The 288,358-nt window shown below is 42.3% G+C and overlaps 2 protein-coding genes across 2 annotated transcripts in view; one reads left to right on the top strand and one right to left on the bottom strand.

The window, feature by feature from the left end:
- WDR37 (WD repeat domain 37) overlaps nucleotides 1-2,472 on the top strand; it is a 39,809-nt gene extending 37,337 nt beyond the window's left edge. Inside the window, exon 13 of the mRNA XM_059818417.1 lies at nucleotides 1-2,472. This exon is cut by the window's left edge and continues 616 nt beyond it. The gene's annotated coding sequence lies outside the window, so the exon portion shown is untranslated.
- Nucleotides 2,473-42,971: 40,499 nt separating this feature from the next.
- On the bottom strand, nucleotides 42,972-156,016 carry ADARB2 (adenosine deaminase RNA specific B2 (inactive)). The gene is made up of 10 exons (XM_059818793.1): nucleotides 155,935-156,016; nucleotides 154,626-154,712; nucleotides 145,399-146,306; nucleotides 104,060-104,174; nucleotides 86,071-86,239; nucleotides 79,460-79,611; nucleotides 62,929-63,097; nucleotides 51,048-51,229; nucleotides 44,835-45,013; nucleotides 42,972-43,148 (listed from the first exon to the last, which is right to left on the bottom strand). Exons 1-10 carry the CDS (start codon nucleotides 156,014-156,016, stop codon nucleotides 42,972-42,974), a joined length of 2,220 nt encoding a protein of 739 aa, XP_059674776.1.
- Between the last annotated feature and the right edge of the window lie 132,342 nt (nucleotides 156,017-288,358).

Consider the following 288,358-nt stretch of genomic DNA (forward strand, 5'->3'; position numbering starts at 1 on the left):
TGCATCTGATTTGGAATACTTTTTTTAGTGCTGCAGTATAGTGCAACTTCAACGCCATTTTTATTCCAGTTCCTGGAGAAACAGTAGATTTGAGAAGAAAAACGCAAGCAACTTGTAGTGGGTATAGACTGCCAGGTTTATTTGAAATGCATTTTGTGCTTTTTCTTTTGAAAAAGAAAAATATTCATTCTGCCCTGCTTATATAAAGTGATTCTAAAATCTCATGGCATTTCATACTAGCAAAGGTCCAGAATATTATGATTCTAATCACTGAAATCTAGCCAAGCAAATTTTGAAGCACTTTAGTTTATAGCTATTGTTATAAACCATTTATGAAAGTTTGACTTTACCAGTGAATGTGAGCTGACCTTTGTAAGAAGGATTGCTTCTTTTTGGTGGTCTTCCCAGAAAGGAAATAGGATTTTTGGGGGTTGTTGTTGGTTGTGGGTTTTTTTTTTTTAATATACCTACAGTGAGCATACTTTTAATTGTGTTCACTTCCCATATTTTTATTTTGAGCCAGCAATACAAAGTAAATGAGTACTACCTCAAAAATGAATGTTGGTCAAGATGCATTGAATCTCTCTGTAGCCTAGAAAAAAGCACTTTTGGTCTCTGGCTGAAGTACTATCTCTGACATGAGAAGAAAGACAATCATACTAAATGTGATCCTTAGGATAATTAACACTTAAAGCTAATGGAGCAATACGATAAGTAAGCATCATCTGTCACCTTTCTGTTCTCAGCCATGGCAAGGGCTGCTGCAGTCCCTGTTCTGTTCCAAAAGGGGGTAATTAACATAGGTCTCCCTTCTTTCTCCCAAGTGATGTTACTCTGGTTTTGCTCCTCACTGTGCTTAGCCTTTTTTGCCCTGGCAGTGGGGTGTTACACCACAGCTGCTGATTGTGTAAGTACATGCAGGTGGCAGCTGACATCTTCGAAAGAACAAAAAGGCTGCTTCAGGCAGACGCTTCTTTTTAGCTAAAGGGAGATACTGCCCCTAACTGTCTGACATATCACAGTATAAGACGAAGGGTGAGGGTAGGCTGAGGGTGCACTGTTACAATGGGAATCGTGGAGTTTATGGTGGGTTGGCATAAGAGGAGTATTGGGAACTTTTTTATTTCATAATTATGTGAAGTTATAGCTGTGCTCACATCCTCTACAGCACTGTTTATAATGGCATTAAGGCAGATGTGTTAACTGGTTCTCCTGTTAACTAACATATAATGGCATTGGAGTGCAGTGGGATGGGATGGGATGGTAAATGCATCATTGAGTAATTATAGGGAAACTGGGGTCCCAGAAATCATTTTGGAGCGTAACATTGAGGAAGCTCAAGGTATTTAATGGAGAATGTATGTGGTATCTTTATAGTACAGATCATTATAGCAGTTTGATATCTTTTTTTTCTGTTGTGTGGTTTTTTTTTTTGTTAGATACAAGATACATACAGAATTGTACTGAAGTAATCTTAAAATACCAAAACTAGTGAGGTTGGAGAAAGCAGCTGCAGAGTTTTAAATCTTCTAACAAGGGTTAAAGGATAGTGTCAAAGTTTATTTTAACTTTTTTTTTTTCCTGGATTTTTAACTCTTGGGTAAAGCCATTTGATGTTGGGTTGCAGGTTTTAATCTTCAAGAAAAAAAATACACACTTTTTCATTTAGTTGGCAATGGATAGAACTTGACACAAGTTGATGCTGCTTAAAAAAAGAGAAAAATGTCTTTCCAGTCAGTAGAAGCAGTTTCTCCAGCATGGCCTGCATGTAGTATCTTGAGCAATGTCTATCCTTTTATTACCTGAGGTGGGGGAGAGGGTCTCTGGTTTTGGTCCTGCTGAACTAAATGGTCTCTTTAAGCTTCTGTAATACATATGTGATACAGGACCACTAGTCTCTGTGCAGTTTAATCATCATTGCTGCAAACTTTTTATATCACCAGAGGGATCATCCTCTGGCACTAGGAATGGGATGATTACACACTTCCACTTGGAAAAAAAATGAACCAAACAAGGTGCTAGAGCCGTGTTCTTATGAGCAGGCTAATACTTAATCAGCTAAACACTTAACTATCACTTAGCTTAATTTTATATACTGTACTGAAGGTTAAGCTGAGGCTGCTGTTCCCCGTGAAGCAAATCACACACGAGCAGTGCTAGTGAATAATACTACAGTAACTAAATACATGGAAAACATTTCATAGCTTTTAGTGTTTTAAAGAGTGTTTTTCAGTACTGAACAATGTCCAGCATTTCATAAAATGGAGGAGAGTTGCAGTTACAGTTTCAGTATTGTGCAGAATTTCACAGAGAACTCATCACTGGGCAAAATCAAGCTTTTATGTCTTTCTCTCAAGCAATGCACATCAGTTTTCACAAAGTTTGTGTATACTTTACAGTCAGAAAGTTCTGGAATGAAACATCTTATTTGTTGCCTAAATCTGTGAAAACCACCTTTTTGGGAAAAGAATTTATAAGTTATGTGGAACCACTTTTTATTATTCTGCTAATTTGTTTTTTGATGTAAAATGTTTCTCTGCATTATGATGCAAAATGCATTAAAACATTCAACAATTTTTTTTTGCAAGTTGCTGTTCTTCTGCGTTGCATTAAGGTTGCTGTTAATCTTAGTATTTCACTTTGTTAGTAGTCACAGGATCTTCCTAGCTACTTTCCACTCTTTTCTACTCAAAAAAGGCAATGATGGGCACAGTTCCTCTGAAAGAAGACCAAGTCTGTCCCTGAAAGAAGGACTTCTGTAGTGCAATCAGGCATGCTGCCAGTAAAGTATGTAGACTGAAAAGGTGCTCAGACCTGCATTTATACTGTTTTCTCCAGTTTTGCATACAAAAATTTGTAATTACATTTTGTTATGCAGATTATGCAAAATTCTCCATGTGACTTTACACAGTGCTCTATAAATTTTAAATGAAGCCTAAAACAGATTTTATATGTCTAGAATACAGCGGAAGTATCGCAGAACTTCCCTGGTGGGGAGGAAGTTTTCTGTAGGTTAAAATAAAGGTTGTTGCTTGTTGCACCCATAATATTCAAAACATAAAGCTTTGCAATGTTGAAAGAAATCCCAAAAATCTCAGTGTCATGGTAAGGCATGCCATCAGGTTTCGGATGCCTAGGCCTACCTGAGTGCAGAACGTTGCTTTATGCGTACTGTATTTTCCTTCAATTGCTTTAGGATCCCTAATTGCCACATTTCAAATCCTCAGGACCTAGTGCTCTGGAAAACTATTATTAATCAGTGTTGCTGGTGATAAGGACCAGAAATAAAAGACCAAAGTTACAAGGTGGCACAACTTATGTGAGAGCTGGATTGGGATAGAATGCCAAACCCTGGTTTTCAGTTGATTTTGATTGAGAGATTTAAATCCAGCCAGGGCTTATTGCAGCTGATTTAAACTCGCGATGCTTGTAGCCTCCTTAAATCTTTTAATGACCTAAGTTCCATAACCTTTACAAAGGCCATTTCTGTTCATGTTTTGGGGGGAGGGGATTTGAAGATGAGTATGTGTTGAAGATTTTTTTTTTTTTTTAAACCTGTGAGTAAATAGTGTGTACAAATAAGTAGTTCCAGTAGGATGTCTCTGTTCTCTCCTGAAGAGGAGCTGCAGGAGAACCAGTCTGTCATGCATCATAGTGTGCTCTTTAGACTGGTGTAGAAATTTTATTTAATGCTCCATTGAGACCAAAGTATGTCACTGAAAAATTATTCAGCCTTGTGATATTTTATTTTAAGTAGTGTTGTTACCTTTTCTAATTCCCACAGGTCATAGTTTTCAGAACATAAGTAATTTGCAGGAGCTTACAGAGGAAATCCCATTTAATTCAGACTGTAAATCCTGGTCAAAACGTACCAGTGACTGGGAGAGGCATCACACTGGAGAGATGCATTTTTTTGCAGACGTGCTGTGGATGCTGCTCGTCAGTGTCCTCGGAGTGAGAATATTCATTAGTACCGAAAATTGTAATGAAGAAAACTCTCCAAACCAAATGATAGTTTAGAAAGCCGACATTGGTTTATTGCATCGCTGGGTGCATGGGGGATTTCTCCTAACATGCACACCCGGTTAAAATCATGACAGGTATTTAAAACAGTTAACAAGGTTAGTTACACCTACTGATCCTACCCCTAAATTAACTTTTCTTACTTCATCTTAAAGATACAGTTCTTTTTTAATTCACTACACATGCTCAGAGAGTAGGGGACTTATTTGGGTTGGGGGCTTTTCTAACTAGAAGGTGTGGTTTTTAACATTATAATGAGATTATAAAGAGGCAGGTTAACCCTAGGCCACTATTTTGGCACTCTTTTTCTAAAATTCATCCTTGCATTAATTGTTATTGCTAGTTAGTGGAGAGTTACTGGAGACAGTTTTCTCTTTAGTATGTCTAAATACCAGGTGCATTTGTTATGAAGTATCTTCTTTACATTCTTTCCATTCTTTTTCAGTTGTGTTTGACCTTGTGTTTTGAGATATTCTGTAACACCAGGACGTGCCATTTCTCAGTGGTGAAGAGGTGAGGCTGGTGAGCATTTGCAGCATCTAACCCAAGTGCCTGAATTAGTAGCTTAAGTGCCTTGTATAATTTTTGGGAGTTTCTGAAGGGTGGTTTAGTTCTCAACGTAGAATTTAATCAGTCAAACTTTCCGCTAAATGGAAACAGTGCAAAGTGTCCATGATGGCATGTACAATAGAAGGGAGCTAAAAAGAAGAAAAAAGGGTTCTAGCTTGAACTATGTTGAAAATAGAAACTTTGTTAGTCTGGCTGGTGCCTGCTGTACGCGGGAATGACAGCACTGCTGATTAATCATGTTGCCTGACACAACCTGAGGCCCTGTTTCCCACTGCTGCTAACTGCACAGTTCCACCTGCTTCCACCAAAACTTGCCATGCTTGTATTTGCTTTGGAATTTAATACTAATTTTGTACGGTTCTCCTATCCCACTTGTATTTGTCATCTTTCCCCTCTGTCCAGGTGTTTATTTCAGAGCACAACGCCAATGAAAAGAAACCCGTGTGTGCAGCTCCATGAAATGAGACCATCTAGCAGTCCTGTGCTGGGAGCAGGATGTTTGCAGCTGACATTGATGTGAATGTGCATTTTGTCATCTTCATGATTTTTTGGGGTTTTTTTGGTGTTTTTTTTTTTTTTTTTTTTTTTTTCCTTGGCCAGATGCAAATTTTTAATAATAATGAAGTTTCCTGAAGGCTTTGTGCATGGTCTGGGGTTACTGAAGGCTGAAACAGGTCTGTGCACCTTACCTGAAGAGAGAAACTAGATTTGCAGTGATGCTGTAAGTGACTTGAGACATCAGAAAGGAGTAGGCAACGATTGCAAATGCTAGAAGACTTACGGAAAAGGGGTCCAAACTAAGGGTAAGTAGTCTGTGGTGTAAGCAGGAATAGTGACCCAGCATTGGAGATCTGATTTGAGAGGGAAATAAGATTATATGAGAAACCTCGAGAGGCAAGTTTGTGATGAAAGTGTTTGGACTGCAGATGAGGAACACAAAGGAAGAAAAATGAAAGGGAATGAAAAACTGGAATAAAAATGGGACAGCTTAGGGAGCCAGGTAGAACGAGAGAGCAGAGTGGTTAGGAGAAGGTGTATGTCCAAAAGATGAAACTTACTGATCAGTTGGGGATAAACTGCTGGGAATGCGGAGCCTAGTGGATGCCCCTGATGTGATGAGGAGAAGGGAAAGGAGAGATGGGAATGGGACAGGGACAGCCCACAGAGGGAGGAGCAGCAGGGGCTGAGCTCGCTGGGAAATGCTAATATCGGGATGTGCTTACATCCAGAGCCTGGTATGGAAACAGCTGGAAGTTCAACATCTCCTTTGCATTTTTTAAAGAATAGGCTGTTGATTTCAACACCTTTGGTTTGGGGAAGAACTTGCTTGCTTATATAGACCCAATTTTAATTGTATATATTCCATTCTCTATTTCAAGTGTTGTAATGGTGCTGAGATCACTCAAGTAGCTGATGCATTCACTCCTAAGATTTGCAACCCTAGTAGAGGGTTACAAATGTTACATACAAACAAGCTCCATCCTACGAACTCTAGGTGTGACAGCAGGGCATGTGGCTTATTAGGGGTTGCTCCTGGACTGGAAATCTCTTGAGTGAACAATTGATTTGAAGAAGGAGATGCAGTTTTACACGGTCCCTTTGAGAATATGTGGCCAGTCTACAAAGAAAGGTTCAGCACTTTAAGCTTGAGCATGACTTCAGAGGAAAATGCTCTGAACACTTGCCTTAATTCTGTTTATTTCAACTTAGTCCGAATTGACTAGCGAATGTCTTTAGCTAAGCCAAAATAGAGGCATCCAAATCTATAGGTTACGTCAGGGAGATACTGCTGTATTTTCAGTAGGGTCTTAGTGCTGGGAAAGGTGAAACTGGCTTTTCCTTCAAATTTTCACTGTGTTGAGGTGTCAAAATTTGACACCCTCCCTCACAAACCCAAGTAAGTAAAAAGATTGTTTTTGGCTTCAGTGATCAAACTTCTGACTCCAGGTGGCCTCAATAACTTTTGGTCAGAATACATATCTAAGAATACAGACAGTATCAGTCTTACGCAAAGGTGGGATTTTGTGCCATCACCCAAACCATTACCTGATGGAAAGTAGAACAAATAACTGATCAACTTCATCAATTTACTGTTCTAAACATATGTTGGTTTAGCATTTAATACTTCTAATGAATATTTTTTCCTCTAAGTGCTTAATTCGGATAAAGGCAGAAATCTGATTTTAATTTTATTGTTAGTTTTTTAAACCTTATCTGAATCTTTGCTACATCACCGAGATCAGTCTTGTACAGATGCAAAACTGAACCTGAGTATTTTAGTGGAACAATGTGTGTCCTCTGAGGCTGTAAATGCTGAGCATATAGTAAGGTGAATAATCCTAACAATAAGAAAGAGGAAAATCTGACACAATACACAACAAAGACCACTGAAATCAGGTTGATAGTATGATAAGAACTTGAAGTACAGGATTAAAGTATTAGGGAAAAGGGGAGAATTGAAGGAAAAGCAAAACTTTTCAGCAGCAGTTTAACGGTCTAGGGAGTAGTGATGATATTATTAATTAAGATTGTTTTTTAGTGTGGATAATTGCAGGACATGTTGGTTTGGCCTTTCATGTTTTATGAAGCTTGAGAAAACTGTCTCCGCCAGAAGGCTGTCAAAAAGTTGGATGCTGTCTTTGAGTGGTGCAACCTTCAGAAGTGCTGAGCTCTCATCAGCTTTCTGCACAGTCTGGCGGGTGGTTAGTAGTTTGGAAAATCAGATTCATGGGCCTAAATATGGATCTAGAAACTTAATTTTAGGTGCCTGTTTTTGAAAACTATACCCTAATTTTGTATATATTTTATGCTGTTGCTGAATTAATGTACTGAAAAGTTCTTGTACACAGATGCATGGTTTACTAAAATATAGGAAAACCAGAGAGATGATTTTCCCTCCCAAATTATATAAGGCTTCTTGGAAAACTGAAGCTACACTGCATCAGTTCCAGATAGAACTACTTGCTGATGAGTGAACAAACACCACCTTTTAGACAGTCATTGCTCCTCTTGCTCTGAAACCACGGTGTTGCAGTTAAATCTCTCCTGTGCTTAACCTGAGGACACTACTGGATGGCCATCTGCAGATGAACTACCATGGGGGATCTTCTACGTCTAAAAATGTGTAAAAGCAGGCAGTGATAGAGAGGAGGTACAGACTTCTGTCTCCAAATGGTTTTGACCAGAAAATACAACTTCCTTGAGGTGAGCAAGTGCATAGCATTTATTTACCTTGGTGCAGGCACAGGGTCTTGACCTTGAGTATCAATGATTGTATCTATCTGAAATGGCATAAAATGAAACCTGGTCATAACTTTTTGTGCCAGTAAGAGATGGAACCACACAGAGATAAAGTGAAGGGCTTTGTTTTCGACAGCAACTTGCGCCAAATAGGAGCCAGGTGGCAGAAATCAGGAGGATTTCAGGAGGATCAGCCTACTTTTACACCAGATTGGTGGAAGAAACAGGGCTCTGGGAAGCTGTCTGCAGAGCTGGTGGTGCACCATCCCTCCCCAGGACTTCCGTTGGTCAGGAGTCCCTCTTTTTTTGGCAGAGGCATTTTTAAGAATGTCTTCAAGGATTTACACAGTCTCTTTCCTATTCAATCATAGAATATCTTGAGTTGGAAGGGACCCATAAGGATTATTGGGTCCAGCTCTCAATACTTGGACATTATTTGCCCACGTTAAAACCTTGGTGCTGTGTGCCTAGTGCTTAGGGCTTCACGGCAGGCCTTGTAGCAATGTCTGATTTTGCAGATAGAGAACAACTAGGCTGGAAGGGGCTCCTGTCTCTACCTTTTAAACCCTGAACTTTTTTCTTCCTCTTTTCCTGCTCACTGCAGCATCTCGCTTATGTTCATGCAGGTGTGTATTTGCAGTAGTGTTTTTAATGATTTGATTTATTTTGTCAAACTAGTATTTTCTTTTGAAAAACATACTGGTAAGGTCTTAAAAGAAGCAGCTAGAAACAGATCAACTGCAAACAGTGAATTAAAGGAAAGTTTTAAGACCAAGAGCTAGTTAGAGCCATAACCCTACAGAGACTAGCTGCAGTCCACATAAAGCCAGCATTCATGAGAAAAATATGAATATCAGCAGGTAAGATCAACCAAAATCCTTAAGTTTTGCTCTGCTGGAAATAGAGACAAATAGGTAGAGGTACTTCTGGAGAACAATGTACAGAAAATTAGGGTTATTAAGCCCAATATCATCATCATCATTGTTATAAAACGTAGAAGCCTTAAACGTGTATGAAGGACAGGCTGGATCGATGGGCCAAGGCCAATTGTATGAGGTTCAACAAGGCCAAGTGCCGGGTCCTGCACTTGGGTCACAACAACCCCGTGCGACGCTACAGGCTTGGGGACGAGTGGCTGGAAAGCTCCCCCGCAGAAAAGGACCTGGGGGTGTTGATTGACAGCCGGCTGAAGATGAGCCAGCAGTGTGCCCAGGTGGCCAAGAAGGCCAACACCATCCTGGCCTGTATCAGAAACAGTGTGGCAGCAGGAGCAGGGAGGTGATCGTGCCCCTGTACTTGGTGCTGGTGAGGCCGCACCTCGAATGCTGTGTTCAGTTTTGGGCCCCTCACTACAAGAAGGACATTGAGGTGCTGGAGCGTGTCCAGAGAAGGGCGACGAAGCTGGTGAGGGGTCTGGAACACAAGTCTGATGAGGAGCGGCTGAGGGAACTGGGGTTGTTCAGTCTGGAGAAGAGGAGGCTGAGGGGGAGACCTTATCGCTCTCTACAACTACCTGAAAGGGGGTTGCAGAGAGGTGGGTGCTGGTCTCTTCTCCCAAGTGACTAGTGACAGGACAAGAGGAAATGGCCTCAAGCTGCGCCAGGGGAGGTTCAGGCTGGATATTAGGAAAAATTTCTTTACTGAGAGAGTGGTGAAACACTGGAACAGGCTGCCCAGGGAGGTGGTGGAGTCACCCTCCCTGGAGGAACGTGTGGACGAGGCACTGTGGGACATGGTTTAATGGGCATGGTGGTGGTAGTTGATGGTTGGACTTGATGATCTTACAGGTCTTTTCCAACCTTAGTGATTCTGTGATTCTGTGGAGCCAGTAAGGGAGTACTGGGTGAAGCGTCCTGCAAGCATAGCATGACAAGGCTTGCTCCCGCTCCACAGCTGAAGCCATTAGACCGTAAGTGGGTGCTCACAGACACACACAGCTAAAGGAGGATTCTCCTTCATGTTTTTCAGGCTCTTCAGGACTTGGCAAGTTCCCTCTTTCCCCTTCCGCCTCTTCATTTCAGCTCTGTGCACTGCTCCAGGCTGTACGGGAGCAGCAGGGACAGAAGAAGGTGGAGGAGAAAAACAAGGGATTTGCAGACAGTATTGGCAGCATGAGGCACTGAACAAAAGTGCTTGTTTGGAAACGTAGCGAGTGTCTGTAATTGCCAGGGACTGGTCAGGGTGGGCATCCAAACGGCTGAGAGAGAGGTGGGAGGAAGCAACTGCAAAGGGCCTTTGCAGTGCAAACAGGTGCCTTGTGAGGTTGTGCAGCCTTTAAAAAAAAAAAAAAAAATCAAACTTTCGATGTTGCAGCACTTTTAAAGAGACATTTGATATGGTCAGAGGAGAATGACATTTGCAGCTGTATCATGTGAGATCAAAGGAAATGAGTACGCAATAAATTGGGTGTGACCAGAACCATCATTTTAGTTTGGTTGAACAGGGAAAGGTTGTGCTTCACTGGTGGTGTAAAAAAATAAATAAAAAAATCCAGAACTAAACTCTGAACTCTGCACTAAAGGTAATGACTAAGAGCAAGACAGAACATAGAAAGAAACAGCTCTGCTCTACTTCAGCATCAGCTGAGCATTGGGAGAGATTAGGACAACAAGAATTTGGGTAGAAGTAAAAGGTCTGGAGAGAGATGGGCTTGTGAGCCATCAGTATACAAGCTTGGCTGGTGTTTGCGAGGAGACCAGTGACAGGGCCCTGCGGTGCTGCAGGAGGACCATGTCCGACATCCCCCAGGAGCTCTGCAGGAGCGGCAGGGCTGGGGCTGGTGGCAGCGGGTGGCTGCCGAGGTGACTGGGACAAAGACCCCAAGGAAGGGCAGGTCAGCTCCGGCATGAATAGCACAGGAGAGGGTGAGAGGGTGCAACGGTGATGGGCTTGAGTCACTAAGGTGAGTGAAGGAGGTAGAAGATGAAAAAACTGCATAAAGTCAGCATCTGTGGGAGAAAGAGGAGGAACAGACTGTGAAACAGGGAGGGTGACATCATGTTTTTGCCAGTTTTCTTTTGGAGGAGCTGGTGTGATTCAGAGCAGGGATACCCGGGGGCAGGAGCACGCAAGTGTTTGAGGAGGACTCAGCTGAGGCTGTGGGCGTGAGTCTCAGTTCAGGCAGACCCTGACTGGTGTTTTCACAGGTTGAGAAATCAGGTTAATTTGAGTCTTAAAAAAAGGACCCACTTCCCAAAACTCCTAGAAGTTTTGCCTTATAACTGAAGTTTAAGAAAGATTGGAATAATATTTTCCTTACTAAAGAGACCATGATTTCTATTATTGATTACAATAGGCTTTGCCAAAAGGATGAGCATCCATTCTAGTAATTTCACTGCGGATAAAGTCTCCCCCAACAAGGTATTAACTGTGTTTGCAGCACTGGTGCGCATTGCCCCGAGTGCTCTAGGAACACTATGTTTAGTGTTATATATCTATAAGTATCTTATTTGTTGGGCTCTTAAGTATCCAAGCGTGCTCTAGTTCTTCCAAGCCCCATCCCTCCATGCAGTGCTGTTGGCCTCAAAGAGCCTTCAGCAATCAAGTGTTTACAAGAGTCTCATCTACTCGTTTCAGTTTTTACCTCGAACAACCTACAACTGTCTTTGAAATAAAACATATTTCTGCTCTCCCACTAGAAAGCCACAGCTACTGAGATGTCCCCTTCCACTGTCCTCACACCCTCATCGAAAAAGAGTATTTTTTTCCCTTTTCAGTGTCTTCCTGTCTCAAAGTGACTTGACAGGGGAGAGAAAGGTAAAGCCAAACACATGAACAAGTCCACGTCAGGCTTTTTCCTAAGCAGCTTCTGTGATACCACAACCAAACTTCACTGTCAATAGCATTTATATTTATTTTCCCATACTGAAGGCCAAAGATTAATTTATCTGGACGGCCACTCCACCTTGCAACACAGCCTTGTGTTATACTTGATAACATGTAGAGCTATTTTAATCCGGCTTAATTTGATCTTGATCTTTAGTTAATATCCTTTTGATTTTTCCTCTAACCTGTTTTCCTGAAGTTTACAAGTATAAAATCATAGGAGAAATGGTATCTAACTTCTGATCCACTTTGTTAATAAGCTGATTACAAGTATTTAAAGTTATCTCCTCTTCTCCAGATTCAATGGAACAAATGACCTCTAAATACCGTTAGTCTTGCCAACAAGTTACAGAGCTCTTGCTGGAAATAAACAATGTCGAAATGCAGATGGAGACCTTGATCCTGCAAGTGAACCATTGTGCAAGTCCAGCTGAGCTCAGTGGAGCCGTATCAAGGCATAGATTTTCAGTCCTGTAGTTCCATCAAATCTTCAATTTTTGACTTGAAGAAACTGCCAATAAGCTGGGTAATTTATGCAAAATATTTGGTGAGTATCATGGAGTGATTTCTCTGCAAGTACAGTGGGTAAGTTGTTCCCCCAGCTGGGGTTAGAGGCTGCATAGCCTAGCGCTCAGCCCAAGCATAGTAAACGTGCTGCTGTTGACCATGCTTGCCTCCTGCCTCTATTCCCTCGTGCCTTAGTCTTGTTTTTTTACATCATAAGTTCTTGGACAGGGTCAACCCCCTTAATGTGTGTTTGGATGGTGAGCTGGAACCACCAATACAGGCACTTTGTCTCTGGGGGAGCAGGGCTGTGGGTATATGTGCTTCCTATGGTGCAGTGAAGAGAGGGATCACTCTTGGGGGTGACCTCCAGCAGTTGGTGCAAATGTGAGTCAACCCCAATTTGAGGACATGGGTCTGGTGGCAATGGGGCATGAAGACCTGGTTGGGAACTTCCTCTGGGGACCTGAGGAGGGGCAGTTAGAAGATGAATGAGAGCATGGGTTTTTTCGCACCCAAGTGCTGTGGAAGGAAGCTCCTTGCCCCTGGGGATCTGACTACCTAGACCAGGGGGATTTGAAGTGATGGGGCTTGTCCTTTGTTTCTTGGTCCATGAGATACCAGTGAATTGCCAGACTTGCAGGTAAGCCCTGGCCATCAGAAAGCTGCAGGCGCTGGGATAGTGTCATGTGCTCGCTGAGTGATTGGCCCTTCGCAGATTTGTTGAGAATAACTATTGTCCAAGGGCTTTACGCAGCAAATGTGCTGTGTGCCAAGAGTGCTGCTATAGGACCACACCATTTTTCCCCATAAGAGGGCCCATCTCTTCTCTATGACACTGATTTTTTTTTTTTTAAATTTTTTTTTATTTTTTATTTTTTACTGATGTAACTCCATTAGCAACATCAGCTTTACATCAGGTATCTGAGAGCAGAGACAGAGCCTTTTTCTTATTTGGGAAGGAAACAAGTCTTTTCTTCTTTATTAGGAATGGCTCTGCAGGGAAAAGTTTGCAGGTTCCTGCCCATATCCTCCCTGGTCCTTTCAATGGAAAGATCTAATTGTTTTAAAAATGAGCAATTATTCAGGGGTCTAGATACACTTAGAAGATGTTAAATGAGGAAATCTCTGTCACTGCCCCTAGAGCTGCATAATTTAATAAATAATATGCAAGGCTGAATCCTTAATGTTTTGGTGTCTTTCAATTTTTTTCAATTTAACTATTTTTCAAAGGGTAAATCATCACCAAGCTATGTGAAAACCGGGCAAGAATGAAAGAAAGGTTCTGGCTGTGCAAGGACAACAGGTATGTGCTTGATTTGTGCCAGAAGATGGTGTTTGTCAGTGCCTGGCGGCCACCAAACCATCTCTCCTACCCGTGTCAAAGACTTGCTGACGAGCCATTGGGTGGGCACTCTTGGGACCACCACCTCCAGCTACCCCTGTCAAGCCTTCCTGGAGCCTCTGCCTTAGGCATGGGTAGAGCAATTTCAGCATCCACATAAGACGTGCCCTCATCTCACAGCTCTACCAACATCCTGCTCTGTTGCTAACGCACCTGCCTTATTTTTCTTCTTTTTCCAGAAATTTTGTATTACGTGCATTTACCAAAAACTCTCCCTGGGTGAGCAGAGCTGCTGGGCCCAGGTATTTCCCAGCGAGGAAGGTTTGAGCACACGGTGATGTGTCGTTAGGAATAAATGCCAGCAGAGGGCACGCCAAGATATACAGACAGGAAGAAATAAAATTACGTATGTTCAGTTTGTCTGAGGAGTTAGGCAAAACTCTGTTGGTTCATAATTCATGTGCCTGTAGGACATAGTAAGGGAATATAATTGGTCTGTCAGGGTAGTGGTGGTATTTTGCTTTGAAAAATGCTATCAACAAAATATCTTAAAACATCTATGAATGTAACATGATTTTAGATGTGCTGATGGAAAGAAAAGAGCCTCCCTTCCCCTGGCTCACCTGGTCCTCTTCCATTAACCTTTCCTCCACAACAGTTGGAAAAAGGTAATAGTGTAAGCAGAGTTTTGCTCTTTTAAAGGCACAGAGCTTTTTTTTTTTTTTGTTTTCAATAAGTACATCTCTCATTTTTTATATCATTTTAATTAAATATAGACTAGCTTCTGTTGCTCTTCAGGGGTAGATTTACACTATGTAGGTTTGTGGCATGAGATGATTTTCAGCTTAATGTGTTAGTCCGGGTGGAATTGTGCATATTGAATGCCCAAATGTGAATCTTCCTGGAGAATAAAACATCCCCTAGATGTCTGTCCAACAGTAGATGCAAGCAGCTAGCTAGCACCAATATACAACCACCTACAAAAGAAATATTAACGACATCTGTTGATTCATTGTCTGTGATTTTAAACCATGCAATGGAAAGCTCTGCTCAGAGGACCCCATGGAAAACCATCATGTCCAGGGTGTCCCCTTCCCTCTGTGTCCGTGGGTTGGGGGCTCTAGGCTGGTGCTTGCCTTGTGCTGCACCTCCACTGCTGTTGGTGGGATAAGGTGGTGGTGGGACGAAGTGGTGATGGGACCATGGGCTGGTGGGATGGAGTGGTGATGGGACCAGGGGCTGGTGGGATGAGGTGCTAAGGTGACTCCATGGCCCAGATCAACCCAGGTGCAAGGGAGCTGATGCTCACTGTGGGCAGAGCAGGGAATGGAAAACCTCTGTAGCACTTAAAAAAGAAAAATCTAAGCTTATTTTTTAAGTATTTAAAGATAGTAAAGTGTTTTAGCTAATCAGGCAAAGTGTTTAATCAAACTCTCCTACACTTTAGTTTCAGTGCTGCCCAGTGACAGGACAAGAGGTAACGGGCACAAACTTGGTCACAGGAAGTTCTATCTAAACATGAGGAGGAACTTCTTTACTTTGAGGGCGGCAGAGCACTGGAACAGGCTGCCCAGAGAGGTTGTGGAGTCTCCTTCTCTGGAGATATTCAAAACTCGCCTGGATGCATTCCTGTGCAATCTGCTCTAGGTGACCCTGCTCTGGTAAGGGGGTTGGACTAGATGATCTCCTGAGGTCCCTTCCAGCCCCTGTCATTCTGTGATTCTCATAGATCAGGAACACAACTGTCACCTCAGAGTGGCTAAAATGTGCTTTTATTTTGGCAGGTGGATACAGGGGGCTTGGTCCTTACTTGCATCAAGCTAACATCAGTCTGGAGAAGGCACTGCATTGCTCAGGGCCATGCTGCAAACCTGAGGAAGGGTCAGACTTGGAGCTCCCTACTCAGTTGCTGCTCACCGATGATGGGTCATGGCGACAGTGCCAGTCCTGCCTGGCAAAATGGCCTGTAATACCTGCCAGAGAGCACAGGTAGTGCCTGCAGCTAGGCTGAGATGCCAAAACGCAGGGAGCCTTAACCCACCAGCGGATGGCCAGGGGCTGCGCTGGCCCCATGCTGGGTCCCCGTGTGGTGGGACTGGGCTCACTAAGTGGAGTCCTGTTTAGCATAGGGCTTTCCTAAGGGCAATCCTCTGTCCAGGGAGAATGGATCAGGTAAAAAATTCAAATTTCCTCAAGAGACATGTTTACTACAAGCTCTCAGCATAGTTAAGAAATGTAGAAATGTATAACGGCTCTCCCCCCGCCCTGTACCCCTGACTTTGGGCTCTAGGCAAAAAGCAGTTGGCTAAAACCATCTTGATTTACATGGGAAGAGCCTTATTCAAAGAAATTTTATCTGTATGTGTTCATAATGGAGTGAGGTGAGATCCCTCCTCCAGGAAAGCCTTGTGTGCTCATATGGACACCTGGGGTCAGCTGGAGACAGCTGGGACAACCCCAAAGCTTCTTCAGGAGGTGGTAACTCCAACACCTCCGATGACTCTCTCTTTGGTTGGCACAGGCTTGAATTGAGCATTTTACTGCAGGAACCATTACAGTTATAAATGTGCAGACAGGTAAACCAGCCTGCATGTAGCCTCTACCTAGGCATGATGGCTATACAAAGTACACAGCAGTACCTGACTTAAGTTTTTTCAGGGTTTTTTTAAGTTGTCGGGTGGGAGGTTACTGGCACAAGCCCATGGATGAAAGCATCTCCAAGGTGTTTGTCATTACTCGTTTAGGATTTACTTCAAGGATGGCATGAAGTCTTTGTCTTTGCTGTCTTTTTAGGTAATATTTCTTTGAGAAATTCTTTGCCATTCAAAACTACATGTTGTGGTTGTGGTTGAGCAACATAGTTTGCAAATCCATCAAGTAATTTCTACCCCAGAAAAGTTGCATTGCTTTGAAGTAACATGTGTTTTTTCAAAGTAACTAAGCAGTCTTTGATTCTTTTAGCTAAACAGCAAAAAGATCCTCAAATGAAATGAGGAGTTTGAAGTCAACCAAGAAATCTTTTTCAATCCAGCTTGAAATTTGTTATTTTTCCCTTCAGAAAGGAAATAACCTGACACTTAGATATATTCGCAGAGTCCAAACTGTGCTTGTAAAAGCAATGTGTAGGTGGAAAGCATCATGCATTTTATAAGAAGATTTCTTTAATACAGATTACAGTAATATTTCCAATACTGCCTTTGGTACCCAATCTCCTAATAAAATCCTTCTGAATTACAACAAGAACAAAAAATCCTCAAAAAACTTGTTTTGGTTGGCCAAAACATGCATAAACTCTAACTAACAGAGAACTGGTGGAGCAATAAGCAAACTTGTTTAGCACCTAAGGCACTGGTACCCTCTGTGGACTCTAAGAGTTCATTAAACCTTGCCCTGTAAACTTATGGACCAATTTTGTCTCATGCTGTCTACTCTGCCAAGTTCTTGCTCTGTTATTCCCTAAACAGGATAAACTCCTAAACATTCAGCCAGCAGCAAGAGGAGCAGCAGCTGAGTGCAGCCAGCAGTCCCACAGCCTCGCTTGCTGCCATGCCTGCAGCTCACTTCGATCCCTGCTTGAAATGATCGTTATAATCAATGGAGTAATCAGGGAAATAGCCTGCGTTGCTGCGTGCCTTTCTGCTGGGTGTTTGCTGCATGCCCCAGACCATGCCCAGCATCAGGATGCCTCTGGTCTGGCACTGGGTACCTGGGACCCTGCCTGGGCTGACAGCATGTGCCAGCGAGGGGTTGTGTTGGTGCTGTGTTAACAGAGAGTTCATCTCACCTCCCCCCCTCCCTCCAAAAAGGAGGCATCACGACGGCGATAGGTACCTATGCCCAGCTTACACCCAGCGTGCGGCTTGTGGAAGGCAAATGTCATGGGAGATAAATTCCCACATGCACTCCGTAGGTATATATATGCAAAGTTTTAAGTTGGCATGTTGTTCCCAGAGAGTGAGGAGTAACTGGGAGGGCTTTATGAAACATTTGCAAAATCACAAAGTTAAATTCAAAAGTCTCTTGCATTTTTACATCTCTTTCCATTACAGCAAAATATATATATTCAGCAAAATGGCAGTTCTGAGGTATAGGAGGCTACCATGGTTTTCCTAGCATAAGGGAGGTGGTTAAAAAAGCAGTCTACCTACAATTATTTCCTTTTTTCCACCCTTTATATACTTATTTTCTTCTCTGTGAGCTGGGTCTGTGTTTGTCACAACTTAGTCCCAGGCTAAGTGGCAGTCACTCTACGCTATTAACCTAAGCTATTGTATATTCTTTATAGATTACAGATCTCAGAAATGCCTTGGAAAACTTGGAATATAGTCATTAGGCTTGTTTTGTGCTCCTCTAACTGGCAAATCATACAAAGCTCCTAGAAAGAGAAAAATGTAGGCTAGCAGATCATAAGCAGTCACTTGTAAATAGCTTTGCAGCCCTCAGAAAGTCGCACTTTTAAAGTCCAATAGATGGAGCCATGGCTGGTTCCCAGAGGGGACCTATGAGCCTCTGTTGCCCTCCAGAATGAAGCCTCCATTCCTGCCTGGCCTGGACACCGAGTGGAAGAGGGTTTAAATGGTGACACAGCTTGTGCTAGAAATGCCTGTGCTGGGCAGGACCTAGCTGTTCCCCTTCCTGGCTTCAGGCAGAGAAGAGAGGATGAGTAATACTTTGTGCTGAGGGTGAGCAATATTTTGATCTTTTGTTTTATGTGGATGATGCTGTGTGGAACCACCCAACTTTGCAGCTGGGTGTAGGGAGATGGGAATCAGAGTGCGCTGGCAGGGTCTGGGGAGGGTGGCCAGGGGCACATGGTACATGTCCTCCACTGGATGCCCATCTCTAAATGCTCATTTCTGAACATTAGTCTATTATAATAAAGAGTGGGTGTAGCTCTTCCACCTCCCAGATCTGTTTATAGACACAGTGATCACCACCACTGGGGCTCAGTCCGGTGGCGGTGTAGTAGGCAGGCAGCCTCTTCCTGCACCCCCAGGGTCTGGCTGCTCAGGGACGGCTTGGGTATGGTGCCGAGGTAACCTTAGATGGCCTGTCTCTGAAAATGGCTAAGTTGTGAGAAAGAGCTGTGTGAGAAAGAGCTAGAAGAAGATGATCCATAAGCAATGCACCTCTTGGGTCAGGAGTTGCATTAAGCTCAGTCCCTCACCCTTGATCCTTACTTGATCCGACCCAAAGACTTGTCTTCCTGGTTTGACCATGGACCTGCCTCATCACCACGGACTTGTCCAGCAGTTGCTGTGCTGTGGCTGTCCCTGGTTTCCATCACCAGAGCTTGACTCTCCTTGCTCAGGGATGGTGGGACTATGCCCTTATCAGTGGGATTGCTGCCTGCCATCCTCACCTTCAGCCCTGGCTGAGGGGTCACCTTCCCTTGTGGTGTAGCTGGCCTTCATTGCTCCACAAGAGTTTTATTTCTTAGTTTTATCTAAATCCCATGGTTTTGGCACCAGGAGTCCATAAACTGTTCAGTTTCATTGACCAGCATTCAAGCATCAATTTATCTACATGTTAAGCGGGGTTGACTTTCTGAATTGGGGCCAAAACTACTGTTGTAGGAGGGCAGTGCTGAGCTTAGGTGATTTGAGATTTCAACATTTCCTATTGAAATCAACACCAGGCTCTGGCTAATGTCAATAGCAAAAGCTATAACAAAATGTAGAATTACGCATATTTAAGTCACTAGGTGGGAATGAAACACTTGACTGTGCTCTGGATATTGTATATTGTTCAGAATTTTGCTGTAGTTACCTTTGTGCTGGCACACATTTTCAGTATATTTCAAATAACTGGAAAAACTATACATACAGTTCTAGTAAGTGGTTAATACAGATGATATGTTCCTACAGAGAAAAAATGATAACAAGTTCAGTAATTATGAGGAATGGGAATTATACTTCATGAACTGCATGGGCACAGTCGAATTCCAGTCATGAATTTTGCTTTTGATTGATACCAAGAACACATAGTTGCTGGAGATGAATAATAACACTGAAATATGCATCATCCCAAGCAGTAGTTTAACTTTGTGTACGTGTGTCAAACCTAAGTTAAATGTTTGTCTTGAAGCGTGTGATTATTAAAGAAATGTAAACTTTGGCCTGCAGAGATCAAGTATGAATATCTAGTATATTTTGAAAAATGTGCAGCAATCTTTTTATTTCAGACTGGACACCTGATATAGCTAAATAAATGGGGCTTTTCAAAATATTTCTCTGAAATATTCTTTTCCCAGTTTTTGAGTTCCAAAACTTCTTGTGCAGCATCTCATACAGTGATAAAAACGACGGCATGAGACCCTCTTAGAGCACAGAACTAGACCACGATGAAGTTTATAGTGTGGTATTTCATGTGCATTGTCCAGGAGCTGGTGCGGGACCACCATGGCTCTGCCCAGCCCATGGCCATCGCCCCAAGGTGACAGGCTTTGCTTGAGCCTCCTTTTGAGGATCTTAAGCAAGTGGTCACACAGGAGAAAGATGCAGACCACTGCTCCTGAAAGCTGGCTCTGGGCAGACAGCTTGTCATCTGTTCTTAAATATTTCAGTTTTTGTGCATGCTCCACTCCTGCCTGGTAGTAAGCTGGGCTGTACCCTTCTTTCTCAGCCCCTTGAAGCCCATGTGGTCTGCGCCCAGTAATGTCGACTGGCAGGTGGTGTGACTTGTTGGCCCAGTGCATTTTGGGTGGGATTTCTTACCGAGTATTTCTTTACAAGCTCTTTTGGAGAAGTTGCTGCTGCTATTTAATCTCGTAGAGGGCCACGCTCACTCTTGGCCCTTAATAGCATTTGATCAATTCTGTACTGATTAGCGTTGGTCATTCCTGGCTTAAAAAGGGTAACTTCTATCTGACTCACTAATGTTTTGGGGCTGTAAATTCTCTTTTAGCACACTAGCAGTATTCTGTAGTGTGATATTTGATGGATGAACATGTATGTTATCTATAACCTATTTTCTCGAAGCTCAGCCCAGAAAAGCAGCGTGCTCTACTCTCTCCGGGGATATTGCAGAGTACCTTCATTTTCGGTCATAACCGCATTTAGACATAGTGCTGCTGTTTTAAATTGGGGTAATGAAATCTTGACAAGTGGTTTGGACAAACACAACACAAGCAATAACAGAGGCTTTAATAAAATGAAAGGATTTCCAGGGAATACCTTCATTTCTTCCCTCCTCCAATTTAATTCTTTCTGAGAATAATCAGACCATAACATAAGACTAAATTCAAGAGATGAAGTTCAGCTGGAGAGGAAATAATGTCCATAAAATGTTTTCAAAGGTTGTTCATTTGTTTGAAATGAGTTCTGTGAGTCAGATTGATGTGCCTTAAATACTTTATAAGCAAAAATACTTTGCACTTGAAGTACCTCTTCATCTAGGGATCTCAAAGTGTTTTAAAGGAAGGGGGAAGGATAACTGTTGTTACTGCCTGTTGCCAACTAACAGCAGACGGCTGAGTCTTTCAAGGCAGTGCCTCCAGACCTGATTCCAGTGCAGTGTGGGTTGAGGGGATGGGGTTGGTACATTCATCCCATGACCTGGTGGATGCACAGGATGGCCACATCTGCCTTCCACATCCTCCTCCCCACTGTGAGCTCTCACTGCAGCTTGAATCCACGATGTGGAAAAAGTACAAAGGTTTTGTTGTGTGTTTTGGGGCATTTGGCTGGAGAACCAGAGGTGCCCTGTCAAAATAACAATTGGTTATTAAGGTTTATTAAGGAAATCTCAGTCAGAGTGAGCTTCAGTTCAGATGGTCAAAGTAACTTCCATGCAGGTCCAGAGAAACTCCAGATGCCCTGCCTTTCCCCTCCCCTGCATGGTGAATAAATAGCAAATGCTCAGCATTGCCAGAACTCCCCTGTTGCCCAGCCTGTGCTCTGAAGGCATGTGCTCCTCACCCACCTTAGTCTTTGGTTGTGGTAACCCCGGTGAGCTTCACATGGGGGGTGTGCGTGTGTGTGTGTGTGTGTGTCTGCATTACCCATCCTACTGAGTAAATTAGCTGTATCTCCTAAATCCCATAGTCTGACAGCCAGCAAAAAGTTGCCCAGAGTGATAACAACTTGTCCCATTGAAACAGAAAAAAATCCCCCCTTTATCCCTCCTGCTGCTGTGAAATCTTGAATGTTGGTGGCATATAAGGTGGTAAGGGAGTGATGGCTGGGGAGGGGTTGGGGGCATTGTGCACCACCTTTTAATGTGGGGAAGAATTGAGGATTATTTCATACTTCTGGCCGTTGGCCGACAGTGTGCCAACAGTTCAGTTTAGCTGATACGGCCCATTTTGAGTCAGGTCCCAGTGAAGGACTCACTTCCAGGTGAGAGATGAGTCCCTTTATTGGAGTTCCCTGTATCCCACAGTTTCTCCTGGATACATAACTTTTAGACAGAGGCCTAACGAAAGTCAGCCTGGGGATGATGAGACTGCGTGCTTCATTAGTACCTTTTGTGTTTCAATGGACAGCGGGGCAATTAACACAGGGCTCATTACACAAGAATTTTGATCATTTGCTCTGCTTATTCATCACAGTATTTCCTCTGAGAATACCAGAGACTGTGATTAAGCACAGGAATAATTCATGTAGTTTCTTCTTTGAGATTTCTATCACCTTTTTGGGGTCTAATTGATTTACAGCCTTCATTCTTGATGTGCTTAGGGCGGAGATGTATAGAGTCTTGCACATAAACTGCTCTTCAGCTTCTGGTTGAGGTTATTTTCTGCTTGCACCACAGACCGGTAGCTCCACCTGGAAGAAACCTAAAAGCAACAGCCTCAAGGTTTAGCAAGGTCTAATAAAATATTATGAAACCACAAAACAAGCCAGAATGAGCACATACCTGCTTTGGTCCTGATCCATAAGGTTAATGTAAAAACATTACAGAATCGCTTTATTGGGCCAACACCCCTCCAATTACCCCACTGTTTGTTTTTGACAACCGACAATGGATGCCCTTAGCGAAGAGTGTACGAACAGGACAAGCAGGCAGTGATATTTCTCAAGAATACTGTCCCAGCATCCTGCAGCAGGACCTTCCCGAGCCAGATATGATGTCTTCATATTTCATAGCTTTAGATGGATTTTTATTATATTAATTTGTTCATTATATGCATAATGAGAAGAGTAATCCATGGACCTTTGTGAGGACAGGAGAGGGATCTAGGAGGTTCAGTTGTACAAGGAGCAATATGATCTTCTGCCTACAGTCCCAGCCTGCACACTGGGAGATGTGGGGCCCATTTCCACCACTGTCACTGGGTGGGATTGGTGTGGATCACTGCCCTGTCTGCCCTGGTGCTGCTGTTTTCCTTCCTCCCTGTCATCCTCTCCCACCAGTTTCCATTAGCTTGACCTCAAAACCTCTCTGCAGAAGCCAGATCTGCTCTGCTGGAAATTTCAGACATGGAGACAGAGATTGCATTTGTCCAAAATGTGCCTAAGGAGGACTCTGAGTGCAACAAAGGGGGAGACACCTGGAAAAGAAAAGGACATAAAATAACTTTAATTTTAGGCAAATAGCTTCTTCGGAGCTCTCTTTCCCGCATCTATAAAATCCTTCTCACTATTATGTCAATGGATGCTGTTGGAAAACCTGTGTCAAAGGTCCTACATCAGACAGGACTATGACTCTGTAAAGGGTCTTTTTGAAAATCCTAAGAGAGGAATTGCATAGAAATGTCATAATAAATAATGTTCTGTTGGAAAGTTGGCTTTTAAGATATGGATGCTGTGTAGGATTTTAAAATCTGAGGCAATACAAAGACTTTTATTTCCAAGTGGCAGGATAATGTCAGAGACAAAATATCTTGTTTATTAAAAGACGGGGAATGAAACTTTGAGAGCAGTTTTCAAAAGCTTTGACCAAATATCAGTCTTAGGTTCCTAAGTCACTTAATCTTTACCTCTGTTTCAAAGTTCTGGAAACAATTATTGTGTAGCTGAAGGTCTGCACTGAAAAGGTATGGGTCATTTCTGCTAAAATCCATGCAATTATTGAAGTTTTCAAACATTTGGAATAAATTAAATGGGTATCAACTGAATATTCACAAATGGAATATTTTATTTTTTGGAAAGCTGGAAATGTATTTTGACCGCTTGTTAATAAGTATGTTACCAAATAAGGTTTCCCATTATTTGATTAGCACGGGCACTAATATATTCTGCCTATGAAGCTGATGCAAAGAGGAATGCTGAACCCAGTCAGTTCAGAGCTGGAAGAAGGTTTTCTTATTCTGCAAAGATTTAATTTGCTTTTCCTGCTCAGCATCAAGCTGATACAAAGGCCTCTCAGCAAGAAAAATAATTGTGCTTAGGGCTTGGCATATGGAGACGCGGGGTGTAGAGTCTGCAAACATCCCAGCTGGTGGGAGAAGCTAATGCCTGGAGAGGATTCAGCTCCCCAGCCTCATCCCTGCTGGAAGCAGCCACCTTCCTGCCCCCAAACCTCCCTGCAGAGCTTCGCCTCAGCATCCTGCTGCACCTGGCACAGACAGAGCGAGCAGGGTCACTGAAAAGCCACTGACCCCCCTCACTGCAACGGCTGGTCATGGCTCAGCAGGGAGGGACCAGCAGTGCCCGTGGGGTGGGCACCATCTCCACAGACCCATAGATCAGGAGGAGGCTCCCGAGGGAGATTCAGGACCTGACTGTGTATGTCCAACAGCCCAGGCAAGGTCCTAAAATAATGCCCTCCGCTCTAGGGGAGACCTCTTCTAGTGTCTGCCCGTGAGCTCTGCCCAGGACCTATGTCTGTGGTATGGGGACTCCTGGGAGTATTCAGATTCTGATGAGCCAACAGTTTCTAATTTAAAAAACAGTTGTTTCAGTAAGTGTTTACTGGCTGGTGCTGTTGAAGTATTTTAGTCTGTGCTAACAGTATCATGTTGCTAGCAGGGGAAGCTCATTCCACCTGATTGTACTAAGCGTGTGGTGATGGAGATGGGAACCTAATTATCTTCATCAAATTGATTTCATTTTGGTTACCACACGGCTATTAGAGGAATGACAATAAATTTTGGTCTCTTTGATCAGGACTGGAGTTTAACCAACATTTCTAAAGTCATTAATGTGTTATGCCTCCCCCAGGCTAGTGATTTGATTACCATATAAATGTACTGGAGCCAAACACTTCAGCTACATGTTATGGGTGATGGATAGAAAGTTTTGAAAAAATACGTGTTGTACCTAAATACACCAGCAATGAAACATGGAGGATGCCAGATAGCTACTGGCAGGCAGGGAGAGACATACACCTGGAAGCTTAATTTTAAATCATTTCTGAGCACAGGAGTGCTGAGGCACCCGTGAGAGTCAGGTCCTCCTGCCTTGGATGGACCGTCACCTTGGATGCTTCCCCACAGCTCACCTGTGTAAAGGTGACAGAAGAGCTGAAATGCCACTGGGAAGAAACTGGGACTTTTCTTAGTTAACTTTTGTTCTTATATATCTATAAATAAATGTATTTATACAGTTACGTAGTGCTGAGAAACTCCATGGAATTTTATCTTTGTGGGTTTTTAGTCTTATTTTCTGATGTGCCAAAAATATGGGTTACATCAGGTGGAGCATCATGGTATATTATTATTTGTGCCTATTATAAAATACGTGTGTGCGTGTGTGTATATACATTTTGATAATATACATTACTAATGTGCTATGGTTATCACTTACACACCATAATATGACATAACATATTAATAGATTTTACATTTGAATATTCCATAAGGTATTTTAACGTGTTTTATTTTAAATCCTTTCTGGCTAGCTGCCATCCTTTTTTCCTTTCACAGATAGGTTTGTATTGAAAAGAAACATTTTGGTGCTTTAGCTCAGGCGACTTAGGGTACCAGTTCAAATGATCCAGGGTGGTCTTGCCGAGTCAGACACATGTCTTGTGCTCCTCACAGGTTTTTGTCTAGGTTACACAGAAAGTCCTGCGAGAACAAGATTCCCCAGCCTTCCCAGGCAATTGATTCCTGAGGGCAATTAAAGAAACTAAGGTACTCCCACTGCACAGGAGCATTGCACCCCATCTCTGGATCACTGGGGCAGAGCCTTTCCCCCTTCCAGGCTCCATGCTGGGGGGGGGCAGGAAGGCTCACAGAGGAGCAAGGTGTTTGCCCAAAGGGTGCATGGCCTGGCAGAGGCACTTCTCACCTGCAGGACTTTGCCATGGCCACCATGGCACTATGTGCCTCAGTTTCCATCAGTAAGGGGTCAGCATAAACATTATGTGCCATTTACTACGTTGGTAAGGACAGGGGATGGATTAGATGTACTACAGCTACTATGGGTCTATTAGGAACAGTAAACGCCTTGCCTGTATTTTTAGGGATAAAATCTTCAGCCTTGCCTAAGAAATGCCCTAGAAAGGCTGTGGCACACTTATTGGAGGTGAGGGGAGAGGAGCTGGAAGGGGCAGGAAGGGCTGCAAGGTTGGTCCTCCTGTCACTTGTGTTTCACACACCATCTTGTATGCAGAGATCAGCATTTCCAAAAGCCTGTCCTTGTCTCACCAACACCCCTGCAAATGCAGCTGTTAGTCATTTAGTATCTGGGCTGGGAATTCCTGGTATTTCACCTGACTTCCCCCCTTTTCCTGGAGCCTGATGCTGCTGCCAGGGCAGAGGCATTGCTGTGCTGACCGAGCGCTTGTGGGAAGTTGCAGTTCCCCCATGGGGCTGGAGATGCCCCAGGGTTGCTCCAGGGCACTTGGAGATGATGAGGAAAGACAGAAATGTGCAGTATTGCAAAATGGGTGGAAAAAAGGCAGAAACCACAGGTGCTTAAGGATGAGGCTGCAGACCTAACCGCTCTTTGTCATGGAGGACAATCCCCCCTCCGTGCCCCCATCCCTATCCCTCTCCGCTGCTGCTGCCCCGCTCCTGGCTTCCCCCGGCTCCGCAGCCTCCTGACTCCGCGGAAAACAACTTCAACTCCCCGGCCTAAGAGACATTTATCTTATTTTTTCCTGTGTCAGTTTTCTGCCTGTTTAGTGATTCGAAGTGGTTTGGGAGGATGGCAGGGAGAGGGCAGGAGGTGCGGGCAGGAGCAGGAAAAGGAAGGTGGGGGGAGGCAGAAAACGGGATCTCCCCTTTATTGGGGCAGCAAGCCCCAAAAGTGAGGCTGGCTGAACCTATACTGTGTGGCTGTGCCCTTCGGAAACGTACACAGAGATAGAGAAGACTGGCTTGATTTTTGATTTGATTTGACTGATTAACAGCAGGTATTGACTCCATTTCAAATGTGGGGAAAGAAAGGTTTTCTGTTTGCTAGTCTAACCCTTACAATTCTGGTACATTCGTAAAGAGACTTCAACAGCAGTTCAGTGATTATTGTCCACATGGAGGAAAAGGGAGATTCATGTGACTTTTCTGAAGCCTGGAAAGAAGCATGTGGGAACAGGCCTTGCCTCGCCTGCTGCCTTTTCCTGGGTTATAAACCACCCGTCCTTCCTCGCAGTGTATGCCTGCTCCAGCTTTGCGACGGCAGCAGGCAGCGAGTGATGCTGAGAGGTTGGAAATCTCAAAAAGAACCAAAATATGTTAAATGGCCACATGCATGAGTAAACACAATTCTCCAGGTAACAGAAATGTATGAAATGCAGGTGCTCATGTCACAGTGCCCGTCTGAAGAATCACTCCGTTGTATTTCAGTGAGGACAGCAAGAAGCCCCCATCCACATATCAGCAGGAATAACCCCCTGCACCATGCTCTAAGTGAATGCTTTACAGGCTGCCGATGCGCTGCGATGTGCAGATTTTCCAGCTTCTCCCAATATGTTAGCATCTCTTATTCTGCAAATGGTTCTCTCATTGCACAAAGTATTTAGATGTATAAAGAGTTTTTTTCCAAGGAAGGGAAACAACAACACAAGGAAAAGAGCAGTTTCTCCAGTGAGGAGCTCTGAGAAATAGAGAGACCTCACATGTGAACATGTGCATTTCTCCAGTGTTATTTGTAAGCTCTTTTCAATTATGTTTGTTCACTGGGAGGTGAGGGCTGATGGTCTGAGTGTAGATATAAGCGTGTAAGGGGACCTGCATTTGCAGCATCACCGTCACCGTGCAGAGCGGTCCCTTCGCCTGCCTTCCTTTTTGCCCTCTGCACCGTGTCAGCACAGGTGCATGTGTGGTGCTGCAGTGAACCAGACCGAGCACTTGGACCTACTCTGAAATAATATCCCAGACCAAAAAAGAGAAAGAAAATGTGACCAGGTTTTCAGCAGGATCAGCATTCCTGTTCTGCATCACTGGGCACCTGCCTGGGCTCCCGTGCCAGTGTAGTGCAGGGAGAGGGAAACGGGGTGGGGAGCAATGCTTCTCTCAGACGCAGTCCTGGCTTAAATGCAAATAAAACTACTGCCTCAACAGCAGGACATATAGCCTTTTCTGGCAGGGGAGGCACTGGCCAGCTGACGGGCCGTTGAGCACCAGTGTTCTGGTTCAGCATGTAGGATGGAGTCCTTAAGCAAATATATATAAATATGTATATATACACATACACACACATATATGTGCCAAAGCTAGCAGCCCGTGGGCTACAGAAGCTCCTTGGATACACTGAAGGTTTTTTGCCTTTGGAAAGCATACCAAAGGCCAGCCCTGGCAAGCCGGAGGCGGCTGGTTTGTTCGTTCGCTTTTCCTGGGTAGCTCCTGCCATTTCCCCAGAGCAGGCTGCTGCTGCCAGTGCTCAGGGAGAAGGATGCGAAGGACTGAAGGGCTCTAGTCTGTTAATTTATTTTAATGAATATAAATTAATGCAGTTTTCTTTTCTCTGGCTTGCAGATATTAAAGGCCAGTATGACTCATAAGCATGATCTATCTTATTATCGGTGGCACTAATACATTAATCACCTCGATGGAGGCTCCTATGCCCTGTTGCAGGTGGGGAGAGCAGACACACAGGGCTGGGTGAAGGCGAAGGACCACGCGCAGCTCTCCAGCTGCTGCAGGCACAAGACAACAAGCATGGGGCAACCCAAGTAATTTCCACACCCAGCATCTCTGCAGCAACTTGTCCCCCTGCAGCTGAGGACCCATCTAACAGTAAAAAAGACAGCTTAGAGGGTGGAAATACTGCCAAACTATTCAGCCAGTAATAATAATAACAACAATAACAGTGAAGTCAGGAGCTATTGCAAACCTCCCAGTAAAAGACGGAGAAAGCTGCTTCATTTAAGATCTATATTAGCAGCAGTGCTAGCAGGGGAACCAAAAAGCACCTGACCTCAGTCGCACTATGACACTGAAAACAGTTGGTCTGGGATATGATCATGTAGCTTTCTGCCAGGGAAATTTATAGTAAGAGTTGGCAAGGAGAAAGACGCAGCAGCAGAAACTGAGCATGTATATGGAAAAAAAAGCTACAACTTAAAATGACATTATGGACCTGGTGCTGGGACAGAGGCACTGAACTGCTGTGATATGTGGGGGACCACGCTCAAGTGTCCTTCCCATCTTCCCATGAAGGTCTGTCTAATCTTACCTGCAATGGCTGAATAGAGCTTTTCCCCCATGAAAACTGGAAGAAGGATGACAATAGAGGAGAGATATTAGCAGCAGGAGTAAAGTATGGCACTCCCTGGCCAATCCCAATAAGCACTAAAATGCTTCACCAGTTTAATGTCATTTCACAGGGTAATCTTCAGCCAGCCTTGTCTAGAGACACTAACAGCCTGCTTTGGTGCTCAGTGGTGCAAATCATTGAGTAGCACCGTGGAAGTACAAGGAGAGGGAATGATGAAGTGTTTTCATGTACTTTTTTCATGTGACCTTAACCCCCCAGTTGCCTTCATAAGCTGAATTCTGCTGGGTTACACTAGTCTGAGTGCTTTGAAATCAACAGATTTGCATTAAGATGGCAAAGTTTTACCTCAGTTGGACAATCCCATAGCGTAGTGAGCCAATTTCTTTTTGGTACATTTCACTGACATTTTTGGGATAGAGTGATCTCTGCATCACCCCTCGAATGAAAAAGGGGCTATTTTCAAAATTACTGAGTCTTCACTTTTGCCACAGTTCTTCAATAGAGACCAGTAGGCAACGAGACAAATAGGTGGACAGATTAGCTCCTTCTGTTCTCTGCCTCACCCCTTAAGTAACCAAAAAAGAAGACAAAAGGATATTTTAGGAAAGCCACACACACAGAAAACAGAGCTGAACTTGTACAGCAAATGTTTTAAATAATGAGAAAGGTTCTTTAAATGTATTTCCACTTGTTAGAGGGTCAAAGAGTTACTGGATCAGATATGAAAAAAATAGATCTGGAAAGTGCTAAGCCACCACAAGGAAATTCTAATGCGAAGGCTCAGACGGCAATGGTGGATGGTTTTGGTTTTCCAGTGAGTACGGTTGTGTCAGGGCTAGGAACCAAGTTTTGGCACAAAAAAAGGTTCATATGGAATCAGTTCTTTAAGCTCTTAATTTGAAACATGAATTTCGTATTGACCTAATCCTGTTGCTTGCCGCCAGTAGTGACCCTTTCAATGATTTCAATGGCAGCAAAGTTATGTTAAGAATAAACTCCCTCACCAAACCTCTAGATATGTACAGTATATGTTAATTTAGTCAGCCATCAAAACTTATGGCTGGAACGCTTTCTTTCCAGAATTTGAAGATGTTCACACTTGTCTTTAAAAACAGATTGATCTGTTTCACATATATATGTACTGTATTCTTTTCTTACAGCCTCATAGTATTAATACTCAAAAGCCATCTCCCTGTAACAAGGAATAGTCACTGTTTTTTAAAATGGAGAAAATGGAGGTCCTGTGCCTTGCAGGCTCTTTGGCTGGGCGTCACGTCCCCATGCACAGTCCTCTGAATTCAGGAGTCCAGACTCGCTCTCCCATCAGTGGATAGAGGCTGGACCCATGAGAGGGCAAGTTCTCCGCATCTTTTAGACACTGTGCTGAGTGGGGTGAATCATCTTATGGAGCCACTTTTCTCTATCCAGGAAGCTTAGAAAATGGATTCAAACCAGACACCTAACCTCTGGGTGGATGAAGTGGTAAAGGTGAAGATGGGCCTTGAACAAAGGTTTTTTGTGTGTTTTGAACTAGTTGACTGGAGGGCAGGAGCTCCACTATTCTGAGTTTGGTCTGGGCGTCTTCACTTCACAGAACCACAGAATCACTAAGCTTGGAAAAGACCTGTAAGATCATCAAGTCCAACCATCAACCCAACACCACCATGCCCACTAAACCATGTCCTACAATGCCGCGTCCACACGTTCCTTGAACTTGCTTGTCTCTTCCTCACTTGAGAGGATAAACCTAGACAAAACCTCAGGTCTGCTCCTTTCCTAGATAAGTATCCCCAAACCGGCTATGTTATCATGTCTTTTTTGTTCTCTCTCATGTCAAAAGGTTATTAAATTACAATAACAAATAATTCAGCTTCTTCCATATAGTGTGAAATGATATAAATGTGAGACACAGCTTCTCAATAACCTTATTCCTGAATGCCTGACTTTGTGGTGATTATAATACTTGCTTGTCTCTTTAGACAGCAGCATGAGGAGTTTATCAGTTGAGTTACTCAATGAGAAAGGGCCCTCCTGTTTCACTTGGATGTGGTTGTGTAGAGGCTTTGAGAAGACCAAAAGTAGGATGTGTAGGTGCAGTTCATGAATCTGGACAGGTCAAAGCGTGGTGGGGATCAGCATCAGGCCGCACACCAGGCAGCCAAAACAAGGCATGCCCAGAAGAAGATGTGTAGGCTCTAGAGGATGTTTAATGCCCGAGGCTGAGCAGGGGTTTGGTACCCAACAATGTTCAGATGTTGACAATGACAAGTCCTTTTGAGTATCACCTCATCTCCCACTGAAACCTGAGATTTAGAAGCCCAAGTCCCACTGTTCTGTGTGACAGTCAGGATTTTAGGAGCCTGTGGTGTCAAGGGGATGCTGGCCCCTGTTTTTACTTCTGAGACCAGGATGTGAACAAGAAATTTGCTTTAGAAGAAACAATTTACTTTAGAATCCACAGTAAAAATATATCTTATTATAGATTTAAGAGTTAACACTCTTAAGTGAGTAAACACCTTAATTTACTTGTTAAAATCGAATTAAGTAATAAAAGCAATCTGTAGCAAAGAGTATGCTGTGGAAGGCAGGGCTGGATGTAATTAGGCTGGTGATGCTGGGAGGGGAGGGTACTGCGGCTAAACCACCTCCTTGGTCCATATGTGAAGTACAGCCTGTGCTAGTGCCTGAGCGTGTCTTTGAGGTCCCAGAAGAAGGAGAGGTAGGCACCAGTTAGTCTATCAGAGGAACTGGTCAGACCCAAGAGTATGTACCATGCTTCATATCTTTATTTTCCTTTGGGGGAGGTTGTTTTGGTAACATTGGGTGTAAAGGAAGGAGCTCTCTCCTCTTGGCTTGGATCATTTCATGGCTGTGAAGGCATCAGTTCAGGGCCAGAGGAGAATGAATGGGACCTTTTCCTCTCCATGGCAGAACAAGACTTTACTAGTCTAGTGGAAATAATTCTGTATTGCAAAGGAAGTTGATAAAATAGAACATAAACTTCTCTAATAGAGGATTTAATTACCGGGAAAGCCAGATTGAATGAAGCATTTGAGCAGAACTATTTCATTGCTGAAAAAGCAATGATTATTAATCCCCTTTCTCCAAGGCCACATTATTTATTCAGAAGGCCTTGGAATACTAAGAAACACGTGTCTATATGTGTGCATGTGCTTGTATATCTTTGTGTTTTGTTTTGTTTTTTTTTTTTTAAATCCAAACAGACTGTCACTACCCTTTAAAAAGTCTCAGATTTTCTCTGACTTCACCCAGATTTCCAGCTAAAATGTATCCAGCTTCATGTATCCACATGATCAAGCTGAAACCAGCCAAAATAATCAGGTCTCAGGGCTGGAAAGTAAGAACAATGGTAATGAATCAAAAGGCTTAAAAAGCTCTTAAATTGCTATTTCATTCTTCAACACACAAGCATGGCTATCAAGGTTTAACTGCAGCAGAAGGACTTATTTATTTTATTTGAGAAACAGGCACTTCTCTGAAGCCGTCTATTAGTCAATACATCAGCTTGTTCATGTTTTATGTTGTTGTTTTTCCAATATACAGTTGGAAAAGGAATAACTGTGCCTGATGATCCTGGGCTGTACGCCTGTAAAGTTTTGAATGCAGTTCTGGTATTTAGCCTTTAAACTTAATGAGATTAAACACAGAATCCATCCATACAATTTAGCCTAATGACTGCTTTGTAGTTGTTTTCGGCAGCCAAATCGTGTCACGGTGTCTGCCATGGTTGGGCTGTAGCAGCTACTTCTAGAGGAGAAAACAGGCTGGAAAACGCCTGCTGTGAACTCAGCCGTGGCCAAACTGCCCAGGAGCGGGCTGAGGGGCAGCTAGGCTGCGGGGAAGCCCCCACAGGGACTTCCTTACCTCCAGCCTTTGCCCTTCATGGCCAAAGCTGTGCTTGTTCCCTGCATCTGCACTGGGGCTGGTCTTAACACGTCCCCTCCAGAGCCCCTCTGCGAGGAAAGCCGATGCTATGCATGGCTTTCACCAAGTTAAGAATTTGGGCGTTTACATTTTTTGACACCAAAATAATGATAAGCTCATCACCTTGAGGGTGGATAGTGGCACAAACTGTCTTTCTGCGGGTGTAACTTCTCTCCTTTCTGTTTAGGACAGTGTTACGCTACCGCAACCATTTTTACTGGTAGGGAAAGTGCTGTGTCCGAGGCTGTGGTGAGGGTGAGACTATGGGTTTAGCTTTACCTGTATCCAGTTAAAGAAGTAAAATTTATGTGTGCAAATGCACTTTGAGATTTACAAATACTGAGAATCTGTTGCTTTTATTACTCAAGGCAAAAATCCACCGTGGGTGGCGGAATAGGGTCAGCTCACGGTGACTTTTTTCCACACAGACAACTTCACACTGCAAATGCTTTCTTCTCCCCTGTCCTCCTTATCCCACCCAAATACCTAATGACATAGATCCAGCTAAGGAAATAACTGCAGCAAAGTCTTAGCTTGAAAATAAAGCTGTGCATAGCCCCTGCCCTGCTATGCTGGGGAATGAAACCCATGAAACGGTCCGTGTGGGTCTGGCGCCAACTTCTTCAACAAGAGCAAGCAAAGAGCTGCGGGGCCAGGAAACTGGTGGGGTTCCCTGTGAGCTGTTGGGCTCAATTTCGTCTTGGAACCAAATCTTCACAAGGAGGGGGACAGGGAAATCTCTTTCTAGGCAATTTTCACTATTAGTGTATTTATACTTTGACAGTGGGTGCTTCTGAAAGGCTTTGGTGGCTTTGGTAACACCAGTGATCTCTATGAGGACTGGCTGAGGGAAATCATCTCAGGGCACCTGGTGATGCTCATACAATAATGCATGTTAAACCTTTGTGTGGATGGTGTCATTTGGGCTCAGTGTGACTTTAATCTGCTGTAGCTGAATACTGATAGTTTAAAGCAAGAATAAACCAAGGTCACTCCACCAATGAAGAAGAAATCTGCCGAGATGTACTGACCTTTTGTTCATCGCTTCAGTTTTCTTAAGCAGCTTTATACAGCAAGTCCCATGCAGTATGAGTTTGCAAAAACACATTTAATTTTTATTAAGAAAGACCTTTGAGAGTAACCTGGAAGGCTCAAATTAGAGATGGACCCAGTTCACTCTTCTTCCAGGATAAGACTGTGTCCCTGTATGGCTTCTTCTACATGAGTGAGCACATCCATCTCTCAATACACATGTGTGATTCCTATAATGCATCAATCCAAACTGAATAAGAACATGTTGTCTGTAGATCTACATTAGGTGTGTGTAAAAATACATACTAGCATTTTGGAGCACATTCATATTGATTGCTAAGCCACAGTGAAAAATGGTCAACAAACAGTGAAAGAACAATTTTACTTGGCATTTTATTCACTTAACAGAAACATTCACTTATCAGGTATCACTGAAGTGCAATTTACAGAACTTAGCAGCAAATTCACATATGTAAATTCAGATTTATTTTCTTTTGTTGTCTTTTGTGTTTCTTTTTTTTTACAAATATTACAAATGTACATCCATTAGTACAGTATTGCCATTCACTCATGCGTGTTATGTACAGAATCTTCACTAAAGAATTACTACTGAGCAAGTTTTCCTTTGCCTTAGGAAATGCTGCATGTAGGTCATGTGCTTCTGGGATATGGCCCCATCACACTCTATCGCTGCACGTAATGAGAAGAAGTGGACATTTAAGGTCATATTCAACCCTAGTGCAAGCAGGTGCAATTTCATTGCCTTCAATGAGATCAGCTGATGCCCACTTGCAGTGGGGTCTCGGTTTGGTCCCCACTACGAAATTCGTTCTGGCAGCTGAATCCAGGATTGCATTTCTGTATTTCTTGCAATGAAGGATAATTTAATCCCACCACACTTTTCTTTTTGTCCTTAAAAAAAAACAGGCATGGTGTTTTGTCACAGTAGCTGCAACACCAGCCTGTGGAACTATATGCATTAGTTGAGCTGATGTCATGCCAGGGCTGGAGAAGGGTGGGTGGGGACAGGGAAATGTAAGGAGGAGCCTTGAGGTCCCTTGTGTGCTAGGTAAAGACTAACTAGGAGAGGAAAAATAGAAGACACCGCCTCCCCCTGCCCTGTGAATCTCTGCATGAGAAAACTTCTCCTCCTCTCTGGTTGCCCTGTGGTTTCTCTCCCTTGGTGGAAGCAGCCAGAGCCCCTGGGACCACCACTGCCAGTGTCAGCCACAGCTTCTCCCGTACCTCCAGTCGTGGTCCTGACCGCCGCCCCCCCTTTTGCTGCCCAGATCACACTGGATGTCCACACCACTGACAGTTGTGTTAGAGGACAGGACCGTGTGGACAGTACCAGAAAGCTCCAGAAGGCGTCAAAAATATTCTGAATGTTAATCAGAAGAGCTGACAAAACAGTCGAAGTATTGACAAAGTAGTTACCACAAAATGCTTCCATTATTGAAACATCTCAGTATGTTTTTTTTTATTTTTTTTTACCTATTTCTACTCTAAGGATTTTTTTTTTTTAAATATTTTTGGTAGTTAATATGGAATGTTTTGTTTTGCTGAAAAGGTTTCTGGAAGGGGAGAGCTTTGTTTTATCTAATTTAAAAATTCTAGTTTATCACAATTGTTTTTATACAAGACACTATAGATACATCTTGTAGTTTATAATCTAAAAATAAAATCTCATCAAAATACTGTAGCTATTCTATTGTGGGCATCAATAAACAATGTATTTACTGTATATGGCTCTCCAAACATGATAAACCCTATACAAAGAGCATCTATCTTTATTGATAGGAACAGTTTCCCGTGTAAAGGAAATTACATGGAAAAATATGAGCCTTGTGTTGTTTGAAAAGTAACTCAGCTTGACAATTCTGAGAAAATACCAAGACAATTATCACAAATCAGTAGCAGCATGTTATATACAGATTTAAAGAGAATCACAGGAATAAAAAGAAAACAGTAGTTATATACCCGCAAATCCTGTCATTTAAAAAAACCAAAAACTGAAAGAAATGTACAGGGCATTAGAAGGTTCGCTCTGCAGTGGGACTATCAAAGCTCAGTTCTCCTGTGACTGTATCTTGTGCATTCTGATGAAGTTTGGGATGGTTCAAAGATGAGATTATATTAGACCCAGCCACAGTTATGACGAAAATACTTAACTGTTGGGTGCTACTCACCTCCTAACTGGAAAACCCCACCTGCTTTTCAAACTGCAGATGAACGTGAATAATAATAATAATAATAACAGTACTTGGCATTTACACAGAGCTAGAATCTGAAAGCTCTTACATTGAGTAAGACCTTACCCAAGCCTGTGGTTGCATCTGCCGCACTTATGTCAACTGGACTTTGTGGGGAGGTAAAACTCACTGCAAGAGTGACAGAATCTGGCTTACACCATTGCATATGACCAGAGCACTTCGTCCCTGCCAAGTTCCTTAGGTGTGAAGCAGGTAAGTATTATTATCCCCATTTGACAGATGAAGAAACTGAGGCGCTCTAGTTTGGGATGTCGTAGTCGTGGCTACCCAACCCAGTGATTTTTCAGATGTATGGAGCATCCTGAGCTCACACCCACTTAATTTAGAGTTGTGGATCATCACCAGCTTTGAAATCTGAGGCTCTGGGTCCTGGCTCCAGCCTGCCTGATTTTAGGCAGCTACCTGAAGCTCCAGAGCTGCCTCCACTGGTCTTCACCAGCAGCCCCTGCAGAGCTGTGCACCTCCTCAGGCAGCACAGGGTTGAATCACCCTCCTGAAGAGCATCTGCATCCTGGCTGGTGTCTAAAGGGCATTGTGCTGGTTTTGGCTGGGATGGGGTTAACTTTCTTCATAGCAGCTAGTATGGGGCTGTGTTTTGGATTGTATGGGGCTGTGTTTTGGATTTGGGCTGGAAACAATGTTGATAAAGCAGGAATGTTTTAGTTACTGCTGAGCAGGGCTCACACAGCACCAAGGCCTTTTCTGCTCCTCACCCCACCCCACCAGCGAGTGGGCTGGGGGTGCACGGGAAGTTGGGAGGGGACACAGCCGGGACAGCTGACCCCAACTGACCAAAGGGATATTCCATACCATATGACATCATGCTCAGTATATAAAGCCGGGGGAGGAAGAAGAAAGGTGGGGACATTCGGAGTAATGGCGTTTGTCTTCCCGAGCAACCGCTACGCGTGATAGAGCCCTGCTTCCCTGCAGATAGCTGAACACCTGCCTGCCGACGGGAAGTGGTGAATTAATTCCTTCTTTCGCTTTGCTTCTCCGCGCAGTGTTCTTTTGCTCTACCTATTAAACTGTTTTTATCTCAGCCCACGAGTTTTCTCACTTTTACTCTTCTGGTTCTCTCCCCCACCCCACCTGGGGGGAGTGAGTGAGCGGCTGTGTGGTGCTTAGTTGCCAGCTGGGCTTAAACCACGACAGTCCTTTTTGGCGCCCAACGTGGGGCACGAAGGGTTTGAGATAATAACAGATTCAACAGAACTTCTATCTTTTAAAAGTTATAGGTCAACATTAGTCTGTTTAATTTGCACCATGATCTTCTTTTTGCTATATCTGTTAAAGATTGGCCAGGCAACTCCGAGAATACGAAGATAACCTTGCTCCCTCCATGTGTGCTTGTGTCTCGGCTGTGGACAGACACAGACTGACTCAAAACATGTTTGAGCAAGCTGAGAAAGGTAGGTTTTCCTCATCCACTCCAACCAGAGCCTCGGCTATTAAGAGTCAACTTTTCCCTGTTCAGGCGAAAGGGTACCGGTGGCGCACACCACGTGCAACCCTGTGGTTCTTCCTGCGTGACCAGGGGGAGGACATGAGGAAGTGGGATGGTCAACCTACCTGGAGACTAGAAGCTCGGGTGCAGGAATTGCAAGGAAAAACAACAGCTAAAAAGCATCCGTCCAGAAAAATGACTGCTCCAGTGTCTGTTGGACAAAGTAGAAGGGCTGACGGTACTTTTGATCCTGATGAAGGGACTTCTGTTATGCACGTACAAAAAACAAGTAATGAAGACTCAGACCAGGAGTAGAGGGGCCCTGCCTTCGGCCAGGCGGAGGAAAGGGACAACCGAGTTTACTGGACTGTGTGGATTCGATGGCCTGGCACATCAGCCCCACAGGAGTATAAAGCTCTAGTGGACACCGGTGCACAGTGTACTCTAATTCCATCAGATTACAAGGGGGCGGAATCCATCTGTATTTCTGGAGTGACAGGGGGATCCCAAGAACTGTCTGTGTTGGAGGCTGAAGTAAGCCTAACTGGGAATGAGTGGCAAAAGCACCCTATTGTGACTGGTCCAGAGGCTCCGTGCATCCTTGGCATAGACTATCTCAGGAGAGGGTACTTCAGAGACCCAAAAGGGTATCGATGGGCTTTTGGTATAGCTGCTTTGAATACGGAGGAAATTAAACAGCTGTCTAGCTTGCCTGGTCTCTCAGAGGATCCTTCTGTGGTGGGGTTGCTGCAAGTTAAAGAACAGCAGGTGCCAATTGCTACCATGACAGTGCATCGGCGACAATATCGCACCAATCGAGACTCCCTGGTTCCCATCCACAACTTGATCCGTCAACTGGAAAGTCAAGGAGTGATCAGTAAGACTCATTCACCCTTTAATAGTCCCATATGGCCCGTGCAAAAATCTAACGGAGAGTGGCGGTTAACAGTGGACTATCGAGGCCTGAACGAAGTCACACCGCCGCTGAGTGCTGCCGTACCAGACATGCTAGAACTTCAGTATGAACTGGAGTCAAAGGCTGCCAAATGGTATGCAACAATAGATATCGCCAATGCGTTTTTCTCGATCCCTCTGGCAGCAGAGTGCAGGCCACAGTTTGCTTTCACATGGAGGGGTATCCAGTACACCTGGAATCGACTGCCCCAGGGGTGGAAACATAGTCCTACCATTTGTCATGGGTTGATACAGAGTGCACTGGAACAAGGCGAAGCTCCTGAACACCTGCAGTATATTGATGACATCATTGTGTGGGGCAACACAGCGGAGGAAGTGTTTGAGAAGGGGAGAAGAATAATCCAGATTCTCCTGAAAGCTGGTTTTGCTATAAAACAAAGTAAGGTCAAAGGGCCTGCACAGGAAATTCAGTTTTTAGGAATAAAATGGCAGGATGGGCGTCGTCATATCCCAATGGATGTGATCAATAAAATAACAGCCATGTCTCCACCAACTAACAAAAAGGAAACACAAGCTTTCTTAGGTGTTGTGGGTTTCTGGAGAATGCATATTCCAAGTTATAGTCTGATCGTAAGCCCTCTCTATCGAGTGACCCGGAAGAAGAACGACTTTGAATGGGGCCCTGAACAGCAGCAAGCCTTTGAACAAATTAAACAGGAGATAGTTCGTGCAGTAGCGCTTGGGCCAGTCCGGACAGGACAAGATGTGAAAAATGTACTTTACACCTCAGCCGGGGATAACGGCCCCACCTGGAGCCTCTGGCAGAAAGCACCTGGGGAGACTCGAGGTCGACCTCTAGGGTTTTGGAGCCGGGGATATAGGGGATCTGAAGCCCGTTACACTCCAACTGAAAAAGAAATATTAGCAGCATATGAAGGAATTCGAGCTGCTTCGGAAGTCGTTGGTACTGAAGCACAGCTCCTTTTGGCCCCTCGATTGCCTGTGCTGGGCTGGATGTTCAAAGGGAAGATCCCCTCTACGCATCACGCAACTGATGCTACATGGAGTAAGTGGGTTGCACTGATAACGCAACGAGCTCGGATGGGAAACCCCGACCGCCCGGGAATACTGGAAGTGATCATGGACTGGCCAGAGGGCCGAAACTTCGGACTGTCACCAGAGGAGGTGACTCGTGCTGAAGAGGCCCCTCTGTATAATGAATTATCAGAGACTGAGAAGCAATATGCCCTGTTTACAGATGGATCCTGTCGTATTGTGGGAAAACATCGAAGGTGGAAAGCTGCTGTGTGGAGTCCTACGCGACAAGTTGCAGAAACTGCTGAAGGACAAGGTGAATCAAGTCAGTTTGCAGAGGTGAAAGCCATTCAGCTGGCTTTAGATATTGCTGAACGAGGGAAATGGCCAGTACTTTATCTCTATACGGACTCATGGATGGTGGCAAATGCCCTATGGGGGTGGCTACAGCAATGGAAGCAGAGCAACTGGCAGCGCAGAGGTAAGCCCATCTGGGCTGCTGAATTATGGCAAGATATTGCTGCTCGGGTAGAGAACCTGGTTGTAAAAGTACGTCATGTAGATGCTCACATACCCAAGAGTCGTGCCACTGAAGAACATCGAAACAATGAGCGGGTGGACCAAGCTGCTAGAATTGAAGTGGCTCAGGTGGATCTGGATTGGGAACATAAGGGTGAGCTATTTATAGCTCGATGGGCCCATGACACATCAGGACATTTAGGAAGGGATGCAACATACAAATGGGCTCGTGATCGAGGGGTGGACTTGACTATTGATGCCATTGCACAGGTTATCCATGAATGTGAAACATGTGCCATAATCAAACAAGCTAAGCGGCTGAAGCCTTTTTGGTATAGAGGACGATGGCTGAAATATCAATACGGGGAAGCCTGGCAGGTTGATTATATCACACTACCACGAACCCGCCACGGGAAGCAGCATGTGCTTACAATGGTGGAAGCAACTACCGGATGGATGGAAACATACCCCGTGACCCATGCCACTGCCCGGAACACTATCTTGGGCCTTGAAAAGCAAATTTTATGGCGACACGGCACCCCTGAAAGAATTGAATCAGACAACGGGACTCATTTCCGAAACAACCTCATTAACACCTGGGCCAAGGAGCATGGCATTGACTGGGTGTATCACATCCCCTACCATGCACCAGCCTCCGGGAAAATTGAACGATACAACGCAATATTAAAAACTACACTGAAAGCAATGGGTGCTGGGACATTTAAGCATTGGGATACACATTTAGCAGAAGCCACTTGGCTAGTTAACACTAGAGGCTCTGCCAGTCGACCTGGCCCTGCCCAATCAAAACCCCTGCACACTGTGGAAGGAGATAAGATTCCCGTAGTACATATAAGGAACTTGCTGGGAAAAACAGTCTGGGTTATTCCTTCCTCAGGAAAAGGTAAACCTATTCGCGGGGTTGTTTTTGCTCAAGGACCTGGGTGCACTTGGTGGGTAATGCAGAAGAATGGGGAAGTCCAGTGTGTACCTCAAGGTAATTTAATTCTGGGTGAAACTAATCCATGATTTGAGTTATATGTTACAGGAACTACTATAGCAGGAACCACCTGAACCAATTGAGGACAAGCCTTACAAGAAGCAGTGCAAGTGCAGCAGTGACCCGACCTGAGCTAGCTGTGGTGCCCAATAACTCCATGCAATACAACACCTCTTCTCTCCTGAGTGACCACCATAACAGATGGAGCCCAAAGTTATGGACTACATGAACTCAATGGACATTTATGGACATTTTACAAATATTTCACCGGGGTGGTCCATAGACTAAGGGAAGGATATCTGTGTACTATATCAAAGGATGGGAAGGGCGATGATAGGGAATGAGAACGTTTTGGATGGTGTGAGACCTGAGCATGATGTAAATGGTATGGAATAAGGGGTGGAGAATGTGCTGGTTTTGGCTGGGATGGGGTTAACTTTCTTCATAGCAGCTAGTATGGGGCTGTGTTTTGGATTGTATGGGGCTGTGTTTTGGATTTGGGCTGGAAACAATGTTGATAAAGCAGGAATGTTTTAGTTACTGCTGAGCAGGGCTCACACAGCACCAAGGCCTTTTCTGCTCCTCACCCCACCCCACCAGCGAGTGGGCTGGGGGTGCACGGGAAGTTGGGAGGGGACACAGCCGGGACAGCTGACCCCAACTGACCAAAGGGATATTCCATACCATATGACATCATGCTCAGTATATAAAGCCGGGGGAGGAAGAAGAAAGGTGGGGACATTCGGAGTAATGGCGTTTGTCTTCCCGAGCAACCGCTACGCGTGATAGAGCCCTGCTTCCCTGCAGATAGCTGAACACCTGCCTGCCGACGGGAAGTGGTGAATTAATTCCTTCTTTCGCTTTGCTTCTCCGCGCAGTGTTCTTTTGCTCTACCTATTAAACTGTTTTTATCTCAGCCCACGAGTTTTCTCACTTTTACTCTTCTGGTTCTCTCCCCCACCCCACCTGGGGGGAGTGAGTGAGCGGCTGTGTGGTGCTTAGTTGCCAGCTGGGCTTAAACCACGACAGGCATGTATGATGAACTGGGCCTGGATAATTAAAATTTGCAGCGTACAAAACTTGTGGCCAGATTTGAAGATTTGGTGGGAAGTGGTTTGCCCAAGGTGCCAGAAGGAGTAAGTGTAAAAACCAGGGGAATCCTGATGCCCAGCTTCGTGCTCAGAGCCAGCAGGGGAAAACAGAGTTTAAAAATGCTGCATATCTTTGAGCTCCAAATTCTTTCTCACAGATTTAGGCAGCTAACTGGATGTTTTTTGCATAGAGGTTAGACATGAATGATTATGGATGCTCTGAGACCTGCTGTCATGCCGTGTGCCTGGGGTACTTCCACCTTTGCTCACTATTTTCCATTATTCAGTGGTGACTCTTGCACTGATTGTGTGAGGGAAAACAAACTCTATTTTGGATCAGACAGGTGGCCTGCTAACACCTCAAATCAGTAATAACAAGCAGCAATAAACAATGAAAAGCAGAATCTTTGTGGAGGTGGCATTATAATTTGGGCAGGTACATTCTGGGAAGGGATCATGAAAAAGCAGTTTTCTAAAGTTTAGTTCAGTGCATCAGACACATTTCTATTTATGTATTTCCAATGCAGAATTAAAAGCAAATATTCCCATGGAGGTTGCTATTAAATCTCAGACTGCTTCGATTCTCTCAGCTCACGCATCCTGCCTAGCCTTCTCTCCAGTTGATTTGATCCGGTCATGTAGCAAAGGTGTCAAGTGATTTATACAGTTAGTAGGAACTGATCTTGCTCTGGGGGTTTCTTCACCCAGGTGCCCAGACCAGCTTTCTGAAATGCTTTAAACAGCTGCTGCTTGACAGACTGGTATGTCTGAGCCACCAGCTTTGCCTCGCTGTACACTGATGGCATGTCTCCATGGCTTGGTATTCGTGTGCTCAGCTGCAGAACAAAAATCAGAGAAGGGGAAAAAAATAAAATAAAAAAAATCAACCAACAAGCCAAAGGAAACAGGAGGTTTCAGTAGCTGTATAATCTTCCTGTCTACATTTCATAAGCAACAAACAAACTATCACTGTGCTTTGTGTGTTTGCTTTTGGTTTAACAACACAAAACCAGGGAAGCAATAAATGCCTGTGACATGGTTTCAAGCCATTGCGAAGAGGAACGGGGTAAAGAGCTTTGCCTTGGAGTGGGCATAGGCAGTAGCAAATCTTGGCGTCTTTTACAAAGGCAAAAACCTGCTTCTCAGTTAAGATGATTTTTAGGAAAAAAAGGGAAAAAATCCTTTCTGGGGATCTTTAAACAATGTGCTCATTTTAGGCTGGGAAGTGGAGCAGCTCAGTGCTTCCAAATAATGCCAAGAGACAGAAGAAGGAGTGTCCCCTCCCACACTCTCCCCTTTTCCCTCTTTAATGTGTTATTGTAAGAGATGCTGTGAAACCTGCCCAGGACAAGGCAGAAATCAGGTGTCAAGATTTGTGCTGGTGTGGAAAAACCAAGTGCTCTGCCAGGATGCTGGAGTCGCCCGCCGGGAGCTGCCTCAGGAGACAGCAACATGTGTCCACTGCCCCTCACCACCTGGAGCACACACGAGGGAGCAAGCACCCTTCACTTTGCAAAAGGACTAAATAAACGGCCTCCTCTGACCTGCCCAAGTCTTAACAGTGGCGAACCAGCAGTCAGGCTTTGACATTATATGAAAGAAACCGAAGTCTGGAAAATGGCTTAGAGCAAGCAGACAGGTGAAAGTCCAATGCTTACAAGCCAGGGAAATAGCACCCTGTAGGAAAAAGCACCCTCAAAACAGGGCCTTGGAGAACAAACAACACTGTTTTCCTTCTCTCTGAAAAGGAGAGGTGCTGAAAGACAGATTAGAGGAAAAGGCGAATGCGCAGCCTGAAATGAGCTGCTCTGGTCACCATGGGGTGTATTGGCCCAGCCAGCAAGGGAGGGCGATGCTGCCAGCCTGGGCGTCAATGGGCTACAAGCTGGCCTGGCCGGCGGTGGCTCACCCCCAGCTGCTCCTTTGTTACCCAGAGGTGGACACCGATGATGTTATCAAATGCTTCGTTTTGTCAAAAGCCAGGTGCCCTGCTCAGCCACGAATTACTCCCTCCTGCTCACCCCAACACCATCCCTGGTCTTGGGGTGTTGTGAGAGTCCAGCTTGTGAGAATCCAGAGAGTCCAGCTCTCCCGGCCATAGTCCTGGCCATAGCCTGCCCTGGGACCCAACTTGTCCAGGTTTTATTCCTCTGAGGATCTCTCTTTTTTGGGGGCAGCAGGAGTGCTCTTGCCCCCCTTCCCATGCCATGTGCTGTGGAAGAAATAGGTTGGGACCTGTGCCACCAAACTGTGACTGAGCCCTGGGCATGAAGCCCAGGCTGGTCCCTTCTGCTCCCCCCAGGCCCAGGGTTCCTTCTAGGACAGGTCATGCCACTGCTTGGGCTGGGATGCGTCCCACCAGCCTCCTTCCCTGGGGTCTCCTGCAGACCAGAACAACTCCTCTGGGCTTGTTTTCACTCCTCCCCACCCTGCCTGTCCCTTTGCCTTCCCGAATGACCTCATTGGTGGACGTGGCTCCAGACTGCGCCAGCAGCAGTGTTCTGTCAACGCATCAGACCTACCTTGCCATGAAGCTTTGCCCACCGAGTGAAGAACATGTGCTTGCAGAGCCGTGAGGGACTCCCACATGTCCTCTTCCCTGTCGTGGCATTGATAACCTCCAGTTCGGTGCTCCCTACAATCCAGTTCACACTGAAGCCGGGAGATTTTCCGGGCTGCCGAGCGTCAGCGTGGCTAACCCCTGGCAGGAGAGAAGGACACCAGTAACACCCAGCGCTCAGAACCTGCAGAGGCTGCTAACGTGTGATGGGTTGTGGCACATGAGACCTCCTTCAGCAAACACGGTGACATTGTGCACTGCACATGCTGTTGTCGCCATCAGTTAAATGTTACCAGTCTAAATACCTTAGAGAGACAAAATTTAGCGATTCCTATAGATCTTTTTCCACCTTGCAGAAAAACTTTTTGTTAGCCTAAGGAAAGCTGTTAGATTGTAGCACATGGTCTTGGCAGCAGTGTTACTGTTGCTCAGTGAAATCTTTCAGAAGGGCTCTAATGGGATAACTGGTCTTTAAAAGGAACTAAGCAGTAAAGTGCTTTTGCCATGAGTTCCTCCAGGTGAGCTTTCCATGGTCCAATGTATTTATCTGCTATTAACTGCTGGGGCATTTTCTGTGATGGGAACTCTGGATTGTAGGGGGTAAAAATAGGGGATAAGAAAATGCATGCATTTCATCATCACAGAGAATTTATTAGATCCAAGTTAATAATGATCTTGTAGACATCACAGAGCTATGCAGAAAACTCTTGCTCCCCACCTTGTGTCTGCCTGCAAGATTCCTTGTATGGGTGTACCAATCTCTTCAAGAGCTAGTCAGTGTCCTAATGGCAATATTTTGGATATATTTAAGTGGAATGCATCTTATTTAATTTTAGACAGCTACAATGAAGATGTTTTCAGTCACCTGGGGTGACTGCATGACCTTTGTGTCATTCACATGGCCAGTTTTGGACATCTGGATCACATACTGGAGTCCACTGCTTACACGGAAAGACATGAACCTGTTAGAGTGGGTCCAGAGGAGGGCCACAAAAATGATCAAAGGGATGGAACACCTCTCCTGTGAAGACAGGCTGGGAGAGTTGGGGTTATTCAGCCTGGGGAAGAGAAGGCTCTGGGGACACCTTATTGCAGCCTTTCAGTACTTAAATGGGGCTTATAAGAAAGACAGGAAGAAACATTTTAGCAGGGCCTGTTGTGATAGGACAAGGGCTAATAGTTTTAAACTAAAAGAGGGTAGATTTATACAACATCTAAGGAAGACATAGTTTACAATGAGGGTGGTGAATCACTGGAACATGTTGCCCAGGGAGGTGGTAGATGCCCCATCCCTGGAAACATTCAGGGTCAGGTTGGATGGGGCTCTGAGCAACCTGATCTAGTTGAAGACGTCCCTGCTCTTTGCAGGGGGGTTGGACTAGATGACATTTAAAGGTCCCTTCCAACTTAAACTATTCTATGACTCTATGGGTGAGATCTCCCTTGGCTCTAAATGCAGATCAGGGCTGCAAGGTCAGGTGTGGGTGTGTACATGACAGAGAGTTATTTTTCATTAGGTAAAATCCTGTCTTTTCTTAACCATTTAGTATAGTTCAGCCTTTCCATGACTCCTGTTGCTTTCTCATTTCTTGTATCTGAAACCAGGGAAGGATTAATCTTTGCAAGGAAATAAGAGGAATAAAGAAAGTGGTTGGTTTATTTTGCAGCACAGCATAAATGCAACCAAGTGAGCTCTGCCTTGCCCTGCTCATTACTGCTTTTGGGAGCAAAGAATCAACTCTGGGAGCTTCCAAGGCTGGAAAAGACAGAGTGACCTGAAGCAGTTTGAATATTTTGGAAAACGTGGGCATTGCATGATGTGTCTGGATGCAGCTGTTGAGTTCCTCTCTACTAATTTGCTGTGTGGGCCACTAGCCTGCCAACCTGGGCAACAAAAGGCACTGTGGTGAGCAGGCAGGTGGGGACTGTGCTGGTGGGCAGGGGCTGCCTGGCGCGGCTGCCCCGGCACAGGCCAGTGCCAGGGCTGGATCTCTGTTTCCAAACGGCAGCTCCTGCCAGAGCCCCTGCCTGCAGCATTTCCAGCAACAGCTCATGGTTTGCACAGCTTGATGGGGACCAGCTTTCTTTGCTCCTGGGTGGACAGCAACAGAGAAAGATCCTTTGCATTTTCCACTGAAGGGTTTCAAAGAACTTTTGCAGAGAGGGAGAAGTACTGGTAAGGGCTGTTCAGAGGGGGTGAGATTAAAGAAGAGAGATCAAAGCCTGTCCTTTCCAGAGTGCCCCTTCTTGCACACCATAAGCATCTGCTGATCTCAGCAGAACAGGAGGAGATGGGAGCTGGTGGGAATGTGGCATCTATCACTGCATTTAAACATGCTGAGCTTGTAAGCCCCTGAATGAGACCAGGGAGAGGTGGAGGGCTGTGCAGGGTCAGCTGTGGCAGAGACGTTGCCTCTGCAAACAGCTCCTGCCTCCTGCCTGGGTCCTCTCAGCATCATGGGAAACAATGTTGGTGAGGGACATGTTCCGTCTCTGCTTCTTCCAGTCTGGTCCCCTCTGCCCTGGGAGGGAGCTGCAAGAGCCAGATGGGACTGAGCACACAGAGAGAGAGAAAGGTGGCCACTGAAGGGAAAATATTATATGGCACAACCACTTTGTATTGGTGGCAAAGCTGGAATTGCAGAACTCATCTCATTCACTGGGACTGAACTCGCTATTGTGTGTCGAAGAGAATTACAGCTAAGTCATAACCTCACCCAGCATTTGTAAACACATTCATGTCATATTAATACCTCTTTCAATTTCCCCACCCCCCTGAGATAGCAGATCAGTCTGCATCTAAAACTCTAGTTCACCTAGGCAACAGGATATAAACTGAGAGCTTGAAAATCAATAGCTGTCTGGCACTATTCAAATGCCTCTATACAGAACAAGATACAAACAGATCAAAATTGGCTGTTTGACACTACACACCACTCTCTGTCAAGATAGCACCCAAAAGCTCAGAGGACTGAGTGCCAAAAAATGTGACAGCAAACACCCTGCCACGCAAAGTTGCCACAGGCCACTAAATAAATATAAATGCTGTGATAACGCTGACCAGAGGAAGAGAAGGAAAGGCTGTATGGAGGACAGAGCAGGCTGTGGGTGCCCAGCAGATGGGGGCTGTACAGCCTTGCCCAGCCTGGGACCTCCCTCTGCTCTTGGTGGACTTCTGTGGGAGCCGGGAGCTAGCCCCAGCAGCTGGAAAACCCTCCGTGCTGGTTTGGCTTTCATGCTTTCTCTTCCCACCTATCATATATAAGTACATGTATTTAGGTAAGTAGAAGATATTTTCACATCATTTTCCAAATGCAAGAGAAGAGGCTTCAAAGAAAACACCATAAGACTCATGACAGACGCAAACATAGAGCCTAGATATATTCTCTGATTGTTGTTTTTGATCCTTTTTTAACACTTTTTTCATGTTTTTCTTTTGACAAATAATTGTTCTGATTTTATTTGAAAGGTAACATCCAAATAAGCTAGATAATTTTCTCTCCTTTATGTAAAACATCCTCCTTAAAACCAACACAACAAAGAGTACAGGAAACTGTAGAAACCTGGAGGAAAAGAAAAGTCTTTGTACAAATAATATGAACTTGAGTATTGCTGGATATGAATTGAAATCTGTCCTCATTCTCCTTCCTCTCCTAGCAAACCCTCATGCCTCTTCAGGATACCCTTTAGAATGGCCTCAATTTTAAGAGAAAAGGAAATAAGAATGACACAGGGCTTTTCTTTCTTCTAAAAAATACATCCAAGAGTAAGCCGAGTCAATGAGTGGATTTCCATCTGGCTGAGACTGGTGTGAGTGGAAAACCTCACTGATTATTTTTCTGTGGGGCCAAGGAGTTATCTCAGGATATCTCATCACACACCATGACTCTTCTCTCCATTGAAATATTTGTAGCGCTATGATCAAGTGACAAAATAATTGACATCCTGATAATTGAAGGACTCCTGAAATTTGAAATCCCTGGCTGACCTGATCCCTGAGAGAAGTGTGACAGGTGGAGTTGCCTGGCTGAGATTTCCGAGGTTTGATCTCTAATGCATTCGGTATGGCTTTTGCAAGGTGCCCATCTCCTTCGTCACTGGATATGCTGTCAGCACAGTTGTCCAGGTAAGAGAAAGGCAGCAGAAGCCTCAGCAATATAAGTTTTAAGCAGTACTGGTTCCCTGGGATTTGTGGGGGAGGGAAGATTACAAATAATGGTTTTAGAGACAAAAACAATGTAGTCAGAGAGAGGCAGATTCCTCCCACTGCTTCTTCTGAGCTGAAGAAAACCCACAAACACAACTGAAAGCAAAGCGAAAGCTTTCCAAACAGAAGTCTCAGGGAAGGAGGAAGCCACAACCATGAAACACGCAGATATTTAAAGTGACACAAGGGCACCTCTGCTGATACATTTCTAACTCCCCTGAAATCTCTGGCAATGACTATTGGACATAAACACACACTTGGGCCAGCTATGAGCCATTACTTCTACTCTGCAAGGCCAACCCAGCAAAGCAATAGCTGTTCTGTGGTTAAATCTCTTATTAAATCTCTTCGTGTGTTTTCAGTCCTTCAACAGTTCAAGTGGGTTTTCCTGTACATTCTGCGGACACAGTGAAAGTGGGTGCGATTTTGATCTTATGGCTTATAATGGGCTTATAATGAGTTGGGGCTGGCACAGGATGAGATCAGCTTCTTTGGTGGAAGATGCAGAGGCTTCTGGCAAACAGGGGTGTGTTGCCAAAATAACAGCCAGGTGCAAGAAATGGGGAGATTTTCCCCAACCATCTGCGAGTCCTTTCCTCTCTCCCATGATGTGGCGTGGGAAGGGAGATGGGGCTGGGTCATGCCCATGCTGGACCAGGGCAGGAGGGACAGGAGGGGACATGGGTTGGAGAAGTGTGGAGCACAGTTTCCTGCATACTTGCATTGCACAATCTTTGGCTAGCTGCACTGAAGAGTTAAAAAATGGAGATAAGCTTTCAAATAAGGATAAGCCTTTTGACCTACTCACCTTATAACACGTACATGCACATTACACTTACCCGATGTACTAAACCACACAGAAGCTGAGAATTTTCCCAGTGGCTAAACTATCACTTCTGCCTCAGCCAAACTAATTTTGTCACAAGGATGCATTAAAAAAAAAAAAAAGATCATGAAATAGATAAGGGATAAACCAGCAGTCTCCTGACTGAGGAACCTAGAGGTCTTTGAAAGGCAATGGTGTATTCCACTAAAGTTGACCTTCCAACCTTGTAACCCTGACATTGTATTGGTGTCTCAGGGAATCTTCCTGAAGAACAATTATCAGAGTCTAAGAGTAAAATAAGGATCTAATCCTGTGCAGAACTGGTGGCCCTTAGCATTCACATGCCTCATGAGGATCTGAAGGTATTCAAGACTTTCTGGGATTTTGCTGGGATGAGGCCAGACAGCTGCTGCCTGGCTGGGAGTTAAGGAAGCGGGAGTCAGGGGGATGGAGAAGAAGGGACCCGAGATCTGGGGTAGGGTCAGGGGCTGGGAAGGAGAAGTGGTGGCAGTGAAACTAGCCCAAAAGATAGCTGGAAACTACGGAGGTGCTCACATGACAGGCAGCAGCCTCGGCAGGCAGCAGCAATGCCTCTGTGAGGTCTGCTGAGCAGGCAGAGTCTCCTGAAGGAATGAACATCCCCTTTCTCATGGCCATCTGCTCCGAACACAATGGCTAGCAAGTGGTGAAGGAGCAGGGGCTCCGAATAAGGGACATGGATGGTGGGGCTGCATGCACAAGGCCAGAGCTGAGAGGGCTGGTTCTCTTGACTGTGCACATTTGTGTGCTCACTGGGTGAGGGAGAGTGGGACGGGAGAGAGTTAAACCTAAAATTTACTGAAAACTTCCTCCCTGGTTTATAGACATCTTCTACTTAGTCATACGCTTTTTTCCACTTTGAGCAGTCTTTGTACAGTGTTAGTTTACATCCACTACTGATCCTTTCTGTGGTCACTGCATATGAAAAAGGAATTGGATTTAAATGCATCAGTTTCTTCATTCTACAAATTTGTACTCCGCAGGAAAAAAAGAAGGCATGGGCTAACGGTTTACTTACAAACAAGTAAACTTTCCTGTTGGTGACTGGCACAATTAGTGGTGAGAGAGGGGATCATTTGTCTTGCAGGCAGGTGCTTGCTTACCACTGAGAAGCAGCTGATTGCGCCGGTATGAAGCTGGCAGCTGACCAATGTCTTCTATTCTATGGCTCATTACCCGGGAAAGGTGACCAGTGTGATAGAGGCTTCCCACAATGATGCTGTGCAAGTACATGGGTTCGATGAAGGAGCTGAGGAGAGCACCTTGGAGCCCAAGGATGTTCCATCTGGAAAAGAAATTCAGGAGCAATAAAAGACATGGGTGGAGGAATGGCCACAAGAGAGCTGCTCTGGGAAAATCAGCAAAGGCCAGCACGTGGCTTGGAGGGATGAGGGATGAAACCATTCTTCAGGGGACAGGTAATCGGTTAAAAGGTGGGAAAATGAAGAAGGGGAAAGAAGTCATGAGGCAGTTATCTTCTTGGCAAACCTATTTAGCTCAGCCCATCTAACAAGAAGTTGTTCCCCACCACACAAACACTAACATGCTTTTTTACACTTGGATCATATTTTTATATAAGTCGAACACTGTCAATCTGTTTGAATAGTTCTGAGTTCAGGAGTTCAAACTGAAAACGCTTCAGAAAACGTAGTTTTGGAGAGCGTATTTTGGCTCATTAAAAACTAAAACACCGGCAACATTTGGAAGTCTGTAGCTGACTGAAGGAAAAGGTAGAAGCTGCCTGCTATTTAAGGCAACATCCATGGCTGCCATGCTGAATAATGTGTTTAAAGCACAATCTCCATCAGCAGCAAGCATTATGTAGCTAATTTCTTACATCATTGTTCTTTTCATTAATTAACATTTCTCAACCGTTAGTGCAATTATTGCAGTGCCTCCATGCTGTATGTCTCTTTTCATGATTAATAAGGAGTCATTATATTTCCCTTTCCTGAAGCAGTCAATTAACACGGAATACTTTCCATTAATTACTGAATGTTTAAAACCAGCATGCTGTACCTGGAGAGCAATCTGCTCTAGGAACCTGTGACACCAATTGCTTTAAAAAGTTCTCTTTAAATTTTATTCCAAAAACACAAGCAATTTAGCTGGCTATATTAATTTGCCTCCGAAGCAGGGCTGTGAATGAGAAACATCTTTTAATCTCATGCAAGAAAAGGCAGCCATCTGGCTGCTGAGGATTTCAGAGTCAGAGTCTCCCTGTCTCCCTCTGTAAATGCAGGTCATTAAAGTAATGTGTTCATCTGCATAAAACTCAAATGGAATATAAAAGGTAATATTTATATACAAACAATTTAGTCCCACAATTTAAACAGTCATTGGTTTTATGAAACGTTTACTTTAGTTCATCAGATTTGCATAACTTCATTTGGGGGAAAAAAAGTGTGGTCATTCCTGCAAATAACATCACTTAAAGGAAAGAACTAGCTGCCTCTTTGAGTAAATATCTTATCATGATGCAAAATTAATAATGCAAGCTTAAGCAATAGAGTTGAGTTCAGCTAACTATGCCTCTGTCCAGCTTCTAAGGTGACTTAAAAAATTAGACAGTGATATCTTTGTCCAGATGGAAACTTGTAAGATAACAGTGTTGTTTTCAACATCTGACATTTCCTTAAAAAAAACCAAACGTGTATTTGATTGAAGGAGAGAAAAAAAGCAGCTAAACAGAAAAACAACATATGTTCGACAATATTTGAATTTTAGCAATATGCACATCACAGGAAATCATCTGAGCTTTAGTTACCAAAATAGGGGATTGTGTTCAGATCATAAATTACAAGGTAATAATGGTTATTTAATTTAAATTCTTTGCAAGGAACCTGCCTCTTCTTTAGACATATTTCTCTGCCTAATTCTGAACATGTTCATCCTAGTGTAAAAAGGGATTCGGACGTCAATGGAATTATATTATTGGAAATCATAGTATAAGCATGATCAGGTCATCCTCTACGTATTAAAAGCATTTCATAAACATTAATTAATTCTCACAATGCTGCTGTGAGGTAAAATCGCATTTTTTAAACACCTTGGGGAACCAAGGCAGAAAGGCAGTACAATTTGTTGAAGTCTGCTGTGTTATTTGGAGGCCGAGCTAGAGTCCACGGCTTCTGGAGGCAGCAGTCATTCCTTGAGACAACCCTGTTTTCCTATCCCGAAAGAAGACCCAGGCAGGTTGGGGGCGGGGGGGCAATGCAACTTGTGTATCAGCCAGGGTGGGTTTCAACTTCAAGGTATAATTAGCTGCAAGACAGGTTGGACAGAGGGGTCAGACCAAAGAAACAAGAGACATACAGGGTGCGAAAGCAAGCGTGTCTGGTGGGTGGAAGGTGGTGTAGAAAGAGACCATCCCAGAACCAGAAAGCATCCTATGGTAGAAAGGACAGAGAAATCGGAAAAGGTGCCAACACTGAGAAGGCAATGTTCAGTGCGGACAGCTTGCCGGGTCTTCTTGAGCAACGCCAAGGCTGGTGTCCACCGTGGTGGTGGTGGTGAAATGGGATGAGGGTGGTGGCACTGCCACCTGTGCCCTGGCCACTTCCCGGTTCCACACAGCACGGTTTTAGCGGTGTCCATTCAGAGAAGAGGGATGAAAGAGCAAGAGGAGGAGCTTTCCTTTCAAGTCTAGCTCAGGTTCAGCAAAGTGTTCGGCCATTTGTTTCGTTCTGGAAAGCAGCCCCAAACACATGCATGAGTCCCACTAAGTCAGCACAAGTCCTAGGAAAAGAGGAGTCCTGGGCTGAGCTGGCCAAAACAAGACCCTTGCACTGCTGCTCTTGTCCTTCAGAGCACAGTAAAAGCACATTAATGATGTGGGAAATTTTCAGCTACTCATTCTGCTTCTGTTCTGTGGATAAAAAGACCTACCTTAGAGAGCAGCCAGTTCAGTATTTTGCATAAATAATAGATTTAACTGACAAATATCTGGGGGAAGGTCTTTTATCCTGTGTATTGTTCATCCCTTGACCAACACACATGGCTAATGTACTGACTCAGTCTTTTGATATCTGAACGTCTATGGAGTTATTTGTAGGTAGATGATAGGGAAAGATCTGAGTAACAATGAAACTATCAATAAGGGTGTTCATTTTTGAAGGAGCTATTCCTCTGTAGCCTAATTTAGGTTCATGAAAGTAGCTGTGTTCCCATCTGTAACAAAGTGCTCTTTTCAAATGTAGCTTTTCAAAATAAAATTATTATTCAGAGCAATGCAGTGTTACATTTTAGGTCCTCAATATATCAAATTGACTTTTCTCTCTTTTTCAGAAATATGCTGGATCATTCTGAATTTTCCTAATTGTGCAAGATTTTAAGGGCTGTTTTCAAGGGCATGCATCTCTCTGATAACTTATATGCTATGTGCTTCATAGTAATCCTTCCAATACAGCAAAAATCAACTCGCTGCTCCCTTAGTCACAGTTCTTATTTAAAAACCCCAAAATCTTCAGCAAGCAGGATCAATAAAACCCAATGTCTTCCCTTTTCACTTAAATATGGGAGCTTTTGGTGCTTTAAATGGAAGGAAAATATACCCTGCCTTTTGTACAAACAACAGATATTACTGCACTGTTTACAAAGGCAAAATCCCACGTCTGGTTTTCAATATAGATAATCCTTGAATAAATATATTTTTGCCTGTTTGTCAATCACAGAAATGCCAGCGACGAGCTGGGAGGCATCCCAGAGCAGGCAGCTTTTCTTTAATTAGATGCCGTGCTCCCCCAGCCCCAGACACGGGGCAGGCTGGGGGCGAGCCCCTGCAGAGCCCCCCCCCAGCTCCCACGCTCCTGGCAGCCCGGGACCACCGGCGAGGCGTGGGGAAGTGTGTGCCCAAGTCATAACCACATCACAGCCTCCACACCTGCATGCTGTAGCACCATCACCATGCAAGCTGGCCGTGGCCCCTCCCTGGGACCAACCGAAACACGGATGATAAAAATACTGAGGAAAGAAGGGGCTTGGGGGCCAACCCGTAGGGGTGCAAAGGGCGGAAGGCTCCCCCAGGTCAGCACGCAGCTCCTCGCCCATTGCTGAGACGTGGTGTGACACCTGGAGCCCCTTCGCTGAGTATTTCCAGCATTGGTTTGCACATAGCGTTACTCAAAGCCGAATGCTGACACGCTCCTGCCCTCGAAACGCTTCGAAACTGAGATGTGAAGAAATTTGCATGATGCTTCAAAACATCTCAGGGAACTGTGTCCACCTGCCATTGAAGCTTGGTGAGACTGAAGTGTCTCCTCGGGACCTTCGGAAACCTTGCCCATTAAAAAGCACTGCTGATGAATTTCAAAGCTTATTTTGTTAAGGCTTTTTAGAAAAGACACTTTTTTTTGGGTCATTATTAAGAGCTTTAAGTCTTACCCGCTTGGCGTGTTGTTAACCTCCTGTACCATAGTTTCTGTTACCAATATTTCTAGCTATGCTTCACACAATATAAATTGTTATTCATGGTGGCCTGTGCTCAGCAGAACACCTGTGGTGTTCCTATTTATACAACCATTTAGCTATTATTGGTTTGGAAACTGGAACTAGTGCATTAGTTTTTGATCTGTATTTTAACAGTAGGTGGTTTATATATGTTTTCTGGAACATACCTTGTGGTGAAAGATTGAAATTAAAATCTCAGTCACACAGAAAGGGGTTAAGAGAGAGAATTACAAATTGTGTGCACAAATCATCTCTAATTGAAGATCTGGCTGTGTTAATTGATTTTCATTTACATTAATATGCAGCCTTTGAAGTAGCTTTTCTCAGTTACCTTGTCAGGCTCAGTCTTTTGTTAACAATGGCTCTGGTCAACAGGCTAACACTAAAATAGACTTAAGAATGCCAATTTCTAACACTGGCTGTTACTCTTGCATTTTTATATGCTACATTTAAGTACAGCTTAATGTGCTCAAATCATCTTGTAAAACGCTACTTCAGACTCCCACTGTTAAATCCTGAAACAGTGCCTTAAGCTACATTACCTTGCAATACTCTGAACATATTCTCAATAAAGATTCCTTCCTATTCTCTAGCTTGTGGGCCCGAATAATCCACAAACCTTAGCCATGGGACAAGAATAGACTGTCAATGCTGTAATGCAAAGTTTGGAGGTCCTTTGTTATAGTTTGTGTCATTTTCCAGGTGAGGTATAAGTTAGATGTTCAAGGTCTTATTTAACCTCTGGGCTTAATGTCACTGGTTTTGTGAAGTACGAGGAAGTGGATGACCATTAACCTGATGGCAAGAAAATACACAGTCTTTTAAAGGTGACCTTTTGAGAAGCGGTGGTAAGAAAACAATTTTAAGGCCAGAGCTTACAAAATAAACACTGAATTCTAGCTTTTATTTGATGTATAAAGGCAGTGTTTATGAGGATTGTTCCTTCGAAACCCTGCACCCTGTAAAGTACGTTCCCCAAGCCTGCACCCTGCAAGGGAAGCTGCAGATGCCCATTTCTGAAAGAGGACAAGTGTCACAGCTCATGCATTTACAAGTATGTCTGTACACTATTAGTGTGTGTAGATGCAAGTTTGATGCACAGAAAGCTGGCATCTCTCCTCAAAATAATTTGCATGTGCATGGCAGTGGAGGTGATGTGAGGACATAGGACCTGGGAATGCCTGTTTATGCTATGGGTCTGCTGTGTTGTGGAGTGCCATGGTGGCCTCCTCCACGTGCTCCCAGCACTGTTGCAATTCTCTGCCAAACCACAGGCAATGGCAATCATTGAACTTTTCTATGCAGCTATTTGGTGGGGGGAAGGCCCTGCTATTTTGGATGGGTTGATGCTGGGAGAAATAACTTCTCCAGTTTCTCTGCATGGAAAAAGAAGGGACTCAGGTGCTGGTGATGAGATGAGGGGATTGCGTGCTCCCTCAGTAAGTCTGCAGATGACACCAAGTTGGGTGGGAGTGTTGATTTGCTCGAGGGAAGGAAGGCTCTGCAGAGGGATCTGGACAGGCTGGATCGATGGGCCGAGGCCAACTGTATGAGGTTCAACAAGGCCAAGTGCCGGGTCCTGCACTTTGGTCACAACAACCCCATGCAATGCTACAGGCTTGGGGACGAGTGGCTGGAAAGCTGCCCTGCAGAAAAGGACCTGGGGGTGTTGATTGACAGCCGGCTGAAGATGAGCCAGCAGTGTGCCCAGGTGGCCAAGAAGGCGAACGGCATCCTGGCCTGTATCAGAAATAGTGTGGTCAGCAGGAGTAGGGAGGTGATCATGCCCCTGTACTCGGCACTGGTGAGGCCGCACCTCGAATGCTGTGTTCAGTTTTGGGCCCCTCACTCCAAGAAGGACATTGAGGTGCTGGAGCGTGTCCAGAGAAGGGCGACGAAGCTGGTGAGGGGTCTGGAGCACAAGTCTTCTGAGGAGCGGCTGAGGGAACTGGGGTTGTTCAGTCTGGAGAAGAGGAGGCTGAGGGGAGACCTCATCGCTCTCTACAATTACCTGAAAGGAGGTTGCAGAGAGGTGGGTGTTGGTCTCTTCTCCCAAGTGACTAGTGACAGGACAAGAGGAAACGGCCTCAAGTTGCGCCAGGGGAGGTTCAGGCTGGATATTAGGAAAAATTTCTTTACTGAGAGAGTGGTGAAACACTGGAACAGGCTGCCCAGGGACATGGTGGAGTCACCCTCACTGGAGGTGTTCAAGGAACGTGTGGATGAGGCACTGTGGGACATGGTTTAATGGGCATGGTGGTGTTGGGTTGATGGTTGGACTTGATGATCTTATAGGTCTTTTCCAACCATAGTGATTCTGTGATTCTGTATAAACTTGGTGAGTTCAGAGCACAGAACAGGAAACTTTATAGAGAAAGGAGCACAGGTGGTATGTGTTGTCAAACTGGGTGCATGGTGGGGATGAGCTATGGTGGAAACAGGTTGGCCTGAAGCTCAGACAATGTTTCTGTGAGTCTGAAGACAAACCTTATGGAAGGGAAGGAGGTTTCTGTACTATGTGGCAGACTCTGACTTTCCCCTACAAGTCTATCCAGAGGGACTTGAGTAAGAGAAGTGCATGGTTATTTAATATTTTGCCCAGTCTTTCATATTTCTTCTGCTGTAGGAATAAAGAGCAGAGACATTTAGAAATTCTTATTTATAGATCCATGCATTTGATCGTGTGAACTATCACCCGCAAATCTGGCATACACGCACGCACTTCATGTGCTGTGGGAAGCCAGCAGTGTTGTGCAGGGGAGAGGAGAGGCTCAGCGCTGGGCTGGCTTTGAGCAGCTGGAGACCATGTCACTGAAGGGGACACAAACAGAGAGGCCCCTGAGGGCCCCTGGGGTGCCCCCCAGGGCACCAAAAGGGTGCTGCAAAGCTCACCCCCGCAGCCAGTGGGAACCTGAGCACCTGTCAGTCCTCACTGGTGTGAACGTTCTGTCCGAGACAGAATTTAGTGCTGAACCTTCCTAATGTTTGGCCATTGCATTCAGATCCTCAAAGAGGAGCTGAACTACAGAGATATCCTTTTTTACCTAAATGTGTGTGCTTGTGTGTCTGTGTGTGTGCATGCCTGTGTGTGTATGTGAGTACATATGTCAATTTTCCTTCAAAAATCTGTCTGCTCCTGAACAGCAGCTGCAGAGACTTCCACCAGCAGCAGCATTAACCTTGCACTGACCTAATAAGCAAAGGTACGAGCTGCTCCTGCATCCAGCCTTAGTGTGAGAGAGGGAGATGAAAAGAGATTTAATTTGGCCTATTGTACAAATGGGTTTGCTGTCACAAAAAGCCTAAATGCTCTTAGGGCTGCAATGTCTCTGCTGACATAAAGGTCGCAATATAGGTTATGATTAGCATCAAGAAAATGTTAAATGACACAGATTTTTCCCCAAACAGATAATAATTTTCAAAATTATTTTGCTCATGATATTGCTGCTATTTCACAAGTGTATACGGTGTACATTATAGAGGAAAATGGAGGTCGAAATCTTTGGTGTTTGTGTAACTAATGAACTTTGGGTCTAAAGAACGTGATTTAATCTTAATATCTATGGCACTGAGAGGCTGAACGCACTGCAGCTCCTCTGTGAGACTAGCCAAAGTTGTGAGTGTAAAAGCTAACACTGTCCTAGGGTGGGTTATTTGGGGATTCACAGAGCCCAAACTTTAAATTTGCACATATAAATGCATAGGTTTTTAAAGCCAGAAGGAACCACCAAGATCTAGTCTGACCTCCTTTATAATGCAGTCACAGAATTTCATCTCGTAATTCCCTGCCTGAGCCAAATAACATGAGTATTCATGCCAGAAGTGTTTGTGCTTTAATTCTGTAAGGGAATAGGTATGATACCAGGCTGTTTATCCTGCAATCTCAACACAGCCACAGAGCCCAAATAATGCATACCAAGCATCAAATTCTCTCAAGCTTGTGGTGATAGTAATAAAAATTGCTAAATGCCTTTGAATAAAAAATAAATCTGATTAAACCACTCTCTGCTTATGGCTATCCTGCAAGCAAGAAAAAACATAAATCGTTAGATACATGATTTATAGAATATTATTCACTTCCCTGATTAACTGTCTCTGTTCTTTGATATTCTGATAGCAATGTCCTCTGCAAATAATGCAAAATGATGTATATTTTAGCAGCTACTGGCTAGGTTCTCAAGAGGAAACAGTCTCTAATAGCCCAGTGCTCCTAAGGGGCTTTTACAAGCAATAAAATCCAAAGTATACAAGCCAGATTTTTGTCAAATCTCTGTTATACAAACATGAATTTCAGCTTTGGAGATCTTTTTTTCTCATTGTGAGACAAGTCCAGATGATGTGCAACCAGAGTCCCGCATCCCACAGTCATTTGAAGGGTCTGAAATGTGGCACAGAACCCACCTACTGATCTCTTCAGTGGGGGCGGGAGCAGGGAAAAGGCCCTCACAAAGCAACCTCCTCATCCACTGAACTCCTTTCCTGCCTGTACTTGCTATGGCCAGAGGCAAAGAAGGCAGAGAAGAGCCCTATATGCGCTGAAACAAAGGTCAGGTGAAGAAACCTTTGGTCTCTCCCCCTTATGGGTGAGGATTATAAGGATAGAAGTTGATCGTAGATCATATTTAATGTGGCAAACTGAAATTTAGGATACAGTTTATTGCAGATATCCAAACCTCTTCTCACCACTGTTTGCCAAGCTCTACATAAAATTTATAGCAACTAAAAATCTCCAGCAATATTGTCAGTGGTGGTCAGCCCTGAGGGTACTGCATATTTTCTGCTGCGCAAGAGATTTTTTTTTTAACATTTCCTGCATTATTGGTGCTTTGTTTTCACTAACACAGTGATTCCCAAATGAGAACTTGTGAATCCAACTGAAGTTATGACACGAATATATATAATTAGGAGGCCGGTGGAAATAAAATTGCAGAACCAGGTCTCACAATGTGACCGTGAGAGAGAAGGAAAGAAAGGCATGACCTCCAAGTGCAGCCAGGGTTGGAGCATCTCTATATAGCCTTGGGCACTCTTTCTAGAAGCTTTCGGACCCTTTACTATGGTACATGCCATGGTGATGCCACCAGCATTCTCTGGACTCCATTTGCCTTTCTTGGTTTTCCTTATGAAAGAGCTTTTTTTTTTTTTATTGCATTCAACTCCATGCTCTCTAGTTATTAACTTTGAATTTTTCTATTCAAAATCCCTGTTTGGGTCCGTAATCTGGTTTCCATCACTTCTAGTTACTGGAGCTGCTTGCACCAGACCCACAAATAACCTCTTCTATGATCATTTCCCATCTCTATCCTTCCCCTTTATTAGGAACAACCGTTCCCTCTTCCTTGAAACTCTAAGCATTTGTAGTGCCACAACAGTACCACCATTCCTACAAATGTTGCTTTTTCCACCCGTTTTCTCAGCCTCAGAGCTTTTAACTGCCCCCACAGAGAAGAAACATTTGTTGTTCAAAGCAGGGAGCACCAATTGCTGATTTTTTTTTGTCTAGGAAAATCCCATGCCCATTTGAGTTACAGTGCAAATAAATAATAAAAATTGCAGAAATTAATAAAACATTGCAATAATAATATTAAAGATGAGAGCTGCAAAATTTTTTTTATCCTGGAAAACTTTGTGGTAGATTCTTTTTTTCTTCACAGACTTAAATGCTGTTTAGATATGTAGCCACAAGGAAAGAATTCACTGAAAGTGCTTAGCAGATATGCTTGGAGAAAACCCAACTTCTGAGATTGTGCATTGCAGTCAACATCCCCATCAATAGCAAATGTAATACTGTTCGCAAAACTGATATTTAATTCACTGGCTAGTGACATTCAGAACTACAGAGAGTGTAGTATTTCCATTCTTGAACTTAAATTTGCTTAGTTTTTTGAGTCTGAATTTGGAAAACCTAACTGCATCTAAAAACAGTGCAGAGATCCACTGAAAACAGTTTGTGTTTTCTGTTATCTCTTTATGAATAAATAAAAACATTATAGCAGAAGTTGCTCTTTATCCTTCATGCAAACACAACAGTTGTGACAATTACACTTAGCAGAGGGCGGATTTTTTGAGTCTGTCAGTATTTCCATTTGCTGGTGCAGTCACACATTTTTCTGTCAAAATGCCAGGCTTTGCTAAGCCTACAGACTAATTTAACTTCAGTAGGTCATCTGGTTAAAGCTAACAGCAGAATTTATGCATTTGCATTAATCAAAAGCTTTATGCTTTTTTGAAAGATTATGTTTATATTGGCCTTTAATAATTGGGCCACATTCTTGGCTGATGTAATTTGACTGAGTTCTTCGGCATGATATTCCAGCAGAGAATTTGATCATAACATTTACATTTTTATAGCTATAATGTAATGTATTTTACATGTAGAGCTGCATCTATAGCTAATGCAGATAATATATGCATAATTATGAGCATAAGTATACATGCATTTTTAGATATGTACTAATAGTATAATAAGTGTGCATCCAAACGTACACACTTTGTTTTCAGTTTGTGATAGCCATCATTCTGGGGTTGTTTAGTCTGCAGAAGAGGAGGCTGAGGGGAGACCTCATCGCTCTCTACAATTACCTGAAAGGGGGTTGCAGAGAGGTGGGTGTTGGTCTCTTCTCCCAAGTGATGAGTGACAGGACAAGAGGAAATAGCCTCAAGCTGCACCAGGGGAGATTCAGACTGGATATTAGGAAAAATTTCTTTACTGAGAGAGTGGTAACACACTGGAATAGACTGCCCAGGGAGGTGGTGGAGTCACCCTCTCTGGAGGTATTCAAGGAACGTGTGGACGTGGCATTGTGGGACGTGGCTTGATGGGCATGGTGCTGTGTGGTGTGTTTTTTTGTTTTTCATTTTTTTTTTTTGGTTAATGGTTGGACTTGATGATCTCACAGGTCTTTTCCAACCTTAGTGATTCTGTGATTCTGTGATTTGCTATTAGTTAACACCCTAAATTGAGAATGGTGAGTGTGATGACATTTTATATGCCACCAATATGAAATATTTATTATACGGCAATTATTCTACGTAAATTTATGTTGTATTTACAGGACAGAGCAGAAAGCCAGAGAGGGGTCTGTGACATAACAGATCTGCAATGATGTTCAAAATAGTAGAAATATTCCTAGCAGCTTTTAGGCCACTTTATCCAATACGGTGCAGACGAGCTAAGTTTATCTGCATGATGGTTGGTTTGTAAGTTTTGTGGTAAATGATCCAATAAGAGCAGAGTGGATGTATTTTATTTGCACACTGAAATTCTATTGGCAAAAATGCTGCAAAGAGGGTTTCTATTTTTGTCACACTGTAAAAAGCAACTAACGACCCATGGAGAATTTGGGAAAATGTCCCATTTACATTCCATCCTATTTATATCATCTGTTTTTGCATACAAAGGAGGTCTTGGTTTCCGCAGGGTTTGTCAGCACCTGCTAGTTATTCCCCACCAGCAGCTGTAATCCTCTGTGGCATCAGACTTCATTTCTGCATGCAAAGAGTTTTGCCATGTATATACATGAGGTGCTACGCTACCTGGCGATTTTGTCTGTACAGGACATCGTGATGAGCTGCTCTCCCAGCAACACGCCATCCCATGTCTGAGCTGCGTTATGACACCGGACGGGTATGGTTCCTTCTCCAGACTCGATCTTTGTTCGGAGGTGCCCACGGTATTTTCTCACTATGTGCTTGCTGCTGTTCACTGGGCAAAATAAACAGAAGAGACAATAATTAAATGTTTTCAGAAAGAAACTGAGAGGATGTATTGATGCCGCAACTTGCCTGTGCAGAACCACCTGTGGAGGTCCTTTAAATTGGATGCAAAATCAGATAAGATTACAGCCCAAGAAGGCAGCACAATGGAGAAAAGTATGTGCTCCCTAGCATGGTTGTCTTTTCACATCAATCAAAACTTTCATACAGCACATGCTGAGCTCATGTTCCCATTCCCATTCCCTTCCATATTTAAGAACAGAGGTGCTCTGTTTATTAAAGAGGCAGTACAAATTCTTGGTTTCACTCCAGGCTTACAGGATTGAGCTGTGTCAGGGGAATATTTGGACAACCTTGGTTCAATGAGTGTGGTCAAAGACTCACCTGCCTGACCCAATACAGTCCAATATCCCAGTGTGATATTCAGTGTCATTTTCTGAATAGTTTCAGAACTGAGTTTCTAGTTCGTTATCACAAAATTTCACTGAAAATTCTCAGAAGCTCAAGTTTTAAACTCTGGATCAAAAGCAAATCAAAACTTGGTAGTTATTCATTGCTTAAATTCCCTCTATAATATCCCTAAACTGAGGTACTTTGTGTCATACCGATGTCTTTTCTGCAATTGCCATCCGTCACTTCAGCGATACTATATATTTGAGTGCAAGACAGCTGCCTTTGAGGTGGTGCAGGGCAAGCAGCTAATGCACTTGTCTGGTGCTACAGTGAACTTAACTGCATCCTGCAGATACGCAGTAAGTGCAGAAGATAATGACATTTCTAAAGTACTTCACCTTCATATTTATGAAAAGAGAAAAACTGAAGTTCATTATCAAAATCACTCTTACCCTCTTTAAACTGCTACTTTACCCCTGGATATTTTGGTTGTAAAAGAACAGCAATGTAGGAGCAAGGGAATCCTCTGGGTCTGCTCACTGTCTTACTCTCAGACGGTTTCACTGGAGGACACCTTCTCTGTGAAGCAGACCTTTCACAATTTGCCTTTAGCCCAAAGGAAAACAATGAAAGATGGTACGTGACGGCCTTTGCTTTCAAGGAAAAGGAGTACTGCTTCTCCAGACTGCTTTTGCCCGTATTCCCAACTCTCCAGTGTATTTTTCTATGGCTTGCCCCTCAGCTGGACCAGAGGGCTTCTGCTTGCGATGGTGATGCTCGTCAGCCCTCAGCAGGCTATGGGGCTGCCTGGGTTCCTGGCATTGAGTACAGGGGGGTGCCACGGGATGTGGAGCTGATCGAACCTCCAGCTGCCAGCGGCAGGCTCCGTGCAGGCTCCCTAGCCGCCCGCTCTCTCCCTCTGTCATTTTTTACCGTCTTTGCTTTGTACGACTGTTGTCTGTCTGCGAGCCCTGGTGGAAGCAACTGATTGACTTTGACTGCTGCCAATGGATCGTTTACAAAAAGGGAATGGGAAACTAAATTGCTTCGGTCCATTGGGATTAGCAGAGGCAGCCAAGACGTGTAGAACAGCAGAGTCAGCTGTGACCTGCCAGCAGATGGGCAGCTGAGCCCCCACCGATCATTGCCTCCTTGCTTCCTTCCAGCTTTTTTTAAAATTTAAGAAGGGGATGTGTGTGCCAGCAGCGGGCTGGACCAGGTATCATTTGGATTGACTGGCCATGGTTGGAACCAATTCCCACCCAAAACCAGGCTCCATCATATCTGAAATGTTTGCAAATACTGTAGGGTTTGTTTGTGCTGCTTCAGGAACCAAGTTTGGGGGAGAGCGGTTATTGCACTGCCATCGCCATCAGCAGCGATGTCCCGGGGGGGACATGGAGGTACTTGTGCCCAGTTGTCACAGAGCACCTCACAAACGGAGAGACTGCAGTAACCAGCAGACTTAGAGTATTGTGGCTTCTCAAACTTCAGTCCTGGGGGAAACTGGGAAGAACCAATGAAGACAAATGAAAAATTCAATAAACAAAAATGCCAAACTCTCAGAAATGTCTCAGATCCCTCTCCCCTCAAATTGCTGACCTGTGCCAACACTGTTGGGAAAATATTTTCATGGCCATGTGTGCTGATCCTATGCACATCCCTCTTGCCTGGGATGCCTCCTGCAGTATTGTTCAGAGGATGCTCTTTGGATGGGATTAGCTATCTGGGAACTGGTCCATATTTTTCTTGGGACTCTGCAGGGAAACTAATTTTTTAAAAACTTCAAGCAGTGGTGAGCGGCATTTTTTATTACTAAACAACAGAGTCGTGGGGAAGGTGCCATGAAATTTGGACAACAAAAGGAGAAAGTGATCACTTCTGCTTAGCAAACACATCTCACTGAGCAACAGCAAGAAATGTATAGCAAACCCACTTTGCCTTAGTCTGCACACACCGAGAACTGGTGCACGGCAGAGCTAGACCTCTGCCAGGGAAGCAGTGAAGAGTGAGTCAAGAGACTATTGCTGTTTCGGCTGGTAGAAAGTTTGGCTTTAAGCAAATCAATTCTCTTCTCCTAAGCTTTCCCGCAGGTATAATGAAGATAATGATGCTTCCTTCTTCTGCAAATTCATTTAAAGGTACTGCTCAAAAACTGTTTATGAAAACCAGATGCTATCCTTTCAATAAAGATTTACCACAGGAGTCCACCTGCTGGAAATCCCCCAGGACAAAACGAGTTTTTAGTGTTTCTTTCTCCATCTTTTTTTTAGAAGATTGTTTTCTCATGTTGGGCCTTTCTCTCCCCATTTTCTATCTCTCTCTACATTCCTCTCGCTTTCTCAGCTCCCACTCTGACCTTCCGCTGTAGGTGCATTGGTCTCCTAGATTACTCTCTTTTTCAGACAGTTCACCATGTTGGTACGCCTACATTTTGCATACATGCAAAGGGACATGTAACTGCTAGGGAATTTTACTGACTGCATGACAAGATGAGCAACCCATCGTTTAAGTGACTTTGATTTTACTACATAAATATTACCTAGTGAGGGGCAAAGCATTCCACAATGTGCTGACAGAGCTGAGAGAGCCAGGTCAGGGTAAGAAGAAGCAGCCCTGCAAACAACTGTTGAGCACTTGGGGCATTTAAAGCATAGACCAACATTTTGAAACATTTCTGTGAGACTGGGGGGTCTGCTTATTTAATTTTTTATTTGTCTATTTGGTCTTCTCAGTTTCCCTCAGGACCAGAGGAAATGCAAAGACCAAAGTACTCCACGTCTGGTTGTTACTGTAGCATCTCAGCCCTGGCCTGCAAGTACCAGAAACTGAATAATAAAGTTTTTAAAAGCATTTAGGAAGTGTGTGTAAGTGCACAGACTATCTCAGTTTCCAAACGCTCATCTTAACTCAGCCCACGTGTCAAACTTTGCTCCCCATAATGTGGGTTCTACCCAGGGTGCAGCCAAGCAGACAGCATTAGCTGATAGGATTCAGGCAGCTGTGGCCAGTGTACGCTCACCCTGGGATACACTTCCACAGCACTGATAAGGGGTTTTAGCTGCTCAACTGCTATTAAATTCAACGAATAGGGTGTGACTAAAACCCTGTGCTGTACTGCCTGTCTCAGGCTGCTCACATTACTGGCACACATGCTCCAAAAGATGATCTGTAGCTTTTATATAAAATACTAATAACCCAAAGCTCTGAATACTTTCAGATTGACAATGATTAAATAAATCCAGATCCGCAATTGGAACGCACTTAGTTATTTTTTAGCATGTCATTAAGTAGTGCAGGAAGATATAAATATTGAACAAAGAAAAAGATGAGGCTCTGTGTGTTTTGCACTGAAGCTGCAGACAGACTCTAGCGCATAAACTGCTTGCCAGTGTAAAAAACGCAGTCCACTTGCTGGCACAGCCTGCTACAGATCATTTTAAAGCAGTCTCCGAAATATATTTATTTATGCAACTTAAAGTCACATACTACAGCCTACTGCTGTTCTGCTGTTCAGTATGATCAAAGCATCAGTGACTCTAAGCATTTCTGATCTTTGCTGTGCTGGTTCTCCAACTGCTTAATCTCAACTAATTGCAGGGGAGAAGGCGTCTGAGGATGCCACTTCAACCAGAACAAAATGTCAATTCAAACCAGAATTGGAAAGGACAAATTTAAAAATCATTTGGAGTGGATTTATGATGTGTGCTCTACTCAGATGTGGAAATTACTCCTGAGAGTTCCTAAGATAAAAAGGCGCTGGATTATTAATGATTGGATTATAAATTTACACAGGTGCCTTGTATTTAAAATCAGTGAAACCCACTGATTTCAAGGCTCACCCCTTATTTTCATATTTTCTGCAGGACCAGTTCTGGCTCAAATGGCAATGAAAAAAGCCACTCCATATTTATTATTTAGTTGAAGAGTGAAGAGGAAATGGATGGTGATTAAACAGAATCACACGAGTAAGGCTCTGTCTGAAATTTTGCATGACTGCCTCAGAGGTTCATTTTCTATTTCCCTGCTTCAGTGGAGGCTCTTCTCTCCTCATGAAAGAAGAAATAAAACAGCCTATCTTGCATTTTTTCAGTGCTGGACCCTCCATCCATCAGCATGGTTTATAAAGCTTCCTTAGAGTGGTTTGAAACAAAGGGGTGGAAAGAGAAGTATTAACATCTGACTGCCTTTGTCTTTTGATGCTTATTAGAGATGCACTTTCCTCAAGCAGATGCTGAATAAATGTACAATATTACTATTTCTGGAAGTGTTGAAGTGAGCATCATGGTACACTGAATGCTTTGGCTGTGTCTCCTTTGCTGGGTAGGATGGCTGGTCAAATAAATCTCTGCTGCGTTGTGTTTCAGTGACAAGCAGAGAGCGAGGCTAAAATGCAGCGGGCCAGCTTTTGAAAGCAAGAAACTTTAGGGACATTCTGAAAGAAGCCTGGATTTAGGAAAAAAAGAATAGGTCCTGTCACAACGTGCAAAGTTGAATTGTGGCTTCTGAGGGTAGGATTCACCATGTCGAGGTCTAGACAGGTAAAAGCAGTGGTCTTCTCTGAGGGTCTTTAGTGCTACCTCTGTGCCGGGTCCAGGGATGCATCCTTCCTGGGAGGGAACACAAGCATCTGCCTTGCACAGGTTTAAAGTACATCAAGTTGAATCCCTTAAAGTCAATATATGGTTTTAAAACATAGGCCAGGAGGCCTATTGCATCTGAATGTGGTCCCAGGGGAGCTCTTCTGCTCACTCCCACAGCCATGCAGCGCAGATCTGGGGTTTGGAGCACATCATTAAGCCCTGTATACAAATATAAATACCGAATACATACTTTATCTGAGAATGTTACAAAACCTGGGACACCTGCAATTTGTGGAATGGAAATTAACAGTTGAAACTGAACTTCTTTACCTTTTCCCTCCTCCCTGCATCTTTTCTGGCTGAAATCCTGGCTTTGGACAGCAGTCAGATATACCATGACCTGATAAAAGATGTTACCTTCAGTGTGTTATTCTTTCTCCTCATCATTAATCTTAAAATAAGATTTTTGAATCTTTCTACTTCTTCCATAATTTTTCATCTGCCAGTAGTTTCAAGTGATGTACAGATAAGGTGTGAAAGCAAAGGCAATTTGCCCATTCATAGTTCAATACATGGTGTTTAATCCATAAGAAGAATCAGTGATGGGAAAAAATTGAAGTTTGAATCCAAAAGAACAGAAAGGAAATGACTGTATTATTTGTCCTTATCTGTTTTCAGTACCTATTAATTAAATTATGATTTTTGGTTTGAGCTGTGTTGTTAAAGATAGTAGCTGTAGGAAGGGTGTGAGAATGGTACTCCATCATAGTGAAGTTCATCACCGACTGTTTTAATGAAAACTCTTTGTTTTGTTCCATCAAAATGCCTTCATATATGATCACTGAGGGGCAAAATTTCATCTGTTCAGGTGACATAGCATCTTGCAAAGACTTTTTATTATTTTTGTAGAATGATATGAAATGTGTTGAATGCTCATCCTAGGGAGACGTGCTAGAATAGCTTTATGAAACTAACTGCTAGAGTGGAGGACAGCTCTCTGAGACATGAAATCCATTTTGCCATTGTGCTAACTTCTAAGTAAGTCCTGGTCTCTCAGCAAGCTTTAGCCCCCTGGGACAAAAAAGATGAATATCTGAGAAATAGATCAAAATATATACCCTACAAACTAGTTTTTTCTAATGTCTGTTTTCAAGAAACCCCTGGGATCAAAATGTAACTAGCTAAAATTTTCTTTAAAAAAATTTGTTGGCAATAAAGTCATGCACTGTTTTCTCTGAGAGTTATAAATAACTGTTACAGGCAAAGAGGAATGAGCAGTACTGGGTCAGGCATGGAGGAGATCCTTGATGCCACCTACAAACGCAGGCTGCAGACTCCAGCCTGCTCTGCAGTAGAAGTGCATTAGTATGTTGAAGCCAAAAGCACAAGATTTATGAGTGGAATTAAGATTGCATGTGGCAATCAAGGAAAGTACAACTCAAACACTTCAAGATCATTATTTTTAATTACTAATTGCTCCTCTCATCTAAAATCAGATGTGCAACGCCATTGCTTTGGAAGTGCAGCTGCCCCAGCAGAGCAAAGTCTAGAGACCTGGCAAAGGGCTGTGCTGGCGCTGTGAACTGTGTGATGGAGAAAACTTCTGCCTCTGAAGCCTTCATGAGCCTTGTCAGCAGCCACAGAAGGCACATTATCTGGTGTCCTGCAATGATCAGCTCATCTTTGACAGTGTGGGGAGCTGCTGCTGGTGCCCGGGTCAGTGGTCAAGCAAAGCCAGGGCAGTGGCTGGAAGCTGCGTGTGGAGAGCAAGATGCTCCATCAGTTGGAGGCCAGTGGGCACCAGTTGTTCACCTATGTCCTAAGCTATGCGTCATCATATCTTTTTCGTACATTTTTTAAATTAAAAATATTTTCCCTTAAAGCTAGGCTTTATCTTTTAAATATACTTTGTGTGAAAAATTGTCAACATCACTGGAATTGCCCATTTGGTGAAAATTCTCTCCCCTGCCATGTTTTAATTAAAAAGTTTACACAAACATAAAGGGAATGTGTTATTCAACATAACCCTCTTTCTTTTATCAACAAAATATGCTGTTATTCATGTGGCTTTGGGATTTTTGTTGTTGTTTGGAAATTGAAATCTTCAAGAGTGATTTAAGAAAAACGCTATGAAAGAAGTCAGCAAAATATGAAAACAAAAAATGAACCCCGTGAGACAGAAACAACAGAAATCTGTCAATAATATTGATAGATACTCAGCCCTGCTGTGATTGGTATGAGCCTAGAGAGGCTGTGGTTCCTGCTGTATCACCAGACATACCCTGGTTCAACTTCAGCTTCTAGAGCTGTAGATGGAAATTACTGAGTAAAGTCCTATGGCCTCTGGCTGGAGAAATTCAATCTAGATCATCAGGAAATAGTCCCTGCTGGCCTTAAAAAGCTATGGATTGTAATTACTAAATTATTTTGAATAATGAAATAATAGTGCTCAGAATATATAGTGCTTTCCATTTTAATATCCTACTCTGAGCATTAATTGCCCTTCCTCAAAGTTGTGACAGCTGGATACCTTTTATTGCCGTTTTACAGGTATGGAAATAGAAATGACCAGAGTAAAGTGAGTAGCTCAAGGCTAGCTAGAGAAGTACCAGCAGAGTCATGGTTAAGACTAAATTGTTGGTCACTCTTACGCAGCTGTCTTCTGATTTCTTTCTTCATAAGACTCTAAGAAACTCCTCGGGACTCCTTAGGCTTTCAAGAGTCCCACAGAGATCTGAATTGGACCTAGAGTTGCCTGACAAGCTTTATAAAACTCAGCTCATGAGCTTTACAAAACTCAGCTCATGAGCTTTACCTGTGACTCCCACTCAGTGGAAGGGTAAATTAGACCGAAGTAGATCCGAGTAGGTGTAGTTTTTGCCCACAGGGATTTTTCCCAACTATGTTTTGATCTGTTCCACCCAAAACATGTGCGTATTAGGTGCGTATCTCTAGCAGGGTATGGGATGTTGGGGGTGGAACTGGGGCAGCCATGTTCAGGAGCATGCGGTCTCTTTGCCCCTGCTTCAGGGGACCATGGAGAACCTCAGACATTATTATTCCTTGGTCTGGACAAATTTAGGAACAAACAGCTTTTCTTGGTGAAATTTTCTACTACTATTCTGAAAGCTTCTCAGCCACGGCCTTTTGCTGATTAATGTAGCCTTTTTATCACATCTGAACATTGTGTCCAAATGCAGTGTTTTACAAAGCAGCAAAACCCATAATGAAGCAGAATCAATACATACAGTGCAATTCCCTTTGGCGATTCAAGTATTCTGTTAAAATTAGTATCTGGTTATAGCTGTGGAAACCTGTTTTCCTGAATCCTAACAAACACATTTTGCTTTACATGAAAGCTTTTCAAAGCTGTGGCCAATGTTGGCTTTGAGCAATCTGTAGTTTCCAGCATATTCTTTCTCTTTTCCCAGATACACTGGCACTGTGATGACACATCCTTCTAAAAAATCTTATTTTCTACTTTAAATGTTCCCCTGAAACAACAAAACCCAAATAAGCAAAAGCAGCCAAGAATATCACAAGGAGAGGGAACTGGGACGTTTTCAATGCATTGCCAAAGCCGAAGAGTTTTCTCATGATGTATCAGTTCTGACAAAGTTTTGTAACAGAGACTGAAGAAAGGCAGCTGTCTAGCTCAGCTGATAGTGAATTCACTGGAGCCCTGACCCAGGACTTGGGAAATACAGATTCAAGTTCTTCTTTAAGTGGCCTTGAATGAAAAAGCTCACCCTGAACTAGGCATGGAAGAAAATGAAGTAGGGTTTTTTCTACCCCTTGGTAGTGTGCTGCTGACCAGGAGACATGAAAAATAAAGGATGTGATTCCACTTTCACACAATTATTTTATTTCAAAATTTTGCCTGACAGGTTTTGATTTCTTTCCAGCCAGTCAGTACTTTGAGACCTGAAAGTTGTCCATGAAGAGAAGTGGTTATTCACTAGTCCGCTTTAGCAAATGTCCACTAGGCACTTCGGGACATGGTTTAGTGGGCATGGTGGTGTTGGGTTGATGGTTGGACTTGATGATCTTAAAGGTCTTTTCCAACATTAATGATTTTGTCATTCTGTGTGATAGAAACCTAACTACCCAGCCTGGCAGAGATTAATAATGAAATATGAAGCAATAGCAAATTTTCACAGGTTGATTAATTGGCACGGAAAGCTTTAGGATGTCCAGTGTAGCAAAACAAGAACCTCTTTCAGAGTTGCATTCTGGGGTCAAGCATGGTAATACCAATAAAACCACAAGTGCTTTCACAAAGTCACCACACTCTTTCTAAGCCTGGACATCACTAGTTTCTCTGCCAGGTTTAGGGGCTAGAGCTGACCCTAGGGATTGACAAAAGGTTTAGTATGGCAGGCTGTGTAGGGCATTGGACCTCTCCTTTGGATTACCAAAAGCGATGGGATTTCCAGCAGCCGGAACACCTGGACCATGTATTTGCAGACCCTCTGGCACTGCTGCAGCAGTAGGCAATGGGTCTATCTGAACATGGAGATGCAACAACTGCTGCTTCTGCAGCTTTTCCCTCAGGAGGCATCAGAAGGGTTGCAGGGTTCACAGCAAAGTGCTTGGGCCAGTCCCCATCTCTGTTCCTTCTGTTCCCCTGGACCTGAGTCTTTCCTCTCCTCTCTCCTCCATGCTCTCCCTCCCCTGCAGCCTTGGAGGAGCAGAGAGTGAATAGGAGATGCTGGGGGAGGAAAAGCTTCTTGCAGCACTGGAGATGGGTCAAACCAGTGCCTGCAGGTCCTGTGTGGGTGCTGTGCATTAGAAGAAGGAGAGGAGCTTCACTCATCCCAAAGCTTTCCAGAGTACCCCCACCCCTCACAGGCCTTAGGTTGCTGTCTCTCACCCACTCCCCTCATCAAAGCTGAACATCACAGACATGGTCCCCCACCAAACTTTCCCATCCTCACCATGGCCATCCTGTCCCAGGGTCCCACCGATCCCTCTCAGCCATACTTCCTTCTCCTGAAATCCCTTTGCCCAACTTCCCCAGAAGAAGGGGGCTCCCATGCAGTCCCAGCATGGGCTTATGTTGGATGTTGGGAAGAAATCCTTGAACTGGCTACACACAGCACCACCTCCACACCTGGAAAGCCCTGAGCTAAATCAGACCACTGCTCAGACCTGCAGTGCTCGAGGGAACAGAGGACCACTACACCTGGGCTGGGCTCTGCTGTCATCTTTGCCCATGCCAGCCAGGAGCACACTTCGCCTCTGCTCCCAGCCATGGGTGATGTGTGTAAGTGATGGAGATTGCCAACCAGAGGGGACAGTCCTGTGACTGTGCTTTCCCTACCAAGTTAACCTGAGTGAAAGCAGCTGCACTCTGAAGTAGCATTTCAACAGACAGGGAGGATTGAGTTAGAAAACGGGGTAATTACTTATGAAACCAGTGACTGCTAACAGACCCAAGCAGGGACGTAAGCTCCTTGACACACCAGTTTCTAGTCAACTGTAGAAAGTCTTTGCATTTCCTCTGTATTTGCTTGGGTAAACTGAGGCTGTCTCAGTGGCACAAACAGGAAGGGGCCATTGCTTCAACAGGACTTGATCTCAAAGGAGGCTGACAAAGGGTGCTGTGCTCACACACTGAACCCAAACCTTTTGGATCCATCCCAGTCTAGTCTTAATGAAGTGAAAGGACAATTTCTCCTCACCTTCTTTAACAATCAGTTCCCTAGCCCCTGAAGCAATCCAACAGCCTCATGCTGTGTCTGCAATTTCTGCAGCATCCTTACATGACAAAGCAATCTGGGATCACCACAATAATTCATCCAGTGCTAGGATTATTTCTCCCGAGGCAGTGTTCAGCATTACAGCCTAGAGTACTGTGTGGATTTTTTTCTTTCGTGTTACTTCTGGGCATGGTTCTCTATGACAATTTTGTTCTGAGGTCCCCCAAGGTATTGTTCTGCTCAGTCATATGAAAAATAGGAAAATAATGCACCTTCATCCCAGTTCCACAGAATGGGCCATTCATCAGCATAAAATCAACTTTACAACCTAGGAGGAAGCTGCTGCATGCACTGACTGGCTACAAATTTCCAGTATGGTCTCCCAAGCTGCAGCAGGCCAGCAGTCACAATGGAGCGATAAAACAGCTGGGAGCACTTCTGCAATGGAAACAAATAATAGTGTCCAAGCCTAGGGGGTGACCCATGGTTACCCTTGATTTTTGTAACAGGGGCAGTATATCAATCTGTTAGGACCTGCATTTTCTTGTAGTTACAGATATCTAATTTCTTTTCAGATCAATGAGTTATTTAGATGGTTCTTGAAATGCTTTCTCCCCTTAACATCTACTCACAAGAACAGAATTTGTCCATTTAAACAAAACCTGGGATTGGCAGAAGGAGGGCAGAGATTTCTTCCCCTTGCGTGTCCAATAATATTCACCAAACTCAATACTTTTGGCAGTGATTCTAGCCCAGCTGCTGCCATAAGCATCTTCATTTTGTTTCCATCCTGATACCTGCCTGCAGGACCCCAAATGCAGAGCACTGGGGTTGAGAGTCTCCTGACAGTTGCAGGAGATCATCTGTGTCCATCTCTTGGAGACGGACAGGCTCCTTAGATGGCCTCTGTTTGAATCTGGCCCTCTCCAGCCACTCTGCTCAGGATATGACTTTCAGGGACTCTGATCTGGGGATCATATACTGATGCAATCTGGGTCAGCCCCGTCTGAACACAGAGTGCTGAGTCTCCGGTGTGAGCAGAGCAACCCTTCGAGGCAGCCCCAGATTTGGGGGTTAACAGAGAGCATTTTATCTGAGAATGGGATGTAAAATCCAGCAGCCAGAGTCACAAGCAGGGAAATCACAGGTTTGCACACTGAAAGTATGCTTGAAGTAGAGAGCATAAACTTATTTTTCCGGGTACTCTTCAGTTCCCCATCTGAAAACTGCAGTGCACGTCTTTTCCCCATCACATCACCTACCAAGGCAATGATCCAGCTCACGTGGTTGCAAGTGGATCCTGTTTAGATGAGAGCTCTGTCAAATGTGTGTGCATGAGAGCTTCAGCACAGCTGTAGGTTAATAGACAAGCAGGAGGAAGACCCCATGTGGAGCAGATGCAATGGTGTGTTTCAGACCTAAAGGGAGCGTGGGATAAAACAGGAGCTGGGCTATCAAGGAGTCAATGGTACAAGGCAATACAGCATGTTAGCAGAGACAGAAAAGCAGCCCAGGGGAGAAGAACGGAGACAAGCCCTGGGGCAGATTCTATTTGTCTCTTTGGCAATCCATGTAGTGAAAAAGAGAGAGCGCATCTCTAGAAGAAAGATGGACAATGATGTAAAATCCTCCCAGGGAAGGAGGAGTGCAGAAGTGGAGGATTTATTAGCTTAATTTTTTAAGCAATTCATTTTGCTTTTCAAGAGACTCTTAAAAAAAAAAAAGCCAATGGATCAAGAAGCCTAAATTAGCTAGGAAGGCACTTTAGCATATCAAGGGCTTGATTATTCTGTGGTTTGCCCTAGATTCAGGAGAAGGTGTAAAATATGCAACAAATACTACAGGGCTAGCTGCCCCCATGGCTCCACCTCATGAGCTGGAGCATGTGTGCTGTAATGGGAAAACATCAGCCCCCTTAAAACCTTCAGGAAACCCATGTTCACTTGGTGCTGCCATACAGCCCTCAGGAGAAGTCAGGAATCCAGGCATACCTTGCTTGGATGTACACAAAGGGAGAAGGTACCAGAAAAGCAGATGTTGTCCCAGGCTCCCTGACCTACAGCACTGAACTGAAGCTGCATGTGAGAAGGAGCAATTAGAGTTGTGAGGACACTGGGAACATGCTGCCTCTTCACCATATAGCTGTGCTACAACCTTGTGAGTGACCTTGGAAAATGACGAAAAGAGTCTTGGGAAGGACACTGGCTGGAGAGAATGAGCTAGGACAAACCCATAAAAACTCTCACAACTGTCTGAAGACCCTCTGGCATTTCCCAGCCTCCTATTCCTGCAACACCATTGACTCTGGCTGGTCTCTTCTCCTGCTGTCACCTGCTCCTGCACCTCTTCCCTCAGCCTCCTTCCCTACTCTCTCAGATTGTACCTGCCTCTCCCAAAGCTTCAACTTCACTTGAATCCCCCTGTAAGCTCTTCCAGCCTCCTGACCTATAGGCACCAAAAAAAGAGTTAGAAAACCTCTCCATGCTCAGAGCAGCCCTGGTCCAGCTGGATTTTGCCTCTCTTTTAGAGCTGCCTAAGGATATGTCAACAAACAAGTCAGCTCACCTCTGATCCAAGAAGGGCATCATTGGAAACCAAAGTGAGATTTTATCTTTTTGTCCCTAATCTTTTACTTTCCTGCACGGGTGTGGGGTTCCTGGACCTCTCCGCCGCATTGCAGCTGTTCACATGAACCATGGTCAGGTCAGACTTTTACACATGCCGCTAACTTGGTACCCTGCACTACCCAGTAACAAGTAAACTGGGTTTCAAGTGCGTGCTAGCTTATCTCCTCCCTTACCAGAACAAATCTCATAAGAAGGAAATGTGGGGCCTCCCTTAGGGTGCTGGGAAGACACGGTGAATAATAGGAAATTTTTGGAAGGAGATTTGAGAAGCGGATTTTACTCACCCCCTATATTGATAAAGGCTTATCGTATTCCTTTGCAAAACCAGAAACCACATGGCGAGACACTGTTTTTAAATGTTAATGCATCTTTAGAGAATAATCAGTAACGTTTGATGGCTTGTGTTAGCTCTAGGAGAGGCTTCTTTGTTGTTTAAGAAATGAAACAGCATTCATCTGGAGCTTCTTGTCATTACTGGATGAAAGAAAGGTTATTTCTTTAGTAAAAAAAAAAAAAGAAAAGAGAAGATCTGAATGATAAACATTATAAAATACTTATCTTCCCAGATGTCTCTGGGATAACATGAGCTAAAATGAAATGCTTATCTCGCTGAAGGACAGCTTTTGGCAACATGGCTTTTTTTATGCAGTGCTAAATTATTTTAAGAGCAAAGGTAGAGGGATCTGCTTAAAAGAGTGAAGTACAAACCAGATGTAGTACCCCTTCAAGTCCTGCTGCTGAATCACTGTGTAACCTTGGGTAAGCCACACAGCCCTTTCTGCCTCAGCTTCTGCATTGGGACAATAACTGGTGTAATAACCAACATGAAAAGTATTTTTGTGATCACCTACAAGTTTACTGTATGAGCGTCAGCTGTTGCATGATTAATTGTTTTTAAACACAGCTTCCTGTATGTACTGTTATCTAAAGAAGCATTCCCTCATTAGCTGGCAGATTTATGTGCTTTTTGAAGCAAGCCATGAGCCAAGTAGGTTCACCTCAAGGGCTGGGTTCAGCTGCCTATTAATAGGCAGCCCTGGCCGTCAGCTGCCCAAAGCACCCACTTCCTCAGGCATGAAAGAGCAGAATCCATCCTGGATAGTCTTCGGTTGTTCTCGAGAATGGACCGCATTTTAAAAATAATTACAGACTTTGGTGCTTCCAATTCTGATGTCAAGTAAGGGGTGCCCTGGGAAGGCTGCCTTCTGGAAAACATGAGGGCCTTTAACCAAGTATAAAGCCTTCTTAGATATCTCTTGATACACACATAAAGTGGGAAGTCAAAATCACAGTTAGTTTTTGATATCCATAGGCACTTCCTTTTTTATTTTTACTTTTGTTTTTAAGATGAAGCTATGTCTCCTCATTTTGTTACCTCATCAGGAATTTGTCAATTTGCTGTTTGCCTTTTAAACATTTACTTGCTTTTCTTCATTTTATAAACCCTGCTGACAGGATGTAGGAATCATGTCAGGTAAGGAAATGTATTTCCTTCCTGAATAGGTGCATTCTGCTTTCTCGCCCCAGCAAGCTGCTGTTTCACACATGACAAAAAGATTCCAGTCTGGGGAGAATAATACCTAATCATTAATAAATAACTTGTACAAATAAGAACCAGGACTGAAACTACCGTCTGATGGATTTGCCTGTGAGGAAGTTAGGTCGTTGTGTGACCTTGGATGATTAATTTTACCTTCCCCTGTCTATGCTTCCTTCTCTATCCATTCTTCTGTCTTGCCTGCTTCACATTCAAGCTAGTTGGGGCAAGGGCTATTTCTCATTTTACGTACATTTAGCAGCCAGCACTACAGGTATTAGAGCACTGTAAAATGCATGGATGAGAAGCAATACCCAAGGGCAGAGATAAGAGTGCACCTTGTCTGTTGTGCATTGGATCGTGGAGTGACAGACATGTGTGATAAAAAGTCACACACCTCTCAAGTCCCCTGCCCCTTGTTGGAGGCATTCCCTGTGGCTAGGCAGGGGCAAAGCTGGTGTAGTGGGTACACAACAAGGATATGCCTCTGTGATGGTAGGGCAATGACAGGGACATGCATGTTTGGGGTGGTGACGAGATGAGAGTACTGGGGTACGTGGTGGAGACGGGATGTCTCTTCACGGACAACACCAAGAAACCAAGCTCTTCAGGTTTCTCGGTAGCGTCCACACTGGCTCAAGACCCGATTTGTTTACCTCACTTGCAGGATCACCTCTAGAGGACGTATCCCTGGAAAACCATGTTTCTACTTAAATGCCATAGGTATGGGCCCTGGGACTCCAAGGCTGGTGTGGTGGACTTCATCTACTCCATCTGTCATGCGGTGGCCATGTGGCTGATCTGACATAGGCAGGATGGCCTGGCCAGAATCCTTTCCGGAAGGGTTCTGACATTATTCGCTGCACGGGAGGTGGTATTTGGAGAGAGTCTGACCTTCAACCAATACTACAGACGCTCCGTATCGTATTGTATTGTATCGTATTGTATCATATCACATTGTATCATATCGTGTCGTATTGTATCATCGCTCTACCTCAGACTCCAGCCACTGCAGTCTGGACAGCTCATGTTTGGTGTAAATGCAGCCCTTCAACCTGTACGCACTGCCTAAATCTTGAGAAAAGTCCATGCATCCCCAGCTGGAGACCTGATCCTCTGATCCAGGCCGTAGCCGTGGCTCCAAGTATCTCTTAGATTGTGAGGACCTTTCCCAAGGCATTTATTTACTGTCAGGGTTGCATTTCCTGCTAGGCTGTTGGGGATGTATTCCCTAGCAGAGCCACTGAGCCTCAGGCACACAGAGTAGTCTTCCACTGCCTTGTCCAGCTCTGATTTTCCCTGCACACCTTCCCCCAGTAAGCGGGACCAAGCACCAGTCACACAGACACACACATGACACACAGCCCGCAGTGTTTCTGCTCTCGAGTGAAACACATTTTCTGCAAGCAAAGAAAGAAGGAGTGACCAAAAAAAAAAAAAAAAAAAAAAAAGAAAGGAAAAAACCCATGCAAAGGGGAAAAAAGGAGAGGGAAGATTTCTTCTTCTTACAGTCAGTTGTGATTTCGTAGGGGGAGTTGAGGCGCGCATCTCCACAGGGTGAAGTGCTCACGTACAGATGGAACAGGATGTTCTCCCGCAGCCTGTAGCCTCCCTCTTTTAATCGTATGAAGATTGATCGCTCCCAGTCTTCTCGCCGTTTGCTATGATCACAAAAGAGGTTCCAGGTCATTTGTTACACGCCAAATCAGAAACATTTCTGCTTTCTCTCTCCCCCTGTTTTTCTCCCTCTGTTTGTTTGTTTTTATTAGCACCTGGCGTCATATATTTTGCCTAGCGACAACAAGAGAAAAACAATAAGCTTCTCCAAGTGAAGAAATGTGTGAAGAGGCTCAAAACTGTCACATTGCTTTTGGCTTGCTTACCTAGAATATATTCTAATGATAAAACATGTAGATTTTTGAAGAGTACCTCTCCTTCCTCGCATGCACGGATGCATAAACACATTGATTTTGAAGAGGTTCTGGTGCATGAGGAAAGGAAAAGTTCTCGTAGGCTCTTATGTGAACAAATCAGCTCTGCTCATCACAGTGCTTAGGCACGTGTTTAAATCCCATTAACATCACTGCAACTGAGATGCATGTTTATATGCTCCACTGAAAAGGGCCTCTGATGAAGCACCCAGATTTTATGACCCTTGCAAACCCTCCCTGCTCCCCAGGTGTTGCTTTTCTTCCCCATTTAACCAGAGCCACCTATGAGTGCTCCATCTAAGCCAGCAACGTCTTCTTGGTCACTTGGCATCTTTGGAAATCAGAAGCTATCCTGAACAGTGCGGGCTTTTCTCAGCTGAGTTGAAAAAGATACTTATTAAGATGAAGCTTTTATCTTCGCAGTGGTTCAGCAGCTAGATGGGGACACAGTGCACATATTCCGTTAGCAACAGCTGCCCAGGAGGCCAAACCCTCCCAGTCCCGCAGTTTGCAGCAATAGCTTGCGTTAACGCTATGCTGCCATGCGGTTCCTCAGATGATTTACATTTGGGAAGACATGGGTGATTTCTCTTATATGTACATTTGGGTGATGGCCATGAATATAATTTTGAAGGTGAAAATGTGATTAGTGAAATTATGATGAGATTCCTTTCCCTCTGAAGCCCTGGTCCTTCCCTCAAAAACTCAAGGGTCTTTTTGCAGGAATATCTCTGAACAGAACGGCACCTGCAGGTAATGATTTTCCTAGGAGGCTCTTAATAAGCCAGAATCCTACCCGTTTAATTCACTATAGGACAGCCCATTAACCAAGGTGCTTTCTGCTGGTTTCTCTGCCTCCTATTAGTGTAAACAGGGGTGCTTTCTACCCAGCCTTAGAGCAAGTCCTTGGCTTTAATCCAAGCTGCCTCTGCCTGTTTTCTCCTGGTGCAGCCTCTGTGCTATTGAAGCTGTTTGGCTGTCACTCTTTCATAGTTTGGGTGTTTTGTCATTTTTGATGCTGGGATGCGTTTGCTGTCAGGAGGAATTTACAGGCACATTAGCTGGCCTGTCGGGGAGAGGGAGCCACACCGGCTGTCGAGCCGGGGCTACCACATGCAGCTCCTGCATTTTGTGCTGGCTGTGGTGGAATTTCCCAACTGCCCTAATTATATTATCGCCCTGATACAAGCCTCTGAAATAATAAAATACCTGTTAAGTCCTGCTGCTTGGACTTCAGAGCAATCGCAGTTAGTTTTAAACAATTCACTGCAAAATCAGCTGAGAGGATACAAAGCTGTGCAGTCCTAACGCCTGCTATTATTATGTTAAATCTCACCAGAGTGGGGGGCAGCTTTCAGTACTTAGAAACAGTTGCTATGTAGGGTTGGAGCAGTCATTCTTTGGGCTGGATTTCAGGAGTTCACAGTAATCAGCATCCCTTCTGTTTTTACTGGGTATTGTTTTTCACTGATTAACCTTGCTCTCTTCCCTCTCCTCGAGTACCAAGAAGGGTCTGTGGGCAGTGTGGCTGATGGGTTGGGTGATAGACAGCTGCTCTAAAAATAGATGGCAGGGCTGGAGGGCAAGGCAGCTTGATTCTTCCTCCAAGAGGCTGAGATCCTCCATATCACATGTGGTCCTGACCTGCCTTTGGGATGGTTTTCTGGGGCCTGAACTCAAACATGAGATTCATCCCTGTACAGTGGCTGAATACGTTTAATAAAAAAACTCTGAGAGTATTGTTATAAAAGAGTTTGGGATGCAATAACATCTATGGTGGCTTTGCAGAGAGTCTTGTGCATGGGAGGCTTGAAGGATTTCAGATCTCAGGGGGACCCAGGGACCTTGTAAAACTGGGCCAAGTGGAGCACGAGATGCACTTCTGCAAAGTCACTTCCCCCCCCAGCACCTGTACACTTCTGCCTTCCCTCTGGGGTAGTCGATTTGAGCTGTGAGGGGGAGAATGAGTTTGCAGTAGCAGTCCTTTGCAGTGCTACTTTGCATAGCCATACGTATCTGTACAAAGCAATGAAAAGAGAAGCCCACAGTGAGCCCACAATGTCATTCATTATTAATTTCCACATGATGGCAGTGGCTAAAACAGCAGAATTTTTCCATATGTATAAAATAAACAGTAGTTTGCATCTGACTTGCTGGAAGAACTTAGCTTCTGGTAAAATCATCCCTCTGGCACCTGCAGGGCCACTACAGCAGCAAGACTGCTATGGTGCTGATTCGTTTTAAGAATAGGCTATTAGTTTTATTTTTCTTTAAAAAAGAAGAGTTGGATTTTCTTTTCTATTGGCCAGTTGGTATAAATAATCCCACTGAAATCAGTGTGAATTTTACTGCCATCATTGCAAGAGAATCAGACTATGGTATTTGTGTACTTTTTGATGGTGATTTTTAGAAAAAGCTTCTCAAAAGGTCTTTCTTGTCCTTCTTTCGTACACCAGAAAATTTACATCTTACTTTTCATATTTTTCGTGAAAGTCTTGAGAACTGGAGGATTATGGTTGTCATAAAAATGAAATCTGGGAGGGCTAAGGTTTTTAATCAGACTGGTTAGAAGCTGTCAGGCTTTAGTTTTGCTTTTAGCTTTTATTTAACTCAAGCTCTAGACAATGGATTGTTGAAAGAAAGTTTCCTTTTGAAGTATTTGTCACTCTTGCTTCTTAGAGAGGATAAAATTCCCATTCTGGAACTCTCTTTCCCAAGAAAAGACAGGAAAGCCACACCTCTAACATTTAGCAATATGAAGAGAAGGAAAACAATGTAATTTACGTATTGCTGCAACTTTGGCTTGTGGATGGGATTGTTCTACAGTTTAAATACCTGAAGCAGTCACCCTATGCTCTCTTTATAGAAATGGAAAAAAATTGTCTCAGTACCTGGCAATTCATCTCACCCACAAAAGATACGTGAATAGGTCTGCTGAGTCCCACTCCAGAGATGCCCATCTCTCTCCGCTGGTGATAAAAGGACCCTCAGGGACTTAGTTCACACTCGACTGACTAAGTTTTAGACATTTCAAGTAAGGTGTCAAGAAGTATATTCAACTCAGTGCATCCATTTCTCCTGGCTGTTAATTCTCTGTCGTGGCCCCTGCTTTCTCCAGCCTTCTTGTCCCTGCTCTTTGAAGCCTTCATGCTGCACTCAGGCAAGTATGTGTTTTGCTTTCACTGAGGTCAATGGCAGTATTTGTAAATTCTGGAAAAGTGGTTCCTTTTGAGGGACAGCATCATATAGAAAAATAATTCTTGCACTGGAAGTTTCCGAAGATTAAAATCCAGCCGCGGAGATGGATTTGAGCAGGTAGACTTGGTGGGAGGAAGATATGTGGAAAATAGGCAGTACTCTCCGCAGAACAAACTTGCCTGTTCCATAGGGAGGGATGGAAAATTTAAGCTCTTTGAGGCAACAACTATGCTTTCATTCTTTTTTTGATTAGTGAGCCATCTTTTTGGTGTCAGTTCATACATGACTTTGTACAACAGATTCCTGACCTGGGAGAGAACTTTAGTTTGGACTAGGCTAATGCAAATGCATAACAACGTAGAAACCATGTTTGTGCTTCAGCCAAGTCTGAGGAGCTGGCGTGCAGGGAGTCCCAGTGGACCTGAGTTAACATGTCTGTCCTAAAAAATGTGTCCTTTTAGCTATGCGGTGGCACCTTGTGATTTCTCTGCTAGTGGGAGCTGTCTCTCTTTTTGTAGAGTAAAAGGGGTAAATGTGACTGCAACATGCAGAAAATGCATTTTTCTCACCATATGACAAAGTTCCCGATGATGGCGTAAAACTGAGTGTAGCAATAAATACTAGACCTGAAGAATATATTACAACACACAGTTTTGCTTCCCCACGGACTTTAAGAAAGCAAAATCTGATGTGACAATATCTCCAGCTCTGTCTTTCAAAGGTGCTTAGCCTTGACAATTTCGGTTGAGATTTTTATTATGTGTGCTAGTCAGGGAAGCAGTGGTGTCTGTTCTTGGCTGAACAGAGAGTGATTTGAAGTTATTGCGAACAGAGCTTGTGCTGCACTGAGGATTCTCTTAACGAAAGACTGTTAACATTGATCCAAATAAAATAATAATATGACTGAACATGTTAGGGAGGTGGATCAATACACTAGTTTAAGATGCAGTGGTAGCACTTGTTTCCCAAGAGACTGTAGCACAAAGCAAGTACTAGGGCTGCTACACTGCTGAAAACACAATAATTTAATGTAAACTTGAAAGCAATTCAGATTGAAATAGAGAGAATATTGTTTTTGATTAAACCCTTCAAGGCTCTTGTCCCTCTTTGTTAGCCAAGCTCATCTACTCAATATACTCTCTTGCCTTCAACCCCAGCCTGGAGTGAAAATAACCATTATTCCTGTTATGATAGTCTCAGTGCAACAGTATCATAGGTGCTCACAGGAACACACAATCCTGCTCAGGTTAATCCTTGTGTCTGTGACCTGATGTAAAACCTTCTGAATTCAAAGGGAGTTTTTGCACTGAATTTAATGGCTTTCAGATAAAGTTACATGAAAATGTAAGCAAGAATGGAGGGCAGAAGAATAATTTATAGATACTGGGTTTTTTGACTGTTTTCTTTCCTTGCTTCATTCCTTGGTTCCCTCCGTATAATAAATGCAACCTCAGCTTCACTTCTGCTCGGTTTTCATAGAATCATAGGATAATTCAGGCTGGAAAGGACCTCAGGTCTCTAGCCCAACCTTCTGCTCAGAGGAGTTTGCCAGGTTGCTCAGGGTTTTAGCCACTCAGGTTTTGAAAACCTCCAAGAGAGAAGGGAGACTGTACAGCCCTGCTGGGTGACCTGTTCCACTGCTTGCCTGTTCCCATGGGGCCACTTTGTCCTAATATTCAGACTGAGCTTCTCTTGTTTCAGTGTGTGCCAGTTGTCTGTCATCTTCTTCACCTTGGTAAAAATGCCAGCTCCACCGTATTGTTGACATATGTTCTGCTGGGTCCGCCGTCCGATCTCCAGGCTGACCAGGCCCAGTGCTCCAGCACCTGAGCATCCAGGTGGCCTCTGCTGAACCTGCTTCAGATGGTTGATGTCCTTCCTGTATTGGGGGACCCAAAACTGCACATGGTATTGTAGGTGTGGTCTAATGAGTGCTGAGTAGTGGGGGATGATGACATCCTTTGGCTGATTCTTCATACAGCCAGGGATCCTGTTGGCTCTCTTTGCTGCCAGGCACATTGCTGTCTCATGTTCAGCTTGCTGTTTGCCCACAAACCCTGCCCCTTTTCAGCAGAGCTGCTCCCCAGCCAGTAAGGCTCCAGCCTGTGTTGTTGCAGGTCATTCTTTCATCCTTGGCATGGGACTTTCCATTTGTCCTTGCTGAGTTTTCTGTCAAAGTTCCTGCTGGCCCAGTCCTCCAGCCTGTCTGGATGGCAGCCTAGCTCTCAAGCATATCAACTGGTCCTCCCCACAATTTGGGGTCCTCTGCAAAGCTTATAAGCAAGCGCTACATCATAGCCTTTTCCAGATTGTTGATAGTCATGATTAGCGAGGTCCCAGGATAGAGCTCTGCGGTACCCCACTTGTTACCAGCTTCCAGGCAGTGTATGACCCATTAACCATTTAAATGGTAACAAGGTGGATTTGGCTGAAGACAGGAACAATAATTCCTCTGTAATGACTCTACATGCTATAACATTTTAAAACATCATAAAGAAGGAGTGAGTGATAGCATCTTGCACTTTGGCACAAAGTTTACTGTACTGTTAACAATCATTGGTTCTCCAGTGAGTCAATGAAGGCATTAATGATCAATAAATCACTTCCTAGAGATATTTCAGCAGCAGCAAGGAAGACAGGAAAATGTCCGCAGTGAGCAAAATGACCCCCTTCCAGTCTCTGGCCAGTGAATGATGCTAATAAGCCTGCACGTAAAGATTTGTACAAAATCATCAGGCTTCATAAAACCCAACTTTATGAGTCATATCTAATAGCTACTGAAAGAAAATCAGCTGAAGTAAAGGAGCTCATGACCCAACACTCTAGACTATCTAACGCTCTCATTTTTTTCTGCACAGTGTATCGGTCCTTCATCACCCAAAGACTCAGAAACAACAACATAAAAAACCAAATAGTTCAAATGTCTGGAGGATGGATCTGTTCGACCGAAGGCCATATAATATTCCCCAAGCATCAACAGAATTCAGTTACCTTAAGTGTAGCTCCAGCTGTGAGTAGAGGAAGTGAACAAATGCCCTTCTTGCCACAATTTCTGCATGGCAGTCGTTGACCGCAAGCCCTTGGTCATTAATGTATTCCCCATTTATACATTTGGTACCCGATGACAGCACAATAACCTGAGCTTGTCTGATGTCCAAACCTGTAGGAAGAAAACCAAAAGGGTTGTGAAATTGCCAGGGGTGAGTATGATATCATCATTGTTAAAGATCTCACAGCCCACTCTTTGATGTGGCAGTCCAGACAGCCCTAATCGGATGCTTGTAAAGGTGGTGATATGGCCTTTGGAATATGCAGGAATCTCACATCTCTGTGTTATTAGAATAGCAAGAGCTCTATTTCAGTCTTGTTGCTAATTCCAAGATAAAAGCTTGTCACAAAGTTTACTTGTTAAATCAATAACTACATCATAGGAAAGCACATGCTGTAGGGAGGTAATAAAGATCTCCTGCGGTGCTGATAAATGGCCAGGTTTTTATGAGCTGTTGAAGACATTTTCGGGTGGGAACACACACTCCCTGTAATGTTAGGTTTCATTGCTGTTGCACTATAAGTATTAAATAAAATGCAAGTAACACTTCTGGAGCTGCTTTTTAAAAATCTCAGAGAACAAACAGATCTGACTTTCAGTCCAGTTTCCTTTTCATTTCTCCAAGAGCAGCTACATTGGTGCCTTTTCCACTGTGGTCCCAGGGACGGAGCATTGATCACTGAGACCAGCTTTGTTCCTCCATTGCCTCTCCAGATAATTGTGATAGCAATTGAAAGACATGCCTTTCTTGGTCCAGATAGACACTTTCTAGGATTAAATCCTGATTTCTTTGGAGTCAGTGCAAAATGCTTACAGGGTTTCAACAGGCTTTCGCTCTAAAATGTTGCTCATTAAGCCCTGTGGACAATTTCAAAGAATAGTTAAGAATGAACTAAGCCCAAACGGAAATCACCTATTGAACAGCACATTTCAGAATACACCTCTCCGAATACCGAAGAACACAGGAGCAACTCTTGGGAAAAAAAGGACTTTTCCGGCTGACAGGTGCTTCCTCTAGATGAGACAAAGTAGCCTAAGAGTGTTGGACTGTGTTTGACAGCTGTACATGACTGTGCGTAGGCAAACACTTGTACAGTATAGCAAGTCAGACTTCTGGGTTTGGCATGGTTGTGCCCATGTAATGTCACCTGAGATGCCCTTGGTGTCCTGCCTAACATTTGGTTGCTGCTCCAGGGAAGTGGGAGTGTCCAGGAGGTTCTGCGCCCTCCTTATGTCTCACATGGGCATCCATCCATAAGGTGACTCAGTGGGAACGGATACCTGTGTTTAAGCAACTGAATCAAGCCCTCAAAGTGTGACGAGTCAGTGAATAAGGCAGGCCTGAGGCTGCAAGTACCCATAGGGGGAATGGAAACAATCTCACCGTCGGGCATCGTGATGCTGTTTCTATGATGTTACTTTAGCTGTAGAACAGCTGTAGGAATTATTTTATAGAGTCAGCAACATTATATTTTCTTAGGATGAAGCCTATTGAGCAGCAGAAAAAACAAGAAATTGCAGAGATTTTCTGAGTTGGAAGCAACATGCTTGGGGCCATGTTCTCTCATAAGATCCATTGGTGTGATATGAGAAAACAGCTGAATGAAGAAGGAAAGTATATTTTAAACATAAAGGGCTGCTGCTACCAGCGATGTCCCGGTTTGTAAATAGGACCAATAATACTTCATAATCTCCACACAGCACTGGGACTGGTGGTGGATGATATGCTACAGCTCTGTTGCCATGCTTAATGTATACAATAGCAAATGATACCAAAATTATTTCATGCCTATATCAATATGATAGCTACATCAGCAGCCCAAAAGGTTTAGTAGTATTGTGGCATTGCAGCATTGTGACATTTGTAGGAGAGGTATAATTGTGATCACACCTGACCGCCGGTTGTGACAGTCTCAGACAGCAGTTGTTCTAGGTACTAGCGACAAAGTGCATATCACTGTATGCCTATGCCAGAAGTTCAATCTCTATTTGTTACTAGAAATGTAGCCCTAACAGAGTGCTTGGGAGTATTTAAAAAAAAAAAAAGCCAGCAATCTAGAAAACCTGAGAGGTGAAGATGGGAGCACAGGGGAGAATGCAGTAGAGAAATGCAATTACAAAGTGTTTATGTTTATTCCAGTTTTATTACCAGATAAAAAGTTGAGGTGGACAAAGGGCTCCTTCCCTACAAAGAAAGGTATTTATACTCTGTGCATTAGAATTGCTTTGATTTCACTTTGCTTTAGAGTCACTGCTTTCATGAGAAAAATAATAGGTCTCTTAGATCAGACACACGTCTACCTAGCTACCCATGCCCTTCACATGGCCTAACACCAAACATTTCATGAGGCACTGCCTGCAACAGGGGTGTCTGAGTCCCACTCAGCATCTCAAAAAGTAGCGCGCACTTTCCTGAACAGTATATAGTATTTTCCTTGATTGGAAGGAAAGCCATTTTTTGGTTCTATTTTACTTATTTACCAATGTACACGGAGTCTTATTTTCCTCAGCGCAACAGAAGCACACCAGCAAGAAGCAATTCCCTCATTCAGAAACCCATGAGCCTCTCCGCCTGCCATCCTGCACCTGAGGACCTCCATCAATACTCTTTCTCAGGGCAGAGATGGCTTCCTTCTCCTTACATTAGCATACCCCTAATGTGCCTCCCCATCTCCCCCTTTACCTTGCGGTCAAAGCACCAGGATCTGCAAATACAGAGCAAACCCTCTGGGGAAGCCATCCTGCTCTCCAGGAGCTGTACCTTACTCACCCCTCCCAATCAGTTCAGTTTGTGGTGTGATGCCTTTTATTATTTCAAACATTTCATCCATAAATAAGCTTAACTCTTTCTCTTTTCTAGCATGAGTGTAAGATGATGAATGCACCCAGGATTTTCTGTGAGGTCTGGATTTACTAAGAAATTAAACATAAAGGTACCCAACACCTATTGATGCAGCAATAATACAAATGCCTCTGATGATGTTTGCCATCATAATGTCCACCCGTACAGTAATAGCAAGTGTGCTCGGGGTGTTCATTTTTGGGTGAATTAACTCCATATGTTGGCTTTCAGTGATATGGAGCCCCAGTAGGTAGTCACATGTGGACACAGCCTAGGGTGTCTGCCAGTCCTGGCAAGCTGTACGTGTTTGCAGAACATCACTTAGATGTTGCCTGGGGCTGGAGGCAATGTTTTCCAAGAATTTGCAGAACCGGCTTGCATGTTAAACATTAAAAGTATCCATGTATTTTCCATTTGCAATGAGAGAAAATAATCCATGTTCCTCCATGCTCAGAAATACCCAAGTGTTATGTCTCACTACTACGGCACTCAGAAACACAGGTGTACATGACTTATGCATTAGCTCTGAAATATTTACACCTCACTGGGGAGCCAAACGGGGAAAGCGATCTGTGACCAACACAGCACCATTCAACGCTGCATGTGAGGGCACCCAGTATGATGAGAAATACTTCCAACAACCTGACAGTTGCCCGATGTGTTCAGGAGCATATATGCTAACACATTGTCCTCTTGCATGCCTTGTTTTGTACATACATAGAGTTGGAGGTTTATCCCCTGTGAAATGCTTGATATTAATTCTAGTGAATGTAGGAGGAATTTGTCTCTGAGAATAAGACACGTGATGCCTAGTTGATGAAGGCAAATTTTAACATTGACTGATCACATTGGCATTTCAGGCAGCATTTCCAACTCTTGAGCCTAGATACTTGCTGCAGTGATTCAGAATTAATAGGCGCTTCTGTACATTTGTCTATTTTGCATAAAAACCAGCCATTTCTAACTCTTGTTATTAATGTTTGTTTCTTGTTTTATTTTGCCTGCAGAATTCTTCAAGTTTCTCAAGTGATTTTTATTTACAAATGTCAAGCTACCTCCTAAACATTGATTAATTTAACCTCAGACGTGTGGCAGATCTAGACTGAGCACATCATCAAGTTGTGCCTAGGAAAACGACAGCGTTGGGTGTGTCAAAATCCTAAACTAGCACTAACATAACACCATCAGCCTATGCCACTTTCCCTGCTTCGGGTTGTACAGCAGAGTATGATGCTAGATGAGGATTGCTCTTGGCAAGACCCATGTTCTTAATGAGGGGAGCCAATTTCAGATGAAAGACCCAGGCATCTATCTGTGTTCAGGTCATTTGACAAACAAGAAGAAATGGGCTACATTATTATGACCTTAACTCCTGACCCACCGATTGTCAGACTTCATGAGGCATTTCTTTCCCTCAGCGCCTTCTGCAAAGTAATGTTTGAGGAGACATTAGGTTAAAAGTAACTAGCGAACGATTTATAACAGGCACCTGCATTAGGTTTCTATTATTTGCCTAAAGACTCCTAATAGTTTTCAATTTGAAAAGGAAATGGAGCAGGGGAAAGGAAATTGGGGAGCTGTGTCAGCATACTGGCTGGGTCCTGGCTAACGCTGTGTTGATGCGATGGGGACAGCTGGGAGAGCGGGAAGGGAATTCGCCACGTTTTATTTTCAGAAATTCTGCCAATTAATTAGTTGCATTAGAGAACAAAAACGCTCACTGTCTTTGATCACAGATTCAGTCTAATGATCTGGTGATGTAATGAGTCTTTCTCATGCTCTGCTGAAAGCCTGAGCCCCCCCAGGGGTCTGGCAGGCAGGGTCTCCTCTCACAGCCAGGCAGAGGGGTCCTCAACCCCGCTAATGTTCATTTTTTGTGTGTCAGTGATAGGCCAGACTTTCACGTCATAGCTGAGCCATTGAAAAGAAAACGGGTTTTATTATAAGCCATTTTCAGTTTGCTGACACCAGTGGTGGGATTCATTTCAGCTCTTCTGGATAACTAGAGTTTAGATGCCTGTAGCTGAGCTAATTGCTGTAGACTCTCTTTATAGTCAACAGAGAGGAACTTTCCTGAGAGGTGATTCATCTGGGCTATTTTAGGTATTTGCTTTTGGATAGTCTGAATTACACCTCAATATTGCCAGCTTCTCTTCATGAACTCTGAAGACCTGTGGGCAGCCAGCAGAAGTACAGCATTCTACACTGTAGACAGCTGCTTGTAGGAAGATTTCTCTTACTGTAAGTAACCAAATACCATGTGCAAATCGGAACTCCCCAAATCATAAGATGGCAAGCAGACCAAATCTAGTGCCTTCTAATTTTTTTCCCTGACTTTTAAACTTTTTGAGGCATTTTTTTCAGTTTTTTTCCCACAACAATTAAGGATAACTGTATTAATGTTAATATATTCATGGATGGTCACGTTGCCTTGAGCTGGGCTATTACACACATAAAGCAAACAGTGCTGTCTTCCCTACATGATCTCCCAAAACATCAGTCCTGCAGCCACAAAGCTTCCAGTAGAAATGATTCAGAAAGATGCTGACAAAAGAGACAGTAAGCAAGAAAAAATATGAAGGTTTGGTCAGCAAGTAAGTTGGCTATGGAGAACTGGCTGACATCCTATGGACTACAGTTATGAGCTGTTCTTTTAAGTCAGTCATGGCCATAAACGCAAACTGTCTACAGCCATCTGCTTTGAGACACAGCTCTACCAATAAAACCAGAGAGTTTTGGCTAGTCTAATCAATGTTTCTACTGACTTTAATAGAGTTACTCTCACTTCTAGTGTGCCATGATCATTAAGACCTTCCATAATACAGAATTTGTAGCCCTGCATGTTTATGTGTTAGAAAATCAAAACCACTAGGTAATTACAAGACGTGTTGACTGTTACGTGCAACCAGAAAACTGCATTCGCTGACATGACATCTGAATCACGCTGGGTGTATATCAGAGAACTTCTGTGAAATTCAGTGAGCTTAATTCACATTCAACAGGATGGAGTTTGCAACTGCTAATGCCAGCATACAACCGGGATCACACTTTGGCTTCTCAGCAGCTGGCGCAACACATAGAGGAACACCAGTCAGTATGCAAGTGTCTGCTTCGCTGCATGTTTTAGACCCTGCTAGTGGTAATGAAATCTATCTTCTTTTTCAACATGACACTGTGAAGACAACTCACTGCTTGGAATATATTCATTTTAAATTAGAAAAAAATATCAGAAAAATCAGGTTTCATTAATTAAAACCCCCCCACCTCTTTTATTGGGTTGTAGACAACTAACACAAAATCGTGTGCGGTAAAAAGGAAAGCCAGAAATAATGATAGTGTAACATCAGCCCTTGTGAATAATTCATGGGGTACAATTTCATGTTATTTTAAATGGTGCTGCTTCTTTCTCTGATAAGCAATAATTTTATGCTCTTTCTTTACCTTTTTTAACAAATCAGTCAAAAGGATTGTCTATTGTTATCTGCAGAAAAGTCTATTTGGAATAATTTTCAAGGCAGCTTAATAGAGCTCTGATCACAGAGGAGGATTTTTTTTTTTTTAATACCCTCTACTCATAGCTGAATAAGTTCAGGTTTCTATTTCAGGTTTGTTTAGGGAAGGAAGATTTCTTGATGCTACATAGCACTGACAAGTCCCGCATTATTTTCTGTTGTCTTCTTCCCTGGCAGCTCTGCCACATCCTTAGAATGGCTTTAATTTTGTAATAAGAGGTAGTCAAGACGCGTAAGGGCAGTGATGCTGGAAAAGCTGCCTGTGGAGACATGCTGTGGGCACAGTCTTGCGCCCCACTGCCCCAAGGCAGGTCCCCGAGCTGGTGCAAAGCCCTGTGGGGGACTGCCCCGCCAGGCTGCGGGCTGTGCTCACCACCCTGGGTGTGGGCAATGTCCCACGCAAAATACTTCTGCAGAAGTGGTGAAGAGCTCTTCTCCCCATCTCCTCCCTGCAAAACAGCAGGAAAAGGACACGTTTCTCTGAAAAGGAGTTGAAACCATTGTCCCTATTTCTTCATGCTTGCATGGGCGTAGGTCTATGGTTAGAAGTGAGGGATGTGTTTACCCAGGTCCATCAGTCCGGGCTCCCTCCATTTGCCCCAAAATTTGGTGATGCATTTACAACTCCCTCTTTTCTGAGGTTTTAAGAGGAGTGAAATCAAGATGCATGTGTGAGGAGGGAGCTGAGGATTGAGGGACTGGTGTGTGTGGCATGGTGTACCCTGCCCTTCAGTTCCAATGTAGAATATGCACTCCTGACACAGGGACCTCTGCTGTCCCCAGCTCTGCATGGAGAACAAAACCGCACTCGTGACTCCAAAAAAAAAATTAATGTGTAGCCTTAAGAGAAGAATTGTGTACAGCAGGCATGATTAACAGTATGCAATTATCTGCCAGCCATAAAGACTCTGCTCCAGCTCATTTTTTTCTCTCCATTTTCTGCTGTACCAGTAGTGGTGATTGTGATCATTTTAGTGACAAACAGGAGCCTGGGACTTCAGTGAGCACCTCGGCTGCCTCCCGTAGCTCACAACTGGGTGTCCCGAGGAGTAACTCTGAGGTGGGTGGAGCTGCTGATGGGAAGAAATGGCTGACTAAAAAAACTGGGAATGAAGAAGCATGTTAAGGGCTTATGAAATATAATAGCAGAAGTCTGAACAAAAGACAAATATGTAGCTAGGAAACATTAGGAATAAAGAAGTTGCTAGCAGTGAGGTTAAAGATATTTGGGGGTATAAATGGAACGTAGTCTTTGAAATCCTGGAGTTGCGCGGGGATTTCTTTTCCTGACGTCAAACTGTGGGTTATGTGAAAGTGAATATATTGTATTCCTGTGGAAAGAGAGGGTGTAGAGGGAGCCTCTGAGAGCCTCGTATTTTCTTCCTTTATTAATGTGTTGGGTAATCCTGCCTCTGACTTCACTGCCTAGGGAAGGCTATTCTCTGCAGTGCTCTTCATCTTTGTCAGTGAATGAGCCGGGGCAGAGGCGCAGTCCTCTCTACCCTGATTTCTGATCCCTCTGTGCAGGGTATTGTCTGAGAGCGGTTGTGGCTCTCCTTTCACAGCCAGGCACAGTAAACTTCCCCCAATACCACAGGGTGTTTCTTTGTGAACAAATTCCAAATTCAGTTCCTCTGGAAGAAAAATCCGACACAAGCCAGTTCTGAACTGCTCGATCACATCATCGGATGCATGAAAAAGGACCCTTGCACTAATCCATTTTGCAAGATGTGTCTATGCAGGTGTTTCCAGTAAGTCTCATTCACAGGGATGATTTCCCAGTCCAGGAAAGAATGGAGAGGAGGTTGCCAAAGTGGAGGTGAATCAGAAAACAGAGGGGAAACTGCTGAGGGCTGCAGAGGGGAGTGACCCAGCAGGAAAGACTACAAAAATTAAATATGTAAACCTTTGTTAAGCGACACCTACAAAAGTGGTATAAATATCTGGAGTATCTGAGTATCCGAGTATCTGAAGGGTGCAAACCCCAAGGAGAGAGGTGCGTACTAAATGGAGAATCTAGGGCAGTATAACTGAGGACCTGGGATGAAATCGCAGAAAATAAGTCAGGCTGAATAACTGGTGAGAATTATTAACAATGAGATCTGTTAGACTAGAATGGTCTCCCAAGGTAGTGTTGAAAGCCCCGTTGCTAATTGATTCATTTAAATCTAGACCGGAAAAAGCACTCAGGAATGCACCATGGGGAACAATCTTGCGCTTGCAGGGAAATGGACTGGATGACTTAGTGGTCTTTCCCAGTTCTAATTTCTATGGCCCATTTCTCTCCTCCCCTTAGTGGATGGAAAGGATGAAATCCCATCAGCTTTGCTTCTGAGGAGCGTGGAAGGAGACAGTGCTGCGCTTGCAAGCACCAGTGCAATTTGCCTTCCCTTCCCTTTGTCAGTGTGGGCTTTGGAAATCTGGAGGTGGAGATGGGAGAGTCAGCCCAGGCTCCTGCATGCTTCATCCCCATACCAAATCCACCAAGGTCCTTTCCTTTAATGTGTGTTTGAACACTGTTTTTCTCCTCAGGAACAGAGCTGTGTAGGGGCTTACAGATAATTACTAATTTTAAAACAGGACTGAACTGCACTTCCCCTGCCAGGTTTTGCTGGTTTTGGCTGGGGTAGAGTTAATTTTCTTCATAGTAGCTAGCATGGATTTGTGCTGGAAACGGTGTAGATAACAGGGACGTTTTAGTTACTGCTGCACAGTGCTTACACAGAGTCAAGGCCTTTTCTGCTTCTCACCCCACCCCACCAGCGAGTAGGCTGGGGGTGGGCAAGAAGTTGGGAGGGGACACAGCCGGGACAGCTGACCCCAACTGACCAAAGGGATATTCCATACCATATGTTGTCATGCTCAGCAATAAAACTAGGTTGGTGGTGGGGCCGCTGCTCAGGGGCTGGCTGGGCATCGGTCGGCTGATGGTGACCAATTGTTTTCATTTGCATCACTTGTCTTTCTTGGGTATTACTTCTCTCTTTTTGCTATTTGCCTTTTCATTAAATTTGATGATGATGATGATTATTATTACTGTATTTAAATTATTAAACTATTCTTATCTCAACCCACAAGTTTTCTCACTTTTACACTTCCAATTCCCTTCCCGCCACCCCTCTGAGGGGGGAGTGAGAGGACGGCTGTGTGGTGCTCAGCTGGTGGCTGGGGATAAACCATGACACAGGTCCTGAGTGCAGATGTCTGTTTTTCTCTAATAAATGCTATGCCACTGATATCTGAGCATTAAGTAAATTGACAGTCTTATATGCTGGTGAGATCCTTGATTGCAGTGAGAAAGGATGAAATCCTGAATGTGGATTTTGGCAGAGAAGTACAGGAGAACTCATTTTTTTTTTCTTAAGTGTACTTGCATTTAAAAAGTCTTCCTATGCATTGTACTAGGTCAGTAAAGTAAAAGCAACGGTTGATGTCACTAAGCCTTCATTCACCAAAGAAAATTCTGTCTTTAGGATGAGATGCACTGTTTGTATTGAGATTGGGACAATTTCCAGTTTGGTTTATCACAGAGCAGAATGAAAGTCTGAACCTTCCAGCTCCTTGTTTCACACACTTAGGGATGGAAACAGAAATGCCTATTTTTCATTTCCATGTTTTATGTATGTTAATTATTATATCCATCCTTGTGGCCAATGCAGTTATAAGTGACACAAAGCCAGGGCCTCGCCCGCACCCAGGTTTTGAGAGGTGTCAGTTAGTATTTCAGTCAGAAATATTCTTTAAACAGCAAGAACCAAAAACTAAGTCCAGAGACAGTAAATGGTCTGGGATAAAAGGCTTAGTATCTGAGAAGAGCTAGCTGCTCTGAAATGGAAACCAAGAACAACCAGGGGGCACAGCTGGGGTGAAGACATTTGCTGCTGGAGCTGCCCAGAAGGCACCAGTAAGAGGTGCTGGAGACACCTACAGATTGTGCAGCAGGTGGAAAATGGGGGCTCCATTCCCTTCCCAGGCTGGGTCATTCTCCCATGGGAGTGCCTAAAACTGCTGATATGAGAGGGGTGTTTTCTCCCGTTCTTGCTGAACCTGTGCTACCATACAGCTAAGAGGACAGAGTTATGTTAGCCAATAACAGCAATGAGGGGCTGTGTGATGTGCTGGCTGGGGTGCTAACTTCTAAAAGTGAAGCCCTGTTTCTGTACTTGCTCCCAGCTGGTGCATGCATTTTGTCTAATTTCTGTTTAGTGTGAAGTATATAATCAGGCCCGGACAGATGACCCTGAACCTGTTTTTCCTCATTCTGTGCATGTACAGCAGGCTCCAGGGCTGTGTCTCATCTAATATTTTCTGTTTCTAAGTAATGTATCTTGAACTATTTTCTGTTCCTTAGCACTGATTTAACAGAAGAGATGAAGAAACAGCCAGTGTTGCTCTTGTAGTTTGAGTGCTTGCAGTGGCATGCCTAAGCCCATATTTTAAAAGAAGTGATGAACCTGGTAGAGACACAGTTTTAACTGCAAAACCTCAGCTGTCCTTTGAGCAGGAATTTGGAGACCTAAATCTGTTGGGCTGCAGGGATCCTAGTCTACCCATTATAGGTCCACATTACAAAATCCAGGAATAGACTTGCAGCTGTGGAGAAGAGATGCTCTTATGGAGTTCAAAATTATTTCAAGAGAATCTGAAGATTATTGGTTTAAGGCTTATGACCAGAGGATAACAGATTTCTGAGGAAGAGTGCATTAGATGGTGTATTGGGTTTGCGTGGCAAGGTTTTGGTAGCTGGACTACAGGGGTGGCTTCTGTGAGAAGCTGGTAGAAGCTTCCCCTATGTCCCATAGAGCCAATGCCAGCCGGCTCCAAGACAGACCCACCAGTGGCCAAGGCTGAGCCCATCAGCAACAGCGTTAGAGCTTCTGGGATAACATATTTAAAAAGGGAAAAAACAACTGTGCAATGGCTACTGGAGAAGAGAGGAGTGGGAACATGTGAGAGAAGCAACTCTGCAGACACCAAGGTCAGTGAAGAAGGAGGGGGAGGAGGTGCTCCAGGCACCGGAGCAGAGATTCCTCTGCAGCCCATGGTGAAGACCATGGTGAGGCAGGCTGTCCTCCTGCAGCCCATGGAGGTCCATGGTGGAGCAGGTGGGTGCCTGAAGGAGGCTGTGACCCCGTGGGAAGCCCACGCTGGAGCAGGCTCCTGGCAGGACCTGTGGACCCGTGGAGAGAGGATCCCACGCTGGAGCAGGTTTGCTGGCAGGACTTGTGACCCCGTGGGGGACCCACGCTGGAGCAGTCTGTTCCTGAACGACTGCACCCCTTGGAAGGGACCCACACTGGAGCAGTTCATGAAGAACTGCAGCCCATGGGAAGGACTCATGTTGGAGAAGCTTGTGGAGAAGCGTGTCCTGTGGGAGGGATCCCACGCTGGAGCAAGGGAAGACTGTGAGGAGGAAGGAGCGGCAGAAACAATGTGTGATGAACTGACCACAACCCCCATTCCCTGTCCTTCTGTGCTACTTGGGGGGGAGGAGGTAGAGAAAAATCAGGAGTGAAGTTGAGCCCGGGAAGAAGGGAGAGAGGGTGAAGGTGCTTTTAAGATTTGGTTTTATTTCTAATTACCCTACTCTGATTTGATTGGTAATAAATTAAACTAATTCCCCCAAGTTGAGTCTGTTTTGCCTGTCACGGTAATTGGTGAGTGATCTCCCTGTCCTTATCTCGACCCATGAGCCTTTCGTTATATTTTCTCTCCCCTGTCCAGCTGAGGAAAGGGAGTGATAGAGCGGCTTTGGTGGACACCTGCCATTTAGTCAGGGTCAACCCACCACATATGGTTTCTAACTACATATCTATTCCCCTATTTTAAAGTATTTTGAGAAAACTTGTCATCTGGTGGTGATGTGTCAACCTGGGAACATGTAAGAAGTGGATAATGTTTCCAAGAATGTCTTTCTGCCACATCCTTAAAAGCATCAGGCAACAGAAGGTAGAGAGACCTCATGAGATTTTCAAAAGCATGTCAGCAGTTTGGACACCCAATTTCCATCTTGGGAATCTAAGCCTCACTGAAACCCTGAGTCTCACTGGGAGCAGGCTTTTAGCATCCATCTAACTATGCAAATGAGACCTGAGAGCCTAAATTACTCCTGTGAGTCTCTTTTTGAAAGGATCTCTGACCTGAGCACTAATCTGTAAATTATTCACAGTTCCTCTAACTGGTTTGGCTACCTGAATCCCACCTGGGATGGAGCAGATTGATACTCTACATAGGGCCTGAATTTCACTGTGTTTTACTACTTTACAGCTTTCCTATTTAAACTAAGGATCACAAATCAATTGGCTGTCAATATTCCCAATTGTACTTAGACGTCAGGCTTTATGAGTCTTAATATGACTGTAAAGTTCCATGGAGACGTATTGTCAAATTTACTTTTTTCTGTTATTCCACTTAGCAATTATTAAGATCCGTTCCATGAGATACGGATGATAATTTCCCATCTTTTATCACAGCATGAAATTGCTATTTAGGGCTCTTTTGTCCAGTTCATCTTTATTTCATACAGGATAACTGAGAAGACCTCCTAGTTTGCTTTTAACATCAAAATGGTTGTCAGTCTAAAAAAAAAAGATAGAAGAAGAGAGAAAATTGAAGTGAAATATCAACTCATAACCTTTTTCTATGAATGCCACGCTCCTGTGAAAAGGACTGAACTTTCTTAATGCTTCATTTTTAACAGAAAGCAAGACAAAAAGTTCCTATCAGCATTTAAACTGCTAAGATTTGTCAAACACAAATGGGAAAATAGTGTTTAAATAGCAGTCTCCTTTTGTGCGTAATGATTATGGGAGGGTCTTTTTGCAAAAAGGACCTCAGCAATAATAGATCATCTCTGTACTGAGTGACAGGAATTCTTTACTGCGCCCAGTTATTTCAGGTAGAGCACAAACGTATGCCCATATCTGTCGAGGGCTGGCAAAGGCAAACTCTGTCTGTGGTGTAAATAAACAGTGCCAATGCCGCCTGCCTTTAGATTGCAGCACTTGGTGTGCAGCTCACACCTCCACCTCCCACCCCGCGCTGCCCTGGGCTGGGGCTCCTATCTCCCAGCTCCGGGGGACAGGCAGCACTGTCTGTGCTTTCTCCTCGATGACCTGTGTGCTGGTAAAGCTGGCTGCCCTGCTTGGTGACCCGTGGTGGGACCCTGCTCTTTGCCAAGCCCTGCAAGTGCTGCTTCTCGCCAGCAGCTCCTCGGCCTCCTGTCATCCAATAATCTGTGTCTCTGTGTGTCAGGGATGGAGGTACGTGACAGTGCTGTGGTTTTGTGTTTGTTGGCCCGTGTTAGAAAATTTTAGCTTGCTTGCCCTTGTTTTTTTCCAACTGTATCAACTGGCCTAATAATAATAATAATAATAATAATAATAATAATAATAATAAAAATAAAATATTTCTCCCTGCAAACTTCTCAATAAAAAGGTACAGCAGGCCAGTGGGTGAAAATAAGAAGTCCCAATTGCACCTGAGTCACATACAAAGGCGGGGAGCTGGTAGGTTACCTTAATCTGTGACAGCAAGAAATATTATGTTCAGCTATTATTGTTGCACACCCTGAAATGAAACGCTGGTTGATCCTGGCCACCAGCCAAACACCAACCCAGCCTCTTGTGCACTCCCCTCTCCTGTGGGACTGGGAGAAAAAAGAAGGAAGGCAAGAAGACTCGTGGATTGAGATACTGATAGTTCGCGGTTGCTTGGCAAGACAAATGCCATAAACCCAAACGTCTCCCCCTTCTCCTTCTTTCCCCAAGCTTTTACTGCTGAGAACAATGTCATATGGTATGGAATACCCCCTTCATCAGCTGGGGACAGCTGTCCTGGCTATGTCCCCTCCCAGCCTCTTGCCCACGTCCAGCCTACTTGCTGAGGATGGGGATGGGAGAGAGAGAGAAAGTTTTGACTTTTTGCAAGCACTGTTCAGCAATAGCCAAAACATTGGTGTTATCATCAACTGTGTTTTAGCCACAAATGCAAAACACTATGAGGAAAATTAACTCCATCCATCACATGCCTGGATATGCATGTTCTGAGGTGATGGTTTGTGTTTGACATGATGTTATCCAGACTGTCTTTTCCACAGGTGAACTGGTGTTCTTAATTCACCATATGTGAACCCATCAGGTCTTTAGGGAAGACAGGAGAACTACTGTGGATAGTCAGTATGCAATAAAACTTAGGTCCCCATATTAATACTATGCTACAGTAGCTGGTATACTTATTGTGTACTTCAAGATATTCTGTGGGAATATGGCTTGCTTTACATGGAAGATTTGAATGCAATGTCTTACTTGTTAAACAATTTTTCCTGGAGTCAATCAAACAATTTTTGATAGAACAATGTCTGAATGTGTTTCAACAAAATTAGAATGTGTTAGAGGACTGGCAGATTTCAAATACATTATAACTGGATAACTGTTAAATAATTTACTTTACCCTCTCCATCTTTGGAAACATTTAGTTCAGAATCTGTTATGTTAGTGTTTGAATTATTGTTATATTCAATTATTATATTACATCAGATAACATCACATCAGCTGGTGTCTAGTGTGATAATTTTCTCCTACCGAGGCACATTTTTTCAAGGTTATCTTGATGTCTAGTAATCAAATGTTTTGAAAACGTCTTGTTTTGACAAAAATACGTCGAGATTTTGACTTTACATCACAATTCAGAGCAAAGCATATCTAAATACACTGGACTGCCTGTTTTTCTGACTAGCAATTTATTACTGTGAAACATTCACAGTCAGTCAATAACATCATTTTCTACATTTTTTTCTTTCTCCTACTTTGGAATTTGCCCTGGGTGCTACAGAATAAGTCAATTACAGTGCCCAAATGTAACTCTTCTTGGTTTCCCTGGGAAACTGAAATGGCAGAAAAAATGTCAGAGTTCAGGAAAAGAAAACCAATCTAGCACACTTCTGTTTCGTCTGTAGAGATTTTGTATTATCTTAACAGCAGTTATCACAGAATCACATTTTGCTCTTTACCAGCTTTGTCTGAAAACTGTACAAGCACAGATAAATCTGTTTCTAGTTGAGATGGCATTAAATTCAAACGAAGGTAAAAAAAAATAAATTTTTGTCTGTTATAGTTGCGTACGGTACGAAATGCAACAAGACATTACCAGATTTGTTTTTGTTGATGTCATTAGTAAATTGTTTGCAGAGATCTGTTTTCTGCCAAATTCTATGTTAAAAACACAGGAAATTCATCATTATTTGAGTATTTGAGGTGGAAAACCTGTCTGTGCCATCTTTGAACAGAGTCTGTCAAGATCCTTGCTACCTCTGGAAGTGACAGTGGGGAACAGATCACAAATCTACAACTTTAGTACAGAAAATAATGACACAAATGGCAAATGATTCATCTTGCCATGGTTGGCAGACATTCTTGTGCTGGAAGGAACTAAAATCTTCCTGGAAAATGTACCAAGATAAGGCTGTTTCTAGCTTTGCGTCTTCTGTGAATCACTTCATATCTGTGAATTTCTTTTCTAGGCTCCACAAAAGCAGTAAGATATTGACAAATTGGATGGCTGACAGACTGAAGGAATTCATAAAAGGGAATTCAGAATTAAAAAAGAAGCCTTGAGGGAAACGGTTTGTGAACATAAGCAAAATTATACTTTGTCTTAATGCTGACTAAGAATAAATATGAAATACAAATGTGTAAAATCCCACTAAGGGCATAGGACTCATAAAAAAACCCAGTGCGAGGACACTTTCACCCCTTCCCCAAAGAAGAGACACAGACAGCCCCAACTGCCCAGCAAGGCTAGCAGGGGTCTGGACATGCCCCTTCCCTCAACTAGCACTGCACGCACTCAGCAACCACAATTTTGGAAGCTATGATTCTCTTCCCATATGGTGTGGGGTTTTAAACCGTCCTTCATATGACTGCTTCTTTGGTTAGTTAGCAATGAGGCTGCATTGGCTCCATCATGCTTTTTAAAGCAGGTCTAGGCCTGCTCTAAAGGGTGCAGGGGCTGTACCTCAGCAAGGTAGGAATGAGATGAAATTCTAACAGGGAAAATACACACTGAGTGTAAGAAAACTGAACAGGGACACTGAGCTGGGTACAGTCTCCCCTCGAAAAGTGGTTAAAGCAACCATTCGTGGCTCCTGTAACTCAACTTCTCATAAAAGGCATATTTAAACATTCTTCCTTGTGGTCCTCCTGCTTGGAAAGGGATCCTCTAAATAAGTCACAGCACTTTGTCTAAATCTGATGAATGCCACAGTCAAGAAATCTGACTATGACACGGCAGCTGCTATGCTCTGTCTAGTGTGCATCTTTCTCATCCCAAAGTCAATCGCACTCTCCCTTTTACTTTTCTTGGTACTGAACATGTCTCCCGTGGTCTACAGGACTTTATATACCATATTTTGTGTTTGTACAGCACTGTGTCTGTTCAGCACTTAAAAAACGGAAGACTCATCCATTATTCCACATCCTAACATAGTATAATAAATAACTAACCAAAACAGATTAAGCAAAATAATAACAAATTTAGCTGAGGAACAGTTCAGTTTCAACCAGAGGTCTAAAAGACTTTTAGGTCAACTTTACTTCTAATCTCAGGAGAGGACTGATCACTCTTTTCACATCAGAGAGGAGGGGAATAAGCTACTCTGCACAGAACTCTTAGCTGTATTTAGGTTCTGTGGTTGGAGAAGATCCAGCAGATAATCCTGTCTCCATCCTGCTGCCTTGCAATATTCACAAATGTCCCTATTGAATCTAGCTAATGTAACTGTTGAAAGGAAGGAGTAAGACAAGCCTGGATGATTTATATATGCCTTTCTCCTCTGAGCTTATCCTCTCATTTCTAAACTCAATCCACTGCTCCATGTGTCTGAGTGAGAATGAAGTTTATGGCAGCACCTCCACTGCTGACATGCTCATAAATACCGAGGTGCCCCAACTGAGGTATGCTCACAAAGAAAGAAAAATCGTCTGTGTAACAGTTTCATCAAAGGGCTAAAGATTTCTGTATAGTATGTGTCCATCAGTTAAGTCTTAACAGGGGTGAATATAAAATTTTGGCTCTGCTGATAAGTACAAGTATTTCCCATGGTCAGAGCAGAGCAGGATTAAAGCTATGCATGCTCTGGGTTTTGTTTCTTTTGACTGGAAAGAAAATGGGCTGAGATTTGCTTTTATTGTCAGTCTAAACCAAGGTTTATGGTAGCCTTGTACAACAAGAACTCAGTATTTCCAGATCTAAACAAGCAATTAATAAATAATACAACTATTTATTGATAACTAAAACTACCCCGCCTATTAAGAAATGCAAAATCAGGCAGGTCTGTATTTTGTCCTGTAAACAAAGCAATGTAGGGACATATTTATGAATAAATCTTTACCTCTGTTGCCAATATTTTTTTGTGTGAACTTACTTGAGGTGTAAATATTTAATGCTCCTTTTCTCTGCATTACTATTTATTTTTCTGTGTGGGGAGTAAAGGCATCCTTCAATACTGTGGACATGGTAAATAATGTATTACTTAGTCGTGAAAAATGCCAGAGGAAAATAAATGAGAGGATCTCTTACCTTTGGTCATCACAATGCCTGCAAGAGTTTTGTGGCGTGCATGCATGGAAGTGAAATTGTCTGTCAGCTCCTGGAACTTCTGTGCAACCATTTGGTATACGGAGTCAGCAAAATCCTGAAAGACACAGTCAGAAAGAATTTTTTCACTTTCTTTGATGGAGGCACCTGGGCGTTTCTGCACATTAGTCACCTGCTGTCAACTGCTGAGAGGATCCTTTTAGAATTAGACACCACCTACCCGAGCAAAGATAAAAGGAGTATCTCTCTGTAGACTACCCACATCACCCTCAGAAATAGCCAAATTAACTGAATTAAAGCTAGAGACCCCTATTGACTAGGATTAGTGGTAAAGGGAGAAGATTTCAAGGCTGACTTTTTTCCAGCCTCCTAGACGTTGGTCCAGGATCCGTTCACAGGAAATTTTTTGGTCCTTAAAGCATTTTATTGTAGTGAGTTGAAGAGGTGGACATGTGTCCCACCAAACCACTTATTTCCGTGAGCCCACTGAAAATTTCCATTAGCCCACTGAAGCCTGAGAGCTAAGCTGAGGCCTGGGTTATAGGTGAGGACCACTTATTTCTGCATTCAAGGTGAGTTTTTAATGACTCACAGCTACTGAGGTAAAACGATCAGCTCAGAAATCTGGGCTATGTTTAATGCTGTCAGAGGAATACCATGGTCTGCCTTGCTTCCACCTAGACAGCCATTGGGAGGAAGGGAAAGGGAACCTCTGTTTGCACATCCTACCAAAGATGTTGCTTGCATGAGTTCACTGGTGTGCAGTAGTGCTGAGGGACCGGTCTGCCAGGTCTCCTCCTGAGCATGGCAGCTTTGGTGAAGGGTCGAATTTTCCCATGGACTGAGCTCTAGAGACTGTGTGGTCTGAACCCTCAGGTCTGAGTGAGTCCAGTCACCAGGGAAAGCCTTGGGAAGCCGCTCACTGAAGCCAAGCAGGGTAAAAGGTCTAAAAATTGAATTCTGCAGACTGCATATGGATGAATATGAACCTAAACCAGCTGTGGTGCTCCTGAGAACACCACTGCTTGGACCGTTTCCCTGCTGCAACATTTAGTATCTTTTCATTTACTTTTAATCTCTGCACTTTGTTTGGCACAGAGCCTTTCAAGCATACATTAAAGATAAGTCAGAAGAACGGTGTTTGTGAGCCTGAGTTTTTCTTTTAAAGTGCTTTGCATGTCTGAACATAAAAAAGTGCGATCCAAAGGATTTTCTTTTTTTTTTTTTTTTTTTTTTGAGCCATATGATTTCTTGTGGGAAACCAAGCTGTACCTACAAATCCTTCCAGGAGCAGTTCCTGGCGGCTGGAGCTTACTATGGGGTGCTGACAGGAAACCTCCCAGCATCCTGTAATCTGGTTAGCCCTGAGTGATTGTGCCTTTGTTAGGAAAAGTGGCTCAGCCAAACAACAATTGCAGTTTTTCTCCTGGTGTTGGGCTAAGCTACCTGGGGGGAGGTCCTGGTAAAACGGGCCCCCTTGAATTCACCTGGTTTCTTTAAGTGGGTTCATGGCACACCTGGAGGAGAGGCTGAGTCTGATATTCAGCCTCCCTCACCCTGAAAGATCCACAGCTGTGCAGAAGCAAGGAAATGTATTTAAGAAGATCATATCCATTCTTCTTCTCCCAAAACTGTTAACAGTGATGAAAACATGTTGGTAAAAACACAGTATTTTAAATTGGGAGAACACACAGCTATTTTTCAGAGGAAAGCAGATTCCGATTCACAACTTTTATCAGTAATACTACTGCCACTGAGAGCCTCTGCAGGCTGTACACCATATGTTTCTACAGTTTGTTGCAGAAAGTCAGATTAATTTTTAAACATTATTATAGCAAATATAAAAAATCTAATTAAACAAAACATACCAACAATTAGGCAATCCTCTTTTCATAAAACCGAGAATATTTTTTCCATGGACAATTTTTGCAAGTGATTGCAATTTGCTCAAATACATAGAGGACAGGATTTCTTTGACACAATAATTTTTCTTTGTTTTGCTAAATGCAGCTTTCCAAGGTATCGCTCTGGGAACAAACCATTTGCTCAAAAAGACAGTTTAATATAACATGGAATAGAATCTGCTGGCTTGTTGCAAAAGAAGGAAAAAGGCATATAAACCCTTTCTGGGAGATGCATGCAAATTCTACACTAGAATTAGATGAAAACTAAGAAAAATTATCAAGAACAGTTTGACAGTTCCTAAATGGAATTTCACTTTGACTGCATTTATACCTCTTCTAATCTAATTGTCCACAACCACCATGTGAGCGAAGTATTGCTCATACAGTGCTTCTGAAGGATGAATTTTGGGTCAATTCTCATTTGTCAAGCATCAAGGCACCCTTGTGATATAAATGCAATTATAGTTGCTTTACAGATGAATGAGTGAAGGCACTAAAAGGGTGAGGGACTGGTCCAGGGGAATAGCACAGAGCCGGGCACAGCCAGGTGTTCTGATTTCCTGATGCTCTGGTTAAGTGCTCAGTGCTGGAACACTGCCTGTCTTTCATAATATGAAAGTTTGTTTCTAAACTTGTTTTCCCTACTGAAGAGTGACTTCATCCATAACAGAAAACTGAAGTGTATTTGCAGGACTGATATAACTGGGTCCCATATGGTGGACTGAAAATCTGATCAGCTTTATTTAGACTAGAAAGAAAGAAAAAAAAAAAAAGAGTATCTCAATAAAACGATCTGCACCATCATTTAAAAAAAGAATCAAATCAAAAATTTAATCTCCTGCAGTATTGCAGTCCAATCCATGCCTGCATTTCTAGTGTACCCTCCAAATCTGCATCCCAGGGCATTTTGTGCTCATTAAGAGTTAATTAGCTTAGAGGCACATACAATTCCTAAAAGAATCATTTTAAAAATGCTAAATAGAACAAATAACTTTTAACTTTGGATTTAGAAATCCCCACAGTCAGGGCTTTCTTTACTTCATTTGGCAGTAGGTTCCAAAGCCAGAGAGCAAAGAGACTCACTAAAGGTAAAATAACGACATGACTTCAGATAACATTTAGGGACTACAAGGAATTCGGCATTTGCTGATCTCGAGGAGTGACCTGGGACATTAAAGAACAGCAAATCCCTTAAATGTGAAGGCTCTTAGCTAAAATAAGTCAAGCGAATATTTTTTGACTTGAATCCATTGCCTAAAAGGATGCCAGTGAAATTAATAGAGGCAAAGTAGTGACATACATGAATACATGTAGGATGCAGGAAAAACAACCAGAAACATAGCATCTAATTTGAGAGGTCATTTATAGACTATCATATTGCCCCAAGTTTTCAAATGGATATTCCAAAGTATGATGGAAAGGAGGAAAAGGAACAGTCTATTTTTGCACATGGAGAAAAATAAGAAGTCAATAGATGCATGGCTCAGCCCTGTAAGAGATTTGATACTCAGAGGACTGATGCATGTAATGCAGCATAATTGCAGGGACTTGAATAATCCATCCCTGAAAGTTGGCCCAGTGGCAGAGCTGGGTATGAGATTAGTTTCCTGACCTATATCCATAAGTTACAAGAGGTGTAGAGTGCTGCCTTCCCCTCTAACACACACCAGAGCAGCTATTTGGCCTGATCCATTCATGTGCACTGAAATCAGTGACAGCATTTCTGCCTATATAAAGTCTTTAGACCGGATTTCAGTGTTTTTACAAAGACAAAACTGGTTACAAATATATCTAATGCATACAGGACAGATATGATGGAGATAAGAGTTGGTGCATTTACCCCTGCTCAGCTTGGAACCGTAGATTTCATTCCAGAGATTTTCTTGCTATATTATTAAACAATAATCCTAGGCTACTAAAAGATACCTACCCAGATGATCATTCCTGATGGGATATAAACCAGAGAAATCCAACTACTAATGGCCATTGTAAGCCTGGTTGAACTTTTGGGATACAAGCTCGACTACGTTATCTGCTGTCAGAACTAACTTAAAAACCATAGACAAAAGGAACCATTATTTTGTTATTCTCTATTATCAAAAAAATTAATATCAGAGAAAAGTTGTGTTTGGTGATACCACAGTTCCTACTACCAGATATGAGTGAAAATAGAAGTCTCCATCTGGAGTAAGTAAAAGAGCCAAATACATCTTGGCAGCTTCTGAACAAATATCAGGTTGGTAGTAGAAAAAGGGAAACTTTCAGATGGGGGAAAAAGAAGAGTAGAAACTTCCCTTGTGAAAGAGAAATTCAGTGCAATTAATAGAGGTGCATGCAATTGCACTGATCATGTAATGGTGGAGAAACTGCAGCTTGGGGCAGGGCACACAGGGCAGAAGAAAAGAAAAAGATACGGACAGTCAGGACTCTGAAAATTTTTACCAAGGCACACGGAAGAATAAATGCTCAAATGTTGCTTGAGTGCTGGACCTAGGAGGGGCTTATGCTTAGGGGTTTAATCCCCTTGGAAAACTGGGGTCTGATACAAAACGCCACTGAAGCCAGTGGAAGTATGCCTGACTCTAAGATGTTCCAGATAAAGCTTAAGTGGCAAGGATGGGAGTTCAAGCATGCCCATGCCCTGGCCAGGCAGGGTGAGCTTGGCCATGCCAGCTTTGGGTGTGTGTTGGGAGGAAAAAACATGCCTCTGGGGAAGAACTGACCTTCCAGGTGCTGAGTTTCTTTCAAATCCCCTGCATCGGTTTGCCTGCTCTCAAAATGTTGGCTTTCATAGGTCCTCACTTAGACTGTTCTGTACAAACAGTATTTGTCTCAGAGACAATTTCTTTGAGATCAAAACTTTGTTCAATCTAGCTAATACAGTGAGTGATATGAGTAAGACAAACAAGACTGCTAGACCCACACCAAGGGGCAAATCTGCTCTTGGTTCTACTCAAACCATGAAGATTGCCTAAATGCCTACTGTCATTGGTGGAAGCAACAGTTACTTGTTCAGGTGCTTGGTAGAGGAAAGAAAACAGATAATGCTAAACTTTTCACTGTGAAAAAAGACTATGAGATCCTGCAGTGCTTAATGAGCTATATTTTAACGTATACAAGGAGGCTGGAAAAATGAAAAATAGATGTCATTACTATTAAAACCGCACTGTGTTGTCTGAAGTATTCATCTGTCCTTGATTACCATGTCAAATTACTTGTGTTATTCACAAAGGAAAATCAAACTTTAGATCATACCATTACAGAACCAAAAACTTTTAGTCATTTCTCAGCACTAATATTTCAAATGGTATAAATAATTAAATGTGTTCAAGTTTGCAATGGGAGTCTTCAGGGTAAAACTGACATTCAACAGGAGTAGTAAGGATATTAAAATCAATAGATTATAAAGGAGAAAGCCTTTAGTAAACATTTTCTATTGAAATCCTGTCTTAGGGTTTATAGGGTTGAAATATCAAAAAGGTTAGATTTGCATATGGATGGGAAGAAATATTCTGCTATACAGATATCACCAAGGGCTCTGTTTCTCCTGTCTCCCCAGTACTTTATTTCCAGAAAATCACTGACATTTTGGGGGGTAAATGTTGAACACGATGAATGGGGCTCAGGTGGAATTAAGTTCACAACTCTCTTCACAGATAAAAGGAGATGCATACCTAGTTCTTTTTACTGGCCGAGGGGGAAAGACGCATCGCTGACAGCGGGAGGTTGTACGTTTTCCTACGGAGAACTCTCACTGTCTAAACAGGAGGGAAGGAAAACATGGCACAGAGAATATCAATCCTGAAGCACTGCTCCTGGTCAGGGTGTGTAGCAAATTGCTACACAGCACACTTTTTCCCAGGTTTGTAAATAAGTTTGCTGTAGCTAGTTGGAGATTCATCGCTAAGTGATTGTACCCTCGAGCCAATGAATTAGTCAGGCTCTTCCCAGGTACTACATCATCTTCAAGATGCAGCCTTGAGAAGAGAAATAGCCAAGGGTCGTGGGCTGCCCTCCACCATCAGTCTTCCAGCATCAATTTAACGCCAGGAGCTCCCCCAGCACGGTGGAAAGGGCTGAATGAGGACCTAGAGGAACGGACAGGTAGGGGTGACCTGTGGAAGGAAGGAAGCCAGTGGGTCACAGGCAGTGGGTTTCAGGCTGGGTTCATTCCTTGCCCTGCTTCCTGGCAGCCTTGGTGCAAACCACTTGCTTTGCCATGTGTCCCACTTCTCCAGAGGTAAAAGGGGATGATGTTTACCCACCTCTCAAGGGAACTGTGAGGCAAATGGCACTGACGGTGGTGAGACTCTCCAAGCAGGGTCATGCAAGGACTTCTGCAGCCAGAGCAGAGGCTGCAGTCCACAGCCCCTCATAACTCAGCCTTTCTTCAGCATGCACAGGCATTTACAGGGTATTACTCAAAGAACAAGGTACTGCCAGGGAATTCATTGTGGTTCTTTCCTTGAGATGTGCAGTAATTATTTCTCTCTGATCATAACTCCTACAGTATTGATCATTATGTCTGGTTTTGGCTTATCCCTCAGGGCCAGCCTATATGGGCTTTGTTTTATCTTAGATAAACATGGTTTTATTTTGTCGGGCTATATGTTTTCATTTCAGCTGATCGCACTCGTATATCCTGTGTACATCCTTATTCAGAGAAGTCTTCTCGTTCCTGCTTCTCAGAGCAGACTGGGCACATGCTGCACAGGCAGCAGCTGGGTACATGTTGCCACACTGAGCTTCTAATGAAAACTCCAATAACGTGCTTCTGACACTGAATATCCTCACGGTTTTCTAATCAAGATTGATGGGGAAGATCAACTGCTCCTATTGATTCAGTCAAAAGGATTACTTTCACCAACCCCCCCCCCCCCATCTGTTCATAGTCCTATTACAAATGTTTTAGCTACATATGATTCTGAGCTCAATGAATTCCTTATTTCTGTAATCATCAAATGGCCCGAATTTACTCGGCATTCAGGAAGGCTCCTCGGTGGCTCTGCTGACCTTGGCTGACTTGGCCAACTCATCCGGACTGTGCATTGGGCTCCTGGGCTCAGAGTGATTATTTGCTGACTCCTTCCCTTTCCTCCCCTCACCCCAGCTGGAGGCTGATTGCTCTGTAATTTCCCAGGACCCACAAAACATATTTGCCTCCACAACATGGGTTATATCATCAGTGATCATTTACTAAATATCAGCTCTGTGCTGGCTGCCATATGAGGCAGAGTTTGAAGATTGTCCCTGTGTGGCAGATGAAAGAATGACAAAATGCCCCGAAATATTCCAGAATGGGATGGATTCCTTCTTTCACCCATTTGTGTTTCGGGTTTCCCAGTAAACCTATGGCTTTATGAAAATGATAGCCACCCCCTGCCCTGGGACTTTGGAGGACACAGCATGCACGGAGAAATGAAGATGAGACAAAGGTAAAATGGGAGGGTTAGTTAAGATCTGTTGTTCGTGAATCTCAGCACCTTTATGCCTGGGAGGCTTCCCAATGACTTCTTTGGGTGTTAGGTTCAACCCTGTTCTAATGATGTGAGGTCTGCTAAAAACAATTTTATCAGATTTTGATGAATTGTTCGTATATCCAGCATATGCTCCAGCAATGATTAAAGATCACAGTAGGCTTCTCACTTTTGATGTTTCTTGAGTGGCTAAATGAAAGCTAAACGTCCTTCTCTGTGTCTGAAACTTTTTTACTAATGAACACAGAAGTCTCCCAGTAAACTTTGTTTTAAATCTCTTCAGTGAGATTTTCAGTCATGAATGGCAAAGAAGTACTGTGCCACTGTTCATAGAATTTTTTCTTAAAATATTGGCATTTTTCACACAAATATCAAGTCTGAAATGGAGGGGGAAACCAAGTTTTATTGGGGCATTTGGAGAGGGATGGACAAATTTAGAAACTGATAGCTATGATGTGAGTTCTGCTACAATGGAAAAGCTTCTGAATTTGCACATGGGTACTACTGTGTGATCCCGTAAATGAGATTAATCAATGTTAAATATCTCAAAAGAAAATTGTAGCAATAGTAGGAAGTACAAAGATCAAACAGGAATTTAGTCTAAGAGCTCAGTGAAAAAAATTGGTCTGTTTTCTCAATATATCCCTTGACTACAGGGAATCAATCAAACTTAACATAATGTATCTTTTTATTTGTTTCAGAAACCCCTGGAGTGACTGAAAGAAAATAGAACACATAAAATAAGCATACTATTGAAATAGGAAATGCTGTCAAATCCAAATGCCCCAGCTCCTCCAAAAAGTACGGTTTTCTATTTAGTAGGAAAACATTTTGTATGTAGGTTTAATTAGAATCTTTAAATTCGCATTAGTGTGTTAATGTTAGGTTGCTAACAGATGAGCCCCTCTATTTGAGGTTGATTCATTGCTGTCTGCATTCATCTTGCTCTAAAAAGATGCTACCAATAAGTACCATTTCAATGAATTTAGAGGAAACAAGCTTCTCCACCGACATGAACAGTTGTTCCCTAAAGGAGGCCATGCTAAGATTCCAGCTTTGCTTCTTCTGAGTACAGCTCTGCATTATCGCTCCAGTAATGAAGAATGTCCATACCAATTCTGCAGAATCATTCTTGAAGTCAATACTGCACCTGCTAACAAACGCCAGAAAGGAGAGGTTGTTTGTTTGCCTTCTTTCTTTTCTTTTACTGATCCTCACCAAAATGCCTTCTTCCTACAGAGGCACACATAAGGTTGGCTGCAAGTGCTGAATAATTCAAAACAATGAAGTAGTGTTCGCTTTGCAGCCTTGTGCCTGCTTTAGGACAAGCCTCAGGTGTCAAGCTGTTGTACACTACAGATATTAAATTAGCACGAATGGGTTTTCTTTAACTAGATAAAAGCTCTATAAAGCCACCAGTGCCTAGGAATGGCTAATGCTGTAAAAAGGCTTTTATGCTCTCTATAAAAAAACAGATTTGAGATTCATATTATGAGCCATCTCACTTTAAGAAAATCAATGCTTTATCTGAGAAATGTCCTTTCAGTTTTCTGTTTCCTTGCTTTATCCTTCTTAGGTGCATTAAAACAAATATCCTTTGGAAACTAACAGTGGCAAACCCCTCGTCACATACAATACTCTTGGCTGTTCGAGGTCCGCTCTCTTCCCGAAGCCTAACCAGTTAGCAGTTCTTGGGTAAACGTTCAAAGCAGGGAGAGAACAGTGCTTGCTCAAATCCCTTGAGCATTACTTTGAAAATCTACGCCTGTGTGTTTATGGTTCTCATTAAGGAGCTGTGCTATTAAGAGCGTTCCCCATCACACATATGCTTTGTTAGATAAAGCAGGGTGCAGGCAGTGTCCAAAACAAATTTAATCTATTCTGAACTGCTGATCCCAGCAAGGCACTGCACGATTCAACTTTCTGAATCACTGCAGAGCAAGGCATATAATACACTGCGTGGCAATTACCATACAGACATTGGAATTTTTCCTTTCTTGTTGTTAAAGATCTTGCTGTCATTTGCTGTAATGATTCTCGAAATCCAGCTGTAACCTTCCTAACAACCTTTCCCTTGGCTGGGAGGGGTGGTAAGGCAATCTACATTTCATGTTACCTCACCATTCTCTGGGCTTCTCCTCAAATTTGTAATTAGCAGGGACAGTTCTCATCATCTACGGTGGCTTTGTGCCAAGAGAGGCAGAGCCGTGGTTTCTGCTGAATCCCGATTGCCACTCAGGCACCCAACAGAGACATTTGGGACTGGTGTGTGCCTGGGGCCAGGGCTAAAACCAGTCCCTTCCTGACTTACTGTCCCTTACTGGACAAATACAAGTAATTAACACAACATTGCTGAAATTAAGAAAGACTCTTACTGTTTCATATCTGCTGAGAACCTGTATCTGAAGCTAAAATTTCAGCATTACTTTTAGCCCATGCTTTAAAAAACAAGTATCGTTTCCCCATCATTCTCCCCTCCATCTCCAGTCAAGATTACTCCTAACCAGTTGTCTACACCTAGAACCTGGGAATGGCCTTTTTAAACCCTGTGACAACACTCTTGGGCAAAAACCATTGCCTCAGCAGACTTGTCTTTAAGCAAGAGTGCAGGGAAGGACTGAGCATGAGGCCAGGAGACTGTGGAATGGCACTGCATGGGCTGTCCTCCATAAGATGACCTTCCCTTGGGACCATCCCTGTGAGAGGGGTGGAAAGGATCTGCCCGCAGATAAAAGCGCGATGTTACAGCTTTCACTTACAGCTCAGATTTCTAATGGCAATTAAAATCTTTAAGAAAACTTCCTCATCATGGGAAAGTTGCTTTAAGTGGTTATTCACTGTGGGCAATAAAAGAAGAGCTTCTTGGGAAGAAAAAAGACAGAGAATAAATGGATAAACCCAGTAATTAAATTAAAAACTATTGTTTCTATACATTTAAATACTTACACAAAAATCTCAAAGCAGTTTACCTACAAATTAACCAAACCCTATAAGATTCATGTCAGATAGGTAAATATATTTATTCCTATATAATTGATGATTAAATTGAGAGACAATCAGCTTTAATATTTTGCTCAGGTAAGTCAGTGTGAAAGACAAGAAGTAGAATGTGCAATTCTCCCTTTACAGAAAAAAAAAAAAAAAAGGCATAATACAAATATGAATACGTTTCTTTTATCAGCACACCATACTTCTGGAAGGTTACCTCAAAGGATCTCTGAGGTATCTGGCATTACATGTCTAGGTTCCTGTGTACAACCATGGGGTAAGAAAGAATATTCCAAAATTCAGACAGCAATTCCAGAGAGAAAAGAGGAATAACCAGCTTCATACCCAGCTCTCAGAATTTATAAAACTGTGTCACCAATCTGTGTTTTTAAGGTAATAGCTGGATGTTAGCTCACTTGCTAAGATGCACATAACCTAAAGGGTACTCCAATAAATTACTTTCAGCATGTTTCTCTCTCCTGCTCTGCTCACAGAGGAGCAGAGGAGGAGCTGGCACACAAGCCTTGCGCTACCCTTTTCAGTCTATGAAACTGTTCTACCAAAACGCTGGGGGGGGGGGTGGTGGTGTAGCACACAAGGGCTACACAAAATGCTTGGACTCGAGAGCTGACTAATATGGACAGCAAGGTAAAACATGCTGCTTGGAGCCCCTGAAAACGATAAAAGCAAAAAAGTGAAGGATTTCAAGGCTGTCTGCCATTGCGCCTTTGTCTTCTTGTCTTTCTTCAACCCTTCTCCTGTGACTATGTGTTTAACCATTTCCCCCACCTCTTCTGTCAAGTGAATCTGTGCTAAGCCTCACAGAAGCATTGTCTAGGTGGTCTGGAAACCCAGACAAACTATTATACAAATCCAAGTCTGTCCAGTTTCTGATAACACCAAAACTAATTTATTTTTTGTTTATACTCCACTACCTTTGACAAAGCTTCCTCTAGAGATTTATATCTCCACCCTTACTGCCTTCCAACTGTTTGTCAATTTTTTTGTTTTGCAACCGACAAAAGAAAAAAAAATCTGATCTCAACCTTGGAAGAGGTACTGAGTGTAGAAGTTTTTTTTTTTTTCAGATGTGATAAAATCTTGCCTAAAACCATGTCCAACCTTTTCAGTAGAAAGTCCAGATGGCTTTGCAGCCTGTACAACAGACTTTATTCACTGATGCTTCTCTAAGTGTCAGCAGGGTGTTGTCTTCCAGAACTAGTAAATGCGCAATGAAAGGCAGCTCGGAGGGGAGAAATAAACACAAACAAAAAAACCCCTCGCTTAAATCCCCCTGCCTCCCCCCAAAAATCAAATTAATCTGAGAATTTCTACATGCATCTGACTGAAAATTCCCCCCGGGTGGAGAAAGGCTTTGCAAACAACTGGAGGTGTAACGGATGGGGTAGCAGTTCAGGCAGCTCCAGGCTAAGCAGTGATTTATGCACTCACTGCCGACTCTTGGTTGCCCTTGCCTGCATTGCAAATATTTCAACTACAGGATCAAGACCCTTCCCAAGTCTCTCTATAGGCTTCAAACTGCAGCATCTCATAGTGTTTTTTTCACTATGGTCAAATTAGCACAAAGAAGCATTTATGAGTCTGACAGGCAGGAAGGGAAGGGGGTGGGTGAAGGCTCAGGAATTTGGGCTGCGTTTCTGCCCCTGTGCCTGGATCCCCTGCAGACTGATGCCAGACATTGCGTCAGCCCCTGCCTCAGTTTCCAGTCTGTAAAATGGGAACATTTTGGTGAAGCTATGCATGTGACTTCTTTGATACAGGTCGGGGTCAAAGTACTGTTTTACTTCAATTTATGGCCAAGCTTACCATGAGATTATCACTGTCCTGCCCATTCCTCCACTCTGCATAGTGCCTAGCTTTAGACCTAGGCAATGTGGGAGTACAAGTGATAAACCAGCCCTGCTACGGCCAGCACTGGCCCTGCGGCTGTGCTGAGCCCTGATAGCAGCTGGATCCTGCACTCAGCCATGTGAGCACAGAGGGTGTCTGCCTGGTCTACACCAGGAGAAAAACTCCCTGCTCTTGGTACCACTTCCAAGTCCACCAAGGAAATCTAGAAGGGTAAAAATCTCCAGCCATTACGAAACTCATGCAGCTATCGTCATTTTAACAACCATCAATGTGTTACTGGTGTCAGCGATTAATACTGCAGTCACCTCGTTAGTATTCCTGATTCTGTTATAATAGTGTAGCCTTGCGGTTGGCAGCACTCTTGTTCCATGCCTGTACAGAGTTTATCCCAACACGGGTGTGCTCCAGGACCAGAGCGCCTTGGTATGACTGCAAGGCAAATAATAAGTCATAGCAACAGTGGGGAAATTCTCAGAAGAGAGGGGAAAAAAAAGAAAAGGAAAAAAAAAAAAGAAAAGGAAAAAAAGATAAGAAAAAAAAAAGAAACCTGGTGCACACAAAGCCCTTCCAGCACGTCTCCGGTTTTGTTTCTTGTTGACACACTACTCTCGTTTTGAGCTGACAGCTGTGGTCCAGCCTTTGTCAGGTAATTAATCTGGGTAGTTCATTTTCACAGGTGAGTAGCAGGTTGGCACAGTCTTCTCTAGCAGTGGTTTGTGGGATTGTTTTTTTTTCTTTTCAGAGCAGCATGGGTATGAAAGCGTGCATGTGTGTGTGTGAACACGGGCACACAATACACCCTCGGACCTGGCCAGCCATTTGTTCCTTCCTCACTGCAGAGTTATACACTACAGGTGTAACTCCTGTGCTTTACAGGGTGAATGGAAGGAAACCTCAGACAGGAATTTAAAAGCATCAGACTTGCTCTCATTGATTACAACTGACAAAACATTAAACCCCCCGAGTTCCCTTGCCAAGGTTGAGCACCGCTGGTCTGACTCACACAACTTCTGTGTCTATTTAGAAATGAAACTGATTAAAAAAAGCAAAAAAGGTGGGGAGAGAGAGAGAAAGAAAAGCCATCATATATTTTGGCAGAGAAATGGCGGGTGATCTACTGCATTTTAACTTCTGGTTAGTCATGGAGCAATGCAGTAATAATAATAATATTTTGCCCATACAGCGGTGACAGCTAAAATGAGCACATTTTCTTTTTCGTGATGCAGACAGTGCTCTGCAAGGTCACCGAGCTGGGAAACGTGATTCTATGGTTCTTGTGTCAAAGTGCCAAAATATCCTTTCACCGAAGCTGTACGCCTTCAAGCCATCCCTGAGCTCCACAGAGCCACTTTCTTCTGTTTGATGGTTTCTTGCCACTTCCACATTGTGCCCCAAGATATCTATTTTGACAAATGGCTGGGTAATACATGGCTGGGCCACACAATTGTACCTCAGAGTCTCTCTCCTTCATAGCCAACACAGGTTTTCTTTATTTCTTCTTCCTTATAGTCCTTCTTCCTTATATTTCTTCTTCCTTCTTCTTATAATCCAGTATGTTCTTAAAAAACTCATATGCATATTAGTCTGTTTTATCTGTGTCCTGGGGTACCCCACTCCTCTGTTTCCATGTGCAATCAAGAGATGGTTCAATTCAGTTTGTGCTGTGAAAGGATGCAATGTTTTGTCACACATTTTTGTCTCTTTGACTAATACTACCAAAACGTACTTTGAGCCAAACAGTATGGTGAGCTGTAACATCTCTCTGTCAAGGATAACAAGCTTTAGTCCCTAGGGGTAGGGTGCCCTGATGGAAAGCAGTGCAGTGGTCCCTAGGCAGTGGGCTATGCCAGGAGGGCTGTGTTAGGAGAGGTGGATTGAGGAAACTGAGCACTCTTCACCTTTTCTTGAATGTTTGGGGTTGTTATTTCTAGGTGAACATTTCAGTAGCTACCCTCATTTCCAGTGGTCAGCCCACAGAGTCATGCCAGATGCCTGAGTGATGGCCATATTCTGGCCATCTCTTCCCATAAGAGACTATTTCTCTCCCCTGACAACACGGGCAGCCCAGATCTACTGGCTCTCAGCAGCAGATTAAATCAGTTGTCTATCTCTTCAGTCTCAGTGCTGTAGTAATAGTGAATAGGTAATAGTAGTAAGTGATCAGAATAAAGTGATTTCCTTACACTGGAAAATGGAATAAAATCCCCTCTCCTAAATCCCATTTAGCTCTACATTCATTACATTGCCATGCTTTTGTAGTGAAATGTTCAGACCGTATTGAAATGTCCTAGATATTAATTTTCACTGCCAATAACAGGAGTCCTGTGCACTTAACATTGTCCTTGGAACACAGTAAAAATACATTTCAGCAGCTAATGAAATTATCACAGACCCTGCGACCTGGAAAACAAACAGAGTAAGAAAGTCTTACCCTTGCTGGCTAAAATGATGTGGCATGGCTGTATTTTGTCATGTACTTTGTGTGTATATATATATGCATATGTCATGCAAAATTGTAGATTGCCATTTTATATATATTAAGGTGGTTAAGGAGGCTTTTTTTAGCTGACATTTCCAACACATCTCAACAACTGTTTTGCTAGAACCTATTCCATGTGTTACGTATTTTATGGTTTCTTTAGCACATACAGGATTTAACTGTCAGAAGACTAACACTCACCGACTTCTAACGGGGAGGTAGTAGTGTTACCCTTTTTTTCCTCTATCCCAACTTTAACATCTCAGGCTTTACTACTTTTATTTTGTCCTTAATATTTTTGTGCAGATAGAACTAAAAAAAACACAGAACAAACTCTCATCAAAGAGGTACAAAGATGTCTTTCAAGGAAAGGATGATGGGAAATCTCTCAGGGTACAAAACTGGGTGACACTTGAGGGAACTTATTGTCATTGAAAAATGCATTGTCATACCACAGAAAAGGACAAAACCTGAGCTTCCCTTGGGTTTTTAAGTATCAAACTTCCATAGGTAGATGGTTGGAGGCCATTGAAGAGCTCAGTCTCATTGCAGGCCCAAACTAGATGTAAGGTTGTCCTTTTATATTATGTGATGCTGAGGATGTAAGTCTCTAATGTTTTTTGGTATAGACATGACAGACCTGGTCAGAAGCTGTAAACATTTTGTTGAAGTAGCTATTGAATCCCTGTGCCTGCAGTACCCTAGAGATCATCTCTCTCATGGCCTCAGTATGTAAATCTCTGTGGCAAAGCGAAGCATTGCCATCTCGGTGTTGGTGCGTCAGCAGCTTGGGACAACTCATCCACATCAAAGAGACAAAATGAACGCTTATTTCCTTTGCAGGTGAAATTCAGCTATAAAACCAGTCATTCAACACTTTCAACACCAATGGGAGATGACACCGCAAAGCCATCCCTCCACCTGTGGCCCCCTGTATTTAAAAAAAATGGGTTAAGGTGCTAATTTTGCCTTCTTGATTGCCCTGCTGGGAAGACGGAGGGGTGCGTGGGCTGTTGCACCTTGCAGGAGGGAGGACAACCACTTTCCACCGCGTGGGTCCAGCAGCAGTTCCTTGCTTTGTGTACTGGCTAATAGCAAAGCAGCAGCCAGGAGCTCTCCGGGGAGGTACACAGCTGTCCCACCAGAAGGATACAGCAGACATCGACTTGACGTCACTGGCCAGAGGCAGCCCCTGGGAAACAGTGTTTGGGCATGAGCCTCCATCACAGCCAGCAACACCACTGCCAGTAAGGACTACTTGTTTTAAGGAGAAAATGGCCTACTTGGATTTAGGGAGACCAAAGGCTGATTCTGGTTCTGGTTCAGTACTGGCTAGAGTGAAATGCTTTTGCAGCTTGCACCAGCTTCACAGGTATTCTACATAATGCAGAGTAAGGGAGAAGGAGCGCCCTTAGCTGGTGGTCTTTTTCTTCCCGAGGAAGGTCGAGGATCCAGGAGCATCCATACCACAAACATTCCTAATCTCTTAAGAGATTAGCAAAGTCCCTTAAAGGGAGCACAGTGCAATCTACGTTGAGAATTTTAGTTTAGAAAGCCTCAGATGTAAAACCCAGCTCAGAAGGCATGGACTGGCACAAAATGAAGAAGAAGAAAGTAATAATTATTAATGACTGGCACATGTTTGTGCCAGTTTTGGAAAAGGAACCACAGCTGCTGAGGTCCTCAATTAGTAAGAATAGGGTGAGCTACATTCATTTCCATGTGGCAAGTCCAACTGGACATGGCTGAGAATGCCACCCAGCATGCTTTCTTTTTAGTGGTAAAGCACTTCAAAAACCAACTTCTAAATCCACCATCACTGATAATTTTAGAAAAATTTTTGCTTTTTCTTTCCCCCCAAGCCCCAAGCCTCCCTGCCAGACTGTAGTCTGTAGTTGTGTTACATATGCAAAGAATTCAGAATCTGAGCCAAACCTTGGAGAAATCCATAGAAACATTCACCTTTGCTTAAGAAGGCTTTGGTTTGGACTTCCTGTGTCTTTAAAAGTGGAACAGTTCTGCTATTTCATGAGTTCAACTTTTTATGCAAAACTTTTAAAAAATTTGCTCATGCATTTAATTTCAGTCTACATCTGTAGAAATTTGGAATAGCTGATGGCTATCAGTGATGCCTACCAACACATTTTTTCAGGCCAACTGGCATTGATGTATACGCGTAGCATGTCTTTTGCTAACTAGTACTATTTCTAAAAATCTCAATGACTAAAAATCAGTCACTCAGAACTTACTGCAGGCGATTGCAAATAGCAGCTCTCAATTATGGAATGCAGATAGACTATAAACCATTGTCTGAAACAAGGGATGGGAGATTGAAACAGACTCACTCAATAGGAAAAAAACTTTATAAATGTTTCTTGCAAAAAAGCAAGACAAGATGACAGTCAATAGTCCTTGTTCCCTACCTTTCCTCCCGGATTTTGCCACTGTTTCTCACACACTACTTGCTTGTTTACCATTTTTTTACCCTTCAGCTTTTCATTATTTCTTCTGAATCACTCTCAGATGCTCTTCACTAAGGTTTATCTTGCTATCACAGGCTAACTCCTTTCCCTTGTACCCTTCAGAGGTGCTTTTTTTTTCCTCTTTTTTTCTCCTGCTGTTATTTCTACTCCCCTCAGAGAAGAGAGGGATCCTGAGCATTACAGGTACATGGCAAAAGGGCATGAGTAGGGAAGATCTATGATGCTGGGTCAGGGTGGTACAACCTAGTGTTGGGCAGAGACACAACCTGCCACACATCGAGCCAAGGATGTTACTCAGTGCGTACACTGGAAAATGTGATCATCCCTGCCATCAGCTGGGAGACTTTCTGCAGACGACTGAATATGGTGGGTTAGTAGGAGGACTATCAGCTAGTGAGACGAATGCAAGTCCTGGCTTTGGATCAGGTGTTGAGGAAGGACCACATGTAACAGCAATTAAGCTAATTTCTTTCAGTGGCTTTTCAGCTTTACCCCAATTTCAGAGCCTGCCCAGAGCTCCTTACCACTTCCCGTGGGTGGAATAAAAACATAAAACAGATCAGCAACAGTGAAGTCCCTGGCTCTTTTCCCTTTTCATGCTAGAGAAAGCTAGCTAGAAACTAGGAAATCACTGCTGTGTATTTTACAGAAATTACAGAATTTCAACACTCTAACCTAAAACATCCCTATCATGCTTTTTGTGAGACATAAGGAAAAAATTCCAACCGTTTCTGCAAGATTAATAAGAATGAAAAGTCATGAAGTCCAAGGTAAGTGACAAACACACGGCGTAAATAGATGGATGGTGGCAAAGGCTTTTTTTGGTGAGTAATGTTACAAAAAACCCAAGGATCTAAGACTGCACAACTTTTCTGATTTTACTGTAAATGCTTTTAGCTTACTACAGCCCTCATTTGCCTTGCTCAGAGAAGTGTTTACTCAAGCAGTAGAAGGGACTACTGTACCAACTCCAAAGTGAATAAAGATGCTCATAATCCCAGTTTGGACATACTAATTGCACAGGCAAGCGAGTGCACATGCGCTGAATAAAACAAGCTTGGCAGTAGTTGGGAAATGGCCCTGCTCTGCTGCACAGACTCCTCTCGGATCTGTAGGCACATCCCACCGCATAGGCACGGTTCTCCTACCCCTTCCCGCAGCTCTGGGCGTGACCACGGCTGGGTGAGTGCAAAATATCCCAGGTGTCACCACTGCCATGGCCAGTGTTTCCTACGCCTCCCAGCAAGCCATACATCATCAAATATTGATACGGTTCCAGTGGGCTGCCACTCCTGACATTTGATGTATAGCTTTAGGTGCTCTCGTTTTAATTCTAAGGAGTCAATGAGGGATCAAAGGAAATGTTGTATTTGTCCCGTGCAGGGTGCAGCATGACACGTCTCGAACCGGCGAGGGAGGAACTGTAGGGCTGCTGAATTCCCACCGGCTCTTTCCCTGGCATCACCCGGTTAAAAGGATGAAGGCCAGGCTTTTAGTCAGCAAGTGAATATTGTCGCCTGCCCTCCAACATTTCAAATATTTATCGTGGTAAATATCAACTTGGAGAATATTGCGTTCGTTTAAGCTTTTCACGTTCCAATGATTTTTTATTATTTCCATCGACCAAAATAAATGAAGAAAATGTTTCAGACTACACATGAAAGCATGTAAAAATCAATAACTGGATTTTGAAAGATCTAGAATGTCTTGAATATATTCATTTTTCAAACATTTTTCTCTGATCTTTAAATAGCTTTTCTTGGAGCATAACATTTTTTGAAAAGTCAAATACAGAGCATTAAGGGTATAATTACCATTTTAATTATAACTCAATCATCCTATCTACTTTGCATAGAAATTACAGCTTTTTATGTCAGGATTTTGGGTACTCACAAGCATTCAGGAGTAATTAATGCTAGAGGTTTTCACTGTATATGAACTTTACTTTGTAGCACTTATTTCAACCAGGCTTCATTCAAAAAGTGTAAATATACTGAAATTCATATTCATAATTTTCAAGCAAAAAATACTTCTTCATAAATGTCTGTAAAGCTAAGACAAAAAAAGATCAAAACCTGACACTCTTGAAAAAAAAGTATTTTCCTCCCTCTTCAAATGTGATCCGTCTATACAAATATGGCCAGATCAAATTCCAGCGGCAGTAGTGAAAAACATCCCACTAATCAGTGTCTGACCAGACTCATGGAGCATTTCTGATAATTTTGCAAATATTTCTGGAAGGGATTTAAGGTTCAAAATTTTATTTCAAGGTCCCTTTAACATTCATTTTTCCTTTTTGAATTTTTCATTAAAAAAGGTATTTTTGGAGATTTATTTTAGAAAATGAGTTTACCCAAATGACCTTGCAAAATTGCCTGTTGTATCCCTCTGCAATTACACATATGTGTAGGTGTGTGTGTACATGTGAAATTCAGCAAAATCAATTACAACAAAGCTGTTTTTCACCTGGTTAACACCATGGTGTAAGATTTAAGCTATTTCTCCCTGTCAGTGTTGAAATAGGAAAGAAAATATTTCTATGGGTATAAATATAAGGAAATAAAATGATCCTCCATCTACAAATGGGCACTGTTTCTTATTTTACTGATTTTTTTCCTTTTCCACACATCAAAAAAGACTATTCTGTGCATTTCTATCATTTTCCACGTGTTGTGTTTTGTGGTGTGATGGAGCAGCATATGCCTTTTTTCTTTCCTTTAAAAGCATGATAAAGCCACACAAATTTTACAGAGTAGTCTCACAGAATATGTCCTCTGTCTTTGTTTGGACATTAATGATATCATGACACTTTTTGTGCTTGTTTAATCTTTTCCTGGCTCAAGTATTTTTGGGGAGAAAAAAGACAATTCTCCCGACAGCGAGGCTCTGGCTCAAGTCGCAGTGCTTCACGCCCCAGAAGCGGCTGTCTTTGTGTGGTGCAGTGCGCTCTTCTGCACATGGAATTGCTTTTGCTTTCAGAGAAAGCCTTGCATGAAAGCCCAGGCCAAATCAAGCCCCTCGTCCGGGAAGTGCTGCAGGATCTGGAGGGAAGATTCATGATGCTTATTATCAGCCTGCACTTGAGACAGATGTCTTACACTCCCAGTTGTGGAGCTACAAGTAGGTTACATCTGAAATGCTTGTGATTAAAGCATTTATGCCAAATCACATCGTGCATTCTGCATATATATGAGTAAAGAGCTCTAACTTTTTTGATGGATGAATGAAAAATATTTTCTTATTATACCCATCGGCAGCATAAAATGAAGGTGAATAGATTTTACACTTGGACTGCTCCGTGTTCTTGACAGTTTTGCAAACAGTCCTCTCAATCTCTCTCTGTCCCTAATCTTTGCCAGATGAAGCTAGGATCCTGATGTCATTTTAACACCGGTATCTGAAAAAAAAAAATAAAATTAGGGGGGATGTGAAAAGGGAGGCAGAAAACAGATTTTATCAGAATCGGTCAGCTGGACTGAGTTGGCATTGACCTGCACCTTGTGTAGTCACTTACCCCAGTGTTACAGAAATTCACACTGCCTGGCATAGGGGAAGATTTCAGAAATGCCTTAGCCCGTGGAAAAAACACGGAAAACTTGCACCTGCTGAATTTAAATCAGCTGTTAAACTCTACGTGAAGCTAAACCAGTGCAAACCCATGTGTGGCCATGTTGTTGTCACATACTCACAAGATGGCAGGGAGACAGGACTGAGAGCTTTTTCCTCCCTCCCTGTTTCACATTTAAGCAAGAGTCAATCCTAACTTCATCTTCAGGCTCTGGAAAGCAGGAATTGGGCTGACAAAGCTCGGTTATCCCAGATGTATGTGCCAGGATGACTCCAGTTATCCTGCTGGACAGGTTTTTGTGTGTTTGAGCACTAACCTGACGGGTGAAGCAAAGTCCGCTGCCCAGTGCGAGCTGTGCTAGAGCCCGGGGAGAGGACACCCTCCACGCACAAGAGCTCAGGTGGTGGAGAACTGCTTCCTACCCCTGTTCCTGTCCCTGCGTACTGGCGTTGCGGAACCAACCTATTATGGGCAATAGGAACAGGCCCTGACTAAATCCAGATCACTTACGCCATGCAGCAAGGCCTCAACTAGGGCCTTGCTTTCAGTAATAAACAGGGCTAGACTTTAAATAGGGACCTGGCAGAGCCTGTCCAAAACACAGCACTGTCCTGGCTGGTAGCGGACTGGACTGGAGTCTGATTTATCTGGTGTTTGTGGATGCTGCAGGTAGGAGCCCTTTTCTGCTGAGGAGCTGAGAGCTGCTGTCTCCAGCCAGGGCCCCTAACGTGCAGCCCACCATGGCGGCACACAGCAAGGACCTCCTGGGCATGAGGAACCAGAGTGAATTGCAGAGCCCCCAGTCAGCTGTGCATGATGCCAAAGAACTGCCTGAGCACGTGGTGGACTCTGCGTTGGAAATATGCTTAAAAGCACATTTTTCCTCCCTTGAGCAACACTGCGTGGACCTTAATGGGAACTGGAGCTGTTGCCAGGCCTCCTCTCCCAGAGCCAGCCATGCTGGCTGGAGACACTGCCGTCCCCAGCAGCAACTCAGCAATGCCCAGCTCTGCTGGCAGCAGGGATCCGGTCCTTGCTCCAAAGCAAAGGCTTCAGATCACCCTTACTGTGGGCTTCAGGTTAACCCAACTGCTTTTGTCTCCAGTGGATTTCAGTGCACTCCTGCAGTGTGTCTCAGCAGGAACGAGCGGCCTTTTTTTTTTCGTCCCTGAGTGGAAACTGTTTTGTTAATCTGTTATGTCAGTATTTGGCTTAAAATAGGTAGATCTGCTCATCTGCATTACTGATCTGCTGCTGAACTTCTATTAAAACAAAGCACCTTGCAGTCTTTGGAGCACCAGAGCTGCCCAAGTTTTTGTATTGTATTTATACAGTAAAGTGTTTGGTATATCTATTCACTATGAAAAAATAAGCACTTTTCCAAATAAATTAAGCCATTCATCTGAATGTGTTGATTCTAATCTATGCAGAGCTATAGTAATTTTCCATTAAATGTTAGCAAAACCTCAACTTCGGACTGAGATCTAGCTTCTTTGCTACAGGAATGAAATAGCAACACTAGAAAGCATCTGAAATAATTAATTTTTATTTTTATGTCACTCTACTGTAAATTTTAAAAGGGCTAGGCTCAGTCCCCAAAGTGCATTAAAAAATATTTTCCCCCAAACAGGCCTGGACTGCAAATGAACCCTAATCTCAAGACTTATGTGGAAAACAGGATTTATAGTGAAAATACTAAGTCAGCATAAACCATAATGGCACTGTAAAGATGCTGAGGACTGGACTGGTTCTTTCAGTTTGTTTCTTATAGAAGGCAAAAAAAAAAGAGGCGGATATCCTTACCTAAAGAAAAATGACCATAGAGCAAGCAATAATTCTTATGTTCTGTTTTGGTAATACCTTCAATTTAACAACTGTCTGTGAAAAGGAGTTTTTCACAATGAGTTATTTAGTCACTATGCCATCTAGGGTATAACTGTCATTCTGAAGGGAACATCCATGCTATGATTTGCTGTCAGTCTGTTGTACACTGTAAGTCCATTCATTTTTTCCCTTAACAGGTGAAGATAATGCTGTGGTACACAGTAAAAGATAGATGATAAAAACAATTCTTTAAGGAAAAAAATAGACACAAGGGGTTTGGCAGGAAAATATGATAAAATGTTCCATTCTAGTTTTTAAAGTACTATAATAAAACATGTCTGAAGTGAAGTACAGATAACGTAAACAGCAGAGCATGGGTCTTCAATCCCAGCATGATACTGCATAAGGAGCAATCATGAAGCATTCCCACCACAGTTGCCTGTCACACATTACTAACAAGCGTGTTTAGGACTATCAAATAATTGTGCTAAAGGGACATGACCAACTTACTTACAAAAAAGGTGTTGTATTTGTATCAGTTGTATTTGACTTGACAGAAGTATGAGTAATTTCAAACCCAAAGATTTTAAAGCCAGAAGGGACCTTTTTGATCTTCTCATCCAGCTTCCAGCACAGCACTGACCATGAAAGCGTTGCAACAGATTTTCCTGAAATTAGCTCAGTAACTTGTAGCTCAGAGGAAAACCAAATGGAAAATACCCTCCTCTATCCTGCCTCTGCTCATGGAAACTGGTAGAGGTTCCTGAAGAATGGAAGAGACCAAATGTCTCTCCTATTTTCAAGAAGGTCAAGAAGAAATATCCTGGGAACTACAGACCTGACAGCCTCACCTCCATCCCTGGGAAGGTGGTGCACAAAGTCCTCCTGGAAATCATTTCCAAACACGAGGGACAAGAAGGAGACTGGGGGAGCAGTCAGCATTGATTTAAAGGGGAAATTGTGTTTGAGCAACCTGATAGCCTTCTATAATGAAGTGACTGGCTTGGTGGATGGGGGAGAGAAGTAGATGTTGTTTACCTTGGCTTTAGTAAAGCCTTTGACATCCTCTCCCATAACATCATCATAGACAAGCTGACAACATATGGGTTAGATAAGTGGACAGTGAGGTGGACTGAAAACTGGCTGAATGACTGGGACTGGAGGCTTGTGAACAGTGGCACAAATTCCAGTTGTAGGCATGTCACTAGTGGTGTACCCCAGGGCTTAACAATGGGTCCAATACTATTAACATCTTCATAAATGTTCTGGATGATGGGCAGAGTGTACCCTCAGCAACTTGCTGGTGATACAACACTGGGAGGAGTGTCTGGTATGGTAAAAGGTCGTGCTGCCATCCAGAGGGACCTTGACAGGCTGGAGAAATGGGCTGACAGGAACCTCATGAAGACCAACAAGGAGAACGGCCAAGTCCTGCACCTGGTGAGCAACAACCCCATGTGCCCAGACAGACTGGCGGCTGACCAACTGGAAACCAGATTTGCTGGGAAGGACCTTGGGGTCCTGGTGGACAACAAGCTGACTGTGAGCCAGCAATGTGAATTCATGGCAAAGAAGGCCAACAGCCTCCTGGGCTGCATTAGAAAAAGCATTGCCAGCAGGTTGAGGGAGATGTTCCTTTCCCTCCACTCAGCACTGGTGAGGCACATCTGGAGTGCTGGGTCCAGTGCTGGGCTCCCCAGTACAGGAGAGATATGGACATACTGGAGTGAGTCCAACAAAGGGCCACTAAGATGATTAAGAGACTGGTGCACCTTTCATACGAGGAGAGGCTGCAAAACCTGGGGTTGTCCAGCTTGGAGAAGAGAAGGCTCAGCGGGATCTCATGAATTTGTATAAATACCTGATGGGAGGGAATGAAGGCAAGGGAGCCACATGCTTTTTCTCAGTAGTGCGCAGTGACAGGACAAGAAGCAATGGGCATAAATTAAAAAACCTGAAATTCAATTTGAATATAAGAAAACACTTTTTTTTTTCTGTGAGGATGGTCAAACACTGGAACAGGCTGCCCAGAGAGGTTGTGCCGTCTCCATCTGTGGGCATATTCAAAACACAACTGGACATGGGCTGGGACTACCTGCCATAACTGATCCTGCTTGAGCAGGGGCTGGACTAGATGAGCTCCAGAGGTTCCTTCCAACCTCAGCTGTTCTGTGAATCTAGTTATCAAAATCTTTTATGATCAGCTTCACACTTTAAACAAATTCCATAATTAGTGATCTTTCCTTTTTTGTTAAAATTTGAATCTTTCAACAGCAATCAGGGAGAAAAGAAAGCTAAAATAAATAAAACAATCACAAGCTGTGGCAGCAAGATGCAAAGCGCTGTATTTAATACTTGTAGGTTTCCAGTTGACAATATCCCTTCAAACTACAAAAGCAAAACTAGCCAGTTACACAGCCAGTTACTTTTTTGTCACCCCCTCTTTAGGCCACTCAGAGATATCTGCATTGACATTAAAAAGCCATTATAAGCAATTTAAGCTCTGAATTGAGCCTGACACATACATTCAGGTCTTCCTCATGTGGCCTTTCAATAGTTCTCAATTCAAACTGAGAAGAAGCATCACCCTATAAACAGAGGAGATAATTATGCTTTATTGATTAGCCCCTCAAGGTATGAATGGAAACCAGGCAGCTATTTGAGAATGGCCATTAATGTGGTTTTTAAATTGTAGTATCTCAGTCTTTTCCTTTCCAAATATTCCTTAAATGTGGTCCTCCAACATGGAACCTATACCCAACAAAATTTTGCCACTGGCTTCAATGGAAACCAGTATGTCAATATAGATTCATAAATGGTGACTTTATATACTTCCCACAGTCGTGTCCCAGTATTACTCACTATTGTAGGTTTACCCGGGCAGGCAGCTGCTCCCTCCCTCCCTCCCAATTGGATGAGGGAGAGAATCAGAAGGATAAAAGTGAGAAAACTCGTGGGTTGAGATAAAGACAGTTTAATAGGTCTATTATTAATGCCTTAACTCTGAACCCTTCCTCCTTCTATCCCCCAGCTGTTATTGCTGAGCGTGACATCATATGGTATGGGATATCTCTTTAGTCAGTTGGGGTCAGCTGTCCCAGCTGCGTCCCCTCCCAGCTTCTTGTGCTCCCCCAGCCTACTCACGCCAGTGGGGCAGCATGAGAAACAAAGACGATGCTGTTGTAAGCACTGTTCAGCAGCAGCTAAACCATCAGTGTGTTATCAACACTGTTTTGGTCACAAATCCAAAACATAGCACCATACAAGCTGCTCTGAAGAAAATTAACTCCATCCCAGCCAAAACCAGTACACCCACTTATTCAGTTTCCTCCTAACACTGGCGCAGTCATCTCTTGAAATATTGCACGCAAACCTGTCAGATGCGTTGCAGACTTCCCCCTTTCCCCAACAAACTGCAAACCCCTTCACAGCTGCCAAATACAACAAATGCTCCTGTTTAATCCAGTGTCAACATTGATTGGCTTCAATGTTGCTAAGTAAGGATTTTAGCACCTGCCCCATCTATCCTGTAACAAATGTACCATAGTGGACTCATCAACAGACATCTGACAATACATTTCCAGTTTACAGTTGAACCTCTAATCAACCATTTCTCAACCTTCTGCTTTTTGCTAATTAAGCCCCTCAGAAATCAGAACCAGGTACGTTAGAAAAACAGGAGAATTTAACAATTCCATGTCTGAGTCTATCTTGCTATTTGAGAGAAGGAGAAATAGCTTTGTTAGGATTACTAATAGTCCTTTGAACTGGCAACGCACTGCATTGAAAAACAGTGAAATTGTTCACGGCTGTTACTAGAATGCACTTAAACTCAGATGATCAATTTTGGGTTACAAACATGGGTACAAACAAAAAAAACAATGCTTTTTTCTTGCCTGCTCCCTTGGCTCCACCAATCAGGCACTGAGATGACTGCTCTCATATTCACCCTTTCCAGTCTTGTCCCAGACCAACACATGGGCTCAGCCTCTCCATCCACAGGGATCCCGTTAGAGTGCACTTTCCTTGGTTCAGTGGGACCATGCCCCAGTGGTTTCCACAATGTCACCCGCTACTTTGTTCTGTACAGTATAAAGCAAGAAGAGGCCCACAAATCTCATAAAAGAGAAACATTTTCTATACAAAAAAAATTAATTAGTACAGTGAAGTCCAAACATACGCAACAGAAATCTGCCTCCTTCTTGTACTGTGTATTCCTACTTTAACAGCTAATTGATGCTAGGGTGTTATAGAAACAGGGCTTCTGGATGCAATGTAGTACTCTATAGAAGGTATGCGATGTCCACGACAGCCAGGCTACCCCAAGAGAAAATGCAGAGACTTCATGCCTCTGTAGTGGTATGCCTCTGCAATCCCATTAATGCTGTGTTTTCAGCAAATGCAGGTACAGCTCTTCCAGCCTTCTCAGGGCTGGCGTGGGAGAAGGGAGCTGCCAAGACATGGCAGGAGGGGCTTTTGCACAAGCCCTTGGGTATGCATACGCTGCAGCCACGTCTGTGCTGCTGTGGGCTCCTGTGCTTGGTACAGGTGCAGCTTGGCGGTGCCAAACCTGTGGTACCCTCGAAGTCTGGGACACTGTTATGACGCCAGCAAAAGGATTCCTGTCTGATGCTGAGGTCAGAACCAGGTGCTCCACGAGGCTGCCAGATGCTCACATTTTTACACAATTCCCACCTCACCCTGAAGAATTCCACTTGAAGTGAAAAAGAGGAGTCTAGCTGTCTCCTGAAGGGAACAAATTGTGATACTGTGATAACTCATATCAAAACCTGTTCCAGGTCACAGCCACAGCAATATCACAATTACACCAATTTGATTAATTGTGTAAGCTTTAATTAAGAAATAGGTTGAGAACACATAGCTATAGGGAAGCACTTACTAAGCCCAAGACTCCTCTTAACATCCTGTGTGACTCTGTAGGCTCAAATAAGCTCATACCTCTAAAAAAGAGGATGCACAGGCCTGCTGTGTTAGGAAGAGAAGAAACAGGACCAACTGGAGATAACAGTATGTCTCAGTATGTCTTGCCAACATGCTGCCTGGCCCACTGGCTGCTGCCTTGGGGGTAACTGCACTGTTCCCTGTGCAGGACTGGTTTGGGTTGCTCTTGCTTCTACAAAGTCCCCTTTCTTATATTGTACAGATAGAGACCAAGTGTCTTGAGATATCTGCTGCTATCAAATATAGTTGAACAGTCTCAAGGATTACTAGGAGCAGCAGAAAGCACGATTACAGAAAGCTAATTTTGTTAGGAAAGCAGTCTGAAAACATGCACGGAAATCTCTTCTGCAGAAATATTCACATCACACGAATGGCTGCTAGCATGAAGGGAGATAAAAGGATGGGCAAACTTCTCTGACTGCTTCATTGGCCCTTCTAGTTTCTGCACTGCAGCAGCAACAAAAAATGTGCTGAAAGAGAACAAAAATGTTTAGCTGATAGCTCCACACCCTACATGAACCACAGACTTCCCATGTATTTAATTAAACTTATCTGTAAAGAAGCCTAGTTTTGGACTCACAGGGCAAATGGTCCCTCTGCAATTGTTTTTAATAGTTTTAAAAGCTTTCTGTTCATGAAATACAAGATGCAAAAGCAGTGAACAATTTGTTGTACCCAGAATTATCCTAGTAACTAAATGTATGAAAAGGCTGAGTGATATATAGGGCATATTTCCCCCAGTGATAAAATAAGAACGACCTCTGTGACTTCATTTAGGTTCCAGCTCTCCTGAGTTACGAGCCGTTCCTCGCTCGTAAGGTAGATCCCATATCTCACTCAAACTCTCAGCGGACCACAAAACCCCCTCCCAGAAAAAATTATGCTTTCCTCAGTCTGCGGAGGATTACCCATGTCAGGCGAAGTTATATTATTGTCTTTAGTGCTGCTAGGAATTACTTGCAGGATGTTTCAGCTCATTACCTCAAGTCTTCATCAGCTATTTTCCGAGCGTGGTAACCTTTGTGATGCAGGTACTGTATATATCTACCGTATTGATTCTGCTTCTCCTGCTATGTTACATGCAATACATGTAAACAGACAAGAGTGTTTTGCTACCAGCTAGCAAGGTGCAAAATGGTAGTGGATCTTGCAGCTACAAAACGCAGATAAAACCTTGAAGTAATCAGCTGAACTGTCATGGAACTAATTCCATGATATAGTGGAAGCAATTATTTGCACTTATATGTCTTATTGTAAAATACAATCAGTGCTAAACCAATCCTGTTAGTGTTGTCAAGGACACATTTAGCTCCAAATGTTCCCCTTTTAATCAGTAACTGGTTATTAATTAATTAAGTAGCAATCATGTTGTTTTTCATACATGTGTATTATTATTGCACTTGATTTTGTGCCTCTGCACAGATCACTGTTAATTCGCTGTAAGTTCAATTGTGTTAATGCTCTCTAATGCAAGCGATTACCACAAGGACGGGGCACCTAACATTTGATCTAAAATTTTACTGAATTGTTTTCACAGCTGCTTTCTTACTTCCAGCTCAAGCCTGTTCCTGCCTGGATGAGGCATGCTGGGAGAGAGGAGAGCGTTCCTAATAACGGGCGTGTCAGAAGGGAAAATGGAAACCAGCAACAGGACAACCAGAGCCAGGAAAGAGAATTAAGGCCGAGGGCTTTGGAAGCTGCGTGTGGCCCTTTGCCGTGGGAGGCCATGCCAGGAGAGTGGGGTCTGGCCACGTGTGGGGCACGGCAGATCTGCCCGCTCGCTGCCTGCAGCCAGGCGTGCGGAGCTGGCAGCTGCCTGACACTGTCAGGGCAAAAAGGCCGCTCGTAAAACAGATGAGCGAGTAAGCAGAATATACAGCAAATTGAGGGTGTCTCACAGCTCTTGCTTGTCTGCTGTGCTATAGGGAAAGATGTAGTCCCCTTTCTCTTTTTTGCTCCCAGCTCTTCAAAATCATCAATTTTAATGGTGGGGGTGAGACTGCCCGTAGAGATCAATGTGTTTGTTAACAGTTAATACAGAAGAAATCCTCTGTCCTTCTAGTATTAGTGATGCTTAGTTATGCTTACTAAATAATGTGCTTTTCAGTAGATTTTTCTTCCAGTCTGAAAGCTTTTAGCAGGAGCAGATACCAACTGTGTCAAGAGAGAAACAAATGCTAGTAGAAAACAGACTTTATCTGAATTGCATTTAATAGGGGCCAGAAGCAATGAACTAGGGATATTGAGCTGAAGTAGTTCAGTCAGAGATAGCTAAACTTTTTACCGTGCTTATTTAAATAGAGAGGCCTGAACTGGAGATTAAGTATTTATCAGCTGCATGATGGAATGAGAAACAGCTGCAACATATTTCAGGGTAAGTTTGATATTTCGTTCGCTATAAATCCCCAGGTTCAAATTCTGCTCTGGTTTCTGCCTGTGGGAATATGGAATAAAGGCATTAGCTTCCCACATTGTTTTGTGGCTTCATGTCCATGTATATCAGAGTAAATTTAGTTTATGTTGGTTCAGTTATTCACCTTAATTTCCCAACCACAAAAAAGACTTATAATATTTGTAATTGCAGCAAGTATAAGTGCAAAGAAATAAGCTCCCAGAATACCGTACGTGGCATGGGTAGCAAAACACAGCTCCCAGCTACCGTCAGAGCATTCCCCTCTGTGTATCCCCACAAGGATTTCCCTTCAGGACTGTGCTGTAACTCCAACAGTTTCCCTCCCAGACTTGGGGTTTTTACCTGATTTTCACCAAAGGTGTCAATTCTGCTTCTCGCCCCAAAAAGCTGTTCCCAGGTCCTTAATGGAGCAATTTCTATATTTTAAGCTTCTATTCCCCACCAAGTCCCCCTCACGTCTGCAGCTGGGGGCAGCCCTGCTCCCACACAGGAGGTACCACTGCCTAGGGAAGGCAAACCTCCCCTGCTGATCTCCCTGCCGGCATCTCACATTTCATAAGGGAGAAGAAAAAAAAAAGGCTGCTAACCACTACAGTACAAGTGTTTAATTTGCTCAGATCAATTTCTGTCAAAGGCAGCCTGGAAGCCTTTTTTTTTTTCCCCAGCTTGTCTTTGCAATGTTTCTTTCTCTCCCGCTGCTCAGTTCAGCATCATTGGTGTTCATCTGGTGACCTGTTGTTAGTGAGGGCTTCCTAACAGATCCCTCGGATTTGAACAAGTCGCTTTTGCTCTGCAACAGGGAAGCTTTGCTCAGGTATCTATCTGCTTGATTTCAGCTCATTTACATGACAAGGATGTTAGTCTGCCTGTAGGGACTTTCTAGTTTGGCTTGTTTGCTTGATTTTTGATACATAAAGGAGACTGCACTTTTTTTTCTTCTTTCTTTTCTTTTTGAAAGAGGGAGGGCTTAAGACCTCTCTAAGTTCACAAATATCCAAGAAAAGATGCAGGCAAAGATGTAATTTTCTGAAAATTTACATTAATTTTAGGCTCCTGCTTATTCATAGAGGGAAAAATTTCAAAGTATCTACATCAAAGACTAGTAAATCTGAAAGTCATGTTACTTCCTTTTTTTGTGAATACAGGATTTAAAAGGAGAATTTATGCACTGTAGCTTGTCAGTGTTTTGGGGAATGCTATTCATTTCTTCCTGTCAGCATTCTTCAGAACGTGGTGACAGCAGCAGCCTCATCCCTCTTCTACTTTAATTTGCCTCAAAGTTGAAATGTAAAACATGCAACTGAAGGTTCTTGCTCTGGAAAAGCAGAGGCCATCTCCTATCAGTAGGATGATTATTATTGTGACCAAAATTATCTTACACTTAAAAAAAACGAAAGGAAGGGAAAAATAATTTCTACTTGAGGGTTCATATGGCAATATTTTGTGGTTTTGTTTTTCAGAACTTTTTGTGTATTTGAGTAAAATAATCTGTTTATTTAGCAAATAAATAATTTTTAAGATGTCTTGCTGTCTTCTTTAATCAGTAGCCAGCACCTAGTGGAAAGGCAAATACAATCCACAGACTCCTCCAGCCATGCTGAGATACTTGCCAGAGTAAATGTTGATGGTTTAGGCCATGACTAAACCATCAGAGAACCAGACAGATGTGTATGAATTATGGTCAGCAGCAATGCGCTACAGCACTGAAGAAGGTGTATTTTTTAAGAAGATAAGCACAAAATGGGCAAAGAGAATCTTTGTGTCAAGAGCTCATGCCTGCTGTTCCGGTAATGTCTATGTAACTCTGTACAGGAAAAAATCCCGAGTGGCCTTTAGCTGAGCACTGAAGGGAGAACATGCAATGCCACAAAAGTCAGCAAACTATGACAGTGTTTTAGTGTGTTGTCAGTCCTGGCTGGGAATAGCAAAACCTCTGGGCTGAGCTGCAAGCTCAATGATCCATATGATCCATAGGAATGTATGTGCACGGGCTTTTTCATTTTTCTTGGGTGGGAGCTGATAACTATCTTTAGCATCTGTAAAGGTGTTTTCCAGAATGGTGATCCTCATGAGCCATTCCTCTTCTCTCCATGTTATCGTGTTGTGAGCTGCTATAAGTATTATTATAGGACACTATTTTGGGTGAATCATGCTGCTTTCCAAGTGGTGCCACTGCTGACTTTTGGCTCAGAGAACACTTTTAACAGCTATGTGGTCTGTTTCCATTTTCATCTGAATTGCTGATACTCGGACACAAAAGCTTCAGTGTGGCTCTGATTTGTATCTTCTGGTCATCAGTCAGCTCATCTGCCCCTCATTGCTGCCATAACCATGAGCCTTCCAGGAGCTTGACTTTATGTCTGTTGTGTTATCAACCACTGCTCCCTATTATTTTCTAGCTCGGCTTTTTTGGCTGCTGCACGTTGATGGCTACTGCCCCGGTTTGCAGAGGGTTTCTGTGTAGCTGGATCAGGTTTAAACAAGCATGTTCAATTTCTGCACCTCTCTTGGACACTGTTTCTCTGCAATGGCCAGGACAACCAAGCCCTAACAGTTTATTTGTGGTGCTGTTATGAACTGTCATCCATATGGTGAGTGTACAAGGGTCATTAGGCACCGAGGGTTAGATGACTTGTGTGTGCATCAAGGAGAGTGGAAGAAAAGAGGGGGCTGATTCAGGAGTAATGAGTTTATTCTCCAGTATCCCTCAGAGGATTATTCCTTAAATGTATAGGGCAGAGGTGATTTGGATAAAAACTAATTATCAAACAAGAAATGAAGCCAGTGTTGCTGACTTCACCCTCCCCACAAGACCTTGGAGACTCACATTATTCCTTGTGTTTAACCTAATAAAGCAATGACCCACATAGGAGGGAAAGGATTTGATTGTAATTATTTCTGTGAGTAATAGTGTCCAGTTCATAGAAGACGGCCTAAAAATAGGAACTCAACAATGAAATGACATGAACAGAAGAATCTAGAAATCATGGGACTCTTAGGCTATTTCTCTGAACAAACCAAAACACGTTCATTTTGTTCATTTGACTATGTTTCTTCAGGGAATGTTTTCTTTCCACCTTTAGTTTTTAAAGGCGAACTGGATAAAGAGAGTGAGAAGAAACAGCACACAAGGAATTTATACAGAAAATCAGTGGGGCTTCAATAGCATGGGCTCATTTGGGTGACATCTCAGTGTAGCACTGATTTTAAGGTACCATTGTCTGAATTCAGGTCTGATTATGTGGCTGGTGTCTGCAGCAGATGTGATGACAAGTGCTTAAGTGCCTTCATATCAAATGTCTGCTCCAGTTCAGAAGACAAATATGAAATAATGATTAGCTTGCTTAGAAGTAAACTGTGACTTATTAATTGGAAAACTAGAAAGGATGAAACAGCAACATGAATTTGTCTAAAGACAATATTGAAGAATTTAAGGCAGAGGAGGAAAGGTTTATGGATATATTAATATTTTATGTGTCTTAGAATTCAGTCTAAGAAGCTGATAGGTATCATGAGACATAGACAATATTGATTGTTTTAATTGAATGAAAGTTTGTGATGAAAGAAGATGGATAATTTACCCACTTTTCCTGTGAATATGCATATTTATCTCCCTTTTCTATTTCTCAGGATTTTGTAAAAATATTTTATCTTAACAAAAGTTCACATCTTGCATGATGCATGTCAAAAAAAGAAGAAAAAATCCCCTTGCTCTGATAAATTTTGCTCCCATCAGAGATCCAGACCTCACTTGTAAGAGAGTCATATAAAGAAAGCACTAAATGAACAACAAAGGATTTTACTCTCTCAAAGAACATGAGCCAATTCTCTAGTTTTGTTTGATTGTATAAATGTCTAAACAGATAAATCACATTTTACATCCATTATAACAAGTCTAAAGTCTGCTCTGTCTATTAATTCTCAACAATCCCAAGATTAAGCCCTAAATATATTCCACCTATTGAATTTTATGACATGCATACTACTTTGCGTGTGTATGTATTTGTATGTATATAATCCTTTCACATTGCAGTTTGCATGAGGAGTTTAGCTGAGATAAAGAGGCAGGAGAAATGTTGGTTTTCTCAAAAACTACTATACAAATGCACTATTGAAAGCTAATGGATGCAATAAAATAAAACAGACAAAGACTTTTCCTGTTATTCAGCAGGAAAGGAACGTTCCCTCTGCTGCATGTGACACTGGGCTTCTCAGCAGCATCACTGGAGAAACTGCAGGCTCTGAGCTGCCGCCTTTCCAAGGTGCAGTGGCATTTTGTGTAATTAGACTTCCCCTCGCAGCGCGATGATCTGCCTGCCACACGCTTGGCACAAGGACCACAAGAGGGAAGTAGTCATCATAAAATAAATGGTAGGAGCTTGCTTCTCATACTCTGCACATAGGAGGAAAAATCTGTTTGAATAATTAAGGCTTCCTAGATGTGACTACAGATAAAAATAGATAAAGAACACGGTTTTGGCATGACTGTAACACTCCAGCTCAAACAGAGAAGGCTTTACATGGAACTCGACCAAAGAAAAATTCACTCTGGGCGCTTGTATTACAGCTCCATTTAGCGGAGCAGGACGATCATGGCTTGTATTAAGTAGATAATAATGAAGCATCATAAACAATGTCAGGATGCAAGTCCAGGACAAAGCAGGAACTTTAACGAGGTCCAGCTTGCAGAGAGCTTTTTGAAGTGTCCCTAGCTCACTTACAAAGCCAGAAAGCAACAAAGGCGACTCTGACAGCTGCGAGAGTGTCTGGTTTAGAAGGAAGTTTTATGTGTGGATGACACCAGGCTGGGATGCAGCTTTCATGTACTAACTAGCTCTGCTTGTTGCTGGAGCCCTAATCATTCTGCACAAACTGTCTCACCATAATGGGTCGCACAAATAATAATTCTTCACAAATCAGATCCACACCATCAGCTTCCAGGATAGGCAAGGCTGGTTCATCATGGTAAATAGCAGAAGTCAGCAGAGTCCACACTGTGTCTCACTAGCCATGTTTAAAAAGCAATCTAGACTCTGAAGGGAAGAAATCAAGTGCTGGTTCTGTGGATGTATGGATGGTATGAAGTATTTGCAACTACACTAAAAAAGCAGCCAGCAGCCAAGTCAGATGGCTAAATCAGATTCACCCCACTCTAAATGCACTGAAGAGTGGACTCTTCAGAGTGTTTATAAAGGAAAATTAGATATTTGTATTTTTCCTTTTTTCAGAGGAAGAAGGGTTTTGGGTTGCTTGTAAACTTAAATTACATAAGTTTATATACACTTAAAAAAAATGCTTTTCAGCCTTGAAGATTTTTTCCCTTGAAGATATTAAAATTATTTTTCCACTTCTGTCCATGAAGATCAGCCATTCATTAACTAATTATCACCATTATTACAGTCCTCCTAAGTATTATTAATTAGATGAGTGGTATATTTAGATTTTAACATCTCTCTTAAAGAAAGAGTTTTGTTTAGCATACCTAATGGTCTGAAAGCCCTGAGCATGCTCTATATCACGTAGGACTTAAAGACAAGTGCAGGGGAATGTTTTTGGGATCATGTTGGAGTTATCTATGGCCGGGAGGGAGCAGGGATTTACAGGGTACAGCAACTGAGGAGCAAAAGAGAGAGGTATGGAGGGTGGAAATGGATACGCCAACTCAGACACTTCTCTCTGCAGCAGATAGCTGCAGCATTACTGTAGCCCAGCTGATGCAAAGTAATGTGTTATTTTGTAGTGCTCACTGGTTTTCATGTGCAAACCCATTAATGTGTCTACACGCATGTGCTGATGCTATGAGAGCAAGCGACCGGCGTCCTTTCTACCCTGTTAATTTGTTTCCTGTGATTCCATATAGGTAGTCCTTCTGCACCTCCCTTTTGTCTTTCATGGATGATATACATTAAAACATGGTAATTTCTTCATCTAAGACTCAAGCTGTAATCTCTCTGGGGCAATAATCATCTTTTACATTGGACTTGTATGAGGGGTGAGGGGGTGGTCCTAGTTCCTCAGCTGTGAGCCTAGAAGTAACTGCAATCTTATTAGCAGCCAGGATAATAATAACAGCATCCAGTGCACTAATGCTGTGCCTCTAAATTGGTGCTTTTGCCATTGTTTTGCTTAAGAAACTGTAATCCTATAAATGTCTCGACTGCCCATTGCTCTGATTATAAAAAGCAGCTTTCCCCACCTACAGAGTGAAATAGATGGTTGAAAATCAAACATTATTTGTATTGCAGAGGCATCTCTCCAGTCCCCACCATTTCCCTTTGTTGCATCTCACTGTCTGTCAGGAACTACACACACACCTATCAGCTCTTTCTCTTTGTGCAGGAGAAAACAGAGAAGGTTATAAAAAAATGCATCTGGTCACTTGACCAGACAAAGCTCTTCACAGAAATATGCTGGAACAGCTTCTCAAATCTCAATGCCAGCTCTGTGTGCTTCGCACCGGAGTCAAATCTATCACTGCTAACCGCAGCCCCGTCTTAACTGCCACACAGGCGAGAGGGCATGGTTGCAAGGAAGTTGGCAAACGAGGATAGTGAGAGAAATAAAGTGAAGGAAGCAGGAACAATTGATGCTGCATGAAAATAAACCAGTTTTGCAACAAAGAGAAACAGGTTTCTGGAGGGAAGTGGATGAGAGGCATGGTGTGCAGGGCTTTCCCTGACACGGTGGTTGTTCTTCCCTTGGCACTGCTCACCAAGGTGACACTGAAGTTAGCAGGCAGGAATCTTTGACCTACTTGGGGTAAAGAATCATTGCAATGGGGATACTGAGGTTGCTTTGGTCTGCAAATGAAGCTTTCAGCAAATAGGGGATTTAACTGGATTCAAAAGGTTAGCTTTATTTGCCAAAGGAAAAAAACCCTGCTTCTTTCTGATGATACACACACAGAACACAATGAGGTTTTGTTTAAATAAATAAATTGACAACTACTGCTCTGGAGGCTCTGGATGTGAACCAGCAACAGCAGCGTTAAGCCATTTCAAAGTGGAGTGAATGCAATTTTCACACCTATTCTTTTTTAATTTAGGTCCATTTGAAATCCAAGCACCCCTCTATTACTAATTTGTTATGGCAATATTAATTAATGGTTTTGCTCTACAGCAGTAAGAATGCTGTTTAGACTGAGTGAGATAGATGAGAAGGACTACAAGAGTAGAAAAACAATCTGTAGACTGGTCAGATGCAGTTGGGGGTCACCTTGATCTCCTGAAATGAGCACACTGCACTTGGAAATGCTGGGAGCATGTGGATGTATTTTTACCAGTGCAGACTCATTAGGGCTGGATAGGTCAGCACCCTTGGATATTGTCTCCTGTTTTGGAATATAGGTACATTGGCTCCCCAGGTAGGGAGAAACAATTGTCAGACTTCCATAAAAGCTGATGATTGAAGAAATTGCATATTATTTGATGGACAATATGAGTTCAGACCAAATATGCTAGGAAGCAAGGAGCAATATTTAGTGACTTAGAGAAGGTGCACAGTGATGCATTGTAATTTCTGTTCTCCTGACTCACTTCATCTCTGCCATTAGTTTAGCAGATCTCCAGGCTCCTATCTCAGCTACTTTGATCAACATGGTGTGCCCAGCCTCGGACCGTCATAGTATTTATCTTGCATTTCAGTGGCATAGCACAGATAAGACATCTGGTTTGAGGAAGAACAGTAGCTGGCAGATTGTTGGGCAAATCTTTTGACCGTTTCAGCTGGTTCTTGGATTATCTCAGCTACCTTCTATTCACACTATACATGGGCAGGAGCTCAGGTCCCCCAGCCATCATTTTACCTGTATGAGAATCACAGAAGTGGATCAAAGCACTGTTGATGGTGGTAAAGAAGCCACAATCTCAATTATTTTGGCTTTAAATTATGAGATTAAAAATTTTTCCTGGTGTAAAATGTGATATGCTTTTGTTTGTTTTTTGGGTATAATTTTGCAGTCAGCCCAAACACATCGTGGAACAATCACAGGGAAGAAAATCAGAGGCGCTGTGATGTTCTTTTAAGAAAGTACCAGTATTGTAAAGTGCTCACAGTTTCATGGTGGGTTTTCAGCATTGGCAGGTGAGGGGCAGGAGAGGCAGCTGAAGAAGCAAGTTGGACTGCAGCTGCCCCAGGGAATTAATCTATTTCTGGCTTTGCTATTCTTGCATTTCTTTGTTTTGCCTGAACCAGAAGAGATCAAGGTGACAGGATTTCCTGGCGGTTCAGGAAGCCTCCTGTGTAGGCAGCACCTATCAGGACAGACTGGAGGATATAGTGCCTCTTTTGACATTTTACATTGAATCTCCCTTGATCAGCAGGAAAAGTGGCTGTCAGTCCGAGGGCATGCCCAAGGCCCAGGCTGAGGGACACCAGGTCCCCTGGGAGACCTAATGAGCAAGGCAGAAATGTCAATGGTCGGGAGGCCCAGCTCATAAGGACGTCTGAACTTTTTTGACACTCTCTTGGACACAGTGAAATCCATAAGTTCAGCACAACTGGACTACCAGTATTACAAGATTTTTGGCTTTTCCTGTTTCTAGTCAGGCTGTAATCAGGAGAAGACAAATTCTGGCCTCCTAACACCACTGATAACAGCAAGGCGGACAGGAACAGAGATACGCAAAGTTGGAATAGTCTTTGTAAATGGCAACCACAGGCATAAACATACTCCTGGATTCTACAAAATACTCAAAATATAGGTGAAACTGTTACAGCTGATCTTGTTTGCCTGTCCCTACCATCAGTGAGTTAGCTGTCTGATATCCTAACAAATACGATGAAGCACATGAAGAGTGAACGGTTGGATAGGACAATAGTTACTCCTTATTCTATGAAGAAATCAAAGCCCCCTAATATTTCAAATTCTATCCCTAAGCTGTTTGGGTTTCAGGGTGCTCTCCTGCTTTTAAACACTTTGGGGGACAAACGAAGCTGAGCCTACTGAGTAGGAATAGCTTTGAAAACTTGGCTTGAAATGTGTCCTTGAAAATGTGGTTTGCAGAAGATCAGGGAGACAACTTTTGGAGCAGCTGGCTCTGACCACAGCTCAATGAGAACTACGGTCTCCTCAGTATGGTTACCACCGCTTCGACTGACCAAACAGCCAGATGGGCTGACTGAAGCAATGAGCAAAGACAGTCACTTGATGAGATAATGCACAACACAGCAAGAACAAGTAAAGATGCTTCTGGATTTAATGCTTAAGCTATAGCCCAGCTGAAGTCAGTGGAAATACGTCTGTTGGTTTCAGTGGAAGTTGGATTATGACTTAAGTGAGTAACACAGACTCGCGTTTTTGTGTCACGGCTGCTAAGTCTATTGATGAGAACAGCTAGTAAGGAGGTCAGCAGAGTCAGTGTTAAGGCTTATCTCTCAATTAATGTGATGAATGCTGGCATTAAAAGTGCCTCAGTAATCTTTTAGTTGGTCAATACATAACTACTGACAGAGAAAGTTCAGTGACACCTTTTCACTGACATTTATACTTCCAGAACAGTGAGGAGAAGAAGATAAGGAGAGCAGAAGTCTACAGAAAGGAGAAAAAGCCATAAAAAAGGGGATATACATTGAAGAATGTGTCACCTAGTGAACAACTGGGGACCCAGGTAAGATGTGATATTCGGGTAGAAGATGATCATGAAGCCAAGCAACCAGTGAATATTTCAGAGGGCTCAGGAACTGAGGCAATGATACTTGTGGTGCAGTTTCAGAACGTGACAAACTATCAGTCGATGAATGCATGGTATTTACGTGCTGACCCACCCAGCAAAGTTCACTGCAGGCAGCAAAGTAGCCAGCAGGACAGGACTAGAGATTCCTCATTATATCCAAGTGCTAGGTTTCCATGGGGAAGGACAGGCATGTTCATCAAAACAAACTACTTTTTACCAGAATTAATTCAGGCAGGAAACAGCATAGATCTCTCATTTAAAACTATCCGTACTGTGGAGGAGTACTGGGAGGATGGAACTGCCAGATTGGGCAAGGCTTCCAAAATGCCTGCAAAGCACTCTGTGAAGATCACTACTATTATTAAATTAGGTTATTATCCCACTGGTTCATGGAGTTTACAAACTAGAATTAGAAGGAAGAGGTGGAGGATTATGAAGTATTTTAGAATTTCTTACATTTCTTATGTTTCCTTTTTGGAAACAGGAAGGAAACTTCTGGGTCACCGAATATAATTCCTGGGTCCTGCAGGCAATCATGTCACCTAAAGGATTCATCTCCTATCAAACTCCTTGAACATCTAATGAATGTCTTTACTAATATTAATGAGTATTGCTACTAATAATTTGCATTTACACACTACTTAAGGAACTTGAAGTGTTCTGTCATATAATATGGTCGTTTTTATTACAGGCATATTGGATTTAAATGACTTGCCTAGGGTCTCACAGCAAGCCAGCTGCAGAATGACTCTTAGTGCTCCCAGTGCGTTGCATTAAATCCTGGACATTAACAGCTCCCTTCATAAAGGGAGCTTTGTAGTGGTAGATCACCTCCTGGTGCTGATGGATCAAACCTTTTATAATCGCGCAAACAAATCAAGAAATTACTTGAACCCGTGTAATACTTCCCAATGTCTGCAAATTCTGGCTTCCTTTGAACTTAGAAAATTGACACAAGTCTGAGTAATGTTAAGATAGCCTTTGGCACATGACCAACTGTGAAATTTTGATGCGCTAAGTATGTACCTCAGTTCTATATTTTATGTATGAACACAGCAGTAATCTCTACATTTGTTCCAGGAAAAGTTCAGAGCTTTCACTATTCCTTGTGCTGTTGGAGGTATATTTGAAAACAAACAAAACCAAGCCAAAAAGTAAGCCTATAATAAACAAAAATCCTTAACTTTTCTACTGGCAGAATTGTCTGGAGAGTTTGCTCTGACACAGGCACATTCCTTGTCATGGCTACCTCTTCTGAATGGCACTGTCCTCATCAAAAATTAACTCTGAAAGGAGTATATGGGGCATCCCTTTGTTTATGGGCTCCTTTCTGTCACGAAACATGCAGTACCACAGAATGACCTCACTTTTCTGCCTGCATCAATGTTATTATTCTCTCTAGCAAATTGAAATGTTGGTATTTCCCCTTACATTTTGCCTTCTCATCTATGCCTCCTATGGAAAAGGCTGCAAATTGTACCCAGTGATTTCAGGGTACAATTGTCAAGCTTTTGCCTGTGGCATCTGGCTGTTTCTATGAGAAAAGAGCCATTTTGTGGCACGGCATTTGCTATAACATCAGAGGAACCATCTGGTGGAACAACAGCTACCGCATTACCGATCGCATTCATCGAAAGAGTTCCTCCAACGTGGTGGTGGCTACCCAGGAGCTCTCACCTGTGGCAAATGGTGACATTTACTCCTGCTGGGAATGTGGCTGGGCAGCCGAATGTTAAAGAGGGCCTGCAGGGCTGCCTGCGCTGCTTGACCCTTGGCCAGCTTCTTGCTACGTCCTGAGCCTTCAAATGTTCTCCCATCCACTCGCACTGCCATCACAAAACTCTTGATGTGCTGCTTCTCCACCGTCTCCGACAGGCAGACGTACCGCAGGCCTGACCGCAGCTCATTTAGCAGCACCACTGGGTTCTTCTCGCTCTCTGCTTTGGATGCCATCTTGTGCTTGTTTTGCTTACCGTGGCCCATTAAGTCCAGCGTATGGCAGAGTAAGCGCCCGTGTCGATAAGCAGTGGAAAGCAATTCGTTATTAACAGGGTTATAGACTGAAAAGTCCTCACTGTGTGTAGACGGTTCGAACTCCTTGAACAGAGTATCTGGAAAGTCTGCCTGATCAGAAGTAAAGTCCGTGGACGGGTTGATGCAGTTCCCCATGGCAAAGTGAGCTTGGCAGGCATTGGGGAACTGAACGAACGACTTCAGAGCTAGCTCTGCAGCACGCATTTTGGCTTTCTTTTTTGTGGGCCCTGTGCCTTCAAACGTAAGTCCATTTACTTCCACAGCAACAGCAAAGACTGGAGCATGCACTGGACCTGTCTGGGAAACCATTTTGTATTGTAAACCTGGTTTAAGTTCATGTAGCTGAACCAGAGCGTTCTTTGGCGTCACTGACCACGAGACTTTCTTCCAGATGAGTTGGAGTTTGCAGAAATGGCTATTATTGCCTTCCTCTAAGGGTCTTTTTCTCTTACTGCTAGGTGTTGCCCCTCTTCCCCTCTCGTTAGAGGATATTGGATGATCCTCCAGGTTACCAATGTTTCGATTTTCCTTTACTTCTGCACTGCTGGTACCTGTCAGTAAAGAAAGAAAAAACCTCACATTACAGTTGTCATCATAGTAGCTGACATTATGCCTAGGGCTGTCAGAATAGCCAAAAAAGAAAAAAGAGTTAATGATAAATATCCTTGTTCAGCCCTTTTTGGGGTTTTTCCTCAAATATCTGTATAATGGTTCGTTTATTATTTATTGCACAGATTTTCTGCATGTCCTGAATGTTTACTTGTCCCTAAAGTTCTGTTTGCATTAGTCACTAGCGTTTTGTTTTAAAAAAAGATTACATCATCCAAAGATGAAGCATAACTGATGCCATGTGACTTAGCATTCACACTGGATAATTGCTAGTAAAAAGTGAATAGTTTGAAAAGTTCCATTAGGCTGAGATTTGCTCTATAATCCATGTGGGTGAATGCTTATGAACACATTATTAGAAATCAGAAATGATTCACAAATGATTCACAAACAGAAAAATGGGCAAATGCATTGAATAATTTATTTGCAATGAATACATTGACTGGCTCTACTCACACCATAGGCTCTTGTGTTGCTAACGTGATGAATCCAGCCTAAGAAATGATCTGACAGACCTTCCTAGCATTTGAAACAATAATTTGGTCCGGACTCAAATTCCAGTTTAATACGTGCAAGTTTTTCTGTCAAATTCAATTGCAGATAGTCTTAGCTCTTGCATCAGCAACAATTAATATTGCAAAAATTCTAGGTAAATCTAAAAAAAGGAAAAGTCAGAGCATCATGATGGGAGTAATTACTGATCTAAAGAATGACCTATGTCAAAGAAAAGCAATGGGAGAGAGTGACTGCCAGGAGTGCCAGGAAGGGAATGAAATGACAGTGGGGAGCTAGGGAGGGAGCACTCCGTTGTTGCTGAGCCAATGAATCACACATTGCTCTGAACTATGCTTGTGCAATGCCCATGCTGTGAGTCAGTGCTCTTTGCTACAGCAGATGCATGACTGAAAACGGAGATTCATCTCACTGATGTCCTGAATGAGACAGAAAATGTGCTGCTGTCTAAGTAAGTGTCCTATAACATTTCTGTAATTTCTGATGAATTTGTTTAAATGTATTGCATCTCCGATACATCCTCCAGTCCTCCTGTGCGTTGCTTGGGGCAGAGGCAAGTTGAGGAAGTAAACATGAGTGTAACCAACCTGTGAAGCAACCCGTCCCTGGAGCGATGCACCTGATCCCTTCCTGAGCAGAGCACTGCCTGGCTGCCTGCTGTATTCCAATCAGCATTGAGTGTGGAGCCTTTCCCATGGTTTGTTATTGTCAGACACGAGCATGCCACCTGTGCAGGCTGCGTGAGTCCCAAGCACAGAGAGGGTCCATGTAGTCCTTAGAGGACAGAGAATCATCCTCCCACTTTCTGCAGGGCCATGGCCATGTTTTGTTTCCTCTCTACCCTCATGTACAAGCTGGCTGCAAGGATGCAAGGGGTAAGCTGCTGGCTATGCCTTGAGGAGCTTCTGCTGGAGCAGTGTGTCTCTGCTGCAGCCCGGTATTAGGCTGGGCTGACAGATGCACAGGAGCCTGCAGAGAATTATGTGGAACCGACCATCATGATTAAAAACCTTCTTTATATCCTGACGAGTTGCACTTGTGTTAAATATCAAAAGACTTTTTCCCATCAGAGCAATAAGTCTGCACTCATGCAAGCTTTTCCACAGAAAGCAGCTCACTGCTTAGACATAAGCAACAGCCATGGCTCAGTTGCATGCGTGGGGGCCCATTCGCAGGACTGAGTCTTTAGGCTCCCTTTCCTGAAAACCCTTCAGCACACTCTGAGCTTCCAGCCTGTGTCTATGTCTCACCAAAGTTACTTGCAGAGCTACGTGCTGCAGCGCTTTGCTGAGGCAGAACATGAACTGACTAATTAAGGTCTTAGTGACTAGTTAATTTTTACTTTCTGAAGCTAAGGGGAGAGAATGAAGACAGGTGAGGAAGGAAAGAAAAAGAAATACGTAACAGAAAACTTTCATCATATGGCATTCAGCCACATAAATTGTGACATCTTTAAACCAGCCTCTCTGGAAATATGATATTTAAAAGGTCAGTTTAACTAAGACACAAGGATAATGTGGTCTTTTCTCATTGAATTCACAACTCTATTTGTGGAAAATCGGATCTGAGGGGGAAGGAGTTGCCAACTTTAACTTTCCTCTATTCAGCCTGGCAGTGGCTTTGGCCAGCCATTTTCCACCGTGACCCTTTCTCATTTTTCCATCCCACTCAGAATATCCTTCTTTGGTTGTATGCATTTGTTTAAATAAAGGTGAAATATTTTGACTCAGACATGCCTTTTAGAAGGAAGCAGGTTTGGTTCTGTATTTCACACCTCCTCTCTCATCTTACCTAATAGGGTTTTACAGAGCCAATTATGGTACATAATGATATTGTAGTCAGGAAGCATGAAAAGAAAGATAGCTCTTGCTTCACACAATATTCAGGTTTGAAAAGAATTTGTATTGATTATGCACCACTGAATAGGAAAACTCAAGGGGTTATTTGTATTTATAATTCATATTGTCTTATTCCAGCTGTTTTTTCTTTCATAGTCAGAGAACCATGGATTCGTGAACGTGAATGTCTGACCTTAATGTCTTACCTTAATCACCCTCACTAAAACAGTAGTTAACTAAAAACACAGCAATATAAAATAGACATTACTTGTTTGTCTTAAATTCTGTCTGTGAAATTGTCTAGTCCAGCTTTTGGCCAACAGGGAGTTTGCGTTGATGTAATGAAAAAAATGCAGAGATTCAAGTGCAAAACTTCCAGAGATCAGACACAAAAGATACGCGGACAACGTCAGGTGTGTGTGATGGTGACATGCCTGTATTTGTGGTATGTTTTGGCCTAGTCACAGCGAAGGAAATCCATGAAAGTATCCTTACAGTCAACCAGATTTCTAGAGGACCTGATCCTGAAACACCAGGAAACAGCTCAGCTCTTCACAGACCTCAGTGAGAGCTGCAGCTGGCCAAAAGACATCGTGGCATGTAAATCAGATGCAGTGTAAATTCAGTGAGTGCTCAGAAAGTCTGTGAGCCTGATGGACTTGTGTGATACCTGGCAGCCACCAGGCAATGTGAAATTACTTTATACTTTCAGGTATCTTTGAAATAGGAGGTCTTTGAAATGTGTCTTTTACGAGACCTCTGTGTAGCAGACATAAAATTATCTCTCTAATGGTGGCACATGTACTTCTATTGTGAAAATCAGACAAAGCAGGCAAATGACACCGAACTACATAAGATAAATACTGTAAGCAGCTGTAATAGAACAATCACAAGCAATTTTATAAATGAAGAGCACTAAAAGGAAAGGGATAAGTCGGAGGATGCACACAGGGAAAATGCAAAACTGTGGATCATTTTCAGTCCTGTTATCTCTCATAATGTCTTTGCTCTTGAGCCCCTAAAACACATTCTCTACATTTGGGAAAAAAAAAAAAGATAATAAAATGTGGTTCTCCTATGATGAAAGGTTGGAGAATAATAAGATTGTAAGGGGAGGGAGGTAAAAAAAGGAGAAAAAGGAGAAAGAAAAATATTATAATTTTTGGCAATAGTTTCTAATTTATTGTGTAAGATTTCTAAAAAAGCCCCACACCTCTGCACTGTAATATCTCCCCAGGTAACTTTATTCACTGGTTTTTGCAGTTTCACAAGCAAGAGGAGACACTGCAATCTTGTATTTGCTTCAGTAATTGAATGGGAAGGAGAAAGGCAGTTAGTGAAATATATTTATTTATGCACTATTCCTCAGTCTTCCGTCTGGTCTTTCATGTTTTTCTCCATTTGGTCATTATGCACAGTAGAGTTAACCTAGAGAGTCTGTATCATCAAGAGCTTTTCAGAACTACAATGCATCACTAATAATGACACTGCCTATGTCTCTGGGTCATAAGGGCTCTGCAGAACTAGCCATCCGATACTCCACGCTACATTTGAAGAGATAATATTGTTCTTGTTGAAGGTTATTCTGCTGCCAAGCCAACTTCCAGGGAGGATGGGAAAGTGGTAGGTGGTAGGTGGCGTCTTCATGTTGGCTGGCGTCTTTACTATTGAATTACAACGGGCAGTACATTATTGAAAAGCGATGATACTGAAAGAAAGAATTTGCAGTCTCTGTAATATAGCAAACTTCTGATTCAACTGATAGCTCTGACAGAGGAAGTTACTGTCTTTAGAAATTTTTAGTAAACACTGGATTTCTACCAATGCATTTTCAAAAATATGGGTAGGACTTAATTTTTCTGTGTTTTAATATCTAACCCCTGTTTGACCTGCTTATGTAGAGTACATTTTTTCTGTCCATCTGTATCACATTGACTGCAGAGGTTAGAAGGATTGACCTCCATAATTCCTGGCATACTTGAAAGTGAAAAATTTTAAATCAGAAGCAATAGGTATGAACCCAGGAGCCAGAGCCACGCTACCTTTGTTCAAGGTCAGCTACTACATCAAATGCAATGTAGTTGCAGTCTCCTCTTGCAAGCAAGGTGGCATTTTCATACACTTATTGAATCTACAACGGAGGAATGGGAACTCTTCTGCTGGGATTTTTAGGTTTGTATTCTTGACTTTAGAATAATAACTTGTAGCTAACAACAGAAATCACTCCTTCCTCTCTTACATGAAAGCACACAGATATGTATTTTTAAACTTTCATGAAAGAAGTCTACTTAAGGGAAACCTGCCATGATGTCTCTGTTGCTGCTGAACCCTCCCCGCCAGCTCACAGGGTTCAGGCTGTTCAAAACAATACTGTTAGACATTATTGGTATGTAACACCACACTGTGAAGGGAAGTATTACCATTGCAAAAAAGTACAGGACTTTGCTTAAAGTGAAGATTGAAAATTTGTGAAAGGTGATTGCCATTGCCTTTAGCTGTTCCAGAATGAAGATACTCTACTTTGCTCACCTTATTATCTGAAATAGCTGTGAAATCCATGCACGTCTAGTACAGCTCTTACCAATTAGAGAAATTATTCATATGACCTAATGACCTGACTTAGATGATACTCAGACTCCGATGCTTTCTGTCCAAGTTAGCAAATAAGTGCATGCAGCAAAAAACGTGGGCAGCCCATGGCAGAAATGGATCTAAGTACATGCCTTCCTGAATCAGAACCAGAATATAGCTTAGCTTTAGGCATGGGAGAAATCCAAATGATGGCAATAGACACAGTTTTCAAAACAAAAACAGGGGGTTTGATTCTGTGGGGTATTGCTTGGGGCTCTGACCCAAGGGGAAGGGGATAGTCACTGTCTTCATGGAGGCAGGGTCCCTGCTGTATCTCACACTGTGCAATCAAAAGCTCTGGTGCCTCATGCTGCCTGAGGGGGATTTTGACCAACATGGTCATAACTGAACATGCTTCAATACACCGAATCTGGGGCTGGGATTCATCCTACAAGACTGGTGCAGTGGCTGAAATAATATGTTGGCAACCATCACCATCAACTCCCTCTGCAGGAACTGGGGAGAGGTATACACCTCCAGAAGGGTGCTGCACCGAGTCTGTGCATACGACAGCATTGCACAGTGAGATCCCCAGGAATCATATGCTCCTGCTAGAGGTACACCCTAGATTTGCAAGTACCTGTGTCTGGTGATAGTCTGCCTTGATGCCGTGGCATAGTGTGGATGGAACGATTAAAGATCCGGGACAGGCAGAGGTCTGTAACATCATGCAAGGCAGGCAGGCAGGCGGTGAACAGGGAATGATTATTCACTGTTTCATGCAATCCAAGCACTAGAGACAGCAGGTTTGAAGCAATAAAAGGGTGCACTTTTTGACAACACACTAAATCACTGAACTCCCTGTTCATGGATGTTGTTGAGATCAGAAGTATCAGTGGTTCTGGAAAGGACTAGACAGGTCTGTTGATGTCTAAGAAATATGATGATTCAGGTGCAAAATCTAGCTGAGTAAATTTCTTGCTGAGTGCTAGAAAGATATACCAAGGGGAAGACCACCATTTAAATGTCTTTTTTCTCAATGCATCACTAACAGCAAATGTTGAAGACAGTGTACAGAGCTAAACTTCCTATTTCTAATCCTCTGTGACATTTCTTACATTCTCAGCTAAGTTCAACTTCTGGGAATGAATAGGGTGGTCCTTTTCTCACATGTTCAAGATAAGGTCTTTATCAGAGACTGATGATTAGTTTACCCAAAGTGCCATTCCAAAGGTGCCTAGTGCCTTCGATACATTTTTCTAGTAGTATTACTTCATGGATCATAAACCACAATAATAGTGTCTATATGCCAATAATCACAGTTGAAAATGCATGTGTGGTTAACCTGGCATGGCTCCCTTTGTAAAGAAGGCCTAAAGGAATGTGAAACAGGGTTTGAATCCATTTCAGCTAGTGGGACTCTGCCTATCGATACAGCACAATCTGGGAAGAGCACTCTCACGGATGCTCGGTGAGCAGAAAACTAGAGGGATAAGCAAACAACTTCTCTACTTGCCAGCATTCTCCTAGGCTGCTGTTAAATTGTTAGCACAGAAGAAGGTTTTGCTTATTCAGACCAAATCACTGAAGCTCTTTAAAATGCCGGATTACTACGCAGGTACATGTGTGCTATAGAAATTTGGGATTTATACCACTATACTAGAAGCGAACACTGAAATATGGCTGATTTAAAATTAATTCATCTTTTTTTTTTTTTAAAGATTCTAATAGTAACACCTAAAAATGTGTTGTATGTGCCAAGAAACAAATTGCTGCCTTATCACTGGAGTGTATGTTTGACCCAAGAGAGGACTGTGCAGGATGTCCCTGAAAACAGTGAAATTTGCTATTTCTCTTTCAGAAAACACAGCTTACCCTGTCCATGTGAGCTATTTTAAAGCCAGTGCCAGCACGAAGCAGTCTTGGCATTACAACAGCAATAAGAAAATGGTGTTACAGTGTTTGGCTTGTACAAACTTCCTACATTACCTAAAAATAACTAAGTAGCACATTTGGGAAACATTATGCAGGAGGTGCCTGCACAAGCTCATCATGTGCATAATACGTTTCCTGTGTGCACTTCTCATATCTCTTCCCGAAAATGTAGCCTCCCTGAGACCAGTTTTGAAGGATTTTCAGGATTTTTTTTGCCTTTGCTAAGATATGTAAAAACCTACCAGTCCCTGAGCAGCAGAATGGTGTGATGTCTATGTGATACTGAGCAGCAGAAAACAGAGGGCTGCGCTCCTTCAGTCCTTCAACAGCTATTCCCCTTGGTGCCGCACCATGATCAAACCAAGGCAGATTAACAACAATGGGAAAAAAAGTCCATTCCTCCCACCCGTTGGCTCTAGTAGGGCAACATGTCAGTGTGTGTCTGGCTGGAAAAGAAACCCATCTGGTAGGTGATACTAAAACTCAAAGAGTTAGTTGCTCATTTGGTTCAGAAAGCTTCTGTCCCTTTTTTTAATGATTCAAGACGTGTTACAATAAGCAGGGCTGGATAATACACAATAATTGCTTCTAGGTGATAAATGGGAGGGCTTACTGGGGGTTATTCAGTCCTAATGCACACTCCCAGACTTCTTGGTGTTTTGAAGACTTCATAACTCCTTCAAACCCACCAGCACTTTCCTCCCACTCTGCAGTCACGGGTTCAGGGACCGTCGGTGACGTTGATCAGATGTAAGGGCCCAAGACAATCAGGTGGCTAATTTTTGGCTTACATCTGGTTTATTTAAGCCTGGTTAATCATCTCTTCTCAATTGGATTTGGTTTCTTTCTTTTATTTTATTTTTGTTCTCCAGGTCATATCATAGAAGTAAAAGAGAAAACAGTTTTTCAAGTAGAGGGCTTGTTCCTGCAGTCTTTACTTTTGCAAAAGTCCTTTTGTAATCAGGGAAATAGAAAGCGGGGGAAAGACACAGCATCAAAATGTCCTGTTTTTTAGGGATTGTGAGAAAAGGAAGTGAGCAAAATAGGGTAACATAAACAGGAAAGGAAAAGCAGCTCCACAGTCCTGTAAACCTGAATTTAAACGTCTCCTTTTTGTAAGAAGTTTTTCCTTCGTATTTGTTACACACCACTTACAGCCCTGTCATGCCAGGGTCTTCACAGGGAAAAGTGGGAAGGTGAGCTGAGATTAACCCTTCCTTCACTGGAGGTTGGAGAATGTGTTTGCACTCAACATGAGGGAATTTTGTATTTTACATGAGGACTGGGCTTGTGGCCTGCCAATATTTGCTAATCCACCTCCTTTCCACAATTGTTGCTACACCGTAGAGCTTTTATCTTTAAACTTTATTATTCATTTGTCTATAAAGAAAAGAGACTGCTTACTTAAGTTGTCTTCATCCTCCATCGTGGTTGCGCCAGGACTCAGATACTTGAAAGGTGCTATGAAGGTTGACAGTATGCTTACTTTTTCTAGAAGAAAACAGAAGAAAAGAGACATATAAAATCAGCATTTTGTCAGTGCATTCTGATCTACTCCACACTTCTCAGATGAAAACATCTTATCAGGTCTGTTTCTTTTTTGTTTTTCCTGACTCTACAGCCCCACCAAAATTCACAGAACTGCCATACATTTATTACAGCTGGCACGTGCAAATACCAAACACACGTCCCTCCTGGTTTCTGCCCCTGTGTAGCGCTCCTTGGCCACGCTTCCCAGCAATGGTGCCTGAGCACCGCAGAGCTGGGAATGCGGGAAGCTTGAGCGGGTCCAGCTGTGAATGGGGGAGGAGGGTGAGAGCTGGAGGCGGTGAGCCCTGGGAGGAGGGACATGAGAACTGCTCTAATGGATGAGACCATCATATCACCTCCTCTTGTTTCCTTTCCCTGAGAGAGGCTGAACCAGAAGACTCAGAGAAAGCTCAAGCTTTGATGGCACAAGAAACTACAACTGCTTTTAATTCTAGAAATCACTGATTTGATTTTTGGAAAACCTTTATGGTGTGCACAGGAAGCTATTATCCAAACAATAAGAATCCTATTTGAAATCCTTATTCACATTCGTATTAAGTACAGCTCCTTCTACTTGCAGTTTCTGTTTATCCTGCAGATAGTAGATGGCACAGACATTTACTTCCAGTGCCACGATCAGCCTCCGCATTAGATGCCAGGACAGATTCAGCAAAATGAGAACTGATACTGATTTATACTAGCTTAAAATTTGCCTCAGGATTTATCTATAGGGAAAAGTTGCTGTTAACACAAACACTAGAAACAGGGATATATTGAAGATACATGTTTTATTTAGTTTGTTAACTAGTTTATCTAGTTTGCAGTTCAGTTTGTTTAGGCTGAATTCCTCCTGACAAACTATGGGTACTTTGCTGAGGACCTACATCAACAGGGTGTCTACCTTAGGTAGCAGAAGAAACAGAAACACACCTTACAAAGGTGATCCATAGCTTTGAAGGACTTTTAGTTGCTTTCCTGAAGTACTTCTCTGCTTAGAAAGCCTCAGTTAGGTGGAAATGCTCTGAATCCTACACATTGGGAACAATTCTAGGCTTTCATCTTGTGGCAGAAGCATCAAAAACTAAACCAAGAATGTCTTCTTTCAAGCGACACAGGAAAAAATATTTCCATGGGCACTTTCTTTGTTGGTGAGAAAGTATTTCTCTGCATCTCCTCAAACTACCTGGCTGCTGATCTACCACTGGTCTGGCAGACATTCCAGCTGAAGACTTCTTAAACTTTTTCAGCAGCACATCTGTTAGCATTTGAGCCTGTTCTTCCTACATTTGCAAATAATCCTTGCTCTTGTTAAAGACTGTTATCAGAATCCATCAGAAACGGCTGCAGATGTTTGCCCTTAGCTAGGTAACACTACAGCTCAACTCTATATGAAAAAGCACAGTAAAAGCTGACTGCTCTTTGTTAAGTAAATACAGTAAGTGGAATGCAAGAAAGAAGAAAACCTTTTTCCATCCAGAAACCTTTCAGCCCAGACTAATATATAATTAGAGCACAAATTAGCCTCTTTGAACTGCAATTTCATTAAGGGATTGTAGTGATGTCATGAGCCAAAGGAATGAAGCTATTTATGAACACTTTAGCCAAAAGATTTTCCTAAGTGAATACTTCGACACTTTTTGCTAAGGCATTGCTCACCGAGAAATGTGGTGTTTCTGTACGACACTATCTCAGTGTATGTGAGACTGTTGGGTTGTGATCAGCATAAAGGCTGTTATTCACTCCTAACTTTCTCAACCGGTTTCTTTGATTAAAGCGAAAAGAGTGTAGGTTTTTGGGACCTAATCCAAAGACTACATTTGTTAAGGAGAACACTTCAGATGATAGACGTAGGATCAAGGCAGTCCTTGGCTTCAGCACTAGCAACGACTGTTGTGTCTGGATACTGAGATGCAGTGAGCTGAAGTGTACTCCGCCTGTGCCTGACTGCTGACTGCTGTCAGACCTTCACCACTAACCCTCAAGACACTGGGTGTCATACACAAACTTAAAGCTTCTTTGCTGAGAAAATATTCTCACTTCTCGTAAAGAGTTAATCCATTAACCAAGCAATGAGGACATGTGCTTTCTGGCTGAAGTTGCTCTTGCCACCAATCAAAAAGTAAACCCATGTTGTTTTATACTATACTATTATTAGGTAAAAGAATACTCTATGATTTATCTTTCACCCCAACCAATTTTGTGCAATCAATAGGCGAGATTTACAACGTGGATTTAGAATTTAGCAAATTATTTTCCCTTTTGCCTTTAAGGTACCCTTTAGCCACCTTAAGCTTTTGTTGTTACTGTTTCTCACCTGTCCCCAAAGACCTTGCTGGTGTCTTTGCTTTGTGTGGCAGAGAAACAGGATGGTCTGTAAAATTTACTGCACTCTTAGAGCAGCAATGGATGAGTTCATGTCAACCAAACTCAGGCAGGCCCTAATAACAGGATAACCTTCAATCAATACAGATGATAAAGATTATAATTTAATATTTCAACCCATTGGTTGAGCAATGGAAGATTTAGTATGTATCTGGAAGGAGGAGGAGGGCAGGGTTTTTGAGTGAGCGATGTAAGGAGAGAAGAGTGGTAGTATGCACGTAGCACAGATGAATTATTGAGCCTATGGAGGAGGGGAAGATACACGACAGGGTAATTAAATGTAGGTGTTTACAGGGAAATAATCTGTCTAGGTATGAAACTATTGGTAAGATTGTGCACTTCCATCTTTTGCATGTTATTGCCTATTACCATATATATACCATAGGACACTACTTCAATTTTATTGTCAATGGTGAAATTCAGTGTTATTTTTGTTTACCATTTCAGAACAAGATGTGCTGGTTTTGGCTGGGATGGGGTTAACTTTCTTCATAGCAGCTAGTATGGGGCTGTGTATTGGATTGTATGGGGCTGTGTTTTGGATTTGGGCTGGAAACAATGTTGATAAAGCAGGAATGTTTTAGTTACCGCTGAGCAGGGCTCACACAGCACCAAGGCCTTTTCTGCTCCTCACCCCACCCCACCAGCGAGTGGGCTGGGGGTGCACGGGAAGTTGGGAGGGGACACAGCCGGGACAGCTGACCCCAACTGACCAAAGGGATATTCCATACCATATGACATCATGCTCAGGATATAAAGCCGGGAGAGGAAGAAGGAAGGTGGGGACATTCGGAGTAATGGCGTTTGTCTTCCCGAGCAACCGCTACGCGTGATGGAGCCCTGCTTCCCTGCAGATAGCTGAACACCTGCCTGCCGACGGGAAGTGGTGAATGAATTCCTTCTTTTGCTTTGCTTCTCCGCGCGGTGTTTTTTGCTCTACTTATTAAACTGTTTTTATCTCAGCCCACGAGTTTTCTCACTTTTACTCTTCTGGTTCTCTCCCCCACCCCACCTGGGGGGAGTGAGTGAGCGGCTGTGTGGTGCTTAGTTGCCAGCTGGGCTTAAACCACGACACAAGATTAGGGGAGTTGTGTGTTCACACTTTATGGTCCCCATCTATTTTAATGTCCATCACAATTAGTCTTATTTCCAGCAGTTTGATGAAATCTTATGAATAAGAATAAAGGACATGGCTGGATAGGAAAAAGCCATACAGAGAAACACCTTTAAAGCCTCCCTTTTTCTCTCACTCTCGTCTCCTTCTATGATCTTTTTTTTTCCAAAAAGAAGCAATGACAGGTAGCCCAAAATTAGAGCAGCTATTTTTACGTTTTAATTGTAAATGTTCTCTGTATTTGTCTGAGGAAATTATTTTTCAAGGCTAGGAGAGAGTGTCTAAGAGAAGAAAACAAGACATTTCAAAACCTCTTTTCTCCAGAAAGGCAGAACGCATAACCCTACATTTATGAGAACCAATACAAGGAGCTGTTATTGCTTGCATTGCAGTTGTACCAAAAGCCTCCGATGACATGAAGGAGCTATTTCATGAAGGCCTACATGGACACAAAGGAAGCTCTATTTACAATCAAAATTGAGAGACAAAGAGCAGGTATAGTGGGATTTATTTCTAGCCACACTGGAAAACTAAAGCAAGACGATAGCATCATATTTTGTACCATATTCACTATGAAAACATCCTTCCTAGTCACCCCAGGTGGAACTCTGTTTCAGTGCCCTAAGCAGGAAAATCACCATTTCTCCTGGCGAGAAACCCGTTACAGGAAGAAACCTCAGTCTCCTCTGTTTTGGGATCGAAAAGGATTTCAGTTCACGCTTCTTAAGTATATATTCTCCAACAACAGCAAATAGTTAAAAAATAATCATGAACGCTGTTTTGACAGTAGCCATATAAATCATTTAAACAAATAAAAAACCCCCTGGCCCAGATATGTTTTGCATGAAAAACAGAAAATTATGCAGTCCAAATGATTCAGCAAAGCCTGGCACATAAGGCAGCAAAGTTTCCAATAAAATGTGCTCTTTTTTTGAAGTTGCTTTTGCTCTATGGATGCAGTCAGAAGACTGGTCACAGGTCCCGTAAATATGCTTTTATTGTGAAGACAAGAATACACATATACAGCTATAAACAGCATTTGTGCCCTTCATACCTATCAGTATTTAAAGGGCACCAGACAATACAGCTTGATCATCAGACATACTGAAGTTCTTTTACTCTCAATCACCTGAATAAAAGCAATGGGAACGGCAGGAGCTCAACACTTTTAAAAATCAGGCCTTATACATGTTGGACAAATTGTTTAGCTTTAAGAAGAGCAGACAGAGTGGGGTCATAACAACAGTCTTCAAATACATGAAAAGCTGCTGCATAGAAAAAGGAGCAAACTGTATTCCATGTGCATTAACACAACTAGAAGTAATGGACTTAAATTGCAGCAAGGAAAATTCACTTTAAACATTAAAAAACCTTCCTAACAGTAAGGATAGTGCAGCACTGGAATAGATTGTCTAGTGGGCAGGTTGAGGAGCCATTGGCGCTGAAGGGCTGTAGGAGGGCGGTTGGCAACGGCAGGGTGTTGAACCTGTCCTTGGGTCCATCCCTTATAGGCTCTCTCTTATCCCTGTGGACCCCAGTAGAAAAACTCATCCTGGCCTTGAGATCATGCAGCAGGTTCTAGCTCAAACTTGGAAAAGTGAGTAGTATTTGCTAATATTAGCTAATCTCTGAGCAGAAGCTTGTGGCATGCTCTTTTGCTTGGCAGTTAATGAGCACTATCAATAATTGTTTTTTTAAAATGCAACTTCTGAACACAAGAAGGATTAGACAGATGGCTATCAGTGATTTGCCAGAGCAGCGTTAGCAACGTTTTACTGAATTAGCTTCATTCTCATATTCTAATTGATTACCATAAGCTACTTTACTTGTCAGAGTTTTCTTTAATAGTATTCTTTTAAAAACACAATGCGGACATTATAAACCAGTCCTAAATAATTTGTTTGGTTTGCATGGAATGTGAAATTACTCAGGAAGGGTCAATTCTGGTGCAATAATGTAAACTCAGCTGCAAAACCTCTTAAAACCCCCTTATTTTTATTTCTCTAAAGAAGTATTTGCAGCTACTCAAATAGTTACATTTTTACAGTTGTGTTAGCCTTGATATATTTTGAAAGGGGGGGATACAGAGAGGGAAGAGAGTCTGCACATCAGGAGATGATTCTCTATCTTCCTTCTCATATCTTAGTCAGTTCAGGCTTTGGCTGACAGTGATTGACAGGACGAGGGGATTCTTTACACAAAAGAAAAATAGGGCAAATTTGCGGGGAAAACAGCAATGTCTTTAAAGCACAGCACTTATTGAGAAGGGCTCACAGCCTTCTAAATTATGGCTTGTACAGCCACTGTGCTGCATCATTTAGTTTAAGCAGCCGGTTTCCAGATAAGGATTTACTTGCTTGGTGTCAGAATCAGCCTTTACAGGTGAATTTGAGAACCAGCCGTTGAGTCACCAGTTACTGAGTGTGGGGGGCTGCAGTGGCTTTGCCCAAGTGCTTTGGGCTTCACAGGCAAGGGGGAAGGCTCTGTGCAGTGGTTTTTTATACCCACTCTGACAAAGCTGTGCTGGGGTGCCTGTGAGTAACCTCCATGGTACCAGTGGGGCTGGGAGGACCATCTCTGTCCATCCCCTCTAGCTCTGGTGTTTAACTTAAAAGCGTGGCTGCCCTAAACACCTTCAGATGGCTTCTGTTTCTGTACGGACACAGCAGCAGCTTTGGCATGGCTGTGTGCCTGGTGCAGGAGTTCCAGTTTGGTGCCTTGCATTGCACAGGATAAATTCAAGCCTGCATGTATTTGCAAGGAGCTATTAACATGTGCCCATTCCTCCTTGGTTTGCATTTTGGTCTCTCACGCCTACACTGGGAGATCTGAAGGTGAAGCCTTGCTGGCATCATGAGCCCTTGAGAGCCATCAGTCAATGCAATTGGAGCAGCCCAAGGGTGGAAAAAAGAGCCTGTGTACTGGAGGATATGAAAGAGGTAAAATATGTGGGACTGTTTCTGTCTGCAGCTATGCTGCTTGGCATCCCTGGGAGTGTGGCCACTGAGGTGGACAGTTACTAGAGATCTGCTTTTTATAATTGTTTTTCAATCCAAGGCTTTTGCGTTGATATCCCACCCTGGCCCATGCGGGAACAGTAAGGAAAGCTTGTCTTGGAGGTAGCAGAGGAATATGCTGAGAGAAAAACCTTCTGGTTGAATAAGATTATTTAGATTACTTAGATTAAGATTATTTAGATTAAGGTTGGATAAGATTTTTTAGATTAAGGAATTCAGGTTTTTAAAAGAAAAAAAATGTATTCAGCATTACTGTTTTTGTTCTCTGCTTCAGCAGGGACCTGAAATGAAAATGTGAAATATCAGAACACATTTTTTTCTTGTCTGATAACCCAAGGGAAGACAAAACCAAGGAACATTTGGATAGTCAATGTTTCAGGTGAAGGCTTCCAGCTGCATGAGGCAGGTTTGTGCTTTGAGTTAGAAGTCAGAGCCACAAAGCCTTCCTATCTAACAGGGCAATAAGCTGCTCAGTATGATGCAGCACCCATGCACAAAATGACCTGCCCCTGTGTCTTGCCTGTCGATCATGGCCTGCCAAGTGCAGGGGTCTGCTGTAAATAGACCTACTTGCTGCATTTATCATTTATTTATCTAGTTCTTGGGGCAGAGAATGTCTTTCTGCTCTATTGTTGTTCAGTGCTTGGCAAAATGGGATCCTTGTACAAGAGGAGAGCTCTGAAATGCCATTATATTAAATAGCAATAACAGTTTATGGTATTATGATACAGCAGAGAACATTGAATGTGAAACATCAGTTAGCTCAGGGGGCTGGCAACCGGACTAGTCCTTTTACCTCTGTGCGTCCTGTTCTGGCTGTTTACTGACTGAGAACTGCTACCCTTGGAAAGCTTTTGGGGAAGCTATGTGAAATGTTTTGCCAGTGATGGTCCAACCCCTAACACGCAGCGGCAGGTTCATGCCCTCTGCTCTGGCTGCCCTGCAGCACTGTATCCTACCTGGGCCTCCGCACGTGGCCACGATCATTTACTCTGAGGTCAAAGTAGCTTCTAGTTTATCACTTAGAAAGCACAAAGGGCCAGCAATAAAGCCATGCATGTGATTTGTATGGATCCATCCAATATAATTTGAGATTCGGGATATATCCTCTGGGATACGTTTAATTGATCACATCATGGGCCTTAGCCAATGTATACAGCATCTGCAACATTATTTCTTTCCACAGTCCTGCAGCTCTCTTCTCCTCCTTTCCCAGAATGGAGATAGTGGGATTTAGCTGCAGTTTCACCGTGTGAATGTAAATAGGCGTTTGAGTAGACAAATCTCAGGGACTGTACTTCAGCACTCCGTAACAGCTCACTCCAAGCCCCTTTACCACGAAAGACCATTTACAGAATGAAACATGTTGTGTTGTGAAATATTAGTTTCTTATTACTTCTAGTAAAGAGCAAAGTAAGTAAAAACACAAGGTGGTTGATAGATTTTTATAAGAAAGGCAATGTGTGTGTGAGTTGTTCTCTATTAGATTCCACAGAAATCAATCTGAAATCCAGTTCAGCCTAGTAAAATTAGATCTAAAACTATTTAATTTTGTTGCAAGAGTGTTTTTCTCTCCTGATGCCTTGCTTGAGGACACATAGAGATAAAAACTCTTGAGTTATTATCACTTTATGTGCATCTCCATCTGCCTGTGGAGTGTACTATATTATGTATTTTCTAAGTGATCTGGCTGTGGCTTGGAGATGGCAGTTTAAAAATCACGTCTTTGCAAGCTTCTTATGCTATTTGAACATTCATTTTTGAAATATTTTTATTTTGCATTCTATAAACTGTGACAGACTTTTTTTTTTTTCCTCTTTTTTCCCTCCCTTTTTGGGGATGTCATCACTTTAGAAAACAGGAGAAGCACAAGAAAGAATGATTCTATAAAAAACATCAGTGCTCAGCTCTGTGTGCTGAAGTCTTGCAATGGAGACCATAAAAATGGCCAGTGGATTTATTAAGCATATAATAAATCTATGTGATTAACACTATCTATAACTATTTGATTGTATGCCAGCTGCTTATCAAACAGTATTATCAAAGACCATCTGTCTACGCATTTAAGGCAAACTGAAGGGCTTCTTCAGTCACATGGGAAACTAATTTAGCCAGTATTAAGGTGAAGAGGCTAATTTCTCATTAAACTGTGACTACATACAAGTCTGCGCTACTTAAGGAGACTTAGTTAAACTGGGGCAGAAAACTATATGATAATGCTCAATTTAGCTTAAAAGAGGTTTGCTCATCACTAATTTAAACATGTTAACTGAATTATGGCCATGTGAAACATGAGTGGTCTATGCCAAAGTAAGAGTACCAAAGTTAGCAAAGGTATTTAAAAGAACTTCTGGAACCAGTGGAGCTGAGGTCTGGGGAGGCAAAGCAGCTGCCTATGCAGGCGTTACTACAGACGGCATCTCAGGACCATGCATGCAGAAGGACATAGAAGATGCAAAACTCTGTGCTGCACTACCTGATTTTGAAAGGTTTTGCCACCTTCTGAAACCAGCAGTCCACTCGGGTACATAAAGTCTAAGGTGGGGCTGAGCTGTTAAAGCCCAACTTCAGTTCTCCAGACTCTAAGTCTCTACGTTCAGCCATGACCTGTGGGGCTTAGAGGGGCTTAACAACCCAAGGAGGGACTCACTTCGCCTTCTGAGTGAAGGCATCGACAAGGACATGTACAGATAGATGCCTGTTGAGATAAGTGCAATAAGTCTGTCTCAGAAGGTGCCTATTCCTTTTACTGGGGACCTGAACTATTGATTTGGACTAAAAGACTAACTTGTAGATGTCCAAAGTTAGGAGAGAGAGTTTCTACCCTACCTTGGGCTTCTACGTTGCCAGGAAGTCTTGACCTGTGTTCTGGTGGGTGTTATCAGTGGCTGTGACTGGATCACATGTTTCCGAGGGAGATGTCCTGCTTCCCTGAGCAATGCAGCCCAGGCAAGAAGGCTCTGCTGTTGGCAGGTTTTCTTGATACTGTTTCAGTCCTTGATCTTCACATACGTTTGGGTAAGAAACTGGGTTCTGTGTTACTGAAGGAGGGATCAGGGCTCCTTTATGCTCACAGAGCTCATGCTGAGGGCATTCAAAGAATTGCAAACATCAGGAGTTACTGTATATGGAGAAACTATAAGAAGATGTTTGTATAGGTGCCATGTAGATGAACAGCTAAGTATTTCTTTTACACTTTACAAGATGATAGTTTCACTGTATAATGTGTGGATCACCTAACATGGGCATAATGATGTGCTTCACCTCAACACAAACTGGTCTTTTAGTTCTTCTAAGATATCATTCTCCAACCTGCAGTAATGCCTACAAATGCACATAGAGATACAGCTGTTCATCTGCCCTCCATACCTGATGAAAGGACCAATGTGAAACGGCCCCAGCTGAGGGCAGACACTGCAAGTGAGCCTCTCAGCACTCCCCTTTGAGCTGTAACCCCCTCCTTCCCAAACTGAATACCTGCTTAAACATTAGGAAATGAACGGCCTGCATCAGAAAGGTCCAACCAGCAATTGGTGATAAAAGGCTTTGTTTAATCTGCTCTCTGTTCAGCTACTGTAAGCCAGCCAAGTATGACCTCTCTCTCATACTTCCATAATAATGCATATTTAACCTGAATCCTTCAGTCTTGTGTTACCCAATCTGTCTGTGGGCAGAAAGTTAAAGGCACCGCTGTTATAATTTAGGAATGCTTTTACTGAGATACGTGTGCTTATTGGGAGCAAAAAATTAGCTCCAAGTGATGTAAGAGGGCTTAGATTTACAGGGCTTTCTCAGACAAGATGCTACTGACAGAAGTCAGGTCTGCTAATTAGGCCAGTTATTTAATTATTTAGGAACTTAAATTCCCATTTGATCCTGTGGGAGCTGAGACAGCAAAAAGGAGTTAGGGGCTGCCCTGGGGCTGTCCCAGGCGTTGCTGGTATTACAGTGCCATTTACTACAAAGCAACTGCTCCAATTTCACCTGTTAAGGCCTTTAATATTTATTAAGCTTTCCATCACAGCTTGCACAGAGTCTGAAAGCTTCAGGTTCATCAGTGCTACTTTGTTAGTATTTTCTTTTTACCTTTTCAGTCTTTATTCAATCACAGCACAAATGGCTTCAGACCTATCCCTCAATTAACAATGGTGACAAAGAAAAAGTCAGCTAAAGCTTTACAAAGAAGGCTAAGTTTTCAGGGTGATGCAAAGGAAACTTGACACCTGACTCCCATCAACAATAATAATGGGGGCTATGCATCTAACTCTTTCTGCATTGTGCTGACATCGTACCCTTGAATGTTAGTACAGTCCAATAATTCTCCAAAGATGAGGCAGCTTATTTTCTCTGCCATTGCTGCTTTGCTGGCATTTTTATGGCATTCCCAGAAGTACTACCTGTCAGAATTAGTACTTCCAAGGATGGCATTGCTATGGGGTGATTGAGGATTGATGTAATTAAAAAGAAGGCGCTCTACTGCTTGCCCGTGGGTATTTTATATCAAGCATTTCACTGCACAGCTACGATTGATGACTTAAATGATGACAAAGTTGGGCTGCTCTGTATGTGCAACAGTGACTCGAACCCAGGAGGTCAGGGATGTAAGTCCTGTATTTCAGGCTAAGAGAATTCTGAGAATGCTGCAGAGACGGAGCTTTCTAGGAAAACCGCAGCTTCTCATGAGCAATTTAATAACATCATTGAAAACTCCCAGAGGCTAGTCATAGAAAGGGGCAAGAAAGATTATTATTTGAGAATTACTTGGAAAAGAACAGGGGAAAAAAGTATATAATATTACATCATTGAATAAATCCACTGGGTGCAGTTGTTGTCTTAAGTGGGATTATCCGATTAAATCTACACATGCTTTTGTACATATCCACATCTGGAGCAGTCACTGTAGGCTTTCTTTATAGTCAGTGAAGACTTAGTCAATATAGCCTATGGCATTAGAGTACAGTAATTTCATCCTAAAGTAAGTATGTGTTAGCCCTGTTCTGTAACTTGAACATGTTAAAAGCCACGTGAAATATCAGGCATATTATTATCTCAGTGTTTACCCCTTAATAAACTGATGAAGTAGTAAAATCTGATAGGAAAGCTGCTCTTTAACACCACAGACAGAGTTTGATAATGATGGTCTGGGAACACAAAACAGCTCTTTGTGCAGAAAGAAGAGGAATCTTATTCTTCTCTTCCCTGCTATAATGTTCATAAACTCCAATTACAGTTATAACTTTGCATTAAATTAAATATGATATTTTATACAAGCACTTAAAAAGTCCACTAAATATCCAATAACAGTTTTCTTTATTCCCTTGTTAGCAACTGCCATGGCGGCAGGACTCGCACAAGAACGAAAGTGATTTAGTGCATTGATTTGCAGTTGGCACGGCCCTCTGTTCTCAAACAGAACTGATTAGCTTAGCAGGAAAGTGCCATTTACTTTTTATCGCGTTTCTTTTCTGCTCATCTCCCTTTGGTGGCTGCCAAGAGGAAGAGCAGAACTGTAACCTCCTGAGTTTACTTTCCTCAGCTCCAAACACTGCAATTCTGAGGACTAATTTGTCTGGATGGTGCTGCAGCATCAATACACATGCCAGGGTTACTGCTTTGGTATGCTGAAAACAGGTCCCAGTGAGCTCTTTCAGGCTGTTTCTACAGGAAATTAACCCTGACTATGACAACCCTGTATGTATCAAAAAGTCCCATCGAAGCCAGGATTTTTGGATTTTTTTTTCACCATTTACCGGAAAAGCTAATAGGACACTAAGGCATAATGTCTAGCTGGGAAGATTTCTCTGGAGTATGTCACTTTTGCTTCATAGACTGACCCTAGGGCTTGCCTTCTAATACATAACATTTGGAGAACTGTGTATACACGTCTGCACCTCTGATCTTCTGTGTATTGAAGCTGCTGGGGAAACTCTTGATTCACCAGTTAAAAGTAAAGATTTTCTGCAGCACAGAATGACTAGCAGCTGCAGTAAAAACAGTGGGAGTCATTGAATTAGCAATTATTTTCCCTTGAAGACCAATTCATGACAGAAGTTCAGTTTGCTTTGGATAAGACTCCATAATTTCACGGGTCAGATCCTCAGCTGGAGTGAGTCTGTGTGGCTTTATTGAAGTCCACAAACATACATGGAGTCATACCAGCTGAGGTCAGTGGAATAACGGTTTCAAACCAGTTAAGGATCTGATCCCATAAACTTACCATGGCTATTCAGTCTCATTAATTATTCACAGTTCTCATACAAACTGGTCAAAAATTCCACAAAGTCAAAGCTTGTCAGGGGTGTGAGATATATTGAAGTCTGTTTTTACTGAGAAATAAGAAAAAATAAGGATGAGTGGGAGGCTGAAAACCATGGTTCAGAGTTATTTCTGGAAACAAAGATGAAAAGATAAGGAGGGGAGAGAGAATTTCCTTCCTACTTTCTAGCTGAAATTCACTTTTAATAATATTAATCCTTTTGGACTCTTTACAGTTAGCAGAGATGAAGAGGCTAATCTCTGCCTCTTCTACACTGGAGGCTCCATTAGTTCTACTAAATAGCTGGTGCAACACCAGAGAAAGAAGTACATACGCATTTACCTCCCTTCTCCTTTGATGTCAGCAAGAGATTATAAGACAGCTCCCATGCTCTGTTCTTTCATTTTAAAATGCAAAAGCAATCTGAAACTTTCTTCCCTCCAGGACAGGAAATCCTGGTGAGGAGTGGGCTCCTTTACCAGAAAATGTATAGCTCACACTATTCAAATGTGTCTAACTCCATTAGTCATGTGAATTCAGTATCTTTTATTGCCTCTTAAGAGGGAATCTTCCCTCTTTCCACAACAACAAAGAAAATCCCCTTTTCTGGTAAAGCAGGACTCATTTGAACTGCACTGATTCAAAAGTCCGCAGTATCTGCCATAGCTAATGAGTTCCTAACAAACTAGGGATGCGCTGATAGGGCAACAGGACTACAGTCCTCTCCTAAACCACCAGAAAATAAAAGCTACCTCTTTACAGGACTGAAACTACTACAGATGTGGGTATACTCACTGTCAGCAAAACCTTACTCTTTTGGTGCTATATACCATTTGTTCTGTCACTGGTGGCAAACTCTAATAACCATGAGTTGAATTTTAGGATAAGATGACTCATGCCTTAAACGCCATTGATTACAAAGGGAAACTTGGGTGACTGGCTCAGATATAGAGGTAAACATTTGGTCAGCTGAAACCGATGTCGTATGTCTGGTCATCAACAGACCTCTCACACTTGCTTCATTGAAATGCGCCCCTTGGATTGCATCTAGGTTTTCTTCCTGCGGAAACTCAGGCTCAAGGTGGCAGAAGAAGGGAAAATACTGGCACCAGAGAGTAGGAGCAACATGGTGTCAGAAGGTGGCTGAGGCTTATACCTGTAGTTGGATGGTATAGAAATATAGACAGAGCTACAAGGTCGTGGCCTCCAAAATGGAACCTGCAACCCTGCATCAGAGCCTAAGAGAATTACTTAGGTTTGGAGAGCACCAGATACATCAAAAAGGGGCACACAGGTGACAGTCTTCTTAGTGAGGTTTTGATCAAAGTAATCAATAATAAATACTGAAGATTAGAGTGTATCCTAAATCCCACCCCTCTTCAGGGAGCTTGCTTAGTGTCACTGGGAGGGACCCCTTCTGTTTGGGACTTCTTCCTGAGGACTGATGTCCAGGCTCTGTCTTTCAAACTGGGAGGAAATAGGAGCAGGGATCATGTCTTTTAAGAGACAGGGTAGCTGGGGGATTACAGGGAAGGGAGACCCTTTTACCCAGTGTGACAGTTACTGCATTTATCCAGAGCGGGGCTGTGGCGGGGCTGGAGATGGTCACTCCTGGGGCTGGGACTGACCACCCCATGAGAGGCTGAAACAGGGTCCTGGGCTGTGGGCAGGGTGGGGGGAGCCCATCGGTGCCCTCAGGGACCTTACAATCAGCAGACTTTTAATACAGTCTGGCTATCTGCACGTATAGTTCTATATCTATTGTAATGCTCTTCTACATATATTTTAACCTTTAAATTAGACTAGTGAGTTTTCAATGTAGGAAAAATAATAATGAACATTTAACAGTGCTACTGCTCTTCCCCACTGCCAATTACAGCAGGCACTAATCCACCCAAAAATACCAGTCCTTGCAGTAATCACAACCTTAATGACTGTGCTTGCCGAGGCCTCGTTTGACTTCCAAGCCTATTGATTAAAATATGCTGGGTTCTGATACGCAGCAAAGACACTGTGAACTGCCACCGTGTGACTTCTCCCACGACGACCTTGCAGCAGACCCTGCAGCACAGGAACACACCTACCCCCGCCACCAGTGCCAGGTCACCGTCCTCAGCATAGCCCCTTCACTGGCAGGTGACAGCGAAAGGTCACCGAAGGAGCCGGTGTGTGTCCATGGGCAGCAAGCGCCAGGACAGGGAAGAGGTGACACTGCCATGGGGATCACGTGAGCAACACTCTGATGGGGCCAGCCTGCAGCCCGATGATGTCCTGCAGGGTGGATGGCTTCTTTGTTACACTACCATATGTAAATGCTAGGTCAGTATAGCAAAACAATACTTAGAACGGCAGTTCTTCAGTGTTAGAAATACACTGTGCTCTGATTTGTTCAGTTTTGTACTATTCTTGTTCAAATTCTGAATCTAGGACAGTGGAATGTATTCGGCGTTACGGGGGTCGCATCTGTAGTGCTATGGCTAAAGACCAAGACATTGCAACCATATTTATTAACCTTTCCAAGGCATTTGCTTGTCCAGGACCATTCAGAGTGTCCAGGAGCATTCGTGCTAAGAAAATTGAAGCACTTTGGCCTTGGCTGAGCTTCGGCGGATGGATTTGCTTCATATTTGCTAACAAAAGAGAGCAAGACAAAGAAAAGATACCAATCTGTCTCCAGAAGTAGCCACACAGTAAATCTCCGGTGAAGCAAGTTTTATGGAAGAAAGTCCATTTCCACGATTCTTCTTCCAGACTTTATAGATGGTTTCCAGGATAAATGCAATTGTCTAATGCTGATGATTTAAATGCAAACAATCCCATCGTTCTTTTCCTTGGCCCTGACTGACAAAATTTGAGTTGCAATGTGACCTCTGCCACTTCCGCAAATGACTTACTAGCAAAAAATGAACTTGTTCAATTCAAAAAGAAATGAGAAAAACAAAGCTGTGACTTCCCCCCAAAGGGACAAGAAGAACATAAAGTCACAGTCCATGTGGCTCTGATACTGTAAGGTGGTTCAGGCTATAGATTGAGGTCCGTGTCATTGATATGTGTAGAGCTTGGGATCTGTCAAGCTCATGTCTGCTGCTGAGAGAGAGATTTGTACTTAATTTGCTCAGTGGTTTTAAGCTTTTTCTTCTGTTTGTATCAGACTCTGATTTTTCCAGATACACTTGTCAGTAGCATTTGCTCAAATGCACTTTGTAAACACATTTCAGTCTATGCAAACCGTTTGTTTTGACTGTTCACTACTCATGCTGTGTAACCAGCCACCTAAGGCAAACTGCAGTTTTCCAGTGCTTTTGCAGATGACTGATCCCTGAAGTCCCCTGAACTGTTTTGCAAATCTTTACTGTAATCTGTCTCCAGTCACCCAATAAGGTTACCAAAAGCTATTTCTCAGTCACATAGCAAGGGTCACTATCTGTTGACTCTTAACAGATATGCTTAGTGTTCTGATAGAAATGAAAACAATGATGGAGTGATTTGCATGCACACAAAATGAGTTGGAAAAGGGACATTTTCATGATTCTTTTTAACCTAAACATTTAAAATACAAAACTCACTTCCAAATCTCTTTATAAAACTAATAATAAATACAAATGTTAGCTTGCAGAATTCTTTGTAGAAAATAAGTACAATAAAGCTTCTATTCTAATATGGATGCATATTAGATTTTCGCTTGGCATGTCTCTAATCAGGCTGCTGATGAAGAGATCTGGATGTCTGGACTGCATGACTACATCCCCAGTTTGAATCCATTGAGTAAGTTACGGCAATACTCTATGTTTTTTACTATGTAAAAAGAGACGTGATTTCTGCTCCTGATGAATGGCAGTGGACCTTCTTTCCTAGTGAATAGAAACAGAGAGCCTCTCAAGACTAAACCATAATAAATCCCTTGAGTGCCCAGAGTCTTTCACCTGGTCAGCTTGATGCTTAGCACGGTAATGGGTAATCTTAGATGAGATGAACCTCACCCTGACTGTCTTGACTTGTAACGGCTGCCAGCGCCAGGTTGTTAAAAGATGACTGTTGGATTAGTGCAGAAGTAACACTGCCTTTATCTGCAGAGTCCTCTATGGAACAAAGATGTTGTGTTTATGGTTAGTTAGCATGGCTTTTAGGAAGGAACTGCAGAAGAAATCTGACTGCTAATGGCACATCTGCGGGCAAAGGTGCAACAGAACAGTGCTCCCGAATGTGTGTCATTCACTATAGCTCCATCAGTGAAGTCCCAGGCACCTCTTGGAGCCATGTTTAATTCTAACAGCCTAGTTAGAAACATGTTATGGATCAGAATATTTTGCATTTTTTAATGTCCAGACTGGGGTCGCACCCAGAGGCTTCCAGCCTCTTGTAAATGACAACCTCTGACTCAGAGTGTGCATAACCCAAAATACTTTGTTATGACTCCTTGTGGTAACATCATTACATGTGGCATAATCAAAAGAAAATAAAGATATCTGACCTAAAATAGGCAGCATGTATTTTTAAGCGTAGAGGAAGGTCATTCGGCACTGTTATTTTGAGGACTCTGCTGACAGAGGCTTTTCTGTAACATTCTAATTTCAATGCTACTATCTATAGCCCTTTGTGTAGATTTGTCCTTTCAATGTGCACTGTTGTCAATGAAAAGATACTGTAAGCTGGTTTCAAGGTGTGACTCAGAAAAAGCTGGCAAAAGGATGCTCTGAAATTTTCAAAGCCATGCTGCATATCTTCAATTTTAATGGATATGCATGCAATCCTCTACAGTTTGGCAAATCTCTTCCATAAGCTGCCTCCCACCTACAAACAAGAGCCAAGGTCATCCAAAGGGATTTTAGCATATGACAACAATGATTATGAATTCTTGTGGACACCGTTGGAGCTCTGTTATGGATGATGTCTGTGAGAGAGTGTACATATACATCACTTTTGCATGCCTACATGTATATATTTAAAGGAACCTTTGTGGTTTTCCAAAGACAGGCACCGAGTTTGTAAATCATAGCTTCCAAACACTGAAACATATATCGAAGCCACCTACAACTCAGAGTTTTTGGCATCTAGCTAAGATACTCATGTTTAAAACAAGGTTCCCCATGTCCAAGAGAAAATCTTTGTATTTATTTTAAAGAGTAAGGTTTGGCAGACTCACAGGTTTTTAAAGCCATTATGAGTAGGCTTGTAGAAGAGAAACCAGGGTCATACAGAGATCTGGAGAGAGGTAGATCTGGATGAATGGTGGCTTTATAAGGAGCAGCACAGAGTATGTGTTTAGAAAGATACCCTGTTTTGATTTAGGATGCACAACTATCCCTGATATTGCCTATAAGCCCATCAGAAGAATCGCATTTCCTGGCCCACGAGGATGATTTTCTTTTTGAAGGTCTTCTCTAAAGTATTACTGGAAAAAAAAAAATCATAGTTTCTCCCAAAGCAATTTAGAACGAGAAAAGGGAAGGATTCCCTCCCTTCTTTTCTCTTTCTCACATGCTGCCCTGTTATGACAGGCTGCTCAGCAGGACGACGGGGATTTACTGTTTGCTCTGTGGCACAGAAAAAAAGGCATTAAAATAAAAAGTCCTCATGTAAATAATTACACCAATTTTGCAGTCAACCAGAAAACAAACAAACAAAAAACAATGAGGTCAACACTGAATGTACTAATCTTGCCAATGCTCTATATAATTAAAACAATTTCACCTTGAAATCTGGCATTAATTGCAACATGGAGCACCTCCAGACCTTAGCATTTAGTTTGTTTTTATGGACCTGGTTAGAACAGAGGTTTGTATGTTGAGTATTTGCTAATCTTTTTGTTTATGATCCATTTAGCAATTATTTTACACAATCTGTTTGCTGCATATTAGTTGCTGCTTCTTTCTGTTGCCACACCTGTGTGACTTGGGAAATGCCACAATGCATCTCACTTGGAGGCAAAATTCTTTACAAAGTCATTGTGACCAACGTACTGGCAAAACCCAAGTAAATCCCAAATCTGTATTTGCATTTAACGCATACAGCATTGAAGAGATCTGCGGTTATTGTCCTCTAGACAGTGATAGGACAAAATTTTTAAAACAGCTCTCAATTTTCAAACACTAGCAGTTCAAATTTCCCACCTTCATATAGGGGCTCAGTGTACAGGAGAGGTCTAAGAATATCCTGAAAAAGTGTTGATATTTTTCTGGAAATCTATCTGCATAAACCAAAAAGGAGGCACTAACACTTACACACAAAAGCCTCAGCTTTGCCCTTAATTTTAACAGGGAATATGGATCTCAACTTCAAACTTTAGGAAAATGCAGGTCTTATTGTAAACTTTAGCCCTTGAACGTTTAATTGGCTAATTCAGGCTTCTTAGTCAAAATCTAGTCTGATTCCAGTACCAGTCTGATTCCTGATTTAGATTTAAGTTTTGTAACTTGGGCCTAGCTTTAATTTAAATACTGAAGATTTATTCAGTTGCCTTCCTTCTTCTAACATCAAGCAGTTTTAGTTAAAGAGATTTGTATTTGTAATGCATGTGTTCGGCATCGGTACTGTTAAATTAATAGTGATGTATATGTGTTTGTAGGCACAGTGACCTTTATTAGCTTCTCATTATGTTTGAAAATAGTTCTTGTTATCTGACTGAATGAATTATGTTGAGCATTGTTATTGCTCAGATAACCTATGGAAACTAGTTATTTTTCATCATATGTTAAATGTTAAAACTAACAAGCAGTTAGTTAGGCATTACATTGGAGACTATCATCATGTCTTACATCTTGAAACATGCACTTTTAAAACTGTTCAGATTAAAGATGAATCAAAGCGCTTCAGCTTCAGGGGTAGGACTGGAGGTGCACATACTCACAGACAGAACTGGAGTATGAAATCCAACAGAAATTGCTTTTAAAATTTAATAATTCACAAAATCAATGGTTAAGCACAGCCTGGCTGGGGTAGATAAGTAAAATAAATACTGCAAAGTCAATTTTTAATAATCTGTGGCATGAAATTTAAGCACAAGAGAAAACATTTCACAATCAAGTCAGAAGCTTTCTGTAAATGATTAAATGAGAATTTAAAACCCCCTCACCTACCAATGCAAAATACATCCAGTTTATCCTTTAGTCCACACAACATATTCTTATATTTCTTTGTTTAAATGCCTTTTACTTCTAATAGAGCCTTTGTTGTAACCTCTTTTTAGTACTAGAGTTATTTACAACGACATCAGAAGAAGGTAGACAGATAATAGAGCCTCTTATTTGATGGTGAATTGGTGCATCACATGCAGTCACAGGAAATAATGTAATTAGTTCCTGTGCTAGTCTGGTAACAAGTGGTCTGGTATATTTATCTAATTATTGAGACAACACATTTACAACTGAAGGGATTTTGTTATAAGAGGTTTATAAAACTCTGATTTAGGCTGATCTTCAGTCTCTTAATGCCGAGTAAAAACTGGCCTTCAAGCAACATTTTTATGTGATGAAGAATAAAATCCCAGATGGATTATGACAAGTCTGTGTCGTCCTAAAAGAGAAATCAAAATGAAAAGCAGGGAAAATTAAATGGCAAGGATAATATATATATACACACACATACACACTTGTTCAGGGGGAGAGAGAGAAAATGTGAAGATTTGTACATATTTTATGCATCTGGAATCAGTGCGCTAACATGCTGTTTATGCTAAGAGGTGTACCATCTGCAAGGAATAAAGAAAAGGGAGACATTACACTACATTATAGAGAAATCATATTTTTACTTTATTATTATGGTTGTGGCTATTTTATGAAAAGGAGGTGGATTAATAATTGTCTAGCCAACCAAAAGGGAAAGAGAAAGCAAAATGGATTTTTCAGAGAAACAGATTATTTCTCATGCAATAGTAAGGGCCCTGTGCAACAGTGCAGCGGGAGGAAGAGAGGGCAGTGACGGGAAAGGGAGACGGAGCCTCACGGTGGGAGACAGGCGAGAGCTTGGATGTCTGCAGGGCTGAGAGTGGCTGTGGAGAAAAGGGTGAGCATGCATCAGCAGCCACAGGCAATGTAGCCAGTGAGAAAAAAGGTCCTCTGGTGTCCTGAGCTTACTGCAAAGAGGATGCCAATGAGCCACAAGACTTGGTTGCATGCCTCCTCGGCACAGCTGCCTCCCAGGATACCCTGGGCACGGGCAGAGGAGAGAGAGGCAGGGCAAGTGGTTGCTGCAATGCAACCCTCAGTGCTGAGAAGAGATCCTGCAGCCAGGGGCTCATCTGGGATGGGATGTGGGCTGGGGTGGGTACGTCCTCTCACATCCCCATGTGAGGTCCAGCACTGATGCGGAGAGGGACCAGGGCCAGTCAGGGCACAGAGGGTGATGACATTGGGACCTGAAAGCAGGTCCCCTAATTGTAAACTGTTAGGAAATGATTTTCTGGGAGGAAACTGTAGGGAAAACACGCAACACTTCAATCTAAGGTAAAAGAGGTAAAAGCGGGTAAAGCTCACCCCTACACAGAGAGTCTCGAGCAGGTCTCCTGCTCCCTTTATTTGCACTCTCTCCCTATGGATATTTGGCATATGTTATTGTAGCTCTCCCCCCACCTCCTGCTCCTGTTCCAGCCCAGCGGCTTTCTGTTCTGAATGGAGGGACAACTCTCACAAAGGGCCTTTTTCCTGAGAGATACTGGTTTCATTTACAGTGGGCTAGAAATGCATGTGCTGCTGTGCCTTGGGCCTTTCAATCACCCGCCGAGAGCACTCACTTTTCATTGTTTCCGTTTTAACGCTGTTCTTGCAGCTGCAATTGCAGCCTCTTTGAATTAAATCTGGGTTAACAGTCTGAGGACAGATAAGCCCCAAGAGAGGAAATGATGTAAATCCAAACAGCAATTCTTTAACCTACTGCGTTTTTTATGACAGGCTGGAAGCCCTGTATGCGATCGGAAGCAAAATACATTTTTGCAGTCTATTCTGATTTGCATAAACCTTTCTTTTGGTATTTGCATAATTTTTCAATTAATCACAAGGACAATACCCTAACTCCTGAACATCTCTCTCCCAGGCATTTAGGTATTCTTGCTAATATAAAAGATTTAGACTCCGATGATGAGGCCAAGACCTGGGGTTTTCCATTTATTTCGCACGTAAAACCGAGTCCAAATGTTTACTGTACCTTATACTCCACAACGAGTGCATCAGTGATTACTGAAAAAGCACAGATGGGATGTAGACAGTTTTTCATTCCTTGTTCCATATGATAGAACTCAACACATCTGGTACGCTATGAAAAGCATCTTTGCACTAATTTGTTTGTCAGTATCCATTGAAAGGGCTATCTGTCATCCTGTCGCATTTTGGTTGCCCTGAGATGTCTGAAGGCAAGACTAGCCACAAATTGTGACTGCTGGCCACTTGGGACTAACTGGTAGAAACCACCAGCTGTTCCAAGGTTCATCAGTGGTGGATTTGTTTCTTTTTTGTATTTTTTTATAAGCGGAAATTTTGGTGTAATCTCTCCTCAGACATTTTGTATTTGCAAGAAGAAACCAAACCACTTGAGCAAGAGACAGTTTGTTTGTCCTCCCTGTCCGCGTGCACATTTCCATCTGCTTCTACAGCTGGGTGAGTTTTCTTTGACTGTACAGGAGTGATGCAGGGGGCAGAAAATGCAATTGCTGGTGTGCATGTGGTGATCTTAACACTCGCCTTTGCATGCCAGGTCTTTTATGTCAGGAACCTGACCATAAATAGATTGGTTTGTCAGGGAGAAGTAAAGATCCTAAAGGAACCTCGGTGTTTATATGGGTTGATCAATACAGGCTGAGAATGTTTTTTCCCATAATTCTTCACACTGATCATCTTCTTGAAAGACAGACCTGTGATTTATGATTTGTTATGTTTATTTTACCTCATCTCCTTACCAATGAATCAAAGTGTTGGATGCAATTCCTTTTCCAGTCTGATTTTTTATTTTCTTACTATAAATGCTTTATTGCATTAAATTCTGATTGTGTGACTTATTTAAGCCATTTCTCTTCAGTCAAGTGCTGTTCTGGCACAAGAGTGCAGGTCTGATTGAAGGTGTGAATTTCAGGTTCTATTAATGGCTGGGCAATATATACATAAATAGCTTTCAGAAATATGAGAAAGCCTATGAAACACAGTGGAAGCATTCCCATGCCCATTCAATGGGCACATAGCTTCCAAAAATACTGGATTGAACTGTCTGTATTTAATTAAGTACCCATCCATTTTTATAACTTATCTGAATGATCAGCAATACACCAGCGTAACTTGCACTTAATGCATTCAGAATAATGAACAGATTTTTCTACTTAATGGCATATAATGCTCTGAAACTACTCATCTGAGTAACAGGCCATACCTTGTTTCTCTAGTATTGTTGAAGGAAGAACCCGCACCTTATCTGTACTGGAACAATAATAACATAGCGTACGTTTACTAGCTTGCCACAAGATTACTCCAAGTGTCCAGGCTGTGCTCCTAGACTTTAAACACAAGTCCCATATGAGTTCTGCCTAAAATTAATGGTGCGTTGTGATCCGGAGTACTCCATAAGTGTGAAGAGAAAGAAAAGTGTTCACACACTTTCTCTCTGCTAATAATTGCATTACATATGAAAGTTTTAAACCAAAACCAACCAATTTGAACACCTTCAAACAAGTGTTATTCTCTCCGATACACGGAGCTATTGAGTAGTTCAGGGCTCTGACAAAAAGGTGAGCAGACCTTCCTTATTTTCTGGGAACCTGCGATGTTTACTGCCATTTTGGGCCAGATTTTTCAGACATATGCCAGTCAGCATCATCTAAAAACTGGCATCCTTAGTTCCTATTGTCTCACATGACTTGTCCCCTAACCACTAGATGACAACATTCCTTTTATCCAAACACACTCTCTAGGCTGTACCAATTTACAATATTCGGAAGCTGCAGTTATTTAAGACATGGATTTTTTAGGTTGCCTCTAGTTTGTGAATATCCAATTTGCAGACCTAAGAAAAACAGCAGCTAATTTTATTAAAAGCAAAATTCAACTCACTCTAACTGATGCGATACTAGCAAGCCTGAGAAGGAAAAGCAGAACTGAAATTGGCTCAGTGTCAGAGACTCACCCTCAGACAGATGTCTCGGGAGGGTATTGAGTGACAGCCAACAAAACCCAAGATGCACCACGATCCTGACTAGGATTATCTGCAAGAAAGGCCTCCTCTGTGAGTGAACCCTGCAAGAATTGGGCCCAGAATTGTCAATCGGGTGTGATGGAAGAGCATGCTCCTCACTCCCGCCAATACCTAAATTACAGCATATGAGAATGCTGCCAGTGTGTCTTGTTTTCTTAAATCTATTTCATGTCTCCAGAGGCGTAAACCCTGCTAAAGTTGTGTATGACAGACTTTTAGTTTGCTTTGAAAAAAAAATAAATCAAGCAGCCTAGTAAACCAGAACAGATATGCTGAGGGGATCCTTAAAATTAAGACAGCCTTCCATGACTGCAAAGCACATTTTGAGCTGAATAATTTGAGGATTAAACAGCCCATAATGTAGCTGGTTTCACAGAAAGTCTAATTTGATAATGAAGTGTTCTCACACAATTTAGGCTTTTCAGATGGTTTGTAAACACAGAGGTGTGGTGTGTGCTAAATGAGATTATGTTCTAAAAAATGGTTGCAGTGTAGCTGTTCTGGAGAGCAGCAGTGTGATGCTGGACCCTGCATTTATATCAAAACGATATTCTTGTAACACTCAAAACAAAACAACTGCTTTTACTATTTCCTCTCTCACCATAGGATTAACACTGAGTCTCTCACTTCTTGGTCTTGGCTTGAAAATCGGCTTTGTGGTTGCAGGATTCATTACAGAATGGTTGAGGTTGGCAGGGACTTCTGGAGAGCATCTAGTCCAACTGCCCTAGGCAAGCAAGGGCAGCCAGAGCGGGTTGCCCAGGACCATCTCCAGTTGGGTTTTGAATATCTCCATGGTTGGAGACTCCACAACTAAAGCTGGTCTGAGCAATGGCAGCTGAAGGTGCCCAGGAAAAACATTGTGGGTCTGAGGCAGATGTGTTAGCAGGCAGCTAATGGAGGAAGACTGCGTAAGGCCAGTAACATCTGTGCCAAAAATCTTTGCCTTGGCTCTCTAGTTCCTACCCGCTAGGTTGAGAGAGACCTTCACATAGGAAGATAATCTTTTCCCAGGTTTTCAGCAGGTGTTTTATACATACACCAGAAAGAAATTCTTATCTCATCTGAGAATCCCAGTGGAGCAGCTGGGACTCCAGGAACTCAGAGACTTCACTTTCCTCCTCTCCTTACCCTGCAGGTCTTTCTATTACACATCCCATTCCTTGTAGAACTGCAAAGGCTTGGAGATCTGATGAGAAGAGCTTTTACCAGGAGACTCTCTGTATATTTTACATTCAGTGGAACAGAAAATCAGGGTCAATTTAGAGACAATTTGATTGATACTGCTTACAGTCAAAGCCAAAGCTAGACAGCACAAGCCAGGCACCTGAGAGGCAACCCAATTTTAGCATCATTTGATTTAAACTTCACAGGCCATTGCAAGTCTGGGCACATTTTTTTCCCAGTGTTGTACACTGGCTCTATCAGGGTCAAACAAATAAAACTTTATTTGAGAATTCCTTACTTGTCTACTTCTGTTTGCTTTAGTGCAAAATTGATGTGACAGAGATTTCTGAAAACCCTTTCTTCCTGCAGGGATTAATTCTGGAGGGACTCTGTGTGTTAGGCTTTTTTATAATCTCTGCTGGCTGTGAAAAAGGACTATAGCACCTATGGAAATGATCATGCCGTTTGCTTCGGTAGTTGCTGTCAGTTTTCAGTGAATATAGAAAGACAAAAGTACCATAGGCTGAAACTGGTGCATGATGGGAGAACTCAAGGTTGGATTTTTATTTTCTTTAAAAAAACTCCACATTTCTACAGTTTCCTGCTTCTCTACCACCTTAATTCTTCTAGGCCAAGCAAGAGATATGAGACCTGGGAGATGAATGGAGAGTGTACAATAACAAGAATCAATCCATAACTCTTGAGTCTGACCTATGAAGGGATTATATCCTGAATGTCACTCGCAGCTGTACCCCGAAATGGCATTTGAATGCATGTTGCAAGAGGCAGACATACGTGTCAATGAGGAGGGATGGAGGGGTTTGCTCTGCCTGCCTGTACTGGCATGGCTGTTCAGAAAGGCTCTCGGCAGTGGTTAGCATGTTTTCACTCTGCTGCCAAGTATCCTTTCTTGTCTGGGTGCACGTGTCCTGTTGACTAAGTAAATGTTAGCTGAATTGGCTGAAACGATTTATTAACCATGGAAAGGCAGGAAGATGTTTTAGGTTCACTGCACCAATCAGAATCTCTTTTAACGTAGCATCAGTTTACGGCAGATATAAATCTTTAAAAACTCTCAGCATCTTTTATGAACAGAATGAATACTTTTATGCAAACATGAACTGTTCTTCTGAAGTCACTTACGTTTATGGAAAGCTCATAAATTTCCTGAAGGTTTGCAGCACTGGGACACAACAATAAGCCACCACCAGTTTTCATAGCAGCGATTGCTATTTTTGAGACAAGCATGAGACCTATTTTGGAAGATGCTTTATGCCTTCCTGTAGTTTAAGATTTTTATTCCTGCTTCAAAGATCACCTATGAGCTACCTAGGGCTGGTATTTGAAATCCCATTTGTCATTTGATAAAGACAGAAGAAAAATAAGCAACAGTAGGTAATACTTGTCCGCTTCTGTTAACCAGTGTAACACAGAGGACAGTCTTCAATGGAAGGTACATAGTGATATCACATTTATTAAATGTTATCTTTAAACCTGTGCACTGATCTTGTGATTCCTTATGTAGAATGTAATACATAGGCACTTAAACTTCCTCTGCTCCCGTGACTTCCATGTGCTTCTTCAGGATTGCCACATCCCTGTTCCTGCAATTTTGCTATGATATTTATGGAAATGATTAAATTGTTAAGACTTAAGGTTCTTACGGGAGCAGCCACAAGGGAACATTGGCCATACGGGAGCTGACAGGAAATTTGTTATTGACAACAGTGAAGACAGGCTTTTACCATCTCTCAAGACAAATATGCTGGTGGGAAGTAACACTTCATTTGGGACTTCCAAGAGTGTATCTTAAATTGCGATGGCTGTGAGGCAGTAAAAAATCAGTGTTGGAACTCTTAATGCATCCAGGTACATCTAAATTTCCCCTGGGGATGGGATGACTTAACTGTCATTTCAAGTTTTACATTCTTCCTTTAAATCAGCTATTTCATTTAAATAAAAAGGTTCTATATTCTGGGATGGAAATGCAGCTGCTTCAGGTAACCCTGCAGCATGTTGATTTATTACTGACTATATACTCCTTCAAGGAGAAGATTCCTTAAGAAGACATTCTACATCCAGCTCCATATTTCTTGCTACATAGCACTTTATATTAATCTCACCATATCTGCATCCATGAAATTTGGAAGGAAAAAATGGAAAATAAGGTAATTACATATTTGGATAAATACATTTGCAAGATTTAATGCTTTGTGTTCACATGAATAAACTGCTCTGCTGTCTGCTATTAGAGATGTTAAGAGAAAAGTTATCTGAAAAGCATCTTTTCTGCATAAACTGAAAAATGAAAAGATCTTCAAGTTTCCACTTCTACTTTTCTGAAACTGTGTCTGTCAGTAAAACTAGACTTAGAATGTACCTTTAAAAAAAAAAAAGAACAGAATTCTGAAGGGAAAAAACATCTGTTTTTGCTGAAAGTCTTTAGATTTCCTTTTTAAGTGATGAAAAAAACCCTTCCAGTTGCACTTTTTCTATTAAATTTAAAAATGAAGGCTATAACGTTATATGCCTTTGTATGGTCATGGCTTAAAAAGAATTATGTGGTAAAATTGGATGAATTCTCCCAAGGTTGGTTAGGATAGCTTTTCACCAACTTTAACACTGGTTTCCTTCATGCAGAAACTGTACTTTGTAAATTCCAGCAAGCACTCACGCACACAGGAAAACCTGCCTTTGTATTGCAACAAGCCTAAGTGCCATACCTGTAGCTCACATTAATTTTTAAGGAAGTGTCTGTCCTAACTGTTACAGTGTAATTAATGTACAGTCAAAATCTTACTGAACTGAGCTCTAATAGTAAATCAGAAATGGACGATTGTGGTGCAGTATGGCTCTGAAGAGGAGAAAGAAGTATGAAGTTTTCTAAGACTACATACTTCCACAATCAATATTGCTATGATGGAAACAAGGTTGATGCTTTTTTATTTCAAATCATAAGTGTATTTTGCTCAAAAAGATCCAGCTATGCTGAAGCAAAGGTTGCACAGACTCATAAACTTCTACATGGTTTGGCCACCAGGGAAGGACCATGAACCACAGGATCTTAAGTATAAGTTAGATATGAATCACAGAATCACAGAATCACAGAATCACTAAGGTTGGAAAAGACCTGTAAGATCATCAGGTCCAACCATCAACCAACAAACACCTCCATGCCCATTAAACCATGTCCCACAATGCCACGTCCACACGTTCCTTGAACACCTCCAGGGATGGTGACTCCACCACTTCCCTGGGCAGCCTGTTCCAATGCTTCACCACTCTCTCAGTAACGAAATTTTTCCTAATATCCAGTCTAAACCTCCCCTGGCGCAACTTGAGGCCATTTCCTCTAGTCCTGTCACTAGTCACTTGGGAGAAGAGACCAACACCCACCTCTCTGCAACCTCCTTTCAGGTAATTGTAGAGAGCGATGTATTGTCCCAACAATATGGATTGTTGGGACCAATAGGCATCTAAATAAATACCTAAAGGTGAACAATGCTAATACCTCCTAATACCTAATAATGTTCCTCATAAGACTGTACTACCCAAAATCAAGGTATGGGTTGAGGTACTAACCATCCAATCACTACTTTGTGCAGGACGTCGCCATTTTGACTCCTAATACCGCTGAGAACCGGGAGAAAGAGACCAAACTAGAAGGAAAATCCACTAGTCCTTCTTGGACACCAGTTTTTTCCTTGTCTCTGGTTTTGAAGGAAACACTTTGTGCAAAAGAAATGGGGAGGATGGCTGACAACTGGGTGTGATGTCTTGCACTGGGCAGGCATGCGATTCATTGCTGAATCCCATTTTTTCCCCGGGAGGAGAATTCATGCAGTTAAACAAAGGGCCTGAGGTCTTTCTCCAACAAGGCAATTTGAAATTAATGAAATTCATGCTCATATATGATAAGAAAAGGTGAAATGGGATACAGGCCATTAATAATATCATCATCTCAGTGAAATCAGGGAGCCATCCTTAATACTGCACATGAGCACGATGTGGTCTGCTTCCAACAGTGACCTTAGAGAAGAGTCATACTTCAAATAAATAGCAAGACTTTTTCAGTACTATATAGTTGTTAGGCCTGACTTGGGTTGTGCATATGTCTATACAATATAATGATCTGTGATGTACTAATTGTTACTGCAGGCTCAATATTAAAAAAGAATTAATTCCCTGCTCACAGCAACATCTATTTTGGCCTAAAAGCAGCCGTATGGTGGGAAAGAAACAAAATTTAAACACACCTTCGATTCCTAGCTGCTCTTAAATGACACTTTAAGCAGCCTTTTTAAATTAACAATCTCACTATATCAGTCTTTTCACTACTTTCACCTGGAGACCTGAATTTAAAATCATAAAATCTCCCTGCAGAAGTGTGTTGTTGGAATATGGTCAGGCCATTTCTAAGATAAAATGTTGTTATACCAGTGTGCTAAGATGCAATTTTCTCCTTTTATTGCCCAAATAGGAAAAAAAGAAAAAAGATTAAAAGAAAAAAAAATTAAAAAGATAAATGAGGTGCAGATTCCAAACAAAATGTGTCTCTAACCGGATATTTCTGTAACAAAATGTATTCTAGCACAGTATATATTGAATCATGGTATTTTAGGATAAATATTGGAAATATTTTATACATAGTATTAATAAAATATGATGCACTGAAATAAAAAGGTTTTTTATTGCTGTGAACACAAGCCAAATACTGCCAGTCAAACATGTTGAACAGGGCAGACTGGTTACAAATGCTCCTTCTATACAGATCTTTAATGAATAGAACTTCTCCCTATGTAGCGTGACAGCCTAGTTTTTAAGCTTACTTGGTGGTGTCAGTTGAATCACTGCTAAGTACGAACTGTCAAGTCTAGCAGACAAGCATAAGACTCTGTATAGTTGTTACCTGGTTTCATTTGTTATAGACTAGTTAATAATGTCAGTCCCATATACCACTTTTTCTAAATGCGTAGGGGAGGGAATCCCTGTGTTTATAGAAATTCAGAAGGATGTAAAATGACATTCCTCCCCTTTTGTACACAGCTTATGTTATTTGCTTTTGATAGCATAGATCCTATTATAACCCTTACAATAAACTGTTTTAAAGGGTAGGTTTTGTTCCCAGTTACTTCAAAGGGCACATGCAAAGCAAGTTAGCGCTTTTGCAAAATAACATGGGTAATTTTGGAAGAAGCTGTTGCTTGTAATTTATTGTTATTATACAATTCTTATTTTTAGAAGACATGTCAGATAATAAATCCTCATTTACATTCATATCCTCTGTCTCTGGATTTGAAGAAGCACCTTAATCTCAACAGCAGTTGAGATGATGACAAGTGTCTATCTTGGACCTCTGTGTTACGCTTGCTTGTCCTCAAGTTCTGATCAGCGTAATTTTACCATAGCTGAGGAAAGTGCCTTGCCTTCCCTCCCATTGCTAAGTAGGACGATTGGCAGGAGGTGTTCATCGCGTTACGGGTCAGAAGTCAGCTGAGTCACTAGCAGGACATTTTGATGCACTCTGGCAAAACCTATGGAGTGGAAACTCCAGTAGGAAGGCTTCCAGCTGCCCTAGATTGCAAACAGTGATTGGGTTTGTTTTCAAAAAACACTATATAATTCAGAAAAGAAAAGTGCATTACAAATTGTGGAGGACTTGGATGACAGAGAGGCAGACGGTGAAAATTTAATTTGCCTTCCACGTGCAGCAGTTATTTCTATGATTAAGACGCTGGACAGGTTATTAATTAACTGGATGCTTAACTCTAACCAGATCTTAGATTACGTTATCATACAGAGCAGTGACAGAAACCCCTCAGAGTTCTGCACGCCATGTCCTGCAAATTCATTCTGTTTCATTTGATTTCTGTTGCCATTTCCTTTCATACTGAGAGAAAAACACAAGAAATGTTGAAATGGCTCAGTGACCTGACTTAATATCACAGCAGTTCTTTTTATGCAGGACATCATTCTCTCTGCTGCCAGAGGAAATACTGGACCATGTCCTCCTAACGGCGAGCAGCAACTCCTCTGGACATGGCAATGACACAAGCTGTGCTCAGACAAAGAGATGGTCCTGGTGATTTCACAGGCATCTTCCATCCACAGCCTTCTGTCCCATCTGGGCATTGATATTTATTGTATCATTGCCAGAACCTTGACAGAAAGAGAAGCAGCTCCACTGACACAGCAGATGAGAAGATCCTCCCGAAATGTTTTAGCACAACTACTCATGTTGAAAAGAGCTAGGAATGGTGGATGCACTTTTCTGACCATAAACATACATTTCCTGATAGACTAGGGATGCACTGCCGTACAGGTTGTAAAAAAATGCTCGTACTGAAACACTAGCTTTCCAGCAGCTGCTATAAAACCTCAGCTGCAGACAGAGGAAAGAACATAATACCAAATACAATCATACAAGGCCCAGATGAAGGCTGGTAGCAGTCTGAAGACTCAGATTAAAAGATTGGGTAGAACAATTGCCCAGGGATGGACCACTGCTCAGCTTTTGACATGTATGAAGCTGCAAAATGTAGGTACCATGAAGTCATCAACCCCTGTGAGCAGGTTTTATAATGCAAACACTCAGAGGCCATTAGCTAAAGCTGTGCTCCCTGGCAAGGCCACAGTAAGACCATGTAGGGTATGCAGGACATACCCTTACCAGCTTTGCCCAAATTCTGAGCCAGGCCTGGGGATGAAGGGCAAGAGCAGCTACATGTGCTACCTACAGCGAGAAAATGATCATGGCATGAAGCTGGGTAGCTGATTATCTCCCAAATGGGCAAAGATGTAATCTATAGCAGACAAGAGCTTGAAGGGGTCATGAATTCCTTCAAAAGAGTTGAAATGACATGTACTGATTCCTATATCATCTTCTGGAACAGTGCGGGAATAAAAATTGACCACATCAACAGCACTCCTGTAAATCATAAACAGAACAATCTCCTTAAAGGAAACTCTACTGAATTTCCTTGGGATAAACTCCTGATAATCATAAGGAGTTATAAAACATTTTGTTCCTCTGCTCATGTCTTTCCCAGTCTTACTCAGACAGGCAGCTTTAAAAACAGAAATATAAATCATTATAATCAAAGTAGGGAGTAATATTGTATTTTAATGGTAAAATAATATCAAGACTGCAATAAATTATACAAACACAGCATTAGAGAACCTATCTAAGATGTTGAATTATTATCTGAGGTGAAGTTATAGAGTCATAAGTTCATAAATAATAATGAAGCTTCTGTTGGCAACATAAGTAATGTTTAAACTGTAGGTTTTAAACTCAGTTTTTACTGAACAAGAGCTTAGAAAGTGGAAAGACGAAGTGCAGAGGGCACAGCTTCAGGTAAAGCAGCTGTTATCATCCACGGGCTGTGTGGGGAATGGCAGAGTCCTCTACAATTGAAATATAAGTTAACAAGTAAGTGGTGCAAGCCCTGAGCCATCGATAATACCATCTGTAAACAAACCAACCTAGGGAAGCCTCTGAATCCTGGAATATCTGGTAAACCAAAAACCAAAGTGAACTTGCATTTGAAAACAAGCTCCCATTTCCTTTTTCATGTGACCCCAGAGAATCTGACCTGTCATGGATAAGTTAATTCACCCTTGCTAAGGTACAAATAGTACCTCCTCGGAGTGGTTTGATGAAAATTTAATGGTACCTCTGAAGCCTTAACCATGAGAAAAGGCCAAGCATGACCTGAGCGATGCACTCCTGTAAGTTGGTGTTGCTGGGTCAAAAGAACACGTGCTGCAAATACCAGCTGGTGTCTGAGGGCTCCCGCTACACCTGAGAGGTAGATCCATCACCTCGCTTGTTCCCTAACACTGAAATACCGGTGGGAAAACGCTGGCAGTGCAAGACCGAGGCTGGTAATGCCACCTTTCACTCATGCGACTTTGAACTGATGTTCCCACCCGTCCCAAGGGACACTGCAAACTGCCGGAGCGAGGGTCTGCACTTTCCCTGCACCGCTCCCAGCTGCCGCCCAAGGAAAGCTCTCCTCTCCTCCCTCCTGTACAGCTCTGACAACTCGGAGACAAATACACCTGGGAGAGCTAAAAAAATCCTGTGGAATTCTTACCTGGGTATCAGCACTGTGCTTATGTTCTACTAATAAGCTTCAGGTAAACTATGACTATAGCTTGCTGAGCTTCTTGAGCTGCTAAGTGGTTACAAACAAAAATCTGAATAGAAAATATACTGTACTACTGAACACCCGTTTGTTTCTAATGAAAAACAAAGCTAAAAGAGGGCTCAGATAAAGCAAACAAAAAAACCATTCTCCCCTGGCTGGAGCACGGAGACTTAGCTCAAACTGGTGCCTCTGCAGACAGCAAACCTCACATCTACAAACACTTCTGCTACTTTGTTTCCACAATAGTTTTAACAAGGGGTTTCAAAACATGATGGGTGAAAATCTTACCCTGCTGAACCCGCGGCAAAACTGCCTGAGTTCCCATGTATGGAATCACATACGTGATGCTCTGTGTGTGTTTATCTATTGATCTATAGCTATATATAATATTTTTGAATACAAGTGAATTAAATTTTGTCACGCCCTGGGCAGGTAAGTAGGATTAAACCCATTATAGCCCATGTAAGTCCAAGACAAATTATATGACTTGTTGAGGGCTGCCCTTCCCACTTTTGGTAGAAAACAGCTTGAAATTGAGTGTCTGGTTGTTAGGTTGATGGAGCTTGTGCAAGGGTCATCCCTCTATCAAAACCTCTTCTAATTCTCCACTATTCTTTACCTGAATTTTGAATATTCAACCATGCATTCATGGATGCAGACTAGGAAAGTTTTTCTTCTGCAAGTAAAAATCTAAACTTTCCAGCTTCTCAAACTCAGTTGATTTCTCCTCTGAAAGGGAAATAATTTTCAGGGAATCTTTAGTTCAGCTTAGATTTGGAAAAGGCTGGACAGACTTTGAATCACATTGTTAAAAGTTAGTGACCTTGATATGTGTCTTCAGATGCTGTGAAAGAGGAGGGAGAGTTCATACTCCTGATAAGCGGTCTTTTTAAAAATAAACACCAAGCAGTAAGGAAGTTACTGTTGCATTTAAATTACCTATTTATTTAAAGTAACCTTCAAGACCTGATATTTACTTTTGCTCAAATATAATTTATTATGAGAAAGAAAGTTACATGGTTAGTGAGACTACACGGACATTTAGCTATTTTTCCTACTTATCAGTGTAAATATTTTTATTATCATCTGCTCTCTTGACTAGCAGCTTGCCATGAAGGAAGAAGCCAGAGAGTATTTTATTATGCAAAAAGACAAGAAAGCTTACACTGTATTTCTGACCTCAAATCTGTCTCTTGTCAATAACACTGACAGCATTTTATCTTTGTGGAGCTGAACACTATCTGCCAAAAGAAAAGCTCCTTAAATAAAACAACAACTGAATATAACCGTTTTTCCCTCAGCCAGCTATGAGCTGTTGCAACGATCCTTGCAATTAACGACGACACTGTGCAGCAGTGACTCACAGGGATTGCTTTGATACTTGTCATGGGTTCATATTTTCCTAAGTTGCAATGGACGTGTCCTATGCTTAGGCAGAAAGCTTCCCCTCGGAGCACCACTGGGTGCTGGAAACCTTTTGTCCTGGTTTTCAAGCATGACTTTGTTTATAGGGTGTCTGGAGTGATGGTAGAAAAATGAGATGGGCTGAAGGAGGCAGAGGGTGAGGGTGCCAGGGATGGAAGCGGAGGTGCCAGCCATACGGAGTGCACAGCCAGAATTTTCCAGTTCTTCTTTACCACACTTGAAATTTACTTTGTAATCTGCTCTGTGTGCCAATTACTTTTTATCTTCTATTTTGTTCTTGGTTTATACATGTTCAAAACTGCTTCTCCATGGCACAGGTTTTGTTAGTTCAACAGCTTTATGCTATGTCCTCTGTCCAAGAGCACACTGTGCCGAGACTGATGGCATCTCTGAAAATATGTGATGTTTGACCCTGGGGCACCAGTCCGGTATGACCTGAGTGCTCTGCAGCCAGAGGAAGGCCTGCTCCCTGCGGTGTTTGAGGAAGACTTCCCCAAGCAGGTTGATGCTGATGGTGACTGACTTCATGTTGGCACTTTGGGGTGAAGGGTGGAGAAGGAGGATTTACATGAGGTGGATGCTGTTGCAGGCAATCAGTATCAGCTGCCCATGCTTTTTATCTCACATACTCCCAAGATGCACACATTTGCAGTCGATATTCCCCAGGTTTTGGTTGGGTAAAGAAAAGCAGGAGGGACTTGAAACTTTCCTCCTGCGGGCACTATCTAAGTTTCTGGGTTCTTTACAGAATTTAGGCCTTCCTAAATACAAATAAAGCCTTTGGAGACAGTGAGAACAGTCCTTGCTCCAGTAAATTCCTTCTGTCCCTTCAAAATGTACAGAAGTTTGAGGACTCAGGCCAGCATCCTACAAGTTTCTAGGAGTACACTTGATCTCCCCAACTAATCTAGCAGCCAACTTCAGAAGGCAAAGAGCACCGGGGGCTGCCTCTTATCAGAGGCTGCCAGGACAGGGAGAGGAGAAGCTTGGTGACTATACTGGCACTGGCAGCAGATGACCCGAGTTTCGGCCACAGTGACCCTATGGCAGGAACCAGTGTTTAAACATGGAACTTCAAATCATTTCTGGATAATTTCAAATTCACTTAAAAATCAGCAAAAAGCCCTTAAAATGTGCTGGCTGGAATAAGCTTTGAGATAGTCTCCATGAATGATCAAATCCATTTTCTTCTACATAAAGTCTTTGCTTTTGCAATGAATAAAAGCACTCCTCTTTTTATATCTACAACTTCTGTCTTACCTCCCCTTAAAAAACTGTGATATCTGTGTTTTCCCCTTTTCCCTTTTTCTAAGTTCTCCAATGCCCTCTGTCCTTTAAAGGCTTTGACATGAAAGGTGTCCATTTATTAGAGAGGCTGCAGAAGATCTAGGTTAGCAGGACTTTAGTTTACATCAAAGTGGAAACACTTCTTGAAAGTTCCCTGAAGAGGTCCTTCCCCTTCTTTTTTATCCTGTAGAGGGAAGAGCTGCACCACATGATTTTCACAGGTACAATTTATTTACAAGCAAAATCCACGTCCTGCTTATCCATACAGCCAGCTGACAGATGCTTGTTAGCAGGTGAAAAGGAGGCTACTTGTTAAAGCGCAGCTGCTTCGGTATTTTTTTGCCAGCTGCATATCAGACACCACCTGGCAGAAATTTATTCATTAGATATTATTTTAAAAAACAGCATTGTGATGAATTTAAAATGTTAATTTGGAATGTTTTAAGGACTAGGTAATTGATGAGGAAATACAATGCTAATTTGCTGTGACTGGTATTGCTAACGGCTATAATATTTGATTACTTTTCTAGGTTTGCAAATGAAACAGTCATTGTCATTCTGAAACAATAAAATAGCAACAATCCCTTCCCATATTTATTAGTAAATAAAGGACTTGGTGGATTCTAGGTCACAGAGATTCAGCTGAACATACACTCTTGATGGAAAGTTAAGCTCCTGTTAATAGCTGGAGAAAGTGCCCGTGTACTTTGTATTAACATTTTATCTCACCATAATGTGACAATCTGAAGATCTCTTAAGGGAATTGTTCACAATGCCTTCATTTTACCTTCTTGGGGTTTTATTTTTAATAAGGCTACTTATCCTTTCTTCAGTTTATTATAAGTTAAAAAAAAGGTATTGTAGGAGTGAATGCAACTCTCTAAGCATAAATAAATTTCATCCAAGTTATAAAACCCAATCATGAGAATTATCCAAAACAGAAAATTTGGGTTTAAGTGAACCATATCATGCATAAGGTATTTGAACTGGAATAGATGAACACGCTTCATTAATGGTATAAGTTTTCTTTTCCTTTGCCTCTTAAAAATCTAACAATCCTCTCTCCTACAGGACTGATTTGAATCCATGTATCAGCAACAGTGAAAAAACAGAATTTCTGGGAAAAGAGTTCATTTGTAAGACTGGGATTCAGCTCCCAAAGAGCATAATTCAGTTCTGATTATTATATTACTGGATCTCTTCTTGGATAATTAATAGATGGGATAATCTGTAATATATAATTACAAGAAGACCAAAGAGCTTCAATCTAATTTATTGACTCAGTATTTTATGAAATGAAAGTTCATTATAAAAAAGAGGAAGTCTTTTTTGGTTTGACCTTCTCTTTATCTAATTGATACTCCACAGATACTTTCATGTCCATTTATTTTCTAACCATGTCATATGTGCTCTGTAAAAGTGGCTAAAGTCACATAGACTTTCTGTTATTACTTATTTACAGTAGCAGTGTAACTCCAGAGCTTCAACCCATGAGAAGTTTTAAATATAAGGATCCTTTCTCCTTCCTCTTTAAGCTGACCCCTGAAGGTCACGCAACACCTGCTCTAAGTTAGAGAGATGTGGCTTTAGAAGTGCCCTTGCATCATGGCAAAGCAACCAGGCACCTGGGGACGATGTAAAGTCAAGGGAAAAAACTTGAGGGACAGTGAAAAGGAAAGGTTTGCCTGAGGTTTTCAAGAGACGCTGAACCTTCCCCTGTTAAATCTTTCCTGATGCAAGGGAAAATACACAGTTTCACCACAAAGAGGATAAGGCACCACCTCTTGCAGGTTTCAAGAGCATGTGACATAGTAAAAGGGATTATGTTTGTTGGATTCCCAGGCATGATGTTTTCCTGGAAATCATGTATCACCAACTAGATTTTTCCTTTCAAAATTCTTACAGTCCTGATGTATTCTGAAAAAAAAATGTAAAACAATCTTACATCCACAGAAAAAATGAAGTCAGGCTAAGGTTTCTGATGAAATTTAGGTCTTTTGCTTGAGGAAAGCTGAGGCTGTAAAACCCAGAAAGACCATGGGTGTAGATCCAGTCTGGAGAGGAGGATGTGACTGTGCAATGTGTGGCCGTACGGAGGCTGGCCAATGCCAACAGCGGTGGAGGAGAGGAGCTGCTTTGCCTCTGGTCCTCTCCAGCCTGTCAGCGCTTGCTAAAGTGGCAAATATGAGAGCAGTGATTCCCCGTTCCCATGCCAGGAGGATGCTGCCTATGAGCCTGTCCGAAGCTAGTTGTTGACAGAAGACATTAAGAATTTAAAACTGTGGAAAAAGGGAAGCACCAAGTCTCATGCTGCTGGATAGCTTGCTTTGCTCAAAACTGGGGTCCGTGAGGCAGCACGTTTTGGGGACTACTGACATAAACACTTGTAAAGGCAAAGCTGAACCCAGAGCATTTCTAATGTGACAGACAGGAACATGCTCAGCTTAACAAAGACTTTTGAAGGCCAGTTTTCTTCTGTTTTCTTTCTTTCACATGCTACCATTACAAAACACCTCAACTGGCCTTAGGATTAAAGACATAGTAACATATCACTGCCTTTTGAGATTCCCTGTTAGGTCCTTAATAGATACCCATGACTCTTTACAATTCTCCATAGCAAGAGCAGAGTGCACCTATACTCAAGATTTCCTGCAAATAAATCCCATGTGCAAAGCAAGCACTTTGTACTAACCTGCTTCTAGACATAAACCTTCTAGCAGCAATAAAATGTTAAGCGTGTAAGTGAAAAGTCCACTGAAATATACGGCTTCGCATAGTTTCATCTGTCTCCTTTTCCCTAATTTCATACTTTTTCAAGAGAAATAGGGGGGGTTTCAGTTTTCAGGTACTTTTTGTAAGCTGCACCAATATATTTCAGATTGGTAAACATATACAATTGAATAAATAACTACCGTTGTCCTCATAAACTCTGATCATACAGCTACACTTAGTTTTATTTCAATTTAGGTTTTTTTCTCACATATGTATTTATTAAAAATGTCTTTGTATAATCATCACTTCTGTGTATTTAGAGGGGTCAGTTCCGCTACCAGTGATGTAAGAAATCTATAGGAAAAGCAAGACTGGTCTTCATAGGGAATAACAGATGAGATTGGCTATATAGTAAATTAATTACTAGAAAGTATTTCTTTCAAGTATTTGTAACTGAAACAGTACAAGAGAAACTTTGGCGGCTTCTGACAAAATTAAAAAAGGAAAAGGCATTTTCTTTCTATATGCTCATTCAAATATTCTAATGCTCATTCTATATGCTGCTTAATTACAGAAATCTAATTAAGTAAACTGAAAGAAATGTGCAGATCTGAAGAATGATAATGAAAGATTAACTTCATTTCTCCAAAATGAGAAGACCTGGATTAAAAGTAATGTTATTTTTCCCCTACTATTTTTTTACTTAAATTTGAAAAATCAACTAAATAGCTACTTAGCTAAAGGTCATTTTAAAAAAAGACAGCAGAGAAAGATTATGGTATATTTTTGGATCAGTTGTTTCAGCATCTTATCAGCCCAAGCTGCTCACAGGACAGTAAGTGTCAGTATGAAACTGATAACTATCTCATCAGATTTGTACTGCTGGTGCATACAGGGAAGCTGTACAGAAGCTCTCCAGCATAACAACTATTTATCTTTACATTCAGCAATGTGACACAGCAACACTTTTCAATCCCATACACGCTTAGAAAGGTGTCTGTATAGTTGTATGTCCACCTATGTATCTGCGCACAAACACATACACATTTATATTTAAGAGGTATAAACATTCTACAGAAATTAGTGGAAGAGATTCCTGTTCTCCTCAGGGAAAGGAACGCATTAACCATGTGAAGAGACAATGGGGAGCTATAGGAACTTTTAGTGTGTGATTCATTCAACCAGTTAAGATGTCTAGTTTATAAAGAGATGAACTGCACCCTAAAATTATTCATTTCTCTCCATCAACTGCAAATGGAGTTTAGGTCATTTGTGGATAACTACAGTTGCTCTGATGAAGCTGTTCAAATGTAACATGGAGAAACAAGGAAGGCCAACTCTGCTAACAGGATAGCAGTTTCTGTCCTAAGAAAGAGTGAGTCAAGAAAACATTTGATGTAAGCCATCAGTATGAGCTTCTAACTAGTAAGGGGTAAAGAATTACTAGGGATACATAAGCACTGAATAGGAAAGTTGTAGTACATTGTATTTGATGTGGTACAGCCAGTGCCAGACAGCTCCAGTAAGTACTGGTGTTTACAAGGATGGTATCTTAAGCAGGTTCAGAGAAGAATAATGAAAACAATTCTGAGACTGGAGAGAGTGCTATATTATACATTACTTAAGGGATGTAAAGCATTTGGTTAAGTAAAGAGAAAATTATAGAATGATTTTATTACACTCTTTAAGAACGCAGATGAGGGACAGCAATTTGACTTCAGATGGCTCTTCAACCTTGCAGACAAAGATATATAAACAAATTCAAATCTAGAAGTTGAAACTGAATCCAAAACAGACCCAAACCACATTTTTAAAAATAGTCAGCTGGAAGAAATTAACCAAAGTAATGGGGATTTGCTGGTGATTTCAAATCAAGGTTCATACGTGTGCTGTAATGTAACTATTGTTGTTGCACCTAAACCTAGAATTAATGCAGGAAATTCTTGTCATCTGTTCCCAGGGTCTCAGATCAGACAGGCAAAGTGGCCCTCACTGTCCTCAAAATTAAGACAATCTGGCGTTTTTTCTTAGTTTTGTTTGAAGTCTTGAGTTATCGTTTTTAGAGGGCTTTTTCCTACACAAGCAGAAAAGTGCTGAAGGAGAATTATTTGCTGAAAGACTTGTCATTAGCAAGACCACAACTAGCAGGTCAAGAGAGGTGGTTATTCCATCTCTGAGAAACTTGTGAAGCTGCATCTGACATACGCAGCTGGTGTATTTGTGCATTGATTTGGCACACACAATGGATGCAAAGAGGTACATGGGGGTGTGCAACACAAGGGGAAGGGATTTGCTGTCCCTGTTCCCTAATGGGGAGTTTTGGAGAAGGCAGAGCCAGAATCTTCTGGGAGGGGCAGAGTGGAAGCATGAACAGCAAAGGCTGCAAATCACAGCAAGGGAAATTGTAATAATAACAAAATAAAATGCTTGTTTCCCTTCCTTTCTCCAGCAGGCTCGTGCTTACAAATCCAAGCAAACTGAACACTGACCTCAGAAGCATGATTAGTCCATTTATCTGAGCCGTAAGAACTTTTTGCTGACTTGAAAACATATGTGTCAAGGAATCCCAACAGCCTGGAATTTAATCAAATATCTGTTTGTGGTTTCAGAATGTTACGGAATCACAATAGGTTTCCTGTGTCTTCCTTTAGCACTTTTACATCTAGATATAGGGAAAAGAAGCAATGCTTTCTACTGCAAATGCAGTTTTTCTATATAAGAGGGCAGCAGCCTTCTCTCTGTTGCTATTAAGTGTAGGCTTCCAACAAGGCCAGATTAAGAGAACAATGAGGTTAGGAGCACACTGCAAAAAATGAGTCAATCTAACAGCAAAAGAGAAAGCTCCCAAGCCTATTTTAATACGTTGAAAAATAATGGGTATTTATTTTAAAAGGACTAGGGGTTTTTTTGGTTTATTTCCCATTTAACTTTTCATAGTTTAAAAAAAGGTGTTTCAAACTGTAAGCAGTCACCTTCATCTAGAATAATGTTCTGATTCTTTAACTTTATCAGATAACTATTGAAAGACCTTTCATGCGAAAGGTCATCCAGATGAGCAATATATTTTCATTTCTACATACCACAGCCAATGCTTACATAAAGAGAACTAAGAGCAAAATAAGAGTTGAATTAGTCTTTCAGCGAGTATTGTGACTGTACTTTCTTCTTGTGAAATATGCAACCTTCTCTGTTAAAGCAGTTCACAAAAAAATAACTCACCAAGACCTCTTTTCACCACTGCGACTGTATGCGAACAAGCACCTTGGTCATAAATATGCTGATTATCATCTCTCTTGGTGTGGCATTTGTCCACAAGCATCTGAACATGAAGACTAAAGAGGCAAGTTTCTGAGTATATTTACATGGATGGTTTTGACACAGCTGCCTATCTGGTCTCAGCTGTGGAGCGAAGAGCGGCCAGCGTACACTGCAAAGGTATTCGCCACAGGACCTGAACTGATGCCTAACTTCTTCATGGCTAAAATGATCTCAAGACAGAGTGGCCGTCTTGATCTTCCAGTTTTCCTGTTCAAAAAAGTATCCTTCTCATTCCTGTTAAAAGGCATCATCCTGTGAATTTAATACTGTATCTAAAATCTCTTCAGTTTCAGAAGTGAGTGCTTCATCTTCCAAGATTATGTTCTGCATTATCCCTAAAGTCACGTATTATTTTTTTAATAATTCCAGTGAAAGATTCGAGATATTAACTGATCTGAGACAGTAACTACTACTTCTTGCACATAAGCTTCATATTAGTACAGGACAGTGAAAAAATACCAGGCATTCCGAAAAGTATGTGTCCTTAGCTGAGCTTTCATTTAACCTAATCTGATATAGATTTTTTTCATAATGTAGATGTCTGACTACTTAAGTACTAGTATATTTTCCAAAAATTCCCAAGCAACTTCCAACTTTCATAGGCAAGCTCCACTGGTACTTAGGTCTTCCTGTGTCCTTTAAGAATTTTTGAACATGTTTCCTCATAGCACTGCACAAATATATTTCAGCACCAATTTAGTTGTTTCTGAAAGTAATTTAATCTCATTGCCCACTTAATTCTTGACCTTTCTGCTGAGACTGAATCATAATTAGAACAAGGTGGAAATATTTTTTTTTTCAGCAAGTATATCATATGTCTTCCATGATAATTTCAAGTCTGTGTGCCCTCAAGGCAGAAGAGCACAGGCTTGTGCTGGCGATGCAGAGATCACCTCTCCAAGAGCTACAGCTGGAGCATCCAACCTTGACGATGGAAATCAGGCTCCAATCACCCAAGTTCTCTGGCTTTTGAAGTGCTGCTGATGTCAAACTCATGCGGATGTGAAAATCAGGACCATTTTACACTGTGAGCCAGGATATTCAATGGGAAGTTGACTATTGAATTTACTCAGTTTTGGATTAGGTAGCTACTTACACACCTACATATGGGTTTAAGAGAATACACTTTTGGATCAATGCACAAATCTATCTTGCTTAAGTGGGCACAGTGCATATATGACTTTTCTCATTCTGTAGTTACGTTATTGTCAGACATTGCCCTAGACAATGGCAAAAGGATTTCATTCAGAGTGTTCTGCAGTTCTTTAAAGCTTTTAAAATTAAGTTAAACATTTTAAAATGCTTTAAAGGGTGAAATTAATCTCTAGGATTGATACCTCTTTTTATTTTGTATTTCAGAAACAATCCTTAGAGGATAATAATTTGTCAGAAGACTAAACTTGTTAGAACGGGAATTCACTGTGGTGTTTCCTGGTTTTTTTTTTTGTGCTTATTGGGGTTCCTACTTACAGAATGACGCTTTGAATCAAATGTCCATCAACAGGTTCAGAAGGCGCAGTACGTTACCTTCATGCAAGAGTTATACCCATTACTGATACAGCATCCAGTGAAACTAATAAGACCATTCTATTAGCCGGTATGTTTTCTTCCTGGGGATGTGTAAAACGAAAATCAATATGAACAATGTGAACATTTTGAGACAACACTGGTGCTGTTTGTTTTTGAAAATAAGAATTGTTGCTTATGTCGGTACATTGTAAAATATTCTAGTATTTCCTTTAGCTCACCTCCTAGTTTTAAATAGAAGACAATAAGCTCACTGGGAAATCTGCCTCTGGCACAACACTGAATTTGTCTTTATGAACTGAAAGCAATCTGTCTGACTAGGACATTGAGGACCAGTAATTTACTACCTCAGCTGTAATTTTAAGTGCTCAGCCAATGCAGGGATTGAAGCTTTCATTCTATAATTATAGAGGAATCAAAGACTAGCACACTAATGTATTGAGCTACAATGCCAGCTATTTATAATCATCACTTCTCAGGCAATATGTTTTTAATATGTTAGGATGGTATGGTTGTCAGAAACAATCCTTTTTCTTTCTTTTCTTTTTGTAAACATAGGCTCCCTAAAATGGCTGAAAAATGCAAATTATTTTTAAAGCTTACAATACTATAGCATTTTTAAAGGAAAGAAAAGATCCTGTGAAATTTATCAGAATTGGAAAGCATTCGTTTGGGTCCTTCCTCTGTAATAATGTACAAGGAACATCAGAATAAGATATGTACATTAAAAAAAAAAAACACACACAAAAACCAAATCATCATGATGTGTAACAAGGTTAAGGCAGTAGGTTTGGGTTCAAGATCAGCCTACCAAGCCAGAGGACTTCATACCACTCTATGAGTACAGCCACCTCATTGAAAATTGCTGTTTAAACTCTATTCTTAAAATCTAATATTTTGGTTACAGTTTTACAGTATTCATCTAATAATGAGTCTCAGGGATGGGTTTGCTGCTTTTTCTGATCTGATCACTGGTAAGCTACCCAGATCACCAGTCTTTTCCATCAGTGGCTGAAATATGTGTTACAAATGCCATTTGTTATGCAGTTAGCTCTAGAGAAAGCCAGGTATGTTATTTTTTTTAAAGTTTGTCTGCAAGAAAGCATCAACTGGATAAAACCAAAGCTTTCTGTGGGGATATAAGAGTTTAGACAATACTAAACTTTCCATCAGGAAACTTTTCCTGGGTCCAGTGCAGAGTTTATGGCCAAAGAGAGAAAAAAATTCCTATGGAAGAAAAGCAAGATATCACTAGTTACAGTAATGTCCCTCTTACAAAAGATCTCCCTGATGTTGCAGTCTGACCTTCCTGGTCTGTACTGAGGCTTGAACCCACGCCTGACTGCTTAGGGATCCCATGTCTCCAGATTTACCAAAAGCTGCCTTTCCCCCTCACTGCAGTGTCTTGTCATTCTGGCCCTGCCCCTCTTTTTGATATTTCTGGGCAGCTTGAAGAGGTCTATGATTCCTCTGGAAATAAGGTCAAGGCACTTCTGCACTCTGAGACAGTTCTGTGGGAAACACGAGGAATATTTTTCTACAGTTAAGTGCTTTTACGGTAAGAGACTCTTTCTAGGTAATGCTGATCAATTCCTTCAGCCCACTAATAAGACTTATCAGGTTGGCCCTTATTATGTTGTTTGTAGAGTGTCCAGAACAATGAAGCCTTACATTTATAAGGGCTTTTGATGTCATATTGTTGTACAAATAATTACTAATAATGGAAAAACAGGTTGAAATTATTCATGAATAACCTGTTATGAAGTTGATTTAGTGTCTGGAAAATCCTGACTTGCATACCCAATTAATTAATACACTAGCTCAAAATTCGAGTGATACAGTTTTCATCAAAAGCTCTCTGTATCGCTCCCTTGCTCTGGCTCTGGCTGAACCTAATGCTCATTCAGCAGTCAAGAGGGTTTTTTGCGCTGTTCCAGCTCAGTGATCTGACAACACTCACCTTAACTAGTTTCTTGTATCAAAGATTGACTCAAGTGAGCATTTTCAGGGAGAAAGGTGAAACTCAGGGAAGGGTCTCTGGGGCAGACTGACGACGCATGCCGACAGTCCATCACGCTTACCCAGAAACGCCAAGAATGGTTTATTCTTGTCTGCAGCCAGCTAATGGACACTTACAGACTTTGACCCATACCTGTTTTCTGTGACTGTCTCCATTTATTCTTGGACATGAAGGACTGAGGCATAGGGGAAGCCTCCTGCACTCAGTGCTGCAGAGGTGAATCGCGCACCTGGCAGAATGGATGGGCCCATGACTATTTGTCTGTCTTCTTGCTTTGCACTGACTAGATCCCTGGCACATGAGAACATCCACATTCGCTATCCTCCCTCTCAAAACTTGCATCCAAAAAGTCTATTCCCTTGGCTGGTTACAAACTTGAGGAACCTACACGGTTAAGCATCAAACCCTTACATTCATTTCTCTTTTACCTTGTTCATTTGGTCACATCTCTGGTATTACTGACTGACATGGGATTGTCTGCACATTCAGTGCTGACAGCCATGTTACTTTTTGACACGCAGGAGGAATTTAATTGCTTTTCTATACACTGATGGCAGTGCAGAGTGCGCCTTTGATGGCAATATGAGTTTCAGGATAAAATAAAAAAAATAATGTATAAAAACTCCTGCCAGCCAGCATGCCAGCATGAAAGCAGAGACAAAGCCTCATCTTTCTGATTTTTTACAAAAACCAGTTATTTAGGAAAGGGAAATCTTCTGTATGGACAGATCTAGAGGAGTACTTTGTTTTTGGCGTAGAAGGATATGAGAATGGTAAATATGAGATGCAGCTAATGTGAGATGTTACATTTATGAAAGCAAGCTCTAGTATTTAACATTGGGCCCAGTTTAGAGATATCTGTAGGGAGGATTTTCCAATATACATGCCATTTCTACCCATTTCTTTTATGTACTATTCAGTGTCTATTTCTGAAAACCTACCCTACTATTTTATCTGGCCTTACCCACGTGAAAGGTTGATGTTTAAGCTAATTGCCTTCAATACCTCTGGCTCAGGACAGGGCAAAATCCCTCTGGAAGTGTCTGTCTCCCTTATCATTGTACTGCAGAAAAAAGTCCTTCAGACACCATGCCTAATGTTAGCTGAAACAGACCCCATCACAAACACATAAAATATCACACACTATCAGCGCTAGTAATCTGTTTCTTGCAGTGACATATTTTCCAGTCTGTTTTCCAGTGGTGACATAGGCCACTTTCTCAACGCCGTATCCTCAAATTGCTGAGTAGCTGGTAGAATTTCACAGAATCACAGAATCACTACGGTTGGAAAAGACCTGTAAGATCATCAAGTCCAACCATCAACCATCACTAACACCACCATGCCCACTAAACCATGTCCCACAATGCCTCGTTCACACATTCCTTGAACACCTCCAGTGATGGTGACTCCACCACTTCCCTGGGCAGCCTGTTCCAGTGCTTCACCACTCTCTCAGTAAAGAAATTTTTCCTAATATCCAATCTAAACCTCCCCTGGTGCAACTTGAGGCCATTTCCTCTTGTCCTGTCACTCATCACTTGGGAGAAGAGACCAACACCCACCTCTCTGCAACCTCCTTTCAGGTAGTTGTAGAGAGCGATGAGGTCTCCCCTCAGCCTCCTCTTCTCCAGACTGAACAACCCCAGTTCCCTCAGCTGCTCCTCATCAGACTTGTGCTCCAGACCCCTCACCAGCTTCGTCGCCCTTCTCTGGACACGCTCCAGCACCTCAATGTCCTTCTTGTAGTGAGGGGCCCAAAACTGAACACAGGATTCGAGGTGCGGCCTCACCAGCAGTGAGTACAGGGGCACGATCACCTCCCTACTCCTGCTGCCCACACCATTTCTGATACAGGCCAGGATGGTGTTGGCCTTCTTGGCCACCTGGGCACACTGCTGGCTCATCTTCGGCCGGCTGTCAATCAACACCCCCAGGTCCTTTTCCACCAGGCAGCGTTCCAGCCACTTGTCCCCAAGCCTGTAGTGTTGCACGGGGTTGTTGTGACCCAAGTGCAGGACCCGGCACTTGGCCTTGTTGAACCTCATGCAGTTGGCCTCGGCCCATCGATGCAGCCTGTCCAGATCCCTCTGCAGAGCCTTCTGACCCTCAAGCAGATCAACACTCCCACCCAATTTGGTGTCATCTGCAAACTTGCTGAGGGTGCACTCGATCCCCTCATCATTTGTTCTTCTCAGGTCCCTTAGAAATACGCCATTTTTCCATCGAAGGAAGGAAGAAGGACGATAGATTGAACCTAACTGACGATGCAACTGAGAAGCGGTCCTTATAACTGCCCTACGTGGTACAACGACCCTGGCCTGGCCTGGACTGTTTTGTTTAATTCCAATGTTAGAGTAATTTGTCTCAGCTGCTGAGCAGTCAAAACTACACAAACACTATTATAACTTGGAGTGGTTAGTGTTGCTCATGTTGCATTGTGTCATGTTTCTTATTGTGCTTCTAAAGGTGAAGATAGATATGTAAACAAGAAAAAACATCTGAAGTTGAGTTACTGTTCTCTCTGTTAAGTGCCATGTAAACTTTGGAGAGAGATCTCTTAATATATACTTATATCTGTATGTGCATGAGTGTGTGTGTGTGCACCCAGTATAGGAGGTGCTACATAAATAATACATAGAAACAGAACATATTTGCTTTCCCTTCTGTGAAAATGGACAGCAGAAAGAAGAAAAAAAGGTGAAGATATTAAAATAATTAAGAAAAAAAAAATCGCCTAACCTTTTCTTCTGTTATCTGACCTTGGTTTCCATGGAAACAGGATCAGACACGTCAGTAGCAGGAAGAACTCTCACTTAAAGGTGTCACCTACAGAGAGGAACTGGTACCCAACACAGACACGCACCCCAGCATGAACACTCTGAGAGCTCAAAGTGCCAGTGCAGATCTGCTGTCAGTGGTTTGAACCAAAATATTAGATTTTCAAAGGGAGAACAGGAGGACCAGACCCTCTGCCCTCTGTAAATGAAGCCTCTTAGACATAGTTCGTGCTAGGTAGGAAAAAATGTTGGTGCTCAGCATCATTTGTTACTTTGGGTTACCCTGGCTTCATATCATATATATACATACACACACACATATATATACACATATATATATAAAACTTACACCAAAAGGGCAAGATGTATTTCTGTAAATAGGAAGGGCTTTAATCACATGCTGCAAAGCCCATTTGCTGTTGAATAAGATGAACAAATCCTAGGAAGGCTCATGCACAGGGAATACACGAGGCAGGAGATGGCTATGGAAACATCTCACCCAGCTGCAGCAGTGACTAAGTCTGGGGTCCCATCAACAGTATGTTCTACAAGTAGGGAATGAACACTGTTGTAGCTTCACTGAAAACAGATTAAAAAAGGAGCCATTTTCTGTCAAATCCTAGCCACATATAAGTGGCTGACCCTGGGTACATCATTTACTTCAACTTCTTATTGATCCCATCTCCCTGGGGTCTGACTCACTAGGGCCATCCATCTACTGTGCCCTAATGTCCCTGACTCAGACCTGACTCTCATGGCTCCTGTTCATGCTCAGAGTCTTCCCATCCCAAAGGTAAATCTTGCTCAAGACTAACTGCATTACAGAAAAGCTTTATTACTTAATTAAGGTATAGAACTAATTGTCTATAATGATGTCATCAAAAAGCTGTTTGCTAGAGTACAGCGCTGGAATAATTTACCTAGGGAAGCTTAAAGATGGACCATAAATAACACGCAAAACCACAGTCTTCTTTGTTTCATTATGAAACAAGAATGAAGGGAGTCAGTCATTGGCATTGGGGTTATTGACAATACAGATACACATCAAGCCTATTATAGAACCTGACACTCCTGGTTTATTTTCCCTTTTGATTTTTTTTAACACCCTATGTTTCTTGTTTAACAAATTGTTCTCAATATGACGTATTCACAATAAGCCCATAAGCACAAACTGAAACACAATTTCCTGCTAGCTTCAGTAGAAATACATTAATCCACTGGATATTTCCCAGGACAATATTATCTCTCATGTGCAGGCTATATTTCTCTCATTCGGCTGCAAAGGGGAGAAAAAATCCTTGAAAATCTGTTTGAAAAGTGACATGCAAGAAAGTCATAGGTAAACTGCCTCTTGCTCATGTGAAGACTTTCCTATCTATTTATCTATCTATCCATCTATCTATCATCCACCTTTCTTGCAGCTCATCATCTACTAAAACCCTCCCTGAACATGACAGTGAAGTTAAATAATGAAAGAAAGGCAAGAAGGTAGTTAGGCTGCTGTACTTCTGATTGCTTTGAAATGCTACTGTCATCTGTTTCTAACTGCTTTGTATCACAAGGGCATTTTGCATATCAGGAAAGGAAGAATGCTGTCTGTTCTATGTTTAAAGACTGGCATCTTTTAAATACCCACTGCTGTTATACACCCTCATATTTTCAAGGCCACATATGCTGCCATGCCTTATAAAGATGTAAAATTAAATGCTACTAGGAGTCTAGGGGTCGTTGATTACTGGCTTCTTATGACCCACAAGGCTAAAACGTGAATCTTCTCGCAAAAGCCGACTCCCTATAATTGCAGCTGTGATAGTGGAAACAGAGAGCCAAAACTGTTGCAGCCACACAGTAGAGGGAAGAGGAAGGACAGATAGTTGGGAAATACTAACCTTGGGGCAAAAGTGTTACTGGGGGAACACAGGACTACTCGGTGAGAAGTTTTCATTGAAAAAGATTCTTCAGGGAAATTTCTCTCTAGGAAGGAAAATCTGCAAGAAGAGCATTTTTCTTTAGTTCTTAGTTCCTTCTGCTTTGGGACGGAGCCGGACATCGTCAGTGCTGAGAACAAACATGAGAGACTGGAGGGGAACAGATCACAACTACCGAAGGCTTCAGTCTCGCTCTTCCTCCCCCCAGCAAGCTGCCTGGTTTCAAAGTGGGGAGATGGAGATCCTCCTGTCTTGCTGATAGCTAATTCCAGCTGAAAACAAATACTACTATCAACCTGCCACAGGGGCTTGGTTTGACTCTACCTTGTCATTTGTGCAGGGGAAAGCAGATCACTAGTTGTGTGAATTTTTCTAGTCCCCTGCCCCTGATTTAAGCAGCCATGATAAGTCAACCTTCCAGAGAAATGGCTGGGTTTAGTTCACGTTTAATTAAACCACTCACCCATTCCACTAATAAGCACCCTTGTCTTCCTTACTCCTTGCAATGGGATTGCAGTTTCACATCAGCAATAGGTGAGTGCTTTTGTGTTTCCAACTAGTATTCCTGAGTATACCTGAACAGAAAATACATTATTCTTGGGAAGTAAGAGCCATCCAAAATGAACTCCTTTTCTCTATGGAAATAATTTCACTAGGACATGAACTAAAATATTTATTTGGCTGATGGTGCACGGACAGGAATATCCCAAGCAAAAATGGAAGATTTGTTGCTGAATAAAAATGTAAATAGGAAAACTTAAGAGGGGTGGTTATTATGGCACTGATCTTGCAACTGTCTCTGAAGGAGTGGATTTTGCATGTATGTGCAACCTCATGAAAGCCCGGGGGTTGTCCCATAAAAATCTGCAGGGGAAGGTTTGGAAGTGAGAGTGGAAGGGGTTAAAGAGATGAACACAGCAATGCGGTACTGCATAGGTGCTTTTGCCTTTGACCTTAGCTAGAGCTTTGGGTGCTTTGGAAAAAAGGGCTTAAAAGTTCTGATTTGCAAATGTATCCAAACTGAACTTTCAGGCTTGGCAGGCAGAGAGGCTTTGTCCTTGGTTTGGGAAGAATAGCCCTTGGAGGTCCAGAGGGAAAAAGCAGAAAAACAGATGGAAAGAAATTAATTCAATAAAAATAAATTAGACCTTTTAAACAGTATTGTTTTTAATATTTATGATGCAAAGAAGATTTGCATTTTTCTGTCAGTAAAGTATATATCTCCATTTGACCTTCACTCCCTAAGTAAACGCTTTACTTAGCCTGAATGGCAGACATTTTTCTGTCTTTTCATGGACATTTTAAGAAAACCTGGATGCTGCTATTTTTTTATTCACATTGTAAAATGATCCTTGATGATAAGAAAATGGTAATATTTGCTCATACCACATGACTGGATCAAGGTAGCCAATGATCTGTATCTGGGTTGCTACAGCGTGATGTATTATACTTCATACAATTTGCTGCAGGCAGAAATCTTAATTAAGGCCTTTCCTAAAGAGTGACCTTCAGGGACTGCATTTTTCAATCGGTGTAAAAATAGACAAATGCCCTAACAGCATTAGGGGAGTTGTGGAAGAGTGTTAAATGTACATTTCCCCATCTCGTCTACACAAACAATGATTATTTGCTGCTATTATCAAATGAGTTGTGAGGCATTTTCAGCAAATAATCAGCCTTAATGTGTACAGAAAGAGATTTCCATCTGATGTGTGGAGCTCAGTTACTCAGCTTCTCCTCCACTTCCAATGTAAGTTGTGTGTCTAATTTGAGAATATACTCCCCTGGGCTCTATTCATCCATATTTTACCATGCTCATAGATAGTCACTGTTTTGGGATCCCTCTAATTAGCCTCGCCACATGTGGTGTCTTGCTCAGCTTTCATCAATAATCCCTGTACCCAGCACGCAGTGGCATCTGGGAGGGTTTGGCTGGGCAAGAAGGAGCTTGCAGACAGCAAAGTAACCCTACTTTATTATAATAAAGAGTTTGTAACAGTAGCTACAGCCATGCAGGATGCTAGTGGGATGTATACAAGTATCTCCGGGCTGTTTTGCTATGAATTCTCAGCTGAAACACCCTTATGAAGCCAGACAGGGGCTTTTCTTATTTCTTCCACCCAAAACAAACTGCCAAACTGCCTGGCAGTTTCGTGCTGTGGTCGCACAGGGACTGGGATAAGGCCAGGATAAGGCTCCTACTGCGGATCCAGGTTTGGATTTGATCTCCAGAGACAACAGGAGAAGGCATGCAGTGCCAGCACCCGTATGCCTTCCACGGGGCTGCGACATGTCATGACACACATGTTCACAGTCGTGTCAGCTCCAGACTGGCTCTTCTGATGTCCCCAAAACTGCTGCCTCAGCTGAACAGTTTATGGTGACTAGCTGAGGGACACCGTACACCAAGATAAGGAAAGCCGATTTCAGTTGCCACAAGTTGGATAAGCCACTTAAATTTTGAAGATGAAATATACTTTCAAAGTAACTTTTAAAAAGCTTTTGACACGAGTTATCCCCACCCTTCTCCACAATACAGCTTTCTTCATGGGCAAAGATGAAATGAAATAGCTGCTGGAGCTTATAGAGAGCTCTTGTCAGAGACAGAGCTTTTGTCTGCTTTTTTTGATAAGCAGAAAAACCCTGGCTTTTTAAAGCGAAAGCCTATTGTGAGAGATACAAACCAGACTCTTGGCTAGACTCACCCGGCCTATTTCCACTGAAAAAAGATTGCGCTATCAGTTTACACGAGCCAAGGGACTGACTGTACCCAGGAGGACAATATGCTGGGAGTGTGGGAGCCCAGGCTGCGAGGGCACGGCATGAGCGGAGGAGCCTGAGCTGCCCGACCGGCCGAGCGCCACTCCAGCCCCCCCCGGGGACGCACTGGTACCGGTGGCACTGGTGGCACCAGCCCGTGGGTGGCCCTCAACATGCTGCACAGCACAAGGCAGGCATCAGTCAGAGCACCAGCTCCTGTCCAAGTGTTCTTGACATGAAACGCTTCTAATGTCCTGTGTTCGTAGTTCTTACCGTCGTGCTTTTCTGTAAATTAATATTCACCTGCATGTTGCAAAGTCTCCAGCCTGGCAGGGTTCATCCCTGGCGTGGCTGTGACACTGCGGCAGCTGGGACAATTTCTCTTTTTATTCCCAGTTCTGCTACAGCTCTTCAAACATGACCTGAGGAAAATGACCTCATCTTGCTGTTACACTTTCCCGACCTACAAAACAGAGCTAATTTTGCTTATCTGAGGGGAGCAGGGAAAGGCCTAACAGTTGCCAAAAAGCTTAAACTTGCTCAGATGCAAGATGCAACAGATGCACAGGATGATGACAGCAGACTTTTTCTCTGAAGCATTGTACCACAAAACCTGATATTGGCCCCAGTAAAAGCCTTGGCAGAAAAAACAGACGGCAAGACATCCATGCTTCCCAGTGGGATGTCCTGTGATGTCCCTGCCCTCCTGTCACTGCACAGCCATAGGGGTCAGTGCTCCAGATTAAGTGGAGATGCTGTGAGTGCTCTGATCTCACACCGCCTCCGCCATGCACCGTGCCGTACCCGAAATGGCTTCTCAGGTTCCGTTCCAGGCTGCTTGGCTGGCAGAACCCCGAGCTAAGGAAAAATAAATAATGAACCAATGAGACAGCTCACTCTCAGCCTCACACGTCGTCGAGTAGATAACAGGCCAATGCGTATAATGATCTGTGCTGAATCATTTGCCGCATCGGTATCAGAAGCTCTCAGCTTCATTCAGGGGCTCTCTCATCCAAACTGCATGCAAGATGACAGTGTTAATACATCAACGCCTGCAAAAGCGGCTGTAATGAAATCTGTCAGTGTTGCCCCTGCACCAAACACTACTTGAAAAAGCAGATGTGTAGCTGAGTTTCAGTTTATTACTGTCTGAACCTTCCTCACTTACAAAACCAAAGGGTGATTAAGGGAGAAAATCCCTGACTACTGAAAGTTGCCGTAGCTGTTGCATGCAGCTTGGAGCACAGTGGGAACACTGTCTGGAGTCTGCTGCTGTATTACTATTATTGTTATTGTTGTTATTATTATTATTGTATCTATCGTATCAAATTTCAAAGACCCAAAAATATTTCCAGGTGTTTAAAAGAAACCTCATCAAATCAAAATAGCTAGGCTTTCTGCTATTGCAGCAATTGGACAGTGTGGTACCCCTTGGAGAGCAAAGCCAGGCTGGCTGTTAAAGCAGTGTGCTGTGGCTCGGAGCTATGCCTGCTTTACTATGTGACCAGGGTAAGTCACCTTAGGTAACATTTTCGTAAGTGTGCAGTGCTTTCAAAGCTGAAATGCCATTTTCAGAACCTAAATCCTACTGACTACTAATAACATATAGGCTTATATGTGCTTAAGTAATTTCTGAAAATGAGAGGAGGCCTCCTAAATAAGTTTGGCACTTCCAGAATGAATGAACTCATCTGAGCTAATTACTCTATGTTTCCTTTAAAGTTACTGGACAGAAACAGGGCATGGGTATAACATGACTCATCTGTCTTCCGTGAGATCCTTCTTTGCATCATCTTCTGCATGAGGAAGAGCCAACATAGGCACTAGAAAGGCCAGATTCTCCTCATTGACTCTAGACAGCTCCAGTAGGGAAGTCTTCACTGTAGGCATCTAATATTAAGCTAAACACACTCATGCACCTTGTATCCTGCTGTGCAACAAAGATAACAACACGTCCCATCTCCTCAGCATCACTTCTCCCTGCTAAAGCCTGTCCAACCCTATAAGTTTGCACCATGAACACAGCGTGCTCCAGTCTTGTTTCAGTTTCTCCAGGATGTGACACTCAAAAGCAGCAGGAGCAAGTCCTAAGAAGACAACTGTCAGACACTGAGAAGGACAAGATGTTTTGCCATCCCAACCTACACTCATCCCAACCTATCACTTTTTCCATGGGAGAGGCACAACTGCAAGCGAAGGAACCTGCCAGACTCCAGAAATTCTCTTTTTTTTTCCCTTCTCCTGCCCTTACAAGGCAAAACAAAGTCTCCAGCAGCTCCCCTGTGCTGCTGAACGTGGAGAAAACCATCCTGTTGGGCCATCTGCCGGTCCTCTGCAGTGTGTGAGGAAAACCTTGCTCTCCATCCTCAGCAGAGCTGATGAGCAGAAAGATATAAAAGTTTTTCTTCTCATGCCTTGTGTATTCTGGTAATTACAGCAAATCAGATGGATCCAAGTAGAGGGTTATTTTGGTAATTGCCTATCTCTAAGGTGTAAAACAGTATATTACATACTATCTACAAATTAGTATTCCAAAGCAAAAACATGTGTTTAATTTTGATTTTAATTGCATTTTTACTTCAAACATCTATTTTTCTCCCTGGTGCAAATAGACCTGAGCAATCTTGCAGAGATCAACAAAATCTTCCACAAATGCCAGGCATTTCTCTCTTGGTGGTGCTTGGCTCTGTGGGCATTTAATCTGCTAACTTTGACAGAAAGAGCTGTCCAATTTCTACAGCCTGCTTATTTTTAAATCGACAAATATTTATTGCACACTGCATTTTAAAGGATACAGTTATTAGTGTACCTCTGTTTGATTACCAATGACACAGTAATAATACCAGCAGCTGCTGAATTGTAAGTGAAAATAACCCTTTGTTCTCATTTTTCTTATCTGTAGACTATAACAGCACTCATGGGGACAATAACCTATGAAATAGATTAAAAGCCTGTTAAATGCTATTTTCAGCTTGGCAGATCACCAAACCCTAGCTTACCCTTAAGCTCTGTTTCTTTTTAAATATTCCTTTTAGTATAGCCTTGTGACAACAGCAATGTGCAGTTTTGCAGTGATTAAGTAACTGCACAAACTAGAGGTTTTAAGTTTATAAACTGAGTAGTGCTGCTCTCACAGGTGAAAAGGTCTGCTCCACCAAGACACCAAGGCTTCTGGAAGAGGTTGTCATGGTCTAAGTTGCAGATTTTCCCTCTTGTCTAGTGACTTTAAACTAAAGAAGGGGACACTGTTGGTTTCCTATTTCTGGCTGGCAGTGTTGAACCCCCTCTTTTGTCTCCATCTCCCTTTTACAACACTAGATTCAGATTAGCAAGGAAGTAGTTCATATTTATTCACTGAATAATTCTGAGGAAGTTTCCAACATGATGAGTGCTGAGGGGGGTCGTCAGTGGGAATGATGCAGCCCGGGGCCGTTCTTGGTGTGCCAATCTGCTTTTCTGAACCTCTGCTGACTTGGGACTACTTCATCCGTCTGAACAGGAGAACAAAAGAAAAGGAAAAAAAACCCCAAACTAGAAGGACTAAAGGAACCAGTAAATTGCAAAGAGCTTCTAATACTGTAGGAGGGCTTTTTTTGAAAGAAACAGATGGGGAAGACAGGGAAAATACAGGTCTAGGGGAAAATGGGAAAAGGAAGCTTTAGTACCAGCGGACGAAGAAGGGCAAAGGCACTGGCAGACTGGTACTGCTCTGCTGGAAACAGTTGTTTTTGTGGGGTAGATTTCTTCCATTCAGACATGGGACAAAACAGATCTTGTCAAGAATAGCACAACAGGGTCTGGGTCTTCTGCTTCCTGCACTATTTTAGCACCTTCAGTTTTGACCAGAACCTCCCCCCTGGAGCTCAGAAACTCTTCCTGAAGAAAGCTTGGTTGGAACTGTAACCTTTAACTCCCATGCAGCCTTTTTGAATGAAAACAGACCTGTAGATAAAATCCCAACAATTTCTGAATTCAGCTGATGGGGGGCAACATAAATAAAAATTACCTCAGCTGTCACCACCTTCTGAATAGTGGGAAATAAAAATAAAAAATGTGTGTGTGTTTATGGACATTTCTTTACAGACATTTCTTTTAAAATATTAAATTGGAAATTATCATCTGACTTCCATCCTAAGAAGGAATAACCTTTCCTCTTTTTGATGTATAAAGTCCTATCAACCTCTCACTGAAGGGACAATAAGAGCTTATGAAATTTTATGCTGTAAGAAATAACACTCCTCTACTTGAACTTCAGCTTGCTAAATGCACAAAGACCTCTTGCACACCCACACGTTTCAAAAGATAGGAAATTCCTCAAGACTAAGAAATTGCTGTTTATCCAAACAAAAGTCTGCTGCCTTGAAAAGATCAACACATGGGAAGAGGAGCTGCGTCCAAGAGCCTTTAAGGCACCCTACCCTCCTCAGCAACAACCCACCCCATCGTTCCTCAACCCCAGGTGGTTCCTGGAGGTGGTTGCTCAGGCTCCTGAGCTGGAAAAGGAGGTTTTTACTTTTGCAACAAGACCATTATGTTCTTTAACAGAACACACATGAAACATTATTCTCCAAATCTCTTTGTATTTTCCTTTGCTTGCTGCTGAACTGTGATATTCCCCCCCAGACTTTGTTCTCCCTTCCCTTTCTTTCCACATCCATATTCAGTGTGATATGATTTTTACCACGTGGCTGGATGTCATGCTCAAATATGCTTCTAGTGTGACCAGTATTATGATACACCAAAAAAAATTCAGGCCTTTATGTCTGTATATCATTTGTATTGCTACTAGAAAGCACTTTTTTGAGGAGATGACAGGAATTTTAGGATTTATTGCATTTCCTGCTCCAACTTCAAAGTGCATAAGACGCATCTGCAGTAGAAAAGGAGGGAGACGGTCCTGCACCCTCACAGTTGCCCAGTACCGGACAGAATGCTCAAGGCTGGAATTTCAAAGAAGTCTTTGCAGGTCAAATATTGAAACTCCATTGTAGTTTTAAAAGGGGTGGTGCCTTAAGACGCCAACTGGAATATTTCTGCAAATGACATTTTAATGCGTATCTTCAGTTTTTGGCTCATTTCCCCAAATCCTGGAGTTTCACTTTGAGCTGTGGGTTGAAATGAAGACGAAACATAAAGTGAAACTCAAATGAAAGCTCTAACTTTTACCTTCTTTCAGAAGAAAACTTCAAATCCCACTAGACCCTTCTGTGAAGAAAGTTTTTGAAGCAAAAGCTTAGTTCTCTTCCCCTGATGTGTGCTATTATCTTTGTGCCTTAATTTCACCCATTTGCTTGTATCCCATAAGGAAGAGAGCATGTTTCTGTACACTGAGATGACCTGGTTAGGGAGACAGTGTCTGCAGTTAAAGCAATAATATCACAACTCTGAAAATTAATCCTATTTTAAGTGTATTCCTGTTACTTTGGCAGTAAATTGAAGCTACAGTATTTAACCTTCCTCTGGTTTTTCTGTACTTTGTGATACCAGCATCCTGGCTTTGTAACCACAAGGGTGCTGGTAAGTTACTGATGATTGCTGAACACACCGAGGTTCCTGCAAAGGAGTCAGGAAAGACACGCAAAGGTTCATCGTAAGCGGTGACCTGGGTACTGGTACAGGAACATAAGACATATCAGCTATATTCTGAGCATTATTTTTTCTTTTCTGATTTACTATCATTATTTATTCAAAGCCTCAGGAAGATTTTCAAGGAAAAGCTGAAGGAGCCTTTGGCCTGAAATCTAGCAACTAGTATAACCACAGAGCAGGAGAGATGATAGACCTCAAGAGGTCACCTAGTGCATTTCTCTGCCATTTACTGTCCCAGAAGAAATTATTTTTTCTTAAATTATTTTTAAAAGACCTATCCAAAAAGCCAGTGCACATTGCCAGTGTAGGATTTTCTCATAATGCCATATAGATCATAGCTGTTTTAACAAACTACCAGGAGTTGGGTACCTGCGTGACGCTGATCGCTGGAATGTGAACATTGTAGTCAAACTGTGAACGTTCATGATTTGATCCAAAACAGTAGGTTATCTAGCCAGTCATTCTTAAAAACATAAACCAGCAAGGAAACCCCAGCCCCACATGATTGCAATCAGTTTGCAGCTTCCATTCCCATGAAAAGACAAGCTTTCCTTGCCTGAAATGGGACAGATGGCAGCCCTATAGGTTGCCACTCCAAAGTGCCTCCGAGCAGAGCTCTCTGTGCTGTAGCCGTTGTTACAGCAGCATATGCTTGTGAGATGCAAGCTGGTTTCCCTCAATCTAGCACTCTAATGCTGCGTGCTGGGCTCCCTTGCATCCATGATTCATTGCTTGCCTTCTAAAACTCTCTATGTTTCCTTTTTTTCTTTTCCTTAAAGTGAACCTTTGCTTACCAGAGATAGAAATTTGTGTGTATAGATAGACATGTTCTTATTCTTTGTGTATTCTGTAATATGTATAGTTGAACAGAGAGTTTTACAGGTGGTGTTTTGTATTGGGTTTGCGTGGCAAGGTTTTGGTAGTTGGGGGGGCTACAGGGGAGGCTTCTGTGGGCAGCTGCTAGAAGCTTCCCCCATATCCCATAGAGCCAATGCCTGCCGGCTCCAAGACGGACCCGCCGCTGGCCAAGGCCGAGCCCATCAGCGACGGTGGTAGCGCCTCTGGGATAACAGATTTAAGAAGGGGGGAAAAAAACCTGACACAACAGCAACTGCAGCCAGATAGAGGAGTGAGAATGTGTGAGAGAAACAACTCTGCAGACACCAAGGTCAGTGAAGAAGGAGGGGGAGCAGAGGATCCAGGCGCTGGAGCAGAGATTCCCCTGCAGCCCGTGGTGAAGACCATGGTGAGGCAGGCTGTCCCAATGCAGCCCATGGAGGTCCACGGTGGAGCAGATATCCACCTGCAGCCCGTGGAGGACCCCACGCTGGAGCAGGTGGATGCTGAAAGGAGGCTGTGACCCTCAAATCATGACCCCCTTCCCATGGGAAGTCCACGCTGCAGCAGGCTCCTGGCAGGACCTGTGGATCCTTGGAGAGAGGAGCCCACGCTGGAGCAGGTTTGCTGGCAGGACTTGTGACCCCATGGGGGACCCATGCTGGAGCAGTCTGTTCCTGAAGGACTGCACCCCATGGAAGGGACCCACACTGGAGTAGTTCATGAAGAACTGCAACCCGTAGGAAAGGACCCACGTTGGAGAAGTTCATGGAGAACTGCCTCCTGTGGGAGGGATCCCACGCTGGAGCAGGGGAAGAGTGTGAGGAGGAAGGAGCGGCAGAAACGACGTGTCATGAACTGACCATGACCCCCATTCCTCGTCCCCCTGTGCCACTCAGGGGGAGAAGGCAGAGCAAATTGGGAGTGAAGTTGAGCCTGGGAAGAAGGAAGGGGTGGCGAGAAGGTGTTTTTAAGATTTGGTTTTATTTCTCATTTCCTACTCTGATTTGATTGGTAATAAATTAAACTAATTTCCCCAAGTCGAGTCTGTTTTGCCAGTGACAGTAATGGTGAGGGATCTCCCTGTCCTTATCTTGACCCATGAGCCTTTCATTATATTTTCTCTTCCCTGTCCAGCTGAGGAGGGGGAGTGATAGAGCGGCTTTGGTGGGTACTTGGCGTCCAGCCAGGGTCAACCCACCACATGTTTTCAAATCCAAGTCTCCACAAAAACATATGGAGCTACAGTTATTAGGCCTTGATAGAGGGGCCTAATGATAGAGGTCATTTGGTGGAAATCTGTGGTCTTCAAGGACATCAAAGTGGCCATTGCAATACCAGGGAGCACCCATAATCTCCTGTTCATTACTGCATGAATAAGAGCAGGTCTGTGCTTAGTTGCACAACAAGGAGAACAGATCTAGCTCTCAGTGGTAAACGTGGCCCCTTAGGATACAGTGCTCAGTCTTTGGGAAAAACATTTGCTACTTTCAGCTAATGACTTAAGTTTGTCAAAGGACAGACACTATACAAGGTAAAGTGACACTTTTTACACCGTGCATAGTTAAGCTGTGGGAATTCTTGCAGTGGGATGCTGTGCATAGTAAATGGTTTCCAAAACCCATTAAAAGAAATACTGCAAGAAAACTGTAACAGGAGTGACTAAGGTCATACAGATACTTATGATCCTGAGCTGCAGATCACAGGAAGCTGACAATGTACAGCAGGAAAATATTGCTATATTCATTCCCTATTCTTAACATGCTTCCCTAGACACCCCATAGGGCCATTGTCAGAGGCGACTTACTGAAGCATATGAAGAATATGAGTGATTGGTCTGAACCAGTGTGATTGCTACTTGGCTGCTCATGGGAGGCTGACACAAAGAACTTGTGCTGGTGTTCTCACTCTAAATCCCGACAAAGAGCAATGCTATCATGCAGTCACCAGGTAACAGAGGTGAGGCTGGGTGGGATGCGGTGTCTTAAACTTAGGTGTCCATTGTCGCTGTGAGCACTGCAGTGTTTCCTGCCTCATCTCCAGCTTAATCCCATGCAGATGAATTGAGCACCCTGGGATGCTCAATTGGCTCAACTCACCAAAGAGTCAATATATTCAAAACAGAGTTGGGAATGATTTGTCCCTCCTCAGTGAAGTCAATTAAAATAGGTAAGATGAATCCCACATGAAAAGTGCTTATTTCTCTTCATTGGCCACAGAGGGAACCACTGGTGACTAGCTGTCACCTGACACTAAGGGGACACTAGCTCAGCTCTGGGAATTCCCAGTGTGGATGTCTAAAATTCGGTGAAACACTGAGTGTTCATGCTATGCAATAGCATACGGATCCAAGCCCAGATTTCTTCTGGCTACCCAAAGTGATTTTCACCCAATGTTAGCTCAGGGCAGCTGGGAGTGACCATTGGGACCTACTTTCTTTAACTGGGACCAGAACAAGCATCTCTGAAACATGTCCCCCAGGACTTACAGTGCTGGGTTTGGGTGACACTTGCTCAAGCATCCCATGAGAAAGTCTAAGCTGGGAAGAAATGTTACAGTGTCCTAGCCAGCCTGAGTGATAAAATGCTGAAATACTGTACTCCCCTGCAATTGCAAGTCTCCCCAATGCTAACTTCTGACAGTGTGACAGCAAAGTTAAGGCCCAGCACCTTTAGCTGACAGATGACCTTTAGCTGACTAAAGTGCTGGTAGGTTTATTCCTGAGCCCCAGAAAAGAAAACTAGGCTTACAAAGATTTGCAAAGGCCATGAACATACTGTTCCTGCAGATTTTTTGAGCAGGGCTTTTTTACTCACAAATGGTAGCAAAAACTATTCTGGTAATACCCTGTGAAAAACAGGGCAATAAATTGGTGTCATTTTAGGGGATTAGTACTGTCACATCAGCTGCCACAGCTTTCCGCCTATGTCATCAACTTCGCTGCTGCCATTCTCTGCCCCCATCACATTGCAATAGTTGCAGACATTACAGTTAAAGGTAGAGTCAAAGGCAAGGCATGTTCTGAATGGATCTGGAAAAATAAAGGGGGGAATGCTGGTGTTAGAGCTATAAAAAGGAGGGATGATCTTTTCGTAAACTCGTGTTTTTTGGGTGGTATCAATGCTACTAAGCATTAGAACATTTTTTCTTAAATATATTTAGTTGCATCAAGACAAAGTGGATTCTGTATACTCTGATTTCTAAATATAAGATGAGACTAATTTATCTTTCTTGAAACCACAATAAGGATGACTGTGAAGTGCCTGATGCTTTCTAGGTAGGAGAATATGAACCAATTGTTATGGCACATATGACTAATGTCTTCTAAGCTTGGTCCTGTATCCTACCAGGGGACCGACTCACTGTGCAACCTTGGGCATGTTGTTTATGCATCAGTTGTCAAAAGATGTTCTTGGCTTCCAGGCCATTGAAACAAACAGCAGCACTGTTTGCTTCCAGGAAAATCCAGCAGAAACCTGTAATGCTGGGGAAAGGCAGATTTCGAATGGGTGCAGAAGCATTCCTCACCTTAGTTCAATCAGGGCTGTCATACCAGGACTCCTCAACCTAATGGCACAATATTCCCATTCTTTATTAATCATCACATTCAGTCTGTCTTACTGAGGATGGTAAAGTTAATTTCTACCTCACACAACTTGAATCAGGCCATAAATTAGGCTTAATCCACTAAATCTTTAGCATTTAAAACAATCAGTATTCTTTTTCATGAACCTTCAAAAGGAATCTTCCATTCTCTTTCACTCAAATCTGTCCCCTTATTCCTATTTCTTTATTTCTTTTTTTCCCACTCAAAGTCCCCAGAGGACAGGCCTGGATGTTTCAATTCCCTGTTGAGCCCTGCCCACATGGCTGCAATTGGTTTTACACTGTGCAGCCTGTCTGAGACACAAGATTAAGTGGCTTGCCCCACAGTCCCAGCTAAATGCATATTCAGAGACACTTGTTTATTTTGTTTTACAGCTGCAGATTCCACAGCATCCCAATCTCCCTGAAATGGTTTTGAATTTGGATATATAGACCTCTTTTGTTTGTCTGAGCATCTCAGCTTAGTATTTGTTTCGTTTTTCCTCATTTCTCATAAACCCTAAACATAACAGTCACTTTCAGTTAAATAGAGGAAATAACTTTCTGTGATTTCTGGTCATCTTTTGCTGAGGTGTGGGGCAAGGAAGGGATTTAAGATCTGATTTATTGAGTTACATTAAACCTTAAACAGCTTTGCCCTTATCTTGTCTCCTGTTGCTCTCTTCTGATTGAAGAAGTCCTACCAAAATGATTGATAAACTTCCCAGTTCTGATGTAATTTTGTGTTTGTTTTTGTTTTTAGCCAAAAACCATTCAGTAGTAGGAGGTTCTTGCCAGAAAGACCTACTCACATTGACCTGTGTCTTGCAGGCAATGTGATGGATTCAGATAAATCTGCAGGTCAAAGATGGATATTCACCTCTGATGCCTGAAATAGTAGTCAGCTATGGATCTGTATTCCAGTGCCTGAACATAGCAGGGCCAATATTATTGTCAGGCAGGCACTTAATGAAGCTTTTGAATTCATTGTGAAAATTGTCTTTGATAATGACACTTGTCTAGCCAACAACCTCTTGCCTTGCAAATGATGAAATGCTTTTCACAGTACAATGCTGTGCTGCAGTAATAAAGTGTTAAAGCAAAAGCCTCATGACAGTCTTTGGGAAACTTCTATCTAAAAAAGCTTTTAAGTCTTATGTTTTCTGTATTTCCTAATCCTCTTTATTAGGATATATGAACCAAATTCTCCCCTACCCAGCCACTGTTACAAAGGGTGACACTACCTCAGCTTTAAGTTTGCCAATATTAGAAGGCAGTCAATTCTCTTACGTCCCTCTAAAAACTTTTTTTCCAGAATTTTGCTTGTTTTTCTGTACCTGTTTTCTCACTAATATTATCTTTTCTTCTCTCATTTCCCTCCAGACTGTGACTCTTGGAAGTCACATCTTGAAACAAGTATTTTATATGGTTCATTCTAGGTGTTGCCTGGAGCATGGCTGATTTGATGTTTAGCCTTGACTCTGATTCAGGTCCATTTAGAAGGTCCTGTCATCTTTGTGGAAGTCTTGTTCTGGTATCTGTCAGTTGTTGTTTCAGAGAAGTTCTTGGCATAGATGATTATTGCCATAGGTGATCAGCACAGTGAGAAATGGGGTCAAGGAAAGAGTCATGATCCAGACAGTTGAAAGCTGTGAAAATAAGGGTCTTAAAAATAAAACACAGTACTGAACAAGGAGCCAAGGGTGGTCTGTGATGAACTGAACTGATCTACTCTTATCAATCTGTGTTGCTGATTTGACAGGTCACCATGTGTTGGACCATCTGGATCCTCTTCATCATGTTCTCCATCAACCCCTTGTTCAGTAATGCTCAGTAATTTAATGCAAAGGTGACAAACACGAGGCTGGTTGATCTTCCTGCCATGTGGCAGGCAAAGATGCAGCCTCTTGATTAGCTAGAAGGCAGCATTTCTACCTTAGACATGTCTTGAGCACTCAGGAGCAACAAAGTATATGGGACCTGGCTGAAGTGGCAAAAACTTAACGGATTCCTTATACCAAGGAAACCTGTTGTCTTAATCATTTCTTTAAAGTTTTTTCTACTTCCCACCTGCACCTGCGTGGTTCATATTTAATGTCTTATTTATTTCAGCCAGACAGTGATTCAGCTGAACCTTAACACAGAAATAGGGATGATGACACTGAAGTGACTTACTGCCATGGTTTAGTCCCAGCCAGCAACTAAGCACCACACAGCCACTCGCTCACTCCCCCCAGGTGGGATGGGGGAGAGAATTGAAAGAGTAAAAGTGAGAAAACTCGTGGGTTGAGATAAAGACAGTGTAATAGGGAAAGCAAAAGCCACGCAGGCAAGCAAAGCTAAACAAGGAATTAATTCACTACTTCCCATGGTCAGGCAGGTGTTCATCCATCTCCAGGAAAGCAGGGCTCCATCACATGTAATGGTTACTTGGGAAAACAAACGCCATTACTCCGAATGTCTCCCCTTCTTTCTTCTTCCCCCACCTCTATATGCTGAGCATGACGTCATATGGTATGGAATATCCCTTTGGTCAGTTGGGGTCAGCTGTCTCAGCTGTGTCCCCTCCCAACTCCTTGTGCACCCCCAGCCTACTCGCTGGTGGGGTGGTGTGAGAAGCAGAAAAGGCCTTGACTCTGTGTAAGCACTGCTCAGCAGTAACTAAAACATCCCTGAATTATCAACACTGTTTCCAGCCCAAATCCAAAACACAGCCCCATACTGGCTACTATGAAGAAAATTAACTCTACCCCAGCCAAAACCAGCACACTTCCTAACCAAGAACTGTGGCAATTTTGACTTTTAAGACAATCAGTAAGCAAATACAAATAGAAGGCTTTAAAATTGTTCAATGTTTTGAAGCTTTTCCTCCATACACACCAATTCCCAGAGCTACTGTCCTTGGGTCCTGAATCCTGACCCCTCCCCAGTCCTGCCAAGATCTGCCAGTCACACATCATCCCGTCTTGTTCCCACTGCCAAGCCACATACTGTCCTGCTCCAAAGACAGTCCCCCTGATCCCATCCTTTTCCCAGTCCTGTATGCAGCCTGGGCTGCCCATCTCCCCTGCTCACCCCACAGCACATGACTACATGGAAGGGCTGAGCGGATGCTGAAAGTTTCTCCATGGGCGAAGAGGAGGGCTCAAGGAAATCAAGAAAGAGAGCTCTATGGCAGTAATAGCTCCACTCCACTTGGCTAACCACTGAGAAATTATTATTTGTGAAAAATATATTTACGTTAAGAACCTTCTTTTGCAGCCATGCCTGCCACGCTGACTGTGTAAGGAGGCACAGGGTGAGAAATGGGGTGCGAAAGCACGAGGTTCTGGTTTACGCTCAGAGGCACTGTGAAACACTCCAGCTGAGGTTTGACTTACATATTTAGATGGGAGATGAGCTGAGGGCTAAAAGTGGTTCAGAAATGCATAGATTTGGTTTTGCTTCATTTTACAGAAAATATAAATGGGAGTGAATGAAAGCAGGGCAGTTTCTGCACAAGACCAATCCGTTCCTAATAGAGCAGTGGTCCACTGTTTGAGAGGTGAGCTGTTAAAATAGAAAGAATGCAATTTGCACTGTCATGTATGTAACACAAAAATGGCCATTTTAGCCCAAATAATAAATGAAGCAACTGGAGAAAGAAGAAGAAATATAGCAGATGGAGTGACAGACTAAAAAAGATTTAAAATGAGAAAAACTGCCACAGATCAGAAGGACTCTACAAGATGATGCAGTTGCAGTAAACAATCAGTGTGTCGCTAGGGCTTGGGATTTCGAATATGAGAGTATGAACATGTAGAAAATATACCAAAGATCACATTTGAAAACCCCAACAGTGACTGCTAAGGAGAGGTTGTCCAGCTTGGTGTCATGGCACTAGAAGAGGGATTCTCTCCTGGCCTTGCTATGATCTTGAGAAAGTCTCTTCCTTAACTGTTCTCCTTTCTTTTCTCATTCTTCCTGTCTCTCTTGCCTATTTATACTGCAAAAACTTCAGGGAGAAATGATACCTGTATGAAACCCAGCACAACACCACCTGGAGTCTTGGCTATGACCTTTTGGGCCTCTTTCATAGCGCTAGCAACATTACTGGTATAACAAGGGAGTTCAGGCTGGGACCAGAAAAGATTCCCAATTTTCCTTGAAAAGCGGAGCAGGATGTGATAATTGCATCCCCTTTCACACATTTCCTTCTTGTCATGCATTAGCCGATCAGTATGCTTCTGCGACTAGCAGTAACAGTGCATAGAAGGAAAATGCCACTTTCCAGATAGAATGATCAATCTCTTTGACTTTGCCTGTAAACATATTTCATCAGGGGGTCACTAATATGCTTTTATTGCCTCACTGTCAGAGATGATGCCATTACCAAGCCTGATAAAGTATTCTATAGAGGGTTCCTTTTAATTTTATTTTTTATGTGATCATGAGAGACCGTAACCGATAAATTTAGTTCAATGCTTTCTCACTATTAACTAATTCTGAGTAAATCTGTTGGGGCAGTCTGGATACAAACACTTCAAAGAATTTTTACAGGATATTGAAAATTATATTCACTGTGGGACAGAGGTCTAAGTACTGAGCTGCTAGTGTTTTCTTTACCATTAAAGCTACGACACTCCTAAATGTCATTTAGTCAAAACATTGTATTCAGAAGGATTTGTAGCACAAGTTGACTATTTGCTTTTAATAAATTTGTTGCATCGGGGTGGTTATGTTAGCTTATTTCTGGGGGGAAAGGGAGTTTCAGAAAAGATGATGCTTTTTCAGAGAGAGAGGGAGGAAAAAAAAAAAACCCAAAATCCAATCAAACCAAAAAACCCCAGCTCTAGCAGCTGGAAAAAACAAAACAAATCAAAACAAAAGGGAACTGAAATAAAGGTTTTTCTCATGAAGGTTTTTTTTTCCAGGCTGCTTTCATATCCCATATAGCACCCTAAAAACTGGAACACAGGTTGTGAAACCATGGAAACAGCTGGATGCTACAGGATTTTTGAACTACTTTTGTCAAGGTTTAGACTTTGGGGATTTGATTTTTTTTTTAAGTTTAATTGATTTTTCCCCCTACTGAAATCCATAATATGTTGAGCTTGTTAAACCTATGTTAGAGGTCATAGACTGAATTAAATTGGTAACATTTCTTTTGAGCCTAATTTAAAGATTGATTTGGCTTTCTGGACAGATTCTTAGCTGTTGTAAATCAGTTCAGCTATAATGGGGGTCTGTTTGCACGAGTAGAAAATATGGTCATCTGAGACTCAAATCCCATGCAAAATCTCAGGAAGAACATGAAAAAAGTAAAACAAATCAAGTTCCTTTCTTGAAAGACTGTTTTAATGAAACTTTCTGTAAAGTGAAATATTATACAAGGAGGTTAAAATACATCTGAGGTTCTATTTTCATTCAATCCAAGAAGACAGGGCTGTCCTGGAAATATGGTTATATGTGGTTATATGGGCTATATGGTTTGGTTTTATTTGGTAGACCCACCACGTAAATCACAGCCAACTCTCCAATCAGTCTTTAACACTTTCCAGCGGACTCCACTGCCCCTCTGGGGACCCTTGGACGCAATATTAATGGCCCCTTCTCCCCTTTCTCCTTCCTCTGCTTGCTCAGGCTCAGACCTGGCCTCCCCAGTGCATCAGCTCCCGGCATGGCCCTCCCCAGCCTTGCTCCTTGTCTTCTTCCCTGCATCCCTCTGCGCTCCTTCGCTCTGGCCCTGGAAAGTTCCCTGACAGCAGAGATCTCTGATAGCCTGAAGGAAGATCAAAGTCAATTAAGTAGCGTTGTACTGCAGTGAGATAGGAATTAATATTTATATTTTTCCTCAAAAAAACCCCCAAACCCTGAAAATTGATGCTTGGAGAGATCTTGGGCCTTGATCCTACAAGACATTTAATTTCATGCATTGTGGGCAATCCTGGATTTTATAGACCTATTCATAGTTCACATACATAAATCCTTCCAGGCTAAAAGACTACAGAGTATGCTTAAACTCCCTGCTGTGCAAAAGGCACTAACAGGATGCTAATATGGGATGCAAGTGGCTTATAGACCTTGTGAGGATCATGAGATTACTTTGCAATTACAAATGCAATTTCAGTAAAAAGTATTCAGGATCTGGAGTCTCTGCTGTGCCGCTGTGGAGGTAGATGGTCAGTGTGAATGAAGTGAAACCCGACAGAAAGATGTGTGCAAAATTCAGTCAAAAGGTTTTTAGATCAGGTTTGGTTAAGACTGTTTTTCTTGAATTCAGATGTCCAGGAAGGAAGTACTAAAAAAGTAAATAGAACACTATAACAAATGCTATTCTGTCAGCTTTTCTAACTCAATCAGAAACTGCACTTTAGAAATTGTCTTGAAGTGTTTTTTTCTGAGCAGCTTGGTAGATACAAAAGGTACTGATAAACTTTTGACTGAAAGAAATGAGCCTCCTAATCTTTTGGGATTCTTTCCTCACCAGCAAATGTGCAAGGTATTGGAAAAGTCCATGAACTAAATGTTAAAATCATTCATTAGTACCCAGTAATGACAAAACTGTAATCTCAGTACAGTGGGTTAAATAACTGAGCCTGGGCAGCTCTGAGAGCTGTGATCTGCATATGAGCACCCTATCTTCAATCTACTCTAGTCTTTACATAGATCTTAAACAGCAGTGCAATAAATCTTTCACTGATGATATGGCACTTATATCTATTTTTCCTTATATCTATTAACTGAAAAAGTAATTTCCGTATACATCATGCTTCAGTTAACTCATCTTGACAGCAATAATGTGGAGTGAAGATCTTTTGAGACAACCCCAAACTTCTCACCTCTGGAATACATACTGGAAATTCTCTCTCCTTATACTTTCTTTACTAAGCACAGGTTTTGATAACGTGAGTCATAGTATTGTGGTGCCACAAAAAGCACCACAGTGCTCTAATTGTGAAAATCAACGCTCAGACTTGCCCTTGAAAAGCTGATGTTGGTAAAGAAACATATTTAGAATGGGGTTTTCTGCTGAAAGGAAATATTAAAAAGATCATAATTCAGGCAAGTCATTTGCCGAAAAAGGAAGACCACACTCCAGGATACTGCAATGAGTTACACTCCACTACAGTCCTACTTTCTGTCAACCATGCATGCAGCACTCTGTATGTGTGCATGACACGAGCCACAGTTACACATTCGCATCAGTTTATATTGAAACCTCATTATTTAATGCCTAAATGTCATATTTCAAGAAACTCTTTTAACATACTTCTTCAGGTTCCCATCTGAATATTTTCTAAGGTTTTAGACAGTCAGTACTAATTTTAAATGGTTGCAAAATAAGCAGTGAAGGAATGATCTTCAAACTTTAAATTAAGAGTTTGAATCAGCTGCAAAGGGTGTGTGTGAGACCCTCTCACTCACAGCTTAGGCTGTCCAAATAAATAAGCAACAGGAAAACTTTCAAAACAGAAAGCAGAATTGTTACCTAAATGAACTAATTTCACTTAGGAAAACTGACTTGGCTGAAAAGAAAAATTGTATCACTTTTCTGCCACCTGCATATCTAATTGTTTTCATTCTACAGAACATCTTCTCTGCTCACATCTGGTTCTAACAAATGATTTCACAAACTCTGTGAAGAGCAACAGAAAGTGTAATATTTAAAGGACAAGGACAAGTAAAGTACATATTTGCATAAGGTGTAAAATTCAATTAAAGTCAGCAGAAACTAGACTCCAATAAATTGTAACTGTCCCAGAGTGAACAACTATGACAGTGCATTTGCTTGACCTTTTGCTTAGTCTTAGTACATCTTGAAAGTCTCCTGCCCAAATGTCCCAGCAGCTTCATTTCTGTTTTGGTTCTGAGCTGGCGATATCCTCCTGCGGTCACTTCTTGTTCCCAGACTGAATTCCTGGTGGGTTCACGACTTGGGTCGATGGTGCTAAATTTGGGAACTATGGCTGCATGGCCATCAACACGCTGTCGTTGCAGACAGTGGTGGCTCTCCCAGTGGAGACCCCTTGGTTGCTCTGCCTGTCTCTGCTGCCGGGGGAGCAGCGCTGCTCACCCCATCCCTGCCACTCTCTCTCCTGCCCACTAATAGTGAATTAGCATCTGTTTCCAGACAGCAAAGCAGGAAATTAGAGGAGAAACGGAAACCTGAAATGATTTCCTTCTCTCAAGTGCTCTTAGGACAGTGTAGCTACATGTTATCTCTAATATAGTTGGTGTTTAACATGGTATAATTTTGAACGAGACTTTATGGATGTGTGAAATGCCCGTTTAAGAAGCAAAGCATCTGTCCAGATGGTGCCAGCATAGCTGACTGTGCCTTTGGGCAACGAGATGGACTAGATGACCTTTTGAGGTCCCTTCCACTTCTGTTTTCTCTGACTCTATTTTCTACAATGAAAACTAAAGTGCTTTAACACCATCCACAAGTGAGCACAACTGCCAAGAAAATACACACTGGAGGGAAAAATTCTCTTTGATTGCTCTAGGTTTTTTTTTTAACCTAACGTACAGCTAGATCTTCTCCCAGAAAGAGACTAATTTTTTACCGTTTCTTGTGAGTACCGGCTATTTTTATTACTTTTATGTCTCTCATAAAGGCATTTCTTTCAGACAGAACACTCTCAGCCCTGGTAAGTATTTGATCCTTTTTTTTTCAAAGCAGACATCACACTCTAACCTTAATGCTTTGTATTGTGATTTTGACTTTTTTATTTTTTTATTTTATTGGAAGTCTCTGTAATCTAAATATGTCTTTATTTCCAAGAGGATGACTGTTTCCTAGGGGATGACACTGCTTCTGGCCGAGACAAAAGCTGTTCCACCCAAGGAAATCTTCTGAAGTGCTAAACACAAGGATGTACTTTTCATTTCATCCTCGGTGCAGGTAGCTTTTCTCTTCTGCACGAAGGCCTCAGCTGCTGCATTACCAGGTCTTCACCTGTATAGTTTCATTTGTTATTAGCATCCTTGGCACTCTGCTTTGGTAGCCATTTAGCAAAGGATTCAAGATGTAACAGCAAAAATGGTGGAACTGGAAAATATGTGCCCTGAACATGAGTGCAGAGACCTGTGAGACAGGTCAGGCATGGAGCTGTGGCTGGAGGGAGCTGATGGCATGATGGCCTTGCAGATGGCAGGATCCAGTCCCAGCTAGGCACCAACTCTGACCCTGGCTAGGGTAAAACCGAGGAAGAGAAGAAGAGGTCTCTTGGGGTCAGCGCTCCAGGCGGGGCTCTCCTCTTGACCTGTTTCTGGGAGGCTGCTGTTAACTCAGCTGGGCTTCAACCAGTGCTGAACTGATTGAGATGATTTCCTCCCACCTAGGGGTGCCCAGCACCCCTTTGCAGAGCCTGGCAGTGGAGCACCGAGTCTTGTGCTGAGTATTTAGTAATTTGAGTAGGACATGAGTTAAGGGTTCACACTCAGCTCTGACCTAGGCTTAACAAGAAATAACAGAGCAACCTATGCCATTTTCAAAGAACCACTGTCACCATGAATAAAGGAAAAACTGTGTTCAGACAGGAAATGACTTTTCAAAAAAAACCCCAAAACAAAAACACAAAATCCCCCAGCCTGGTTGTGTTGGCTGGAAACTGAGGAAAAGGAAAGATCCATGTAATAAACCCAGAACCAAGAACAACAGTGTTCTACATTTGACTTGCACTGCGCTGACATACTCCTCCTGCATCCTGGGGAACCTGGTGCTGACAGATTGGGCCCTGATTGTTCAGAAGAGTCCCCAGTTGCTGCAGAGATGGGTGACAGCACTGAAAGTCACACCTTTTAGCAGGGAGGGAAACTGCCAGATGAACAAGTTCACAAAAAAGCCACAAAACAGCCTTTTCTGTCAATAGGGGAAATTACAACACAGAGTGTATTAATAGCAGGAAAAAATAATTGCAGCAGGGGAACTCTCTGCAACGAAAGTGGAAGCACAGGAGCCTCAGCTTGCTGAGAGCTTGTGGATCTCTGTCCTTGGAGGTTTTCATCCTCAACAAGACATGTCCTGTGAAGACAGCCCTGCCTCGAGCACAAGACTTGTCTGGAGCACAAGACTTCTGAGGAGTGGCTGAGGGAGCTGGGGTTGTTCAGTCTGGAGAAGAGGAGGCTGAGGGGAGACCTCATCGCTCTCTACAATTACCTGAAAGGGGGGTTGTAGAGAGGTGGGTGTTGGTCTCTTCTCCCAAGTGACTAGTGACAGGACAAGAGGAAATGGCCTCAAGTTGCAGCAGGGGAGGTTTAGATTGGATATTAGGAAAAACTTCTTCACTGAAACGGTTGTCAGACATTGGAATAGGCTGCCCAGGGTGGTGGTTGAGTCACCATCCCTGGAGGTTTTTAAAAGATGTGTGGATGAGGTGCTTAGGGTTTAGTGGTGGACTTAGCAGGGTTAGGTTAACGGTTGAACTTGGTGATTTTAAAGGTCTTTTCCAACCTAAACGATGCTATGATTCTATGATTCTATGTGGAGGTCCCTTCCAACCTACATTTTTCTGTGTTTCCAAAGGGAGATAGAAATCTACAAGTAAAAGTTTACCTCTCCAGTCCAAGCTACTCCCATGCAAGCACACGAGCATGAGGCCACCATGAAAAAAAAGGAGTTTCAATATGAAAGAAGTGGAGCGGGGAAGACAGGGTGAAGGAGGAGCAAGGGGGGAAGTAAAGGATATTGTTATGACAACTTAAATGTAAAATGCTGCTTATTGACTCATCTGAATGGCACTTAACTGAGGAGTAGATTAAGTAACACAGCTCTCTGTGGTGTTGAATTTTACTCTGTCCTAGTCTTCCTGGGATGGTGTGTCTGGAAACGGTTGATCTTCCAGAATTTCACTTTCAGATAAAGTAATTTTTATCAATCTTCAAAAGCAGTGGCAAGATTTTTCTTGTACACTTCTTTGTCTTTATTTTTTCATCTTTGATGAAATTTTCTCAGCATTTTAGTACCAGGCTCTAATGCATGTACTGACTCAGTACTGCTCCTGATTTCTGGAAAAGCGCAGTTGGGTTCATTGGAAACATCCAGGCTGTTCAGTGCTACCCAAGTGGTTGTCAGTCCTTGATCCCCACTGAGCTCTCACGAAATACAGTGATATGTAACCTGGGGCATTTTAACCATGTGTGCTAGTTTTAATTGCCAGAGAGGTATTCACCATGGGCAGTATGAGCATAAACTCCCCTGATTCTTTATTGCACTCAGGACATAAACAAGATGTACCTTTTGCCATCAAGATTAACACAGTATTTTTTAAAACGTAGGGAATCAAAATATTCCAAAATATGACAAATTTGAGTTTGTTTCTTTTTAAAAGATTTCGTCTGTGGGAACCCTTCAGAGTAAAACTACAGAGTACTCAATTTATCTCTTTCTGAGAGATAAAAGGATGAAATGAACCCAGCTAGGATTTAAACCTGTGGTTTCATGGCATCTAGGTGTTTCAGATCAGATGCTTAAACCAGTAAATCGTCCCACAAAACAGAATACTTGTGTTCTACATTTTTAGTTTCTTTTATCCAAAACTGCTGAGCTTGATGGGGTTTTGTGGCTCTGTCTGAATTGATTAGCACAGCAAATAGCACAGTACAGCGGTGAATGCACAGCCCTGCCATATACTATGTGCAGTGGGCAAGGATTTTCCATTTCATACATCATTTACAACTTGCTTCAGCAATTCCTCAAAGTTAATATGTATACTTAGCTCACAGAAGGGTTAAAAAAAATGCTTCTCTACTTCCTCTTCCCTCTTCTCTCTGTGGAGAGAGGACATCTCAGCCCCCACATATGCACATTTCCCTAAAAGCCTATAGCTTGGCACGTATCTGACTGCACCCTTATCATTCACCTCATGCCATTCTCTTCTGCCCCAACTGGAAGGCCAAAGGAGGTAACAGTTTTGTTGGATGTTAAGTCTTTTACTTGCAAATTTGAATTTTCAAACCTTTTCTGTAGCTGTGAGGGCCTAGGTGATTGTTCTTATATGGGACTGGCATGTTACTGGATTGCCTCAGTAGTGGTTACAGACCCCATAGCACCCATCTCGTTGCATCCCCACCCATTAGTTTAAATTGATGAAATAGCATTCATTCCAGCTCTGTGAAAATCAGCATGCAAGATGACAAAGATATAGACTATCCATTAGCCATATTTATACAGATATGTGGATACAAGCCTATGAGAAACTCAGGGTTGGAGCCGAGTGAGAAAGAGTTTTTTTAGACCATCATACTTCCCGAGATTTCAGAACTCCTCCTCTTTCCCAGTGGGATGAAGCCAAAATCTCCTGGAGGTGTTTCAGAGAAGCCAGAGTTCCTGACCATCAAGTATCAGACAGCCTGGCACACACAGGGGAGAGGGAGACCCTGGTTCAGCATGCCGCTCTGTTTGATTCACTAATAAGATACTTATAGGGCCAGAGAGCAGAAGTGATTGCCTTGATAGCTCAGTGATTTGGTCACTCGTCTAGAATGTGGCAGAACCAGGGTCATGCCCCTGATCTAAATCAGGCAAAGCAAGTAGCTAAACGCGTGTCTCCAGTACTCTGGCTGAAGCTCTCACCACCAGACCAATGTTGTATAACCTTTCTTTTTCATTAAGAAGTTCTCTCTGGAATTGAGAAACCACTGCATGGGAAATAATTTAGTTGAAAATACTTCAGAAGAACTCTGGCTATCAGACTGCAGTGTGGGGAAAGGAGACAAAAAGGGGCAGTTGTGAAACGCTTAGGGTTGCATGCTGCACATTGCCTGTTCCTGACCTGTAATTTGGGTCCTGGGAGCAACAGTCCTTCCTTTCAACCTGCTCAGCTGGTAGCATGAGGACAGGCAGCCACACATGGGGGGAGCATTACTTCTGGTGCAGAATGACCTCAGAATTTTAGAAACATGGAAGTCATTTGCATGGGTTGCTGGAAATACAATGCAAAGTAATTGCAAATTCTCCATTCTTCCATATCGATATAAACATTTGTTAATATTTGAAACCAAGGCTTTCCTGGGAAAAAGCCTTGTTTAGTGAGTGCATTTCATTTGTCCACTTCTTTCGATATTTATTGATCAGACATGTAATGAAGACAGCTGGGTCACGTAGTTAGGAAGAAACACTGACACGTTTCTGAGAGCACAGAGAATACCCTGTTCAATGAGAGTTTGTATAGACTGTGACACCGGAAAACGGGAACAACGCAGAAATACTGTGTGAGGGACTTCTGTCTGTGTGATAAATACATAATGAGGAACAGAAACAGCGAATCCCACATGAAACCTGATCACTCATCTTTCTAGTCTGGGCTTGTTTCAACATCAAATATTTGAGAGTAACAAGCTAAAAACTTGCTGTAGAAATCCCACAATAGAGCAGTTTTTCCTAAACTTTTCTTTCTAACCTTGATTAATTAGAGATTGGCTTGTGCCCTAAAGAACAGGGATTAGTATTACTTCTAAAATCTTCTAAAATCCTAATATTGCTGGATATTTGTGTTGCCTGTATAAATACCAAATGGTTTTTGAATCCTGATATATTCTTGGCCAAAAAGATACCATGACAATGAGTCTTACAGACTAACCTGTCATAGCTTGAAGGCAGTACTTCTTACTTTTTTTGTCTTACGAGATATACATTGGATTTCTACTATGAGATTAGATAGGCAGAAATTGTAAAGAAAAATAGCCAAAGAATTGCATTTTATGAGCATCTAAGTGATTCAGGAGTGCAAGCCAACTGGCAGAGGAGTCACATATCTTGCAAATGTAATCCTAAAACTTTATTTTTTGAAAACACTTTAAAATACTTCTTCTAGCCATTTATAAGGAATTTACATGGATAGATTCATAAACCATCCTTCTAATTTCTTCAGTGGAGGAAATTCTATCCCTTACTAAAGACTCACTCACAAGCGTATAAAATGGATTGAAATGATTCAGTTCCAACCGATCATCCTTCAGGCAAGCATTTAGCTATCAAGTGCTGGAAGTTTAGGCTTGATCTTGCATCAGCATCTTGTGAGGTCACACCATCTACACCAGAGGGCAAAATATTAGATTCATGATTCTTAAGAGATTCTGACCATAAGAAAGCAGTAGGATCAAATGTCTTCTTCGAAGATTTCTTTCTTGCCTTTTAGGTGCTTATATAGCTAAGCACCAAGCCCGCTTATAAGAAGCGTCTTTCACACAAGTTCTCCTGTAATGCAGAGAAGTCTTATTGTACACATTTCTCAAATGAGGAACTGAGAAACGGTGATTTGCCTAAGGACATTCAGAAGGTCCTTGATGGACATTTATCTCCTCATCAGCAGTGGAACTTCTTTTTAAATGAAACTCTTCCCTGTGCTTTAGTCAGACCACCTCTGCATTTCAAAACAAAATCCTGTTTCTGATGTTCTGCCTACCCCTTTCCATCACAAACTGCCAGCCTGCCACTGCAAATCACTTGGTTTTCCTTTACTTTTACCACCCTTTCCAAATCCTGATAAACTTTTTGCAGCTTCTGGACCTAAAAAACATTGCTTTGTCACCAGACCACTGGGATTCAGGTTCCCAGAGTAATTTCTCCTTTTCCAGAAATGGAGAAGTCTCTCTAGCGCAGTGACAAGACAGAGCACTTGCCCGTCTAGTTACTGCATAAAGCTGTGACAGTGACGTGGTTTGGGAGTATTTTCCTTACTAAAACTGGGTCCCCTTTTAGAAGACAGTTATTCCTGTAGTTCTGCCCAGATGTCTGCATGCGATCAAGTAAACACTGTTCAGAGAGCTGTTGCAAATAAACTAAGCTGTCATAACTAACTGGGGCATGCACCAAGACAACTGCAAGTATGAAGTAAAGCATGTCAGACTAAACCACCCTCATGGTATTATAATAGCAAGTCTGCATAGGGAGTCTGAAGATACTATTTCCAGCCTCTGAATGTTCTCAGTTGCAGGGCCGGATTGAAAAACAAAGGTGTAAGTCGCTTCCTCTATTAACTCATCCACTGCAATAGCACCATCTAAATGGCCGTCTGAAACTTGATGCGTATGTGCAATGGAGATGTAGAATATTCAGCTGTTTCTTTTTTATTGCAGTATACTGAAGTATGTTTCTCACAATAAGGCAATATATCGCAAAGTGGATTATATTGTTTAGCTGTTAGGAGGCTGTGAGGAAACGAGAAACCTGTGAATGGTCTCAGTGTCTCCTCATCTTCTGTTATGCCACAGCACAGGGCAGCTATGTGGTTATATTACAGAGGGTAAAGCATCACTGTTTGCATGGGTTGGCTGTTAAACTGAGTCTTACTCATAACAGATATCCTGTTATATGATACACCCATTGGGTTATTGTACTGTTTTTTAATCCAGCCCACTGAATGAGAAGAGGCTAACAAGGTTGCTAGAAAATTATATCCACCATCTCTCCAAGGACAAATGAAGATAAAGGCATTTAATTTACCTACTAATTAGCATTTCTCTGCTCTGTTATGTGAACAATACTGAGTCAAATTTAAAAGGAGCCATTGCTCCCTTTTACTTCAGAGAAGCTCTGCAATCCCAGCAAAACTATGTGGTTCAGAAAAGGCAGATACGAAGATATGAAGCCTGTCAGTACTCTGATGTAATGGAATCAAGACAATTTGCTTTTTGCCTTTGACTACCACAACATAGTCCATTTTCAGGATAAAAAGCATTCCTCACAGTTGCCTTCTAAGCACCATTGGACAGGGTGCAGGCTCATTAAAAGTATGCTCTTATCTGGAGTTAGGTAATTAGCATATGGCAAAAGCATACTGATTATAGGAACCTATCCACCTAACTTAAACGTCCAGGCTTCATTACTTTTTAGGCACCTAACGAAGCAGCCTATGTAGAGTGAGTTCCTAACATAACCAATGGAGAGAAGCAGATTACTGTGATTACCTTCTGAAGGATCTAAGGGGTACACCCTGTCTGCCTGTGTTTAGATACCTAAAATTGGTAGAAAAGAACTCCTTTTAGAGGCCTCCAGAGGCACCTCATTATCTGTATTGCACATATGGGGAATTTGGGCACTCCTTTAGCTGCTTCATTAAACTGATGAAAGCTGGGCATAAGTCAGATGTACAAATTAGGTGGACAGAGTCCCATCCATCATTTTTCCAAGAAAAGTAAAAGTTGGGGTGGTAGGCCTAGGTGAATGATACTTGTTCTGCCAGCAAGCTCAGCGCATTTGGTCCTCATGTGCTGTCCCAGTTACATTGGCACTGAATGTAAGGACATCAGCTTTCTACACCACCTTTCCACTACATTATGAAGAATCACACTCCACCATTTTTTTTCCCTTGTAAATAACACTTGCATTCAGCATCCCACAAAGATCAATTCTTGCACCACCTAATCCTATACTTACATACCATCCCAAGAGAACACCGTGACATGATAAGGCATTTATATTGGTAGCTACACACTACAGGTGTGATACTGTCCATTTTTTATTTGGAGAAGACTGTAGGAGCTCCCTAATATCCTTGTTAATAGCTGGAGTTTCGATGAAAATTTGCCCAATCAAATATAACCCAGGAATGGTTTGTAGACTGAGGAAGAATGAATGACTCAAAGGTTGTAAAATTACTGTCTCATTCCTGATAGGATCAAAATGTGAAATACTACAAGAACACAGGGAGATAGTCACAAATCAACACAGCCTTCTACTTGTTCCTGCTTTGGGAGGACAGAAAGGCACCAAATCACCTTGTCATAAGAAAAAGAAGAAGAAAAAAAAGTAGCAAGAAAAAAGCTTCTGTGAAGCTTCTATGTTCTATACAGGTCTTCTGTGCAGGAGCAGACATCCAAGGCTAATCTATCCCAAGGATCCCAGAGCAGACTCTGATTTTGATGAAGTGTGGGGAGATGCACTGCTAGGAGACAGAGGTAACTGTATAGTGAAACTGAGCTATTTAAACCTTGAAATAAAGCTATTCAGATGAATTTATGTCTACACCATAAAAGCAAGACTCTTCATAGTTCATGGATCTGCAAAATCAGTTACAATCATCTGCAATGCTGTTTAATCCACACTTTATTATTAAAGAAGTCTAAGCATCAGCAAGCTACTGAATATCTTTCTTTGGCACAGTATCATTTAACATTCTGAAGACTCAAATGCATTTGGCTGACCTAAGTTACTGGGCTCAACTCAGAGCTAACTGGAAGAAATTTAATGTCCTGTGATATATAGGATATCACACTAGATGATCTTTTCTGGCCTGAGCTTTATAAATCTATGGAAAGTGAGTCTTTGCCATAAGTTTCTCACAAAGGGCTGTCACAGCCAGGACACATTGTCCTACTGGCCTTCTTTCACTGATATATGAAGTCTGGATTTAGCCAGTTGCTGGGCTTGCTGAGCTGCAGCTGTGAACCCTCTAGGCTTTCCAGCTATCCTTTGCTTTGATTATTTTTCTCGAGTTGTTGGCTCTGTATATAATTGTGTTAAATCATTTTGTCTCCATGCATCTTTTATTACAGGAGGCTTAGTCCTCCAGAACTCAGAAATACGGGGTGTAATTATTTATCCTATTCCATTATTCCCTTTGAGAAACAGTGCTTCTACATTTGTCTACTTTTTTACTTAGGTTGATATTGTAAATTTAACCTATATACACCTTTGGTAATACATCCACCCCTCTGCCACAGAGGGAAGGGCCGAAAATATACACAGTAAGTTTTCTTTGACTAAACAGGACATCAATGGAGAGCTGTGACTGCTGAAATTTTCTATTGCCCTCTACTAATTTTATGCAGGTGTCTTGTCTTTTATTTCGCAGTACAAAGCTCAGAACAATGTAGAGTTCCCAAGCATGAATTTAAAACAGGAATTGTGGAATACATTTTAAGTGGATACTCACTCACAATTAGACATCTGCAGTCTTCATCTGAGCTAGTTACCTCCTCTTGTAGCCAGTATAGAAAACCAAGTTCTACAATTTGCCTTTGTCATTTCCAAAGAATCTAGAGAACAAATGGGTAGCACTGAAAGTGCCTGTTTCTTCTGCAGACTGGAAGAGAAACTATGGTGACTAGCTGAAATGTAGATGCAGAGATTTCTAATATTAGATGAAATAAATCCTACCATTTGTAAATTCCTAGGAACACCTGTTTTTTTAGGACTAAGATAATTACTTTGGGACTATGGTAGGCAGCAGGGTGGGTCAGGCCAGATTATAATTCTATAGGAATAATCCACATTTCATGTGTTGTGTTTACTCCCAAGTATAAAAGTTAAGACAGTTTTTGGAGTTTATATGCTTCCCACAATGACTTGCAGCAGCTATTTGTAGCAGAAATGCCTTTCCAGCTCATTTTGCTGCCAGTTATAGGAATTCAGAGGCTGATCTACCCCAAACGTGCATTTAACACCACCACCACCAGTGGCTATAACACCGCTCCAAGCCCTTTAACAGGTATTGCCATTGCTAGTAACAGGCCATAGGCTCTGTACTGAGTTTGCAAGGACTCAAGACTAAGGCTTGTCAGGTTTGCTCTGTCTGAACTTTTGACCTGCCTGCAGCTTTGTTTCCCCTAGTTTAGCTGTGACAGCAATTCCTCTAATTGATCAGGTGCCTATGGCTAATTTGTTTCACTTATGTTTATCTCTCTGTTGTACAGCCATAGTTTTATGTAGATAACAGAAATAAGCAGTTATTCTGTGCAGAATGGGATTTTTATGACTCTAATACAATGACATTGTCAAGAGAAGTACAGACTTGGCATGATAGCAGAGGTCTTGAGAGGCGGAAACACAGAGCAGGGCATATAAGAGTGCAGGCACGGGATGATAAGAGATGGGGCATAGGCTGGCACTGGGGACCCCATGGCTATAAACAACTCACCTATAGTCCCTGATGCAGACTGGGAGCTGGACAAAACTGCTTTTAGATGTAGCAAAGATAGCAAAGAAATCATTCCTAACATTGCAAAAGGCAGCGTATATAGAAATTTGGATGAAATTTGGAGCTGCAGACAAACGAGGAGAGTGTAACATGCAAAAGCCTGTTATCATCAACCATGTGAAAATGACCCAGAGTGGATCCTAGAGTAAGAAAGAAGAAACCATCAACTTGAACATCATATTCCTCCCAGTGAGGAGTCCAGATGCTGATGACCCACCATAGTGCCCACCCCACCACCAGAATGGTCCAGAGGATCTGGGGAAGGGTGAGCATAATGCCAGCAAGAAGGGTAGAAACTATGAAGTGTGCATATAACAATTTTAACTATATTATTATGGAAACTTTTTCTGAATAGATGCTTTCTTTCTCTTTCTGTAGTAATGAGATCTGGACCAATAGTGATTCTTGTATTAGAGTACTAGTACTCAGTTATACTGACAACAAATTCTTGGCTGTTTTTTCTCTGCCCACAAACAACATCTTGAGTATAACAGAAACCAGAACAAAGGACAGAAAAAAATGGTGATTGTCCTTTGCTCTGACACTTGGCAGAAACAGCATGGTCAGCAGGATGTTGAGACCACTCCTCACCATGCTGAGGCTGCCTTCCTTTTTAATTTGCTACCACCTGTCTTTGGGGGACACAACCCCATTCCACTGGGGTTGAGACCACCTCTCCAATTAGGACCTCCTGCTTTTAATCTCTGTTTCTGCAGAACCTCACATGCCCCTAGAAATGTTCCAGACACCATAAAGAAGAAACTTAGAAAGGGTAACACTTATTCTTTTGTCCAGCCCAACTATTCATAGCACTGTGTGTAGTTCACCTGGCACCTGCCCATACCCTGAGTCTATGGATGCACAGGTTACATTCAGTATGACATCTTTAAGGACACTAAATTAACTTTAGAAGTATAGACTATATCGCTTTTCCTTACATGCTTCTCTAGAACATACACTGTTATTTGTTACAAAGCTGTGTCACTGTTCATGATATACACCTCAGCTTCCCCTCCCAAATACATAGAAGTTCAATTTTTATCATCCATTTATATATCAATGCCTTTGCAATGTCCACTTCTCAAGGATGATACTATATCGAGTAGAGAATGGATCTGCTCCCTCATCCTTCCTTCCACCACTTTCATAATTTTTAAATAGTGCCAGGCAAACAGTGCTGCTGCTTAAGGTATTTTGCAATTTAGATTGATTATTGAAAGATACAGTGTTCAGGCAAAGAGTCTATGAATTATTCTGAGATGGAATATCTTATTATTCAGAGGGTCCCAAGAGCAGCAGTGAAAGTGAATGAGTAAATCCATACTGTATTAGCTGCATATAATGAACATTTTGCTAATTGGAAGATCTGCTGGATTGCAGAAGGATCTGCCAGGGGAAGTTTTGAAGTCTGTCCTTTGGGGACACTAAAAGCACAAGACAAAACAGTAAGCAGCAAACTTACACACTGGAGGAGAAACAGACACACTAACCCACAAGAGCTTATTCACTTGTATGGTACGCATTTTTATGATACCTGTTGCACCAATAAAACCAACTGAAAAGCCAAGGGTACATTAGAAGGGTCCTCCTCTGAAATTGTAAGTGATTGTGTTTCTGTAATCAGATTTCTCAGAACCAAAATACACTTCTTGTAGTTCAGACACGGTTATTCTGCTCTAATGAACTGTTCTTTTACAGAACTCCTGTGGCCACCACAGACAGAGAGAAACAGAGGATTCCCCAAAGAAAATGAACACTAATGAAGTTCACATTTCCAGTAATTTTCAGAGCGGAATATGCTCTTTATTATCAGACCGATAAGAGGGCACATTCAGAATGGCTGTACAATTGCTAGGTTCTGAATTAGCATTAAATTAAATTACTGTGAAACTGAGTTTGGCCTAGAGCACAGGAAAGCTTAGCAGGTCACCCTTTCACCCTTTGCCTTCTCTGCAGCCCGGAGTGGTGGAAATAGGTGTGCATGGCAGAGCAATGGGACGCCCACCGCCAGATCTGAGAACCAAGCCACAGTGCCTGTGCTCCTCCTCTCCCTTTCGAAGACCGGGCAGCCGTCCTTCTCCCGCAGCACAGGGGCTTTCTGCTGATGAGATTCTTCTCCCAGATGACAGGCTCTCCAAGTTTTATCTTTGAACCAAGAAAAGTCATCTGGAAGGCTGAGGTCTCTCCTCTCCTCTATTCACTTTGCTTCACAAAGACTGGAATTGGCTCAAAAATGGCTTACAGAGAACCCATTTTTTGTAAAGTAGTGCTGTTGACAGAAGGGTGTAAGAGGAGAGAGGACAACACAATGATCCTCAGCTTTGGAGCAGGCATGAGAAAGAAGAGGTGCAGTGGATATATAAACACAAGGCAACTTATTTTTTATCTGTTGCTGCAAATGTCTATCGCTGGCTCTATTTTTCAGTGAGGTGAGTTGTTCTAGGTAAAGGGGCTGTAATCAATTCCCTACTTATCTCTCTTCTCCACCCCAATAGGCTAAACCTTTGAGTGCTTTGGGAATCTGATTCCTAGTGTAGAAGTAGAGAAGAACCCACCTCTCAGCCCACTGTAACAGGCATGATGCACGCCTATCCTAAGGGAACAGGTAAAGAGATACCTGGGGTGTATCTTATCTATCTGGTAGGATCCCCACAAGAAGTCTGCATGCACACAGTGTTCCTCAGGTGCCTTCTGGTTGCTTAATGTCTTGTCTTCTTCTATTTTGCTGAGACATGTTTCTATCAGTCTGCACAAATCGAGAGGTGGTGGATAAGCGTTACTAGTCCAATCCCAGACACTGGGAAAGTGAAACAAGTCACTGTGTGAACTTGAACAACTCCATCTCCTCTCTGGGCTACAAGCACATTGTCAGCCGTATGTGTCAAACTGTGAAATCATGACTACTCTTGTTTTTAAGGCCAAGGGGATGAAAAAATAATTCGGATTGTCTACTATCCAGAGCTGCCAGAGCATGGCAATGAAGACATAGTCACAATGTCTTACCATAGGAGATCTGAACACAGCCAGAGTGGTTAAGCACTTACCTGTGTTCATATAGTAACAAAACGAAAAAAAGGAGAAAAAAAATCCAGCTGGGCTTCTAGGCTTTTGCTTAATCCTGGAGATCATACCTATTCTAAAAATAATACAAATGTTATAAGATTAATAAGGCCTAAGAAAATACATTGTGCACTGCCTCTGGTTCAGTCAAATCTTACAGCTTGCTGCAGTGAGAATCAGTAAGAAGGACAACCTATAACAGCAATGGGACACACAAATGCAGAAAGATCAGGAGGTTCCTAAGCAGGTGATGGAGAAACTGAAACGATGCCCCTGCCAGCAGGACCAGCCCAAGCTGGTGAAGCAGCACTCACCGACCAGCAACACTTCACAACTCTTTCTCGCCCTGACTGCTCCGGAAAGCACTGGCGGCAGCTCACATACTTCTCCCCGGTCTCTCTTACAGCTCCCTCTTCCTCTTGTTGACATTGCCCGCAAACCATTTCCATGCTGCAAGCAGCTTTACGAGGTCTGGCAACAGCTTGCACAAAGTGATACAACTGTAAGGACTTTGTTGTTGTTGTTGTTAAAACACCAAAGACGTCAAGAACAAAAAAAACCCACAGACAACTCGGGAGTTAAAGGTTGTCTGAGCCCTGAGGGGCAGAGAGGTGGGAATGGCAGGGGAACAGTTTGCGCAGCAGTGCATAGGCCGGTGGCACTCAGAAAAAGCTGCATTTTCTGCTGGAGAAAGGCATCTCTGCCCTTATCACCTTCCATTAATGGCTGTGCAGCACCTCGGGGTGCATCAGCCGGGTGATTACGTCTACCTCCCATCTCGGAGAAACGTCCAGCCACTTTCCTCGGGGAGCACTCAGAGCAAAATGGATTGAAACGTTTTCAGGATTGTTTCAGTACGACTTGAAGGTCAGTGCAGAGGCAAAAAAGTGAGGAAATCTAGACAAACAAATGCACAAAACTCTTAATGTTTTCCTCAGTCTTTCTTTCTGTGTCTCTCTCACTCCTTTTTCATGCCAGGGAGAACTGCAAACCCCTGTCCTGCCTGCCCATCTCCATTGGCCCTGGCAGAGTCAGGATCCAGCCGTACCATCTCCTCTGCTAAACCCAGTTTTTGACTGAAAACAAATATCCTGCTGTGCAAACCCCAGCTGCCCTTCAGCAGCCCACTTCTCCTGTTGCATCCTCCCTGCTAAAGGAGTCTGCAGTTCCCAGCAGAGCACTTACAGACCGGCCACTGCTCTTCCCGCCCCACACCATGCTGCTCTTGGGCTAGAGTGGTTTTGACCATCGCTCAGGCAGTCAAGGCCAGGTTGTAGGGAACAAGGTGTAACCTCTGCCCACCTGGTTCTCCACTGTTTAGTTTAGCAGGTGTTTCCACATTCACAGTATGTGTTGTGTGTGTGAGTGCCTTCTTAATTTCCCTCCCAATACTACTCCACTGAAGCAGTAAATTGGTGCTGAGCAGCGAGATGCTGAACTACTTCTTTCCTTCTTTTCTGAATTACTCTTTCTCTTTTTACAGAAGAAAGATTCAAACCTCTCCCATGTTAACCTCTGCGTCATGATGGAAGTTGGTTGTTTATTTTTCTACAGTAATTTTTTAACTTTTTGTCCTCTAAACAGAGACAGCAGGTCTTTAGAAGAGGTGTGGGAAACATGCGAGAGCATTTTCGGAAGTAGACCAGAATCTACCCGTGCAGTCAGACCGAATGGGCTTTCACATACTATTTATGCATCATTTCAGCAGGGAAACGGAAACTCTTCCCTTCTGCTCATGTGATTTGCATTCTGTCTAAAGCCACCACAGGCTCCCTAGCGTCCGCAAAGAGGTGGCAGTTGGTGGTTTCCTGAAGGGCAAGCCTGTCAGAAACACACCTCACTTTTCATGGGTAGTAGCCCCTCACATTAGCTCCTCTTTTAAGAAACAAAATGAAAACACAACAGTAACACAAACATGAAAACAAATGTCCCATTATTATTGCTATGTATTGGATACACTGACAAGTGCAGAACTTGGGAAATTAGAAAGCAACAAAGGTGCAAATTGTAAAGGCAATTACTGCTGGCTGCCTATGTGCAGTTGTTAGATTTCACGAATGACATCAGCTTGAAAGGCTGAAACAAGCCGAACTCCATCTGTAGGACAGTAGGAAGAGGGTAAGGCAGTGGTAAACCCTTTCTTCTTAACATATACTAAAGCTGCTGTCATTTCAACAAGCTCAAAACACCTGCCAGTTTCTTCCAGAGCAGCGATCTGATATACTGAGAGCTCCAGCTAAGAGCGTGTTTTAAGGAGGGTGATCCAGTTTCATCACGTATGAGTGACTGACTTCACAGGCTGTGAGATTTTCATACCATCACACTGCATCAACGAGGTTTGATTTATTCAGTAGTGACTGCAACACCAAAATGTGTTTCATCTCTCTCCTGATAACACCCAAATGTGGAATGGGTGAACATATCATCATCCACTCACTGACATAAAAATGCTGGGATTTATGGAAGTAAAAAGCCGGGGCTTGGGGAAGGCTTATCTAAGTAAGTGCCAAATCAGCATTTAGACATATTTCTCTCTTTTTCTGGTCTTAAAAAAAAAGATGCATAATATGCCATCATTCTCTCACCTGGAAAATAAAAAAGATTGCTATTAAAGTGAATATTATTAAAAACGACTTTGCACTTTTCTTTGGACATCCTTTTACTTACAGGCCACCAAAAACCTTTTACAGGAAGAGTGAGGAAGGCTATCAATGTCCTCCTTTTGTGTGTGGGTAAATCAAGATAGAGACAGGCTAAGCAACCTACCCATGAACATATAGGCAATGATTAGCAATTTTGGCTTCAGCTTCTACACTTTGAACACTCATGTTTCTCTCTGTGTGCCAGAAAGAGACACCTCAAAAGGTGTCTGTTATAGAAGAGACAAAATCAATGATCTAGACTATGACCACAGAAATGTCACAGAGTTAACACCTTTAATTCCTCTCTGATTTTTCCCAACAGCATGTCTTCAAAATGTCTTCTTGGCCTATGCCATCATCAATGAAGGGGGGAAAAAAAGGTTCAGCTTTTGGGAGTAATGCTTGTGACCTGGACACTTCCAAAAGGAATAGTATGTTGGCAGGTTTGTTATTTTAAGAGCTGCTAAACAGGAACGGCTGTGAAGAGACAGCCCTGAATGTATGACATTGTCTTTCTCTGGAATCTCACTTGTAAACCCCCAAACTATTTCTGTTGTCAAAACTGAGCATTGCATCTTTTTCTTGGAGGACATAGTAAATATTTCTGCCTTTCAATGGAGCAAACACAAAATATACAAAAAAATCTTTCTACCTCACTAGAATTTTTTATAAAGAGTAATTTTGATTTCAAAGGGTAAAATGAAATGAGCAACCTGCAATACCATAGCATCACTGCAGCTAAGTTCTTGGTAAACACAATATACTGAGGTGATATTGTGCTCTGTTTCTTCAGATTAAATATATCTCATTCTCAGATTTATACTGGCACTTTATAGCTTCTGCAAATGACTGGCTCAGCACCGCGAAGTAATTCCACCCTGTCATATTTGTCTTTGGAAATTGTAACAAATTATGGTGATTTATAACATCAAACTCAACTCTTCCATTTTTTCCCCAGATGGGAACATCGCTGATGGCAAGATGCTGGGCCATCCATTTACGCTGTGTGGAGGGTGACAGTGAAACATGTTTCATCTCTCTTGCCTGACACTCTCTTTCCCTTTGAGGGGAGGCTGTCAGCATAACTCAAGCTGTCAAGGCACCTTTGCAAGGGGCCTGAAACAAATCTAAAGCTCTCCTACCTGCATGCCTACTAATGAGGTGTGACTTGCATGTCCTGGCTGCCTGGCCTCGCTGAATCTCCTTGCCTCTGACCCCTCGCGGTCTCTTCTCAGTCAATAGAAGTCAAACTGCCATTTGTCTTTCAGCAAGGACAGGCAAGGATCAGAGATGGAAACTTCGGGGAAACTCACTTCGCATATACTTCTGCTTTGCTGTGCTTAGTCCAGGAAAAAATCATCTTGCGCCAGCATTGTGAGAGCTAAATGAAAGCCCATCCGGGTGTTAAACCAGCCATGCAATATTCTCCTCACCACTCACCTAAAGCAAGTAGATTTTCTAATTGGCAAGTCAGGCACTGAGCTTTTTCTCAGAAAAGTATTTCCTCCCTTAGCAAAAGGTGAATAATTGATTATGTTCTTAAACAGATAAATTTTCCTGGTAGCCTTTTAAAGCAGAATTGGAGGAGAATTCCAGCTTCATCCCAAAATAAATAAATATATTGCTCTTCTAATATTAGAAAGGGAGAGTAAGACCTGGTTCAAGCAATGTAAGATACACGTAGCTTTATTTTTGCAACAAACCCCCAGAAGTTTCCCACTGGGAGCAGGAGGATACAAAAACCTGACCCCTACCTTAATAAGCGCTGGAATATTCTGAAAATCACTGTTTTGGCCAAAGAAAGCAATCCTCAGGAATCCTTGCCTGCAGGGTCCTATAGAGTGGCAGAAGCAATATATGATACAAAAAGGCTGAACCAGAGCCGTCTCTCAGCCTGCCTTGGTAAGATGTATTGCTCACAAATTAGGAGCTCAACAAAAACTTTATTTATTTGCCACCAATGATGGAGTTACAGATCCCTGCTTACAGCAGAGATCACTTACAGGGCTGTGCAGAGGGACAAGTCAGGGAGGGGAAGGAGGGGTTTTAACAATCTCCGTCAGAAATCTTTTCTGAGCTCCCTCTGCTTTAGTAAAATAGATTTCACATGATGTGAATGGAAAAATGGAAAGCTAAGGAAGTGTAACATCCAAAATCCACCAGCCAAGTCAGATGTAAATGTGTCATGTATTTTATCTTAGGAATGGTGGAGCTTCAGTCATTCCAGCTGTATAACAGAGCCATCGTGCTACCTGCACTGGCTGGGAGGGTGTGGGTTGTGGGACTCACAAGCAAAGGGGAAATAAATTCATCAAGGATATACTAGACATGTGTACTCTCCAAGATTAAGTAAGTAAGTAAATAAATAAATAGAAAGACTGTCAAATACAATCAGTCCTGACATTACTCTTGAAAAGATAGTTTTATTTCTCACCTCACCATGGTTGCAGAGAACTAACTATCGTTTGACAATTTTTGCTTGTATTTACAGTAGTTTGATAAAATGCGTGCAGGCAAGTGTGTGTGTTTATTTTTAACATGCTAAGTTGGATGTGTCAAACTGAACCACACATAACGGGCAACAAAGGAAATCATTTCACTAAAATTACATAATGTAAAACAAATAATTGGAATACCTACATTAAATACAATTTGCATGCAACATCGCATTATACAATTGCTGACATGCTGCAGAGAGGTATTAGGTTTAAAGTAACTACATTTAGAAAGCAATTTGCAGAATTTCTGCTCTTTTTGCTGGTTTGAAAAGCAGTGATAATATGTTTTTTGCAGCTGACGAGTGAACAAAAACCAATAATTGAATGGTACCATTTTACCCACAAGGCAAGCTGATAATTAGAGGTTTAACAGACAGTTTGGATTTAATCGGAGCAGTGGCAGCTACACTTTTGAATTTTTCTTCTTGTTGTTTCAGGACCAAATAAAGGTGTGCATGTGTCCCACTCGTCAATAACAATGGGAAAAATAAGTTATTTTTTATTCCTGGCTCATGTCTGACACTGGGCCCCTGGAGTGCAAACAGGGGGAATGATTATGCACTAGAGGGCAATGTCTGGAGAATGTGCATGTGAAAACAAACGTAAGAAAACAAGGGGAAGCAAATAACTAGGGTAGGGAACAGGCAGTCATGCCAGGCCACACCCTTCTAGGGCAAAGGAAGGGGTTATCAGCCACAGCCTTCTCCCTCCTGGGCTGCAGTTTCTGCCCCACCGCAAGGGTGGTGGGTGGGAGGACACTGGTGGCACCCATGCTGCCCCAGCATGGAGTCTGGCACAGCAGGACGAAGGTGGTTCATCCATGGGGTGCATGCTGCCAAAATCCCTAAAAGTCCAGCTAGAGAGCTGGAGGAACAGCCTGAGAGCACGTGTTTACCCAAAAGGAGGGCAGGGCACTGCTTAGTAATGGGAAGTGTCCCAAGTCACACCCTTCAGGAGTAGACCGTGACCACCAAAGCAGATTCCCAGCCCATCTCAGGTCAAGTGAAACCTGGGCTGGAAATGAAGATACTTTTTTCAGGTCAAAAGGAGCAAGACCATACCCCAGCTATCTCATCTTCTCCTCTTCCAAAAGGAATAGCTGTTCTTTCAGTCCAACGAGCCTTTTTTGCAGCAGCAGGTTTCACTTGTGCCTGCTCCATGGCTGAATTTTAAGGAGTTAACATATTATTGATATCAACAGTAAAATAAAACTATCACTGAAAAATACTGACTATTAAACACTAATGGGTGTATAAACCAATTTTATAAAAACAGAGACTTCCTGGAGGGCCAGTCAGACAAGACAAAGAGTGAAGACTAAGCAGGCCATTCCCTTTCAAGCAATTTTCAGTTGTTTTTATACCATGTCCAGAAGCGGAATTCTGGTTTTGCTTTTGGCTTTTAATCATTTATTGCATCTGAAAGCGAGATCAATTAAAGCATCCTCAATAATCTTATGCTTAATTGGAGGCCAGTTAAGAACTTTGGCAATCTACAGATGATAGGACCCATTGTTAAACATGTTTATTCTCCCAAGAATTCACGTTAAATAAAAAAGTTCTGAATACGTTACATTTCATATAGCACCAGGAGACAGATGAATTTCCATACAAAACTACCAGATGAAGGCCAATTTTTAAAATGTGGAACATATCCAAAGAAGTTTTCTTACTTCAAACAAGTAAGAAAACAAAAAATTTTGTTCACATCTTTTCCAGTAACTGAAAGCTTGCACTCGCTGTGAGCTCATTAGGGGACATATTGCCATTTACAACTTACTGGCAAAACAATGTCAACATTTCTGGTTTCTCTTAAGATGGAAGGCAGCACCTGAAAAAACTCTTAGAACAAAGCAAGGCAATGGATTCTGCCTGTGCTATGCCTTTTGCTGCAGACACCAGTATCACCAAGCCTGACCCTTGCATCTAGAATGTAAGAGTGCTCATGAAATGCTCTAGATTGACAGCCATGGAAATTAAACTCTTGTTCCCACTATGGGTTATAAACTACACACACACACACTGGGCAGTATTTCTGTGGGCTGGCCTGTGCATAGGCTGGTTCCCACTGTGGCTAACATGTGGCCCCAGTTCCACCACCCTGCAGAAGCCACTGGAGACACCTGCTCTCCAGCAACTGGAGGCAGGTCACCAGTTCCTTTTGGGTAAACTATTGAATTGCCACCAAACCCTCATCACTTTTACCCTGGCTTACATTTGGGGTGTGACCTAGGGAGTAAAAAGCTTCATAGCTCACTGTTAAGTCACCTTGCAGACTATTTATTTTCTCGATCTTAACTTTTAAAAGATTTGCAAACAAGGCAGAATAGGTGAAGTTTTAAGTATTAATTATTTTCTTTGAAATAAAATTAGAAGCAAACTAGCTTTTCAGTGGAAACTATATTAATATCCAATGCATAAGTAATTATTAATATTACTGTAATGAGTACCAAGTGAATTAATAATGGCTGGCTGCTTATTTTAAAATTATTCACATTTTTTATGTTTATTCTCAACTCAGCCATTATGCCCTTTATATAGGACATGTGTTTAAAGAGCAGTTGAATTCAACTTGTAATAGAAGCACAGGAAAAAGTCGTTGGGAAATATAGTTCAGATGGGAACAATTAGCTTGCAATATTCCCTACTATTTCAACCCTTGGTTTAAATGTGCACGTCAGAGTGGACATTCTCCATTCCTCTAACGTCCATTAATTGACAGAAATACTGTCTTGCATACTTTCAGAGGCTGAGTGCTCAGACTCCAGAGCACTCCTTTCTTTGGAGATGAAAGAACTGAAAATCAAACATGAATCTTCCAAATAAGAATGCAGTGTATTACCACTCAGTTATTAGGGAAGAAAAGTACGCCTCTTAATGCCCAACATCAAGGTCTAATTCCTAGACCTACCACAGTAATGGAAGTAATAAAGACCTACCTGAGCAATGAAAGTCACTGACAAAGTCACTTAATCTCCCCATGCCTCAGTATCCAAAGTCACACAAGTAAGGCTCAAAGCTAGAAGGGACTCAAGTTAAACTATGCCTCGTGCTAAAAAAAAAAAAAAAAGAAATAATAAATCTGGCATCAAACCTGCAGCCTGATTTTCTGAGACTGTGGCAGGAGCTCTGGGTGAGTGGTATACACTGCAAATCAAGCCATTGCTTCAACCTGTAAGTACACATTCAGGAGATGGACTGTGGGAATAGTTACATGACGGTTTTGTGCTAAGCCTCAAGTAGTGTGCCCTAACAACTAGCCTACACGGTGTCTTTTCTGGTCTGTCCCTAGTTGTTTAGGGAGTGCTACGTATGGCCTTGATTTGCTCATCACATTTCAGAGTTCTCGTGGCCACTTTCACCTCCACTGTGAATCCCCGTATGTCTAGTTTTATAATAGCCATCATTTTGGGAGAGGAAGCTCTTGATTGAGCTCTTCAGAGATACCAGTGTCATTCTCAGCCTGCTTGGAGCCCGCAGGACTATCTAATCAGGTAAACGTTGTCACACATGTTGCAGATTGGAAGTACCCATGTTTGTAGAGCAATAGGGCAACTGGGATCTCTGATGAGCCACATCAAATACTTGTTTCCTTATGTCAGCAACCCAGAATTGATTGTGGGGCTTTTGCAGCTCCAGCAACTGCTGTCAACAACTCCAGAAATAACACACTACACGTGAGAGCTGTTTAAAAACCCCAAAACCCAACAATGCATTTTATTACGCTGAACCAGTGCACAGCTTCTTTTATATTCAATTTGTGGTGGCAAGAGGCTTAGTAACATGTTGCCTACAGTTACAACCCAAAATAGACTTGCCATTTTCTCACAAATCCTTTTCTGGAAAAGAAATCACCACGTGGGATATTATGTATGGAAGATAAGGATTTATAATGTATTATGTATGTAATTTTTTGTGTATAGAGATATGTATGAAATATTCACACTTCTGTCGCCTGAGGGCTGGCAATATGAGAGACGCAATTCAAATGAAAAAAAAAAAAAGAGTGAAAAAAGGGCTATGCTGTAGTATTTTGGTTGGTGGTTCATGTTAATTTTTTTGGTCTTGAGCAGCACACTATAATTCCAGGGGACTACCAAGCCCTGACTTTTCTTGGCGATTTCAGTATCAATTTTTTAGCAAGTTATTACACAAACAGCCAGATTGCCTTACAGCACCCACAGCAACAAAGAGTTAATGCTTCCCCTCCAGTCTTAATTCACCCTATTGTGTTTGGGATTGCAGGGATGGAAATTATCACACAGTCAAGTGCTGCAAAGAGCAGTCTCTTTAGACACAATGGGATTGAGTTTAAGGACATGAGGCACTTAACTCTGAATTTCCTTGCTTTCATCCAAACACTGTTACTTTAACAGCATGGTTTTGCTGTTTTGTTTCTTCTGGTTTTATTTTATGACATAGAAGAAGTTAGATGCTCGTTTGATGCACAGCAAAATTGTTACATGCCTTCATTTCCAGGCCGAGCTGTGTTTCTAGGTGAAAAACATTGTATACCAATAAAAAAAAAAAAAAAAAAAAGAAAAAGGATGAAAAAGGAAGCTGCATTTAGAAACCTTACCTTTTGCTTGTCAGATTGGGCCCAAAGTGATTTGATCAGACAAAGGAAATGGGGTGGTTCTAGCTTTACATCCCAGTAGAACATGGTTCACATTAATGAAAGCTGATTTACATGTGAGTAACTTGCAATGACTTTCTTTTCTAAGTGTGTTAATTCCTTTCCTTATCCCTCAGCACAGACTTTTAGATGCTATGAAGATTGGTGTTATCAGCCCTCCCAGGATAGGCAGATAATGGCTTCTCTCTCAGTGGCTGTCAGATTACAGGGAAACGGGCTTATGTATATACAAAGTGAGCTCCTGTACAGAATACTCTCTCAGAACAGGCCAAATCATTCTTTGCTTCCATATCTATCCTTTAAGGTCTGGGCAGATGGCCTCAGGATGGATAACTGCAATGAAATTGTAGAGCATATGGAAATACCTCTTATGTTAACATGGAAATATGCAACACGCGTGTTAAAACAGCAATAGCCCATAGCAAATTATTTTCTTACGCATATTTTCTGTATCATGTAGTCCGAGCTACATCCTGCCCCATACAGATATCCACAGGAATAAGTCGGCACCTATATGCCCTTGGGGCTGTACAGAAATATGCTCCAGCCTGGTTCAAGCACTTCCTGCACCTGTGGACAGACTTCGTTTTCTGCAGAAAGTCTGTGCCATCTCCATAAGGAAAACCCCACCCAAAATTCCCGACCTCCCTGTGGTTCCCCCAAGGTGTGCACATATGCAGTTTCTTAACTTACATTTACCCCCTTAGGGTCATAATTTACCCCTATGTAATGGTGGATGGCTTGAAGGAGCGCCTGTTCTAATTATTAATTACATAACAAATGTCAATTCAGTAATATAATACAAGCACTGATTTATAAATTGGCATCTGCATTTCATAAATTGTTTCATTTTAATGGCTTAAAATTGCTAAATTTCTGAAAGTTATATAGCGCAAAAAAATGCTGGACTGGATTCAAAATACATTGGCATGCATGCAATTACTGAGAATGGGGAAAAAACCCAGAGCAAATATTTAATTTAGTACTTGTAGCGTTATCAGCCTGCACAAATGCTATAATTGTCATCTGTAAAAAGACCAAAGCAAAGTGCTCTGGAAAGAGAAAATACATCTTATATGTCATGGCCTAATCCATCAGTCATTGCATTCACATGTAATCTTTACTCAGCTGAAGTCAATAGTGTTAGTTATCGAACAGGGGTGACTGGGCTGAATGGAAGTGATAAAAAATGAAAACCTTTTAATGAAAATATTTTAGTCCCAGGACCTGATCCCATCAGTATTTTCTATTGGACGTGCCGCTAACTCCTGTGAGCAACTGACTTTGCTCTCGTTATGCCCTCTTAGAAGTGCTGGCAGCACGACTCTCTGTGCTTAACAAAACCCAAACATGACAAACCAGAAAAGAACAGCCCTAATGGACCTGCCTGTCACATGCCTGCAGCCAAGCCTGGAGCAGTTATTCTTCATTGCTCAGAAACATCCCAAGCCCAGCAGCGAGTATTTACTTTCCTAACAGTTATTCCAGGAGGATCACAAGGACACATCTACCTGGAGGTATGCCCAGCATGTTTCCTACTGAGTCGGCGTGCCTGCTGTGGAGGGCAATGCTCATGGGATAGTGGCACTGCACTGTTCCACCTAAAGTTCTTCCTTGATGCACAGCAATGTTGCATCACACAAGGGATTTAGGTTGGAAGTCTTACTTTTCAAGTCATTATTGTTAAAAAGAAACACTTTAGTATCAAAGCAGAAATCACCTGCTGTTCACAGCATCTTTTGCTGACATTTTGGAGAGTGAGACTCCCAGGGACAAGCCCAGCTGAAGCCCTTCCCACAGATGCTCTTCCATCCTCACCTCTCTCTGCAGCACAGCTCACTGACCCCACTTCACACTGCATTCTCCGTGGCGGGCTGTGCTCTAATCACAGCTCTGAGTTAAATATAACCTCCCTCCTTTTCTTGGAGGTATGTTTTTAATGTGGACCATGTTGATGATTCGGATTACAGAACAGCCCCTCTGCCAGATCTCTGGCATGGATGAGTAGGGGGCGGTCTGAAGTGGGAGCAGAAATGAACAGGCAGGGTTGGTCCCACATCGGTGTCTCAGAGTGGTGCTATCATGGTTTCCTTAAAGACTTCAATTCACGGTGTGATGCAGCAATGGGAATAACCTCAGAAATGTTTACCTCAATGGGCTTTTAAAACCTCATCCTCTCTTCCCTCTACCCTTGTGGAGTAGGAAAATTCCTCCATGTCAGAAACAGAGGAGGAGGAGGCTCTGAGAAGACCTTACTGATCTTGGTGTTTAGGCCCCCCCCCAGGTCCTTTTGCCTTTGGTGGAGACAGTGGCTCTTCCCCACAGTGAGTTGTAGCCCCCAGTTAGCACCTGGTCAGAGTTGGGTTTGGAGGAGCTTTTCTCCCGGCTGTTTTGGAGGCTAACTGAGCAGCGTCCGCACACTAGCCTATTCGGACAACAAACACGTTGATGAAAAATGATTAAAATGTCGGTGCATGCAGGGAAAAAAACTATGGAAGTTTTCCTCAGAAGAGGGGAATCACTTCTCATGAGATATATTTTAAGAGCATCCACAGGAGTATTTTTTGAAAGCCATATGCTACTTATTCACATGAGTGTGACAGAACTCATATATGAGGAGTGATACAGAACACAAACGTAGGTGTTGCACATTTTATATGTGCATATGTTCATAGCCTATTCCCGAGTTCTGTTTCTGAAATACTTCATTACACATTTGCCATTTCCAGGTTCAGTATATGTTACCTTTGGCTTAGGAAAAATGCATGATATTTATGATTAACAGGTTCAAAAAGACGTGGGGTCTAAACCACTTTTACTGGTAGAATGACAATGGTTGCTTTTACAAGAAAATTATGTCAAAATAGGCCTAAATCTTCAAGATGATTCAACTGGTCTTTGTAGGAGTTGGGGCATCACCAGATTAGAACACCATAAAACAGCACAAACTCACCCGCTTTTGTCTCCCTTGCACTTCCTTTCCTTTCCCTACTCAGCACAATTAATGAAATCCAGGAAACTGCAGTTCCTCTGCAAGTTGATACCATTTACTTTTCTTAATTGGCCAAAAAGTTGACCCTCATCCTACAAGGACTAAGGCAGAGTGTGAGTCATTTATACGATGTAACTGACAGTTATTAAAACTCCAAATGTATTTATAGCAAGCTCAGGGAAATGTTAACTATTAGCCCCTGCCTCCTACTCTTCTGTCATGGCTCTGACACTGTGGTTTCTCTCTGGTGCCTCAAACCCATGTACCAAACAAGACAGTCACTAAAGGAGTTGGGTCCTGAAGCAGCAGAAAAACGGCAGCACTTGTTGAGTAGCCAAAGAGAAGGTCTCCTGGTCACAGACCCGCACCCAGATGGACCCACACAGAACGACCTCAGCTGTGCGGGCAGCCCGTGATGCTCAGCCAGGGCAGCAGCTCCCGCGCTCCTCTGCTGCTGCTCTCAAAGGAAAAGGTGTTCAAAGGACTTGCATTAGAATTGTACCCAGGAACATAGAATTATACCAAGTCAAGAATTATACCCAAGAACTATCTTAAGATAAGCATTATTCATCTGTTTTCTTCCATGTATTTATAATTTTACGGTACACTTCATAGATCAGTTAAACCGGCATTACTTATGTACGGAATGGCTCTGGATGGCAAGGGGACTCCATCACAAATCTGTTACTGTGATGTTCATTTAATTCTAATAGGAAAGGCAAGAGGAAAAGCCTGGCTGGCAGATTTATTGATTACATTTCACCAATGACCAGCAAGAGGCAAGCACTCTGAAAATCCCCAAAGGTGATCATTAGTACTGAGTAACTGTCACTAAACATTAGCACCATCAGCAGACTGAAGCTAAAACAAAGTGTGATTCTTTAAATGTGAGGCCCAAGAGGGATTGCCTGTAGCCCAAAGAAAAAGTGGAACACCTTAGATCATGGCACCTGTGTTTCAGACAACTGAAATGCTTATATATATGTGAGTGTGTATATATATATATATATGTATTCATGCATATATAGATAGACTTATAAAATTGGTCTAGCACAGTCAGGCAAATTGGGCAGGGCTACCTACTATAAAACATAAAATTAATGTGTCAAGCTAATTTCACGGTCCACTTGCCTGGAGCTGATTAGGACCAAATTAAACTTGGTCCTAATCAGCCTGAGTGCTTTACAGGTAATACAGAAATCCATGGGATATGCTTATTACTGTAAAAGCACGTGCACATTATCTGCACAAGCAGTGTAAGAACAGGTTTACCAGAATAATTTGTGCTTTCACGCTTTCTAATGCATTGCTAGCTCACCTATTTTTGGTGGATTTTTATCTGAAAGTCTCATTTTTCCATGGCACAGAGGAACCAGACATCAAACATGCCATTTTTTAATTTTCCATACTCGAATCTGATCTTCTCATCCTTGGCTTGGCTGAAGGAACACTTTCTGTATCTGAGGCGATGAATTTAGACATTACAGGAAGAGAAAGTATATGAAGGGTTTTGCCACTTCCCATTAGCTCCTGGCTATCTCCCCTTTTTTTTATCAAATCCTGTGATTCCCATATGTGTGCCTTTGTTCCATGGGAAACAGCAGGAACAATACCCTTTTTGTACTGCTGGCAGACAGCTGCTTCTGATATAGACACGCCGCTGCCTTTTGTGTACTTGAAGCATTGCCTCAGCCAGGAAAAAGACTATTTGAATTCCACCCTCTTGGTCAGTCTATAGTCCTTGCAAGCCCCTGCTCTGAACACAATATCCCAATAGAGAAAGTTATTTCTTGCAGTGACCTAGCACCAGCCCCTTTCATCAAGGGGCCACACCGACAAAAGCACGATGCTGTTAAAGGTCCTTCGTCTCCTGGTGGTACCTGGCAGTCACAGCAGAAAACAGAAGATGTGGGAATGGGTTCTGGGAAAGCACATTCACCAAAAGCATCTTATCACCGTGAGCCTTCTCCTGCCTTGTGATTCTGCGTGAACAGGAACAGAACCACTCTATCATCCTACACAGAGGCCTGTCTGCAGTATTTAATCCAAAAAGTGAGCATTAAGGATGAGAATTTAATGAACTTGAGAGACCTATGTCTTATGGAGTGTGATTCGGCATGTAGATTAAAACTTGAAATTAGATGTGTAGCTTATAAATAGGTATCTTCCAGAGGACAAGGTCTAAAGCAGCAAAAGGAAGATGAGCTCCCTCACAGCTTTCCACCAGTACTTTGGAGAGACTCAATTTCTCCAGTACAATGAGGAAAGAAAACCGGCAGTGTGGTTTCCACATACAGCATAGGACACTGGGCATCAGGGGATGAGGACTGAGATTTGCAGCTCTTCACTGAGGTCACCTCAGAGCCCTCTGCTTCCTTTGTCCCACTTCCTGCCCTTTTTTGTCCTATTTTCATCAAAATAGTCAATCTGTTCAGATTTATCAGCACTTCCATGGTACAAGTTAGGCTCATGTGTCAGGGCTACACTGCATAGCTGGCAGCAGAGCCGTGCTAGGTGACCCGAGATCCCTGGCTTCTAGTGGCTACCAGGCATTGCTGAGACCTCATTGTCTGTGCCACCCCTGTGAACACAGTCTAGTGTCCTCACACAACCTAGCCATGGGACATCTGGGGAACCTCTGCTACCTCCTGCCTATCTACATCTCTCAAAGACCAACCTCTTCGGTGGAGGAGCAATGAGGCTTGTTAATACGAAGGCACTGGGACACAGCTCGCATGGTCGGTAAGTCTGGTTGTCCCTGGCCTGGATGACAATGTACACGCCTGTGAGCTTTCTGGTAAACTCTATGGATGGTTTATACATCATACAAGACTGTGTTAGAAAACAATTCTTTAAAGTCAAGATAATAATGAAGACAAGTGTAGGTTCACTAAAATACAGTGGTTTATACTGGCGATAGATGCAGCTCTGCAAGGTCCAGCTCAGTTGTCGCGAGCTGTGCTACATTCTATTTTCCAGTTCCAGTTTGTATTTCTAAGCTTCCATCCCTAGAGAGATGCATAAGAAACAGCTTTACAAAATGCTTACTTCTATGCCAGAACCTGTATTTTCATCTTCAGAACCTATTAATTTTGTATCTCTTGCAATGAGTTAAGGTTTGAAAAAAGGACCACTGGCTCAAAAAAAAAAAGATATCTCCATTTGATCATCTTTTATTTCGATGTGCATCTGACAGCATTGCCTCTCAGCATTCAGGTGATGTTCTTAGACTGACATTTTCACTTTCTTTCTTTAAGAAACACATTCTTTCTGAATAATGAACTCATGCTTATAATTGCTGTTGCCTTAAAGAAAAAAAAAAACTTTGCAACACTTTGCCAAGTCCTATCCCCATATTTCCGTATTGTGTTAAGATATTGGCAATTATTATTTGAGTCAAAAGGGAAAACCAAAATAATTTACATCATCAATCACAGCTCCCCTGCATAAATAAATTGTAAGACACCATGGCAAGTCAATCATGGGTAAAGTAACAATCTGCATCAAACACTGTATTTGTATGTATAATCTTTTTAATATTTTCTGACCTCATATATCAAAACAGCAGATTGAATCCTGTGAACTTTAAGTAATACAAAGCTGTTTATCTCAAAGTCCCATGAGGAACCTCTAATCTAATCAGTTAAACTCAGGACACAGACATAGGAATAAAGAGAATAGACCTAACTCAGCACAAATTCCAAAATCTGTTTGCCATTCAACTTGGTTTGTGTAGACAGTAAGGTCTTAATACAAGAATCATCTCCTAAGGGTGTATGGATGACACTGAATGCAAGAGGATATGGTTGCTGACTGTAGCAGCTAATACTGCAATAGCTGTGCTTAAGGATTTGTTGGTATCTGCCAAGAGACCTTTGCTTTCTTTAGGAAAAAATTAAGCAGCCCCTCTGCTCTTCCCTTTTGGAAAAAATATTTTTTCCTTATTGTCAGTCTCAGCTAACAGGGCATGAGTGGCTGTCCAGGATGAACTCATTGCCTTCTGGCTTTTAGAGGCAGCCGATGCTCCAGGGTGGGAAAGCATGGGATGGGGGAGAGGACGTGAATGAACTTGTTATCTTCAAAAAGATAAAAAGCAAGTATTGGGTCTAAATTTACCAAGGGAAACACATTTCCATTTGGTGAGGAACAGCAATACAATGAATATACATGTGAATCTGAATTACTGTATTTCACTTCAAGGCTTCCAGAAAAGTTAGTGATGCAAAAGCCTCCACAACAGTGGTCTCTCCATCACGCAGAAAGTTTGTATGCCAAAACAGGCTTGTTCTACTGCGTAAGTACAAGCTACATACATCTACTCTCTGCAAATGCGTCATTCTCTAGGAAACATCTTAGAAGGTAAAACTTCAGCAGGACTCTTGGCTGCCTTTCCTAAGGCATGCAGCACACACATGCCTGCCCTCCTGCTGAACAATCACTCGGTATCTTCTAACATTTACATATCCACTCTTATTCTTTCCCACAGTTAAATCCTCTTTTATAATCCCCTGCTTCTGTGTCACAGCTCTGTAGAGACTGGTATTAAGGGGATTCAAGCAGGCAGACTGAAAGGAAAATAGACCTCAGAGTTAATTTTGATAGGTGCTGCATATATCCATGGCCAATCCTTGCTTCAGAAGGTTCCTGAGTGAACTACAGTAAATGGAGACCTGAAAGAAAGTCCTGTTTCACAGGCGGAGGACTGGAGCACTGTAAGTGGTAACTGCTGAGTGACTTGCTCAAGATCATAAAGGAACTCCTGAGCACATAAAAATTTCAATTCAGATCACTCACATTCATGGTAAAATATTTTGGTTTAGGGCTTTAGTGGATTTCCAGGGGTAGAAGGAAATCTGATTTTTCTTTCTCCCTGGGGAAAAAGAAAGGAATTGATAAAACTCATGAAGTCTTAGCAATAGACACAGAATTGTCTGTTGTGGAAAGATTCACAGTATTGTCAATTGTTCAAAAATTACTAGCTGTTTTTGACCTAATAACTTTACTGTTTCTGCAAGTATGTGTATATGTGTGTGTGCGTGTTGAATGCACGTAGTAAATGTTATACCCCTGTCTCACCCCCCTGCTCTATTTTCCTTTCTCTCATGTGAACTAAGTGTCCTAAATTTAATTTTCCCCCTTACAAATTGGCTGCCCTTTCATGTCAGGAGAGAAAACGCCCACTCAGCATAGCTTGAAAGGAACCTGCCTGCAGTTGGGAGGGAAAAGTCGAGGTGCCGCTTTAACTAACTAAATTAAATACAACTAGAGCTCCAAGCAGCTGGCAGGTTTGATTTGGATGTAGGATGCTGTGAGATAGCGATAAGTGAGCGCTCAGGACCAAAGGGAATTAAAAGGCTGTACTTCGGTTTAATGGAGTCACTCTCTCTCTGTGGCACATCCATTAAGGACACCGTGCTGGCACGCGGCGGTGCCTGCACCACTTAAACTGCAAAAGGCCAGCTTCAAATAAGGCTGAGCTTTGGGCTCCAAAGGACACAAACACATGGCTTTTGAGGGGGCCAGAAGGAGGTCCTTGCCGTGCTGTCTTTAGCCTCCTCATAGCCTTGTGAAGTGCATTGGGTTTGCGTGGCAAGGTTTTGCTAGTGGAGGACCTACAGGGGTGGCTTCTGTGAGCAGCTGTTAGACGCTTCCCCTATGTCCCATAGAACCAATGCCCGCCGGCTCCAAGACGGACCTGCCGCTGGCCGAGGCTGAGCCCATCAGCAGTGGTGGTAGCGCCTCTGGGATAACAGATTTAAGAAGGGGGGAAAAAAACCTGACACAACAGCAACTGCAGCCAGATAGAGGAGTGAGAATGTGTGAGAGAAGCAACTCTGCAGACACCAAGGTCAGTGAAGAAGGAGGGGGAGGAGAGGATCCAGGCGCCGGAGCAGAGGTTCCCCTGCAGCCCGTGGTGAAGACCATGGTGAAGCAGGCTGTCCTCCTGCAGCCCATGGAGGTCCATGGTGGAGCAGATATCCACCTGCAGCCCGTGGAGGACCCCACGCTGGAGCAGGTGGATGCACCTGAAGGAGGCTGTGACCCTGTGGGAGACCTGCACTGGAGCAGGCTCCTGGCAGGTCCTGTGAACCCAGGGTTAAAGAAGCCCACGCTGGAGCAGGTTTGCTGGCAGGACTTGCGATCCCGCGGGGGACCCACGCTGGAGCAGTCTGTTCCTGAAGGACTGCACTCCGTGGAACGGACCCATGCTGGAGCAGTTCGTGAAGAACTGCTGCCCATGGGAAGGACCCACGTTGGAGAAGTTCGTGGAGAAGTGTCTCCTGTGGGAGGGACCCCACGCTGGAGCAGGGGAAGAGTGTGAGGAGTCCTCCCCCTGAGGAGGAAGGAGGGGCAGATACAACGTGTCATGAGCTGACTGCAACCCCCATTCCCCATGCCCCTGCACCGCTCAGGGGGAGGAGGTAGAGCAAATTGGAAGTGAAGTTGAGCCCAGGAAGAAGGGAGGGGTGGGGAGAAGGTGCTTCTAAGATTCGGTTTTATTTCTTATTTCCTACTCTGATTTGATTGGTAATAAATTAAACTAATTTCCTGAAGTCGAGTCTGTTTTGCCCATGACGGTAATTGTTGAGTGATCTCCCTGCCCTTATCTCAACCCATGAGCCTTTCATTATATTTTCTCTCCCCTGTCCAGCTGAGGAAAGGGAGTGATAGGGTGGCTTTTGTGGGCACTTGGCGTCCAGCCTGGGTCAACCCACCACATGAAGGAAGGGGCAACATCTGCCAGACCAGAGGTTCAGATCCTTCTCTGGACCATGTGGGAAATACCTGCCAAACAGCCCAAGACATGGTTCAGAGAGTGCAAGAAAAATCACATTACCCTGAATGAGAAATCTGTCTGTCCTGATTACAGCATTCCTTAAACCTTGAAATGAAAAGAACTACAAAAAACAGTTTTTTCCTCTGTCTTTTTGGTTTATTTAATAGTGCATTAGACAGCAGTTTGTGTGTAGTGTCCCCTTGCTTTCTCCTGGTATTAGTATTTCTCTTGTTCATGTAAGCCCTTCCCAGAGGAACAATGAAGATGGGAAAACATTTTTAAAGATTATGATTCAACTGTAAAACCTTACTATTTGTCAGTGTCACCAACAGGCAGGTGTAATGCCTGAAAGTGTCTTTCAACTCTGCTTTCTAAAAGGACTGAAAATGTAAATGAAACTTTGATTTCATAATTAGTACAATAGATTTGACACATGTCTGCCTCTAGTAACAAGGGGAACTTCCCTTACATTTGCAAAATACTATGAAACCTCCTCAAGGAAGATGTTGCAGAAGCTAAAAAATGCAGCTGGGTCCTGTAATTTGCTATGTTTGAAACCAGCTATTCAGCAAGAGACCTCTGCAGACTGAACAGGTTAAATATTCCATTTTAAAGCTTTTTATTCCTCTTCTTTTAAAAATATTAGATTTTTCTCTGTTTGGAGAACTTAAATTGTAAGTGCCAGATCATGGAAATTGGTCACTAGATGCTGACAGTGTTTATTATGATAAGCAATCCCTCTGAATGTCACAATTTATAACTAATATTAGTTAGAAGACTGAACGCTAGCGTAATTATCACAGCAATGAGTTTGACAACCCCCATTTCCAACAAGCAGTCATTGCAGGATGCTTGGTCTTTTGCACAATTCAAAGCTAATCTTTAATTTTTCTTTTGTGTATATATGCCAATCTAACTTACATGGTAAAACAACTCAAGATCATGTAAATATATTTGTTTCCTCGTGCACAGAGATGCATATTTATGAATAATTTTCTGTAAAATGTGTGCCGAGGAAAAAGGAGAAATAATTTTGAATAAGATTTATTAGTTCTGTACAGAGAAAAAAATGTATTGGGTTAAGGATAAGTGCCACATAATTTGAATAATTACTGATTTCAAAAGGAAAAGCACCAAGTCACATGAGACTGTATATACAGTACAGGCAAAACCAGGAGAGATTCACAATAAAGAAAAGAAGAGAAAGAAAATATCCCTCCATAGATGATGACTCCCCACCCAAATTCAGTCATCTTCTTCACCTTTAATTTATTTTATCTGATAGTTTTTCATTTGTCCTCTCTTGGAGGTGAGGTCATTACTACTCTCTGCATTACAACAGCAGCCAGAAACCCCAGCTGTGATCAAGATCCCATTGTGTCAAAAACTATTGTGGAAAGAGACACTTTCACCAAAATACCTTAGAAAATGTCAACTGTGTGACTAGGGATCAAATGCCTTAGTTTGTATACTTGCCTAAGCGAACAGTGCAAACAAATAGGCTGCATTTATGCAATTAGTGATTGCAATTACGCAGTGAAAGCTATGATTTCAGCGAAACTTCCGCTTGCTTAAATTGCCAGGATTATGCCCACTGCTGCACTATAATTGGTAAAGATGGGAGAGAAAAGTAATGGGAAGGTGTGATAGTTACCCCTTTGGATGCAATTATTTTAGTCTATAACAAAGATAGTTTGTTGTGTACCAGCATAGCTTTTCTTTTTTGTAATGCAAAGGCTCTTTAAAAGGTGTATTGACAGCATACACTGCATGGAAAAGATCTGTAGGAAGGTCTTAACAGAGTTTCTATCCAGCAGTTCTAGAAGAAGAGTTTGTTAGATATTTTATCTGTTGCACCTAGAGCTCAAGATATTTCTGGCTATCTTACGTCATACTATGCTCTAAAACAATGAAATGATAGTGATCTGGCGTTAAGTATTTCACTATAGATCTGTATAAAAAATGTGAAGAAATGAATGGTTGTCTGACTATTCCTGGCTTTTCAGGCTTTTTGGATGGCCATTATTTTCCCAACCAATTTCCCATTAGAAATGTCAAGACTTCCCAAGATAGAAAACATGCAATTTTGCTCTACTTTCTGCAATCATGATGAAATAAATTTCCTATAAACCTTTATTGGAAGGGGAAAATGAAAGGAGGTGAACCCAATATTATTAATCCAGATGTTATTTTGAAAACCTTCTGGATACAACATCCTGACACATAAAACTAAACTCCTCCCTCAAAATAAGTGACTTTGGCTCTGACTAATTTAGTGAGAGCCGGAGGTATTCAGAACCCATCCAAACCCCCTCACTTCTTTTGAAGCCTGATTTCAAAATTAAGGTAGAGGAATTTGAAAATCTTGGTGTTAAGAGGGAGTGTTCCATTAAGAGTGATTCATTAATGAAAAACAATGGTTCATTAATGAAAAACAAATTTGAGAACTGACAAAGCAAAAGACATTTTCTAGAAGGCTGGATCTGAAATGGATCTGCATGTCTAGGTGCCTTTAGGTGTCAAATCTGATCACTGCCACTGCTGTGCACGTAGGGGTCTGACAGTGAATTTTGGCTGGTTTAGCTGTAATTTGAGAAAACTGTTCACACACGCCCTCCCTGGAGGTTGCCACCCCTTTGCCAGAGCAGCAGAAGGGCATGGGGGCCGGGATCTCCGCCATCCTAACTGTCGAGGCAGTGCTCCAGCTCAGCCACGGAGAGGGTCTCTCTGCTGGGAGGCCAGCCTGTGATGGCAGCGGCTGGAGGGCAGGCATAGCCAACACACCGCCATGCCCGTCTGCTACCAGGCCATAAAAGCCTGTAACCCTTCTTTTATAATGAATTAAGTCCCTTGAAACAAAGACTACGCAGAGCTGGTCCTTAGAAGAACACAGTAGTACTTTCTGGTACCTGGGGATATGGCTTTGGAAAGGAAACATTTCCCACAGTAATCACCGGGTGATGCATTCGCCTTTCCTACCCTGGAGGAGCATATCGATTCAGTGCTTTAAAAGCCTACCTTCTTCTCTCACAGGATCTAGCCTGCGATGTTCAATTTCCACACTTCTATTTTCACAGCAACACTGAAGGGATCCTGAGAGATCTTTAGGTCCAGAGTGGGTGTTCAGCCTCATCTAGCCAGGCATTTTAGTGATATAATTACAGACACAGTAGTTAAACCTATGTAACAACCCTTGGCGATCTCTTATTCCACAATATAATTGCTTTGTCTGGTTACTTTTATTTTATTTAGCTTATGAGGTACGAACCCAGACCTATTCTACATGAATCTCTGGAATTACTTCCTTTTTTTAAAGCCAAATGTCTTTGGTGCCACCATAGCCTCACACGACAACCAGCAGCACTCCTTCTCTACACATTTCCTTGGAGCTCCCACAGCAACACAGATGTGCATGGAAGAATGATGAACGAATTGAATTAATATAGTGCAGAAAGTAAAATTCAGTTAATAAAGCAATATCTGGGTACAGTCCACCGTAAAACAAACCTTGTTTTCCATAAGAAATAGAACTGTAATTTTCCAAAGACACCTCAGCAAATATAATATCTTCCTTACATTGGATTAAACTTGATCACAGGAAAAGCAAGCAAATATAGATAGACCTGAAGTAGCAATTCTCTTTCTGGAGGCATTTCTCCTTATTTCTGCAGAATTATGCACTGTTCTTTTTGGATAGTACAAATGTTCCACTGAATCTTGTTTTTATCTGAATTCTAAATATGCTTGTAAGACAATATAATTTTTTTCACAGTGTCCTAATATAGTATCTGTGCAAATCCAAACAGTTCATTTTCCTGTACATTATTGTCATATGCAATTATATGTCAGATGAAAACATATGCTGACTTTTGACTAAGTATTGGAAAAGCTTATAAGCATTTTCTGTTGCACTGAGCAGGCATTCAGCTACCAGAAGTAGTTTTATAATACATAGCAATATGTAGTATATTTTATTTCATTTGGTCATGCTGGCACTGTTTCACTTCCTCCATTTGCTAGGGTTTTCTGGTGGCATCTTTAAAACCAATTATTATCTATCATTACTGCCTGCAAGGACTAGCCATACATTTTCTCACTGTAGAAATAATCAGCAATAACAATGCAATATCAAGCTGCTACCTTTTTAATGAGCTGAGAAAAATAACCGGTAATTTATTGTAGTTTCTCATGTCACAATAAAAATACATCCATTTTTATTTTAATAAAGTCAAAACCACTGAAATTACTCTACCTGTAAACCACACTAATAAGCATTTGATTGAATTAATTAACATTACCTGTTATTTCAATGCTCTTGATGAACTACAGACCATGAAGTCCAGCACAGTTTTATAATTCTTAGAAATTATTTTAGAAAATATAAAATTAAAACATTCCAGTTAGAGAATTGCCTGCCAGTTTCCTGTAGTTTAATTATATCAATGATAAAATATCCAGAAATGCTAATACCAAGGCTGAAATTCTTAAAAGTTTAGAGGTGTCTAAGTTTCACAATTTAGATGATTAAATACTTAAGGCCAAATTTTAAAAGCACTTTGGTGTCTAAAGGTGCACATCATTGAGTTCTGTCATTTTCAGTTAAGCCCATTTGGTTCAACACACGTTGAGCACGCAGTTTTGAAAACACCTTTATGCCACCTGTGTCTTTAGTACCCTGTAGGTCTTTAACAGCATTATGCTTTGCAATGAAAACCCTAATGCACTGTTGCCATCCTTTTTGCCCTCCCTTTGCTTCCACAGCTCTTTTAGATTTTCACATAACCCAAGCCAGTCTTCTGTGTGGTTATGTAGGGATGACCTCAACTGCCCAGATGTGTCCTACCAGCAGAACAGGCAACATAATGCCCACCCAGAGGGCCGCAGCTCAGCTTGGCTATGAAATAGCACACCGTCACTGGGACACTTTCAGTTTTACATATGTCCATTAGCAGGCACACAGATGTTGAGCGCATTTTCTCAGCAGAAACGAAATGCTTGGAGGTCAGGTGCAAGCGAAGCGCCCTGACCCGGGTGCACTGCGGCAAGCAGTTGAGGCAGCGAAGACGATTCTTTCTTCCAAGCCTTCTCTCCTGCTGCCTCCCAGCATGACAGTGGGAGGGAAAATGCACAGCTCAGAGGAGTCTAAATCTGAACAGCTGAGCTCAAATGAGAGCTTTTTACCTCCTCAGGATTGTTTTATGAAAGTAACTATTTGTCTTTTTTGTCAAAGATGAACAAACCAGCAGTGGAAAAAACCAAAAAATATTTCAAATTAAAACCAATGCTTAACTAATTTTATATAAAATTTTGCCCACTGTTTTTTCATTCTGAGACAATTGCTTTTTTTATCAGAGATTTATGAACCCCTGAGAAGAAAAGTATCTAGAAATACTGACACAGCAGCATTATTCCCAAGTTATTGACCTTATTATATCAACCCTAGTGAGAATGCTGCTTTATATTTTAAGACACTTCAGCTCATTCCTGATCATGGTCCATCAGTTTTTTCTATACATTGGCTGTAAGTAAAATGGAAAGTATGTTTGGAATCTGAAGTCCATGTATACTTACTTAATCCAATCAAACTGAAAATACTTGCCTTAGCAATCAGCCTCTTACAGAAACATACTGCATTTCATTTACATGATGATGAGATGGGAAAATTGATTAAGTAGTGGCCGATCACCTTGGGACAGAGAGAAAATGATGGAGCCCCATAACACCCCAACCCTTTAAGTGCAAGGGAACTGCCCCAGCGCCTCTGCTGTCTGTGTAGGGGATTCTCTTGAATAGCATGCTGACACCCTGTTCATAGTTTCCACCTCAGAAAAGCTCATGTAGACCTTGGCTGACTGAACTAATATCTCTCCCAGGAGGAGTTTTACTCATGAAATTCCACCTATGCTCCAAACCAGCCAGACTGATGCCATAAAGCTGTATTAGTGCAGGACCCCTACTTCTATCTTCCAGACCCTCGCTAATATTTTTCTAGAGCCACTATATAAATCTCATTTTGGAGAAATAATCATGAGTAAATTTATGCACACAATAGTGTAACTCCTGCCATAGGCTGCCATTCTAAATCAAATAACGCATTTTTTCTCTTTTACTCTCAGTCACTGTAGCCACACAGCCCTGGTGGGACAGAAGAGCATGACGTAACCTTCTGAAACATCTGCATTTTCTTCTGTGCAGTGTCACTACGGATCACAAGTCAGCCTTTTTCCTCCGGGATAGCAGGAATCCCATTGCTATGCATTCACAGGGGAAGGAGAAGTTGCCCTGAATTGGCCATAATTTTCATTCTATTGCTACCCAAGCTGGAGAGATGTCTCACTCCAGATCTGAAAACTCCTGGGTGGCTTTTCTCATCTACCTTTTTAGACACCTATACCACCTGAAACATCATTTGGCTCAAACAGATGAGTCCACAAGAGCTGGCAAAAAAATTTCTGCCACTCTGGGGAGCGTAAGTGCTTCCATGCATGAGAGGCAAAAAAGTAGCTGATGTGTGAGGTGACATTCAAAGCAAGATCATTGCACTGCTGCCTCCGCAGAACAGAATTATTACTTTCTGCTGCTGTTCTCTGCATGTGAGTTGAGGCCGCAAGCCAGGCTGTTGTCTGCGACAGAGAAACAGAAAGAAACACGAACATGCTTTCATGCCTTATAGCTGAATTCTGCAAGGCATGGCACATCTTTTTGGAGGTCATGAGTTTCCCCAGCTAAGTCTGATCAAACACCTTCTGGGTTTGCACCTCTAAGGAGAAAACACACATTTTTAATGATATAAACGTCAAAGAGCTACAGCCTGTTAAAATGTGTTACTGCCTTCTCGGTAATTTTACACTGACTTTAATTATGCTCCATCTTCATTTGAAAGCCTGATCAGCGTACAGTTCAGTCTAAGCCACATTGCCTGCCCAGCTGTATGCAGACCCACATGGGGGAGGATTTCAGAGACGTGCCAGAGACTCGCCAGGAGACACAGCAGATACTGAACTACCCTGGAAGTATCTCACATCTGTACCAATTTAGTACCCAGAAGAAGAACTCATAGCCTCTTCTGCTCTTTCAGACCCTGGGATGTTGTGCTGGCTTTGGCTGGGATAGAATTAATTTTCTTCATAGTAGCTAGTATGGGGCTGTGTTTTGGATTTGTGCTGAAAACAGTGTTGATACACAGGGATGTTTTAGTTACTGCTGAGCAGTGCTTACACAGAGTCAAGGCCTTTTCTGCTTCTCACCCCACCCCACCAGCGAGTAGGCTGGGGGTGCACAGGAAGCTGAGAGGGGACACAACTGGGACAGCTGACCCCGACTGACCAAAGGGATATTCCATACCATATGATGTCATGCTCAGCATAGCATATAAAGATGGGGGAAGGAGGAAGGAGGGGTCATTCAGAGTTATGTCATTTGTCTTCCCAAGTAACCATTATGCGTGATGGAGCCCTGCTTTCCTGGAGATGGCCGAACACCTGCCTGACCATAGGAAGTAGTGAATGAATTCCTTGGTTTGCTTTGCTTGCATGCGCAGCTTTTGCTTTCCCTATTACACTGTCTTTATCTCAACCCACAAGTTTTCTCACTTTTACTGTTCTGATTCTCTCCCCTGTTCCACCGGGGAGGAGTGAGAGAGCAGCTGTGTGGTGCTTAGTTGCTGGCTGGGGTTAAACCATGACAGATGTCTTAACTAACATAACTTAGATGCTAGAAATACTGCTCTGACTTAAAACTATGCAATTAAGCCAAATTTCTCATTCCCGTTCCTTTATGAAAGATAAGAGAGTTATACCAACAGAACTATGCTGTTTCAGACATAATAAAGACTAACACTGGAATTTAAAGCTGTGGTCCATACATGATGGTACACTAGAAAGAAAAATACTCAACAATTTGCCATTCAGGTTTTAGTTTTCTTATGCCAAGGTAGGGGACATTTTTGTTCATTAATACCAAACAAACATTTGTTTCACCTGATTTTATTCCCATCTAGTACAACACTGAAGCAGAACAGAACCTCGATCACCTTTAATCAAACCAGCTTCTCTGTATTTATGTTTTTAATGTTAAGGGCAGAATATGCCAGGATTACTGAACAAGGATTACAAGCAAAACAAAGTAATATATTTCCACCTTGCTGTGACACACAACTTTTTTAGACATTGTGCACTAGGACAAGCATGATGTACATGTATTTTCTTCTTCACTCCAGGAGGCACTTGGGTCATTTTTGTATGTTTAGTAACATGCTTTTACATCATTCGTCATTCTTCGCTGTTCTGCAGCTCCACACATCCAAGTTTCATTACATGATGCCTTTTGCTTATCTTAGATACTGTTTCTGTGTTCTCTGAGTTACCCTTAAAACCAGTTTTTCCATCCCCATGCCTGCTTTTCTTGAACTGACCACCACTGAGCTGTCTATAGCCATGGGGTCCCCAGTGCCCGCCTGTGCCTTCTCTCTTATCACCCCATGCCTGCATGCCTCTGTGCCCTTCCTGTGTCTCCCTCTCTCAAGACCTCTGCTATCACACCAAGTCTGCATTTCTCTGCATGACATTGCTATGTTAGAGCCATAAGTATCTTACTTTATGCAGCATAACTGCTTGTTACTGCTATCTATATAAAGCTATGGTTGCACCACACAAATATAAACAAAAGTAAAACAAATTTTCATAGCTACCCGGTCAACTAGAGAATTTGCTGTCACAGCTAAACCAGGGAAAACAAAGCTGCAGACAGGTCAGGAGTTCAGACAGAGCAAACTTATCAAGCCTCAGTCCTGAAGCCTTACAAACTTAGTACAGAGCCTATGGCCTGTTACTACCAATGACAATACCTGTTACAGGGCTACATGGATAGTGTCATGAAACTGCACTGTGCAAAAGATGGTGTGTCCTGTGAAGATTGCAAAGCTGTGAATTGAGGACAGGGTAATACCATGGGGAGATCTCATCCTATACACCTTTGTCACATCTGCATACCTACATCTACATTGGGGCAAAGGCATTTTTCTCTTAAGTTACGTTAATCTTTTATTAAGGGTGTCTCAGACTCTTTAAACTATCCTGTTCGCAGTCTCTTTAGGAGAAGTGGACCCTGACGAGGTCTTTGCTTTGAGAGCTTGAAGCACAGTTTCTGATCAGGTGAGATGTTGTGCTTTTTGAGTTTATATAGCGCTGATTTTTTCATGTCTTTTAGCAACAGTGGGATGTTTTATTTTTTCTTAAGAAGCAATACTTTTTCTTAAGTACGTACAGCATTTAAAAGAGTGAGCAACTGGTGGCTAGTCAGTGTTAGAGGAAAGAATGAAGCTGAAGTACCTTCAGCCACTTGGCATCTTAAGTCACTCAGGCAAATACAAATCCCCTTGGTAAAAATATTTCTTCAACATTCAAGTTATGACAGCAAGAAAATTTAACATTTGATCTTAATTTTACCCCCAAATGAACATCTAGTATTACTGAACTGTAATATCACATGTATCCTTATTAAAATAAGCTAACATATGAAAATTACGTTCAGGGTAGGCCTTAGACGTTTTGGAGTCCACCAAAATTCAGGATCTGGGTGGGTCCTAAAAATGCAAATTTGTCTTCCTCTTCTATGCTCTCAGCTGTCCTCTCCTCTATCCCAGCCTGCATCGCTCTCCACTGCACTTTGAGTCCTCTAGCCATGACTTGGGCCCCTACTTCCTCACCCTCCTGTCCCCCATCACATCCCCATCACACTCATCCCCAAGTTCCTGCCTCTCACGGCTAGTGCCACATGTCCCAGACTAGGTCTTGACTTAGTCTCTGCTTTAGAGCAACAGAGATGTGGGAGGGGGTTACCCCTCAGCTCTGCAGCCGCTGCCTCTTTGGGTGCCCTTGTACCTCCAGAGGCAAGTTCACCCCGCCTAGAGATTTGATCAGGTAAGCCGGGTACATGGCCAGGTACCATGCAATAATCTGATGGTCCGGAAGCTGGCCTGGATGGACTGGACAGGTCTGCAGGGTCCCAAATAATCACTTGATTTTTTTTGTCTAAGGCTGGCCCTGTCTGTGTACTCTGCTATTTACAAAAGATAACCAGAATCTATCAATCTTGTGCATAATATCTACAAATTAAATAGCACTGCACAACTTATTACAAACACAATGTAGCAGAATAACAAGGCAAATATCTTATCTTATCTGTGCTCTCTCTTACTGCCTGCTTATCTTGGGCCTATCAGTGTAGTCATCTAAGCCCTTACATAGGCATCAATATGAACAGCAAAGTCCCTAATGGATCATCAGTGATGTTTCATTAACAGCACCTTACTCCTAAATAACAAAACACTCTCATTAGAGGTGAGCTCTGATTGGTGAAAAGAAACTTCTAACTTTTTTTTCCAGTCCATAACCATCCCTAACTTCAACAGTGAGTCCAGAAAACAATCCTGCCATGACTAAACCAAGTGCAAAACATAACTGCCAAAGTGATCTCCAGTGATCTCCTCTAGTGCAGATTTTTGAGAAGACAGAGGACCCGTCTGCATCACCTGTGTGTCAATATTTTATTTCTCTTTATACTTAACAAATTCTAAAGTAAACTTAGAACTTGTGTAGGCCATCAGACCTGGCAGTGCTGAGTTTCTCCAGCTGGTTATGAGTCGGGATGGCATGGAAAATGCTGGTGCTCCAACTATAACCCACTCAGGCAAACCACGTTATAGGAATGGGAACCCTTGCAGTAAAGTAAACATCTACACATGATGCATGATCTGAAGCCTTAGGTCCTTCAATGGAATGCCATCAGTCATATAGTGGTTTTCAGTCATGATATCAGTCAAAGCCGTATTTTAGTAAAATTTAGCAGAAACACTTCACATCCTGAATTATCAGAACTCTGCCTTTCGGTGCTTATGATACCGTCACATTTTTCGCTGAATTGCTTTGGAAAGAGCAAATACAGAAGTTCCTGGAAATGAAATGAAATGAAATTGTGCTGGCTTATGCTTGTGCAGTAATTTCTAGCAACCCTCTGGAAGAATTAATGGCCAAAACTTACGTTTCTAGGTGGTTAACACAGCAACTAGCAAACAATTTTCAGTTAGACTAATGTCCTAAACCCTCATTCAGACAGGAAAAAAGGCTGGATTTCAGCCTTTTTTGGAAGGAATAAAAACAACCTAAGCAGTACTTCAATTTTTATGGCATTCAAAAAAGGACTTTTCATGCCTAAATCGGAACAAAATGGAAGCATTGCACAAGATATGTTTTGGCAAACCTGTTTTTGCTGTGTTCTGCAGACAGGACAAGCAGGGACAGAGAAGACATGAAGATAAGGATTTTGTGCTGACAGCCCGTAAAGCCAGGCTGCCTCATGCTTCAGGCAGGACAGGCAGTTTCAGATCCCTCTGAGAAGCTGGGCAGCTCCAGGGGATGGTACATTTTTCTCATTTAAGTAGGTGAAGTTTGTCTTCATATCTAAGCAGCACAGCAACAGCTGTGATGAGGCTCAGCAGGTATCATCTGTCCTAATTTTAATAAGGTGGTTGTGTTCAGAACTAAATCTCTGAACAATGTAAATCAAGGCAACCCTATGGGCTTTCATGTACCTGTACCAGTTGGTGGCACCAAGCTGGTGCCAGCTGGGTATCCGTCTCCTTCCTTTTATATCCCTCATGATTTTTTGGCCATGAGAGGCAAATCCAAGTGTGTAATCCTGATCCTACTCAGGACAACAGCAACGCACTCGAAGTCCCGCAGAGTCCAAGTCCCCACAAAGAACTTGCAGCTTTCAACAAAACACTTGAGCCCTCCCTTCTCAAGACACAAGAGCTAGTGCTTATGGTCTGTTTTTCCTGTAACTAATCCATGTTTCAAGGCAGGGTATTGACCCATGAAATTCAGAGTATATGTCTTTGTACCTCTTCTTCAAAACACACACCAACTCCCATCACTGAAGATTATCAACAAGTCTCAGAGAAACAAACCCTGTGTCTTGATAGCAATACCAGAGTGGAGCTGCTTTGAGCCAGCTCCACCAACCACTCCTAAAGACTTCGAACAGCTTCTGCTCATTGCCCTGTCTGATGGACATGCTGTTTGTCTGTTTGGTTAAGACATGCAGCTTCTTCGCCTGTTCTTCCAGGGTATGAAGGTACAGGTGTATGGGTATGCCTCATACCAGCAACAAAACTCTTCTGCGGAGGGTCAGTGCACACGTGTGCATTCTGAAGAGCCTTCTAAAGCCGCGAAGCCTAGTCAAACTGCCAGCTACCCACGCCACTGAATTTTGGGACCAATCAATAGCATTTACTTTTCTAACTCAGGTCCTCCCATACAAAAGGCCATGTCATGTCCAATGGCACTGGCAGTGAGCAGTCACTGGAACTGCTTGGCTATTGTTGTGGTCTAAGGAATTAATATGAAACTCTTTCTGTTCCCGGGGATGGAAATGCCAATTCATATCCACAAAGCAGTAATAAAAAAGGAAATGAGTGCTCACAAATGCAGTAGTATACATTTTAATCTAATGTCATTATGAATGCCTTTGGCTGTAGGTTCTTCGTGTTTTATAACTTTATAATTAACAACCTGTAATGAGAAAGCAACACACATGTAGAGCTTTAAACAATTTGGTATATTGCATTTTGGTTTTGAAGGGGTCTTTTAATAGTTCTTTACAACATATTCTGGAGTATATAATTACATAAATTTCTTAGACTGAACTAAAACATAGTCTTTTTTTAAAACTAAACTTGATATCATATTTTCTGGAAAGTTGTTGTCTTAAAAATATAGTGGTGTTTCAATTTAACTGAGATATATTGAAAGAAAAGAGGAAATTGTGCTCAGTTTCAATGTGTTTTTCAAGGTCTACTGATGTTTGCTGTATTTGGTTTTAGCTGGTAAGGAAAATGAGATAGAAAAAGAAAGTTGAGCTGGGTGAACGGTTCATAAAATTAGTTTGAACTTGCCTAAACAGAAATTTTATGCCTCCCAAGCCTCATTTTTCTACTGAATGTTTAAATCTGACTTTCAGCTATACTACTCCTCTTTGCTTTTCCCTGTGTCACTCTAAAAATATTAGCACCCTTTGTGTGATTAGAGAGAGTAAAATGTTTCCTTAACACATCAATTTTTTCTTTCACACTATTGTGAAGGAAAGTCAACAGAGCCACATTGATGTGAAAGAAGTATGAGAGGGATCAGGCTTAGTTACCTCTTGGTAACTAAGAGTATAACTAAAAATAAGAATAGGGATAGTTATTGATGGCAGAGCGAGTACCAGTAATCTCAGCTGTGTTCCTCCTCATGCACATAGAGCCAAGCCTGACAGTTTCCAAAGGAGCTACAATCTCCTGGTACTCAATTCCCCTAAAAGTTCAGGAGTCTTTCCCTAGTTCAACTCGTCATCTTTTTAAATTGTTTCTTAACAAAGTAGTGCCACAAGCAATACGAGCTGTCAGTTTGATTACAGAAGCCACGAGAAACATGGCAAGCAGACTGCCTGTGGAGATCACCCACAGGAGTAATCCCTGCAGATCAGCACGGAGATGTATCCGTCTGCAGCTGTTTGGTAGATAAATAACAGTTCATTTCCCAGAACTGTTTATGGCTCCTTTTATCAGACCTAACATTCACTAATTTTTGTTTAAGATGTTTACCAAACATATACAATTCCTGAAACATTTCCATTCTAGGAATTACATTTGCCCTGTCAGACTTCATCAGGAAGATGACATCTGTGTGAAAATCTAAACAATAATTTTTTTATTCTTTTATTTTTATTTCTGTGCACCAGAGACAGCAGAGAAAAATGCTTACTATCATTTTTAAACAGAGGGAAACGAGAACACATTATCAGGTAAAAGAGGAGAGCCAAATTAGGCAGAAGATCAATCCATTTGATTAGTCCTCTGTAAATAACAATAGCTCTTGAGGTATTAAAGTAAAACCTATATAAATGGAAGGAAAGGTGTCTCAGAAGTCTTTTGTTCTGATCCATATGTGTGAAAAGATTGCTTTGATGCTGATGAAGGAAACTGTTTCAAAGATATGGTGAAGGATATGTAATAATCTATTACTGTTTGTAAAACTACAGAATGTTCTCCTACTATCCAGCAGGCTCTGGACAAAGATATGGTATTCGGATAAAGTGGTTTGTGAGAGCATGAATGACACAGAGGCATGGGGCACAATGTACATCAAAATTATGGTGCTGTTTTCTTCCACTGTTGATTGGTCTTGCCAGTAATTTCTAAAGAAATTCTGAAAACTTAAAATAGTGCCAGCAGCAGGGGACTATACGAAACAAAGCCACGGACCCAAATCAAAGCCTTTGACAGCTCACTGGACATCTCAGCCTTACTTTGGACAGCCTGAGGACAAACATTTCTGATGACGGTGACTAGCCCAAGAGCCTGTGCCGCCCTCCCCAGGTGACTACAGCCCCAGTCCCACGGGCCGGCTTCCCACGCTCTTCAACTCCAGCTGATTTGGCTGAGATAGTTGACTGAGATGAGACTGTATATAAAGGATGCCTCAAAACACAGACTTCACCTTTTAGGGATAACTTGGCATTCTTGATATTTTGATATTTAATGAAGAGAGTTCAGACTTAGTGGAAGGGAAGCGTTCCAGGCTTTCCAGTAGTGTTTGTTAAAACCCAAAGAATCCACATTTCGACTGGATCCTGAGACTGGGACTAGAGATGTTTACTAAACCTTCTCTGATGAGATTTTTATCCTAACTAGTTTGCAAGTTTTCCATCAAAGAACATCTGCTAAGGGCAGCATAAAGCATTCATGGCACAATCGGGGAGAATGACAAGCACATTGGTTATTCATCACTGACAGAGCGGTGACGGCTCTAGCACTACAGTCTAACTGCGCTTCCAAAAGGAAGCAGGTGGATATAAAACAGCGAAGAGTCTGAAAGTGAATCGTGGGAGAAATTACATGGACTGACTGTCCAATGCTCAAGTTACCAAGTTACCCAGGATAACAACATGGCAATGGTTCTGCAAAAGGACTTGAGCCAACTTTAAATAACGATGGATAAGTCCACCTGCTCACTCTCCAAGAGACTCCCTCCACATATGCAACCTGCCAGAAGATTTAATAAACCTGTCTCGTGGCAACGGTATTGGTTAAAGCACCAAGTCAGTCTATCTCTTTGCTGTCATACACAAACAGTAAGAAACAAAAGAAGAAATGCTACATGATTGTACAGGCCCTTCAGGTTAGTGTTCTCGTTCTCCAAAACCCTTAGGAAAACAGAGTCATCTGACATGCAAGCAGTCAACACTTCACATTAGGTAACTATCTGAAAAACAGTTTTAGTCAAAGGTGATTGTTGCCCTCTTTGCTACTGGTAAAATGTCAAGAGCATGCCTGCTCCCAGAAAGTGATGAGCATGAGTGTGTGAGAGACAGAGAATGAGAGGTAGAAACAGAGAAATCTGGAGATCGGACAACTTCATTTGTACTCAACTGAGGGAGATGCATTCTTCCCTGTGAGAAAAGGAGGGATATTTCTGGCAAAATGGTAACCTCAGAGGCAGCAAGAAAGCCTCAGTTCTCCTGCAGTGTATTAGACATTTTTCCAATAGACTTTGATTATGTAAGTCCTCTCTTTTTTTATCAAAAATAAATAAAATACGAGCTTGAATCTTGCCATGGCTGCAGTCTGCTGACTATAAGCACAAGGAAAAGTGCATGCTGTGCATCTTGGCTTCATTCAGACTTGCACTTAGTCCAGTCTGGTCTGTAGATTATGGTACTTCAGAATAGGTATACTGAATAGTCACTGAATATGCACTGGAGCTGGCATAAGTGACTTCTATGAGATTGTGCAGATAATTAGTTGCCAGATCATTTTCTTAGCACAGAGTGAGTACTAAAATAGACAGTGTGCACAGATTTGAAGTAAACACCTGTAGTTTGCTAGCAGTAAAGCTCCTGACAACTACCAAATGCTGCTTCTTAAACACTAATAATGTTTCACAGAAGTTTTCGGTATCTATATGGACAGAAGAGGAATTTCTTTAAACGAGAAGAAAATTATGATACTTATTAGCTAGCAAGTCTCTAAAAAATCAATTCTGTTCTCTCAAAGTTATGAATTCTCAATACAAAAAGTGAAACCTTTCTAATAATGTTGATTACTATTGTTAAACTGTGAAAGAGCAGATTATCTACTCATGCAAATAAGGAGACAAATAATTTCCAAATTCAGAAGAGTTATACAAAGAACAATTCTGCCCTAATGTAAGAGGTTATTAGGAATATGTCATTTATATGTTTTCTTCAATACTCTTCCTGCAAAGTGAAGTCAAGCTATGTGCCCCATCATGGGGACTGCATGACAGCAACTTCTTTGTCAAAGATATCCAGGGACTGCTGCAGGGCTTATATTATGTGATATCTTCCTTTACAACCGAGACAATGAGACAGAATTGCATCCTTGCAAATGATCCAAATTAGGGTGACTGGCTTGTCCTCCAGCAGGTAAAGGTTGGAGAAAACAGACTTTGGAAAACCTGTAGAATCTCCTGGGGTTCAATAAGTGAACTGTTTCACACCAGGCAGGGCTACCCACTGGAAAGTGACTGGCTGAGTAACAGCCCTGCTGGAGATGACCTGGGGTAGTGTTGACATTGAGTTGAATGTGAACCAACAGTGCATGCTCATTGCAAATAAAGCGAAATGGACACAGGGCTGCCTTAGGAGGAACTTGGCTAGCAGGTCGGGATAGTTACTACCCACCTCCACTTGGTGCTGGTGAAGCTAAAAATGGAGTACTGCACTCAGGTTTCTGTCCCCCTGTTTAGGAGTTATCCTGAGAAACTGGAGAGAGTCCAGCACAAGGCTACACAGATGGTCCAGGGCCTAGAGCATGGGATGCTAGACATCTGAGGTTGCTTGGTCTGGGGAAGGGATACCTAAAGCGTGATCTAGTAGCAGCCTACAACTACCTGAAGGGGATTTACAAAGGTGACAGGGTCAAATTCTCCTTGATAGGAAGATATGACGGAACAAGGCTGTGGAGGCGCCATCCTTGGATAGACATATCCATGCTGACCTAGTCCAGTGTTGGCCACAGGTTTGTTTTGACTAGGAGGTTGGACTGGAGACCTCATAAGGTTTGTTTCAAACACCATTTGGAAATTTTATTATTTCATAATGTATACTCTGATATAATAATTTTCTAATACATACAGAAGAACACTAGAGTGAGAACCCTCTATCATAGTCAGATGCACTTCATCATTAAGGTAGTTAATTCAATTGACCAACAAAACATTTTTATTTTGGAATAGTTAAACATGATTTATTCTGGCACATCAACACTGCTCAATGAAAAAAATTCAGAATATTTTCCGCACATATTTTAGACCACAATTTTAAAAATTCTTATGTGAAACATTCACAAGAAATCCTGAAATAAGCAAATGCTTTTTAGAAGCTGAATTCAGTTGCACTGAATATTTCCCAAATTTCTTCCAATTTATGGCAAAGAAAGATAATGACAGGAATTTTAATAGCTCTAGTGTGAAGCCAAGTGAAACTAAGTGGTTTCAATTGATATATTCAAACATGAAAAATCAATTCAAAAAATGTGAACATTCACAACCGAAAGAAGGCTTACAGGAATAGCTGCTAATGGGGACAACCAGGTTTTCATGTGACTAATTAATTTTAAGCAAAAAACATTCAGGAACTATTAAATGCAAAGATCAGAAATGTTCTTCTTTCCCTCTTACATGACACGTACCCATCCTATTGTTCATGTCTCCTTGCTCTTGAATTCTCAGCTCTCTGTCATTTCTTTGTTATGGAGAACACCAAAGAGTAGTGCTTTTGTTGATACTTACATGAAATTAAGAACTTCATTGACTACTTAGCTGCAGTTTTCCTACTTTGAATTTGGATTCCCTGAGACACATTTAGATTTTTTAAAAAATCAGACACATTTCAAAGGAGTACTTAATAATGAAATAAAACTATTTGGTTAAATTAGAGTAATTTTGGTTGGAGGCCAGAATAATGGAGCAACCAATTTGGATATGACTTTCCTATATTGCTTAGATCATCAAGCTAAAGAAAAAAGTAACCTTTTGTGAGGTATGTGACAAAATATTCTGCTGATTAAAATAACATGATTGGAGAGTACTCAATATTCAGGTAAAACAAAAAAAAATAGAGTTTGTAAATTTTCTATAAATTTAAATGCTGTTAGCACAACATTTCTGAAGAATTTGAAAAATACACCTTGTATACTTACAGGAGCACCACTTCACTGCAACTCAAAGCTGTTTGTCTTCCATATTTAAACTCATATGTCTTCCATAAATTAATATGCAATAAAGAGAGCAGTCAGCTTTTCTAGCAGGGCAGGAGGGGATATCAGGTTTCCTGAACTAGTGGTTCATTGTGCTTTGCTCTGAAAACTCTACCACGTGCATTCCTGTCGGCCAGAATTTTTCGTAAGACTGTTGACGTTTACATCACAGACATGAAATTCAGTCAGTCCTTTTTGGAACCAAATAAATTGTGGTGATGTGAATACACCAAAGATGGAAGACACAAGTCAGGGTAGTGATTGGCGCAGTAAGGCACAGTCCTTGTAGGAGCCTTTGCAAAGCAAAAATGAATGATAATCTCAGAATATTTATCTTTTCATATGGGGGTCAGTGGTCAACTGAAAGCATTCAGGGTCAACATAGTTCCTCCCTCCTTTCTCCAGGGAAGCTCCATGCACTGCTGTCACTATTCAAGCCATTTCCACTGCCGAGAAGACTGCCTTGTCTTGTGCTTTCTGAGTGCACAGCCCTCACTACCGTGTTAGGGGCAGTGCTCCCAAGGGCTTTAATAAGGCAAAAGCGAACAATTTTGACTCCGGTGCTTCAGTGTGTGTCTGAACACATATAGGGTGGGAATTGTCTAGCTCTACCCTGACAGGTGGATATTTTAAATGGATTATTCAATCCATCTAACCAATTAAAATAGCAGACCCCAAGAACAAAACCCTAAATTGCTAATCCGGTAGAGTTACTCCACAATGGCAAAGAGCTTTGGAGAAGTACCAAGGACAAGCTAAAATAATGAGACTGTAAACCTCAGAAGGAGATGAGCTTGTGAGTTATCCCAACTGATACAATTCCTGCAGTGCTGCACAGTGAACTGCTAGATGTGGGATCATGAAAAACCCAGGTGATGCATCTGTGACGAAGAAAAGCCTTTCAGTCTTTGCCGATGAGGGAGCAGAGAGCAAGACAAGGGAGACAAATGCCAGTTCGATCACTGAGTAACATGTAATCCAGTTCATGGAGCAGAACTGGGACAGGCTCCAAAGGGACATGCCTGCCAGTCCTTTTAGCAGGAGTGGAGATGTTAAAGTTGGTTCCAGAGAGAAGAGATAAAATAGAACAGCAAAAAGAGAGGCAAAATAAATAATTTCACTCAGTGGCAAAAAGATTTTTTTAATGTCACATTTCCAATCTTTGAACTGTTTTGGCAATGCCTTCTTTGGCTTATTTGTCACTTGTCAGATAGAGAAGAACTTATCTCCATGGCAACACATTATATTAAATGTAGGAAGCAGAATCTATCTATCTATCTATCTATCTATCTATCTATCTATCTATCTATCTATCTCAGCATCTAAGCTTATTAAAGTTCATTAAATAGTAACCTACAATAAGAGGGGAATAGGGACCTGCACTGAAGCATTTGTTCAAGGAAAATAAAATACGCTAGTAGATACCAACTAAAAATGGAATATTACCTACATTCAAGAGGTTGAAAACAGTATCCAAACAGACTTTTTAAATAGTAACAGCTTTCTAGGCAGGGGAAGATCTGCAGGTCTGACCAGTACTCTAGAAAGTAGAGAAATGAGATGCTGAGACACTTTGTGTCATTCAGGAGGTAGGATAGGAGGAGCAGTACAGGGAGAGTTTGCTGAAACTGGAATCCAGGCAAAGGAGTGAAACATACAGTGAATAAGAAAACAAGTGATCACAGGGACTGGAATTAGCAGCTAAATTCTGCTGGTGGTGGGTGACTTTGACTTGGACTCAATTAACTGTGAGTCGAGGGCATTTAGCACTTACAAGAGCGAACCCGTAAATCAGGTGAAACCTGGGAAAACTGCACCCAGGCAGCTCCAGAAAGAATAGCTCATATACAGTAAACTCAAAAGAGCTCTGAAATCAATGGACTCTGTGGTTTTATGCAATCATGTCAATTAGCCTTAAACTGGACAATTTATCTACACTAATCAAGTAATTTATGCAACACCTTTTTTTTTCTCCTGTTATTCCTGCAGTGGTGCAAAACACTGTGTCTAGCTCAGGAAATGCTTCAGCTGCTGGTCAGCGGGTGGTGAGAGACTATTCAGTGCAGCATATGCTCTGCCCTCATGGCCACAACCGGCTGCTGTCAGAGACACAGGACTGAGCTCCATGTACATGTGCTGCGAGCCACAGGGCCACTCGTAGTTTTTTACAATAAAAATAGTATTCACAAATCTCTGAGTCTCTATTCATTTACATATCCTTTGTACTCTACATTAAAAGATCTGTTCAAATGTTACTAGGAAAAACTACTCGCTAATAGTTGCATACCTGAAATTACAGACACTCCTCCTGCTATTGCAAGTGAGTATTCTGAGTGTTTGTGGCTTGCACTTGGTGAGCCAAAAGCCATCAGTTCTTGTGTTGCTCTCGACCCACAGCAGACAGATGTGAATAGCGTGTGCTACAGACGCTGCTAAATACTTTGACTTCCAGTTTCATTCAGTTAGCATTTGGGATAAGGTTAAAATGTGTTCTTAATCTGCCCAAACTATTTTGCACAACCCTGATAACCAAAAAACATGAAAATTAATTAATAGCTTACTTTGCCCACTTGGTTCATTTTCACATGCTTCATTAATGAAGTATCTTTAGGCTTCCTATCCGCAGGCATCAGGAGATAAATGAAAGTACTAAAATGAATGAACAAGGGCTTGTTCAAAAGAGTTCACTCCTGTTAAAAGTTAACTGAGCAGGAAAGCAAAGAGAATAAATGGAACAAAGGCCTGATAGAAAGTGAATGACACCACATCTGTTCTTACGCCATACAAACTGGTGCTGGGCTTCCAATCACAGGTAAAAATATATTTATATTACTCCTCTAGACAGTGTCCATTACATCTTCTGGTGAGAAACATAGAAGAGAAATGCAAAGCACAATAGGAATGAATAGGGGAGATACTTGAATGGGTTTTAGTCAGTTGAAAGCTGGTGTGTCTCACTTTGCTATGGGGAAAACAATCTTGGAGACAGCAACCTTGGAGCCCCAGCTACAGTATTATTTCAGGAGTTGCTGAGTTTATGCAAGGCTGTGCTATGCTTTCCCCCTGCTCGTGGCCGCCAGCCGCAGCAGCATCTCTGAGACAGGTGCTCCCAGGTGTGTTTTTTACCAGACGGACCGTGATGTTAAAAGATGCAGCTCAAATGAAGCCTGAGTAATTTACTGTCATAGAGATGCATGCTTTAGTGTTTGTGCTTTGTGCGTTCCTCTGGTACAATGATACACGTTTGTGAGCTGGGTACCTTGCCTTTCAGACTCTGCTACCCAGGACTCAAGTCGCTATAAAAAGGTAGGCTGAAGTCAGAGTGAAACCGTTATGCCGAAATAATTTTCAGGAATGAGAAGAACATTCAGTGCTGTAGCGACCACTCCAAAAGACTGCAACAGAAAACCTACTTAACAGATTCAATCAATACTGTCTTAAGACTCTTCTGGTCCTTAAATGCAGCCAGCATTACATAATATGTCCCTCTATAGACACAATTCTGTACAGGAAAAATATGACCTCTCTTTCCTTTAAATCAAAATAATCATGCAATGACTTTTTCAAAACTCAGTCTTATTAGACAGGAGCAACGCAAGAATCACAGCTACTATCTCTTCCGTGTCTGTCTTGTTATAGACAGACACGGAAGAGATAGTAGCTGTGATGCTTGTGTTGTTTTATGAAAGTCATCTGTCTGAACAAGAAAATTTTGACATTGGTGTCTCAGAAATGTAAGTCATTATCAGACTGTCATCTTTTCAGTATCGTAATTTATTTAGGAATCTTTACATGACCATATTAGTACATACAGTAGTCTGCAGACTGGTGGAATAACATTGCTTTTCTCAACTTTTCATAGGTGCTTCTCTGTGGTATAAATGATGACAGTCAGGACACAGTATATCCCTGAAAGATCTTGCCTAAAGGACAGCGTTTTGATGGAGCAGGGAGGAGAGAAAGACACTTGTTTTCAATTGTCTTCCTTCAGCTTCTAGTTTGTTAAAGGAAAAATGCCAATATTCTTCAAAAGTTCCAAGATAATTTCTTCCTATTTTAAAACCAGCTATAAGACACTTCAACGGACTGCTCTAAAGCTGATAACCTGCAGGAAATGACAGCAGAGAACTAATGAGAAGCATTTATTTTTTTTTTTTTACAATGAGGTGGAATTTACCATTGTTTGGGGATTTATGCAACAGTTCAATCCCATCTCATCAGACAGACTAATGCTTTCTGCTCACTCCTCGTCAAAGCAGAACAAAAGGTACATTTTCTTAAGCATGTCCTGAACTGCACAGCAAACAACCAGTTGGTCAGCAGGACAGGGAACAGAGAAAAATGTATTTGAATCTAACGTTGTTGGTGTTACTATAATAATGACATTCTAATATGACAATAAATTATACACACACTTACATAATTATAACCACTTTAAAATAACACTAGGTTGCATTCTAAATCAGTAATTACTAAATGCTAAGATTTGACCTTCAGGATGACCATGTCAGCCTATGTACGATGTGTTTCTTTAAGAGCATCATGCTCTTAAAGCTATGGTGTATAAACATGGGTATCTTAGAGGATTCAAATCAGAACCCAGAAAGACTTTTGTCTAAAAAATATCCATTTTTGTCCTGCTGTTATCTAACACATATTAACCTGCACAACAGGTTTTGTACAACCTGTGCAACCTGTGTAACAGTGAAGCTATGTTAGCATATACAGACCACTTATGTTTACAGAAAAGATAACATTATAGGGCTAAGTACTGGCCCAGACTTCTGGAAGGATTCACTTAATGTATTTTCAGGGTGAGCTACCAGAATAAATATCTTAGCTATGTTGCAATGTCTAGCTCTAAATATCCACATGGTGTTCTATGGCACAGCGATTTGTAAATCTATAAAGAATATGAAGAGATGCTACATATACGTAGTCCAGATTTTTTAAAAAATATGTATATGGACAAACTCCCTTATTTTTCTAAACAGCTTTTATCTCAAAATTTTCCAAAAAATACTTCTTCATTGATGTCAGGATAGAATTTTGGAATATTTTTTTAGTCCCTAAATAAACACTACAGTCTGTTCACCTTGCTTCTAAATAGCTTTATTTACAACCAGTATAATATCTAGAGTTTTGTAATGAGAAATCATGTGAGTTTGCAATTGTCTTTTTTAAAAAAGAGAACCTTTCCCTCATCAACACATTTTCAGAACTTTAATATAAGCAATGAAAAACATACATCTTGGGATTTTGGTTTTTTACCTACATTTACAATTTCAAAATTGTCTGTGGGTCTTATTTTTCCCTGGAATACATTTTTGGGCCAAAAGTCCAAATCTTTTCCATGAATAAAGATGACAGAAATTAGCCCTTAAACAATCTGTGTGCTTTTAAAAGTTGTAGAAAAAAACTCTACAAGTATTGATATTACTGTTATACAACAGCATCATTAAATACCACTGTACAACCATTAGAAAGACTTCTGTGGTATTCTTGAAAATATCCAGTCACATAAAGAAGGGTTGCTACTTTGACACGTTACCCATTAATTAATCTTAACCGTTATTTTGAGGACTAGCACACTGACATTGCCACCAAGCTGACAGAGAGCGGTATATATCATAAGAACCAAAGCACGACCATGCAAGTCAGTACTGCATTTCTCCCCCCTCCAAAAAAGAGTCAGTTTATGAGTTTAATGCAAAATAGCATGTTAATTTCTACAAAGTACTTTCACTAGTGTCCCTAGAAAAATCACGGCTTTAAATCTCTATTAACAGAGCAACAAAGAAAAATCCTTCAGCACAAAAAGCCACAGGAACAGGGCTCCCTGAGATGTGAGAAGAAAAGAAGACAAGGCTGAGAAGTCATTCTCAGCCAACACACACCTCTTCAACAACTTTGTTGCAGAGAAGAGATTAAACTCTGCCCTTCAAGGTGCCTGCTCAACATGCCTAGTTCAGGCAGGGCCAACAGATAACGTCCTGTAGAGTTATTATGGGAAACTCACTCCTGAGTGGTTCAGCCTCTCTGTAGTCGTAACCCTGCCAGCCCGGTCCTCCCTCTTGGGTGCAGAGGACTTGTTCCTTCATTTCACAATTGCTTTATTGGGAGATACACAAAGCTGGCATCGCTGCTCTGCCACCATCGGGGCTGGGTGGCTCGGGTGTCCCTCATGCTGGTGGGCAAGGACAAGGGGCTCTGCTTCCCAGCGTGGCAGGACATCACCTTTCACCTTGCACAGTGCTGCCCAGTCCGGACCCAAACCGAACGTGAGCAATGACAGGAACATCCACCCCATCACTTTGGCTTGGATGGTGCTTGGTGGCTGGCTCTGCTGCCATCCTCCCCACCATGGGGAGGTGAAAGCATGGCAAAGGATTTTATTAACAGTCCTCCTGAATGGACCTACAAAAGCTGCACAATGTCTTTCTTTAATAAATGTGTTACATTTCTAGAAAAAAACCTAGTTTTCTCCAGTCAAACTAGATTAATTTTCCTTTAAAGCTATTTTAGTTTGCTCAAGGCATCTTAAGTACCCTGTATAAATGAATTAGGAATGACAGCTTCTCCAGTGAGGGGATAGGTGACCATGTTCTTTTCTTGTAGAGTACATACTTTCTGAGAACAAAGAGTAAAAGCCAGCATGTTATCTGTATGCGTGTTATTTAAATGGCTCTCTCCCCTTGCTTTGTGAGAGTTTAACATTCCCAGTGATGTGTGGAGAAAGACTTTGAAACGTAAAAATGGGACTTCAGATAACATAAAATTACTTCTCAGCAACAAATGCACACATCTGCCAGTCTGTAGATGTGCTAAGCAAAGCACAGTGGAATTTCACAAACAAATTTACAGCGTGTCAAAAGCTTCAGTGAGAAAGCAGATTGAGCGATGCTCTGTAATAATGGTACCTGCCTAAGAGTGCTCCACCGCAGCCCGCCTGTGCTGCGGGACATCTACTGCTGCACAGGATACAAATCTTAACACCTTAAATCAGACAGACACTTACTTGTTCAAGAAAATTTTCCTGTTACAATCACTTGCCATACTCTCGTAATCCCATGACCTTTTTTATGCCTTTGAGAGAGATGCAGCAATTAAATAGGACTTCAGAAGACCTAACAGGGTGGAACCTTTTTCCTAGGTAAATGAGATTTCTGCTTACATTAAAATATTAAATAAATACTTCGTCTTAATTCCAAATTTATTTAAGTTTGGAACTGCATGGGATAAAGTATCTCCTGTGTCTCCTCGTCTGATGCACAATAAAGTGCATGATAGGCTCTCAGCAAACCTTACAGCATCTACAAGACAAGCTAGTAACATGTCCAGGCCTCCTGGGTCGATGGGTGTTCCCCAGGACAGGGGCATGCCAGAAGGAGCACACGAGGCAATGACAGTAGAATCACTGCAATGTGCAGTGAGGCTGGGACCATGCGAATCAAGTTATCAGGCTGGCTCTGGGCTAGCAAAGTGGGCTGGGGAGCAATTTTCAATTTTGCTCCTTTCAAAGCAAGTGAAGGAGAACAGCTTCTGCTAAGAGCTAAACAAACTTCTGGGAAGTATTTATGTGCCTGGTCTGAGGTTTACCAGCCCCTGTTCTAATCAAGGGATTTGGATTTCATGTGGCTGATGCTTTAGTTATGGAGTTACTCATTGCAGAAAGCCGTTGCCTTGGTAGCTGGGTGACCCAGGGGGTTAATAAAGTGAATTTTCACCCCAGAGATCTGTGATTCATGCCTGGCTTAACAGATAACAGTAAATGAGTTTGGTGGTCTCAAACTAGCCCACAGACTCACTATAAAAACCCAGCATCATTTCAAAGGAATTTACCATAGCTGCGATTTTCAATTCATAAGAGACCTAAGACTGGAATAATAGGGTTATGTTTCAGGGCAGGATGAGAGGCCATTAAGTAATCCTAGTATATTATTAAGTAATGTAAGTTTAAATACATGTGCATAAAATGTCTAAAATTAAATTTTAAGAAAAAATTAAATCCATTACGAGTTTAACTTTTGACCAAGTAGCTGCAAGGAAAAAGGAAAACGGCCTTTCCCATACAGTGTTGAAGACAGTGTTATTTCACTATGTAGGCAGTGACAGTGTACAGCTCTCTAGGAATGAAAGTATCACTCATGGAAATGCAGTGTTTCAGGAGTATCTGAAGCAGTTGGTTTTAGAGTTAGTCCTATAAAGGTAATTAACTCATTCATGCCAAGACATGAGATGGTTTTTGAATATTTATGTCAACAACAGTCATTAAATGCTTGTCTCCTCAAGAGGCTAAAGATTTAAAACTCACTGTGGACTGTTGCTAAAGGGCAGACAGCTGCATTATGGCATTATCCCACAGATGTACCACCTTCTGAGGGAAATGTGTATCTTAGTCTCAGGTTAATTAGCTCACTCAGCATTGTGCATCACATCAGAAGCAAAAAATATAGAAACAGCTGTTTATAGATAATTTTAAGACATAATCCTAGAGCAATATTGATATCCTGACACAAACAATGTTTTTGGCTCTTTTGGGGGAAGTACATCTCAAACATGTCTCATTTGGCTTTCTCTTCACCAAAGGGGCAGAAACGACATTGGAGTATGTTTTGCCTCTGCCCATAGCTCTGGCTAGATCCCAAGCTGATGTAAATCAGCATCATTCTGCTGCGGTCCTTAGTTTCCAAATGAGGATCTGAATCTTTACTTATTGCCTAGGTCAGTGACAAGTGGAGTCCAGAGCTGTCAGAGGGCTATCGCTGGGCAGGTATATCAAGAAATCCAACAGACTGTAGTACATTTTCTTTTTGTAAAGTATAAACAGCCCACATGTTTATGGATGACAGTGGCACTGGGAAGGGGGCGAGTGGGAGAGATGTGGGGAGTGACAAATAGACTGTAAATTAAAATTAACTGCATCAGAAACTTGAAGGAAAGATACAAGTTGGGTGCTGTGTGTAGAAAATATCTTATTGCAGTCAAGCCTGACCCTGTTCCTTGAAAAGCATTTCTCTGATTTGTTCAGGTCACAAGTGGGATGGAAATGAGCCTCTGTACTGCTTCTTCACACATCCGGATTTAATAGACTTTTTTCCACTGATAAAAGACCACTAATGAGTTCATTTTCAAGCTATTAAATTGGCTAGAATAGCTAGTTCTGATGATGATTGCACAGAGACCTGACGGTCACAGTGGGTTTTGTCTTTGGCTGTTAACCATTTGCTGTCTCAGTGTTGCAATACAAATATTTAAGTAGAAAAGGAAGGGAAACCAAGAACAAGAAACCTTGCCCTGTCCCCCTCGCCCCCACTTCTTTGTTCTATCATTTCCATTTTGTGACTCTGTGTGTTTCTCAGATGCCTGTAAACACAAATACTTTCTTCTCAAATAGCTCTTGTATCAGCAATACGTTGCATGATCTAAGCAATTAGCAGCACATTCAAAACGACATTTGAGTTTGGTTCTGGATGAGAGCACAAGTCATATTTTGCTTTGTTCACTGAAATGTTTTACTTCAGAGTATGACAGTTCCTTCCCGGATCTCACACTTAGTTTTTTGCTGGGCTGGAGTCCGTGCCCTTATGAAATGCATACATGGGATGCCCAGCGTTACACAACGATGCTTGAAATCGTAAGAGAACAACTTATTTCTTAAGTCATACAAATGAATGCAATTAAGGAATCGCTAGGTGATTTCTCTTTCAGTTTAGATACACATCACTTGCGCTATCATGCAGTCTATCAGTCTTTTACAGGCAAACAATTAGCTGCATATCTGCACAGTGATGTAAACTCTGCCCTTCTCAGGGCTTGGGGGAGGCAGGGGCAGTTTGCTCCTGGTATTGTTGACAGCACCCTCTCTTTCTGTTCAGACAATCTTTTAATGCAGTTGTGTAAAATACATTAGAAATGGATTTGACCTCGAGCTTTAATATGCATGGGACTATGGATTTGGCACCATGGAAAATTATTTGCGTATTAGCCTTTCAACATCTATCTGTATTCACCACCCCTTCCCCTCTACCTCTACCTTGCATTAACTCATCATTGCTTTTGGACAGATACCACAGAGGAGAGACACCCACAACAGCACAAGCCATCAAAAATGCGCTCAGAACTAGACACAGCAAAGAAACATGCCTGACATTTACTGCGTTCAGCTCTGGGGCCCCCAACATAAGAAGGACATGGACCTGTTGGATTGAGTCCAGAGGAGGGCCACAGAGACGATCAGAGGGCTGGAGCACCTCTGCTATGAAGACAGGCTGAGAGAGTTGGGGTTGTTCAGCCTGGAGAAGAGAAGGCTCCAGGGAGACCTTATAGCAGCCTTCCAGTATCTGAAGGGGACCTACAAGAAAGCTGGAGAGGGACTTTTTACAAGGGCATGTAGTGATAGGACAGGGTGTAATGAAAGAGGGTAGATTTAGATTAGATATTAGGAAGGAATTCTTTACTATGAGAGTGGCGATGCACTGGAACAAGTTGTCCAGAGAAGTTGTGGATGCCCTGGAAGTGTTCAAAGCCAAGTTGGATGGGGCTTTGAGCAACCTGGTCTAGTGGAAGGTGTCCCTGCCCATGGCAGAGGGGTTGGAACTAGATAATCTTTAAGGTCCCTTCCAACTCAAACCATTCTCTATGATTCTATGACATTTTTCTGAACTACTGGAAAGTCATATGTGCCAGTCATTTAATATGAGTTAAGGTTTTGGCTTTGTCCTTTGCCACTTGGCCCAGGGTAAAGGT

This window comes from Gavia stellata, chromosome 6 (genome assembly GCF_030936135.1).
Source record: "Gavia stellata isolate bGavSte3 chromosome 6, bGavSte3.hap2, whole genome shotgun sequence".
In the NCBI taxonomy this organism is placed as follows: Eukaryota; Metazoa; Chordata; class Aves; order Gaviiformes; family Gaviidae; genus Gavia; species Gavia stellata.

Excerpts from the sequence above, each read along its gene's own strand:
- ADARB2 (XM_059818793.1), bottom strand. The coding sequence starts at position 156,016 with ATGCTAACAGATGTGCTGCTGAAAAAGTTTAAGAAGTCTTCAGCTGGA. Across the intron at positions 104,175-145,398 it reads AATGTCACCATTTGCCACAG|GATTTTGCTGACTCCGTATA; the intron begins GTGAGAGCTCCT and ends TGTGTCTTTCAG. Across the intron at positions 43,149-44,834 it reads GGGCAAAGCTTCATGGCAAG|CTGAGCACACGAATACCAAG; the intron begins GTAGGTCTGATG and ends TTTGTTCTGCAG.